The sequence below is a fragment of the Rhinopithecus roxellana genome, chromosome 1, assembly GCF_007565055.1.
Source record: "Rhinopithecus roxellana isolate Shanxi Qingling chromosome 1, ASM756505v1, whole genome shotgun sequence".
Lineage (NCBI taxonomy): Eukaryota > Metazoa > Chordata > Mammalia > Primates > Cercopithecidae > Rhinopithecus > Rhinopithecus roxellana.
In genome coordinates, this window is record NC_044549.1 from 203,327,804 (window position 1) to 203,616,161 (window position 288,358).

Here is a 288,358-nt window from a genome sequence, read left to right on the forward strand (position 1 = left end):
CCTGTTACCTAGAGTAGTGCTTGGTACCTGTGAAATGTGTCCGACATACTAGATCAATAATTAAAGAATGGTTCCATGTATGGCACAGACAACCTAGCATTTTTAAAAGATTATTTAAAAAAAGGTAAATTCTGAGCAAGGCTCACTCTAGATGTGGAGGTAATCACATTTAAATTATAAGAAAAAATTGCAGCCAGGCGTGGTGGCTCACACCTGTAATCCCAACATTCTGGGAGGCCGAGGCAGGTGGTTCACTTGTGGTCAGGAGTTCAAGACCAGCCTTACCCTCCTCTAATCCCAGCTACTCAGCAGGCTGAGGCAGGAGAATCGCTTGAACCCGGGAGGCGAGGATTTCAGTGGGCTGAGATCGCTCCACTGCACTCCAGCCTGGGCAACACAGCGAGATACTGTCTCAAGAAAACAAACAGATAAACAAAGGATAAGAAATAGAAAAAGAAAAAATTACTAATATCCAGTGCCAAGCCAGAGCTACCTTTTGATAAATTAAAAAACAAATACTGCCCTCTGATGGTAGTAGTTTTTTAATTTTTAGTTTTAGCAGCAATAAACATCCTCATTTCCTGAATACCAAACTATGGCTGCCCACAGTGGCAGAGCCATTGGGAGTGACGTGAAGATGCAGGATGTGCTTTGCCATCTGTATCCAGGATGATTCCCTCAGCTACCACCCACTACACACCCACACACCCGCACACACACCACACACACGCACACCCCACACCCCACACACCCCTGCACACCCGCACACCCATGCACCCCACACACGCACACCCCACACCCCTGCACACCCGCACACCCACACACCCCACACACCTGCACACCCCACACACTTGCACACCCTACACACCCACACACCTCCAACACCCGCACACCCCACACACATGCACACCCCACACACATGCACATCTGCACACCCCACACACCCGCACACCCACACACCCACACACCCCACACACACGCACACCTGCACACCCCACACACCTGCACACCCTATACACCCGCACACCTTCAACACCCACACACCCCTGCACACCCGCACACCCACACCCCCCACACGCACACCCACACACCCCTGCACACCCACACACCCTACACACCCACACCACACCTCCAACACCCACACACCCCTACACACCCACACACCCCACACACCCGCACACCCCTGCACACCTGCACACCCACACACCCTACACACCCACACCACATCTCCAACACCCACACACCCCACACACGCACACCCGCACACCCCTGCACACCTGGACACCCACACACCCTACACACCCACACCACACCTCCAACATCCACACACCCCTGCACACCCGCACACCCACACACCCCACACACCCGCACACCAACGCACCCCCACACACGCACAACTGCACAGCCGCACACCCCCCCACACGCACACCCACACATCACACACCCCTGCACATCCACACACCCACACACCACACACACCCACACACTACACACCCACACACCACACACACCCATACACCCACCTACTCCACACCTACACGCCCACACTACACAGCTACACACCACACAGCCACACACCCACACACACCCACACACACCCACACACCCCACACACCCCACACCCACGCAGCCACACACCCTACACACCCACACACCCCATACACACCCCACCCCCACACACCCACGCACACACACACATCCCACCCCCACACACCCATGCACCCACACACCCCACACCCACACACCCACATACCCACACACCCCATGCCCACACACCCACAACCCACACACCCTGCACCCACACACCCACCCCACACCCACAGCCCCCACATACCCACACACCCCACACCCACACACCCCACCTTCCAACTACATTGCAATTCTCTCAGCTACCACCCACACACCCACACACCCCACACCCACATACCCCACACACCCATGCACCCACACACCCCACACACCCCACACCCACACACCCCACACACCCACACACCCCACACCCACACACCCCACACCCACACCCACACACCCCACACCCCACACACACACCCCACACCTACACACCCCAACCTTCCAACTACATTGCAATTCTCTCAGCTACCACCCACACACCCACACACCCCATACCCACACACCCACGCACCCCACACCCCACACCCCCACACTCCACACCCACACACCCCACACCCACACACCCCACACGCCCACACACCCCACACCCACACCCCAACCTTCCAACTACATTGCAATTCTCTCAGCTACCACCCACACACCCACACACCCCATACCCACACACCCACGCACCCCATACCCCACACCCACACACCCCACACCCACACGCCCCACACACCCACACACCCACATACCCCACACACCCCACCCTTCCAACTACATTGCAATTCTCTCAGCTACCACCCACACACGCCAGCCTTTCCAACAACCTTGCAGTTCTCTCAGCTACCACTCACACACCCCACCCTTCCAACTACATTGCAGTTCTCTCAGCTACCACTCACACACCCCACCTTTTCCAACTCTGTTGCAGTTCTCTCAGCTACCACTCACACACCCCACCCTTCCAACTACATTGCAGTTCTCTCAGCTACCACTCACACACCCCACCCTTCCAAATACATTGCAGTTCTCTCAGCTACCACTCACACACCCCACCCTTCCAACTACATTGCAGTTCTCTCAGCTGTCACCCACACACCCCACCCTTCCAACTAGGTTGCAATTCTCTCAGCTACCACCCACACACCCCACCCTTCCAACTACGTTGCAATTCTCTCAGCTACCACCCACACACCCCACCCTTCCAACTACGTTGCAATTCTCTCAGCTACCACCCACACACCCCACCCTTCCAACTACATTGCAATTCTCTTAGCTACTACCCACGCACCCCAACCTTCCAACTAGTTGCTGCCCCTGGCCTCTTTTTTATTTTTTTTTTCTGTTTTTTTTTTTGAGACAGAGTTTCACTCTGTCACCCAGGTTGAAGTGCAGTGGCCCAATCTTGGCTCGCTGCAAACTCCGCCTCCCGAATTCAAGTGCTTCTCCTGCCTCAGCCTCCTGAGTAGCTGGGATTACAGGGGCGCACCACAATGCCCGGTTAATTTTGTATTTTTAGTAGAGATGGGGTTTCACCATGTTGGTCAGGCTGGTCTCGAACTCCTGACTTCAGATGATCCACTCACCTCAGCTTCCCAAAGTGCTGGGATTACAGGCGTGAGCCACCGCACCTGGCCCTAGCCTCTCTTATATAGGAAATCTAGAACCCCACTGATTAACTTGGCAGTGCTAGTGTAGGCCTGTCCAGACGCAGTGTCAGGAAGATAGTGACACAGCTTGCTTACTTGTGCGAGCTGGGATCCAGAGGCAGGTAACCCCTAACATGGCAATTGTTCTTTATTCTGTCTGACTTCTCAATTTGACCTCTTCTTTTTTTTTTTGCCTCCAATTTGCTGCTCTTTCCTGCTTCCATTCTACCTGTCAGCTCCTCTCATAGGTAGAAATGTGGAAAATGTAAAATATGTTAGTCTGTTGCATCAAAAGCATACCCCAAAAGGGGGGCTGGGTGTGGTATCTCATGCCTGTAATCTCAGCACTTTGGGAGACCAAAGCAGGCGGATTACCTGAGCTCAGGAGTTTGAGACCAGCCTGGCCAACATGGTGAAACTCCATTTCTACCAAAAATACAAAAATTAGCTGGGCGTGGTGGTGCGTGCCTGTAGTCCCAGCTATTTGGGAGGCTGAGGCAGGAGAATCACTTGAACCTGGGAGGTGGAAGTTGCAGTGAGCTGAGATTGTGCCACTGCACTCCAGCCTGGGTAACCGAGTGAGACTCTGCCTCAAAAAACAAAACAAAAAAAACGAAAGCATCCAAGCATGCCCCAAAAGGCTAAAATGTATTTTAAAATTTATTATTTATTTATTTTTGAGACAAGGTGTTGCTCTGTCACCCAGGCTGGAGTGCAATGACTCAATCTCAGTTCCCTGCAGCCTCCACTTCCCAGGCTCAAGCGATCCTCCCACCTCAGCCTCCCTAGTAGCTGAGCCCACAGGTGCACACCATCACATCCAGCTAATTTTTTTGTATTTTTGGCAGAGATGAGGTCTCACTTTTTGCCCAGGCTGGTCTTGAACTCCTGGACTCACTTGATCCTCCTGCCTCAACCTCCCAAAGTGTTGGGACTACAGGCGTTAGCCACTGCAGCTGGCCCTAAAAAGATACTCATCTCTTTATCATACAGGCTATCAGTGCCAAAGTATAATTTTCAAAATTCAAAAAAAAAAAAATAATTCTCATATAAATAGAAAATGAATCCATGTTTAAGACTTATTAACCCGGCCGGGCGCGGTGGCTCAAGCCTGTAATCCCAGCACTTTGGGAGGCCGAGACGGGCGGATCACGAGGTCAGGAGATCGAGACCATCCTGGCTAACACGGTGAAACCCTGTCTCTACTAAAAATACAAAAAACTAGCCGGGCGAGGTGGCGGCGCCTGTAGTCCCAGCTACTCGGGAGGCTGAGGCAGGAGAATGGCGTGAGCCCGGGAGGCGGAGCTTGCAGTGAGCTGAGATCTGGCCACTGCACTCCAGCCTGGGTGACAGAGCAAGACTCCGTCTCAAAAAAAAAAAAAAAAAAAAAAAAAAAAAAAGACTTATTAACCCATTGGTGAAGTAGACCAGTAAGATGTAAAGCTAGTTCAAAGAGTATTTACAGGCATTCACAAAGGGAAGTTAAAATAAGACTGTTAGTTCAGATATAAAAGTGGTTAATGGACTGGACACAGTGGCTCACGACTGTAATCTTTTGGGAGGCAGAGGCGGGTGGATCACTTCAGGTTAGGAGTTCGAGACCAGGCTGGCCAACATAGTGAAATCCTGTCTGTACTAAAAATACAAAAATTAGCGGTCGTGGTGGTGCACACTTGTAATCCCAGCTACTTGGGAGGCTGAGGTGGAAGGATCACTTGAGTCCAGGAGACAGAGGCTGCAGTGAGCTGGCATCCAGCCACTGCACTGTATTCTGGGCAACGGAGTGAGATGCTGTCTCAAGGGGGAAATGCCCTCTAGTGAAATGAACTATAACTTTCACAGTTATCTTTTTTACTGGGCAGAAATCTTCAAGTTAATATGTAGCTGCACCATGTCTAGGCTCTAATCAAACAGTCAACAGCAAAGTCAAACAGTTACATTGTTCTAGAAAATTAAATAACCCTTGTGCAAGCTTTTAAATAATGCCCCAGTATGACCTTGAAAAGACATGTGGCCCTGATTTTTGCCTGATTGTAAGTTTTGGATAGTTTGGGATAGTTAACACAAGTTTATGTATTCTTCAACCTCTTACCTTCTTCCATTAGTCTTTCCCTGTTTTGGAGTGTGTTAGTACTTCTCAAATTAAACAGTGGATATGCAAAACATAAAATGTAAATCTCTCGAAACTTCTTTTGTTACTAGTTGACAATTCTAATTTCAAGGTGGGGAGAAAAAAGGAAAAGTAAGGGAAGAGATTAAAAGTTTTGAGTTAGGCTGGGCGCGGTAGCTCATGCTGGTAATCCCAGCACTTTGGGAGGCCGAGGAGGGCAGATCACGCGGTCAAGATCTCAAGACCATCCTAACCAGCTAATTTTTTGTATTTTTGGTAGAGATGGGATTTCTCCATGGTGGTCAGGCTGGTCTCCAGCTCCTGACCTCAGGTGATCCCCTCGCCTCGGCCTCCCAAAGTGCTGGGATTACAGGCGTGAGCCACCGCGCCCGGCCTAACCTTCCTAATCTTTTATCACTTCTCTCCTCTGTACTTTTTCTTTCCTTTTTTCCTAAACATCTACTATAATTCCATCTTTTTATATTTTCTTCTTCAAATTGTTGGTGCAGTTGCCAAAACCATAGTAAGCATTTTGTACCCACCCAAGTGACATTAGGATCTGGCTGATTTTATTCTCCCTTTTGCCACTCATCAATGTTTCCAGGATCTTTCAACATTTGAGCTGTTGCTCCTTTAGACTCCTTGATTTCCTGTACTTCTGTCTCTATCTTGCTTGGTTTGGAACGTGCAGAGGCCGGATCTCATTAGCACCAGGGCTTCTAAACGTCCGAGATCTCTTAACTCAGCATTCCCCTTCTCTGACCCAATTGCCTTATCTGTTTTCTCCCAAGCAAACCTGACACAACTTGCTAAATCTGTCCTGGTGCAATGAGTCAGTCCCTATCATTTTACTCACTGCCTCCTGGCTCCACAGGACTCTATCCAGCTTTAGATTCCAAGGTCCACTGCTTTGCGCTGCCCTTGCCAGTTTCCTGGCCTTCCTCGATCCCTTATGCCTGCTCTTCTCTGTATCAATCTCTTCCCAGAGGTTTCCGGGCCTATTCTTGAGACACAGTTGGTCCATATTGTGTCCAGAGATGGAAGAGGCTAATGGAAAAGGCTTATTCTCTTGTTAACGGAATTTTTTGCTGCAAGAAATAGAAAAATACCAATTTGAATTGTTTTTTATTTAATTAAATTAATTAATTAATTTATTTATTTGGACGGAGTCTTGCTCTGTCTCCATGCTGGAGTGCAATGGTGCGATCTGGGCTCACTACGACCTCCGCCTCCCAGGTTCAAGCAATTCCCCTGCCTCAGCCTCCTGAGTAGGTGGGACTACAGGCATGCTCCAATATGCCCAGCCAATTTTTGTATTTTTAGTAGAGATGGGGTTTCACCATGTTGGCCAAGCTGGTCTTGAACTCCTGACCTAAGGTGATCCGCCTGCCTTGGCCTCCCAAAGTGCTGGGATTACAGGTGTGATCCACTGTGTCTGGCCTAAATTGGTTTTTAAAATGTGAAATTTGACTGGTTGCAGTGGCTCACGCCTGTAATCCCAGCACTTTGGGAGGCCGAGGTGGGCAGGTCACAAGGTCAGGAGTTCCAGACCAACCAGGCCAACATGGTGAAATCCCGTCCCTACTAAAAATACAAAAATTTCCGGGAGTGGCGGTGGGCGCCTATAATCCCAGCTACTCGGGAGGCTGAGGCAGGAGAATTGCTTGAACCTGGGAGGCGGAGGTTGCAGTGAGCTGAGATCGTACTACTGCACTCCAGCCTGGGCGACAGAGCAAGACTCCATCTCAGTCAATCAATCAATCAATCAATCAAATGGGAAATTTGTTATTTTATATTACAAGGTAGGGCAGCCTCCATGTGCAGTGTATCAGGGTTGTGTATCCTTCTTTCTGTGATTCTCTTTGTTCTGCCATCATTAATAATGACTGTCATCCTCAGCTGGCAACAAAATGACCACAGTATTTCCTGATACCACATTGAGACACAATCACGTCTAGAGAAGAAGAGGGGCCTTTTCTTTTCTCCCACAAATATAGAACACCTTTCTACCATTGATCTCAGCTAGAAGGCAGAGAAGAAATCTAGAACATCTTTCTCACAAGTCCTTGTAGACGCTTTCACATCTCATTGGTCAGAACCAGGTAATGGGCCCATCTCTGAACAAATCATAGACAATGGAATGGGATCACTGGTATTTCTTTATGATTCATTTTTAAATTTTATTCTTTATTTCTTTTTTTTTTGAGACAGAGTTTCACTCTTGTCACCCAGGCTGGAGTGCAATGGCACGATCTCGGCTCACTGCATCCTCAGTCTCCCGGGTTCAAGCGATTCTCCTGCCTCAGCCTCCTGAGTATCTGGGATTACAGGCACCCGCCACCACACCCGGCTAATTTTGTATTTTTAGTAGAAACGGGGTTTCTCCATGTTGGCCAGGCTGGTCTCGAACTCCCAACCTCAGGTGATCTGCCCACCTCAGCCTCCCAAAGTGCTGGGATTATAGGCGTGAGCCACCGCACCCGGCCTATTCTTTCTTTTAGAGACAGGGTCATTCTGTCATCCAGGCTGGAGTGTAGTGGCATCATCATAGCTCACTGCAGCCTTGAACTCCTGGCTCAAGCAATTCCTCCTTCCCCAGCCTCCCAAGTATTTGAAACTGCAGGTATGCACTACCATGCCTGGCTAATTTTTTAAAATTTCTGTAGAGATGGACGGGAACACCCTCACTATGTTGCCCAGGCTGGTCTTGAACTCCAGGCCTCAAGCAATCCTCTCACCTCGGTCAAAGTGCTGGGATTACAGGCATGAGCATACTATACTCAGAGATTTGTTTAGATCAGTTAGGATTTGCCTCTGGATCTGAGACTTGTGTGGGAGGCTTATACTTGAATAACAAAATTGGACTTCTGCAGGTAATAAAGAAGGAGATTAAGGATGCTGAGTAGGTAATCAGCAGTATCTGCTATAGTGTGAAATGGTGGACCATTGAGAGGAAGACTTTATAAACAGTTTTGAGCTTGAAGGTCGCTAATTTAACCATTAACGGTCTCTTGTAAATTTGACCATGGGAAGTTCTTTTGTTAGTTTGTCGGTTGTTTTTTCAGGGGAGATGGTGAGGATGGGGGAGATTCTTTTTAATTTGTACCTCCTGGCCAGGTGCGGTGGCTCACGCCTGGAATCCCAGCACTTTGGGAGGCCGAGGCGGGCGGATCACAAGGTCAGGAGTTTGAGATCAGCCTGACTAGCATGGTGAAACCACGTCTCTATTAAAAATACAAAATTAGCTGGGTGCAGTGGCTCATGCCTGGAATCCCAGCACTTTGGGAGGCCCAGGCAGGCAAATCACTTGAGGTTAGGAGTTCGATACCAGCCTGACCAACATGGTGAAACTACATCTCTACTAAAAATACAAAAATTAGCCAGGCATGGTGGCGGGTGCCTGTAATCGATCCCAGCTACTTGGGAGGCTGAGGCAGGAGAATCACTGAACCTGGGAGGTGGAGGTTGCAATGAGCCAAGATCTTACCACTGTACTCCAGCCTGGGCGACAAACTTAGATTCTATCTCAAAAAAAAAAAAAAAAAAAAGCCGGGCGCAGTGGCTCAAGCCTGTAATCCCAGCACTTTGGGAGGCCGAGACGGGCGGATCACGAGGTCAGGAGATCGAGACCATCCTGGCTAACATGATGAAACCCCATCTCTACTAAAAAATACAAAAAACTAGCCGGGCGAGGTGGCGGGCGCCTGTAGTCCCAGCTACTCGGGAGGCTGAGGCAGGAGAATGGCATAAACCCGGGAGGCAGAGCTTGCAGTGAGCTGAGATCCGGCCACTGCACTCCAGCCTGGGTGACAGAGCGAGACTCCGTCTCAAAAAAAAAAAAAATTGTAACTCCTGGATTATCCATTTTTGTTTTGACACCCCCAGAATATACTTTCTCCATCTATGTTGAACATATCCAACCTTAGCCTTCCATCTGAAAAAAGGTCCTCTGCTCACCTGCTCTTTTCACCCTAACTACTCCCTCTCTCCTATGCTTCTTCCCGTCTCGCTCTAATCCCATGACTCTGCTTGCACCATTTAGGGGAAAACAGAAATCGTTTAACCTCAGCCAGCTCTTCGCATCATAAACTGACCTGACCATAACTATGTAAGTCTTTTGTCTTGTTCTTCCTTCTTGAAAGCTGTTTCCAGACATCCTGGGGAGTTTCCACAGAGTAAATACTCAAAAGTGTTTACCGAATAAATGCATTTATTCTGTCCCTTCTCCAGCCTTTTTCGACCTCCACCTTTGTGTGGGCGCAAGGAATTTTTACATGTATCTTTGGTCCCCCTTGCTCAGTCTTAAAACAACGGTCTGCACACATTTGTTTCCTATTTTTTAACAGCTTTATCGAGACATAATTTATATAGCTCAATATATGCCATAACATTTACCTGTTTTTAAGTGCACAAATCAATTACAGTTAATTTATAGAATTGTGAAAACAAGAGACAATCCAGTTTTAAAGTGTTTGCATCAACTCCCAAAATATCATCTCCCATCCCCACCTGCAGTCAGTTCCCATCCTCAGCCCCAGGCAGCCATAATCAATTCCCATCCTCAGCCCCAGGCAGCCATAATCAATTCCCATCCTCAGCCGCAGGCAGCCATAATCAATTCCCATCCTCAGCCGCAGGCAGCCATAATCAATTCCCATCCTCAGCCCCAGGCAGCCATAATCAATTCCCATCCTCAGCCGCAGGCAGCCATAATCAATTCCCATCCTCAGCCGCAGGCAGCCATAATCAATTCCCATCCTCAGCCGCAGGCAGCCATAATCAATTCCCATCCTCAGCCCCAGGCAGCCATAATCAATTCCCATCCTCAGCCCCAGGCAGCCATAATCAATTCCCATCCTCAGCCGCAGGCAGCCATAATCAATTCCCATCCTCAGCCGCAGGCAGCCATAATCAATTCCCATCCTCAGCCGCAGGCAGCCATAATCAATTCCCATCCTCAGCCGCAGGCAGCCATAATCAATTCCCATCCTCAGCCGCAGGCAGCCATAATCAATTCCCATCCTCAGCCCCAGGCAGCCATAATCAATTCCCATCCTCAGCCGCAGGCAGCCATCATCTTCTGTCTCTATAGAGCTGCCTTAAAAAAAAATATTTCATGGCCAGGCGCGGTGGCTGAAGCCTGTAATCCCAGCACTTTGGGAGGCCGAGGTCGGCAGATCACGAGGTCAGCAGATCGAGACCATCCTGACTAACCAATGGTGAAACCCCGTCTCTACTAAAAATACAAAAACTAGCCGGGCGAGGTGGCGGGCGCCTGTGGTCCCAGCTACTCGGGAGGCTGAGGCAGGAGAACGGCGGGAACCCGGGAGGCGGAGCTTGCAGTGAGCTGAGATCCGGCCACTGCACTCCAGCCTGGGTGACAGAGCGAGACTCCGTCTCAAAAAAAAAAAAAATTGTAACTCCTGGATTATCCATTTTTGTTTTGACACCCCCAGAATATACTTTCTCCATCTATGTTGAACATATCCAACCTTAGCCTTCCATCTGAAAAAAGGTCCTCTGCTCACCTGCTCTTTTCACCCTAACTACTCCCTCTCTCCTATGCTTCTTCCCGTCTCGCTCTAATCCCATGACTCTGCTTGCACCATTTAGGGGAAAACAGAAATCGTTTAACCTCAGCCAGCTCTTCGCATCATAAACTGACCTGACCATAACTATGTAAGTCTTTTGTCTTGTTCTTCCTTCTTGAAAGCTGTTTCCAGACATCCTGGGGAGTTTCCACAGAGTAAATACTCAAAAGTGTTTACCGAATAAATGCATTTATTCTGTCCCTTCTCCAGCCTTTTTCGACCTCCACCTTTGTGTGGGCGCAAGGAATTTTTACATGTATCTTTGGTCCCCCTTGCTCAGTCTTAAAACAACGGTCTGCACACATTTGTTTCCTATTTTTTAACAGCTTTATCGAGACATAATTTATATAGCTCAATATATGCCATAACATTTACCTGTTTTTAAGTGCACAAATCAATTACAGTTAATTTATAGAATTGTGAAAACAAGAGACAATCCAGTTTTAAAGTGTTTGCATCAACTCCCAAAATATCATCTCCCATCCCCACCTGCAGTCAGTTCCCATCCTCAGCCCCAGGCAGCCATAATCAATTCCCATCCTCAGCCCCAGGCAGCCATAATCAATTCCCATCCTCAGCCGCAGGCAGCCATAATCAATTCCCATCCTCAGCCGCAGGCAGCCATAATCAATTCCCATCCTCAGCCCCAGGCAGCCATAATCAATTCCCATCCTCAGCCGCAGGCAGCCATAATCAATTCCCATCCTCAGCCGCAGGCAGCCATAATCAATTCCCATCCTCAGCCGCAGGCAGCCATAATCAATTCCCATCCTCAGCCCCAGGCAGCCATAATCAATTCCCATCCTCAGCCCCAGGCAGCCATAATCAATTCCCATCCTCAGCCGCAGGCAGCCATAATCAATTCCCATCCTCAGCCGCAGGCAGCCATAATCAATTCCCATCCTCAGCCGCAGGCAGCCATAATCAATTCCCATCCTCAGCCGCAGGCAGCCATAATCAATTCCCATCCTCAGCCGCAGGCAGCCATAATCAATTCCCATCCTCAGCCCCAGGCAGCCATAATCAATTCCCATCCTCAGCCGCAGGCAGCCATCATCTTCTGTCTCTATAGAGCTGCCTTAAAAAAAAATATTTCATGGCCAGGCGCGGTGGCTGAAGCCTGTAATCCCAGCACTTTGGGAGGCCGAGGTCGGCAGATCACGAGGTCAGCAGATCGAGACCATCCTGACTAACCAATGGTGAAACCCCGTCTCTACTAAAAATACAAAAACTAGCCGGGCGAGGTGGCGGGCGCCTGTGGTCCCAGCTACTCGGGAGGCTGAGGCAGGAGAACGGCGGGAACCCGGGAGGCGGAGCTTGCAGTGAGCCGAGATCGGCCACTCACTCCAGCCTGGGCGACAGAGCGAGACTCGTCTCAAAAAGAAAAACAAAACAAAACACGAATTGGGAAGTGTGCTGCAGATGATAATAACATCATTAAAAGGTAACTATTTGATACATATGGGAATTTAGTATATGAGAAAGATGACATTTCAAATCAATAATCTTGACAGGGCGAGGTGGCTGCCCTTTGGGAGGCCCAGGCCGAGGGGGGCGAATCACCTGAGGTCAGGAGTTTGAGACCAGCCTGGCCAACATGGCGAAACCTCGTCTCTACCAAAAATACAGACGTGGTGGCGGCGCCTGTAGTCCCAGCTACTGGAGAGGCTGAGGCAGGAGAATCGCTTGAACCTGGGAGTAGAGCTTGCAGTGAGCCAAGATCGTGTCACTACACTCCAGCCTGGGCAACAGAGTGAGATTCCAGCTCAAAAAAAAGAAAAAAGAAAAAAAAATCTTGTGGGGGAATGTTTTTCAACATATGACAAAAGGTACAGATGTGTAGAGAAAAATATTCATAAATTTTACATTAAAACATTCTACCTGGAAAAAATATCAAACTTTTTTTTTTTTTTTGAGACGGAGTCTCGCTCTGTCGCCCAGGCTGGAGTGCAGTGGCCGGATCTCAGCTCACTGCAAGATCCGCCTCCCGGGTTTACGCCATTCTCCTGCCTCAGCCTCCCGAGTAGCTGGGACTACAGGCGCCCGCCACCTCGTCCGGCTAGTTTTTTGTATTTTTAGTAGAGACGGGGTTTCACCGTGTTAGCCAGGATGGTCTCGATCTCCTGACCTCGTGATCCGCCCGTCTTGGCCTCCCAAAGTGCTGGGATTACAGGCTTGAGCCACCGCGCCCGGCCAATATCAAACTTTTTTAAATGACGAGGTAGAAATATTTGCAACTTATATCATAGACTAAGGACTAATTTCCTAAATAAACAACTTTAATAAACCTGTAAGGAAAAGACCAGCAACCCAACAAAAAAATGAACAAAGGACTTAAGTTATTTAATAAAAAATGGCTCTTGGCCGTGTGAGGTGGCTCACCCCTGTAATCCCAGCAATTTGGGAGTCCAAGGCGGGCAGATCACGAGGTCAAGAGATCCAGACCATCCTGGCCAACCAACATGGTGAAGCCCCGTCTCTACTAAAAATACAAAAATTAGCCTGGCATGGTGGTGTATGCCTGTAGTCCCAGCTACTCAGGCAGCTGAGGTGGGAGAATTGCTTGAATCCAGGGGGTGGAGGTTGCAGTGAGCTGAGATCATGCCACTGCACTCCAGCCTGGCGACAGAGACTCAGTCTTTAAATAAAAAAAAAGGCTCTTAAATGTATGATACTCAGACCCCCTCAAAATAAGAGAAATGCAAATCAAAACTATGAGATACCCTTTTATATTACAAAATTGACAAAACTCAAAAAGTTTGTAACATTCTCCATTGATGAGTATATGGGGGAAATGGGGGTACTCAAATGTATTGCTGATAGTTTAAGTTGGTACAACCTTCATGGTAAGTACTATGCATTGGTAAAACGCACTCCAACCTCATCTCCTACCATTTCTTCTCTTGCACAATTTGTATTAGCCACATTGGCCTCCTGCTCCTCCTCAAATATGCAAGGCACACTCCAGCCCCAGGGCTAGAGCACTTACCCTTCCCTGATAATCCTGAAATGCATACCAATTTTCCCCTACCTCCTTCAGGCCTTTGCTCATCACGTGATCTAGAACAGTGACTCCCATCCCCTCTATCATTCTCCTTTTCACCGTTTTCTTTTGAGCACTTATCATCTGACGACACTATTCTATGCATTATGTCTCTGCTCCCCAACTGTAAACCCAGGACTTTGTTGTATATACTGCTGTAACCCAAACTCCAGAACAGTACAGGTTTAGAATGTAGTAGGTGCTCATTATCTACAAATAATGAATGAATGAATGAACGTCTATTGAAGACAACTTAGTATCTATTAAAACTTAGAATGCACATACTTAGTGATTCCCCTTTAGGCATTTATCTAATAGATATCCTTGCATATGTGCAAAATAGAGAATGTACAAGGTTATTTCCTGTAGCACTGTTTGTAGTCATAAAAGGAGAAAACAACCAGAGGACAATTTTTTTGGGGGGGTGGGGGGAAGGGATTTCACTCCTGTTGCTCAGGATGGAGTGAAATGGTGTGATCTCGGCTCACTGCAACCTCCACCTCCCAGGTTCAAGTGATTCTCCTGCCTCAGCCTCTTGAGTAGCTGGGATTACAGGCATGCACCACCACACCGGCTAATTTTGTATTTTTAGTAGAGATGGGGTTTCTCCAAATTGGTCAGGCTGGTCTCAAACTCCTGACCTCAGGTGATCCGCCCGCCTCGGCCTCCCAAAGTCCTGGGATTACAGGTGTGAGCCACCGCGCCCAGCAACCCAAGGACAAATTTTAAAATAAGTTACCTATAGCCAGGCGCAGTGGCTCGTCTGTAATCCTAGCACTTTGGTAGGCTGAGGTGGATCACTTGAGCCCAGGAGCTCGAGACCAGCCTGGGCAACATGGTGAAACCTTGTCTCTACAAAAAATACAAAAATTAGCCAGGTGTGGTGACAGGCACCTGTACTCTCAGCTACTTGGGAGGCTGAGGGGGGAGACTCACTTGAGCCCAGGAGGTTGAAGCTGTGGTGAGCCGTGATCATGCCACTGCACTCCAGCCTGGGTGACAGAGTGAGACCCTGTCTCAAATAAAAAATAAACTACCTATATCTATACAATAGAATAAAGGAATACTATGTAGATATGGAAAAATCTCTAATTCAGAAAATTATTTGGCTTCCTTTGGCTACTGTATGTATGAGATCAGACTATTTCAAAACTCTGGTGATATCACAAGAATGAGCTCCCTTTTAATGAAGCGCTTAATGGTAAGGAGAGTAGAAGTGAACAGGTAGAAACCATGAGTAATTATTTTCAGTTTTATTTAATAAACATCAGTTTCCTTGTAGAAAACAGAATTTCTACCAATTCTACAATACTGTAATAAGGATAAACATATCAAATCACAGACGCTGTTGTTAAACGAAGATGCTTTCTTGCAGATCCAGTCATGAACAGACCTAAACTGGCCGTGCCTATTGTTCATTTATTATGGGTGGATTTCCCATTTTACAAACAAACCTATTATTTAAGGGAAGAGGTTCAGCGTTTCACAATGTCTTTAATATATAATTTCCTGATACCGGAGGGGCAGAATTCCCCTCTGTCCATCCAGTGACATCTGCTTGCAGCTGTAGGGAATTTTGCAGGGCATGCTTTTCCAGAGATAAATACATATAAAGATATAACACATATGAGGTAATGCCCTGGTAACCATATATGACCCCCAATCTTGTCAAACTATAATTTGCTTTATCATTCCTCAAAAAAAATTTTGTTTCTTGTCCTTTTACTACTTCCCATCTCCTTCTTTTCAGTCGCTCTTATTAGGAATCCACACAAGCATATACCTAAACACTACTATGTCAAGGGCCAGGCCAACTCCTATCTCTTTACCAAAGGACAAAGCCTTCCCTTACTGTTCTACTCTACAGTAATATATGCTCTGGCCTTCTTTAGCCTTTATCATGCATTTGGCTCTAATGTTTTTGTTGCTTAATACTGCTAATTAGTTTTTCACAGGTTTTGACATCTTCCAGTTAGATAGTAAGCTTTTTTTTTTTTTTGAGACGGAGTTTGCTTGTCGCCCAGGCTGGAGTGCAGTGGTGCGATCTCGGCTTACTGCAACCTCCGCCTCCCGGGTTCAAGCGATTCTCCTGCCTCAGCCTCCCGAGTAGCTGGGATTACAGGCACCCGCCACCACGCCCAGCTAATTTTTTTATTTTTAGTAGAGGCGAGGTTTCACCATGTCGGCCAGGCTGGTCTGGAACTCCTGACCTCAGGTGATCCACCCGCCTCGGCCTCCCAAAGTGCTGGGATTACAGGTGTGAGCCACTGCACCCGGCATGATTGTAAGCTCCTTAAAGGCAGATTCCTTTATTCTGTTTTTCACACATTCCTCCTGCACGTACCTAGTAGATGCTTTAAATGTCCTGGTTTTGAAAAGTAACATGGTCAATCCCCTATAACCCCACATATATATTTAGTATTCTTTAAAGCTTTTTCCAGAACCAGTCTGGTAATAAACACGGATGTTCTGTTGGCCCGATGCAGGTTTTGGGTGGTTGGTATCAGAACTCATCAGCTGACTCTGTGTCCCAGCCACAGGACTGCAGTTGATCGTCCTGTGGGAATTCAACCTCAATGTCATAAACAAAATTTGGATCATCCTTCTTCTTCTGATTTTTCTCAAAAAGTTCATCCATGATGCTCTTCCTTTTGGCAAGCTCCTTGTCATCTAGTTTGTTCAGGTCTTCCTCAGGATCAATGGTTGTTTCCCTTCGAATTTGTTCCATTGTTTCTGCCAAACTCTGCCCTGACAAGTAACCTCGTAAAAAACTGAATAGCTTCTCTAGCTGCCTCAGGGATACTTGTTCTAGGTAACTCTTGTGTCGTGGATTATTCTTTAATTGTTCAGCAGCTCTGGTGCAATCTGGGAGAGAGAAGAAAACTATATACCACATACATACCACATATATCATATACGCCACAAACTACTGCAACAGCCAAAATAGAACAAAAACTCTGAACCCTGAAAGCATTATCTCCATTATAGTCAAGTAGCTACATGGCTTGATTGAAATGAATTATTTTGTAGAACTATTCTTTTATATTGAGCTTTCAGTGTGGTGGGAGAAGGAGAGATATAGTTTTGACTTTTTTAACTTAAAAATCACTTTGTAGAGATATTAAACACTTTCAACTGGAGAATATGTCTGAGAAGAAAAGTGATATTATAGCTTTTAGATAGCAGTAGTGGTATTAATAAAATATTAAGGCTGGGCGCGGTGGCTCAAGCCTGTAATCCCAGCACTTTGGGAGGCCGAGTCGGGCAGATCACGAGGTCAGGAGATCGAGACCATCCTGGCTAACCCGGTGAAATCCCATCTCTACTAAAAAATACAAAGAACTAACCGGGCGTGGTAGCGGGCGCCTGTAGTTGCAGCTACTCAGGAGGCTCAGGCAGGAGAATGGTGTAAACCCGGGAGGCGGAGCTTGCAGTGAGCTGAGATCCGGCCACTGCACTCCAGCCTGGGCGACAGAGCGAGACTCCGTCTCAAAAAAATAATAATAATAAAATTTTAAAAATAAAATAAAATAAAATATTAAGACTACAAATAAAAAACATTTGGAAGGAGAGAAGGGAATTAATATTATTGCATAATGCTATATCATTTAACCTAGGCAGCAATCCCAAAAAGATTATTAATTATCAAACTGGAAAAAAAAAAAATTCCCTTTTATAGATTAGGAAACTGAAACTCATTGACAGTAAGTAATTCATCCAGTGTCACACATCCAGTCCCTGACAGAGTCATGATGTGAACCTGTATTTAGAGAATATTTAAGACAGGAGGCAAAATAAGACATAAGTTACCTGAAAACTTTGAAAAGTTTCGAACTGGCATAATGCGCTGGCGAATTTTCCCCTTGGTTTCACTCTCATAGATTAAGACAATAGCTGGAGGCTGAAACCGAATCCCACATTTCTTGGCAGTGCACATCATTCCCACGTACATGTCAGGGTAAATCAGAGGAAATCTGATGAAAATGTGTAAGTTGCATAATGACTTCCTGCTACAGGGAAAAACAACTAGGTGTTGGATAAATGTCATTCATTCCCCTCATCCCTTTGCCCCAGAAGATCTGGTTCTAGTCCAGCTCTGGCCACACATGCTCAGCCTGTGAAGCTCAATTTTTTTTTTTTTTTTTTTTTTTGAGACGGAGTCTCGCTCTGTCACCCGGGCTGGAGTGCAGTGACCAGATCTCAGCTCACTGCAAGCTCCGCCTCCCGGGTTCACGCCATTCTCCTGCCTCAGCCTCCCGAGTAGCTGGGACTACAGGCGCCCACCACCTTGCCCGGCTAGTTTTTTTTTTTCTTTTGTATTTTTTTAGTAGAGACGGGGTTTCACCATGTTAGCCAGGATGGTCTTGATCTCCTGACCTCGTGATCCGCCCGTCTCGGCCTCCCAAAGTGCTGGGATTACAGGCTTGAGCCACCGTGCCCGGCCAGCTCAATATTTTTTTAAAATTAAAATGTGGAATGCTTCATGAATTTGTGTGTCATCCTCGCGCAGGGGCCATGCTAATCCTCTCTGTAACATCCCAATTGTGGTGTATGTGTGCTGAAGTGATCACAAAGGTCAGTTATTTTGAGAGCTGCCCTGAAGGTTCAGTTTCGTCCTGGGTTAGTTTCAATCTGTTGGATCCCTAAGGCTCTCTGGTTTTCTCAAGGATATAGACTTGTTCCTCTGTGAATCTGGGGATGCAATCCAGTTTGAACCTCTTAGCGTACTGCACTCTTACTGAAGACTGACTATGAACCCCTAAGTCAGTCCAGTAGCTGGTCTTTACTATTTATCAATTTAAAAAGGGCATGTCAAGCATCCTCGGTATCAATGAGTTTTTTTAACCTTAATCATTTTGTCCTGAGAGGTTCACTAGTCCAGAGCTGTCTCCTTTGTACTTTCCCAATTATTTTACTAGAGTTTTTCATTATTATTTATTTAATCATCTATCTTCCCTTCTAGTCAATCTGGTATGTGAGGGTGGGGGGCATATTCATTTTTCACCACAATATCTCAGCATAATACCTGGAAAGTAGTAGGCGTTCCATACATTGTTTAATGCTATGAATTAAAATGATGGTACCTGTACATTTTCGTAAGCATTTACAGTCTAGAAGCCTGATCAAAAAGCAGACCTGATGCAGAATCAGCTTTCTTCATATACAAGTCAGTAACGTCTGCACGGCTTTTATTTTGGCCTGTGTGTCTCACTATATGATATTCTTCTAGCTATAAGAAGCACAGCTATTAGTAGATGAATACTTACTGCTCTCTCTTCCTTTCCCCACCCTCAATGCCCAAATAATATACTTAATCCTAAGCACTGCTTTAGATGTGACTATGACATTCTCAAAAAGATTTGTAAATGTTAAGAAACATTGAGGTAAAAAAAAAAACATTGAGGTAAAGTGGCATAGGGTGATGGTATCTTCGTGAACTCAGTTCTGCTGAATAATCACTATTAGGAACATACTTTTAATAAAATACTTAGCAGTGATTATACACCTTCATTGTAGAATACTGGGGGCAAAGGAGAGGGGAAACATATAGAAAATAATCACCCTTAATTGTGTCCAGTCTTTTTTCTAGGCATATAGTTTATAGTATGTTTCACACATACCATATCATACAAGCTATTTCCTGAAGTTCAAATTTAACAACATATGTTATTATTTTGTCATTAAATGTTTTACTACAATGTAACATTTTATACGACTGCTAAGTGTTGTATTTTACGGATGTACTATAATCATATTATTCACCACTTATTGTTGGACATAAGAATTTTTACTCTTAGAAAATTAATCACATATAAGCCCAGGAACAGTGGCTCACCCCAGTCAGCATTTTGGGAGGCTGAGGTGGGCAGATCACTTGAGGTCAGGAGTTCGAGACCAGCCTGGCCAACATGGTGAAACCACATCCCTACTGAAAATACAAAAATTAGCTGGGCATAGTGGCAGGTGCCTGTAATCCCAGCTACTCAAGAGGCCGAGGCAGGAGAATCGCTTGAACCTGGGAGGTGGAGGTCACAGTGAGCCGAGACGGTACCACTGCATTCCAGCCTGGGTGACAGAGCAAGATTCCATCTCAAAAAGATGGAGGCAGGCATGGTGGCTCAGGCCTGTAATTCCAACACTTTGGGAGGCCAAGGAGGGACGATCCCTTGAGGCCAGGAGTTTGAGACCAGCCTGGGCAACACAGCGAGACCATGACCATGTCTCTACAAAAAATTTAAAAATTGGCCAGTCATGGCAGCATGCACCTGTAGTCCCAGATACTCCAAAGGCCAAGGTGGGAGAATCGCTTGAACCCAGGAGTTTGAGGCTGCAGTGAGTTGAGATGGTGCCACTGCACAACAGCCTCTCCAAAGCGTCATACGCCTATTCTAAAAAAAAAAAAAAAACTTTAAAAAATTACTGTGCTCTACCTCTAATCTGATGCAATGATCCCACACCATTTTCTCCTTCTTTTCCTTCTCTTCCTTTTTTTTCCCAACGAATACTACTCCCAATTCACCTAACTAAAATTTGATGTTAGTAAACTAGAACCTACTGGGCACAATATAAACTACACACACTGAAGCAATGGCTGTACTCCTCAAAGATGTATGCAGTTGGTACTCAAATAATGTATTTTTTTTTTTTTTACCAGACTCTTCTTTTTAAAATTTAACTTCAATTTTTGCTAAAGTAATGTATTTGGAATATAAAATAATTCTATAAGGCTTATAACAACAAACTATAGTCCTTGGCCCTACTCCTCTTCATACGGAGCCAGATTGAATTTTTAAAAGCATGTCTTCCAAAATTTATCTCTCCATTTCTTAAGAAACATGCTTATACTACCATTTTCAGTTTTTATTTTTTTGAAACAGAGTCTCGCTCTGTCGCCCAGGTTGCAGTGCAGTGGCTTGATCTCGGCTCACTGCAACCTCCGCCTCCCGGGTTCAAGCGACTCTCATGCCTCAGCCTCCGGAGTAGCTGGAATTACAGGTGCCCACCACCACGCCCAGCTAAGTTTTGTATTTTCAGTAGCGACGGGGTTTCGCCATGTTGGCCAGGCTGGTCTCGAACTCCTGACCTCAGGTGATTCGCCCAAAGTGCTGGGACTATACGCGTGAGCCACCTTGCCCGGCTATTTTCAGTTTTGGATGGTATCTTTTGACATACATTCTGTTTCCTCTTTGAGACACCAGCTCTAGAGCCCTCTATTCCACTCCAAGAAGCCTGTGCTCCCTTGGCCTGCTTACAGATTCCACTCGGTTTAGGAAGAAGGATGCCACGTTTATACAATTATTCTTCCTGGACACGAATACTCTCCAGAGATCAGTAACTGCCCACCATCTTGTTAGGAAGCCCCACAGCACCTAAGGGTACGGATGTCCCCAAACGGTAGAGGGTTCTCTCCCTACTCACGTCTCCACTAGTGCAAGGCTGGCTTTCTTACCCTGAGAGAAATACAGAAATGACATCTTCTGCAGGCCAACGTCTAAACAACCAGGAGTGGGTTTTTCCACCCAACCGCAGTGCACGGAAAGCACCTAAGCCGACTTCGGGGCCGGGCGGAGCCTGGCGCTGCGGGAAGAGGCCACAGCCACAGCCCTACTGACGAGCCCGAGGGGTGAACTCCCCGGCTGGAGGCCCGAACCCTCACACACCGGGAAGCGGAGGTGCGGCCGGCCGGGTGCAGGGTCCACCGGCTCCCACCTAGGCGTGCAGGGATTCCGGGGTGCGCTGGCCGAGCCGTTTCCACAGCAACAGGCCGGGCGCGCATCCCCGCGCGTGCGCAGCTCCTCGCCCGCCCCCGGGTGGGCGGAGAGGGGAACGGCGGGGCGGGGACCTTTGGGGGCCGGGGCTACAGGCCGAGGGGAACTGCGGCCGCCAGGTGCGCGCCCAGTCCTCTGTCCCGGCCGGTAAATCTGGGGCAGCGCGCGGTAGGAGCTGCGGGCGGCCAGGCCCCTTCCTGCGTCCGCACCTGGCCCCGCGCGCCCCTCTCGGGCGTCCGGCCTCCGGCGTCCTGGCGGCTTGGGTGGCGGCGGTTCAGGCGCTCGCCTGGCTGCTCCTCGGGGAGGCGGCGGGACTCACGAGCGGGCCGGCCGAGGCCCTCAGCGCCGCGCGCTCTGACGAGGGTAAGGGGGCGGGGCTGCGGATGCGGGCGGGGTTTGGGGGCCAGAGCGTGGGGAGCGGTCCCAGCTCCCCGGCGTCTCCGCGGGTTGCGGGGAGGTGGGGACCCGGCGCGGGACTTAGATCAGCAGGGCGAGCCAGAGGAGGTCAAACGTTAGAGCCGCGTGCCCTCCTCCCGCCCCCGGCCCTGCCGTGCGCTTTGCTCTGCGGCGGATCCCGGGTCTCCGGAGAGTCGGGCTCGGGCCCTGCGGTTCCCAGGCTGGACTGGCCGCCATGTCACTAAGGTTCTGAGAAGGAAAGTCAGCCGTCAGGCGTCTTGGGATGCTCTTGGGTTGCACGAAGTTTCTGATCACCAAGGGGCCAGCAAGGCCTTAGCGCCCTGTGAGGCCTGAGAATGCCTAAACCGAATATAGGACTGCGTGGCAAACTCCTAGTTGTTCGTACAAGTAGTAGGCAGACTGCTTGTACTACTGAGGCAGGCGAGTGCGGGAATAATTACAATAAAGTGGTAAGGTTTGATGGGAGGAAAGCACCAACCCGGCAAGTTTCTCCATCTGTAAAATGAGGATGTTTCTGTCATCCTTGGTACCATTTAGATCCATTTAGTATCTGTCAATCAGTGCAGTTCTGTACTTGTGTGTTTACATACTGGGTTTTCAAGTTTATCTAAACAAAGGATTATGAGGCCAAGAATTTCTTTTTTTTTGAGATGGAGTCTCACTTGCCCAGGCTGAAGTGCAATGGCGCGATCTCGGCTCACTGCAACCTCCGCCTCTCCCAAGTTCAAGCAATTCTGCCTCAACCTCCCAAGTAGCTGGGATTATTACAGGCGCCCGCCACCATGCCCAGCTAATTTTTTGTATTTTTAGTAGAGACGGGGTTTTGCCATATTGGTCAGGCTGGTCTTGAATTCCTGACCTCAGGTGATCCACCCTCCTCAGCCTCCCAAAGTGCCGGGATTACAGGCGTGAACCACCATGCCCGGCCAGAAGAATTTTTAAACAGTTGGATTTGGTCATCTCTAGAGGCTTCCAGCATTGGCATTTTATAATTAAAAAGGGGTCAAAATTAGCCGGGCCTGATGGCATGCGCCTGTAGTCCCAGCTACTCGGGAGGCTGAGGCAGGAGAATCGCTTGAACTAGGGAGGCCAAGGTTGCAGTGAGCTGAGATCGCGCCATTGCACTCCAGTCTGGGTGACAGAGGGAGACTCTGTCTCAAAAAGAAAAAAAATAAAAAGGAGTCAATTTCCAGAGCCAGTTCACCACAACCAAAGTAATATTTAAGAGGAAAAATGTTGAAGATAAATTCACATCCAACAAATTCTTTTTAAAAATGGTACTTTTGCCTTTAAAATCATAACATTCTAGTACTTGCTATACTATTTATAAATCAGCCTTTCTCCGGTCCCGGTGATCAACTGCTGTCTGGTGTACATACCAATAGAATTTAAACCTGTTAATAATTTTTCTTCTAATTTGATTTATAGTTGGATAGTAGCCCTCACTTCCCACCCTACCCGCATTAAAATTAAACATGATGAAGAAAAATCTGGATTTGTGCTGGGTACAGTGACTCACACCTGAAATTCTAACACATTGGGAGGCTGAGGTGGGAGGATTGCTTGAGGCCAAGAGTTCAAGAGCAGCCTGGAAAACACAGCAAGACCCTGTCTCTACAAAAAAATGTAAAAGTAGCCAGGTGTGGTGGCGTGGGCCTGTAATCCTAGCTACTTGGGAGGCTGACACAGGAGGATTGCTTGAGCCCAGAGGTTCAAGGCTCCAGTAAGCTGTAATCATGACACTGCACTCCAGCTTGTGTGACAGAGTAAGGCCCTGTCTGTCTCTCTCTTTTTTTTTTTTTGAGACAGAGTCTCACTCTGTTGCCAGGCTGGAGTGCCGTGGCGTGATATCAGCTCATTACAACTTCCACCTCCCAGGTTCAAGCGATTCTCCTGCCTCAGCCTTCCAAGTAGCTGAGACTACAGGTGCACACTACCACACCTGGCTAATTTTTTGTATTTTGGTAAAGACGGGGTTTCACCATGTTGGCCAGCATGGTCTCAAACTCTTGACCTTGTGATCTGCCCGCCTCGCCCTCCCAGAGTGCTGGGACTGCAGGCATAAGTCACCATGCCTGGGCTCTTTGTTCTTTTTTTTAAGAGGCAGAGCCTTGGCTGGGTGCTGTGGCCCATGCCTGTAATCCCGGCATTTGGGAGGCCGAGGCGGGCAGATCACCAGGTCAAGAGATCGAGACCAGCCTGGTCAACGTGGTGAAACCCCATATCTACTAAAAATACAAGAATTAGCCGGGCATGATGGTGGGTACCTGTAGTCCTAGCTACTCCGGAGGCTGAGGCAGGAGAATCACTTGAACCTGGGAGGCGGAGGTTACAGTGAGCCGAGATCGTGCCACTGCACTGCAGCCTGGCAACAAAGTGAGACTCCGTCTCAAAAAAATAAATAATTAAATAAAAATAAAAAAAGAACAAATAAAAATCTGGATTAGTATAAGATACATATGGGATTTGGGGATTTGTTTATTTGGGAAAAGATCATATGCTTCTCCAAAGCAAATACAATTTCTTTTTTGAGGGTTGGAGGTTTTCCAGTGAAATGTAACTAGACAAATTCTAAAAGAGCTGTAACACTAAAATTTCTTTCAATTTTAGTGTTGAACGTGGAAGTATTTTAGGCTTTAAAAGTCAGGCATACCTTTCTTCTATTCGGTCACATAGTTAGTTGTATGACCCAGGGCCATTTACTAATGCTTTAGAAGTTCAAGTTTCCTTCTGCAAACAAATGTCAGTGATTTTGCTTATTTTGCTGTAGATTGTGAAAGTTAAAACACATACGAAAGCACCAAGTAGAGGATCTAGCACGTTAGATGTTATTTTTTTTTATTTTTTTTATTTTTTTTATTTTTTTTATTTTTTTTGAGACAGAGTCTGGCTCTGTCGCCCAGGCTGGAGTGCGGTGGCCGGATCTCAGCTCACTGCAAGCTCCGCCTTCCGGGTTTACGCCATTCTCCTGCCTCAGCCTCCCAAGTAGCTGGGACTACAGGTGCCTGCCTCGTCGCCCGGCTAGTTTTTTTTTTTTGTATTCTTTAGTAGAGACGGGGTTTCACCGTATTAGCCAGGGTGGTCTCGATCTCCTGACCTAGTGATCCGCCCGTCTCGGCCTCCCAAAGTGCTGGGATTACAGGCTTGAGCCACCGCGCCCGGCCAGATGTTATTTTTAAAATGTTATTTTTTTCCATTCTTTCCTCATTCCTTCAGATAGTTTCACCTTCACATCATTTTTCTTAATGTATCTTTTCAGAAATACATCGAATGGATTCAGCAATATGCAAGGATAATAACAAGATTATGCAAATAATATATAGTAATATATAGTTTTCTGTGTGTGTGTGTGTGTGTGTGTGTGTGTGTTTTGTTTTGTTTTGTTTTTTGTTTTGAGTCAAGGTCTGGCTTTGTCACCCAGGCTGGAGTGAACTGGTACAGTCTCTGCTCACTGCAGCCTCCCTCTGCCTCCTGGCCTTAAGCCATCCTCCCACCTAAGCCTCCTAAGTAGCTAATTTTTGTATTTTTCTTAATGGAGATGGAGTCTCGCTATGTTGTCCAGGCTCGTGTGTTTTTTAAATGTTCTTCCCACAGATTTACAGCTTTTAAAATGGGACAAAATTCCATAGCAAATGCCTGGCAGAGTTGCTGGTCAATAGTAACTGAATTTTGAGTTTTAAGATGCTTACATTGAGTAATAGTTTTCTTTTTTTGTGTTTAGAGACAAGGTCGCTCTCTGTCACCCAGGCTTGAGTGCAGTGGTGTAATCATAGCTCACTGCAGCCCCCATCCCGTGGGTTCAAGCAATCCTCCCACTTCAGGTGCAAGCTGGCACACCTGGCTCTGAGTAACAGCTTGAATGTCTGGAATCTGGATGAAGTCAGTATACTAAGATTTCTGGTTATTCTAAGTTTACAGTGGAACCCGTTGAAGCTTTAAGTGCCTCCAACTTTTTTTTTTTTTTTTTTTTTTTTTTTTTTTAAACCTTCCGGCCGGGCGCGGTGGCTCAAGCCTGTAATCCCAGCACTTTGGGAGGCCGAGACGGGCGGATCACGAGGTCAGGAGATCGAGACCATCCTGGCTAACATGGTGAAACCCCGTCTCTACTAAAAAATACAAAAAAAAAAAACTAGCCGGGCGAGGTGGCGGGCGCCTGTAGTCCCAGCTACTTGGGAGGCTGAGGCAGGAGAATGGCGTAACCCGGGAGGCGGAGCTTGCAGTGAGCTGAGATCCGGCCACTGCACTCCAGCCTGGGCGACAGAGCGAGACTCCGTCTCAAAAAAAAAAAAAAAAAAACCTTCCAGCATCTCCACAAGGCATAAATGTACCATTTTCCTGCTTTTGTAGGCATGGATGTTGGAATATAGAAGTTGCCAGTATGTATCTATCTGATACACAGTTTCAGTGAACTAGGGTTAAAATGGAGATTTCCTGGCTCTTTAGCTGTCCTGTTCCTTTCTGGCATCTTGGGATCACCTGAATAAAGTAGTATTAATAACAAACACTTATATAGAGCACTTAATATGTATTCTTACTACTGTTCTAAGTGCTTCTACATATGTATTAAATTCTTATGATAGCTAGTAGAGAGATAAACTATCTTGCCCAAAGTTGACACAGCTATTAAGTTGCAGACTGGGATTTGAAATCAGGCAATCTAACTTCCGAGTCATTGTTCTTAACCACAGTGCTATATTGCAAGTAGATTTCTCTCTCTCTCTCTCTCTCTCAAATTGCTTAAATTTTAGAAGTTTTTGTTTTTAGGTTGGTTAGATTTTCTAGGCAAGTAAAGCCTACTAAAATAACTCTTTTCTAATTATTTAAATATTGTTTTATTCAGTGCTTTTATTTTTTAAAAGTTATCTTTTGGTTCTTACAGGCACAAGGGCCACGTGTTCTGAAATTATTTTGAGGCAAGAAGTTTTGAAAGATGGTTTCCACAGGTAAGTTGCCCATTGATTTCTATTTCTATTAAAATAATGTCTCATATAATTGAGAGCAAAAAATTGATGGTTGAAATATGTATAAGTTGAAAAATCAGGCCGGATGTGGTGGCTCTCATCTGTAATCCCAACACTTTGGGAGGCCGAGGTGGGCGGATCACAAGGTCAGGAGTTCGAGACCAGCCTGCCCAACATAGTGAAACCCTGTCTCTACTAAAAATACAAAAATTAGTTGGGCATCGTGGTGCACACACCTGTAGTCCCAGCTACTCCAGAGGCTGAGGCAGGAGAATCACTTGAACCCAGGAGGTGGAGGTTGTGGTGAACTGAAATCATGCCACTGCACTCCAGCCTGGGCAACAGAGCGAGAGTCTGTCTCAAAAAGAAAAGAGAAAAATCACTTGCTTCCTCAGAGTTAACTCAGTGATGGCATATGTGGTTCACACTTTGAAATAATGATTAATTGAGTGGAGCAAAGAAGAAAACAAATATGTATTGTTTACCACGTACAATTGTCCCTTGGTATCTGAGGGGATTGGTTCCTCCTGGACCTCCCCTGAGGACACCAAAATCCTCAGATGCTCAAGTACCCTATATCAAATAGCATAGTATTTGTATAGAACCTACACACACCGTTTCGTATACAGTATATTTTTATATATGCAACCAGTGCCTATATATACAATATTCCATTTAATCTTTACAATGGCATGAGATAGATGATTTTTTCTTATTTTTCAGATGACGGAGGTAGAGCTCAAAGAATTTAAATAATTTGGTAGAAATTAGGGTGATAGAGCTGTGACTCAAATTTAGTACTAGTATACTTGAAAGCCATCTCAAGTACTATGATACACTACTCTAAATCACTATTTCTTACTACTGTTGATTCTAAATGACCAAGCTGTTTCCAAAAAAGAAACTGTCTTCAAAAGATGAATATTTGCCTGTATTGAAGATCTTTACAAGTCTGGCAAAAGGGTGTGGAAACTGTTCCTCAAGAAAACTTCCCCCAACTGAAGCTTCTCAAGGCGATTATTTTGAAATGATTCTCAGATACTTGATATATAAATTCTGATTCATTTATTTATTTTTTAAATTTTTTTATGCCGGGCACAGTGGCTCACACCTGTAATCCCAGCACTTTGGGAGGCCGAGGCTGGCAGATCACGAGATCGGGAGTTCAAGACCAACCTGGCCAACATGGTGAAACATGTACTAAAAATACAAAACATTAGCCGAGTGTGGTGGCAGGTGCCTGTGATCCCAGCTACTCAGGAGGCCGAGGCAGGAGAATCGCTTGAACCCGGGAGGCGGAGGTTGCAGTGAGCCGAGATTGTGCCACTGCACTCTGGCCTGGTGACAGAGTGAGACTCTGTCTCAAAAAAAAAAAAGGGGAAGGGTATAGTTATTTCACCATGAAGTATATTTGTGTTAGGTTTTTGTAGATAGCTTTTTATGAGTTGAGGACTTCCTCTTAAGTTTCTGGTTTCCTGAGAGTTTTTTTTTTTTTTTTTTCCATGATTGGGTGTTAAATTTTGTCAGATAGTTTTTCTTCCTCTGTTTTGAGAGGATCATACAATTCTTATATTTTATTCTGTTAATATGATGAAGTACATAGATGTTTCCAATAGTGAACCTACTCCTTGGTCATTCGATATTATCTTCTTGAAATAGATCTGGATTTGTTTTGCTAATAACTTGCTAGGTATTTTCACTTGTATGTTCATGAAGGCTATTGGCCCATGACTCTGTTGTGATGCCTTATTCTGGTTTTGGTGTCAGGGCATTGCTGGCCTTATTGATTGGGAAACATTTTCTTCTTCTCTAGTTTCTGCTTGTGTAGCGTTGGTATTATTTATTCCTTTAATGTTTAATAGAATTTGACAATGACTATTTGAAGCTCTGTTTTTGGGTGTGTATGCTACATTTAGGATTGTTCTTGATGCTCTTGATATGTTCTTGATGAACTGGATGAATTGACCCCTTTATCTTTGTGTAATGTCTTTCTTTATGACTGACAATATTCCTTGTCCTGGAGTCTCCTTATTCTACTATTAATATAGCCATCCCGGCCGGGCGCGGCGGCTCACGCCTGTAATCCCAGCACTTTGGGAGGCCGAGACGGGCGGATCACGAGGTCAGGAGATCGAGACCATCCTGGGTAATACGGTGAAACCCTGTCTCTACTTAAAAATACAAAAAACTAGCCGGGCGAGGTGGCGGGCGCCTGTAGTCCCAGCTACTCGGGAGGCTGAGGCAGGAGAATGGCGGGAACCCGGGAGGCGGAGCTTGCAGTGAGCTGAGATCCGGCCACTGCACTCCAGCCTGGGTCGCAGAGCAAGACTCCGTCTCGAAAAAAAAAAAAAAAAAATATATAGCCATCCCATATTTATTATTAATATTTGCATATCTTTTTTATTCTTTTACTTGTATCATCTTTATCTTCAGTGTGTTTTCTGTAGATAGCATATAGTTAAGGGTGGCCTTTTTTTTCTTTCCAAATCCCAAGAGCCTGTGAAAGGAGTTGCTGTTTTATCCATCTGTCAGTCTCTGCATTCTAATTGGAGTGATTAGACCATTTATTTTTAATGTAAATATTAATATGGTTGGTTTGGTTTAAATAAGTCTAGCTACTTTTTTTTCTATTTGTTTTTCTCTTTGTTGCATCTGGTCTTCTTTTTTTCTTGCCTTATTTTGGATACACTGAGTATTTATTAAGCATTCTGTTTTATCTCAAGTGTTGGCTGATTGGCTATCTGTCTCTGGTTTTAATTTGCTGCTTTAGGGTTTACACTGTGCAATCGTTACCTATCACAGTCTACCTTCAAATAATTTTATTCCATGTCACAGATACTGTTTTATCAGGACAGTTTCATCTCCTTCTCTTTTCTATGCTGTTGTTATCACATATTTTACATTATTTTTCACATGCGTTATGAGCCCCACAATATATTGTTATTGGTTTTTCTTTAAGCAGTCACTTTTTACATTATTTATTTTAATTGTGATAAAATACCCATAACATAAAATTGACAATTTTACCTTTTTTTTTTTTTTTTTTTTTTTTTTGAGATGGAGTCTTGCTCTGTTGCCCAGGCTGGAGTGCAGTGGCGCGATCTTGGCTCATTGCAACCTCTGACTCCCTGGTTCAAGTGATTCTCCTGCCTCAGCCTCCCGATTACAGGCACATACCAACACGCCCAGCTAATTTTTGTGGGAGACAGGGTTTCACCATGTTGGCCAGGATGGTCTCCATCTCCTGACCACATGATCCGCCTGCTTCAGCCTCCCAAAGTACTGGGATTACAGGCATGAGCCACCACGCCCAGCCTAATTTTAACTATTTTTAAGTGTACAATTCAGTGGCATCGAGTACATTCACATTATTGTGCTACCATCACCACCATTCATTTGCAGAACTCTTTATTTTGTACAACTGAAATTCTTTGCCTATTAAGCAATAACTACTCATTTCTCTTTCTCCCAGCTCCTGGCAACCAGCATTCTTGTCTCTGTGAATTTGACTCCTCTGGGTACCTCATATAAGTGGAATCATATAATATTTGTGACTAGCTTGTTTCACTGAGCATAATGTTCTCACCATTCCTTCGTGTTTTAGGGTATGTCAGAATTTCCCTTCTTTTTAAAGCTGAATAATATTCCATTGTATGTTTATACCACATTCTGCTTATCCGTTCATTGTTGATGGGCACTTTGGTGGCTCCTGCTTTTTGGCTGGTGCCTCTTAAATGCCTGCTTTCATGTACCCAGCAGTGGAATTGCTGGATCATATGATAATTCTGTGTTTTTGAAAAATTGTCATAGAGTTTTCCATAGTGGCCACATCATTTTACATTCCCACCAGCAACGCTCAAGGGCTCCAATTTGTCTAGCAATCATATTTGAAAGCAATTAAAACATGAGAAAAAAGTATTTTATATTCCCCACATAGTTACCATTTTAGTCTCTTCTTTCTTATAGATTTATGTTTCTATCTAGTATCATTTACTTGCTGTCATTTCTTGCAGTGACAAATTCTCTTAGTTTTGTTTGTCTGAATCTTTATTTTGCTTTCATTTATGGAAGATTTTCCTCCTGGATATAAAATTCTAGATTGACAGCCGCTTTTCTTTTACTACTTTAAATAAGTTGCTCCATTATCTTCTAGCTTATTCTTATCTTTGTTAATCTCTATATAATTATTGATAACTTTTAAGATTGTTTTCCATTGACTGGATAATAATATGCCTTGATGTGATTTTCTTTGTATTTATCCTGCTTGGAGTTGGTTGGGCTTCTTGGATTTGTAGACTTATAATTTTTATGAAATTCAGAAAGTGTTCAGCCATTATATCTTCATTTTTTTTTTTTCTGTTACAGTCTCTTCTCTATTTTAGGAACTCCAAATATATGTATACTAGACTACTTGATACTGTTTAAAGGCCGTGGAGGCTGTTCTTTTTTTCTCCCTGGTCTTTTTTCCTCTCTGTGCTTCAGCATGGATAGTTTTTGTTGCTCTGTCTCCAAGTCACTGGTCTTTTCTTCTTCAGCATCTAATGGCTTTTAATTACATCTGAGTAAGTTTTTATTTCAGAAATTATATTCTTCATCCCTTAAAGTTGCATTTAGCTTTTTAAAAAAATATATCTTCTCTCTCTGTCTCTCTTTTTTTTTTTTCTTGAGATGGGGTCTTGTCTCTGTCCCCCAAGCTGGAACATAGTGGTGCTATCAGAACTCACTGCAGCCTTGACCTCCTCGGCTCAAAAGATTCTCCTACCACACCCTCCCTTGTAGTTGGGACTATAGGCACACATCACCACGCCTGGCTAATTTAAAAATTTTTTTTAGTGACGGGTCTCTCTATATTGCTTAGGCTGGTCTCAAACTCCTGGCTTCAAACAATCCTCCTGCCTCAGCCTCCCAAAGCGCTGGGATTACAGGCATGAGCCACCGTCCTCGGCCTATTTTTTTCCTTTTTCTTTTTTTTAGATGGGGATTTGCTCTGTCCCCAGGCTGAAGTGCAGGGGCACGATCTCGGCTCACCGCACCCTCCACCTCCCAGGCTCAGGAGATTCTCCTGCCTCAGCCTCCTAAGTAGCTGGACCACAGGCATGCGCCACCATGCCCGGCTAATTTTTGTATTTTTGGTAGAGACTGGGTCTTGCCACGTTACCCAGGCTGGTCTCGAATTCCTGAGCTCAGGCAGTACACCTGCCTCAGCCTTCCAAAGTGCTAGGATTATAGGCATGAACCACCATGCCTGCCCTGTGGCCTTTTTTTTTCTATGTAAATATCCAGTTGTTTCAGTACCATTTGTTGAAAAGACTATCCTTTCCCCATTAAATCACGTTGGTACTTTTATTGAAAATTGTGTGTTACTGGATTCCATTCCTTTCCATTGATCTTTGTCTATTTTTACAATAATGCTATAGTGGCTTATGACATGAATTATGAAAGATCTAATGGATGATTCTGACATGTTATAAATATTTCATTTGACCTGATAATCTACTTTTGGAAAATGAATTTTGAAATATAGTGTTTTCACTAATAGGAATACCATGTTATGTTATCTCATTTAACAGTTGAATGAAGAGATTTACTTTAAATGTACTTGTCTTACAGAGACCTTTTAATCAAAGTGAAGTTTGGAGAAAGCATTGAGGACTTACAGACCTGCCGACTCTTAATTAAACAGGACATTCCTGCAGGACTTTTTGTGGATCCATATGAGTTGGCTTCATTACGAGAGAGAAACATAACAGAGGTACAGTTATTAGGGGATTTTTTGGGAGAGAAATTAATTTGGGGTGCTATAGTTTGGACTAAGGAAAAATAGCAGGTTTTCTTTTCATTTTGTTAAAGTGTATGAAGTGACATTTTTAGAGAGAGAATGGGCATAGTCTTTGTCAAGTGAGTGACTCTTGTCAGGGATAAGCCAACTAAGCTGAGCTAGTTAAATGCTTTTTAGCAAGGTAGTTCACAGCTCAGTGACTAAGAAAATTATCCTGTGTGTATGTGTATGTCTTGAGAAAATTAATGATTAATAAATAGTGCCTCCACAGTAACTTTGTTAATGAGAATGGCATATACCCCAACATCTGGGTAAGTGTCGCATCATTGCACTCCAGCCTGGGCATCAGAGTGAGATTTTGTCTCAAAAAAAAAAAAACAAAACTGAGGCACAAGGAGGCCAAATAACTTACTCAAAATCATATAGGTAAATGGAAGAGCCAATAAATGGATCCAGGATTGTCTGGTTGCAATATTGTTGCCCTTGCTGGGCCTAAATCTTACCCCTTAGTTAGAAGAGTTTCCCTGACTTTGATAAGAATTCCTTGGGGGCACGTTTGTACAGATTATTGCCTTCCTGGGAAATCCTGATTCATTAGGTCTAGATTGGACCCGAAAATCTGGTTTGAAGAACCCAGATGATTTCTTTTTTTTTTTTTTTTTCAATTATTGTGGGTATGTAGTAGGTATATATAACCTAGGTGATTTCTGTTAAGAAATTTTGGGAGACACTGTCTTAGCTGGTAAGATTATAATCTACTTATAATTTTTAAAACTGTAAAATAGATGCATCTATAGTTATTCATGATGGCAGTTTGTTTATTTCTAATCGTGGTTTAGGCCAGTTTCTTTACCCGTTTCTTGTATTTTAATTTTTTTTGAATAAGTAATTACATTCTCAAGGGTTCATTGAGTAGATATAAAAAGGTATGCCATGATAGCATTCTACCTATGTCAACCCCAATCACCAAGTGTGTTCTCAGTTTTTTGTGTATGTATCACAGTTCACATACACATACAATTACGGAAGGACCTCATTTTTTAAAATTTTATTAATTTTTTTGTTTTTTGAGACAGAGTCTCTGTTGCCTAGGCTGGCGTGTATTGGCCCAATCTCGGCTCACTGAAACCTCTGCCTCCCAGGTTCGAGTGCTCCTGCGGCAGCCTCCCAAGTAGCTAGGATTACAGGTGCATGCCACTATGCCCGGCTAATTTTTGTATTTTTAGTAGAGTGGGGGTTTCACCATGTTGGCCTGGCTGATCTCGATCTCCCGACCTCAGGTGATCCGCTCGCCTTGGCCTCCGAAAGTGCTGGGATTATAGGCATGAGCCACCGGCTAGAAGGCTCTCATTTATTTCTTTTCTTCAATGAATTATGAATTCTAAGTGAGGCTTTTCAAATTTAAAATAATGGATTTCAAATTTCAACACAGTGTTTGGCTTGTAAGGACATGGGTTGGAATCATATTTAAATTTACTTAATAAAATCACTTACCATGTTCTAAGAAAATGGAAGTTTTTTGGATGGGGATTACCCAAAAAGTCATACCTTTGGATTGGGATGAGATTTGGATGTTTGAAGATTGACTGTTACAAGGGTACAGGTAGAGAGTGCCGTTATAGATTGATTAACAAGTTTATCTTGATCTTGATTTTCTGCTTTCTAATCTTCTAATCCCTCATTATAAGCCTTGTAAGTGTAGTTACTTCTTTATTTTGGAAACTTCTAGAAAAATAGATGTTACATTTGTGACATCTAAATATATGGAATTTGATGCCTGACATATTAAATGCTGCTTGCTTCTGCCTAGTTGAGATTGTGGCCCAATTCCTTGTACAAAAAAACTTTGTTATGCTAAGTGTTATTATATAATAAGTATAACTGGGTAGAAGGAATTTTTATGTAGGGACTGATTGATGCTTATATACCTGGATTAATGTCTTGACTCTGCTCCAGGAAATAAAATTTTTGGCTGCAGCAAATGGAACTGTGGGCCCAAACTAAATGAGTGATGTGCCAGCAAAATGCTTTGTAAGGAGCTTGTGATGGTTTGTGAATAATTTGAAAATAAATGCAAGCCTTAAGTAGGTTCACCAAGGATAAGGCAGATCAAATAAACCTCATTTCACTTTTTTAGGTAGGGTTATTAAATGTATTTTTTCATCAAAATCTCTTAGATTCTTTGAAAGCAGTATAATATTAGATTGAAACACATAAAATTGCTGTTTTATAGGTCAAAATGGAAACACTTTCTGAAACCGTAAGTTTTACTCAAAAGTATGTAGTATTAAGGCTTATACTTAATAAGTGGACAAGTGGAGAACAGGTAACAGATTTAGTCTCTCACTTGAAACAAGCAAGAAATAAACAAAATATATGAAATAATGAGAAAAGTCATTGGATATCAGGCAATGAAGGGCAGAGATATCCAAGAGAAGGGAAATAAGTAAGGTGAGCCCTACTGTCATCCAGCTTATTTCCTTGAGAATGTTTTCAGGCTTAATGCAGGGAGGAGAAACTCAAGCAGAGCCTACTGGACTTTTTGAGTTGAGGAGATAAAGTTGAGATTCTAGGCAGACAGAGGTCACTAGAATTCACAAGACAGTGTACCAGAAAGGAGAGAACTTCATGGAGGCAGAACTCCAGAAATAACAGAAGGTTCCTTTCAAGTATGTAGCTGAGTATTTATCAGTGTGTATATGTTAGGAAACTACCTGATGCCAGGGAAAGAACCATCTAACAAAATGAGCGGTAACAGTGTCTCTCTGTTGAGTAACTGCACTCACACAGGGACAGGAGTAGTACCTCGTCCCAACAACCAAACTGAGAAAAGCCTTATAATTTCTTGAACAACGGATAAACAGAGAACTTTTACTCAGTAGCAGGGAATAGTTAGCCGCAAAGTGAACATTGCTTTAGTCCTGCATAACAAATCTTAAAAGCAAAACCTTAAAAAAAAAAAAAAAATCAAACTGTTTCTAAGTAAACTACCTGTATTGCAAACAAAGCTCAAGAATATGTATAGGAATACAGACATATCCAGCAAGATCAAATCAGCAATCTCTTAACTCTAATAAAAAATTAGCAGCTAAGCAAGGATGTGGGGGGAAGAAATGACCTATAATGAGGAGGTGAATCAATCAGTTAAAACCAATCCAGAATTGCCCCAAATGTTAGAATTAACAGGCCATAGACCGGGGTTGGTGGTTCACGCCTGTAATCCCAGCACTTTGGGAGGCTGAGGCAGGTGGATCACTTGAGGTCAGGAGTTCAAGACCAGCCTGGCCAACATGGTGAAACCCCGTCTCTACTAAAAATACAAAAAATTAGCCAGGCGTGGTGGTGGGCACCACCAGCTACTCGGCGGCTGAGGCAGGAGAATCACTTGCATCCCGGAGGCGGAGGTTGCAATGAGTTGAGATCGCGCCATTGCACTCCAGCCTGGGCAACAAGAGCGAAACTGCAACTCCGTCTAAAAAAAGAAAAAAGAATTAACAGACCATTAGAACAGTTACTGTAACTGCATCCCATGTGTTCAGAATATAACTGGAAACATGGAAGGTATTTTTAAAAGTCAGCATTGAACTTCTAAAGATTAAGACTGCAGTGTGTGAGATGAAAAATACACCGAATGAGTTAGTGGCAGATCAAATATTGCAGAAGAAATGATGAATGAACTTGAAGATACTGCAATAGAAACTACCAGAAATGTAAAACAGATAAGAAACAAATTTACAAGGTGAACAGAGCATTAACGAACTGTGTAACAACTAAATGGCTTGCCCTGCATGTAACTGGAGTCCCCAAAGGGTAAAGTGAGAGGCAGAGATGGAAAAAATATTTGAAGAAAAATTGACTGAAACTTTCCGAATGTAATGAAAACTATAAACTCAAATATGAAAGATGCTGAAGTACAAGAACATGAAGAAAACTATGTCAAGGTACATGATAATCAAATAGCTTAAAACAATGATCAAGAAAATCTTTAAAGTAGTAAGAGAAAAAAAGATATTACACCCAGAGGAGCAAAGATGATAAGAGGTGGTAACTATGGGGTAAATATGTAAGACTTCCTGTTTTGTTTTTTTTTGTTGTTTACTATTTCAATCTCTTTACAAGATAATTGACAAAAATAATAACAATGTAGCATAGCATTGATACCATATGTAAAAGTAAGATGTGTGACAAATATCCCAGATGGCTGGGCTCAGTGACTCATACCTGTAATCCAAGCACTTTAGGAGGCCAAGGTAGGAAGATTGCTTGAGGCCAAGGAGTTTGAACCAACCCAGGCAACGCAGTGAGACTCTCTACCAAAAAGTTTAAAAATTAGTTAACTGTCAGGCGTGGTGGCTCACGCCTGTAATCCCAACACTTTGGGAGGCCAAGGCAGGAGGATCATGAGGTCAGGAGTTCGAGACCAGCCTGGCCAACATGGTGAAACCTCATCTCTACTAAAAATACAAAAAATTAGCTGGGCGTGGTGGCGTGTGTCTATAGTCTCAGCTACTTGGGAGGCTGAGGTGTAAGGATTGCTTGAGCCTGGATGGTTGAGACTTCAGTGAGCCATGATCACGCCACTGCACTCCAGCCAGGGTGACAGAGTGAGACCTTGTCTTGAAAAAAGAAGAGGCTAGGTACGGTGGCTCATGTCTATTATCCCAGCTCTTTGGGAGGATAAGGCAGGAGAATCGCTTGAGCCCAGGAGATCAAGGCTGCAGTGCACCATGATTGTGCCACTGCACTCCAGCCTGGGTGACAGAGTGAGACTTCGTCTCAAAAAATAAGATAGTAGTGCATAGAAAGCATAGTGAGATAAGGCTGCCAAAAAGCTAATGCAAGTTTTGGCTAAAGAAGATAATATTGCTGGCCGGGCGCGGTGGCTCAAGCCTGTAATCCCAGCACTTTGGGAGGCCGAGACGGGCGGATCACGAGGTCAGGAGATCGAGACCATCCTGGCTAACATGGTGAAACCCCGTCTCTACTAAAAATAGAAAAAAACTAGCCGGGCGACGTGGCGCGCGCCTGTAGTCCCAGCTACTCCGGAGGCTGAGGCAGGAGAATGGTGTGAACCCGGGAGGCGGAGCTTGCAGTGAGCTGAGATCCGGCCACTGCACTCCAGCCTGGGCCGCAGACTCCGCCTCAAAAAAAAAAAAAAAAAAAAAAGAAGATAATATTGCTACTGTACTCTGAGTATTTCAAAGGCAGCTAATATGAGGAATGATTTGGAAACCATGTCATGAGAACCCAGGAGAACTGTGAACATTTCCCTTGTCAGGAGAAGACTTCGTGGCGGCAGCTATGGTTGCCTTCTGATGATTGAAGGATCCCTAGTGGAATAAGGAATGAATTTATTGCAGACATTGTAAGCAAGAACAACTGAAAAATGGGACAGGCTAGTACATAAAGTTTCTACTCATGAAAAAGAAATACCCTTATAACAGTAGATAGATTGAGATGACTCGTAATAATGAGCTTTCTTCCAGTCACTGGAAGTATTCACGCAGCGGCGGATACCTGAAAAATACCTTTGTTGGTACCGTGGTTTATTTTATTACTTCTAAGGTCCCTTATGACTCATGAGATAATACAATTCCTTGGCTTTTGCCAAGGAGTTCTGTTCCTGCTGTGATTCACTGAAAAGGAACAACATGAAAAGAAAACGTGGCACTTGGTGTCACTGTCAGAGGACAGTTCGGATGCTTGATGTGATGGGAAGGAGTTAATGCTGTTTGTTTCTCTGAGTTATACCCAGGTTTTGCAATGGACAATCTAAAGAGAAGTTGTGTGTGTGTGTACATCCATACATATACACATAGGTCATGTGTATAATGCCTGTGTGTGTATGTGGATATATGTGTGTGTGCACATAAATATGTATGTATATGTGGATATATATATGTGTAATAAATAAATATACATGTTACAACTCAAGCCTAATTTCTGCCATGTGTACATTTTCACTTTTGGTGAATACTATACTTTTCTATAAAATAGTTTTTACCATATTATTTTAAGAAATCATTTACTATTTTTTCCATTAACTTTTTATACCCTCTCTAGAGAGTGCTGGCCTTTGCTTTGACTTCCTGACCGCAGTGCTCATGTTCACTGCCCTCTCACTTGCTTCTCTGAAGAACAGGAAATTGTCAGAATGATACCAGTCATTTTAACTCAATACAGGTTTCACCCTTTGTCATCGTTTTGTGCTTATTGAATAATGCTATATTCACAGAATTTCTCAGTTCTTAGGTACCTGTTTTGTCACCTAAACACAGACTAATAAGAAAATATTACAGGAAGAATTTTTATTATGGGGAAATTTGGTACCCTAGAATATAATCCCCCCAGTTTATTTTTAGTAAGCAAACTTTTATCAACCATAAATTGTCTTCTGTTTCTCTCCTTAAAATTGAGGATGGAAGGGGAATGGAAATTGTTTATAAAGGGGGCAAATTTGACACTGCTATGTGTATCTGAATATAGTCTTCCGGTTTTAACTTTTAAACAATCTTCCTCATTCATTTCTTCTTGATTAATATTTATTTTCTTTTTGAACAGGCAGTGATGGTTTCAGAAAATTTTGATATAGAGGCCCCTAACTATTTGTCCAAGGAATCTGAAGTTCTCATTTATGCCAGACAAGATTCACAGTGCATTGACTGTTTTCAAGCCTTTTTGCCTGTGCACTACCGCTATCATCGGCCACACAGTCACGATGGAGAAACCTCGATTGTGGTCAATCACCCAGATTTGTTGATGTTTTGTGACCAAGGTGAGGGCTGCAGGTGTTTTCTACGGGTCAGAAAATAAGAATAAAGGTATAGTGGCAAGTTCTCCTTCTGCTAGGGTGGCTGGCAAAGTTCTATTTCTTTTTTTTTTTTTTTGAGACGGAGTCTCGCTCTGTTGCCCAGGCTGGAGTGCAGTGGCCGGATCTCAGCTCACTGCAAGCTCCGCCTCCCAGGTTCACGCCATTCTCCTGCTTCAGCCTCCCAAGTAGCTGGGACTACAGGCGCCCGCCACCTCGCCCGGCTAGTTTTTTGTATTTTTTAGTAGAGACGGGGTTTCACCGTGTTAGCCAGGATGGTCTCGATCTCCTGACCTGGTGATCCGCCCGTCTCAGCCTCCCAAAGTGCTGGGATTACAGGCTTGAGCCACCGCACCCGGCCAAAGTTCTATTTCTTGACCTAGGTGTTCATTAGAAGGGTATTTGCCTTATAATAATTCACTAAACTATGTATTTGAGTAGATTTTTATGTGTGTGCTTTATTTTACAATCAAAAAGTTAAAAAGAAACATGCATTTGCCATCCCTGTCCTTGACACCGCTGCCCCAACTGTCGTCTCCTTCCCTCTACGACTAACCCACCATCCTGACTTTCAAATACTTCCTTATGTTTCTTTATGTTTATCATCCAGATGGGCATTCCAAGATACTGTACCAAGACTAAGGTCTTGTCCATTTATAAAAATCTACTATTTCCATCAAGTCTCTTAATTTACAGGTTTCTCTCTATCCCTTTCCTTTCTTCCAAACTTAACTGTTGAAAGAACCTGGGCCATTTGACCTGCCGAGTTGGTCGTAGCTGGGGTTTTGCTCATTGTACTCATGTTCCTCCTACTTCTTTACTTACTGGAAATTGGCAGCTGGCTCCAGAGGAATGATCAGATTCAGGTTTGATTCCTTTGACAGAACTATAGGTAGTGCTGTGTTCTCTTCTCAGTAGCCATTTAATCTTAGTAGGCACGCACTGTGTGTTTATTTTTGCAGCCTTTGGTCCACATTGGCCCTCTGTTGCTTTTCATTTCTTCGTACCAGTGGTGCAGGGCTCTGGCTTTTGATGTTTTGTTTCCACTTGCGTGTATTTTGATGTTTGGGAAGATACTTTATCACCTAGTTTCGTTGTAAATTTTGTCTGTGAGGTTTTTATTTTGCTGCGTGATTGTTGTTTCTGTTTTTATGTGGGAATTTGGGCAAATTGAAAAATTAGCTGGGCGAGGTGGCTCACACCTGTAATCCCAGCACTTTGGGAGGCCGAGGCGGGTGGATCAGAGGTCAGGAGTTTGAGACCAGCCTGACCAACATGGTGAAACCCCATGTCTACTAATCTCTACTAAAAATATAAAAAATTAGTTGGGCATGGTGGCAGGGGCCTGTAATCCCAGCTACTTGGGAGGCTGAGGAAGGAAAATCACTTGAACCCAGGAGGTGGAGGTTGCAGTGAGCCAGGATTGCACCACTGCACTCTAGCCTTTGCAATCTTCTCAAGAACGTTTTCTTTCTTCCTTTTTTTTTCTTTTTTTTGAGGCAGAGTCTCGCTCTGTTTCCCAGGCTGAAGTGCAGTGGCGTGATCTCGGCTCACCACAATCTCCGCCTCTCCTGCCTCAGCCTCCTGAGTAGCTGGGACTACAGGTGTGTGCCACCATGCTCAGCTAATTTTTGTATTTTTGGTAGAGATGGAGTTTCACTATGTTGGCCAGGCTGGTCTCGAACTCCTGACCTTGTGATCCGCCCGTCTCGGCCTCCCAAAGTGCTGGGATTACAGGCTTGAGCCACCGCGCCCGGCCTATCTGAATGCTCTTTTATGGGTGTGTTTCAAATGGAAATTTACTGAGTTTTGCACTTACGATATGTTTACTTTTCTGAGTGATGCTTCAAAAAGAAGTTGACATTAAATTTTTAAGAGCAGCCCCAAATTTGAGTACAATGAGATTCATTAAGAAGTCATGTTCGGCCGGGCATGGTGGCTCACACTTGTAATTCCAGCACTTTGGGAGGCCGAGGCGAGTGGATCACGAGGTTAGGAGTTTAAGACCATCCTAGCCAAGATGGTGAAACCCCATGTCTACTAAAAATACAAAAATTAGCTGGGTGCAATGGCAGGTACCTGTAATCCCAGCTACTCTGGAGGCTGAGGCAGGAGAATCGCGAGGTGGAGGGTGCAGTGAGCAGAAATTGCACCACTGCACTCCAGCCTGGGTGATAGAGTGAGACTCTGTCTCAAAAAAAAGAAGAAAAAAAAAAAGAAGAAGTCACGTTCAACTTCAATACTTTTGTAATTTTCTAATTTCTTAGGCATTCACATAAAAAAGGATGCTAAAAGGCCAGGCGCAGTGGCTCACGCCTGTAATCCCAGCACTTTGGGAGGCCGAGGTGGGTGGATCACAAGGCCAGGAGATCGAGACCATCCTGGCTAACATGGTGAAACTCCGTTTCTACTAATAATACAAAAAAGATTAGTTGGGCGTGGTGGCGGGCACCTGCAGTCCCAGCTACTCGGGAGGCTGAGGCAGGAGAATGGCGTGAACCCAGGAGGCGGAACTTGCAGTGAGCTGAGATCGCGTCACTGCACTCCAGCCTGGGGAACAGAGCAAGATTCTGTCTCAAAAAAAAAAAAAAAAAAAAAGGATGCTAAAAATAACAGAATGTGATAGATGGGTCCAGATCATATACATAATGTATTAAAATGTTTGACTACTTCTATCTGTTGAGGTTTAATACAAGCCTAGCTTTGAGTCCAAATACAGGTTTTTCTGACATCATTTTATACCACTTTTCTCAGAGTTACCAATTTTGAAATGCTGGGCTCACTCAGAAGTGGCAGCTCCTTGTGCTTTGGAGAACGAGGATATCTGCCAGTGGAACAAGATGAAGTATAAATCAGTAAGCTAATATTTTATGTTGTTTTTTAGATCACGTGCCTCATTTAAAGCTCTTTCTGTAATGTTTCTGCCACATTTAAGAGATTAGCATTTTTTTTTTTTTGAGACAGAGTCTTAGACTCTGTTGCCCAGGCTGGAGTGCAGTGGCACAATCGCGGCTCACTGCAACCTCTACCTACCAGGTTCAAGTGATTCTCCTGCCTCAGCCTCCCAAGTAGTTGGGACTACAGGCATACACCACCACATCCGGCTAATTTTTGTATTTTTGGTAGAGACGGTGTTTCACCCTATTGGCCAGGTTGGTCTCAAACTCCTGACCTTAGGTGATCCGCCCACCTTGGTCTCCCAAAGTGCTGGGATTACAGGTGTGAGCCACCGTGCCCAGCTGAGATTAGCATTTTCTAATATAGGAAACTGTTTTCTCTGACAGCAAAGGGTTACTACAAAGCACTGCTGTTTTTTGTTGGGGAACTTTCATTGAACATACAGTTGGGAAGATGGATGACTCTGCAATCTTATGCAGTGTAGATTTGTTTTCGAGTAGATTACCATTGCCATATGGTACCTGGAAATTTTTCTCAAACTCTAAAATACATCTGGAGACCTGCATTTGATTGATTATGTCAATGAAGAGTATGCTTAGTGTTTATGATTTATTGATTTAGTGCATTGCTACAAGGTAAGTGGTGACCCTATTAAAACATTTTGAATTCAGTTGTCTTTATTTTTTTTTTTCGAGACGGAATCTTGCTCTGTCGCCCAGGCTGGAGTGCAGTGGCGCAATTTTGGCTCACCGCAACTTCTGCCTCCTGGGTTCAGGCAGTTCTCCTGTCTCAGCCTCCCAAGTAGCTGGGACTGCAGGTGCCTGCCACCATGCCCGGCTAATTTTTGTATTTTTAGTTGAGACTAAAAATACACCTTGTTGGTCAGGCTGGTCTCAAACTCCTGACCTCAGGTGATCCATCCCCCTCAGCTTCCCAAAGTGCTAGGATTTTTGGTGTAAGCCACCGCATCTGACCTCAGTTGTCTTTAAAATTCTGTAACTTGCCATAAGAGGTCATCATTTGGCCGGGTGCGGTGGCTTAAGCCTGTAATCCCAGCACTTTGGGAGGCCGAGGCGGGCGGATCACGAGGTCAGGAGATCGAGACCATCCTGGCTAACATGGTGAAACCCCGTCTCTACTAAAAAAATACAAAAAAAAAAAAAAACTAGCCGGGTGAGGTGGCGGGCGCCTGTAGTCCCAGCTACTCAGGAGGCTGAGGCAGGAGAATGGCGTAAACCCGGGAGGTGGAGCTTGCAGTGAGCTGAGATCCGGCCACTGCACTCCAGCCTGGGCGACAGAGCGAGACTCCGTCTCAAAAAAAAAAAAAAAAAAAAAGAGGTCATAATTTAACACTGTAAATATAGTTTTTAAATATATATATATATATATACTTTTTTTTTTCCCCAAGACGAAGTCTCCCTCTGTTGCCCAGGCTGGAGTGCAGTGGCGCAATCTCGGCTCACCACAACCTCCGCCTCCTGGGTTCAAGTGATTCTCCTGTCTCAACCTCCCTAATAGCTGGGACTATAGGCGCCCGCCACCACACCCGGCTAATTTTTGTATTTTTAGTAGAGATAGGGTTTCACTGTGTTGGCCAGGCTGGTCTCAAACTCCTGACCTCGTGATCTGCCCGCTTCCGCCTCCCAAAGTGCTGGGATTACGGGCGTGAGCCACCGCACCCGGCCAACTTTGTATATATTTCATCTTTAGATATACCAGAAAAAACAGGTGGCCATTACGAAGGTGGTATTCCATCCCAAGGTTTGTTGAAGATGTCATTTTTTGAATGATGGTTTTCAGATAGCACTTTGTTACGGATTGCGTTGGTTACTTGTATTTTTGGGGGTGTGCAATCATAATTCAGGTATTTACAAAAAGAAAACAAAAAGTATTCCCAAGTTACCTACATTTTAATGTTTTTTAAAACTTCTTTTTAAAGTATAAACTTTCCCAGTGTTTTTCACAGAACTCCTTTATCTTCAAAACCAAATAGAAAATAGAACCGAGTTGAATGTAGGAACTTTTGCGTTGCTGGTCACAGCAAAGATCACATTCAGTTGCACAATATGTGAATAACAAGGTTTTTTTTTTTTTTTTTTTTTTTTTTGAGACGGAGTCTCGCTCTGCTGCCCAGCCTGGAGTGCAATGGCCGGATCTCAGCTCACTGCAAGTCCCGCCTCCTGGGCTTACGCCATTCTCCTGCCTCAGTCTCCCAAGTAGCTGGGACTACAGGCGCCTGCCACGTCGCCTGGCTAGTTTTTTGTATTTTTTAGTAGAGACGGGGTTTCACCGTGTTAGCCAGGATGGTCTCGATCTCCTGACCTCGTGATCCGCCTGTCTCGGCCTCCCAAAGTGCTGGGATTACAGGCTTGAGCCACCGCGCCCGGCCGGAAGTAAATGTTTATATTGATTACAGAGGTGACGCTGGGATATAGCTTTTCTTAAAAGAATATGTAAAAAGCAGAAAAATCAGAACTAATGAGATTTAGCAACTTATTATGGGAACTGAGTCTGATTCTGTAACATTAAATGAAATGTTAGATTCAAAAGTCATTCAAACCAATAATATTACATGTAGTGTAGCACTGGCTGAAAGATATTTAAAACAAAAAGGAAAGAAAAAGATCCAATTAAAAATCAAAGAAATAGTGGTCTCACCTTATGACATGCATTTTGTTTTACTATTTTTATTTATTTAATTTGTTTGAGACGGAGTCTTCCTCTGTCGCCCAGGCTTTCGTACAGTGGCGCGATCTCAGCTCACTGCAAACCTCTGCCTCCCGGGTTCAAGTGGTTGTTCTGCCTCAGCCTCCCTAGTAGCTGGGACTACAGGCACCTGCCACCACACCTGAATAATTTTTGTATTATTAGTATTATTAGTAGAGACGGTTTAGTAGAGATGTTGGCCAGGCTGTGTTCGAACTCCTGACCTCAAGCGATCTGCCCGCCTTGGCTTCCCAAAGTGCTGGGATTACAGGCATGAGCCACCACACCGGGCCCATGACATGCATTTTAAATGTCTAACTTCTCTCTCTCCATAGGTATATAAGAATGTGACTCTACAGGTTCCAGTGGGACTGACTATACACACCTCTTTAGTATGTTCTGTGACTCTGCTCATTACAATCCTGTGCTCTACGTTGATCCTAGTAGCAATTTTCAAATATGGCCATTTTTCCCTATAAGTTTTATGTAGCTAAATGCTTCCTAGAAACCTAAATAAGATCTATTAATTTCTGACGAGAGGTGTTCTTCTAGAATTTAGTTAATTACTTTTATCTTGTGTCTTCATTTGTGGCCAAAATTATGTTTACTAGAGGAAATTTGGGATAATTCTCAACTAATTCCAAAATTTAGTGCTCTATTGCATAGATCCTTGGTAATCCTCAAGCATCAAAGGCCATAAGAGGAAACTTAATTCTGCTAAATTAATGTTTATTTTGTGAGAAGTGACTTTATCTTCATTTGGGGGAGAAAAATTATTTCTTTTTTTTTTTTTTTGAGATGGAGTCTCGGTCTGTCGCCCAGGCTGGAGTGCAGTGGCGCAATCTCGGCTTGCTGCAAGCTCTGCCTCTTGGGTTCACGCCATTCTCCTGCCTCAGCCTCCCGAGTAGCTGGGACTACAGGCACTGCCACCATGCCCGACTGATTTTTTTGTATTTTTAGTAGAGGCGGGGTTTCACCGTGTTAGCCAGGATGGTCTTGATCTCCTGACCTCGTGATCTGCCCGCCTCGGTCTCCCAAAGTGCTGGGATTACAGGTGTGAGCCACTGCGCCCGGCTGAAAAATTATTTCTTTATGTAGTAGGGACAAATTATTGTCATTTTGCGAATACTTTCAATTTAAGCTACAAATTGAGAAAACCATTATAAATAAGAATAAAATAGGCCAGGCGCAGTGGCTCACCCTGTAATCCCAGCACTTTGGGAGGCCAAGGTGGGCGGATCACCAGAGGTCAGGAGTTTGAGACCAGCTTGGTGAAACCCTGTCTCTACTAAAAATACAAAAATTAGCTAAGGGTGGTGGTGGGCGTCTGTAGTCCCACCTAATTGGGAGGGTGAGGCGGGAGGATCGCTTGAACCTGGGAGGCGGAGGTTCCAGAGAGCCAAGATGGCACCACTGCACTCCAGCCTGGGTGACAGAATGAGACCCTATCTCCAAAGGAAAAAAAAAAAGAAGAATAAAATAATTTGGATGAAAATCATGTTTATTTAAATATTAATGTTATGAGACTATTAAAGACATTTGCCAGAGTTTCAATGAAAATCATTAAAGTAGGACAGCTAAGAAATTAATGTTAATATCAAAATTATTGATAATCTTAAATTATTGATTATTCCTTAATGTACTCCATTCTCGTTTTACATTTTATAATGTTTCTTTTGAATATATGAATTGGAAAGGACTTGATGAAACTGAGTACTAAGATTTAGTACAGAGTATGTCAGGAAGACAACTCAGATTGCCATTTTAAATAAAGTTGTACATGAAAAATAATTGGAATCATCAGGTAATTTTTTTAAACAAAGTTTCTTCATTTACTGTTATGTTTGGAAAAATATTAGAAAATAAAGTAAGTGCCGTAGGCTAATTAAAAAATAAAACCTTAGGGCAAGTGTGTTCCAAAACAGAAGCCATCAAACCAGGGTGTGTTGGCATTGTTTGTTTTATATAGAGTATTGAGATGTGATAAACCTTTATATATGCCATCACTGCTCCATTTCCTAAAATATTTTGGTGTTTTCGTGGGACTACATCTTGTATAATTTGACATGTGTGACTTGACTAGTCATAACCGTTCTTTTTAAATGTGTATTTGAGACTTAAATATTGGAAAAGGCAACCCAGTGCCATAAAGCAGAAACGGTGACCTTTCAAATGACTAAAATTTCAACCCAGTTGAGTTTCAGACCGATTTTGTGCTTTCTCATAAGAAAGAATTTCATGATTTAGAAACATTTCTTTCACTATGGGATTAATAATGTGACACTGAAATAGAATTGTATGTCAGTTACAATTCAGTAACATTGACAGGCCATGTTTTGGAATATGGTTAGACAGGGAGGGAACATGGTACTGTTTCACATCTTGAGAGTGTGTGGGGTATGTGTATACAGAATGTTTTTGTTTTTGCTCATCACAACCAGGTTTCATCAGTATTTAAAATATTTAAGATTGTGGCTTGGAATGTGGTTCAGCCGTTTACTCACTTACGCAAATAATTCAGAAGTGTAATAAAAATGTGAATGAAGAAAACTTTGATATGACTTCTTGCCTGGATAAATGGTTGCAGATGACATCACTTTTAGTATAACAGAACATTTCTGGTTTTGTTTATATTATCTTGTAAACATGGCCAACATGGTGAAACCCCGTCTCTACTGAAAATACAAAAAATTAGCCGGGAGTGGTGGCGTGTGGCTGTAATCCCAGCTACTTGGGAGGCTGAGGCAGGAGAATCACTTGTACCCGAGAGGCAGAGGTTGCAGTGAGCTGAGATCGTGCCACTGCACTCCAGCCTGGGTGACCGAGTGAGACTCTGTCTCAAAAGAAAAAAAAGAAAAAGAAATATACCTTTAAAGGAGTTCCTTTAGTATGTCTCTGTTGGTAGCTTGTTTATGTTTGATGATATATTTATTTTACCCTCACTCATCTGATGGATAATTTAGGTAGTTGTACACTTCTTTTTTTGTTCTTTGAGACAGAGTCTCACTCTGTCATCCAGGCTGGAGTGCAGTGGCATGGTCCCTGCTCACTGCAACCTCCACTTCCTGGGTTCAAGTGATTCTCCTGCCTCAGCCTACTGAGTAGTTGGGACTACAGGTGCGCCCTACCACACCCTGCTATTTTTTGTATTTTTAGCAGAGACAGGGTTTTGCCATTGTTGGCCAGGCTGTTCTCAAACTCCTGATCTCAGGTGATCCGCCCACCTCAGCCTCTCAAAGTGCTAGGATTACAGGTGTGAGCCACTGTGCCCAGCTGGTAATTGTACACTTCTAAGCTTGGTTATTTTCTCTTGGTACTTTGAAAATATATCATTATTGACTGGAACCCATTTTGCTGTTGTGAAATCTGCTGTGAATGTAATAGCTGTTTGTGCAGAATGTCTTTTCTCTCTGGTTGCTTTATCTCTGGTATTCTGCAATTTCATTTTCATGTGTTTGAAATTTCTTTTACTTACCCTGCTTGGTATTCAGTTTGCTTCCTGAATCTGAAGATTCTTGTCTTTAATCAATTCCGGAAATTTTTCAGCCATTATCTCATTATTATCTGCCTCTTTTGGTTTTTCTCTTTTCTCTCCTGGAATTCTCATTAGGAGTATGGTAGACCTTAACAATCTATCCCCATGTCTCTTAAGCTTGCTTTCATTTTTCCTGTCTCTAGGCTGTTCTCAGTAATTTCTTTTGATCTGTCTTCCAGTTTACTAATTTTCTCTTCAATTGTGTGTAATCTGCTATTTAACCAAACATTGGCTTTGGTTTCAATTATTCTTTGTTTCTAGAACTTCTACTTAATTCTTTTGTTGTTGTTTTTGTTTTGAGACGGAGTTTTGCTCTTGTTGCCCAGGCTGGAGTGCAATGGCACAATCTTGGCCCACTGCAACCTCCACCTCCCAGGTTCAAGTGATTCTCCTGCCTCAGCCTCCTGAGTAGCTGGGACTACAGGTGCCCACCACCACAATTACACCCAGCTAATTTTTGCATTTTTAGTACAGACGGGGGTTTCACCAAGTTGGCCAGGCTGGTCTTGAACTACTGACCTCAGGTGATCCGCTCACCTCGGCTTCCGAAAGTGCTGGGATTACAGGTGTGAGCCACCATGCCTGGCCTACTTAATTCATTTTCAAAGCTGTTTGGTCATTAAAAAATAATAATAAAATAAATTTTAAAAAGCATCTTGTTTCTTGCTCGTGTTTTCTAGCTCCTGTCTTATTTTCTTTAATCATTTAAATAGGCATAGTTTATATTCTGTAGCCATTAATTCTAGCAGCTAAAGTCTGTATGGGTTTTCTTATATTCTTTGTAGTTTCTATTGACTCACTCATTGTTGCTTATTTCCTCAGGTGTATTGTATTTTGGGTGCTCATGTTTGGCTTTGGAAATCCTGTTTATCTGTGAAATCCTTTGAGACCCAGGTTGAGGGTACACCTGTGCAGTCAGGATTTGTATTTGTTTCTTCCCGGCCCCCCAGAACTCCAGCCTGGGACCACTTTCTTGATAAATTTGAACTTTAAAACCTTAGTGAGGGAAAATTCTAAAAGGTTATTAATTCTAAAGGAAACTTTTCTTTTTCCCTCCAAGCCCACTGCAGGCCAAAGTGAACAAATGTCCTGTATGTCTCCCTGGGCTAGTATAGGGTTTTTTTTCCCCCCAGTCAGTTCTTGAAGGGTGTAGCGCTTTGAATTTCCAGTCCTGTGCAGGATCACAGTCCTGATTTCTTGTATAGGCCCAAGTCCTTGTCTTTAGTTTCCTGTGCACCTGTTAAAACCCTAGAGATTTCTTAGATAAGTAGGTGCCCTCAACATAACCATGGCTTCACTGCCCTGCTTACCACTCTGGTTTCCTGCCCCTTCTTCAGGTTGAGTGTGAAGTTTGGAAGACTGTCAGAAGCATTCTGTTTTCATTCTTGCAAGCTGTGCCTTTGAAACAACGTCCTGTTTACCCAGTGTTTCTGTGTGTTTATTTATTTATTTTTTTGAGACGGATTCTCGCTCTGTTGCCCAGGCTGGAGTGCAGTGGCCGGATCTCAGCTCACTGCAAGCTCCGCCTCCCGGGTTTTACGCCATTCTCCTGCCTCAGCCTCCCGAGTAGCTGGGACTACAGGCGCCCGCCACCTCGCCCGGCTAGTTTTTTGTATTTTTTTTTTTTTTTTAGTAGAGACAGGGTTTCACCGCGTTAGCCAGGATGGTCTCGATCTCCTGACATCGTGATCCGCCCGTCTCGGCCTCCCAAAGTGCTGGGATTACAGGCTTGAGCCACCGCGCCCGGCCTTCTGTGTGTTTATTAAACACACCTAATCAGAGCATTTTTCAGGTTATCTCTTACTGTGCCATGTTGCTCCTTGGTTCCTTTCTCTCCTGTACCCTCTGCATCAATTGAGTTTTCTGCTCTACATTGACAGAGAAGCACAATCTCTCTTTCTTTCCACTGCCTTCCTACTTTATTTCCCTTCTGTTCTTGCATCTCTGTACTCCATTGTCCACACTGCAGTCTAGTGATCTTGAAGTGTAAGCCAGGTAACATCACTTGCCTGCTTAAAAGCCTTTTAAGAAAGCATAGGCTTTTTACCATGGCATTCAGGACCTTTCATGACCTGAATCTTGTCTGCTCTAGTGTTTTCTTAATAGTACTGCCTTCTTGTTCCAGACCCCAGCTACACAGGCCTTCTTACTGACCGTAGCAAGCCAGCCCTTTTCTTTCTTTTCCTGCCTGTATTGCTTTTCTTCTCTGGGTGCTGTCTCTTTCTGTTCTTGCCTTAAGTGTCACCTCCTTAATGAGGCCTTCTCCGACCACCCTATCCAAAGTAACCTCACCAAGTTTTTTCCTCATACCAGGTGTGACTACTTTAATTACTACGTCTTCATAGAAGCTCCACAAAGACTTGGTGAATCGTGTTCACCCTTGCATTTCTTTTGTGCTTTTTGTTTTGTTTTTGAGACGGAGTCTGGCTCTGTCACCCATGCTGGAGTGCAGTGGCCCGATCTTGGCTCACTGCAACCTCCTCCTTCCTGGGTTCGAGTGATTCTCCTGCCTCAGCCTCCCGAGTAGCTGGGACTACAGATGTGCGCCACCATGCCCAGCTAATTTTTGTATTTTTAGTAGAAACGGGGTTTCATTGTGTTGGCCAGGCTGGTCTCGAACTCCTGACCCCAGGTGATCCGCCCACCTCAGCTTCCCAAAGTGCTGGGATTACAGGCGTGAGCCACTGCACCTGGCCCACCCATGTATTTCTGATGCTTAACAGTGTCTAGTCCATATTAGACACTCAGATATTTGTAGAATAAGTGAAACATTGATGAACTCCTCCGTGGATAAAATAGGGAAGTCTTAATTTGCAAGAAGATGGGACTTAATTTAGCAGCAAAATTTAAGTTAAGAATTTGTAAGCAAAAACGTAAAATGGATAACGGATGAATTCCCAGAAACAAATGTCGCGGAGCAGATGTGTATAACAGCAATCGTCTGTCAGCGTCTTCCGTCGGCAGAAATCTGCTTGGAGACAGTGCTGAATTAAATGAGGGACTGGCTGCTCCTCTCAATACAAAGACTACCAAACGAAAAAAAGCAACGTCTGTCACCGAACTACCACTCCCAGCGGCCCCCGCGCGGGCCTGCCCATGGGAGGTGGCGCTCGTCTCCACCCCGGGGAGCTCCGGCTTCTGGGCGGGAGGGGTTCTGAGTTCTGGCCCCGCCCCGCCCCGCTCCCCGCCGTCGCCCTCCTCCAGGGTTGTGGCCACGCGCAGCGGTGGCGGTTGTTCCGCTTCCCCTCCGGCCCGGGCCGTCGCCATTGCCGAAGGCACCCTCCCCTCCCCTCCCTGGCGGCCGCAGGGCTCCGCCGCCGCTGGGCCTAGCGGTAGCAGCGGCTGCTCCAGCGCGGCGTCTCTTCCCGCCCCGCTTCCCCTTCCCTCCCCTCCCCTTCCCGCGCCGCGCGCTGGCCCGGGGCGGCTCCGCAGCCCGCCGGGAGCTCTGACCGAGGCGCCTCGCTGGGGCGGGGACCTTCCCTCGCCTGGGGTAAGTGCACCTAGGCCGGCCGGCGCGGAACGCGGGCCGGCTGTCTTCCTCCTCCGTCCTTCTCCGCGGCCTGGCGGGCGGGAGCGGCCCGGGACGGCCGACCTGCCCCGCGCGGGGCCGGGGAGCCGCCACCTGAGTGCCGGGAGCCGCGGCTCCTGGGGCGGTGGCTCATTGTCTACTCCCCAGGGCCGTTTTCTTCCCTGGCTTTAGCCCGAAATGGGAAGCTTGCTGGGCTGCCGAGGTCTGACTCTTCCTGGACCCAGCCCTGCCCTGAACCGCGCGGCGTCACGGGCTCTGCCGACTCTCGGTCTCCCCTTCCCTCCCGTTTCACCCTCTTCCTTTGCTCCGTTTTCTTAATGCTGGACCAGACTCTCCGGTTTTGTTCCTTGATGTTTCCTCTCTCACTGACTCTCAGCCCCTCCTTGCTCGCTCTCTGTTCACCCCGGTTTCACTGCTCAGGAATATTGTCGCCAGTAGCTTCGCTGTTTTCTCAGCTCCAGCCTGCATGCAGCCTCTTCCACATTCCACACTGGTGAAAACGTAGAGCGTCCCGGGCGCTGGAGGGCCCCGCTGACGGGCGGAACTCTCGGAGCTTCTCCTCGCTCCTGTTGGAGCTTCAGCCTAGGGGTGGAATTTGCTGCTTTAGATAACTTAGGTGAAGTTAAGATCGGTTTTTCACCATGTCTGGCTTTCTTGGAAACGCACGCACAAACACAAAACGTTGCCACAGATTTCTCTGTGGACTCAACCTTTTGACTGATTGTTTAAAGATAAGTCATCCAAGAACAGAAGCGTGTCATCGTCAGTGGGTGTGAGGTTGTACCCATCCTTGTATCTTAATTTTAATAGTACTATTCTCTGGGCAGTGTGAGCGTGATTTGTTTTCCCTCGATACATAAGGAACTCCCGTTGAAATCATCATCTCACTTCTGCGTTACAGGTGATGGGTCGTTTCTTTGTTTTCTTTTTTAACTTTTATAGAAAGACAAAATGGTTAGGCCTAAAATTAGACTACGAAGAGCTGTGTTTTGGATCAAGGTTGTGCACGTCACGTTTTTTTCCCCTGCTGCGTTCGACTCTTCCGCTCTTATAAGTAGGCAGGATATTGAAATGTACAAGAATTTGCTCTGGGGGTTTTGTTTTTGTAGGGTTGTCCAATAGAATAACACTCAATAAAGTTAGATTGGGATGAAGGCAGTGAACAGTAATTTTTAAAGCAGGTTAAAACTTGTCCACTTCGCCAGAAGGTCTTTGGCTTTTGTAAAACCCACTCATGCTCGTGTATATATGAAGGGCCTTTTTCATGTTCTGTTAGAAGTATGGATTTCAGGCAGCTTTTTCACTCTGTCATCCTCGGCTATTAAATCTTTTCGAGCTATTTATTAGCCAAGCACACTGATTGACCCTTATTACGGAAAGTGAACCTGTGATAGATGTAGATCTTAAACCAGCTTTCCAATTTGGTAACAGAGGTTGACCTAAATTCAGTGTATTTTGTGTTTTCACTAAATAGCCCATTGTTACCTTTCTCTCCAGCAAGGCTCTGAAAAAAATGGCTCCAATACTCAGCTTCAATACTGTCATCATTTCTTAAATAGTAGTATCAGTTGTCCTTAACTTAATGGGTGTTTTATTGGCCTGAGGGATTAAGATGTAGAAAGGTTGGAGTTTTGTTGGAGTTTGAAACTTGGTCTGTAGGTGTTGGCTTCTCTGCTGGTTTCTTCTAATCAGCAGATATTTTTATGAAGGAAGAGTTCCTGTGTATTTCACTTCCTTTAGGGCCTTGGTTTATGGTTTACTATCATTCAGAGAGATAACTGGACTCCGTGCTGTTTAATACTAACTTTGCAAACCCAAATTCAAAATTAAGTTTGTAGTTCGAGTATACAAGTGATAGGGTTCTCTGATCTTGATGTTAGACAGGTTCCGAAGTAGATGCGGTTAACAATATTTCTTTTTTTTTTTTTTTTTTTTTTTTTTTTTTTGAGACGGAGTTTCAGTTGCCCAGGCTGGAGTGCAATTGTGCGATTGCAACCTCCGCTTCCCGGGCTCAAGCTGTTCTTCTGCCTCAGCCTGCCGAGTAGCTGGGATTACAGGCACGAGCCACCACGCCTGGCTAATTTTGTATTTTTAGTAGAGATGGGGTTTCTCCATGTTAGTCAGGCTGGTCTCAAACTCCCGACCTCAGGTGGTCTGCCTGCCTCAGCCTCCCAAAATGCTGGGATTACAGGCGTGAGCCACTGCACCGCACCAACAGTTTCTATTTCTTTTCAATTATACTTTTTAAGAGAGACAACTTAGAACTTGTTCAGGTAGCTAAAGATAAACTTTCAATTATACTTTTCTAATATCTAAGAACTTTGTCAAGTAGCCAAGGATAAAATAAGTAGGTATTGTTAGATTCTTCCTATCTTTTATCTATCAAAATTGATTATTATAATAATACTTGAGATAGCATTTTGTTTGGCTTTCTGACTCTTCCACTTTTGATTAAAATTTGAAACTGGGTCATCTTCAAGACTTGAAGTCGTAAGGGTTTTGATCAGTTTGTTAGTTAAGTTTCCAGACTAATCAGAGGGAGGGTATTAATTGCAAATTGTGTGTCCGAGCTCTTTCTGGGATCCTTTTTGTGTCTTAACAGAACAGAATAGGAAAGGAAAAAAAAAAAAAAAACCCTCATGGCCCCCCAAAAATAAAATACTGGTTGTTTTCTTCTGTGATCAGAGTTGAGTTTCATTGCTTCTTCCCTTCTAGGGTCACCTGCCTGGTTAAGGGTAGTGAGTTTGAACATTGATTCAGGATTTCAGTGCTCCAGTCTCCTCTCCCTGAGTTACTTTAGAACTTATTCCATGTATCCCATGTGGTTAGGAGCTGGAGTCTTGCGTTTGAATTCTTGCTGTTCTGCTTTATCCTGGGCAAGATACACGTTCTTTTCAAGACTTTTCTCATCTGTAAGATGGGGATAATAAAAATAATAATACCAATTTCATAGGAACATTTAGATCAAATGAGGGAATGCAGGTATTCTGTAAGTATAGTTCTTAATAAACGTTAGTTAATAGCCTATTCTTATATGCTGTGGAGTTGATACTCCTAAATTTAGATTTAATACTGCCTTGTAGGCCGAGTGCGTTGGCTCACACCTGTAATCCCAACGCTTTGGGAGGCTGCAGTGGGCGGATCACTTGGAACTAGAAGTTCGAGACCAGCCTGGCCAACATGGTAAAACCTATATTCTCTACTAAAAATAAAAATACTAGCCGGACGTGATGGCAGGTGCCTATAATCCCAGCTACTCGGGAGGCTGAGGCAGGAGAATTGCTTGAACCCAGGAGGCAGAGGCTGCAGTGAGCTGAGATCGTGCCACTGCACTTCAGCCTGGGTGACATAGTGAGGGTCCGTCTCAAAAACAAAAATAAAACTGCCATCTAAAAGAACGAAGTTTCTGAGACCATAACTAAAAAATAAAAATTTTTTTGGTGAATAAAATACAATTTTTCAGAAGAAAAAGCATAAAATAGTTTCACCACTGAAATAAAACATAGGGTTTTCGAACACAGATTTCTCAGTTTTAAAAATATGCATATTTCCTGTAGAGAAGTTGGGAAGTGGGCAGTGGCTGGTGGTGCCTGTAGTCCCAGCTGCTCAGGAGGCTGAGGATCCTGTGAGTCCAGGAATTTGAGGTCAGCCTGGACAACATAGGGGGACCCCATCTCTTAAATGAGTCAAAAATAAAAGCAGAAAACAATATTAAATAAGAAATTTGGAAAGTAGTAAAAACTATTAAGACAAAAATCACCTTAGTCTCAGCTGGCAGAGAGAACCATTGTAACAAACTGGAACAGTGGTTTTGTTCCTTATTTTACATTTAAATTCTAAAAGCAGTCCATGTTTGTTATAAAAGTTCCAACAAGTCGATTAAATATTTAAAGAGTGAAAATGCCAGCACTTTGGGAGACTGAGGCAGAAGGATTGCCTGAGTCCAAGAGTTGGAGGTCCAGTGAGCTATGATTGTACCGTTGCATTCCAGCCTGAGTGACAGACACGACCTGTCTTATAAAATTCTTAAAAAGTGAAAATTGCTCTCGCTCCACTTTTCAGTCCCACTCCTTAGAAGTGCCTACCCACTGTTAATAGTTTTACTTATTAAGTTAGAAATAAGTACGTGTTGTGTGTCGGATACTTTTTATGTTGATTTTAAAATAAAAAATCTGATCCATAACCATATCATTACATATAGTGGCACCTCTACTTTTTAAGTCAAAAGATATTACACTATATGATAGTACCTTAATTATTTGTGGTCATTTATGTTATTTCTGACTTTGAGTTACTAAAACTAGAGCCTGAATGAACTTCTTTATAGGTATGTCTTTGTGCACATGCATATGTAAGTATTTCCATTAAAACGACTTGTAAGTGTGCATTTAAATTTCTTTTTTCTTTTTGAATTGCATTCCAAAAAGACGTTACCAATCTATATTTCCTTATTGAATTGTAGAAGCTCTTCACATGTCATAGATATTAATCTTTTGCCTTCTGTTTAAGATCTTCCTCATTCCGCCTTTACAAAAACATTCTTATGTGTTTTCTTCTGGTACTTTTAATAATTGTTGTGTTTCTTTTTTTTTTTTTTTTTTTTTGAGACAGAGTCTGGCTCTGTCCCCCAGGCTGGAGTGCAGTGGCCGGATCTCAGCTCACTGCAAGCTCCGCCTCCCGGGTTTACGCCATTCTCCTGCCTCAGCCTCCCGAGTAGCTGGGACTACAGGCGCCCGCCACCTCACCCGGCTAGTTTTTTGTATTTTTTTTTTTAGTAGAAACGGGGTTTCACCATGTTAGCCAGGATGGTCTCGATCTCCTGACCTCGTGATCCGCCCGCCTCGGCCTCCCAAAGTGCTGGGATTACAGGCTTGAGCCACCGCGCCCGGCCAATTGTTGTGTTTCTTTTCTTTTCTTTTTTTTTTTCTTTTTTAACACGGAGTCTCGCTCTGTCACCCAGGCTGGAGTGCAGTGTTGGATCTCAGCTCACTGCAACCTCTGCCTCCCAGGTTCAAGCGATTCCTCTGCCTCAGCCTCCCAAGTAGCTGGGATCACACCCGGCTGATTTTTTTTTTTTTTTTTTTTTTTTTTTTTTTTTTTAGCAGAGATAGGGTTTCGCTATGTTGGCCAGGCTGGTCTCAAACTCCTGTCCTCAGGTGATCTGCCCAACTTGGCTTCCCAAAATGTTGGGATTATAGGCGTGAGCCACCGTGCCCGGCCCATTGTGTTTCAGTCTTAATCTTTCTGGAATTTTTTCATGCCTGGTGGGGATAAAAGAGTTTAAAATAGTTTTGCTACAGAAATAAAATACAGGTATAAAGATATTTGGCCGGGTGCAGTGGCTCATGCCTGTAATCCCAGCAGTTTGGGAGGCCTAGGTGGGTAGATCACCTGATGTCAGGAGTTGGGGACAGCCTAACCAACATGGTGAAACCCTGTGTCTACTAAAACCACAAAAAATTGGCCGGGTGTGGTGATGCACACCTGTAGTCCCAGCTACTTGGGAAGCTGAGGCAGGAGAATCGTCTGAGCCCTGGAGGCGGAGGTTGCAGTGAGCCGAGATCCAGCCACTGCACTCCAGCCTGGGTGACAGAATGAGACTCCGTCTCCAAGTTTAAAAAAAAAAAAAAAAATAGAAGTAGTAACTAGATTGTTTCTGTTCATTAGTATTTTTATTATCTTACTGGACTTCAGTAAAAGTCTGTTTATTTTGTTTCCAGGTTCATTGTTTTATCTGAGAATAATAGTAACCTCAGCCACTTTTTTATGGTTACAATATTTAACCTTGTTTTTTGTTTGTTTGTTTGTTTCCTGTTTTTTAAAGATGGGGTTTCACCATGTTAGCCAGGATGGTCTTGGTCTCCTGACCTTGTGATCCGCCTGTCTCAGCCTCCCAAAGTGTTGGAATTAAAGGCGTGAGCCACTGTGCCCAGCCATTAACCCTGTTTTAGGTCTTTATTACATTGCCCTGAAATTCCAAGACTGGTTAAGTAAGAGAGGTGTCATTGTCTTGAAATGACTTTGGTATTAATATTTTTACAGTTAGGGATGATGGTCGCTGTTGGATTTAGAGAAAGATTATTATTTTATTCTGTTCTGCTTTACAAAAAATAGGAATGGCTTCTGAATTTTATCAGATGTTATTGGAACATTTAGGTGATGATACGGTTTTCTTCTTTGAACTATTGCTGAAGGTATGTAACAGTAAATTTGCTATTAATCAAAGGTATCATAAGGCATATATCATGAATAACCAAAATCCCACTCGCATTAGTCATGCATACAGAGTTTTTTGAAAAGTTAGAGGAGAATCTCAAAAATTTAGTTTGATAAGAATAGGCCAGGCATGGTGGCCCACGCCAGTAATCCCAGTACTTTGGGAGGCCAAGGTGGGCAGATCGCCTGAGGTTCGGAGTTGGAGACTAGCCTGACCAACATATGGAGAAACCCTGTGTCTACTAAAAATGCAAAATTAGCCGGGTGTGGTGGCTTGTGCCTGTAATCCCAGCTACTCAGGAGGCTGAGGCAGGAGAATCCCCTGAACCCAGGAGGCGGAGGTTGCAGTGAGCCAAGATCGTGCCATTGCACTCCAGCCTGGGCCACAAAAGTGAAAAAAACACCATCTCATAAGAAAAAAAAAATAGGTCTTTATTTAAACTTCTGTAGTTAACTTCTATAACCTATTCAGGAATCCTTATTCATGAGTCACTTTTGATAATTTTTATTTCCTAGATCGTTTCTTTTAGATTTTCAAATCTGTTACTGTATAGGTGTGTATAATCTTTTGTCATTAAGATCTGTGGTATTCCAGGAGGCGAAGCTTGCAGTGAGCTGAGATCTGGCCACTGCACCCCAGCCTGGGCGACAGAGCGAGACTCCGCCTCAAAAAAAAAAAAAAAAAAAAGATCTGTGGTATTCATTTCCATCTTTTGTTAGTGATTTCGTTATTTTTCTGAATTTGGCAAATGTTTGTGTATTTAGTGGGTTTTTTTTACTAACCAGCTTTGAGATTTATTTATTCTATTTTTGTTTGTTTTCTGAATCCCTGTTTCTACTTTTGTCTTTATTTTGCTCTCCTGCTTTTTTTGTTGTTGTTAATACTTTAAAATGAATTTTTAGTTCCTTTTAATGTGTTTTCAATTAGCAATAATCTCACCTCGAATAGCCCTCATTGACTACAATACTGCCACTGTGCAAAGCTAGTTCCTTTTAATGTCTCTTAGTAATAAAAACATTTAATGTTCTTAATTTGCTTTTGAACACAGCATTGGCTGCACATTCTAATTTACATGAATGATGTTCTTGTGCTCAGTATTTTCCAAATAGTTGGTGGTTCTGTTCACTCTTATATTTTCTTTCATTGTTGTCAGCTTCTATAATCTTTTTTTTTTTTTTTTTTTTTTTTTTTTTTGAGGCGGAGTCTCGCTCTGTCGCCCGGACTGGAGTGCAGTGGCCAGATCTCAGCTCACTGCAAGCTCCGCCTCCCGGGTTTCCGCCATTCTCCTGCCTCAGCCTCCCGAGTAGCTGGGACTACAGGCGCCCGCCACCTCGCCCGGCTAGTTTTTGTATTTTTAGTAGAGACGGGGTTTCACCGTGTTAGCCAGGATGGTCTCGATCTCCTGACCTCGTGATCCGCCCGTCTCGGCCTCCCAAAGTGCTGGGATTACAGGCTTGAGCCACCGCGCCCGGCCTAATCTTTTAAAATATCTTTTAAACTTATTGAGGGTTTCTTTGTGCCTTAAAACATAATCCATTTTAGAAAATGTTCTATGAAAACTTAAAAAGAACATTTTCTGTTGGTAATATACAGTTTTATACATACCTGTTGATTAATGACTAAGATTATATTGCCAATTTTTATAAATAGTTCATATTAAATATAGGACTTAGTCTTTGTTAGTCCTAGTAAGAGCTATAGTCATTATTAAATAATTTTTATTAATTTAAGAATCTTCCTAATCTGTCAAAGACAAAGAGGTAGCATTGTTTCTGAGAAGCTTGTTCTCACGTTGGGACCTTTGAATTTTTATTTCTTTTGCCTGAATGTCACTGAGGCCATATTTGAAAGAGATCTTTCATGATCGCCTCTGCCTGCCCCCACTCTGCGTCTAACTTCCTGCCCCTCTGTGTGTTTATTTTCCTTTATAGCACTTCCATCTGAAATTTCTTTTTCTTTTATTTGTTTTTTTAAAATATTCTATTTTACAGAGCTTTGAAAAAATAGGTATGAAATAAGTATGTGTTGGTTGAGTGTCACTCTCTTTGTTTCTAACGATTTTTAAAAATTTTTATTCGTTTTAATTAATAGACTTTGCAGCATTTTAGGTTCACAGCAAAACTGAGCCTAAAGTACAGCGTTCCCGTATACCCCATGCTCCTCACGCCCGTCTTCTCTAAGCCTCCCCATCGTCAGTATCCTGCGTCACCATGGTGTGTTTGGTAGAGTCAGTGAACCAGCGCTCACACATCATTACTGTCCAGAGCCCACAGTTACGTTAGGGTTTGCTCTTACGGTATTGTACATTCCGTGGGTTTTGACAGATGTGTAACAACACGTATCCACCAGTATCATACAGAACGATTCCCCTTAAAACTCTCTGCTCCACCTGCTCCTCCCCGCTTTACCGCAACCCCTGGCAACACTGATCCTTTTCCTGTCTCCATGGCGATGCCTTTCCCAGAATGTCGCACAGTTGGAGTTACACAGTGTGAGGCCTCTTCAGCTTGGCTCCTTTCACTTAGCTGTGTGCATCTGAGGTTCTTCCTTGTCTTTTCATGGCTTGATGGCTCATTTCATTTTAGTGCTGAATAATATTCCATTGTCTGGAGGTACATTCGCCTAGCAAAGGACCAGGTTTGGTGATTATGAATACAACTGCTGTAAGCATCGATGTGTGGAGTTTTTGATTGTGGTGTAAAATACATGTAACAGAATTTACCATCTTAACCATTTTGAAGTATACAGTTCAGTGGTACTAAATACATTTATGATGTGCAGTTATCACCACCATCAGTCTCTGAAACTCTCCATCCTGCAAAACTGAAATTCTATACCCCTTAAACCATCTCTCCTCATTCTCCTTTCTGTCTGCATGATTTTGACTACTCTTAAGTACCTTATGTAAGTGGAATAAAATTTTGTGTTTTTATGACTTATTTCACTAATTCTGAAGGTTCATCTGTGTTGTCGCATGTCAGAATTTCTTTTCTTTGGCCGGGCGCGGTGGCTCACGCCTGTCATCCCAGCACTTTGGGAGGCCGAGGTGGGTGGATCATGAGGTCAGGAGATCGAGACCATCCTGGCTAACACGATGAAACCCCGTCTCTACTAAAAATACAAAAAACTAGCCGGGCGAGGTGGCGGTGCCTGTAGTCCCAGCTACTCGGGAGGCTGAGGCAGGAGAATGGCGGGAACCCGGGAGGCGGAGCTTGCAGTGAGCTGAGATCCCGCCACTGCACTCCAGCCCGGGCGACAGAGCGAGACTCCGTCTCAAAAAAAAAAAAAAAGGATGCCTTTTTTTAGGGTGTAGAGTGTTCCCGTGTGTGTGTTTATCTGATTTTGCTTGTCCATCGATGCGCCAGTAGACACTTGGTTGCTTCCGTATTTTAGGTACTGAGGATACTGCTACTACGAACGTGGGTGTGCAGACACCTCTTTGAGACCTTGTTTTCAGTTCTTTTGGGGACATACCTAGCGTGGAGTTGCTGGGTCCTATGATAGCGCCGTGCTTCATTTTTTGAGGAACCACTGTATTGCTTTCCACAGTGCCTGTAGCACTTTACCTTTCCACCAGCAGTGCACAGCATTTCCAATCTCTCTACATTCTTTTTAACATAACTGTTGTTTTTAATAGTAGCCATCCTCATGGGTATAAGGTGGTATCACGTTAGTTTTGATTTGCATTTCCCCAGCAATTAGTGATGTTGAGCCTTTTTTCCTGCTGCACTTACTGACCATGTGTATATCTTTGAAAAAATGTGTGTTCAAGTGCTCATGTGTAGGTTTTTGGGTGGACATAAGTTTTCAGCTGATTTGGGTGAATAGGAAGGGGCGTGAGTGTTAGAGTGTATGGTAAGAATGTATTTCATTTTGTAAGAAACTATTCAGCTGTCTTCTAAAGTGGCTGTACCATTTTGCATTCCCGCCAGCAGTGGATGTGAGGGTTCCTGTTGCTTCATATCCTTTCCAGCGTGTAATGTTATCATTGTTTTGGATTTTACCCATTCCAATAGGTAGTAGTATCTCATTGTTTTCTGTTTGTTTTTTGAGATAGAGTCTTGCTCTGTTGCCCGGGCTGGAATGCAGTGGTGCGATCAGAACTCACTGCAGCCTCGAGCTTCTGGGCTCAAGCAATCCTCTCACCTCAGCCTCCAGAGTAGCCAGGACTACAGGTACGCTATCCTACCTGGCTTTTTTTTTTTTTTTTTTAATGGAGTTTTGCTCTTGACACCCAGGCTAGGGTGCAATGACGCGATCTCAGCTCACTGCAACCTCCGCTTCCTGGGTTCAAGTGATTCTCGTGCCTTAAACCTCCCAAGTAGCTGGGATTACAGGTGCCTGCCATCACGCCCAGCTAATTTTTTGTATTTTTTTTTTGTAGAGATGGGGTTTCACCATGTTGGCCAGGCTGGTCTCAAACTCCTGACCTCAGGTGATCCATCCACCTCAGCCTCCCAAAGTGCTGGGATTACAGGCGTGAGCCACTGCGCCTGGCCTATACCTGGCTAATTTTTAAAGTCCTTTTGCAGAGACAGTTCACTCTGTTGCCCAGGCTGGTAGATACTTCTTATGCAGATTTTTTTTTTCTAAGTCTGTGGCTTAAGTTCTCATTCTCCCAACTCTGATAATTTTTGTCATGTTTTGATTCAGTGTTATTTGGTACGTGTGTAAATTCTACACCTCTCAAGATCTTCTTTATGAGTTATACCTCATCCATTCAAACGATTGTCCTATTTAACATTTTTGCATCTTATATTTTGCTTGTCTTAAATTCCTGTGTGTACTTTCTTTTTTGTTCAATATATTCAACATTATCTTTCCTTACTGTTTTTTGTTGTGTCTTTAAAATTGCATGTAGTTTATTTTTGCTTTATTCCAAAATGAATGCTTAAAACATATTAATATTTTAAAACATGTTAATGCTTAAAGCATTAAAAATGAATGCTTAAAACCTAAAATAAAGTGTTTTTTTTTTTTTAATCCCGAAACATGTTTATTTTAATAAATGCTTTCTGGTAGGTTTCTGTTATTTTATTTAATGCTTTCTGTTTTTTAATGATTCATTGTTGCTTTTTTTTAATTGTTGTAAAATACATGTAACATAAAATTACCATCTTAAACATTCTTAAGTGTACAGTTCTTTGGCATTAAGCACTCACATTGTGGTACAACTTTCCCCACCATCTATCTTCAGAATTTTTTTCATCTTCCCCAACTGAAACTCGGTACTCATTAAACACTGAACTCCTCATTCCCTGCCTCCAACCCCTAGTAGCCTATCTCTAATCTATTTTCTGTCTCAATGAACTTGCCTCTTCTATTTATCCTCTATATTTCATATAACTGGAATCATGCAATGTTTGTCCTTTTGTGTCTCGCTCATTATTTCATGTGGCACAGTATTTTCAGGGTTCATCCATTTTGTAGCATATAGTATAGGTTCAGCATCCCTAATCTGAAAATCCAAAATCTGAAATGCTCCAAAATCCAACAGTTTCTGAGTGCTGCCATGACATCACAAATGGAAAATTCCATATATAAGTACTTAATGCAAACCGTGTTTCATGCACAAAATTATTTAAAATATTGGCCAAGTGCAGTGGCTAATTTCTGTAATCCTAGCACTTTGGAAGGGCAAGGTGGGTAGATTGCTTGAGGCCAGGAATTCAAGACCGGCTTGGCCAACATGGTAAAACCCCGTTTTCTACTAAAAATAGAAAAATGAGCAGGGTATGGTGGTATGCACCTGTAATCCCAGCTACTTGGGAGACTGAGGCATGAGAATCTCTTGAACCCAGAAAGTAGAGCTTGCAGTGAGCCCAGATCACGCCACTGCACTCCAGCCTGGCGACAGAGCAAGACTGTCCCCCCAAAACACAAAAATTTATATACATATACATAATTACTTTTAGGCTATATATATATAAGGCATTTATGAAACACAAATGAATTTCTTATTTTTTTAAAGACAATTTCGGTCTTATTGACGGAAACTGTCAACAAGACAGTTCGCTCTTGACCTCAAGTGATCTGCCTGCCTCGGCCTCCCAAAGTGCTGGGATTACAGGTGTGAGCCACCATACCCAGCCACAAATGAATTTCATATTTAGACTTAGGTCTCATCCCCAAGATATCTCATTATGTATATGCCAATATTCCAATATTAGAAATCTGAAACAGTTCTAGCCCCAAGCATTTTGCATTTTGGATAAGGGATACTCAACCTGTAGTACTTAATTCCTTTATAAGAGTGAATAATATTCCATTCTACATATTATACCACTTCCGTTTGTCTGTTCACTATCAATGTTTTCTTTTTTTGCTTTGTAAATTGTATTTGGTTTGCTTTTATCTCAGATATTTGGAATGTATACGTTCTGGTTTTTGGTTTTTGGTTTTTGGTTTTTGGTTTTTGTTTTGAGACAGAAGTCTTGCTCTGTTGCCCAGGCTGGAGTGCAGTGGTGCTATCTCAGCTCACTGCAAGCTCCGCCCCCCTGGTTCACACCATTCCACTGCCTCAGCCTCCCGAGTAGTTGGGACTACAGGCGCCCACCACTGCGCCTGGCTTAATTTTTTGTATTTTTAGTAGAGACGGAGTTTCACCGTGTTAACCAGCATGGTCTCGATCTCCTGACCTCGTGATCCGCCCGTCTCGGCCTCCCAAAGTGCTGGGATTACAGGCGTGAGCCATCGTGCCCACCCTACATTCTGTTTTTAAAGTATATTAGCTTAAGTGAATTCAAGTCTAAATCTAAATTGAAAAAAGAATTTCTGATCCGTAAGCCTGAAAAAGAAAATTGTTTTGACTCTTCCTGTATCTGAAGATTATAAGATTTTTTTCTATTAACCCTTTCTCACTTTATCCTCCTTTCACCTCCATGGTGAACTTGGGACACAGAATATTGTTCATGTGTTTTTTGTATATTTCATGTTTCTAATTCCATCTTCTTTTGGTAATTTTGTTTTATTTATTTGTTTGTTTGAGATAGAGTCTCACTATGTTGCCCAGGCTGGAGTGCGATCTCGGCTCACTGCAACCTCCTCTTCCCTGGTTTAAGCAATTTTCCTGACCTCAGCCTTTCGAATAGCTGGGATTACAGGCGTGGATCACCATGTTCGGCTAATTTTGGTATTTTTAGTAGAGACAGGGTTTTGTCATGTTGGTCTCAAACTCCTGGCCTCAAGTGATCCATCTGCCTTGGCCTCCCAAAGTGCTGATATTAAAAGCATGAGCCACCACGTCTGGCCTATTTATTTTTGAGACAAGGTCTCCATCTCGTCCCAAGCTCACCATGGAGGTGAAGAGGATAACGTGAGAATGAGTTAAGAGAAAAAAAAAAATTTTTTTTTTTTTTTGGAGACGGAGTCTCCCTATGTGGCCCAGGCAGCAGTGCAGTGGTGTGATCTCAGCTCACTGCCACTTCAGCCTCCCGAGTTCAAGCGATACTCCTGCCTCTGCCTCAGCCTCCTGAGTAGCTGGGATTACAGGCAGCCACCACCAGGCCTGGCTAATTTTTGTGTTTTTAGTAGAGACGAGGTTTCACCATGTGGCCCAGGATGGTCTTGATCTCCTGACCTCGTGATCCACCCGCCTTGGCCTCCCAAAGTGCTAGGAATGCAGGCATGAGCCACCATGCCCGGCCTGAGAAAAAAAATCTTATAATCTTCAGATATAGGAAGGTCGCCCAGTTTGAAGTGCAGTGGTGCAACCTAAGCTTGCTGCAGTCTTTCAGGCAGTCCTCCCATCTCAGCCTCCTGAGTAGCTGGGACTACAGGTGGATGCTACCACACCTGCCTAATTTTCTGGGCTCAAGTGATCCTATCCTCCTACCCCAGCCTCCCTATGTGCTGGGATTACAGGTAAGAGCCACCACACCTGGCCTAATTATTTCTTTTATCTCAGTAATTACATTTAGTATTAACACAAGTTATTTAAACCTTATTTATGTGAATTCATTGCTCATTGCCAGTTTTCTCAGTTTTGTATTTAAATTCATTAATGATGTATATCATCTAGTTTACGTTTTCAGCTAGTATTTTCACTAGGAGTACCTGGAAGCCACATTTAATTACTTAGATTGCTAACTTCCCTCAGAAATTCTGTTGATGTTGTTCTGCCGCCTTGCATTAATCATTTTGTTTTTTTCCTATGCCTGGATGGTGGTAGGAATTTTCCTTTTTCTTTTTTTTTTAAATATTTTGACAGATTCGGACTTGTACATGTTCACTAATGTTGCCTGAAGCATTAGTTCCTTATCTTTATACTTGGTGCTTTTTCAAAAATTTCCAGTGATACTTCTGGTGATTACTTTTGTTTCAATTGTTCTGTTTCCTTCCTTGAAAACACGTGTAATTATTAGGCTGGCTCACCATTTCTGTCCCCTACGTGAGCTGCTCAGATGTTTGCCTTTTTTATCACTCGTTTGATTTCTCTTTTTCACTTCCAATGTTGGCTTTATTTCTGCTATTGCAATCTTAATTTCTTTGTAGCCTTTTACAATCTATCTCACTTTTCTTTTCTTTTCTTTCTTTTCTTTTTTTTTTTTTTTTTTTTTGAGACGGAGTCTTGCTCTGCCGCCCAGGCTGGAGTGCAGTGGCCGGCTCTCAGCTCACTGCAAGCTCCGCCTCCCGGGTTCCCGCCATTCTCCTGTCTCAGCCTCCCGAGTAGCTGGGACTACAGGCGCCCGCCTCGTCGCCCGGCTAGTTTTTTGTATTTTTTAGTAGAGACGGGGTTTCACCGTATTAGCCAGGATGGTCTCGATCTCCTGACCTCATGATCCGCCTGTCTTGGCCTCCCAAAGTGCTGGGATTACAGGCTTGAGCCACCGCGCCCGGCCTCACTTTTCTTAAATGATCTTATCTCATCCTGGTCTCCTCTCTCCATTGGCGGCCTGTTTTGTGTGGTTTGCCAGATCGTGACGGGAAGTTCCTGAAGTAAGTTAGGTTCTGCTTTTGTGGGAAGGGTGATCTTCCTTGTGGTTTTCTCTTGTTAGGATCAGTGCGGGATTTCTTACTGCTTACTTACCATTGAACAGTAACTGTTACGTCCTATCTGATGTGCATTTGTCAGAAATGTGTGTGGGTTTTCCTTGCCTCTACAGGGGACTGGAGTTCTGACGAAACCATTTCAGATGTATTGCCGAGGGATAAATACACAGCTCCCAGCCTGATTTCCAGTGATTAATATCCTCTTCATATGGTATTCTGGGCTAAGGTAGTAGGATCTTACCCTACCCTGTTTCTGTCTGTGTGAGTCTGAGCTGATGTATGAGAGTGGCCCTGATTTCTAGCATTTGCTGCTGTTAGGGGTTTTCTGATTCTGATGTTACACCCACAACATAACACTCTCCCTGTTACTTCACTAAACCTCGGAAGCAGGGTGTCCTTCCGGTTTTCCTGCCCTTACACAGCCCCGCCCCGCTGGAACCTTACCTGCACGCTGGTGCAGACACACACTTCCTGGTTTGCTTTCTGGAATTTGCCCCGGTAGTATCCCTGAATGTATGTTGAGACATCAGAGAAGATAAGGAACTATGGCTGCCACAAAAACTGCGTCTGTTTAGCAAAGGAGTGGCTGACCAATTCTTAATTCCGCCTTGATTCTTCAAAATAGACTCTGGAGTCTCCAAATAAAGGGATGGCTAGTGGAGAGAGACAAGGTATCTTCATATGTTCTTTTAGGCAGATGGTTGAACTTTGTTTTATGAGGCAGAGCATGGCTGGGTCACGAGTCTTTTTTCAGTATGGTTGACCTTAAAGCTGGTTGAAATCCTTCAAAGATCTCATATAAATTGTATTGGTGGAGATTTGGGACAGACTACCTTGGTGATTTCTGATTTGATACCATTATTTACTAGAGTAAGCCTGTTTCAATTTTTTGAAACTTAGGTCATCACTTAAGTAGTAATATCAATCTTGATCTTCATCTTTCAATAAAAGATGTTACCTCAGATTGATAGATTTTCACTTTGGTAGTAGGAAAATGGTATCTTGTTCCATTTTGCATCTGTTTGATAAATCTAGTGAGGTTGAAAACTTTTCATGTCTATGGACTCTCCTTCCCCATTTTTCCATTTTGAATTGCTATTTGGGGTTCATGGCCAAAATTAGGGGAAACTAGACTTCAGAGTGTTTACACGTTTCTTCTTCTGACTTTTTTGTTTTTGTTTTTGTTTTTTTTGAGATGGAGTTTGGCTCTTCTTGCCCCAGCTGGAGTGCAATGGCGTAGTCTCGGCTCTCTGCAACCTGCACCTCCCAGGTTCAAGTGATTCTCCTGCCTCAGCCTCCTGAGTAGCTGGGATTATAGGCATGTGCCACCACGCCGGGCTAATTTTGTATTTTTAGTAGAGTTGGGGTTTCTCCATGTTGGTCAGGCTGGTCTCGAACTCCCGACCTCAGGTGGTCCTCCCACCTCGACCTCCCAAAGTGTTGGGATTATAGTTGTGAGCCACCGCGCCCAGACTTTTTTTTTCTTTTTTTTTTTTTTTTGAGACGGAGTCTCGCTTTGTTGCCAGCCTGGAATGCAGTGGCACAATCTCGGCTCACTGCAACCTCTGCCTCCTGGGTTCAAGCGATTCTCCTGCCTCAGCCTCCTTAGTAGCTGGAATTACAGGTGCGTGCCACCATGCCTGGCTAAATTTTGTATTTTCAGTAGAGACGGGGTTTCACTGTGTTGGTCTGACTGGTGTTGAACTCCTGAGCTGATGATCTGTCTGCCTCGACCTCCCAAAGTGCAGGGATTACAGGTGTGAGCCACTGCACCTGGCCCCTTCTTCCAGCTTTTTTAGTAATCTTTCTTTTTGCTGACCTGTTCTCTCCCTGTTCCCTACTGTCAGGCAGTTTTGAAGCATTTTCTGAGCCTCACCACGTGACTTCCTTCACACTTTGTCATTGTTTCACTTTTTTTTTTTTAAGAGACAGAGTCTCGCTTTGTCACCCAAACTGGAGTGCAGTGGCCGGATCTCGGCTCACTGCAAGCTCCGCCTTTCGGGTTTACGCCATTCTCCTGCCTCAGCCTCCCGAGTAGCTGGGACTACAGGCGCCCGCCACCTCGCCCAGCTAGTTTTTGTATTTTTTAGTAGAGATGGGGTTTCACCATGTTAGCCAGGATGGTCTCGATCTCCTGACCTTGTGATCCACCCGTCTCGGCCTCCCAAAGTGCTGGGATTACAGGCTTGAGCCACCGCGCCTGGCCTGTTTCACTTTTTTAATGTGAGTGAAAGCCAAGGGGAAGAAGAAAAAGAGAAAAAGGGTCACATTTGAATTACAAAATGCCTTTACACTCCCTATGGCCTCTGTATACAGATCCCTTCCTCTCTCTCTTTGCCTGACAAATTCCTTTTCATCTGTCAAAAGCCAATTCTGGGTTTTTTTGCTTAATTACTCTCATCTAAATAGGAACTCTGGGTCCCCCTTTCCAGTGCATTCCACTGGGCCCTGTCAGCTCCTTAACTCATTTCAGAGTAGTCATTGTTATTTGTGAGCTCCAAACTGAGACTCTTTTAGGCACTTAATAAATATTTGAATGAGTGAATAAACTAGGAGTATTAGAAACAAAATGCTTGGGCCGGGTGTGGTAGCTCACGCCTGTAATCTCAGCACTTTGGGAGGCCGAGGCGGGAGGACCATGAGGTCAGAAGTTCGAGACCAGCCTGCCCAATGTGGTGAAACCCTGTCTCTACTAAAAATACAAAAATTAGCTGGGTATGGTGACACGTGCCTGTAATCCCAGCTACTCAGGAGGCTGAGGCAGAAGAATCGCTTGAACTCAGGAGGTGGAAGTTGCAGTGAGCCGAAATTGTGCCACTGCACTCCGGCCTGGGCAACAGTAAGAGTCCATCTCAAAAAAAACAAACAACAACAAAAAAAACAAAACAAAAAAGAGAAAGAAAAATACTTGTTCCTTGGTGCGGCAAAGAGCACTCAAGCATAAATTTAATTTTTTCAGCAAGGCAATTTTACTTTTTGCAGAAAGGGTGCTCCTCACAGATGGAACAATGGTCAGAGCACACCTGAACAAGGGAGGGGAACGGGTTCGTATTCCTGACACAGGAATCCAGGAATCCCCTACTGCTGTGTCGTTCCCCTGTTGGCTAGGGTTGGACCACACAGTCTAAGCTAATTCCAATTGGCTGTTTTAAAGAGACCAGAGGTATGAGCCAGAGTGGCGGGGTGAGTAGTTTAGTGGGAAGGATGGTTAGGAACAGGTAACTAAACGTGACTTAGGTCAGAGCAGGTGACCAGGATGAGTCAGGACGGAGCAGGCGACCAGGGTAACAGATGTGAACTACTGATTAAAAGTGGTGGAAAAGGTTGTTTACTGAAACTATGCAGAAGTTAAACTTTAAAATGGAAGACAATACTGGTTCTTTGAAGAGAAATCTAGAACTCACTGTATCCAACAGGAGAGATTTACGAAGAGTTTCTGTTATTTTTTCCATCTATGTCATTTCCCTGCTTAGTAACTTCTAGTGTGAAAATATCAAAAACAGGTATCTCTGAGAAGTGGACTTAGGGTTATTCTTTTTTTATTTTAGACTTTATTCTGGTTTGAGGTTTTTGTGATGATCATGTACTACTTTTATTATATAAGGATAGAAAAAACTATTAACACCAAACCCTTCGAATTTCCAGGTGCTTCCTATTGCCCAGCACCTGCATCTTTCTGGCCCCACTCAGCCTAGTTTTTTTTTCCACTGCTTGCTACCTCTGGCCTCTGATCTCCTTGCTGTCTCATGAGCTACATCATACTTACTGTTCCTGTTGCCTGGAATCCCATCTTCTGGTTAGGAAGATGATCTGCTATAAATACTGAGAGTACTTGCATTAGAGACTGAATAGTGAGAGTTTAGACTAATGACCTGGGGTCTCATCTTGAACATACGGTGCTTAAGGGATGAGGTTTCTGGGTCAGTTTTGATGAACAAGATAAATGGAGCATTCATTCATCTTAGCTTTCTAGAATAGTGACCTTAAAAGAGATAGAATAGTGAATGTATCTTCAAACTTGCCTGTGTCTCCACTAGTCTAAAGAAGAAAAAACCCTTTAATTCTGATGCTGTCACAGATGAAATCCTTTCATTCACTGATGTATTCATTCAAGAAATAATGACTCATCACCTACTCTGGGCTAAGCACAGTGTCCAGTGTGATGGTGATGTAATGGTGAACAAGATAGATACTCACTGGGTCCGTGCTTGTGGAGTTTGTATGTAGTTAGAGAAGACAGACATTAAAAAAGCAAATCCAGCATGATGAATGTTGAGATAAAAGGAAATAAACCTACGCTTGTGGCAATGAAGAGGTGTCAGAGGTTTCCTGAGTGAATGACATTTAAGCTAGTACTTGAAGTAGGTGTTTGCCGGGTGGAGGTGGAGGACAGAAAGTAGAGTCATCAGTTCATTCTGGTGTGTCCATGGCTTTCCTGGTTTTAGCATTAAAAGTCCTGTGTCCAGGGAGGTCATGTGGGAAAGCTTCCGATGGCCATTAAAGAAACAGTTAAGAACGGAAAAAACTTAAAGCCCAAAGAGGGAAAGACTAAAATGAGACGAGTCTAGAAAGTTAGGAGCCTGATGATGATGCACTGTTGGGCTTTACCTTAAGAACCATGAGAAGGTTTTAAGTAGGAGAATGAAGTGATAGTATTTGTTTTGTTTTGTATTGTATTGTATTGTATTGTATTGTATTGTATTGTATTGTATTGTACTTTGTATTTTGAGACAGTGTCTTGCTCTATTGCCCAGGGTGGAGTGCGGTGGCACGATCTCAGCTCACGGCAGCCTCCACCTCCTGGGTTCAGGTGATTCTCATGCCTCGGCCTCCTGAGTAGCTGGAACAGCAGGCACTCGTGATCACGCCTGGCTAAATTTTATATTTTTTTCAGTAGAGACACAGTTTCACCATGTTGCCCAGACTGGTCTTGAACTCCTGACCTCAAGTGATCCGCCCGCCTCAGTGTCCCAGAGTGCTGGCATTACAGGCATGAGTCACCACACCCATCCAAGGATGTTAATTTATTAAAAATGGAAAAACTACACATTTTTATTCTCATATTTTTCTGTCACTGGATAGAAATGTTACTAGCAGAGTAAATAATCCAGATGCCTGTCATCAGCCTTTTTTTCAGGCATAAAGAGTAAGCATAAAAGGTAGAAGGCATGGCTGTGAGGTCATTCAAGTGATCTTTTCCTGAACACAGCAAATACTATAAATGGTTTTTGTCACTGTGGAAGTAGTCCCATTGTGAGACTGTCTGATTATTCCAATGATGCTTCCACTCTTCAGATTATTTCTAGAACTCTTCTTTTCGCATTGCCCTGGGAGCCTCTAGCATATTTTTTAGAGTATCTTCTTCACCAGAGGCAAACTCTTCATCCTTGCCTCTGCCTCTATTTCAGGTCGATTTCTCTTGCTCTCTGCATCCATGTTTGGCCCAACGTGGTTTCTTTCTTTTCCTTAAAAATTCCTTAAATTTTAAAAAAACATATTCATAGAGAGTAAAATTCACCCTTTAAGGTATACAGTTAAATGGGTTTTCTTTTTTTTTGAGATAGAGTCTTGCTCTGTTGCCCATTCTGGAGGCTGGAGTGCAGCGGCGCGATCTCGACTCACTGCAACCTCTGCCTCCCGGGTTCAAGCGATTCTTCTGCCTCGGCCTCCCAAGTAGCTGGGATTACAGAAGCGCAACACCATGCCCGGCTAATTTTTGTATTTTTAGTAGAGATGGGGTTTCACCATACTGGCCAGGCTGGTCTTAAACTCCTGACCTTATGATCTGCCTGTCTCAGCCTCCCAAAGTTCTGGGATTACAGGCATGAGCCACCGCGCCCAGCCAGTTAAGTGGGTTTTTAAAGTGTATTCACAAAGTTATACAGCCATCTCCACTATCTAATTACAGAATATTTACATTACTTCAGAGAGAAATACTGCACTGAATAGCAGTCACTCCTTATTTCATATCCCCCCACAAATAACCGCTAATCTATTTTTTGTCTTATGAATGGAATGATACAATATGTGGTGTTTTGTGACTGGTTTCTTTCATTTAACACCATGTTTTCAAGGTCCATCCATGTTGTGGCATCTATCAGTACTTCATTCCTTTTTACAGTCAAATGGTATTCCATTTTATGGATGAAAGAGACAGGGTCTTCTATATTGTCCAGGCTAGTCTTGAACTCCTGGGCTCAAGTGATCCTCCTGCCTCAGCCTCCCAAGTAGCTGGGATGGTGCACACCTGGGTTATTTTCAGTTTTTTTGTTTGTTTGTTTTGAGACAGCGTCTTGCTCTGTCGCCCAGGCTGGAGCGCACTGATGCGATCTCAGCTCACTGCAGCCTCCGCCTCCCGGATTTAAGCAATTCTCCTGCTTCAACCTCCTGAGTAGCAGGATTGCAGGTGCCCACCACCACACCCAGCTAATTTCTGTATTTTTAGTAGAGACAGGGTTTCTCCATGTTGGCCAGTCTAGTCTCGAACTCCTGACCCCAGGTGATCCGCCCACCTCAGCCTCCCAAAGTGCTGGGATTACAGGTATGAACCACTGCACCTGGACTCTGAGCATGATTTCTTACCTCATTGTTCAAATTTCTACAGTAATAAGTAGGCATCATTCATGTACAGCCACATTGTTCAAATTTCTACAGTAATAAGTAGGCATCATTCATGTACAGCCACATTATGGCCTGTAACCATGACCGGTCTGTGAGTTTGGGCAGTTTGAATACATAAGGATGCATTCTTATGTTATCCAAATTGTCTATGCTTTGCTGGTGAAGATTTTGAAACAAAATGTGTCATTAGAAAGTGTTTATTTTTTTTTTTGAGATGGAGTCTCGCTCTATCGCCCAAGCTAGAGTGCAGTGGCCGGATCTCAGCTCACTGCAAGCTCTGCCTCCCAGGTTTACGCCATTCTCCTGCCTCAGCCTCCTGAGTAGCTGGGACTACAGGCGCCCGCCACCTCACCCGGCTAGATTTTTGTATTTTTTTAGTAGAGACGGGGTTTCACCGTGTTAGCCAGGATGGTCTCGATCTCCTGACCTCGTGATCCGCCCGTCTCGGCCTCCCAAAGTGCTGGGATTACAGGCTTGAGCCACCGCGCCCAGCCCCTGTGTTTACTTGTTTATAAGGGCCTGAAACTACTGAAGGTGTATGGGATATTTATGAGTCTTGATTCAAAGTGTGAGTTTAAATGTTTGTTGGTGCCTCTGTGTTAAAAGCATTATGTTAAATAGTGTCAGATAGATACAGAGATGTATGGAAAGTGTTACCTGCCAGCCAGTTTAAGAAAAGTTAGGGCCGGGCACGGTGGCTCACGTCTGTAATCCCAGCACTTTGGGAGGCCAAGGCAGGTAGATCACCTGAGATCAGGAGTTCAAGACTAGCCTGACCAACATGGAGAAACCCCGTCTCTACTAAAAATACAAAATTAGCCAGGTGTGGTGGCACATGCCTGTAATCCCAGCTACTCGGTAAGGCTGAGGCAGGAGAATTGCTTGAACCCAGGAGGCGGAGGTTGCTGTGGTCCGAGATCGCGCCATTTCACTCCAACCTGGGCAACAAGAGTGAAAGTCCGTCTCAAAAAAAAAAAAAAGAAGAAGAGAAAAGTTAGAAGCCAGGTAACTGAATTTCAAGGAAGTGTGCAAGTACCATATGGTTGGTTGGGACTCTGTCATTCTGGGTCCAGTCAGGAGAGAGAAGCCATACAGTAATTTGAACATGAAAAAACGTAATTCACTATGACAGGGTAATTGAGTAATGAGGGATTAGCCAGTAAAAAAATAAATAGAGCTCTAAAGAATGTTGGAATAGCAAAAGTAAGAAGCAAGCTACTACCCCTAGGGTACCCCTCCCCCTGCCTGGGAAAGAGCTCTTCCTTTCCCCAGAGCGGAGGTCCAGACCTTACTGGAGAGAGCATGGTTGTAAATCACTGAATGGCAGAGAAGTTTCTGCCATTTAGTGGTTCTTTGTTGGAAAAGTTGCTGACATCTGCCCTTTAGGGTGCCAAGGAGAATCGTTACCTCTGATACAAAACTGCCCAAAAGGAGTGTGTGGGGTAGTAGACTCAGTGCTGCTGGCCACCTTCCCCTATTAGAGTCTGATGCTGGAGGAGCTGCCTGCCCATCAGGAGTCTTGTGACAGCTGGAACCAGGAAGCCAAACTTCTTTTCTTCTGTAATGTCTCTCCAGCGCCCTGTATTGACAAAGCTTAGCATCATGCCCTGGCAAAGGAAAAGTGCTTAAAGGCCCCAGATCCATTTTTAGAATGGACAGAAAGGATGAATTTGGAATGGAGAGGCACGAGATCAGTAACTGGCATGAGAATGATATTAACTGCTGTAGGAGTGCAGAGACAGAGGATAGGTCACATGGCAGTGAAAGTAGTATTTGAGAGAGAGCTTTTAAGATGAGTAGTTTGTTTGTTTGTTTATTTGACAGAATTTCACTCTGTCGCCCAGGCTGGGGTACAGTGGCGCGATCTGGGCTCACTGCAAGCTCCATCTCCCGGGTTCACGCCATTCTCCTGCCTCAGCCTCCCGAATAGCTGGGACTACAGGTGCCTGCCACCATGCCTGGCTAATTTTTTGTATTTTCAGTAGAGACGGGGTTTCACCGTGTTAACCAGGATGGTCTCGATCCCCTGACCTCGTGATCCACCCGCCTCGGCCTCCCGAAGTGCTGGGATTACAGGCGTGAGCCACCGCGCCTGGCCAAGATGAGTAGATTTTTTAAATTGAGGATCGCTTACTGTTTTCATTGCAAAACAGTATCCGTGCATTTTAGAAAAGAATAGAATACAGACAAGTGTTGTTGTCTATATTCTATATTCTAGAAAGAAAGGAAAGGCACTCACATCCAATGTCTACAAAGAGATCCAGTGTTAACTGCTTGATAAAAAATATTTTTTGAGATGGAGTCTCGCTCTGTTGCCCAGGCTGGAGTGCAGTGACGCGATCTTGGCTCACTGCAAGCTCCGCCTCGTGGGTTCACGCCATTCTCCTGCCTCAGCCTCCTGAGTAGCTGGGACTACAGGTGCCTGCCACCACGCCCGGCTAATTGTGTGTGTGTGTGTGTGTATATGTATACACACACACACACACACACACACACACACATATATATATATATATTTTTTTAAGTAGAAACCGTGTTTCACCATGTTAGCCAGGATGGTCTCTATCTGCTGACCTCGTGATCCGCCTGCCTTGACCTCCCAAAGTGCTGGGATTACAGGCGTGAGCCACGGTACCCAGCCTGCTGCTGCTTTTGTATCTTTGGTTTTAGGTGTAATAATACAACTTTATAAACAGACACTGGGAGGAAACTTTCTACTTTTGGTATTTCAACTGTATGAAGTTTATTTGCATAACTTCTTTATAAGTTTGTCAAATAAACGTTATTTTAGTGTTCTTCAAGTGACCTTTAGGAAGAGATTTTCTGATGGAATATCGTATCTTAGAAGTCCGTTTTTTCGTGCCAGGCGCAGTGGCTCACACCTGTAATCCCAGCACTTTGGGAGGCCGAGACGGGCAGATCACTTGAGGTCAGGAGTTTGAGACCAGCCTGGCCAACATGGTGAAGCCCCATCTCTACTAAAAATACAAAAAATTAGCCAGGCGTAGTGGCGGGCATCTGTAATCCCAGCTACTCAGGAGGCTGAGGCAGGGGAATCGCTTGAACCTGGGAGGCGGAGGTTGCAGTGAGCCGAGATTGTGCCACTGCACTCCAGCCTGGGTGACAGTACAAGACTCTGTCTCAAAAAATATATATATATACAGATAGAAGTCAACTTTACAAGCTAATACCCAATTTCTTTCTTTCTTTTTTTTTTTTTGAGAGGGAGTCTCGCTCTGTGGCCCAGGCTGGAATGCAGTGGCACGATCTCGGCTCACTGCAAGTTCCGCCTCCTGGGTTCACGCCATTCTCCTGCCTCAGCCTCCCGAGTAGCTGGGACTACAGGCGCCTGCCACCACGTCTGGCTAATTTTTTAGTCTTTTTTAGTAGAGACGGGATTTCACTGTGTTAGCCGGGATGGTCTTGATCTCCTGACCTCGTGATCCGCCCGCCTCGGCCTCCCAAAGTGCTGGGATTACAGGCGTGAGCCACTGCACCCGGCTGCTAATACCCAATTTCTAATTTAATTTAATTTAATTTAATTTTTAAAAATGGAGACAGCGTCTTGCCACGTTGCCCAGGCTGGTCTCTAACTAGTGGGCTCAGGCATTCCTCCCTCCTCGACCTCCCAAATGTTGGAATTACAGCTGTGAGTCACTGCACTGACCCCAAATTTTTCTTCTCTTCTCTTTTCTTTTTTCTTCTTTTTGCCTCAGCATACTGAGTAGGTAGGATTACAGGCGCACACCACCACGCTCATCTAATTTTTTTGCATTTTTAGTAGAGACGGAGTTTTGCCATGTTGGCCAGGCTGGGCTCGAACTCCTGGCCTCAAGCAATCCCCTGCCTCCGCCTCTGCCTCCTGAGTAACTGGGATTACAGGCGCGAGCCACCGCATCCAGCCTCCCAAATTTTCTTTTTTCTTTCTTTCTTTTTTTTTTTTTTTTTTTTGAGACAGAGTCTCGCTCTGTCGCCCAGGCTGGAGTGCAGTGGCCGGATCTCAGCTCACTGCAAGCTCCGCCTCCCGGGTTCACGCCATTCTCCTGCCTCAGCCTCCCAAGTAGCTGGGACTACAGGCGCCCGCCACCTCGCCCGGCTAGTTTTTTGTATTTTTTTAGTAGAGACGGGGTTTCACCGTGTTAGCCAGGATGGTCTCGATCTCCTGACCTCGTGATCCGCCCGTCTCGGCCTCCCAAAGTGCTGGGATTACAGGCTTGAGCCACCGCGCCCGGCCCCAAATTTTCTAAAGTAGTTTTGCCAATCTGTACTCCTGCCTGCCGTATGTAAGAGTTCTCTTTGTGCCGTGTTCCCGGGAATGCTTGGTTTCAATCAGCCTTCCTGTTTTTTGCCAGTGCAGAAGGTGTAAAATGGTATCTGCTTGAGGCCTTAATTTACATTTCATTAGTGTCTGAGGTTGGACATGTTCTCATGTATGTGTTCTTGTCATCTGTGAAATGCCATCTCCCATCCCTACCCACTGTGAGAATAGATAACACAGGTATGACTCCTTTATATTGGTAGTTAAATAAAGGGACTAAAAGGAAGAGTGATTTGGTGTTCAGTATGCAACTTGATAAGTGGCAGTAGTTTTTTGCCTAGACTGGCTAACATTGTTTATTTGAAAAACACATTTTGAGTTTTCTATGATGTATATAACATTTTGCTAGGTGCTCCTTGGGAATACAGAGAGCTATAAAATTAGTGTCTTCTTTTTTTTATTTTAGACAGAGTCTTGCTCTGTTGCCCAGCTTGGAGTGCAGTGACGTGATCTCGGCTCACTGCAACCTCCGCCTCCTGGAGTCAAGTGGTTCTACCTCAGCCTCCCGAGTAGCTGGGATTACAGGCGAGCGCCACCATGCCCGCCTAGTTTTTGTACTTTTAGTAGAGACGAGGTTTCGCCATGCTGGCCAGGCTGGTCTCGAACTCCTGATCTCGTGATCTACCCGCCTCAACCTCCCCAAGTGCTGGGATTACAGGCATGAGCCACCGCGCCTGGCCTCTTTTTTAAATTTTTATTTATTATTTTATTTTCTCATCCTCTCTCAAAAATTAGTGTCTTCTCACAAAGAGTAGAGTTCAGTAGAGGAAATATGATACATCATAGTAGCTAATAATAGAGGCATAACCTATAAAAGAGCTAATAACCAGGTCATAATCTGGTTAATGAGTGTTTGCTAACTGTGTAATACATATAATACAAAAAGTTACCATTATAGACATCATAATCTCTAAAGATGTAAGAACAGAACCACTGTCAATTTGCATTCAATTCTGTTCCGTAGTTTGGTCTTCATTTAATTGTAAATTTAAATAAGGTTCGTATGTCATCTACAAAGGAAAAAAGTACAAGGATTTTTTTAGTGATCTTACTATGAGCAGGTGTGGTTCATTCTTCATAAGCTGGTGATTTTATATAATTTACAGAGTTCCAAAAGCAAATATACAAAAAAAAGGTATATTCAGAGAAATCTAGGTTTTAACTTAGTCCCATCTCTCCCAAAGTAACTATTTTAAAAAATTATGGTTCCTCCGCCAGCCCCATCCCCGACCCAGGCAGGTAACTGTGGATGGTGATGGATGTCTTCATTTTGATTGTGATAATTATTGCACAGTATATACGTATATCAAATCATCATGTTGAATATATGCAATTTTTTTTTCGATTATATACCTCAGTGTGACTGGGAAAAAAAATTACGGTTCTTCTATTAAAAAAAACAGAAATAAGTACACCTACGTGTGTGTGTGTGGATGTGTGTGTGTGTGTGTGTGTGTGTGTATTGGTATACCTTCTTCCCCCCTCATCTCGCTTTGGTAAATGATAGCTTCCCATATATTTTTTTCCTTCCAACTGATTTTCACTGCATATATCCTGGAGATTACTCCATGGCAGTATATAGAGCGATTTTCTCATTTGTTTTTATAGCTTCAAAATACTTGAGTGTAGAATGTTCTGTAGTTAGTTGAGCCATTCCCCTATTTATGGCCGTTTGAGTTGCTTCCGGTCTTTTGCTGTTACTCATAATGCTACAATAACAGCCTAGTGCATGTGTCTTTTTGTATTTTTGCAAGTATATCCTTTGGATAGGTTTTTAGATACGGGATATGTGGGTCAAAAGGTATATATGTAGTCGGTACTGCTAAACACTGTGTTATACTGCTTTCCTATGACATGAAAATTGTGGATTATTAGACCTATCCTCACAGAGTTTTAGGAGGAAAAAATCAATATAATGCCCTGACTATAATAGAAAAAAAGAAATAAAAGGCAAACAATTTATAATGAAATACATGTTTTTATTTGTAAATACTTGATCACAACTATACTAAAAACCATTATGCAGTGAGAGACTTGTGTCTATACATAGGGGTGGCCACAGTACGGTCTCATCATGTGGACTCTGCCGTCGGTGACTCAACCAGCACGAGCGCAGTATGCCTAGTGACATGATTTCCGAAATTGTGAATAAACTTCTTAGTAAAGTCTGAGCAAAAGTACCAGCTCCTCTTGGTTTACATAGTGGTTGCATATCTGGAAAATTCAGTGTATGCTAAAACTGGAAAAATATTTTCATATGTGAAATAGAGTTGTGTCCTCAGTTCAGATCATTATAAGTTTTAAAATGATAAATCACGCCGGGCGCGGTGGCTCAAGCCTGCAATCCCAGCACTTTGGGAGGCCGAGACGGGCGGATCACGAGGTCAGGAGATTGAGACCATCCTGGCTAACACGGTGAAACCCCGTCTCTACTAAAAATACAAAAAAACTAGCCGGGCGAGGTGGCGGGCGCCTGTAGTCCCAGCTACTGGGGAGGCTGAGGCAGGAGAATGGCGTGAACCCAGGAGGCGGAGCTTGCAGTGAGCTGAGATCCGGCCACTGCACTCCAGCCCGGGGGACAGAGCCAGACTCCGTCTCAAAAAAAAAAAAAAAAAGAAAACAAAAAATGATAAATCAACACGTGGTGGGACATTGAGGAGCTGTGCGCACATTGCAGAACATTGGATACCTGTGACCTCTGCTCATTAAATGCCAGCAGAACTACTTTTCATTCCTAATCATGTTTATTTTTTACTCTCTTTGTTTTGATTCATTTTGCCAGAGATATGTTACTAGTTTTGCCCAAGACACTATTTTTAGCTTTATTGATATTTTTAGTTGTATATTAGTCTTATATTTAGTAATTTCTGCTTTTATCTTGATTATTTCCTTCCTACATTCTTTGGATTTATTTTACTGTTTTTTGGACTTCTTAGGTTGGATGTTTCACTTGTTAATTTTTAGTTCTCCTTTATTTATTTATTTATTTATTTATTTATTTATTATTTTGAAACAAGGTCTCACTCTGTTGCCAAGCCTGGAGTGCAGTGGCAACCGCAGCCTCCTAGGCTGAAGTGATCTCCTGCCTCAGCCTCCCGAGTAGTTGAGATTACAGGTGCAAGTCACCATGGCCAGCTCATTCTTTGTTTATATTTATTTATTTTTTTGAGACAGAGTCTTGCTCTGTGCCTCAGGCTGGAGTGCGGGGTGCGATCTCGGCTCACTGCAACCTCTTCATGGTTTCAAGCAATTCTCCTGCCTCAGCCTCCCGAGTAGCTGGGATTACAGGCGTGCGTCATCATGCCCAGCTGATTTTTGTATTTTTAGTAGAGACGGGGTTTTACCATGTCGCCCAGGATGGTCTTAAACTCCTGACCTCAAGTGATCAGCTGCCTCGGCCTCGCAAAGTGCTGGGATTACAGGCATGAGCCATCGCACCTGTTCTTTTTTTTTTTTTCTCTTTCCGGGTCTTGCTGTGTTATCCAGGCTGGAAGTTCTCCTTTTTTGATGTAAACGTTCAGAGCTAGCTGGGCACTGTAGTGCACCTGTAATCCCAGCAATTCAGAGGCCGAGGAGGATGGATCAGTGGAGCCCAGGAGTTCAAGACCAGCCTGGGCAACATAGGGGGAGACCCTTTCTCTACAGAAAATACAAAAATGAGCTGGGCATGGTGCCGCACGTCTGTGGTGCCAGCCACTCGGAGGCTGAGGTGGGAGGATCACCTGAGCCCAGGAGGTTGCTGCAGTGAGCCGTGATTGTGCCACTGCACTCCTGCTTGGGTGACAATGAGTCTCAAAAAATACATAAATAAAAAATAAAAATTCAGAGCTGTAAGGGCCTCATATCCTAGCATGGTTTTTTGTTGTGCTGGTGGTGAAATACGCGTAACATAAAATGTTTTATTTAACCATTTTTAGGTGTACGGTTTGGTGGCATTAAGTATATTCAGTGTTGTACAGCTGTCACCACTGTCCTTTTCCAGAACATTTTCATCATCCCCAGCAGAAATTCCGCATCCTGGCTGGGCGCGGTGGCTCATGCCTGTAATCCTAACACTTTAGGAGGCCGAGACGGGCGGATCACGAGGTCAGGAGATCGAGACCATCCTGGCTAACACGGTGAAACCCCGTCTCTGCTAAAAATACAAAAAAACTAGCCGGGCGTGGTGGCGGCACCTGTAGTCCCAGCTACTCAGGAGGCTGAGGCAGGAGAATCGCTTGAGCCCGGGAGGCAGAGCTTGCAGTGAGCCGAGATAGCGCCACTGCACTCCAGCCTGGGCGACAGAGTGAGACTCCATCTCAAAAAAAAAAAAAAGATGAAGAAGAAATTCCACATCCATGAAGCTGTAACTACACATGTTGCACTTTCCCCAGTCTCTAGTGACCTTTATTCTACTTTCTATGAATTTGACTACTGTAAGGTATCTCATTTGAGTGAAATTAATACAGTATTTGTTAGGCTGGACATGGCAGCTCACACCTGTCATCCCAGCACTTTGAGAGTCCACAGTGGGAGGATAGCTTGAGCTCAGGAGTTCAAGACCAGCCTGAGCAACATCATGAGAGCTTGTCTCTGCTAAAAAGTTTAAAAGTTAGCCGGGGATGGTGGTATGCACCTGTAGTTCCAGCTACTTAGGAGGCTAAGGTGGGAGGGTCACTGGAGCCCAGGAGGTTTAGACTGCAGTGAGCTGTTGTGATCATGCCGTTGTAATCCAGCCTGGGTGACAGTGAGACCCTATCTCAATTAAAAATATATATATATACAGTATGTGTCCTTTTGTGTTTGGCTTATTTTACTTAGCATATTATTTTCAGGGTTCACTCTTATAGTATATATCAGAATTTCATTCGTGAGCCAGGCGTGGTGGCATATACCTGTAGTCTCAGTACAGCTACTTGGGAGGACCAGGTGGGAGGATTGCTTGAGTTCAGGCGCTGAAGGGCTGCAGTGCTGTGCTCTGATCATGTCTGTGAGTAGCCACTGTGCCTCAGCCTGGGCAACACAGCAAGACCTCATCTCTTAAAGAAGTTTTTGTGTGTATATATGCCACATTTTGTGTATTCAATCCTGCAAGTTTTTTATATGTAGTATTTTGTTTTATTTTATTTATTTTAAAGACAGAGTCCTGGTCTGTCTCCTATACTGGAGTGCAGTGGCACCATCTCGGCTCACTGCAACCTCTGCCTCCCGGGTTCAGGCGATTCTCCTGCCTCGGCCTCCCAAGTAGCTGGGATTACAGGTGTGCGCCACCACGCCCGGCTAATTTTTGTAGTTTTAGTAGAATCGGGGCTTCACGGTGTTGACCAGGCTGGTCTCAAACTCCTGACCTCAGATGATCCGCCCACCTCAGCCTCCCAAAGTGCTGGGATTACAGGCGTGAGTTACCACGTCCGGTCTCCTCTTTCATATTTTCTGTCTCATTGTCTGCAATTAATTAGTTCATTGTTTTTTTTTTTTTTTTTTTTTTTTTTTTGAGACGGAGTCTTGCTCTGTCGCCCGAACTGGAGTGCAGTGGCCGGATCTCAGCTCACTGCAAGCTCCGCCTCCCGGGTTCACACCATTCTCCTGCCTCAGCCTCCTGAGTAGCTGGGACTACAGGCGCCCGCCACCTCGCCCGGCTAGTTTTTTGTATTTTTTTAGTAGAGACAGGGTTTCACCGTGTTAGCCAGGATGGTCTCGATCTCCTGACCTCGTGATCCGCCCATCTCGGCCTCCCAAAGTGCTGGGATTACAGGCTTGAGCCACCGCGCCCGGCCAGTTCATTGTTCATCAGTTCTCTCTAACACTATGCTTGTGCTGCTTTTTACTTCAAATGTTGAGTTTTAGCTTTCACTTATTTTTTCTTATTGGTGAGAAAGAACTTATCAGTAAGTTCACCATACAGACTTATTGAAAGTTCTGTATGGTGTCTTCATATTTGCTCTGTTCTGCTTTTATTTTCAAGCTGCTTCTATGTGTTCTGTGACACGTCATTCCGTATCTGTGTTTTTCAGAGATTTTTCCTCCTCTTGCCATCACCATTTTCAAAATGCTTAAAGTTTTCTTGTTCCTTTGTGTCCAGAGGGATTTATTCCTGCTTGGTCGTTTTGTGCATTATAGCCTTTTTCAGGCCTAGCCTTAGGTGGGAGGGGAGTCCTGTTAATTTTTCAACCTTAGGCAGTCTGGGTTTTACTACCTGTCCCCTGTGGCAGCCATCAAAGTGGAAGCATGAGGTCTCCGGGGTTTAGTAAAAATCCCTCGAGAATAACTAGATTAGTAAATTGCTTACTCTCTTTGAGTTCCTGGTTTCACTTTGGTTTGGAGCTCTGTGGAATCATCTCTCTTATTTTACTAGCCCATCCATGCATTTAAAAAGATTTGATATGTTATCCAGTCCTTTATTTTAGAGTTTGAAGCGACGTTTTATTTTCCTTCTTTTTTTTTTTACCAGCCCCAGCTTGTGTTTTCTACATCTCTTTTCTCCTTTTTCCTCTTTTCTTTCTGGCTTTGCTACTAGTGGGACTGATGTTATGGCCGTTGTCACCACATGAGAACACCCTTTTCCTTCTGAGTTGTGACCCTTCTATTTAGAGTGTGTGTGTCATCTGCAGGTGATTTAGAAATGTTCTCATTCACGCTTTTGCTCTCAGAGGCATTCGAGGCTCTTGTTGTTGTTTTGACTGGGGGAGGGAGGGGCCACTGGTGTTGGGGCTCTTGCAGCTTCTTGAGAGATTGTTGAATGTCTGGGTAATTAATTAGTGCTGCGTTACTGCATTCATAATGTACTGAAAAATTAAGACTCACTTGGTATTTATACGAAAAGTAAATAAAAATGTAAAGCGAAATTGTGCTTTTAAATCATTGTGTTTTTCAATAGTATATGGTTTACACTTGGAGTACTATAGTTGATCCCAGCAGATAATATTAAGTTTAGTAATTTCCACTCTGGGCTGACTGGTTCCAGATACCACTCCGCTGCTGGTTTCTGCTGTACGTTTAGCTACCCCTAGTCTCCTTCAGTAGACAATTGAGGAGTTGTTTGTGTTTGAGCCGTGTCACAGTTAAACAATGGGCCTCTCAGAAGAGTGCAGTGTGTTTGGGCACACTTTTTGTTTCGCCTACTTGTTTTTCACTGAAAAGTAGCAAAAAGTGAACAGATTTAGAGAGAAGCATTACTTACTGTTTGCTCTTTTTTTTTCTAAAACATTTTTGACTAATGGTTGAGCAAAACATAAGGTAAATCAGTATTTCACCATGAATTATTTTTATACCTAATGCTGTTTTTGGCTAACATATAAGATGAACATAAAGAACCTTACCACAGTCTCATTTGGTACTTTTCAGGCATTTGACACTCAGAAGCAGCAGTTCACACACGAAAAGTACTGTTTTATGGAAAAGAGAACTGAAGGTCATGAATCAGATGTGAGGGGAAAAGTATAAACCTTTCTAAATGTATTTTTGTTAATGTGGGGTAGTTTATGTTGTCTAGTGCTGTTTGACTAAGAAAACAAGTTCAGGCTGGGCACAGTGGCTCACGCCTGTAATCCCAACACTTTGGGAGGCCGAGGTGGGCGGATCACCTGAGGTCAGGAGTTTGAGACGAGCCTGACCAATATAGTGAAACCCCATCTCTACTCAAAAATAGAAAAATTAGCCAGATGTGGTGGTGTCTGCCTCCCAGCTACTTGGGAGGCTGAGACAGGAGAATTTCTTGAATCCAGGAGGCAGAGGTTGCAATGAGCCAAGATGACACCACTGCACTCCAGTCTGGGTGACATTCAGACTCCGTCTCAAAAAAAAAAAAAAGAAAAGAAAACAAATTCAGTTAGCTGGGTGTGGTAGTACACGCCTGTAATCCCAGGTACTTGGGAGGCTGAGGCAGGAGAATCTGGGAGGTGGAGGTTACAGTGAGCCGAGATCGCGCCACTGCACTCCAGCCTGGGGGACAGAGCGAAACTCCGTCTCAAAAAAAAAAAAAAAGCAAATTCAAGAGTAGTATTTCATCTGTGGATACAGTATGGTACCATAAATCAGCAAACATTGCCTGATACATGCACAGTACTTGCCTTTGAATTGCTTGAGGTCTTAGGTAGGAAAAGCAGATAAAATGACTAAGGGTTTATAGTTGTAATTGGTCGCCGAAGAATGGCCCAGTATATTAGCATATAGTAAGAAAAAAGAGCATGAGATTAAGAGTTGTTAGGAAACTGGAGTTCTAGTCTTAGTTCTGTTAGTCATTAGATTGATGTGCCTTTAGGCTAACCACTTACTTTTTGGAAAGTTGGGTTTTTTTCACATATAAAACAAGGCAAATAGACTAGATGACTTAATCCTTCACAATCTTAATGCTGTCTGAATTTGTTTTCCTGTGTAACTCGAGTTTAGAGGATGTGAAGGATCTTTTTGGGCAAGGAATGACCTTAGGAAGGAAATCATTTTCACTAAGCCTTGAAAGATTTGGTTGGGTAGATAAAAGGAAAAAGAAAAGCTAAGAATGCAGAAATTGATACATAAAAATTACTTAGGCCAGGAAAGTCTTTGGTGTATTTGAGGAATATGAGGCACAGGATTGACGTGCATTCCGTGAGATGAGATTGACTCAGCAGTTTGGAGTTAGTGGCCCTAGTGCCAGAGTTTAGTCCTCAGTCTGTAGGTTACAGGCAGCTAGTCAGGACGATGTATAGCCAGGGAGAGCCATAACCAATTCTGACTTCTTTCTCCCAACAAAAAACTGAAGACAGAGAAACCCTCTAGGGAGCTAGTTATTAGGTGGTACAAAAGTAATTGCGGTTTTTGTCGTTGCTTTCAATGGAAACTACTTACTTTTGCACCAACCTGATAGAATTTCTTCAACAACAGTAGAAACTGAGAGAAATCCAGAGATGAAGTGGTAAGTCCTCAGCTAAGCAGGTGGCAGAGGCATCAGTGTTGTATCGAAGGTTGTGCTTGTATTTACTAAGATCTAGTCACTCATGTGGTATATTAGAATTGTTGCGGCATATTCGTCATCTTGAATAATTTCATTAGGGACATCTCTGACTCAAGTTTACTGTTAAATCTGGGATTTGTTTAGGCAAGTATTGCTTAAAGGGTAAGTCATGTTAATTGCAATTTCCTTGAGACAGCTCATTCAACATGATAGTGTGTAGTCACTAAAAAGTTCTGAGAACGCAATGCTCTGGCTCCTCTTTTGCTCTACTAGACTGAATATGTGCAGAAAATTAAAAAGTTACTGCACAGTGTACTAACATTGAGCAGTAGGAAAAAATTTTTTTTGTTTGAGACGGAGTCTTGCTCTGTGGCCAAGGCTGGAGTGCAATGACGCAATCTCAGCTCACTGCATCTGCCTCCCGGGTTCAAGCAATTCTCCTCCCTCAGCCTCTCGAGTAGCTGGGACTACAGGCGCGCACCACCATGCCCAGCTAATTTTTGTGTTTTTAGTAGAGACGGGGTTTCACCGTGTTAGCCAGGATGGTCTCAATCTCTTGACCTTGTGATCTGCCCGCCTCAGCCTCCCAAAGTGCTGGGATTACAGACGTGAGCCACCAAAAGATAACCAAAGTTTAAGGAAAGGCTGTGTTCTGAAGGTTGCTGTGTAATGTCATTTGCTTAGAATTTAGCATTGCTTCTCATAAGAATGAAAGTGTCTCTCTGGCTAAGCCACGAAAGCCTACTGATCTTTCTGATACTGTAATGAAAAGCGATATAGTAAATACCATTGCACATATTTGGATTTTTCAACATGTTAAGGATCGAGGAGGTTTTTGTACCCTAGCTTGGAAATCTAGCTGTTGCTTATTCTGTTAAAATGTGTTCTATCGAGTATAAGATGAAATAAATATGAGTCTTCTGCCACCACCATAAAACATCAAAGCATTTGGGGTATGCAAGTGAAGTATAAAGATGGAGTACACTTTAAAGCAGCAGTTCTCAAAGTGTGGTCTGCAGTATCGTGGGGGAGTCTATGATGTCAAAACTTTTTTCAGAATGTTCTTAACACATTATTTGCTCTCACACTGTGTTGACAAATGGATTGATGGGGTAAAAGCAGAAGTGGGTCAAATTGCTCGTTACTTTAACCCATACCAAGGCCATGGCCACATGCTTGCAGTAAAGTGCCAGCTTCACGTAATAATATACTTAATGGAACAATAAAGTTATTGATGAAGTATTCTATATAGCAAAATGGGAAGTACTCATAAGGTATTTCTGCATACCAAAGCAGGAATCGTTGTCTTGGAGATAACCACTTTGGCGAGAGCTAAACTAGCCCTGTGTTTCATGGAACACCTTTTTTATTTGAAAGAACAACTGACCCACAAATTCTGGTGGTTCAGATTTAGGTATTTTGCAGACATTTCCTCAAAAATAGTGACAGAATGTGTTGCTTCTGATATAATTTAGGCTTTTAAGCAAAAATTAGAGTTTTAGAAAACTTGTATCCGCTATGTTGACTTTAGCAGTTTCCCAGCACTTAAAAGACTTTTCTGATGAGATGGGTGGTGATATTAATGAGTGTGATTTTATTTTTACTGCACAATGAAATGTGTCAACATTTGGAGTATCTTCAAAACCCAGGGAACAATATTTTTCAAAAATCAATGCATAACATCGTGAAACTTCTGCATAGGTAACAGATTCATTCAGCATTCAAGAGAATCAACTGGCTTCATGTAATAGAGTACAAAAAAAAATTCATCGCTGTGGTTTCAGATTCCACAGCTAACCTTTTAGGAAGGTCAGGTTTAGTGTCATACTGAAGAATAAAATCCACAATTATGTGAAAGCTGTTAAAATGCTCCTGCCTTTTCAAAAAGGTGGATATCTGTGTGAGACCAGATGTTTTTCATCAAGTTCAGCTAAAAAAACATAGCACAACAGATTGAATGCAGAAGCAGATCTGATCATCTGGCTGTCTTCTACCACACCAGGCATGAAAAAAGACTTGCCGAAATGTCAAAGAATATCAGTCTTCTCACTCAGCTTACTTTGTTTTGGGAAATAGTCATTTTTCATAAAAATGTATAACGTGTAATGGGTTTGTTGTTATTTTTAAATGAATTATTTAAACAACTTTTTTTGGTTTGTTTGTTTTGCTTTTTTTTTTTTTTTTTGAGATGGAGTCTCGCTCTGTCGCCCAGGCTGGAGTGCAGTGGCCGGATCTCAGCTCACTGCAAGCTCCGCCTCCCGGGTTTACGCCATTCTCCTGCCTCAGCCTCCGGAGTAGCTGGGACTACAGGCGCCCGCCACCTCGCCTGGCTAGTTTTTTGTATTTTTTAGTAGAGACGGGGTTTCACCGTGTTAGCCAGGATGGTCTCGATCTCCTGACCTCGTGATCCGCCCGTCTCGGCCTCCCAAAGTGCTGGGATTACAGGCTTGAGCCACCGCGCCCGGTCTGCTTTGTATTTTTGAGACAGATTCTCACTCTCTCACCCAGGCCGGAGTGCAGTGGCATGATCTCGACTTACTGCAACTTCTGGCTCCCAGGTTCAAGTGATTCTCCTGCCTCAGCTGCCCCAGTAGCTGGGATTACAGACATGCGCCACCGTGCCAAGCTAATTTTTGTATTTTTAGTAGAGACGGGGTTTCACTATGTTGGCCAGACTGGTCTCGAACTCCTGACCTCAAGTAATCCCTGACCTCAGCCTCCCAAAGTGTTGGGATTACAGCGCAAGCCAAGGTGCCCAGCCAATAACTTGTTTCAATGTCTCGTGCAGTAAATATAGATAGATATAACCCTCATCAACAAAAACTCTTTGGACTCTTCATTAATGTCTAAGAATGTAAAGGGTATTGTGGCCAAAATGTTTTGAGAACGGCTACTTTGAAGGAGCTGAGTAGCTTTGATAGGCCTGTGTTGAGAGCAGATACTGATAAGGGGAATGCCTGACCTAACTTAAAACAAGTATGTGTTGGTCTTTCTCCCTAGGTTATAAACTCTTAGAGAAGACACAGGTTGTCTTTCATTTTCTCTAATGTCTAGCATAGAGTCTTATAAGTAGTAATGATGATAACAATTGCAACGGCCTTTTATCTTTGTTAGTTCATTTAATGTTTATTCTGTGAGTAGATGTTAATTTGAGATATAATTTGCACAGCCTAAAATTTACCATCTTAAAGTGTACAATGGAGTGGTTTTAGTATATTCACAAGGCTGTGCGACCCTCTCCGCTGTCTGCATAGCAGAACCTTTGCATCCCCCAGAGAAGCTTCATATCCATTAGCAGCCGCATCTCATTTCCCTCACTCCATAGCAACCACTCGCTAATCAGCCGTGTTTATGAACTAAATTCCTTTCTGTCTCTGTGGATGCCCCTGTTCTGGACATTTCATGTGAAGTGGAATCACAATATGTGGCCTTTTATGGCTTTTTTCCACTTAGTGTTCAGGGGCCATCCATCTTGCAGCATGTATCAGTACTGCTTTTTGTGGCCAAACAATATTCCATCTTATGGACACACCACATTTTGTATATCCGTTCATCAGTTGATGGATATTTAGGTCTATCTTTTGGCTATTATGAATGCTTCTGTGAACTGTAATATAAAGTTTATGCGTGAACATGTTTTCAGTTCTCTTGGCTGTATACCTGGGAGTGGAATTGCTGGGTCACATGGTAGCTCTGTATTTAATTTTTGAGGAACTTACTAACTCCCTTTTTAATAGAATTTTTATTAGGGATAGTTTTAGATGTACAGACAGATTGCAAAGATAGTGGATTTCCTGTATACCTATCACCCAGCTTCCTCTAATGTTAACATCTTACATGACCGTGATACGCATGTCAAAACAAGCCAACATTGGTGCCTTACTGTTAACTAAATTCTAGGGTTTATTTGGATTCTACTAGTTGTTTCACCAGTGCCCCTTTTCTGTTCCAGGATCCAATCCAGGGTGTCATGTTGCATTTATGGTTCTGTCTCCTCTGATCTGTTACAGTTTCTCGGTGTTGTTTTTCATGTCCTTGACGGTTTGGAGGAATGTAGTGGTCAGGAGTTTTGTAGCATATCCCTCAATTGGGGTTTGTCTGGTGTTTTCCTCACAGTTAGACTGGGGCTGTGGGTTTGCGGGAAGAACATCACAGAGGCGAAGTGTGTGCCCCATCACATTAGATGAGGGGATAAGTAATAGGGTCATGACTTGTCGCTGGTGATGTTAGCTGTGGTTCTTGGTTAATAAGGCATGTTTGCCGGGTTTTTTCACTGCAAAGTTATTTTTCCCTTGCCACACACTGTTCTTTGGAAACGAGTCACTAAGTTTTGCCTTCACTCAAGAGGAAACATGGATTAAGCTGAAACTCCTAGAGGGAGATGTATTTACCTATTTTATTTGCAATTCTTCTGTAAGAAAGATTTGTTCCTTTTCTCACATTTATTTACTTACTCATTTATTTATGTCAGGATGGAATAACATATTTATTTGATACTCTGGGTCATAATCAAATAGTATACTAATTTGCTCAAATCATCCCAGCATTGGCCTATGGAAAATCTTTCTTGTGTCCCTTTGGCATTTCTTCATCCTTTTAAAGTGCTCCTTTGCCTTCTGACACTACCGCGTGCTCTGGGCTGGTCTTGCACTTTCCCTGTCCCATGCCTAGAGTCAGCCATTTCTTCAAGGAGTCATGAGACATGGAGAAGTGATTTGCCCAAGGTCACACACTAAGTCAGTGGTGGAAACAGGATTCCATCCAAAGCAGTCTGATTCTGGAACATATGCTGTTAACCACAGACCTGGATAACAATGCAGCTGATTTGTTGTTATTGTTATTATTATTGAAAGTGCATTGGCAGTTTCTACTCATGTTCCATCGATGTGGGAACCTTGAGGAGAGAATTCATAGTCACTTTATTGTGCCCTGTTTTTTGTTGTTGTTGTTTTTTGTTTTGTTTTGTTTTTGAGATGGTGGCTCACTCTGTTGCCCAGGCTGGAGTGCAGTGGCATGATCTCGGCTCTGCAACCTCTGCCTCCCGGGCTCAAGTGATTCCTCTGCCTCAGCCTCCCGAGTAGCCGGAACTACAGGCACGCGCCACCACACCTGACTAATTTTTGTGTTTTTCGTAGAGAAAGGGTTTCACCATGTTGCCCAAACTGGTCTCGAACTCCTGACCTCAAGAGATCTGCCCACCTTGGCCTCCCAAAGTGGGGCGTGAGCCACTGCCCAGCTCCAATGTTGTTACTAAGCTTTGTCTTTCTTCTGTCTGTAGCAAGATAAGTCCTCTCTTGTAATGCACACTGGTAGTCACCCATACTTAGGAATAACCGGTTACGTCCTGCTTGCATCCCACCCCAAAAACAAAACAAATCCCGCATCATGTCATGAGCTGGTTAGGAAGAATCATTTTAGGGCATGTCAGCACCGCCTTAGATCCTGCCTTAGACCAGTCTTTCACACACAGAAATAGAGATCGCTTCCACTCCGTTTTCCCAGACCTTCTCTAGCTAGTTACCCGCTCTGTTAGTCTGTTCTGTTTTCATGCTGCTGATAAAGACATACCTGAGACGGGGCAATTTACAAAAGAAACAGACTTAATTGGACTTACATTTCCACGTGGCTGGGGAAGCCGCACAATCATGACAGAAAGCAAGGAGGAGCAAGTCACATCTTATATGGATGGCAGCAGGCAAAGAGAGGGAGCTTGTGCAGGGAAATCTTTTTAAACCCCTCAGATCATGTGAGACTTACTATCAGGAGAACGGCACAGGAAAGACTTGCCCCCATAATTCATTGACCTCCCACCGGGTCCCTACCACAACACGTGGGAATTCAAGATGAGATTTGAGTGGGGACGCAGGCAAACCATGTCACTCCCAGAAATGTTTTTGCTCCTTTACCTTTTTTTATTCTTCCTCTTTCGTAGAATGAAAAAATAATCATGATTTTGAGAGAGAAAATACACCGTAGTGCTAGTGACACACTCCCATCAAGGAAAATAAAAGCTGTAAGATTTGGTATAATCTTCTCAAATTGTACCTACTTTTCTTCAGGTATAAGCATTCAAACTAAATAAAAAATGTATTTTTAAGTTCTGAACAGTTAGCATTCTTTTCATTGTATATATGCAAGGTTGTGTTTGCTTAAACGCATTACATAATCTTAGAATCAAATTAAGATCCAGTTACCAATCAAAACCATGTTTAGTGGGAAATATGTTTCCTAACATGACTTTTTTTTTTTTTTTTGTATCAGAACTCATATGTAAGTTAGGGATCATCTCCCTTTTCCTGCTGATTTCAAATTTGTGTAATCTACTTTTTTAAAGACATGCCTAGAAGTATGGGTAAGCAGGGTTGAGGTTTTCGCTGAATTAGCCATATAGGTAAGACAGATTATGCAACTGCCTGGACAGGGCATTTGCAGGTGTCACAGAACCTGCGGGATGTGGCCACAGTCAGCCTTTCAGCCATGCTCTGTATTTAATTTTGTCAGTATATCCAGATTGGCCAAGCTCCTTTGTGATTGTCTGCAAAACTCAAAAGACTAATTTGTGTAAATTAGGATGTCAGATTTTCAGAGACCAAATACTGCCTCAGCAGTGCATTGTTTTAAGAATCCTTGGCCAGGCTTGGGGGCTCACGCCTATAATCTCAGCAATTTGGGAGGATAAGGCGGGTGGATCACTTGAGGTCGGGAATTCGAGACCAGCCTGGGCAACATAGCAAAACCTCGTATCTGCTAAAGATACAAAGATTAGGCTGGATGCCATGGCTCACACCTGTAATCTCAGCACTTTCGGAGGCCAAGGTAGGCGGATCACCGGAGGTCAAGAGTTTGAAACCAGCCTGGCCAACATGGTGAGACCCCGTCTGTACTAAAAATACCAAAAATTAGCTGAGAGTGGTGGTGTGCTGCTGTAGTCCCACCTACTCAGGAGGCTGAGGCAGGAGAATCTCTTGAACCTGGCAGGTGGAAGTTGCAGTGAACTGAGATCACACCACTGCACAGCCTGGGTGACAGAGTGAGACTCCATCTCAAAAATAAATAAGAATTTTTTAGTCAAGTTATTGTGAAGGCTAAGTTGTAACTGCAAAGTTGGTGTGCATGAAGTCAGATTAGAGGGCTGCTGTTTGATAGGCTTAATAGCCAAGCATCTGTCTCTGCTCTAGAGGTGCACCTCACCAAGATATCCTGTAATTTAACATATTTTTCCTCTTTGGAATAAAAAAAAAAAGATTTCATGTTGTCTGTCTTTCCATTGAGAAGGTCTCTTAGAATCCATTGATTAGATCAGGAGCTTTTGGTAGTACCATCGCATTTCCATGTGACTTTTAAAACATTTTTCAGCTGACCGTTACCAACTTTGTTAGGGGAAATTACCTTTGTTACACCTCAAGAGAGTTACATCTTTTACACATTAATTTTTCCAGATTTTACAACTGTCACTCTAAATGGATAATATTTTCTAATTTGGAATTGTGGCAGGGGTAGTTATTACTGTTTTTTTGCTTGTTCGTGCTGTTTTTTACTTTGTTACTAATTGTATTTTTTCCAGGTTCAGGCCATTTCGTAATTCTGAACCATGTCTGATAACGGAGAACTGGAAGACAAGCCTCCAGCACCTCCTGTGCGAATGAGCAGCACCATCTTTAGCACTGGAGGCAAAGACCCGTTGTCAGCCAATCACAGTTTGAAACCTTTGCCCTCTGTTCCGGAGGAGAAGAAGCCCAGGCACAAGATCATCTCCATATTCTCAGGCACAGAGAAAGGTAAACAGCGCTTGTGGTTTTAAGAGTCTCAGTGTTGGTTTATTGTTGTATGTTACCCATGTTGATAACTTTTGTGGTGAGAACGTTAAAACAGATCATGAAAATAATCGGTGCTACTAGACAGGCACTATTTAAAAAGCTAGTGTATTTTAAATTGTGATTTTGAAAGAGAAAAAAATGTAAATTTGTTTCTCACCGTACTTGTTACGGCCAGTGAATGTCTATATTCATCTCCTTTGTTTTCTGAGACCTTGGCCATATTTTAATGAGATTTGTGACATTTGAGGAGACCTGCCTTTGTAAGAATGGTGATATAGGGCCCACAGTCCCCTGTCTGAAATCCCCAGGAGCCAACTGTGTTTTGGAATTAAGAGTTTTTGTGATTCTTGAGTAGTAAATACTGTCTTTTACCAGGTATTCTATAATGCCCTCAGAAGAGTCTGAGGCAGCCTCAGTACTCACAGACTGATGTCCTCAGCAAAATATATCTAGTTCAGGGTCTCTCAACCTCGATGCTGTTGACATCTTGGAGCCAAATAATTTGTTGTTTGCAGGGACCTATCTCCTGGGGCAAAATTCAATTAAGAATCACTGGGCCGGACACAGTGGCTCATGCCTGTAATCCCAGCACTTTGGGAGGCCAAGACAGGCAGATTGCTTGAGCTCAGGAGTTCAAGACCAGCCTGGCAACATGGCAAAACCCCATCTGTACAAAAATACAAAAATTAGCCGGGCATGGTGGCACATGCCTGTAATCCCAGCTACTCGGGAGGCTGAGGTGGGAGGATGGCTTGAGCCCTGGACGGGGAGGTTAGAGTAAGCCAGGGGCATACCACTCCATCCAGACTGTCTCAAAAACAAAAAGAACTACTGGTCTAGTCACACAAAGGTGTCGGATAAAGGCTACAAATAGTCTCAAATAAGTTGAAATCGCTAAATTAGTTTTGTTGTCAAATTTGAGCAAAAAACCTTCAGTTTTCAGGGCTTTTTGGATTTTAGAATTAAATAATGGATTACAGACACTAATGGATTTTAGAATAAGGATAAGGGGTTCATTTGTTTAGTCACCTTAAACATGGTGATACGGCTCTGATGGCTGGAAATATATATATGCGAAGATAAAGATGTACCTCTTAATATTCTACATGGAGAGGTAAACCCAAGTAGAAGATGAATGGTGCTTTGTATGTAATACTCCTTAATACACATTTAAGTGAGATAATCAGTGAGAATTTGAGTTAGTATTAATGAAGAATCGAGTCTTGGAGAATTTAGATTCATAGAGTGTAATCATGGAACAGTTGAAAACCTATTCATTTCATTGTATATCACCTCTTTCTAATTTTGTTTTATTAAGATTTCTTGTGAAGTTATAACTGAAAAGCCTTAATGGAAGTATGTTTTTAAAGTTTATTTAAAGGAAGCGATAAGGTGTGTGTTTGACACATTTGGGAATGAAAAATATACTTAGGCTGGATTAGGTAAAGGTTAAAGAGGGAGATGAAGCAATGAATCAAAAATTGTGCACGGGAAGAAGGCAATGAAGTGTGTATTGGAGTAGTAGGTCAATATATTTAAAGTGGGAAGACCTAAAAATGGCAATGTGAACATGCTCTTTAGAATTATGGAGGTCAGAAAAAAAAAAGATAAATGTTAACACCAGAAAAAATCGCTGAAAGAGTTGCTATTACTTCCCTATGGAGAGCTAGAATCAAGGGCAGAGTGGGGGAATTCTCAAGATAAAGTATTCTTGGGGACGGCATTGGAAAAGGGAAAAGATGGTAAAATGAAACAGAAAGTGTGGACAGTCTGGTGGTTGATTTTGGGTAATGGAAGGGTTTGTAAGCAAATTGAACTGAGTTTACATAAATGTGGAAGAGCGCCCCCATCTCTGGTCATTTTGAGAATCTTCCAGTTTTATCCTCCTTTACTCCTCCTTTCCATTTCTTTCTCCCCAAATTACTTATCTGCTGTAGAAAACTCAAGGTCCCCCTAAGAAAGGGGGAGTGAATGTACTGGTTTCCTAGCGGGGACTCTTAATTGCATTTAGGGTTATCAGTTCTTTATATGTGTAATGGATATTCGTTCAGTTTTTGTTGGTGATTTCTGAAGTCTTTGTTTTAATATGTTAACAGTCAACATCTAATAACTTTTGAGTACTGATCTCAAAACTTTGCAAGTTCTCTAAAAATGAACTTTGCCTTATCCATTTTTTTTCTCTTAAAAAAATTTCTGGTATTGAAAATGTTAAATATATTCAAAGTAGACAGAATAGTGTAATCAATGCTGTCACCTAATTTCAACATCCTGCCTCCACTTATTTTTTAGATAAAATTACAGTCATCAAAATAGGCCATAACCACTATCAAATTGAATTTGGCTTTAATTTTTTACTTTGTGTTGACATCATAGACACAATAGTATAATATCTATATAGTATATAGTCTATATATATGCATACTGTATACTGTATAGTATATTATATATAATATATGTATAGTATATATAGTGTATATGTAATATATATAGTATATATTTATATAGGCTGGGCACGGTGGCTCACACTTGTTAATCGTAGCACTTTGGGAGGCTGAGGCGGGCAGATCACTTGAGGTCAGGAGTTCAAAACCAGTCTGGCCAACATGGTGAAACTCCATCTCTACTGAAAGTACAAAAAAATTAGCCGGGAATGGTGGTGTGCCTTTAATCCCAGCTACTCAGGAGGCTGAGGCAGGAAAATCACTTGAACCTGGGAGGTGGAGGTTGCAGTGAGCCAAGATCTTGGCACTGCACTCCAGCCTGGGGGACAGAGTGAGACTCTGTCTCCAAAAAAAATGTGTATCTGTGTGTGTGTGTGTGTGTGTGTGTATATATAAAAAACATCCTTGTACCTACCACCCAGCCTAGAATTTTATCAGTACCTCTGAAGTCCCCATCTGCTGTGCCCCATCCTATCCTTCTCTTTGTCCCCAATATGCACCATTCTGAATTCTGCATTTTTATTGTAATTTTATTACGTATCTATTCACCCTCAAATATCTGTGGTTTAGGCATGCCTGTTTGGGAACTTTTTATGAATGGAATTATGCTGTCTGCATTTTTTCCACATACTTTTCACTCAGCTTTATGCTTTTGAGATTTGTTGATGTGTATGGTATAGTTTGTTCACTTTCACTGCTGTATATTGCTGCACTGTAAATATACTGCAGTTTATTTAGCCGGTCTCCTATCTGTAGACATTTGGGTTGTTTTCATGAGTAGTGCTGCTATGGATAATCTTGAACATACATCTTACTGTATGTGTTGAAGTATTTCTCTGGGGCAAAGCTTCTCAAGCTTCAGGTGATCTGTTAGTTTAGTTCTTGAATTGCTAATTAGAATCCCCTGGGAAGCTTAACAAATCTGTGCTCACACTCCGTCTCATTCCAGTTGAATCAGCAATCAGCATCGTTAGGGGCTTACCCTGGGCATCAGTTTTGGTTTTGTTTTTAATTTTTTTAATACCCTAGATGATTCTGATGTGCAGCTCATATTAAAAACCAGTGCATTGGTGGGTTTTGAAATCTGTGTAGTGGACAACACTAAATGAAATAGAATAATATAATCAGAGTATTGTGCACACAGTAAAAACGTTGTCTTATGAAAGAGTTTGTTTTAGTTATGTGTATACTGAGTCAGGATATAAAATGTGTTTCTTGGTGTGTGTCCTGGCTTAAAGATTTAAAGTTCTTTCAGAGGTATATATTTAGGATTAGAATTGCTGGGTTACAGGCTGTTCCCGTGTGTGACTTGACTAGGTTTGTCAGATTGTTTTCTAAAAGTTTTTAGTGTACATTCTCACCCGCAGGCGATGCGAGTTCCTGTTGCCGGACACCCTCGGCAGTTCTGGGAGGGGTGAACTAGTAGCTCGTTGTGGTTTAAATTTGCTTTTCCCTGATTACTCAAAAAACTGAGCATCTTTTCAGGTTAATTGACCATTCCTACGTGCTTTCTGTGAAATATCTGTTCAAGAGAGAAAAATATCTGTTCACTATGTATATTAGTCCTTTTTCACGCTGCTAATAAAGACATACCCGAGACTGAGTAATTTATACAAGAAAAAGGGTTTATTGGACTTACAGTTTCACATGGCTGGGAGGCCTCACAATCATGGCAGAAGGCAAGGAGGAGCAAGTCATGTCCTACAGGGATGACGGCAGGCAACGAGAGAGAGCTTGTGCAGGGAAACTCCCCCTTTTAAAACCAGGAGATCTTGTGGAGACCTGCCCATGATTCAGTTACCTCCTGCCGGCTCCCTCCCACAACACGTGAGAATTCAAGATGTGATTTGGGTGGGGATACAACCAAACCATATCAAGGTCTTTAATCCATTTTTCTACTGGGTTAACTTTTTCGTTTTCTATTAATAAACATTCCTTTTAGTCTATGTACTAATCTTTTGTCAGTCATATGATGTTAAAGATAGTCTTCCAGGATGTGATTTGCCTTTTTACCATTTTAGTAGTATATTTTAATGAATAGAAGTTATTAATTTTGATATAATGGAATAATTTACTGGAATTAATATAATGGAATTAATTTCTTTTTTTCTTTTGAGACAGAGTCTCATTCTGTCACCCAGACTGGAGTCCAGTGGCTCAATCTTGGCTCTCTGCAGACTCCGCCCCACCAGGTTCAATCGATTCTCCTACCTCAACCTCCCAAGTAGCTGGGATTACAGGCGCCTGCCACCGCGCCCAACTAATTTTTGTAATTTTAGTAGAGACAGTGTTTCATCATCTTGGCCAGGCTGGTCTTGAACTTCTGACCTCGTGATCCACCTGCCTCGGCCTCCCAAAGTGCTAGGATTACAGGCATGAGCCACCGTGCCTGGCCTCAATTTCTTTTTTTTATGGTTCGAGGTTTTTTTAAAGAAATTTTTGTCTAACTTGGGGTCATGAAGACTTTTTCCTATATTTTTTCTATAGCTTGCCTTTTACACTTTAAATCTTTGAGCTATCTGGATTCTATTTTTGTATATCTGTGAAAAGATTCACTTTCACTTTTTTCTTTAAACTTGAATAGTATCCCAGACCATTTATTGAGTCTTCTATTTCCCCACTGACCTATAACACCATTACTTATCAAGTTTCCATGTGAGAGTCTGTTCCTGTGTTCTCTGTTTTATTCCATTAGGTTGTCTGTACCTGAGCTAATAATGACACCCTGTCTTGATTACTATATAATTTTTTTTTTTTTTTTTGAGGCAGAGTCTCACTCTGTGACCCAGGCTGGAGTGAGTACAGTCATGTATGTGTCTTGGTTCGCTGCAACCTCCACCTCCCAGATTCAAGTGATTCTCTTGCCTCAGCCTTCCAAGTAGTTGGGACTACAGGTGCACGACGCCCAACTACTTTTTGTATTTTATATATATATAATATATAATACATATTTATATTATATATAATATATAATACATATTTATATTATATATAATATATAATACATATTTATATTATATATAATATATAATACATATTATATTATATATAATATATAATACATATTTATATAATATATAATACATATTTATATTATATAATATATAATACATATTTATGTTGATATAATATATATCATATTATGTTGTATATATATATCCATATTTATGTTGTATATAATATATATCCATATTTATGTTGTATATAAATATATCCATATTTATGTTGTATATAATATATATCCATATTTATGTTGTATAATAATATCCATATTTATGTTGTATATAATATTATCCATATTTATGTTGTATATAATATATATCCATATTTATGTTGTATATAATATATATCCATATTTATGTTGTATATAATATATAATACATATTTATATTGTATATGTACATAATATGCATAATACATACATATTATATATTATAGATGTTATATAATATATAGTATATAATATGTAAACATATATATAATATATATATATATAAACTAATTTTTGTATTTTTGTATGTTGCCGAGGCTGGTCTCAAACTCTGGGGCTCAAACTATCTGCCAGCTTGGCCTCCTAAAGTGCTGGGATTACAGGCGTGAGCCACCGCACTTGGCTGTTAAATAATTATTGTTAATGTCTGATAGAACAAATCTCTTAACCAGATTCTTCTTCAGCTTTTTCTATAAATTTTAGAATCTGTTTATCATGTACTTTAACAGCAACAAAGAAAAACCTGTGGCTACTTTGATTAGCATTGTATAGACTTTGGGGCGGGCGCGGTGGCTCATGCCTGTAATCCCAGCACTTTGGGAGACCAAGGCAGGCGGATCACGAGGTCAGGAGATCGAGACCATCCTGGCTAACAAGGTGAAACCCCCTCTCTACTAAAAATGCAAAAAATTAGCCGGGCGTGGTGGCGGGCGCCTGTAGTCCCAGCTACTCGGGAGGCTGAGGCAGGAGAATGGCATGAACCCGGGAGGCAGAGCTTGCAGTGAGCCAGAGATTGCACCACTGCACTCCAGCCTGGGCGACAGAGCGAGACTGTCTCAAAAAAAAAAAAAAGAATTGTATAGATTTTGTAGGGCAAATAGGGGAGAATTGCATCCATCTTGGTAACTGAGGGTGGATAATCTGCAGAGCCTCTGTGTAGCCTGTTTACAGGGAGGTTTAGTTGCACGTTGTCTTCAGTCTCAGAGAGACAAAGAGATGGTGTGGAATGTTTGGAGGGTAGGATGCTTCTTGATTCCTCCTGTTTCCTGGAGCTCTACCTCCTTTTCCTCTTACACCCACTGCTCCCACTTGGAAGCTGACACACAGCCCAGTCACTGGGCCCAGCTTTCGGCATTAGGAATGAGGGAGAACCTTGTGTGTGTTTGCACATCTATGCTTTTGTGAACATAGAAATAACCTGCTCTGCTGCTCTTACTGGATTATCCCGTTCATCACCCTAGTGGTTGCCTCTGGGTCCCCCCATTTCCACCCTCCTCACTTCTAGTTTCAGCCACCTGCGCAGTTTGCAGAAGCATTCTCCCACCGACATCCTAAGCGCTGCTTGTCTCCCTGGTCTTATCCTAATTGCTTTTCATTCTTGAGCATTCCTCATGGATTTTATTCTGTGAAACACTTGGATTTTGTGTAGAAGGGAGAGGACTACAGTATGTGCTCAGTACATCGTCTTGAAACAGAAGAGTCTAAAAGGCAAACAATTGTATTTCTATTTTTAAAAAATCGTAACAACCTTAAGACTTTTGCCATCTCCAATGTAAGGCCTGATCTAGAGATAATTCATTTTACTCCACTAAAAAATTTCCATCCCTTACTGTTTTCCTTACAAAAAAATAAAAAATAAAAAGCAGCTAATATTTTTATAAAAAGAAAAGAAAGACTCTAGGATGTTTTCAGTTATTCATTACTGGTTTTAATTGGCGTCACTGAAAAACTTGAGAAAATTAGAAATCCTTTCCAATCATGCCTTTTTAGGGCAACTTGATGGAACAAATCTTTTTTCCATGCTTGCTAATGTGTGTACTATGTGAATAATCAGAGATAAGTGACAGGCAAAGCAGATAGTGTCCCTGCTCCCGTGACAGCAATCGAAAACCATGGTATGGAATTACAAGCTATGGTACCGAGGTAGTGTGAGACATCTGTCTAATCTGGAATGTCTGGGAAGGCTTCCTTTTTTTTTTTTTTTTGACAGAGTCTCGCTCTGTTGCCCAGGCTGAAGTGTAGTGGTGCGATCTCAGCTCACTGCAAGCTCCGCCTCCCGGGTTTACGCCATTCTCCTGCCTCAACCTCCCGAGTAGCTGGGACTACAGGCGCCCGCCACCTCACCCGGCTAGTTTTTTGTATTTTTTAGTAGAGACGAGGTTTCACCGTGTTAGCCAGGATGGTCTCGATCTCCTGACCTCGTGATCCACCCGTCTCGGCCTCCCAAAGTGCTGGGATTACAGGCTTGAGCCACCGCGCCCAGCCTCTGGGAAGGCTTCCTAAGGAAATGATAATAGAGCTGACGACCGCAGGATGAGTAAGGGCAACAACAGCTACAAAGTGTGTTCCATGCCTGGGGAAGAGCTTGCTTCAGTAGCCCACCTGCAGGAGGGATCGTAGCACGTCCGTGGAGCTGAGGGCCATCCTGTGTTACTGGAAAGCAGAGAGGGAAGGAGAGAGAATTGCAGCAGGTGTCCATGCCTGGGGAAGAGCTTGCTTCAGTGGCCCACCTGCAGGAGGGATCGTAGCACGTCCGTGGAGCTGAGTGCCGTCCAGTGTTACTGGAAAGCAGAGAGGGAAGGAGAGACAATTGCAGCAGGGTGTGTTTGGGCACTACAGACAGCAGAAGAGGCTGAAGAGGTAGGTAGGCAGGGACAGGTCATAAAGGGCCTTGTATTCTATGCTACAGAGCTCAGATTTTATCCTGTTTCCTGGGGAACCATTACAGATTTTTAAACAGGGGAAAGACCTGGCCACCTCTCTGTTTTAGATAGGAGAGAATAGTAGGCGTATAGAAAATAGGTTTTGTTCGAAGTGTGAGAGTGAAGTTGGAAACTAGTTAGGAGGCTTTTGCAGTAGCCCAAGTGAGAAATGGCCTAACTAGTCTACTAGTTTTAATAATGAAAATGTCAATGAGTCATTTGACTTTTTAAAATAAGCTTTATTCATACAGCCAGAGTTGAATAATATTGTCTTTATTCACTAAAGCAATTTTCACATCTAGTTATTCAACCTATAAGCACCTTCACTTCTGGTTGGTTATGACTTCGATCTGTAAACAACCTTTCTGATTTAAAAAACTGAATTCTGGCCGGGCGCGGTGGCTCACGCCTGTAATCCTAGCACTTTGGGAGACTGAGGCGGGCAGATCATGAGGTCAGGAGATCGAGACCATCCTGGCTAATGGTGAAACCCCATCTCTACTAAAAATACAAAAAAATTATCCGGGCGAGGTGGCGAGCGCCTGTAGTCCCAGCTACTGGGGAGACTGAGGCAGGAAAATGGCGTGAACCTGGGAGGCGGAGCTTGCAGTGAGCTGAGATCGCACCACTGCACTCCAGCCTGGGCAACAGAGCGAGACTCCGTTTCAAAATAAATAAATAAATAAAATAAAAAACTGAATTCTGAGATTAATAATGGCCCATACTTCTCTGCCTATTTCCTAGAGGAGTGGGCCCCAACCTTTTTGGCACTGGGGGGATGGTTTCCTGGAAAACAATTTTTTTTTTTCCTATTTTTTGTTTCATCTTGCTGCCCAGGCTGGAATGCAATGGTGTGATCTCGGCTCACTGCAACCCCCACCTCCTGGGTACAGGTGATTCTCCTGCCTCAGCCTCCCGAGTAGCTGGGATTTCAGGCACCTGCCACCAGGCCTGGATACTTTTTTGGTATTTTTAGTAGAGATGGGGTTTCACCATGTTGGCCAGACTGGTCTTGAACTCCTGACCTCAGGTGATCTGCCCACCTTGGCCTCCCAAAGTGCTGGGACTACAGGTATGAGCCCCCGCGCCTGGCCGGAAAACAATTTTTCTATGGGGATGGCGGGGGGGTGGTTTCGGTATGAAACTCTTCCACCTCAGATCATCAGACGTTAGTTAGATGCTCAAAAGGAGTGTGCAACCTAGATCCCTCACGTGCAGTTCACAATAGGGTTCGTGCTCCTATAGGAATCTCATGCTGCCACTGATCTGACAGGAGGCGGAGCTAAGGTGGTGATGCTCACTCCCCACTGCTCACCTCCTGCTGTGCTGCCCAGTTCCTAACAGGCCATCGACCTGTACTGGTCCATGGCCCAGAGACTGGGGACCCCTTTCTCTGCTGTGTGGTGGAATTTGAAGCTATTGCATGTCAAAAGAACAAAGAAGGAATTGCTTATGGTTAGACTAGAAACAGAAGAGTCTTCCTTTTAAATAGATAAGGGGTTTCTTTTGTTTGTTTAGCCTTAGACTAGCTCCAAAGTAGTCTAAAAGGTAGTGGCCCTGGAGAACGTGACAGCAGCCTACTTAGGATTCTTGTCAGTGCCTTTTGTCAACATGTGACTCAGGGTCTCTGCCTTTTGGCTGAAGGTTGCTGCCTGCCTGCTGCTGTTTTGTTGTCTAATGAAGTTGGAAGATGATTCTAAGAATCTTTTTTTCCCCGGACACTAGTTAAATCGTTCATTTTATTAAAATAAGTTTTTCACCCTGGTCCATTACTTCCCATCAGGTGATCTGGTTGCCCGGTGAACCTCCTGTGGATGGTTGTGTTTGATAAACAGAAGCTGACCTACTTTTATTTTATGAAACATGAACAGATTTCAGATTTCTCCAAGGCTAAGGTGTCCACATGCGGGGGTCCATCCCACAGACCCTGACCCAATGACAGATTAATAACTTACACAGATGTTACGCTTGTCAGTCCAGCTGAGAGTCCGGGCCACTTACAGACTCCCAGGAGAGTACTGTAAAGAGTTGCAACCAGCCAGACGCAGTGGCTCACGCCTGTAATCCCAGTACTTTGGGAGGCTGAGGTGGGCGGATCACGAGGTCAGGAGATCGAGACCATCCTGGCTAACATGGTGAAACTCCATCTCTACTAAAAATGCAAAAAATTAGGCGGGTGTGGTGGTGAGCTCCTGTAGTCCCAGCTACTCGGGAGGCTGAGGCAGGAGAATGGTGTGAACCCAGGAGGTAGAGCTTGCAGTGAGCGGAGATCCCACCACTGTACTCCAGCCTGGGGGACATAGCAAGACTCCATCTCAAAAAAAAAAAAAAAAAAAGGTTGCAACCACCGGCCTCAACTAGAGGCCAAATATTGGATAGCTCAGTCAAACTGTTTGAAGCTATCCAAAACTCCCCGGCCTTCCAAGAAGGTTTGCTTTTTTCTATTTCTGTAATTTCTTCTGCCATCCTGACTGAACCCCCACATCTACATAAGTTTATTTTGATTGGCCCTCTATTTCTGGGCTTCTAGAGTTGTTATATATAACAGTATCAAAGACATTCTGTTTATATAGCAATATCCTTCCAGCACATTGTCCTTCCAGCACATTGGTCAATTCGAGATATGCTTTGCTATCTTTTTGTTTTAGACGCTGTTTCTAATATCCCTCCCTTTTCCCATTGATACTATTAAAATATACAGAGTACCTGTATGTGTGTTACGTAAAAACAAATGGAATTAAACAGATTTTTAGGATTTTATGTTTATTTTGAATGAATGAATGTGACTCTATCTCAAGTTCTGCTTAATCGTTTTTGTGTCTTTAACTTTTTACTCTATACTTCCATCATATATGAAACTTTAATATATTTCTCTAAACTCTTAACATTTCCAAGTTGAAGAATATTGACTAGGCCTTAGACACAGCAGGGACCAGGAGTTCTCTTGCTGGATATCTCTCACCCTTCTTTTTATATTTCTTTCTTATTTTATATTTCTTATTTCAGAATGTTTTTTCTCTATGTGTTAAGAAATATAATTCCTGGGCTCAGTTTCTTATAATTTCAGTCACTGGTGATAGACTGGTTCTGAGGGAGCTGAGTCTGGCTTAGCTGCTGAGGTAGCTGCCCTTGAACCAGTTGCCCAAGGGTGTGTGGGAAGCTGTGCTGACCTGGCTTGAATTAATTGTCCACCTTGGACCAGTCATCTGTGACCATAGTCATGTAAGAAAATGGCATCTTTCCCAACTATCTACATAGAAGAAGGGTGAGGGAAGTTTCCAGAAGTAGGATGCCAAGCAGATTTCTTTTTTTTAAAAAGAAAGAACACATATAATCATAGTACGTTAAATTGTAAACTACTAGTTTATCGTTAACTAACAAATATTTTCTCCTGTATGTAGGGTATTCCGTTAGAAGCCAAGGGACATAAAGAAATGTTGAGCGCACAACCTCAAATTACTCAAAGTCTAGTGAAAATTGAGAGAAAAGTAATTTGTGATAGATATATTAATAATTGCGTGTTTCAGTAAAGATAATCCAGGCTTAACAATTTCATTTCCCTCTGCTCCTTTCCATAACCAGTATTCCCTTCCCTGTCACTGTGACCAGATCTCTTCTAAGTTATGTGCCTAGAGAGGGGATGGACATTTGAGCATAAATCTGTCATTACTAGTTAAATAAGTATTAATTGTGTTTCCTACCAATACTAAATTAGTAGTACCATGGTAAACAAAGAGTAGCATATGGTAACATTTCCAGTTTTATATGTACAGACTTATCAAACAGCATAATTTTTAACTCTTTGATATTGGAAGAATCTTCAGGTTACACACAGCATGTTGACCACATACAGAGGCGTTCTGTTTACTCTCCCTCCCAAGATTCAACTAAAATGACAGAAGAAAAAAAAACACATCTATGCATATACACACACACACAAGGTCAAAGAGAAAAAGAGAGGAGATAGCAGTGTGAAGGAGGCCTCGGCACACATTTGGAAGGCGGAAGTGGCGGCAAATTGGCACCTGACTCGGCAGGGCAGAGAAACACGTAACCTAAGTGTTAGCAGAGGGGAATCTGTGAGAAGGGGACCAAGTTTCCCGTGTAAAAATTCCAGAAGCTCAAGATTTAGAGGCACACAATACTGTGTCAGAGTAGGGGTGGGATGTAATACACATGCTGAAAAGAAGGGGGATTAGTTGAAAATCAACATAGAAAGTGTCAGAGGCCCGCCAGGACTCCTCCTTTACACCCCACAATCCATGTAAATGTAACCCCCATTCTCTGGAAGGAAAAAAGAATAAACTGACATTTACATTTATTTCAAGGGAAATTAAACCAGAGAGGCCTCTGTTCTTATCAGGGGAGTCAGGAAAAGTGGAAGCTCCAGAGTGAAGAAGGTGACTTCCATGCAGGTCAGCATTTTCATCTCCTTTCCTCATCCTGCTTTCAGAATACTTGTAGCCTGACTCATAGCCCTCAGACAGCAGATTGGAGGATTTTTCTCTGGATAAACAATGGCCTGGAGAAAAAATACTTTAGGTACCTTGCATACTGTCCTTATCTTTAGTGTTAAGGTTATCTCCCAGTTAGCTTTTTAATACTTTTCTGTATGAGTAGGCAGTAAAGGATCAGCAGATATTTATGAAAAACCCTTTATAAATGAGAAGGAGAGTCCAAAACAATAGGGATAAAAACAGGAACTTAAATAGACAGTGTAAGGAGAAAACCCCCAAAACGCCAGCGTGTGCACACATACATACTGGGTAATCTTCAAAGAGAGGAGATAAAGGAATCCAGGAAACAAGAAAAGAGTTCGCAGAGGAAGAATGAACAGAGAACAATGGAAAACTAATTCTTGGAATATCAACATCTAAAATTACCAAAACAAACAAAAGATAGCAATAGAAAGAAGAGTGGGAGATAATCAAGAACATTCTCCCGGCTGGAGTGGTGGCTCAAGCCTGTAAGCCCAGCACTTTGGAAGGCCCAGGTGCGTGGATCACTTGAGGTCAGAAGTTCGAAACCAGCCTGGCTAACATGGTGAAATCTCGTCTCTACTAAAAATACAAAAAGTAGCTGGGCTTGGTGGCGTACACCTGTAATCCCAGCTACTTGGGAGGCTGAGGCAGGAGAATCACTTTCACCTGGGAGGCTGAGGTTGCAGCGAGCCGAGATTGCACCATTGCACTCCAGCCTGGGCGACAGGGCAAGACTCTGTCTCAAATAAAAAAAGAAAAGAAAATTATCCCAAAGAATTAAACAGAAATACAAAGATGGAACATATGAGAGAAAAGATAACAGTTAAAAGATCTAACTAATGACAAGGAAATAGCTGCCTCTAGCTCTTAAGTAGTGATATAGAAGCACACTGGCTTCACTCACTCTGCCGTTCCCTACCACAGAAAACCAAGAATGTACAGCACTAAGATGATCGCCAGCAATATCCAAGAACTCAAATATGAGAAAGAGACAGTTCCCAGGGGCACAGAGAAATGAAAGAACTCCAAGCATGCTGTAAGAATTGGACTTCTGTGTCTGCAGCACCCCTTCCCCCAGTCCGCCTGGCACCGAGTGGGAAAATCTCTCCCAAGTTACAGTTTCTGCATGGGAAAAAGTGAGATTGAAGAGGACAACCACCTTCCCCACCATCTTGAGTTCCCTGGCAGGAGGCATAGGGAGTACCCAAAGGGAGGACTACCCTGAGGACTGCCAGAGGCGCCCAGAGGAGGCGTAGGGAGTGCCCAAAGGGAGGACTACCCTGAGGACAGCCAGAGGCAAAGGAGGGAGGTGGGATTACGTTTCCCAGCCTTGGAAACCCTGCTGTGTAACTCAGCCAAAGGGGATGCCAAATAGAGCGGCTGTTCAGCACTACCGTGTTGTAGGAGGTTTATTCCACAGCACCCTGCCTGTGCTGCTGCCAGAATATCCCCTCTGGGGCTCCTCGCTCCCAGTTTAGGATGGGCTGCACTCTGCTAGAACCAAGGCAAACCTGGACTTAGAGTGCCATTTAGTGCTGGAAAGGAGGCAGCAACCTAGGCACAGGGGTGAGGAAAAGAAAGAAAATCAACAGGTAAATTACAGAGACTCTCTAAGCAAACATATCCAACAAAACCAACTTAAATATCCTCATACTTTTTTGAAAAATGGCTTAAAATTTTCCAAATTTAATGAAAACTGTAAACCCACAGATTCAAAAAATCTAACAAAATTTGAGCATAGGAAACATGAAAACTACACCAAGGCTTATAGTAATCAAATTGTTTAAAACCAGTGATAGGGCCGGGCGCAGTGGCTCAGGCCTTTAATCCTAGGATTTTGGGAGGCCAACGTGGGAAGATCACTTGAGCCCAAGAGTTCGAGACCAGCCTGGGCAACGTGGTGAAACCTCATCCCTACAAAAAAACAAAAGTAAGAAAAATGATCTGGGCAGGGTGGTGTGCACCTGTACTCCCAGGACTGGGGAGGCTGAGGCAGGAGGATTGCTTGAGCCCAGAGGTTGAGGCTCACTGAGCCGAGATCGCACTACTGCACTCCAGCCTGGGTGTCAGAGCGAGACCCTGTTTCAAACCAAAACAAACAAACAAACAAGAAAAACAGTGATAGAGAAAATTTTAAAAGCTACCAGAAAAAAAGACTCACTACATATAGAGGGCAAAGACATGAGAGATCACAGACTGTATCTAAGTAACAATGCAAGCCGGAAGACAAGGAACAACATCTTTCAAGTATTTAAAGAGAAAAAAATCTATCGGCCTGGAATTCTATACTCTTGAAAGTGTCTTTCCACAACAAAGAAGGAAACAGAATTTTAAATGCATAAAAGCAGAAAGAGTGTATTCTCAGCAGACATACTACAAAAAATGTTAAACTAAGCCCTTCAGGCAGAAGGAAGGTGATGTCAGATGGAAATGTAGACTTACAGGAAAGAATGAAAAGCACTGGAAGTGGTTCATCAGTGGTTCCCGACCTTTTTGGCACCAGGGATTGGTTTCATGGAAGACAGTTTTTCCACAGACCCAGCACCTGAGGTCATCAGCCATTAGATTCTCATAAGAAGCACACAACCATGGATCCCTCACATGCACAGTCCACAGTAGGGTTCACGCTATGAGAATCTAGCGCCACTGCTGATCTGACAGGAGGCGGAGCTCCGGCAGTGATGCCCACTCACCTGCCACTCACTTCCTGCTGTGCAGCCGGTTCCTAACAAGCCTCGGACTGGTACCAGTTCGTGGCCTGGGGGTTGGGGACCCCTGTGGGATGCGTTCTTTCTTATCTAAATTTCTTTGAAAGATAATCGTTTGAGTGTTTAAGAAACAAAGCACTGATACACCTCGTAACATGGATGAATCCCAAAAACATTAAGTGAAAAAAGTCGTTCGCAAAACACCTGCATATTGTGTGGTCCCATTTAGATTAATGAGCAGAACAGGCAAACTTACGGAGACAAAGTAGATTGGTGGTTGCCTGAGGTTTGGGATTGGGCAGCGGCTGAAATGGGGAGTCATTGCCGTTAGGTACAAGGTTTCTTTGGGGTATGATAAATGTTCTAAAGTTAGATTGTGATTATGATTGCACAACTCTAAATAAACTAAAACCCATTGAAGTGTACAATTTCAACAGGTGAACATGGTAGTATATGAAGAGTTCTAGCTTAAGAAACAACTGAGGAGATAAAAGGGAATCTCAAAATACTTAGTCCAGAAGAAGACAGAAAAGATTGATAAAAACAGACCTACCTACAAGAAATCTACTTTAAAACATAAAGCCACAAAATAGGTCAAAATAAAAGGATAGAAAAGGTGTGCTAACAATTAAAAGAAACCTGGACTGGCTGTATAAACAGCAGACAAACTAGATTTCAGAGCTGAAAAATACTATCAGTGATATTAAGGAAGGTTGTTATTTCGTGATAATAGGACCAGTTCGTTAAGCTGATATAAAAGAACTAAACATTTATATACCTAATAACAGCTTCAAAATTCACCAAGCAAAAACTGAGAGGATTTCAAGAAGAAACAGGAAAATTCAATTATAATTAGAGATTCCAAAACTTCTCTCGGTAATTGGTAGAAAAAATAGACATAAAATCGGTAACGATATAAAAAATTTGAACGTAACTATCAGCCAACTTGACCTAATAGACATTTATAGAACACTCCACACAGTAACAACAGAATATACATTCTCTTTAAAGATACATGAGGTCTACTTTTAAAAAGTCTCAAAAATGTTGGCTGGGCGCAGTGGCTCATACCTGTAATCCTCCAGCACTTGGGGAGGCTGAGGCGGGCAGATCACTTGAGGTCAGGAGTTCAAGACCAGCCTGGCCAACATGGTGAAACCCCGTCTTAACTAAAAGTATAAAAATTAGCCGGACGTGGTGGCAGGCACATGTAATCCCAGCCACTCGGGAGGCTGAGGTAGAATCGTTTGAACCTGGGAGGTGGAGGCTGCAGTGAGCTGAGATTGCATCATTGCACGCCAGCCTGGGTGACAGAGCGATACTCCCTCTCAAAATAAATAAATAGGCTGGGTGCGATGACTCACACCTGTAATCCCAGCACTTTGCGAGGCCGAGGCGGATGGATCACGATGTCAGGAGATCAAGACCAGCCTGGCCAACATGGTAAAACCCCGTCTCTACTAAAAGTACAAAAATAAGCCGGGCATGGTGGCAGGCGCCATAATCCCAGCTACTCGGGAGTCTGAGGCAGAGAATTGCTTGAACGCAGGAGGCGGAGGTTGCAGTGAGCGAAGATTATGCCACTTCACTCCAGCCTGGGCAACAAAGCTAGACTCTGTATCCAAAAATAAATAAATAAATAATTTAAATCATACAAAATGTGTTCTCATGACCATGATATAATTCAATTAAAAATCAGTCACAAGAAGGTCTCTGGAAATATTTGGAAAGTAGAGAAAGCACTTCACAAATAAAAAGATTTAGAAAATACATTAAGCTGAATGAAAATTCAAAACATCAATATTTGTAAGATACTGCTAAAGCAGTACTTAGTGGAGAACTTATGGTATTAAACACCATGTTAGAAGAAAAGAAAGATTTTAAATCAATGACTTTAACTAAGCCGTCTTAATAAACTAGAAGGGAAGAGTGGATGAAATCCAAAGAAAGTAGAAGAAATAATAAAAAGCAAAATGGGAATAAATGAAATAGGGGAAAAAAGCAGCAGAGAAAATCACTGCAACCAAAAGCAGATTCATTTTGAATATCAATAAAATGGATAAACCTGTAGCCAGACTGATGGGGAGGGGAGGTGGCTGTGGATGGGGAGGGGAGACAAATTACCGGTATTGAGAATGAGAGAGGTGATGGCACCATACAGATTTTAAAAAGATGGTATGAACAAATATGTACCAATCTTCTTTTTCTCTCTCTCTCTCCTCTTTTTTTCGGAGAAGGAGTCTTGCTTTGTTGCCTTGGCTGGAGTGCAGTGGCGCCATCTTGGCTCAGTGCAACTGCCACCTCCCGGGTTCATGCAATTCTCCTGCCTCAGCCTCCCAAGTAGGTGGGATTCTAGGCATGCACCACCACACCCAGCTAATTATTGTATTTTTAGTAGAGACCAGACTTCACCATGTTGGCCAGGCTGGCCTCGAACTTCTGAGCTCAAGTGATCCCTCTGCCTCAGCCTCCCAAACTGCTCGGATTACAGGCATGAGCCATTATGTGTGGCCAATGTTAAATTCTTAGCAAGATTTTAGCAATTGGAATCCAACAGTGTATGAAAAGGGTGATATGTCATGACTAAGTGGATTTCATTGGTTTAAGTTTGAAAATCGATTGATGTTATTTACTGTATTAACACAATGGAGGAGCCATGGGTTTGTCTCAATATGTATAGAAAAGGCATTTGAGGCTGGGCGCGGTGGCTCACGCCTGTAATCCCAGCATTTTGGGAGCCCAAGGCAGGCGGATCACGAGGTCAGGAGATCGAGACCACGGTGAAACCCCATCTCTACTAAAAAACACAAAAAATTAGCCGAGCGTGGTGGCGGCGCCTGTAGTCCCAGCTACTCGGGAGGCTGAGGCAGGAGAATGGCAGGAACCCGGGAGGCGGAGCTTGCAGTGAACCGAGATCGCCCCACTGCACTCCAGCCTGGGCGACAGAGCGAGACTCCGTCTCAAAACAAAAAAACAAAACAAAACAAAAAAAACAAGAAAAGGCATTTGACAGAACCCAATATCCAGTTCTGATAAGTGTTCAGCAAACTTGGAATAGAAGAGAATGCCCTTCAGCCTCATACAGGACATCTTTTACAAACCTACCACTGGCATTAAACTTAAAGGTAAAAAGAATGACACTTTTTCCTCTTAGATCAGGAAAAATAAAATTTCTCTTCATTCACTTTGATTCAGCAATATACTGAAGGGTCTAGCTAATTCTGTAAGGCAAAAAAAAAAAAAAAAAAAAGGTAGTTGTTGTTGTTTTTTTTTAAGAAAATGAATAAAAGGAGTCCAGATTGGAAACAAGTAAACTTGACTTTATTCACCAGCAACATGATTGAATTTTTATAGCAAAATTCTGTATTTACAAAAATACTAGTGGAAGTAAGCATAATAAGGTTTCAGGATATAAGATCAGTATTCAAGAAACAACTGTGTTTCTTTTTTTTTTTTTTTTTTTTTTTTTTGAGACAGAGTCTGGCTCGGTCGCCCAGGCTGGAGTGCCGTGGCCGGATCTCAGCTCACTGCAAGCTCCGCCTCCCGGGTTCACGCCATTCTCCTGCCTCAGCCTCCCAAGTAGCTGGGACTACAGGCGCCGCCACCTCGCCTGGCTAGTTTTTTGTATTTTTAGTAGAGACGGGGTTTCACCATGCTAGCCAGGATGGTCTCAATCTCCTGACCTCGTGATCCGCCTGTCTCGGCCTCCCAAAGTGCTGGGATTACAGGCTTGAGCCACCGCGCCCGGCCACAACTGTGTTTCTTTATGGCAGCAATGAATGATTAAAAAGGACACTTTAAAACTGCCATTTGCAATAGTATCAAAAATCAGGAAACACCAAGGCAGGCGCTGATGAGACAGTGTGCGCTCTGATTAGAAGTGGCCCCAGAGCTCACGTGTTAGAAACGGAAGCCCCGGTAAGACAGTGTTGAGAGATGGGACCTTCAGGAGACGACGCGAGTGCTCACGGATGGACTCAACGTCTTTATTGTGGGTGCGAGTTGGTTATAAAAGCCAGTTTGGCCCTGTCCTGCTCTTCCTTGCAATGTGATGCCTTCTGCTACGTTATGACACAACAAGAAGGGCCCTCACCAGATGTGGCTTCTTGATCCTTGATCTGGAGGACTTCCCAGCCTCCGGAAGAACTGTGAGCCAAACGAACTTTTTTTTTTTTGGGACAGAGTCTCATGCTGTGACCAAGGCTAGAGTGCAGTGACACAGTCTCGGCTCACTGCAGCCTCCACCTCCTGGGTTCAAGCAATTCTCGTGCCACCATACTCGGCTAAAGTTTGATTTTAGATACAGTGTTTTGCCATGTTGGCCAGATGGGTCTTGAACTCCTGGCCTCATGTGATCTGCCCACCTCAGTCTTCCAAAGTGCCGGGATTACAGGCATGAGCTACTGCTCCCAGCCAGCTTCTGATGTTTATATTAATATATTGCCGAGGCAGTGGTATTCTAATAAAGCATACCGAACAGACACAGACAACTGCAAACACTGCTGAGAGAAATTTATAAGGACCTAAATAAATGAAAAGATTTACTGTTTTTATGGATCAGAAAACTCGGTGTTGTTAAGAAATCAAGAAATAAATTCTCAGCCAGGCGCAGTGGCTCATGTCTGTAATCCAAGCACCGTGGCAGGCCAAAGCAGGTGGATCGCTTGAGGCCAGAAGTTTGAGACCAGCCTGGCCAACATGGTGAAACCCCATCTCTACCAGAAATTACAAAAATCAGCCTGGTGTGGTGGCGGGCGCCTGTCATCCCAGCTACTCAGGAGGTTGAGGTAGGAGAATCACTTGAACTCGGGAGGCAGAGGTTGCAGCGAGCCGAGATCATGCCACTGCACTCCAGCCTAGGTGACAGAACGAGACTCCCTCTAAAAGAAAGAAAGAAAGAAAGAAAGAAATTCTCCCTAAAATTCATCTGTACATTCATTCCGATTCTAGTCAGAATTCCAACAGGCTTTCTGTAGAAATTCATAAGCTCATTCTAAAACTCACATGGAAATGCAGAGGACCTGGATTACCCAAAAAGCTTTGACAAAAGAAAAAGAAGTTTCAATGCGTGTTACAAAATGGCAGTGAAATAATCAAGGCAGTCTGATAGTAAGGCAGCCTGATAGTAAGGCAGCCTGATAGTAAGGCAGCCTGATAGTAAGGCAGCCTGATAGTAAGGCCGTCTGATAGTAAGGCCGTCTGATAGTAAGGCAGCCTGATAGTAAGGCCGCCTGATAGTAAGGCCGCCTGATAGTAAGGCCGCCTGATAGTAAGGCCGCCTGATAGTAAGGCCGTCTGATAGTAAGGCCGTCTGATAGTAAGGCAGCCTGATAGTAAGGCCGTCTGATAGTAAGGCCGTCTGATAGTAAGGCCGTCTGATAGTAAGGCCGTCTGATAGTAAGGCAGCCTGATAGTAAGGCAGCCTGATAGTAAGGCCGTCTGATAGTAAGGCCGTCTGATAGTAAGGCCGTCTGATAGTAAGGCCGTCTGATAGTAAGGCCGTCTGATAGTAAGGCCGTCTGATAGTAAGGCCGTCTGATAGTAAGGCCGTCTGATAGTAAGGCCGTCTGATAGTAAGGCCGTCTGATAGTAAGGCCGTCTGATAGTAAGGCAGCCTGATAGTAAGGCAGCCTGATAGTAAGGCAGCCTGATAGTAAGGCAGCCTGATAGTAAGGCAGCCTGATAGTAAGGCCGTCTGATAGTAAGGCAGCCTGATAGTAAGGCCGTCTGATAGTAAGGCCGCCTGATAGTAAGGCCGCCTGATAGTAAGGCCGCCTGATAGTAAGGCCGCCTGATAGTAAGGCCGCCTGATAGTAAGGCCGCCTGATAGTAAGGCCGCCTGATAGTAAGGCCGCCTGATAGTAAGGCCGTCTGATAGTAAGGCAGCCTGATAGTAAGGCCGTCTGATAGTAAGGCCGTCTGATAGTAAGGCCGTCTGATAGTAAGGCCGTCTGATAGTAAGGCCGTCTGATAGTAAGGCAGCCTGATAGTAAGGCAGCCTGATAGTAAGGCCGCCTGATAGTAAGGCCGCCTGATAGTAAGGCCGCCTGATAGTAAGGCCGCCTGATAGTAAGGCCGCCTGATAGTAAGGCCGCCTGATAGTAAGGCAGCCTGATAGTAAGGCAGCCTGATAGTAAGGCCGTCTGATAGTAAGGCCGTCTGATAGTAAGGCCGTCTGATAGTGCTGTAAGGCAGACAAACGGATAATTGCAACAGGGCAGAGCCTCCAGGGACAGACTTACACATATACAGACAATTGACTTCCAGCAGTGGCTCCAAACGAGAACCCGAATGGCTCCGGCCTTCTCAATAGCAACACTGGAAATGCTGAGGGTAAAAAAACACATTTCCGGCCGGGCGCGGTGGCTCAAGCCTGTAATCCCAGCACTTTGGGAGGCCGAGACGGGCGGATCACGAGGTCAGGAGATCGAGACCATCCTGGCTAACACGGTGAAACCCCGTCTCTACTAAAAAATACAAAAAAAAAAAAAAAACTAGCCGGGCGAGGTGGCGGGCGCCTGTAGTCCCAGCTACTCCGGAGGCTGAGGCAGGAGAATGGCGTGAACCCGGGAGGCGGAGCTTGCAGTGAGCTGAGATCCGGCCACTGCACTCCAGCCTGGGCGACAGAGCGAGACTCCGTCTCAAAAAAAAAAAAAAAAAAAAAAACCCACATTTCCAACATATATATGCATATATATAATGAGTCAAGAACTATCAACTAAAGGGATAAATCTAGAGGAGGAAAACACAAGATCCAGAAAATAGATTCCAGCACAGGGCAGGAGTAAGGGGATGGCATGGACAGGAACTGTGCAGGAGGCCTAGGCATGAGTGACTGGATTACAGCAAGAGGAGCTGAGAGGGAGGGGTTGCAGGGAGGAACTGACGTGTTGGAGTTTACAGAGAATATTATTGATAGGTGTATGGCCGAAATGTTGCAGAAATAATTTTTTCTGCACTCGGATCATAGAAAAACTGTGTAGTTTTAAAATGTGGCAATTAGTAACTCCACTAAAAAGGAATGATTAGGCTTGCACAAAAAAGGAGAGGTGGCTTTGTCAACTACTTGTCCTGACAGTGTGTATTATCTGCGGAGTCACAGCAATGCAAATCTGACTTCCCAATGTATGTAGCTGAGCAGAAATGGGGTTTGCTGTGTTTGCTGTCCACATTGCTCAGAATCTGAGATGTAGCCCTTTGTGAGAGAGCTGGTGCCCTAAGGGGTGTCTCTTCTGCCTGTGCTCTGTTATTCAGGCTGCCGTTGCTCGCTCCATGTGCCTCCTCATCAGGACGGTATATGGTTGTGTCCAGCCGTGCTCTGTGGCAGGACAGTCTGCTTTACTCCGTTTACTAGTTTCCTATCAGCCAGTGTTTTTATGAGAAATATTTTCTAGAATAACTTTGATCCTAGTATGTTTTCTAGAATAACTTTGATCCTAATATGTTTTAGGAAAAATATAATACGCTGGGCAAGCAGTGGCTCACATCTGTAATCCCAGCACTTTGGGAGGCCGAGGCAGGTGGATCAGGAGTTTGAGACCAGCCTGACCAACATGGCGAAACCTTGTTTCTACTAAAAATATAAAAATTAGCCAGGAGGGGTGGTGCACACCTGTAATCCCAGCGACTCGGGAGGCTGAGGCAGGAGGATGGCTTGAACCCGGGAAGCAGAGGTTGCAATGAACCGAGATCGCACCAGTGCACTCCAGCCTGGGCAACAATAGCGAAACTCTGTGTAAAAAAACAAAAGACAAAAAAAAAAAACATTGTAAGTGCCTTCACTAGTCTTGTTTAAATAGGCTGATTCTTTTTCTTTTTTTCTGATGCCCTCTAGGAAGTAAAAAGAAAGAAAAGGAACGGCCAGAAATTTCTCCTCCATCTGATTTTGAACACACCATCCATGTTGGCTTTGATGCTGTTACTGGAGAATTCACTGTAAGTTTACCTAGTTCGGGCCCATTTATAACATGTAAAATAGCACTCAAACATTTTCCTTCATTATTAAATTTGAAATTAACACTTCAGGCCAGGCGCGGTGGCTCACGCCTGTAATCCCAGCACTTTGGGAGGCCAAGGATGGCAGATCATTTGAGGTCGGGAGTTTGAGACCAGCCTGGCCAACATGGTGATACCCCGTCTCTACTAAAAATACAAAAAAAATTAGCCGGGCGTGGTGGTGTACACCTGTAATTCCAGCTACTCAGGAGGCTGAGGCAGGGGAATCACTTGAACCTGGGAGTTGGAGGTTGCAGTGAGCTGAGACTGTGCCACTGCACTCCAGCCTGGGCAAGAAGAGCAAACGTCCATCTCAAAAAAAAGGAAATTAGCATTTCTATCCATATGGTAACTATGAATTCTTACTGCTTTCTGCTTTTTATAAAAGTGTTAATGGTTGGATATATTGTTTCCCTAGAGAGCAGAGCCTGTTAATTATAGTTATGCAAAGCAGACTTAGAAAAATAGACCCAGGCCAGGCGCAGTGGCTCACGCCTGTAATCCCAACGCTTTGGGAGCCTGGGGCGGGCGGATCACGAGGTCAGGAGATCGAGACCATCCTGGCTAACACAGTGAAACCCCGTCTCTACTAAAAATACGAAAAATTAGCCAGGCATGGTGGCGGGCGCCTGTAGTCCTAGCTACTCAGGAGGCTAAGGCAGGAGAATGGCGTGAACCCGGGAGGCAGAGCTTGCAGTGAGCCGAGATCGCGCCACTGCACTCCAGCCTGGGGGACAGAGCGAGACTCTGTCTCAGAAAAAGAAAAAATAGACCCTTAGAAAACGAGATCTTTTAGAATTTAGTCATACCTACACTTGAAAGATTGGTTTGTTCTGGCCGGGCGCGGTGGCTCAAGCCTGTAATCCCAGCACTTTGGGAGGCTGAGACAGGCGGATCACGCGGTCAGGAGATCGAGACCATCCTGGCTAACACGGTGAAACCCCGTCTCTACTAAAAAATACAAAAAACTAGCCAGGCGAGGTGGCGGCGCCTGTAGTCCCAGCTACTCGGGAGGCTGAGGCGGGAGAATGGCGTGAACCCAGGAGGCGGAGCTTGCAGTGAGCCGAGATCCGGCCACTGCACTCCAGCCTGGGCGACAGAGCGAGACTCCGTCTCAAAAAAAAAAAAAAAAGATTGGTTTGTTCTGTATATCTGTATATTTTGTCATTTATCTCTGGAAATTAATTTTATTGCATCAATTTAAACCATAACTAATTTCTGAATATCTTTTTGTTAGGGCATGCCAGAACAGTGGGCTCGATTACTACAGACCTCCAATATCACCAAACTAGAGCAAAAGAAGAATCCTCAGGCTGTGCTGGATGTCCTGAAGTTCTACGACTCCAACACAGTGAAGCAGAAATATCTGAGCTTTACTCCTCCTGGTAAGACAGTGGCGTAAGGCTGGATCAGATGGAGATTTGTGAAGCACTTCTAGATAAAAAGATTACTCCTGGAAAAATGAAAAGCTAAACTATGGTTCTTGTCGATAACGTTTTTTCCCTGGATAGATTCTACCTTTTGTAGACTGATCCAGAGCCGTTCTGAAGCGTAATTTGGATCTGTGAATTATAGTAATCTCATAGGGTTACCAGAAACGGGAGTTGATGGATATTTTGGCTTTTTGTTTATTTGGTTTTTTCTCTTCATTGCTGTGTTTTTGTTTTCATTTTTCACTTGTCACTGCTTTTAAATGACTTCCAGCAATCAAAGGAAAAGAAGCTGGTTGATAGACATGTTCATACTAGAAATACACTTATTGTTAGTGGGACAAGAGGAGGTTGTTTTGCACTGATTTGAACTAAAAAATGTTTAGGTCCGCTCAAAAAATTGAAACTCGTGTGTATGCAGATAATAGAAGATATATATTTTAATATATAAAATAGATAAATCGTATATGAAATAGACGTTAGAACTAGAAGGATTTATACCTCAGAATTGGAATATCTGGAATGTTATCTACGTAATCATAGTAATGTAAATTTTACTTTCTGGATGAGTATAGCTGGGTGGAAAATGGATTTGGTGTACTTTGTTTTCCAAGTTGCTCAGTATCGGAGATATACCGTTATCTATGAGAGAACCAGTGAATTGGTATATAGTGTAAGAATTGGTGTAGTAGATTTTTAAAAATAGTTTTTGTTCAAATAAAGATGAGAATAAAGTTCATACATTGCAGTTGGTTGATACTGAATCTCATTTGATCTTTAGGCTTCCCCTCCCACATACTGGTTCCTGCTGTCTTCTCTTGCCGTTTATTTATTAAAGAAACAAGACCATTTGTCCTGTTTCCCTCAGTTTAGATTTTGCTCACTACACCCTCAGGATGTCATTTTTCAATATGTTTGTCTGTTTCTCAAGTCATACACGTGGTTTTTAAAAACAGTATGAGCTAAAATCCTGCATGTGATTTTAATTGATTATACTTAATGTTTGCATCCTCACAGAAATAAAGGCCGTGCTCAGGGGAGACAGAGAAATCTTTTTGCAAGTGATCTTGACCTTTTTTGTTGAGTCTAGTACACCCTTAGGAAAAGGTCAGACTTGTTCCTAAAATTTTTGTATCAACCAGTAAGTCTGTGTGTAAATTAGTAATTTTTTTGAAAAATCAGTGACCACCAAATGGTAGCTTATTTGCATCTAGTACACATACATACATACATAAATGTGTGTGTGTGTGTTGTGTTGTTTTGTTTTTGAGCTGGAGTTCTGCTCTGTTGCCCAGGCTGGAGTGAAATGGCACAATCTTGGCTCACCACAGCCTCCACCTCCTGGGTTCAAGCAATTCTGCCTCAGCCTCCTCAGTAGCTGAGATGACAAGCATTTGCCACCACACCCGACTAATTTTGTATTTTTAGTAGAGATGGGGTTTTTCCATGTTGGTCAGGCTGGTCTTGAACTCCCGACCTCAGGTGATCTGCCTGTCTCTCAGCCTCCCAGAGTGCCGGGATTACAGGCATGAGCCACGGCACACGGCCTGTGTGTATGTTATATATGATATATATATGTATGTCTCTGGGCATTTTTAAAAGAAAAACAAAACAATGTCAGAATTTTACTTTGCCCAATTGGCATTCTCTTAATTGTTGCATTAAGTTCCTCAGTCAGCAGTTTACTGGAGAAAGTATCTTTATCAATAAATTTGTTTTGTTTTAATAAATACAGATGGATAGGTATACTTTCAAAATAAATTTTGATAGCTGTATTGAGGTATAATTTACATGCAGTACAATTCGCCCATTTTAAATATATAATTCACTGATTTTTTAGTAAATTTATAGTTTCATTTAGATTTCAGATGCCTTAGCTTGGTCTTATATAAATTCTTATTTGACTACTTGTGTTATCATTTTTCTCAAGAGTTAATTCAACTTGAGAGCAGTTTAAGAACATTTCGCTTTTTCGGCCGGGCGCGGTGGCTCAAGCCTGTAATCCCAGCACTTTGGGAGGCCGAGACGGGCGGATCACAAGGTCAGGAGATCGAGACCATCCTGGTGAACACAGTGAAACCCCGTCTCTACTAAAAATACAGAAAACTAGCCGGGCGAGGTGGCAGGCGCCTGTAGTCCCAGCTACTTGGGAGGCTGAGGCAGGAGAATGGCGGGAACCCAGGAGGCGGAGCTTGCAGTGAGCTGAGATCCGGCCACTGCACTCCAGCCTGGGTGACAGAGCAAGACTCCGCCTCAAAAAAAAAAAAAAAAAAAAAAATAAGAACATTTCGCTTTTTCTGCTTTTTTTTTTTTTCCTTTTATCATATAAAACTGCTATTTCTTGAATTGCTAACGTTATGTTTTGTTTCATATTCAGAGAAAGACGGCTTCCCTTCTGGAACACCAGCAGTAAGTTAATGATGTTATTTCTTGTATCTGTTGTTCTAATTTAGGTTACCCAAGACAAATCTCAGTTTTTATTTTGCTTTCTAAAATAAATTATAGCCATCAGAGGTAAATAACTACTCAATAGGTGTTTTTAGCTAGCCACCCAATTAGTTGAAGAAGCTGTATTAAATAGAAATTCCTTGATATGATACTTTTTTTTTTTTTGAGACAGAGTTTTGCTCTGTCACCCAGACTGTAGTGCAGTGGCACGATCTCGGCTCACTGCAAGCTCCGCCTCCCGGGTTCACGCCATTCTCCTGCTTCAGCCTCCCGAGTAGCTAGGACTACAGGTGCCCCGCCACCTCGCCCTGCTAATTTTTTATCTTTTTAGTAGTGACAGGGTTTCACCATATTAGCCAGGATGGTCTTGATCTCCTGACCTTGTGATCCGCCCGCCTTGGCCTCCCAAAGTGCTGGGATTACAGGCGTGAGCCACCATGCCAGGCTAATTTTTTTGTATTTTTAGTAGAGACGGGGTTTCGCCATGTTGGCCAGGCTGGTCTCGAACTCCTGACCTCAGGTGATCCATCCACCTTGGCCTTCCAAAGTGCTGGGATTACAGGCGTGAGCAACTGCACCTGGCCAAATCTGACTGTTTTAAATGTCACCAAATGTCTCTGACATACAAAGCTCAGAGGATCTTTGATTTTGGTCTTAACAAGTAACATTGTTTACTTTCAGGGCATGTATATGTATGCTTAGAGTAAATAGTACTTTATTAAAAAGATTTGGTACTCACCATATTTATTTCATAAACTTTTTCATAATTCATAGAATCGCCTTATTAGATTATAATTCTGTTGAGTTGTATAAGAGCTAATGAGATTTTAATAGTTTTGAAATGAGCTATCAAAGAAGCAAACTTTTTGAAGTCTGTTCATAAAGGGCGATAGTCACATTTAAGCCTATTTGACTTGTTTTCCTGACTTTGCTCATCATCAATGCAGCTGAACGCCAAGGGAACAGAAACACCGGCAGTAGTGACAGAGGAAGATGATGATGATGAAGAGACTGCTCCTCCTGTTATTGCCCCACGACCAGATCATACGAAATCAGTGCGTGTCGATTGGTGACCTAGGCTGTGTGTGTGTGTGTGTGCGTGTGTGTGTGTGTGTTTTAAAAAACAACGGTCTGTATTTGACTTTCAGTGATTGCTTTTAAAAAGCCCTCGAGTTTAAAACCATTTAGTGTGGGGAAGTTTAACCGAGCGATCTGTACCCAAAGACCACTCACCAAAAACTAGTTTTCTGAAGATTGAAATGTGATGTGTCTTTAAAAGTTAACGCACTCAAGGCCGGGCGCGGGGGCTCACGCCTGTAATCCCAACACTTTGGGAGGCCGAGGCGGGTAGATCATGAGGTCAGGAGATCAAGACCATCCTGGCTAACACGGTGAAACCCCGGCTCTACTAAAAGTGCAAAAAATTAGCTGGGCGTGGCGGCGGGCACCTGTAGTCCCAGCTACTCGGGAGGCTGAGGCAGGAGAATGACGTGAACCCAGGAGACGGAGCTTGCAGTGAGCCGAGATCATGCTACTGCACTCCAGCCTGGGCGACTGAGAGAGACACTGTCTCAAAAAAAAAAAAAAAAAAAAAAAGTTAACGCACTCCCCTCACTGGGCTTTTTTCTTTCTATAGTACCCTTTTCCAGAGGGTTCATATATTTCCCAAGCTTCTCCGTTTATCTCAACTTAGATGACTACTAAATCTAAAACTTAGAGCTTTCCTCTTACCCAGATTATGTGTTTTAATCTCCCATTTTACCCTCCTCTCAGTGCCTTGATGTCATTCAAAAGGCAGTTGAGAATGAAATTCCTAACCAGGTAAGGGAGACGTTTTTAAATGATGACCTTAAATGGAGCCAGGAAGAGAGGAATGACTGCAGTTATCATTCTTCTCCCTGCACTGATGCAAGTAGAGTGTGGGGAAGGTGCTGTGCCGTGGAATGGGCTGTGCTCATGGCACAGTGGGCAGGCAGAGCTCCCGGGATGGCCTCTGGATGCCGAGCTGACGACAGAGGACTCCGTTTTCTTGTGCCATGGAATGGCCTGTGCTCGTGGCACAGTGAGCAGGCGAGCTCCGAGGACGGCCTCTGGATGCCGAGCTGACGACAGAGGACTCTCTTTTCTTTAGCCTTTAAACCTGGCTGTTTGAAATGGGTGGTAGGCATTATAATTGTGTAAAAACTTTTGTGGGAATTAATCTTTCAACATCAAGGTTTCCATTCTTTTGCATTTTACTTACATCTATAGTAAAAACATGATTTTTAAACTGTGCTTTTTGATACATTGTTGTACCATTTTATACCTGGTCACACTTAAATTTCATTCACGGACCTGCTGTTTTACTAGACAGCTTTTCAGATATATGCATGCTATGCCAAAGAAAAATGTTTCACATTTTTTATTCTTAGTTACACATCTTTTATATCTGAAAATAGTGTTCTCATTATTTAGAACAATGGAAGAGATAACTTAGTTCAGGTTGAAAATCAAAGAACTGAATTAGTGTGCCAGCAAGAGTATCTGAAAACAGTGTTCCTCAAACCTTAGTAATGAACTGTGTCTCCACAGATTTACACACGGTCTGTAATTGACCCTGTTCCTGCACCAGTTGGTGATTCAAATGTTGATGGTGGTGCCAAGTCTTCAGACAAACAGAAAAAGAAGACTAAAATGACAGATGAAGAGATTATGGAGAAATTAAGTATGTTACCTACATTTTATATCATTGTTAAATTGTTAACAGCTCTTAAAACATTTGGCCCAGACGGATTTTAACTTACACCTTACATTATGACTTAAAGTATAAAGAATACATTGTTTTCTTATAGCAACGGTAGCTTCAGTTACAATCTAGAGATGTTGCAGGGTGTGGTGGTTCACCCCTAAATCCCAGCACTTATGGGAGGCTGAGGTGGGCAGATCACCAGAGGTCAGGAGTTCAAGACCAACCTGGCCAACATGGTGAAACCCCATCTCTACTAAAAATACAAAAATTAGCTGGATGTGCTGGCATGTGCCTGTAATCCCAGCTACTTGGAGGCTAAGACAGGAGAATCACTTGAACCCAGGAGGTGGAGGTTGCAGTGAGCGAAGATTGCGTCACTGGGCCAGGCGCAGTGGCTCAAGCCTGTAATCCCAGCACTTTGGGAGGCTGAGGCGGGCGAATCACAAGGTCAAGAGATCGAGACCATCCTGGCCAACATGGTGAAACCCTGTCTCTACTAAAAACACAAAAATCAGCTGGGTGTGGTGGCGCTTGCCTGTAGTACCAGCTGCTTGGGAGGCTGAGGCGAGAGAATCGCTTGAACCCGGGAGGCAGAGGTTGCAGTGAGCTGAAATCATGCCACTGCACTCCATCCTGGCAACAGAGTGAGCCTCCAGCTCAAAAAAAAAAAAAAAAAAAAAAACTAACTGACCATGCACTGTGGCTCACGCCTGTAATCCCAGCACTTTGGGAGACCACGGTGGGCAGATCACTTGAGGTAAGGAGCAAGACTAGCCTGGCCAACATGGCAAAACCCCGTCTCTACTAAAAACACAAAAATCAGCTGGGTGTTGTGGCAGGCGCCTGTAATTCCAGCTACTTGGGGAGCTAAGGCAGGAGAATCATTTGAACCCAGGAGGCAGAGATTGCAGTGAGCCGAGATTGTGCCACTGCACTCCAGCCTGGGCGAAAGAGAGAGACTCAGTCTCAAAAAAAAATAATAATAATAATAAATAATAATTGAAGAATGCTAATCTAGAGGGATCAAGGAAAAATACTTTATGGAAGGATTGTTTTAAACATTTAGGCTGAGCATAGTGGCTCAAACCTGTAATCTCAGTACGTCGTCTGGCCAAGATAGGAGAGCTCGAGTCCAGGAGTTCAAGGCCGAACTATACAACTTAGACCCCAACTCTACCCCAAAAAAAAAAAAAACAAAAAAAAACGCATGGTGGTGCGTGTCTATAGTCCCAGCTGACTGGGAGCCTGAGGCAGGAGGATTGCTTGAGCCACGAGTTCAAGGCTGCAGTGAGCTGTGATTGCGCCACTGCACTCCAGCCTGGGTGACAGAGTGAGACCCTGTCTCTAAAAAGCACACAAATGTTTATATGCCCCGTGTTTATTTGCTTTTGATTTCTCAGTGCTTTCAAGTGTAAACCTGGCTGTTACTCTGTTGTTGTTGTTGTTGTTGTTATTATTATTTTGAGACAGAGTCTGGCTCTGTCGCCCAGGCTGGAGGGCAGTGGCGCGATCTGGGCTCACTGCAATCTCTGCCTCTCCGGTTCAAGTGTTTCTTCCGCCTCAGCCTCCCGCGTAGCTGGGACTACAGGCATGCGCCACCACACCCTGCTAATTTTTGTATTTTTCGTAGAGATGGAGTTTCACCATGTTGGCCAAGCTGGTCTCAAACTCCTGACCTCAGGCATGAGCCACCACGCCCAGCCTACTCTGTTACTCTATGGGCATGTAAGAATTATTTTAGGAGAGCTACTACTTTAAAAAAAAAAAAAAAATTAACTCGAATCCTGATTGTCATCATTCAGTTGTGACCTTAGCTGTCACATCCCCAGTCTTTTTGGTATCTTTTTGCTCTTAGCCTCTTATTATTGCTCCTGTTCTTGCTTGTTGACTTGAGGTTGGGTACCTACATAAAATTATTTATGTGAGTTTCCTTGATATGGTCCTGTGTGAAAATGTAATGTGATTTTTCTTATATTTTGACTTACTAGTAATAAGAATATAAGTTCTGATTTTATGTCCAACTTCCTATTTTTTTTTTTAAGACGAGTCTCGCTGTCTCCCAGGCTGGAGTAGTGTTGCGATCTCGGCTCACTGCAAGCTCCGCCTCCCGGGTTCACGCTGTTCTCCTGCCTCAGCCTCCCAAATAGCTGGGACTGCAGGCGCCCACCACCATGCCTAGCTAACTTTTTGTATTTTTTTTCAGTAGAGATGGGGTTTCCCCGTGTTAGCTAGGACAGTCTTGATCTCCTGACCTCGTGATCTGCCCGCCTTGGCCTCCCAAAGTTCTGGGATTACAGGCGTGAGCCACCATGCCCAGCCCCAACTTCCTGATTTTAAAACCTGTTTCTTGCGACTTTGAACTTTCCTAAAACAAACATATGATTAGTTTATGTGAGAGCATAGTAATTGTTATGGTAACAGGTGGTTTTCTAAATATATTGAAAGGTAGATGATATGTGTACTGGAAGAGTCAGAAAGACCATCTAGGGTTTAGATAGCCTTTATTGTTTATAATACTAAGTAGTCTCAAACTTATCTATTAATAGATATATTCAAATATACCTATATCTATATTCAAAGATATCTATTTTATATTCAAATATATCTGTTTCCTTGAGATTACCTGATTCTAAAGCTGAACATCTGAGAACCTAATTAATCTCTGGCAAACTGATACAGTCTTTCCACAATGTGACCGTTACTGAGCGAATTATGAGTTAGGAGGTCTCACCTCATGGAAATAATGTGTCTTCTTGTTTCTGATACTTTAACTTTTAACGTGTCTTGTTTCTGATACTTTTAAGCTTTTATTATGTATTTAAGTTTCTTTAGTGTTTTGTGTTTGAAACCTGTTATTTTTGAAACTTAATGTTATGTTCAAAAATCACTTATAAAAGCAGTGGCATTTATTAAAAGGAATAATAATATCAAAATCAATTTACACTTAAAATGCTTGACTGAGCTTCCAGCTTTTTGTTTATTCTAGGAACTATTGTGAGCATAGGTGACCCTAAGAAAAAATATACAAGATATGAAAAAATTGGACAAGGGTAAGTATTTGTGACTGTATTATCATAATATTCAATATTCAGTATTTCCTGATTTTATAGCATGATATTTATTTTGCCTGCTGACATTGAGCACTTATGTAGTATTCTGTGAGTGGTACCCTTGGGGGATTTGTGTAAATAAATAATGCAGTTATTTGTAGATGCTGTTAAAAAACTGGACTAGTTGTTAGCAGCGATTGTGTATCATTTTTTCTAAAGTGTCATTTCCCATCCGTTATAAAGAATTAGAGGGGGCCGGGCGCGGTAGCTCAAGCCTGTAATCCCAGCACTTTGGGAGGCCGAGATGGGCGGATCACGAGGTCAGGAGATCGAGACCATCCTGGTGAACACAGTGAAACCCCGTCTCTACTGAAAATACAAAGAAAATTGGGCGTGGTGGCGGGCGCCTGTAGTCCCAGCTTCTAGGGAGGCTGAGGCGGGAGAATGGTGTTAACCCGGGAGGCGGCGGAGCTTGCAGTGAGCGGAGATTGTGCCACTGCATTCCAGCCTGGGCGACAGAGGGAGATTCCGTCTCAAAAAAAAAAAAAAAAAATTAGGCAAAGTATATTTTATAGGGATAAACATCTGTGTCCTTTGTAGTTAAAAGTATAGAGAAATGCATGAAAATGATGAACATCAAATACAGGATAAACACCGAATACAGATCACATTTGGGAGGAAGGAGACTGCTGTTGGAAAGGGCTCATGGGAATCTTCAAATTATTTATAATTCTTTGTAGCTTAATCAGGGAAGTGTATCCATAAGTATATGTTACATATATTTTTTTCTTGATGTTTTTTCCCTACATTTTTGTAGGTCTGAAATATTTCAAACATAAGTTTTGGCCATGAGGATTGTCTCTTTTTCTTCCCCCACCCCCTTTCCTTGTGTTTTTGCTTTTACTCCTTTTAAGCATGTTAGGTCATCACTGTTCTTTAATTCTTTTTCAGTTGCTTGAAGGTGTAAAGTCTTTGGATATTGTAAATGCTGGTGATTTGTCAACCTTAAATCTGGCTGTTTTCTCCCTCTAGGGCTTCTGGTACAGTTTTTACTGCTACTGACGTTGCATTGGGACAGGAGGTAGCTACTTTGTCATAATCCTGGATGTTACCATTATTTTGTCATATAGGTGGAAACTAGATAAAGCTGGGAAGAATCAGTAGGACTCTCTTTTAAGTTGAACATGTTGTAAGAATTGCTCTACGTGTTTTTATAGCACTTCTGTCATTAAGGGGAACAAAGAAGGAATTTTGAGTTTAATGTCATAAATAAGCAAATATTTAAAAATTGTTTTCTCAGCTCGAAGTGAAAAGAGGATTAATTCTTAATGTTGGACTGACTGTGGGTGTATTAACTTCAAGATAAATCTAAAACTGTTTAGGCTCTATACATTACAAAGCATTGTGCAGAGGCAATGTGCAAGTAAAAGTACCGCCTATGAGTAATAGCATTGTGTAATATAATATACATGCCGTAAAGTAAGTTATGAACTGCTTGGTGTTTGTAATTTTCTAAGAGAATTCATAAACCTGATTTTTTTCAATCCTGTTTTCATTATAGGTTGCTATCAAACAAATTAATTTACAGAAACAGCCAAAGAAGGAATTGATCATTAATGAGATTCTGGTGATGAAAGAATTAAAGAATCCCAACATAGTTAACTTCTTGGACAGGTAAATATGATTATTTCTTACACATTGGGATAAAAATGTAGAAATTTTAAGTCTCATGGTTTGGGGGGTGCAGCTAGCCACTTTAGAATAAACTGTCAATGCTGAGAAATAAGAGGAGAGGTAAAAATAGCACACTGCAGTTTCAGAAGGTCCTTCTCTACAAGGATATCACTTGGCAAGTGAGAGAAGGCAGTTAAACGAAGGCCATAGCTGGTGGTGTTTATATTCATTGCAAATGACCTGAAGTGAAAACATGAATGGTTGGCTGTGATTCATGTCTTGACTGACAGGGGACCGGTCACATGGTTTTTAAACTTGTAGATCAATTTTTATTTCAAATGCTATCCTTTATGGACAAATTGTATGTCTATCAAAACCTCATTTAGTTTAGGAACTAATGTTAAATAACAGACCAAAAAGCAGAATAGAAAATTATGTGTATTGGCCAGGTGCAGTGGCTCACACCTGTAATCCCAGCTACTCAGGAGGCTGAGGCAGGAGAATCGCTTGAACCAGGGAGGTGGAGGATGCAGTGAGCCGAGGTCGCACCACTGCACTCCAGCCTGGGCAACGCAATGAGACTCCATCTCAAAACAAAAAAAAAAAAAGAAAATGATGTATATTACTACAACTGCGCTTGAAAAAGCAGTCACATGTACGAATGAGAGAGGATTAGTTGAAAATGACAACAGTGGTTTTATTGAAGATAGAGGTGATTATAGGTGATTTTCTTTCATATTTAAATTTGTTTAGAATGAGAAAACAGTAATATATTTCGAGACTTTAGCCCTAGTTATCGAGAACATGTTCATAGAAATAAACTTTTCAGGCCGGGCACAGTGGCTCATGCCTGTAATCCTAGCACTTTGGGAGGCCAAGGCAGGTAGATCGTGAGGTCAGGAGATCGACACCATCCTGGCCAACATGGTGAAACCCCGTCTCTACCAAAAATACAAAAATTAGCCGGGCGTGGTGCCACACACCTGTAGTCCCAGCTACTCGGCAGGCTGAGGCAGGAGAATTGCTTGAATCCAAGAGGTGGAACTTGCAATGAGCCGAGATTGCGCCACTGCACTCCAGCCTGGCAACAGAGCAAGACTCCATCTCAAAAAAAAATTAAAAACAACTTTTCAGGTACTGTTCCCTGCTTTTTAAAATAACATTTCAAGTCAGCATAGTATGGTGGTTAAGATAAGCCATGGGCTTTGGAATCGTGGATACTTGGCTTCAGATTCTGGTTCCGTCACTTACTATTAATAGCTGTGTGACCTCGGATGAGTCACTAACCTTTCCAAGCCTTTGTCTCTTTATCTCTAAAACGGGACTAGTAATTTCTATATTGTAGGATTATTTTAATCAGAATGAATCTATGTGCATACTCAAACTACAATTGTGGGCAAACTGTAACTTAAAAATGATTCAGGATCATAACCTCAGTTATTTTTCTGTGCTGTTACATAGCAGCTTTCCAATTTTCTTCCTAACTCTCAAGCTACCAGCCCTCTAGTTTCATTGTTAGGGTGTTTAATATTTGAATTCTTCAACATAGAATACCATGTGTTTAGAAAAAATGTAAATGTGACTGTATTTGATATGTTGTATTTTTAGTTACCTTGTAGGAGATGAATTGTTTGTGGTCATGGAGTACCTTGCTGGTGGATCGCTCACTGATGTGGTAACGGAAACGTGCATGGATGAAGCACAGATTGCTGCTGTATGCAGAGAGGTAGGTGTGCCTCCTCCTTGATATGTTATGGTGATATGTGGTTAGCAAAAAGTGAACAAAAGGAACTTTTTCTGCACAGTTGTTACTGTGGGAAGTGCTTTCTCTGTACACATTCTCTACAAGTTACTCCATCCCCATACCATTTCATCCTACACAGGAGTTTCAGCCCTTTCCTTCAGGTATAAGATAATTTGGGAATGAATTGTGGGCCTTTGAAGATCCAGATTCACAAGGAAATTCCGGTAGAGCGATGACGATCATTTGCCATCCAAACAGGACACTTGTGAGAGTAAAAGGGTGTATACCATTAGAGGTACACCACTCAGCTGGAAGCGGCGGCTCATGCTGGTAATCCTAGCGCTTTGGGAGGCCGAGGCAGGCAGATTCTCTGAGGTCGGTAGTGTGAGACCAGCCTGGGAAACACGGTGAAACCCGTCTCTACCAAAAATGCAAAATTAGCTGGGCGTGATGGCGTGCGCCTGTAATTTCAGCTACTCAGGAGGCTGAGGCAGGAGAATCGCTTGAGCTGGGGAGGGAGACATTGCAGTGAGCTGAGATCGTGCCACTGCACTCCAGCCTGGCGACAGAGCAAGAGTCTGTCTCAAAAAAAAAAAAAGAGGCCAGGCGCGGTGGCTCATACCTGTAATCCCAGCACTTTGGAAGGCCGAGGTGGGCGGATCATGAGGTCAAGAGATAGAGGCCATCCTGGCCAACATGGTGAAACCCCATCCCTACTAAAAATACAAAAATTAGCTGGGTGTGGTGGTGCATGCCTGTAGTCCCAGCTACTCGGGAGGCTGAGGCAGGAGAATCGCTTAAACCCAAGAGGCGGAGGCTGCAGTAAGCCGAGATCGCGCAACTGCATTCCAGCCTGGCGACAGAGCAAGACTCTGTCTCAAAAAAAAAAAAAAGAAAGAAAGAAAGAAATACACCACTGAACAGTGGAAACTAGAACTATCTCAGGTGAAGCAGGACACTTACTCGCCTTAGGTATCAATAAGTCTGTGCCTAGCTTCATTGAGTTCACTAATGGTGAGAAACTGGTTATTTCTTTATATTCATTAATGAATTTCTAGACATACTATTAGCTTAAGCCAGTAGAATTCTGCCAAATTGCCAATTTAAGTCAAAAATAGGCCTTCTTTTTCCCCCTATATCTCAGCTTTTTCTACAGATACGTTTTGGGCTAATGGTTTGCTTATTGTCATTGAAATTTGTAATATCACAGGAATCACTGTCACAAAGGGCAGAATTTTAAGCTTATAGGACTATATTGTGTTTTCTATGATTTGGCTTTCAACAGTTCTTCAGTGACATGTGAATTACAAACTTTGTTCATGTAAGGATGATACATATATATTTCCCTTTTCCATCTGTCATCTTAAAGTGTTAAAAATATTCTTTGAAAACTTTAATTCTGAATTATGTTCTGCCTGAGGAATAGTACCTCTTTGGTTGAAGGGAGGAAATAAGAACTCTTGAATAGAATATTAATAGCATATGATATTCCTTAGCAATGGATGCTTGGTCACTGGAAAGCTGATAAAAACAATAATTTACCTATTTATACTTAATTTTGTTTTTTCTACAGATATCTTTGTAATTGATATAAAAATTAATTTTGAGATTTCCTCTAATTTGGGTTTTCTTTTATGTGCCAGAACTTTTTAATTGTGACAGTTTTCTTTCTATTTATTTGTACAAATATTTTCTGGAGCTTTGGATCTGATTATTTCCTGGTAAATATATTGTGGTGTAACACCCAATTTATCTGTTTTTCCTTGAATGAATAGTAGAAGATTTTGGATGAGATTTTTAGTTGTGCTGACTTTGTTCTCCTCTGATGGGAGTAAGAAATAAAAGCACAGCCAACTTACACCCGTAGTTTATATTCAAAAACACCAGAGTGGGCAGATGTTTTCTTTATTTATTTTTTTGAGACAGAGTCTCACTCTGTCGCCCAGGCTGGAGTGCAGTGGCCGGATCTCAGCTCACTGCAAGCTCTGCCTCCCGGGTTTACGCCATTCTCCTGCCTCAGCCTTCTGAGTAGCTGGGACTACAGGCGTCTGCCACCTCGCCCGGCTATTTTTTTTTTTTTTTTTTGTATTTTTTAGTAGAGACGGGGTTTCACCGTGTTAGCCAGGATGGTCTCGATCTCCTGACCTCGTGATCCGCCCGTCTCGGCCTCCCCAAGTGCTGGGATTACAGGCTTGAGCCACCGCGTCCGGCCTAGGGCAGATGTTTTAAACGTCATCTCGTTCTCGTTTGTAAGGAAGGGAAGAGTTTGCGCCTACTTTGTGACTCGGTGCTCTCTGGAATATGGTATAAGGGGAAAGCTGTTCTTTCGTCATTCATGTCCACATTGTAGATGCAGCTGAATTAAAATCCGTCACTGAAGAAGAACATCTTGTCCCTGATGAACAGCCAGATGGAAGCAGCCACCCAGAATCTTACCCGCTTCTCAGTGGCTCACATTGACTAGCCTTCTGCGTATCTCATATTCAGATGGGAATGATCAAGTTTTTTTCATTACTGTTGAAATGATTTCTGAAGAGCCTTGCGTGTTTACTAAGTCTTGTATACCTTTAGACATTTAAACCTGAAAGAGGCAATTTTTTGTTGTTGTTGTTTTGTTTTGAGACTGAGTCTCGCTGTCTCACCCAGGCTGGAGTGCAATGCCGCAATCTCAGCTTGCTGCAACCTCCGCCTCCTAGATTCAAGGGCTTCTCCTGCCCCAGCCACCTGAGTAGCTGGGATTACAGGCCTGAGGCACCACACCTGACTAATTTTTCTTTCTGTCTGTCTTTTTTTTTTTTGAGATGGAATCTTGCTGTGTCTCCCAGGCTGGAGTGCAGTGACACGATCTCGGCTCACTGCAACCTCTGCCTCCCAGGTTCAAGCGATTCTGCTACCTCAGCCTTCTGAGTAGCTGTGGTTACAGGTGTGTGCCACCACACCCAGCTATTTTCTTTGTATTTTTAGCAGACACAGGGTTTCATCATGTTGGCCCAGCTGGTCTGGAACTGCTGACCTCAGATGATCCACCTGCCTTGGTCTCCCAAAGTGCTGGGATTACAGGAGTGAGCCATCACACCTGGCTAATTTTTGTATTTTTTAGTAGAGATGGGGTTTTGCTATGTTGGCCAGGCTGGTCTTGAACTCCTGCCCTCAAGTGGTCTGCCTGCCTCACCCAGCCAAGAGGCAAGAAATTACACAGACCCCGCTAAACAGTGTCCCTGAGTCAGATCAGAGGATAGGAGGGCATCTACTGACTTTTCAAAAAATTTTATTTTCTTGGCCGGGCGCGGTGGCTCAAGCCTGTAATCCCAGCACTTTGGGAGGCCGAGACGGGCGGATCACAAGGTCAGGAGATCGAGACCACCCTGGCTAATACGGTGAAACCCCGTCTCTACTAAAGAATACAAAAAACTAGTCGGGCGACGAGGCGGGCGCCTGTAGTCCCAGCTACTTAGGAGGCTGAGGCAGGAGAATGGCGTAAACCCGGGAGGCGGAGCTTGCAGTGAGCTGAGATCCGGCCACCGCACTCCAGCCTGGGCGACAGACCCAGACTCTGTCTCAAAAAAAAAAAAAAAAAAATTATTTTCTTATATAAAACTTTAAGGAGGAGATATAATTACTTTTCATAACTTTGTATATAAGAGAGGGTTTTTTTCTTTATAACTAAAAGTATTGGTGGGTCTTCTGGGTACTAGAAGCAGTGCTCAGGCCATAACTACTGTATGTGAACCTCCCTGTGTCTTTTCAGGGACTATTTCATTAATAGGTGTTTTTCTTCTGTTCAGTGTTTACAGGCATTGGAGTTTTTACATGCTAATCAAGTGATCCACAGAGACATCAAAAGTGACAATGTACTTTTGGGAATGGAAGGATCGGTTAAGCTCAGTGAGTAACAAATGGAAAAATCACTATTATTTATTATAAGTTTCTGCCTTTTGTTTAATTAAAAACTTTTCTTGACCATTGCAAGGATTAATAATGATTTAATATAGGAAGTGGTAAGACCTTTGAAAACTGAGTGATACTCTGAGGGTTTTAACTAATCAGTGCCAGAGAAAGGACTAACTAGATAAGACATTACCTAATAATTACCACTAGATACGACGTTATTAGGTAATGTCTTTTCTTTTGAGACGGAGTTTTGCTCTTGTCACCCAGGCTGGAGTGCAACGGCGCGATCTCGGCTCACTGCAACCTCCACCTCCTGGGTTGAAGCAATTCTCCCGCCTCAGCCTTCTGATAGCTGAGATTACAGGCGCGCCCCACCATACCCAGCCGATTTTTGTATTTTTAGTAGAGATGGAGTTTCTCCACGTTGGTCAGGCTGGTCTCGAGCTCCTGAACTTGGGTGATCCGCCCGCCTCAGCCTCCCAAAGTGCTGGGATTACAGGCGTGAGCCACCGTGCCCGGCCATGATTGCTTATTTTTAGGTAATCTTAATGGGCAAACTCTCATTCATTTTTGGTGAATACACATGCAACTGAATTAAACTTTTGAATGACATTTTTTTTCTCTGGCTCTGCCATTTACTTGGTGAATAACCCTTGGATAAGTTGTTTTTGTGCCTCCGTTTTCCTATTTGTAAAATGGGAATAATTGTAATAATAAATGTACCTTTCTTGTAGGGTTACCATGAGGATTAAATATTTTATTTCTTATAAGGTACTTAAACAGTACCTTATAAGTTATAAGCTCATATATAAATATATATATATTTATAGCTATAAATGAGTACTCATTTTAGCTATAAATATTATTTGACCTAACCGTTACTCTTTTAGGATTCTCTCCTGTAGAATTTCTGAACTTACATACCACAGTTAAGTACAAGGATGTTCTCTGCAATATTGTAAAGAAAAACCAAAACTATCTTAAGTGTTGAGCAGTAAGGGAATAATTAAATAGATTATTATATTTTTATATTCTGTGTAGTTTTTTTTGTTTGTTTGTTTTGTTTTTTGAGACGGAGTCTCGCTCTGTCACCCGGGCTGGAGTACAGTGGTGCGATCTCCACTCACTGCAAACTCCGCCTCCCGGGTTCACGCCATTCTCCTGCCTCAGCCTCCGGAGTAGCTGGGACTACAGGCGCCCGCCACCTCGCCCAGCTAGTTTTTTATATTTTTAGTAGACACGGGGTTTCACCATGTCAGCCAGGATGGTCTCGATCTCCTGACCTCGTGATCCGCCCGTCTCGGCCTCCCAAAGTGCTGGGATTACAGGCTTGAGCCACCGCGCCCGGCCGCTTCTGTTTGTTTTATGCAAAAACAGTTTACAGCTGGGTGTGGTGGCTCCCACTTGTAATCTCAACACTTTGGGAGGCCAAGGTATGAAGATCCCTCCCTGTGTTGCCCAAAAGTTCAAAACCAGCCTAGGCAACATAGGGAGACTCCGTCTCTACAGAAGATTTTAAAAACTAAACAGAATTAAAAGACAAAGTGATTTCGTGGCCTGACCTTCGACCTTTGCCTGATCACTGCATTTAGTTTTGGCGTCTGCCTTTGCTTACTTGTTCATGGACCTCTTTCGGTTTTCTTAGATTTTTTAGGAGAGAATGAATTATTCAGAATAAAAGGCCTCCTGATAATTTGGACTCTGTGGCAAGTAAAAGTAAAATGTGAGAGTGTGTTACATCGTGAAGATATTTTTAAACTCATTCTGGTTTACTTTATTAATAAAATCTTTAAAAACAAGAGGCTGAAGAGTCGAAATGTAATTAACTACATCATCTGAAGTGAACTCCTTTGTTAAAACCATCCATGGAAACCATTAACTCTGTTCTGTTCTGTTCTGTTTTGTTTTGTTTTGTAGCTGACTTCGGTTTCTGTGCCCAGATCACCCCCGAGCAGAGCAAACGCAGTACCATGGTCGGAACCCCGTACTGGATGGCACCAGAGGTGGTTACACGGAAAGCTTATGGCCCTAAAGTCGACATATGGTCTCTGGGTATCATGGCTATTGAGATGGTAGAAGGAGAGCCTCCATACCTCAATGAAAATCCCTTGAGGGTAAGATCAATTAAACACTCGCCTTGTTAAATATTTTTCTTGAATTTAAAGTAGAAAGTTGATAAAACCTAGTCTCTGCCCTTAACTCTGCATCTAAAAATCATTTGCTCTCTGAGTTACAAATTAATGTGCTAGGTGAAGACTTCGTAGGTTTTTAGTAGTAAGCTGTATTATTTTGTATTTTACATAGGAAGTTTGGAGCACCTGCCTCTAAACCTTCTTTTGTGTTTTAAGATTTTTTGAGACAGGGTCCCACTCTGTTGCCCAGTCTAGAGTGCAGTGGTGCAATCTCAGCTCACTGCATCCTCCACCTCTCAGGTTCAAGTGATCCTCCTACCTCAGCCTCCCAAGTGTCTGGGACTGTGGGTGTGCGCCGCCACACCCAGCTGATTTTTGTATTTTTCATAGAGACAGGGTCTCTCCATGTTGGGTCAGGCTGGTCTCAAACTCTTGACCTCAGTTGATCCACCCACCTCGGCCTCCCAAAGTGCTGGCATTACAGGTGTGAGCCACTGTGCCTGGCCACTTCTTTTTCTTTTAAATTACCATATGTGGTTCGACATTATCAGTTATTAAGGAAATGTAAATCAGAACCTCAACAATCAGTGGCTGAGGCAAGAGAATTGCTTGAACCCAGGAGGTAGAGGTTGTGGTGAGCCAAGGTGGCACTACTGCACTCCAGCCTGGGTGACAGGGTGAGACTCTATCTCAGAAAACAACAACAGCAAGAAACCCACCCCAACAGGATAACACTTCCAACTACTAGAATTGCTATACTCAAAAAGACAATAATAAATGTTGGTGGCCAGGTGCGGTGGCTCACACCTGTAAACCCAGCACTTTGGGAGGCCGAGGTTGGGAGTTCAAGATCAGCCTGACCAACATGGAGAAACCCCATCTTTACTAAAAATACAGAATTAGCTGGGCGTGGTGGTGGGCACCTGTAATCCCAGCTAGTTGGGAGGCTGAGGCTGAGGCAAGAGAATCGCTTGAACCCGGGAGGCAGAGGTTGCAGTGAGCCAAGATCGCGCCACTGCACTTCATCCTGGGCAACAAAGCAAAACTCCGTGTCCATAAATAAATAAATGTTGGTGAGAAGATAAACTGGAACCCTCGTTCATTGCAAAATATAAAATGGTACATCTGCCTTAGAAAATAATTTGACAATTCTGTATGAAGTGAATACTGGATTACCAGATGACCTAACAGTTCCTCTGCCAGGTACAGATGGCAAAGCCATGAGAATTACAATCATACATCCGTAAAAAAGCCTGCATGCAACCTCAGTTATTTCCACTAAAAATGGAAATAATTCAAACCTGCTGAACAGTGGAATATTACTTGGTCATAGGAAGGAAGGAAGTGCCAATCCGTGTTGCAGCGTTGAACCTTCAAAGTATCGTGCTAAGTGAAAGAAACTGAGTAACAGATGGCAGGAGATTCTGGCCTTCTGTGTCCTGAATGCTTTTCGTCCAGTTGCCAAAGATTCCAGTTCATGTGGGCAGTTAAATACTTGGCAAGGTGATTGATTAGGGTACTTTTCAGAACAACGTTTAAAGTCCTCTAATTTCATTCATTCATTTAGCCAGTATTGATTTGAGTACCTGCTGTGTGCTAAGCACTATTCAAAATGCTGTCTAAAAGAACCCACACAAATTCCTGCTCTTATAGAACTTATATTCTAGTGGGAGAAGAGAGAAAAACAAAATAAACAGAATAATGTGTAATATATTGAATAAGGACTCTTGAGTGCTGAGACTGGCAGGAAGGAGGTTAGGGTGTTTACTTTCAAAAGGTGCTTGGAGAGCTGGGCACAGTGGCTCATGCCTGTCATCCCAGTATTTTGGGAGGCCAAGGTGGGAGGATTTCTTGAGCCTAGGAGTTCAAGGCCAGCCTAGGCAACATAGTGAGACCCCATCTCCACAAAAAAATTTAAAAATTAACCAAGCATGTTAGTGTGTGCCTGTAGTCACAACTAACTGGGACCATCCCGCCTCAGTGGGTGGGTCACTTGGGCCCAAGGAAGATGAGGCTGCCGTGAGCTGTTCTCACATCACTGCACTCCAGCTTGGGTGACAGCTAGGCCCTGTCTCCAAAAAAATACGATAAAAATAAATTTTAAAATTAAATCAAAAGCGTGCATAGGGAGGGCTTCACTGAGGTGAGGTGACATTTGGACACAAGAAGTGCGAGAGTGATACTTACCTAAGGGGAAAGCATTCTAAACAGAAGGCACAGCACGGGCAAAAGCCCTAAAGCAGGAGCGTGCCTGGTGTATCAAGAGGTGATGACGGACCTCAGCATAGCTGGCCTCCACTGAGCAGACAGCAAGAGGTGCGGTCAATCTGCGAAGAAACCAGGCCAGGCTGTAGTGCCTTATGAGACCTTTGGAAGGATTCTGGCTTTTACTGGAGGCTGGATGGGGAAACTGTTAGAGAGATTTGAGCAGAAGAGTAAGTTGGTGTCCTTAGGTTTTAATAGGATTGCCCTGGCTACTTTGTTGAGAGATGCTTGAGGAAGGCAAAGGCAGAGCAGAAGACCAATTAGGAGGCTGATGTAATAATTCAGGCAAGCAGTGATGATAGCCTCGACCAGGACGGTATCAGTGGAGGTGGTGAAAAGTGGTGTGATTCTGGATGTATTTTGAAAGAGGAGTCTACATGAGAGAGAGAGACCAACGGGATCTGTTCCCAAGTCACTTAACTGCTTTCCTGTACAAAGCTGAAGAATATTACAGGACTGTGCCAATAGCCAGGAGCGCACTCAGGCTTCAGAAGAGGCTCGCCTCCAGTGGCCTTCACTGTGACAAAAAGGTATACTTGAACCCCGGTGAGACTGGTGAAATCACCAGCACCAGCTCCTATCAGCAGATCCAGAAGCTTTCCAAAGATGGGCTGATCTTCTGCACGCCTGTGACTATCCATTCCCAGGCTGGATCCTGAAAAAAAAAAAAAAAAAAAAAAAAAAAAAAAAAAAACACCTTGGGTCGGGCATGGTGGCTCATGCCTGTAATCTCAGCACTTTGGGAGGCTGAGGTGGGCAGATCACTTGAGGTCAGGAGTTCATGACCAGCCTAACATGGTGAAACCTCATCTCTACTAAAAATTCAAAAATGAGCCAGGCGCGGTGGCAGGCACCTGTATTCCCAGCTACTCAGGAGGCTGAGGCGGGAGAATTGCTTGAAACTGGGTGAGAGAGAGATTCTGTCTCAAAAAAAAAAAAAAAAAAAAAAAAAAAAAAAACCACCTTGGTCCACAGGCATATGGGCATAACTGCTAATGCACAAATTACCAAAAAGGCAACATGGATGAGGAAGACGAGAATTCCATCCCAGCTGCTCAGAAGACACTGTGAATCCACGAAGATTGGCCTTCACGTGTACGTGAAGTGAAGGGGGACATGTTCAAAAACAAGCAGGTTCTTTGGGAACTCATTGCATGCTAAATATAGACAAGGCCTCAAGAAGCTTCTGGTTGACCAGGCCAGGGCACGTGGGGCTAAGACCAGGAAAGCACTGGTCCAAGAAGGAGAAAATCATTAAGACTGTCCCAGGAGGAAGAAACTAAGAATAAAGGTCTCCCTCTCTTGTCTATACATAGTGGATCTTGGTGATTACATAGATACAGTCATTCAAATAAAACAAGATTTTATCTGCCTAAAGGGGGAGAAAAAGCGTATTTGTAGGAATACAGAAATAGCCAGGACCCAGCAAGCACCCAGACATCCAGTCAAAGTTTACCAGATAGGCAAAGGAGCAGGCAAATGCAAACTATAATGAGAAAAACATCTAGTCAACTGAAACAGACACAGAACTGGCACAGATAAAAGAATTACCACACAAGCTCATTAAAACAATCTTACAACTGCATTTCAGTTGTAAGAACTTTAAATGCATATTGCTTAGTGAAAGAACCCAGTCTAAAAAGGCTACCTATTGTTTCAACTATAGAGAGTAAAAATGATCAGTGGTTATGGAGTTTGGCAGGGGCAGGAGGGTAGAGAGGATGAGTAGATGAAGCACAGGGAGTTTTTTGGGCACTGAAATTACTTTGTATGATACTATAATGGTGGACACTGGACAGTGTTCATTTTCAAAACCCATGGAACAGCTAGACATGGTGGTGCACACCCGTAGTCCCCGCTACTTGAAAGGCTGAAGCAGGAGCATCTCTTGAGCCCAGGAGTTCAAGGCCAGTCTGGGCAACATATCGAGACTGCATAAAAAAAACATAGGACTATATAATGTAATACAGAGTGAACTCTTATGTAAACTGAGGGCTTTAGTTTAATAGAAATGTATCAATATTGGTTCATTAGTAACAAGTGTCCCATAGTATAATAATGCAGATAATAATAACACTCCAATTAGGGAGGCTGCATGTGGGAACTCTGTACTCTCTGCTCAATTTTCTCTAAACCTAAAACTTCTAAAAAAAAAAATAGTCAATTAAAAATAATAATTCAGGACCAGGTGCAGTGGCTCACACCTGTAATCTCAGCACTTGGGAGGCCAAGGTGGGCAGATCCCTTGAGGTCAGGAGTTTGAGACCAGCCTGGCCAATGTGGTGAAACCCCATCTCTACTAAAAATACAAAAATTAGTCGGTCATAGTGGTGCCTGCCTGTACCTCCAGCTACTCAGGAGGCTGAGATGCGAGAATTGCTGGAACCCGGGAGGCAGAGGTTGCCGTGTGCTGAGATCATGCCACTGCACTCCAGCCTGGGCAACAGAGCGAGACTGTGTCTCAAAGGAAAAATAAATAGGCTGGATGCAGTGGCTCACACCTGTAATCCCAGCACTTTGCAAGGCCGAGGCAGGTGGATCACAAGGTCAGGAGTTTAAGACCAGCCTGGCCAACATAGTGAAACCCCGTCTCTACTGAAAATACAAAAAATTAACTACTCGGAAGACTGAGGCAGGAGAATCGCTTGAACTCAGGAGGTGAAGGTTGCATTGAGCTGAGATCGCACCATTGCATTCCAGTCTGGGCCACAGAGCCAGACTCTGTCTCAAAAATAAATAAATTAATTAAATTTATAGAACTGTAAAGGAAATAATTAGAACTACATAAGGATTTTCTAAAGGGAGTTGATTAAATTAGGAAATATTCATATAAGGCAGTGTTTACTTAAGCCATTACGGTAGTTTTATAGATCTAGGTAGTTATTAGTAATGATGACCTGGGATAATTTGTTTTTTGGTTTTTATTTTTGAGACAGAGTCTTACTCTGTTGCCCAGGCTGGAGTTCAGGGTGCAGTCTCCACTCACTGCAACCTCCACCCCCCACGTTCAAGCGTTCTTCTGCCTCAGCCTCCCAAGTAGCTGGAACTACAGGAGTGTGCCACCACACCCGGCTAATTTTTTTTTTTTTTTTTTGGATTTTTAGTAGTGATGGGGTTTTGCCATGTTGCCCAGCCTGGTCTCGAGCTCCTGAGCTCAGGCAATCCACTTGTCTCAGCAACTTAGAGTGCTAGGATTACATGCATGGGCCACCATGCCCAGCCTAATTTTTTTTTTTTTTTAAGTTTTCATAAATCTCATTTTTTTTAATGATATGTATGACTTGAAAAAAATTTGAAAAAACTAAGCAGGATGATCAATGGTGAGATTGTGGTTATTTTTAATTATTAACATTGTTTTATTTTTTAAAGCAATATGAACTGGGCACAGTGGCTCACGCCTGTAATCCTAACACTTTGGGAGGCCGAGGCAGATGGATCAGTTGAAGTCAAGAGCTCAAGACCAGCCTGACCAATATGGTGAAACCCCATCTCTACTAAAAATACGAAGATTAGCTGGTCATAGTGGCATCTGTAATCCCAGCTGCTCTGGAGGCTGAGGCAGGAGAATCACTTGAACCCGGGAGGCAGAGGTTGCAGTGAGCCAAGATTGCACCACTGCACTCCAGCCTTGATGACAGAGTGAGACTCCATCTCAACAAAAAAAACAAAACAAAACAAAACAAAAGCAATATGTATTGCATTTATAACTAAAGAAAAACCAAATGTGAATCTGATTTTGGAAAAATAACTTAGAGAAATGTAACATCTAAAAATAAGAGGAAAGTATCAAATTTAAATTTAAATGAGATAATGATAAGCCCAGTTTAGTATTTATGATGATTTTCTTTAAAGAAGAAAAGTTCATGGACTTTATTCACGGCTCTGTGACTGTGCTGAGCTATCCTTTTCTTTTTTTGAGACAGAGTCTCTCTCTGTTGCCCAGGCTGGAGTGCAGTGGCGCCATCTCGGCTCACTGCAACCTCTGCCTCCCGGGTTCACGCCATTCTCCTGCCTCAGCCTCCCGAGTAGCTGGGACTACAGGCGCCCGCATTTTTAGTAGAGACGGGGTTTCACCATATTAGCCAGGGTGGTCTCAATCTCCTGACTTCGTGATCCGCCCGCCTCAGCCTCCCAAAGTGCTGGGATTACAGGCGTGAGCCACCACGCCCGGCCGTGCTGGGCTATCTTAAGTGGATCAAAGATGTTCTTCTATTTTTAGGCCTTGTACCTAATAGCAACTAATGGAACCCCAGAACTTCAGAATCCAGAGAAACTTTCTCCAATATTTCGAGATTTCTTAAATCGATGTTTGGAAATGGATGTGGAAAAAAGGGGTTCAGCCAAAGAATTATTACAGGTAAATTTAAAAATGATTTCATTTGGGGGAATAGTTGACTCTTGTGGTAACCAACAGAAAATTTTCCTAGGGCTAATAATTAGATTTCACTATTCATTGATCACTAGCGGTATGGCAACTGCTGCAATTTAGGGTTTCATCCTATCTTTCTGAGCAAACTAACACAGGAACAGAAAACCAAACACCGCATGTTCTCGTAAGTGGGAGTTGAGCAATGAGATGGACACAGGGTGGGGAACATCACACATGGGGCCTGTCGTGGGGAGGGGAGAGAGGGGAGGGATAGCATTAGGAGAAATACCTAATGTAAAGGACGAGTTAATGGGTGCAGCACACCAACATGGCACATGTAGACATATGTAACAAACCTGCACGTTGTGCACATGTACCCTAGAACTTAAAGTATTAAAAAAAAAAAAGAAAGGGGGGTGTTTCATCTGCTGGGAATAAAATTCTGACAATACCACAGTGTGCAGTTTGTGCATAGTATCAATCCTCAGACCTGTTTACAGTCTGCGCATAGTAGTATCGGTCCTCTGACCTGTTTACAGTCTGTGCGTAGTATCGGTCCTCGGACCTGTTTACAGTCCTCAGACCTCTTTATTGCTGGCATGTGTATATTTGTGTGTATTTGTCAAACTGAAATGATTCTGCTTTCATTCAACTCTGAAATAATGCATTGATGATGTTAGTCTTATGAAGGTATTAATATGTGTTTAGTTTATTAAATAAATTATGATCGACAAGTAGTCTTTGGGGCTTAATTGAACAAACTTACTTTGTTTCTAATCTGATGAATAGCACTTATACATTTATTTTTCCCCTTCTTTCTGGCAGCATCCCTTCTTGAAACTGGCCAAACCATTATCTAGCTTGACACCACTGATCATGGCAGCTAAAGAAGCAATGAAGAGTAACCGTTAACATCACTGCTGTGGCCTCATGTTCTTTTTTTCATTTTCTACAAGAAGCCTTTTAGTAGATGAAAAGTTATTACTCTTTTTGGGGTTTAAAGAAATGATCTGCATAACCTGAATGAAAGAAGCAAGTGACTATTCTCTGAAGACAACCAAGAGAAAATTGCAAAAAGAAAAGTATGACTTTTATATGAACCCCTTCTTTAGGGTCCAAAAGGAATTGTGGACTGAATCACTAGCCTTAGGTCTTTCAGCAAACAGCCTATCAGGGCCATTTATCATGTGTGAGATTTGCATTTTACTTTGCTGACTTTGTTGTAATAGATCCCATTCATTGTCCCCTTTGGGGTATTTCCAATACTTGAATGGCAGATTGGAGTTTTTCAGAGTATTTGTTTATCTGCTAGTCTTTCTCTCCTTCATAGCTTTCTTTTCCCTGGACTTGCTCCTTTTGAGTTGCTTTTGAGTTTCTCATGCCTAGGCAAGTGTAATAGAAATTATGTAGCTCCTTATGTTGGCAAAGGAGCTCTATATAGTTTCACTTTGTATAAAAGTTAGGACCAGCTGTTATTACATGTAATATTTTAGTTCAGAACTTGACCTGAAGGAAGGGAAGAAGAGTATGTGATTTTTACCTTTTTTAACAAATGTGAAAAAGTCCGTTTTAGAAATTCCGTGGTAGTAAGTTTGGCATTTGTTACATGTATAGAGAGAAGACTAATAATCTCTATTTATAACTAAATCATTGAGATAGAAAAAGATTCCCATTGACTGTAGACTTCTTCCCACTTTGTCTTCCCTTCTGCTTGTTTCCCCTTCAGGTTTGGCTCCAGGAACCAAAGTGATTTGTTCTTGTTCCAACCTGGGCTTTATGACTTTGGTTAGTGCCACTACCTTCCTCTTCTCTCCTTTCCCCCCTCAATTTGGAAATAAATTTCTGTATATGTTGCAATTTTAGGTTTAGGTTTGTTCTTTTTGTTTTTCCTTAATCCTCTCTCACCTCACAGATACCCCCCTCCCATGGCAAATAACATAATAACCAGTGAATTTTTGGAACTTAAAATTAGCTTTTTTCCACTTAAAGGAGAAAAATATTTGGGACTAGCAGAGGCAGAGTGAGAGATGTGGACTTTGGTGAGCTCTGATGTAGTGAGAAGAGATTACACTCATGAAGGAGAATGTTAGTGTTACAGAGAAGCAGCTGATAGCAAATCGGCCGGGGGCGCGTTGCCCGGGGTCATCATCAGTGTGGCATTGTCTGTGAGAACTTGAGTGACAGAGTATTTCTTGGTGAATTTATAGATCATTTGAGATGTTGAGTTACTTTAGTTTTTTTTTTTTTCCAAATAAGTAGAGACTTATAAAAAATGAGAAAGGAAAATGAAATGTGCGTGTTGATAGCAATAATTTGCTTCTTTTAAAGATTCTGAAAGGTCTGAGACCTGTAGCATTAATTATTTGAGTGTCCTCCCTTCTCCCCTCCCCTTCTCCTCTCTTCTCTTTTTTCCTCTCCTCTCCTTCTCCTTTATTCGTAGTTTTGCTTTTGGAGTAGGTGTTGTTCAAGTATCTGTGGTTTGGTTCTGGCATTTTGTTCCCACCATCCCCCTTCCCCCATTAACTTCCCCCCGCTTACCATCCTGCAGTATAAATCATGAATAAAAAATCATTTTGCTGTTGTAGTATACATTGGGGAAACTAGAAGGGTTTTATTTCCATTATTTTATTCCCGCTATATCTATGTTAAGATACAATTATAAGGAGAGAAGTGACTTTTTTATTGATAAGGCAAGAAGGTTTTCAGAGAAATGAGTAAAATAATTAATGAAACATATTTAGAGCACTTAATGGTCTCTGTTTTCAATATAATTCTTGACTTCATTTTTCTCTGGAATATATTGGCCTTCTACAGCTATTACTGAATTACAGAAACTGGTTTACTTCTGGCAGAAAGCTGCAGTGCCACCTGAGTTCCGCATGTTAACATTCTTTGTAAACAGTTGGATGCATTGTGATAAAGAAGATGCTACCCATGAAATAGAAAACCGCCTAGATGAGAAGACTGTGATCCTCGTGCCCTCAGAGGCACTTCCCTCCTGAGTCAAAGCCCATCCTCACTGACTATGTGCCAATGCCTCGTTTCAGGCTTGTGACTCAACAAAGGGCTTTTCCATTGATAGAAGCAGTTTGGGATTTGTAGTTACAACTTCTTCGATAGTTACCTGCACATCCATTGCTGGCAACTGACTTCAGTCATTCAAACCTGGCTCTTTGGTTAAGGGAGCTACACTGTGGTTTATTCTTAAGTTACGTGGATAAACCTCTAACAGAAATATACTTTGGTTAATTTTGAAATGTGTCATTTTTAAACAAAATCTTAAAAGCAATACAGAATTGTGATTAATTTTAAATTAAAACATTCAGAACTTGTTGAAAAAAATTATATCTGAATCAAGATTCATGATTTTTATTTTTTATTTTTATTTTTTGATACAGTCTCACTCTGTCACCCAGGCTGGAGTGCAGTGGTGTGATCTCAGCTCGCTGCAACCTCAGCTTCCTGGGTTCAAGCAATTCTCGTGCCTCAGCCTCCTGAGTAGCAGAGACCACAGGTGCACGCCACCACACCACCACACCCAGCTAATTTTTTGTATTTTTGTTAGAGACAGAGTCTCACCATGTTGCCCAGGCTGATCTCCAACTCCTCAGCTCGAGCAATCTGCCCACCTTGACCTCCCAAAGTGCTGCAATTACAGGCGTGAGCCACTGCGCCTGGCCTCATGTTTTTTAAGTAATTGCCATTTATATCCCCCTTTTTGTCATCACTTTAGAATGAAAATTCCCATTTAAATCTAAAAGTTAACTTAATAGTCAGTCCTCTTGTGTTATTAGGACAGTATTACTATAGTACTTATTTATTTTATTTTAGACTTAAAGTTATCATCTCTTTTTCTTTTTTCTTCTGCTGCTTTTAGGGACAGTTAAAACTGGGAAACTATGAAACATGTAACATTTTATCCTACCTAGAATAGTAAACGAGCAGTTGTGCAGCCTAAGACACCAAGGCCAATACAACTCTGTCTTCATGTGTTGAGTGCCTGGCACACAGTATTAATTCTCTTCCCTTTAACATATAAGTGTTAAGCTGCTTACAGTCTAGTAACCACCAATTGTAAATGAGCCTGTGCCTTTAACAAGCAATTTTAAACTACCTATGAGTATTTCTTTATAGGGCTCACTTAAATACATGTTTGTATATACTGTATTCTGGCCAGAATAATTTTAGATCTGATCAGGTAATAGCTAAAATTAAAAAAAAAAAAAAAAAAAAAAGGTGCTTAAAGAATTTGCATCAATTTTTGAGTCTAAATCTTTTAAAATATGCTGAGATCCACATCTAGTAAAATGGCAGTGTCAAAATATTATAGATTTTAGTTAAAATCCAGATTAATACTCATTTGGGGTTTTTTATAGTAGAACTTCATTGTAATACAAAAAGCAGATTATCTTCCTGTCTCCGCTCCTCCCACAGTAGGTATTGAAACTGGTAAAATGAGCTTTTTGATAGTGTTGTGTATATAAGAAAAAATATATACACCCCTTCTTTTTTCTCCCTCAACACATTGATTGAACACTCTGGCAAAGATGCTGTGGTAGATGAGACTGGAGTTAGAAAGAAGCAAGCACTGGCCTCCTTTGAAGGAATGGAAGTCTTTCCCATTCACTCCTCTAGAATGCTGCTGAGAGAGGCAGAAAGAAATGGATAATTCTGTCAAGCACACTTTTATTCTTTAGTAAGAGAAACAGTTATGTTTGGAATTCAACGTTGGAACGCATTGGCTTTTTTTCCCTTGTTTTGATGGAAGTGGAATTAAGTAAAAGTAGTCTGTCTTTTCTGTTGTCTTCAAATTTTATAATGCCTTTTATTTTTAATTTAATCCCGTTCGATTATTTAATTGTTATACATTGACATTAACTGCTGTATTTTACGACTTTGTTCAATAATTTTGTTCTTTCAGGGCTAGAAATAAACTTTTTAAAAAAATTTGCATTTTTAACCTTTCCTAAACTTTTATTCTTTCTTTTGATCAGAACAGCATAAAAGAATATTTAAATGTCTTAATAGGTTTTCAGAGAACATTCTAGTATTTTTAGTGATAACTATTTTAAACCTTTTAATGGTGTTTTGCCATCATTTTGAATTTATTACAAAGCTCCAAAGTAGGAAGGTTTCTAGAAATGTGTGGGTGGGCAGTAAACATGAAGTTTTCCTTTTTTTTTTTTTTTTTTTTTTCTGAGACAAAGTCTCACTCTGTCTCCCAGGCTGGAGTGCACTGGCACGATCTCAGCTCACTGCAGCCTCTGACTCCCAGGTTCAAGTGATTCTCCTGCCTCAGCCTCCGGAGTAGTTGGGGAAGTTTTCCCTTTCTAAATCAAGTTCAGAATAATTTTCTTATCAATGTTTCTCTATCAGACCCAGGGAAACAGTTCTAATTTGAGCACAATAAAAACCTGATCAGAATTTCTGTGTTAAATGAACCAAGAAACCTTAAGAGTGCAATACAGGGTAAGGCATCACTTCATTATATGAATTAATTTGGAATATTAGATACCCTAACATAGGGAACAGCCACAATAATGGTTTGCTATCAAAAAGCATAAAATAAGGCCAGGTGCGGTGGCTCACACCTGTGATCCTGGCACTGGGAGGCTGAGACTGGCAGATTGCCTGAGCTCAGGAGTTGGAGACCAGCCTGGACAACATGATGAAACCCCGTCTCTACTAAAATGCAAAACATCAGCCAGTTATTGTGGCTCATGTCTATAGTCCCAGCTACTGAGGCTGAGGCACGAGAACTGTTTGAATCCGGGAGGTGAAGTTGCAGTGAGCCAGGATCACGCCATTGCACACTCCAGCCTAGGTGACAGAGCAAGACTCTTGTCTCAAAAAATATATATATACATATTTTTATCCTGGGTGAGAGGTGGAGGCAATGACTTTAAAATGTATTTGTTAACGCTGTGTGGCTGTTTTGTCTTGTTCTAACATATTTCTTTGAACTAATAGCAAATGCTCAAAGCATTGCCTAAGAAAACTTTGAAAAGCCTGTGGTTAATTTCAGAAGCTCTATTTCTAGGGCTTGATGGGAGGATGGCTTGAGCCTGGGAGGCAGAGGTTGCAGTGAGCCAAGATCATGCCACTGTACTCCAGCCTGGGCAACAGAGCAAGACCCCTGTCTCACAAAAAAAGAGTTGATAATTGCCTATATCTCTATAAAGATAATTTTATAGTCTCAGTAATCCTGATTGTAACTTTTACCCATACATCTTAGTTTGGGGTTAGGGAAAAAAACTAAAAATGCTGCATTTCTGGGAAACAATTTGTTCAGAAAATGACAGCATTTCTATAAACTTGTAAGTTACGTCAAGAGACTGATGATCTTGAAAGGAGTGACACTCGTGGATATATCATTTCTGTTATTTGTTAAAAGATGACCATTGCGTTACCTCCTTGCATCCGTCCCAGTTTGTGGTCTGTAGCAGATGAAAACGTCTCACCCTAGTAGTGCTGCCTTTTTTTTTCTTTTTAAACAATCCAGGTAGAGTGACAATGTCATCCATTTCTGTTTTTCTTTCTTAGACCTGTAGGTGTGTACAGCACAGCATCATCAGTGCGTTGCCAAAAAACTATTTTCCTCTATTTCTTAATAAACGACTTCACTTTGACTTATATATTTAAAATAGAAGTGTAGGGCCGGGCGCAGTGGCTCACGCCTGTAATCCCAGCACTTTGGGAGGCCGAGGTGGGTGGATCACCTTGAGGGCAGGAGTTTTAAGACCAGCCTGGCCAACGAAACCCCATCTCAACTAAAAATAGAAAATCAGCCAGGCGTGGTGGCACACACCTGTAATCCCAGCTACTCGGGAGACTGAGGTAGAAGAATCACTTGAACCCGGGAGGCAGAGGTTGCAGTGAGCTGAGATCATACCACTGCACTCCAGCCTGGGTAACAGAGCGAGACTCCGTCTCAAAAATAAAATAATAGAAGTGTACAATTTTCAAAACCTAATTGATCCAGGCCATAAAATTAAGGAATATCTAACAGTACAATCCAACTCTGATTGCTTTAATATATCGTCAGTAAAATCTTCAAGGAGTTTCAGGATTGAAACTAGAAGACATCGCCGGGCGCGGTGGCTCAAGCCTGTAATCCCAGCACTTTGGGAGGCCGAGACGGGCGGATCACGAGGTCAGGAGATCGAGACCATCCTGGCTAACACGGTGAAACCCCGTCTCTACTAAAAATACAAAAAACTAGCCGGGCGAGGTGGCGGGCGCCTGTAGTCCCAGCTACTCGGGAGGCTGAGGCAGGAGAATGGCGTGAACCCGGGAGGCGGAGCTTGCAGTGAGCTGAGATCTGGCCACTGCACTCCAGCCTGGGTGACAGAGCGAGACTCTGTCTCAAAAAAAAAAAAAAGAAACTAGAAGACATCTTAGTCACATCCAATATTCCTTACATTTTAGTACACGTGACGATCTGCTGCTAGTAACTGTGGAGCTGTTTTTCGGTAAACTAAAATTCTTAATCATTTGAGTTTTTACTAGAGACATTGTCACTGTTTTGTTCACGCTCTTGGTGCTACAGAAGTGTTTAAATGTTTGACCATCTCATTTGCTCATCTGTAGATCTGTTGGAGCGCGCCGTGAGACTGTGGTGTCATTGAAAATGACCTTAGGCCTTGGACTGTTGGATATGTGGATAAGCTACTTTCATGTAACCTGCATTGTCAGCAAATACTTTTCCACTTCCCTTCAGCCCTGCATGTTTTACTGTGGACAAACTGTTCCGTTATGCGCCTGCTCTCGTCCTGTTTCTGTGGTGTCTTTATTTTATGACAGAGCACAGCTGGCCAAGGTGTTATCATAGGTGTGAGTAAATGAGTGCTTCTTGCTGCACATTCCCCATCCAGTCACTAAGCACTGCAAGACACAGAACTGTATGAAAGCTTATTTTTACTTAGTTTCATCTTATAGTCGTGTTTGAACTTGTGAGTTTCTTTTACATGAAACTTGAATTTTGAGATTTGCTGCTAGAGGGAGGGCTGGTTAAGCTTTTGGAAGTTAGGAGCAGCACTGCTCTGGTAGGATGGGCACAGAAACGGTTACTGTGAATTGCTGGGCTTGTTTCTGTGTCTGTTTTGAGTGATAATACAAGGGCCACATCCTAGGGGGGTTTCAGGGTTAAATTCATTAATTCCAAATAAAATATTTAGAATGATGTCCAGCACGAAGTAAACATTTGATAAATGTAATCTCCTATCATTACTTTTTTTCCCCTCTATGGTATTACGGGAGCAGGTGCAGAAGTAACAGAATGCTGCACAGAGCTATTTGCACTTTTCTCCCACCTCTCGTATTTTTAAAATGTATGCATTATGGAAATTATTCTGCAAATATTACACAGCTTTTTTTTTTTTTTTTTTTTTCTAACACAAGATCTCCCTCTGTCATTCAGGCTGGAGTGCAGTGGCACAATCTCAATCTCGGCTCACTGCCATCTCCGCCTCCTGGATTCGAGCGATTATCCTGCCTCAGCCTCCAAGTGGTTGGGACTACAGGCAGGTGCCATTACAGCGCAGCTAATTTTCGTATTTTAAGTAGAGATGGGGTTTAACCATGTTGGCCAGGCTGGTCTTGAACTCCTGACCTCAAGTGATCCACCTGCGTCAGCCTCCCAAAGTACTGGGATTACAGGCGTGAGCCACCACGCCCAGCTGTTCCACAGCTTTACACAAAGAAGGCCCCCAGTACATCCGTATTTGGTCACACAGTGATAAATTGTATATTTTACAGTATTGCATAGCTGGCAATGTGACACTGTGCATTAACAGTTTGGATAATCACTTTCCTGAAGAGAGATTGCAAAGAAAAGAATTTAAATCGAGAATTGGTTTTTGAAGTTTTTGTTTGTTGTTGTTTTAAATAGAGACAAGGTCTCACTGTGTTGCCCGGGCTGTTCTCAAACTCCTGAACTCAAGTGATCCTCCCGCTTCAGCCTCCCAAAGTGCTAGGATTACAGGTGTGAACGACCATACCCAGCCAATAATTGTTTTGTGTATTTATTAGAAATAAGTTTGTAAACCACAGGTTCCAAAGTGTTAGTACCTTTAATTAATGTAACAAGAAGTTCAGTGTTTGTCAGTCTGGGGTTGTCCTAGGACAACCGGGGAGTCCAGCAGCCCCGCCAGCACTTGGACTCTCCACGTTTTCACTCTACCATTCTTAGCATGTAGGCCTGTATCCTTATGCCTGTTGCAACATAGATACTAGATGGCTGGTGCACCTCCAACCTCTTGTCCAGGTGTCAGGCAGGAAAAAGAGAGCTGGCAAAAGGCAACGTGGAGAGCAGAAAGGAGTAGTACATACAGCAAGAGAACCCAAGTTTTCCCAGAAACCCTCAACTTCTGTCCCATTGGCCGGAACTCGTTTGGCACCCCATAGCTGCAAGAGAGTCTAGGGAAGAGTGCTTCTCCAGATAAAATCAGACTTGTTGGTAAAGAAGGAGGGATGGAAATAGTATATAACTGACCACCATAGCTTCAGTGTGAAAATTGCTCTATTGGAATTTTTTGTAGCTCTTCCCCTACTATTTCTACAGGGCACTTCCCCATCTGTTGACTTTGATACTACATGATTGATGGGGGTGCCCACTTGTAGATATGAGAAAAAGGCCTAGAGCAATTGACTTTTCCAGTGTTATCCAGGTAGAATTTCAGCTCTTCTGGGTTAAGGAACTGGAAACTTTTCAACTCTCTAGGCCTCATCTCAGCTAGAGAGCTAGTTTTGAAGAAACGTAATTGCTTATAGGTCATAAATGCAATTTTAATGTAATTGGCAATGTGGCAAGTTTAGTGATCCATCGTTGGGAGGAGACCTCAAGTATCTGCTATAAATTCCTGATTAAGCAATTGATTGATTTAGTTTAGCAGGAGCCTAGGTGACCCTGAGCAAAATAGCCCTTCATGGGTGTTCCTGGCCCCTGAGTGTCCTCTAGGGGGTGCTGCTGCCACTGTCATTCTCAAAGATGGAGCCTGCCAGAGGTGAAAGCCCAGTTCTTGCCATTGCCCTGCTATCCTCGGGTTTATGTTGCTATTCTGGAAGAACTCAAATATAGCATTATTCGATGTAACAAGCAGTCTGACTGTTAAGAAACATGGAGATCTTTTGGTTCTCGAGTCAAACTTGGTATCAGCAAAGCTACATTCTCATAGGGAGAGAATGTACACTTGCTAGTGCTCCAGAGGGCCTGGCTCCCTATGATACTTCTTATTCTTTAAAAAAAAAACAACTACATAATAGAGAAATACATTCTCATTTCTAAAATTTCAGCCATTCAAACAAAAGAAAGGCCCTTCAATCCCAGTCCAAGTCCCCGTTCCAAAGGAAAGCTTACTAGTTTCCATCTTTTCAGACCTTTCTCTATACATTATATCTAGATATTGGTCGGTTTTGTAGACCAAGCAGTTCTTGAAGGTGCAATCACAGAAAATTGACTTTCGTTTCCCTCTGTTCTAACCCGTCTTAAGGCGTAGTTCTTCCGCATTCCCTAGATGAAATTTAGAGCACACACCCAGGCCGTTTTACCAGTGAGTTCTACGAATATTCAAAGAAAAAATTCCAATCCTGCACAAAGTATCCGAGGATATAGAAAACATTCCCCAAATTCTATTATGAGGATGGCATAGCCATGATACTAAAATAATTGAAGAAGAAAATTACAGGATAGGCCAGGCGTGGTGGCTCACACCTATAATCCCAGCACTTGGGGAGGCTGAGGCAGGTGGGTCACCTGAAGTCAGGAGTTTAAGGCCAGCCTGGCCAACATGGTGAAATGCCGTCTCTAGCTCGGCGTGGTGGTGGGTGCCTATAATCCCAGCTACTCAGGAGGCTGAGGCAGGAGAATCACTTTGACCCAGGAGGTGGAGGTTGCAGTGAGCCAAGATTGCGCCATTGCACTCCAGCCTGGGCAACAAGAGCAAAACTCTGTCTCAAAAAAAAAAAAAAAAAGTGTGTGTGTGTGTGTGTGTGTGTGTGTATATATATATATATATATATATATATATATATAATCTTATAAATACAAGTGTGCAATTATTAAATATATTACTATTTAATTTAATTTAAAAAAACCAAATCCAGCAATGTATAAAAGAGATAGTGCATCCTAATCAAGTAGGGTTATGCATGTAAAAATTAAGATAGTTTACAGTATTAGTAGATTATCTGGGCATTTCAACAGATATAAGAGAGTGGCTGGGCCCAGTGGTTCACACCTGTAATCCCAGCACTCTGAGAGGACAATGCATGAGAATCATTTGAGGCCAGGTTCAAGACCAACCTGGGCAACATGGTGAGACCCTGTCCTGTCTCTAAAAAACCTAATAAAGGCCGGGCGCGGTGGCTCAAGCCTGTAATCCCAGCACTTTGGGAGGCTGAGACGGGCGGATCACGAGGTCAGGAGATCGAGACCATCCTGGCTAACACTGTGAAACCCCGTCTCTACTAAAAGATACAAAAAACTAGCCGGGCGAGGTGGCAGGCGCCTGTAGTCCCAGCTACTCGGGAGGCTGAGGCAGGAGAATGGCGTAAACCCGGGAGGCGGAGCTTGCAGTGAGCTGAGATCCGGCCACTGCACTCCAGCCCGGGCGACAGAGCGAGACTCCGTCTCAGGAAAAAAAAAAAAAAAAAAAAAAAAAAAAAAAAAAAAAACCTAATAAAAAAAACATTAGTCAGGTATGGTATCACACCTAGAGTCCTGGCTACTCTGGAGGCTGAGCTAGGAGAATGGTGTGAGCCCAGGAGTCCAAGGTTGCAGTGACCTGTGATTGCACCACTGCACTCCAGCCTGCATGACACAGTGAGACCGTCTCTTTGAAAAATAATTAAAAAAAAAAGCATTGGCCTGGCTTGGTGGCTCATGCCTGTACTCCCAGCACTTTAGGAGGCCGAAGTGAGTGGATCACCTGAGGTAAGGCATTCGAGACCAGCCTGGCCAACATGGTGAAACCCTGTATCTACTAAACATACAAAAATCAGCTGGGCGTGGTGGCAGGTGCCTGTAATCCCAGCTACTCAGGAGGCCGAGGCAGGAGAATCGTTTGAACCTGGGAGGCGGAGGCTGCAGTGGCCTGAGACTTCTCCATTGCACTCCAGCCTGGGCAAAAAGAGCAAAACTCTATCTCAAAAAAAAAAAAAAAAGTTAGTAAAATTCAATATCAATTCATGATTTAAATATATATATATTTTAACAAATTAGGAGTGAACTTTTTTTTTTTTTTTCAGATGGAGCCCTGCTCTGTCGCCCAGGCTGGAGTGCAGTGGCGCGATCTTGGCTCACTGCAACCTCACAAACAATTCTCCTGCCTCAGCCTCCCGAGTAGCTGGGATTACAGGCATGCGCCACCACACCCAGCTAATTTTTGTATTTTTAGCAGAGACGGTGTTTCACCGTGTTGGCCAGGCTGGTCTTGAGCTCCTGACCTCAGGTGATCCACCCGCCTCGGCCTCCCAAAGTGCTGGAATTACAGTGAAGCCACTGTGCCAGCCAGGAGTGAACTGCTTTAACCCAATAAAGTGAACCTCCAAAATCCTGCAACAAGAAATCATGCTCAGAAGTGAAGCATTGAAACCATTTCTTTGAGTACCAGAAGAAGACCGGAATCATGCGGATTATCACGAATGTTTTTTTTTTTTTTTTGAGATGGAGTCTTACTCTTTGTCACCCAGGCTGTATGGCAGTGGCGCGATCTCGGCTCACTGCAACCTCCCCCTCCGGCCTCAGGATTACAGCACACGCCACCACGTCCTGGTGATTTTTTGGTTTGTTTTTTGAGATGGAGTCTTGCTCTGTCACCCACGCTGGAGGGCAGTGGCACAATCTTAGCTCACTGCAGCCTCCACCTCCTGGGATCAAGGGATTCTCCTGCCTCAGCCTCCCGAGTAGCTGGGCTTACAGGCAAGCACCCCCACGTTCAGCTAATTTTTGTATTTGTAGTAGAGACAGGTTTCACCATGTTGGCCAGGCTGGTCTTGAACTCCTGACCTCATGTGATCTGCCTGCTTCGGCCTCCCAAAGTGCTGGGATTACAGGCATGAGCCACAGTGCCCAGCCCATTATCACCACTTTAATTTAAATGTGAAACTGAAGATCCTAGTTTGTACAGTAAGTAAAAGAAAAGATATAAGAATTGGATGCCTGGGCGCGGGGGCTCACACCTGTAATCCCAGCACTCCGGGAGGCCGAGGTGAGTGGATCACCTGAGGATGGGAGTTCGAGATCAGCCTGACCAACATGGTAAAACCCCGTCTCTACTAAAAATACAAAATTAGCTGGGCGTGGTGGCACTCACCTGTAATCCCAGCTACTCGGGAGACTGAGGCAGGAGAATTGCTTGAACCCGGGAGGCTGAGGTTGTGAGCTGAGATGGCACCACTGCACTCCAGCCTGGGCAACAAGAGTGAAACTCCATCTCAAAAAAAAAAAAAAAATTTCAAAGCGATGACTGGGCACAGTGACTCATGGCTGTAATCCCAGCCCTTTTGGGAGGCCAAGGCAGGCAGATCACCTGAGGTCAGGAGTTTGAGATCAGCCTGGTCAACATAGTGAAACCCCGTCTCTACTAAAAATACAAAATTACCCGGGCATGGTGGTGGTTGCCTGTAATCCCAGCTACTCGGGAGACTGAGGAAGGAAAATCACTTGAACCTGGGAGGTGGAGGTTGCAGTGAGCTGAGATCGCACCACTGCACTCCAGCCTGGACAACAGAGTGAGACTCAGTCTCAGAAAAAAAAAATTGGAAAGCAATATAAAATCTCATTTTCAGATAAGGTTGATATGATAAAATTTAGCAAGTTTGCTGTATACAAAATCAGTGTGCAGGAGTCAATTATACTGTTAAGCACTGGCAACAAACAGAACATGTAGTCTTAAAAATCTACTATTTATAACAGATCAAAAATACAAAGTACCTAGAAATGGTCATGCCTGTAATCCCAGCTACTCGGGAGGCTGAGGCAGGAGAATTGTTTGAACTGGGGAGGCGGAGGTTGCAGTGAGCCAAGATCGCGCCACTGCACTCCAGCCCGATAGAGTGAGACTGTCTAAAAATATATATATAATATATAATATATAATATATATAATATATAATATATAATATATATAATATAATATATAATATATATAATATATATATGTAGGAGAAATCCAGGCACAGTGGCTCACGCCTGTAATCCTAGCACTTTGGGAGGCTGAGGCGGGTGGATCACCTAAGGTCAGGAGTTCAAGACCAGCCTAGCCAACATGGTGAAACCCTGTCTCTACTAAAAATACAAAATTAGCTGGGTGTGGTGGTGTGCACCTGTAATCCCAGCTACTCGGGAGGCTGAGGCAGGAGAATCGCTTGAACCCGGGAGGCGGAGGTTGCAGTGAGCCAAGATCGCACCATTGAACTCCTCCTGCCTGGGCCACAAAGCAAAACTCTGTCTCAAAAAAAAAAAAAAAAAAAAGAAAGAAAAGAAAGGAATAAAGCCTGGCTACTCCATAGGCAGCAGCAGCTTGGACTGCTTGACTGAATATACTTACAGTTCTTTCTTGACCATCTGCTAAACAAGGGGTGGATTGTTCATGAGTTTTCCAGGAAGGGGGTGAGCAATTCCCGGAACTGAGGATTCCTCCCCTTTTTAGACCATATAGTGTAATTTCCTGATATTGCCATGTCGTCTGTAAACTCATGGTGCTGGCGGGAGTGTCCTTTAGCAGCGAATGCATTGTAATTGGCGTATAATGGGCAGCGAGGACCACCAGAGGTCACCTCATTGCCATCTTGGTTTTGGTGGGTTTTCGCTGGCTTCCTAACGCATCCTGTTTTATCAGCAGGGTCTTTATGACCTGTATCTCGTGATGACCTCCAGGCAAAAGCCTTATTTACCCAGCCCTTATTCAAGATGGAGTCACTCTGGTTCAAACACCTCTGACAAAGGGATAAAGAAAAACATGGTTTGCAGATTGTTGCAAATGAACCTAAACAAGGTTTTGATCACCTCATTTTTGTTTGGTGGTTTTTTTGCTTTTTTTTTTTTTTTTTTTTTTGAGACAGGGTTTCACACTGTCGCTCAGGCTGGAGTGCAGCGGTACGATCTCAGCTCACTGCAGACTCCACCTCCCAGGCTCAAGTGATCCTACCACCTGAGCCTCTCAAGAAGGGACTCCCAGCCACCACAGTCGGCTAATCTGTGTGTTTTGTAGACGGGTTTCACCATGTGACCCAGGCTGGTCTTGAACTCCTGGCCTCAAGTGATCCACAGCCTCAGCCTTCTAAAGTGCTGGGATGACAGGTGTGAGCCACCTCACCCAGCCATGCTTACGTTCTTTCTGCAAAGTCAGCTACTTGTGCAGTTTGAGGTGTGAGGGTTAACTAACTTCTGACAACCCCACCGCCAGATCATAATGAAAGCAAGTCTCAGACCAAATCTTGCCACACACCTAAAAGCTAATTTAAGCAAACATTTATCTGCCAAAGTGTTTGTTCAGCCTGTGCTGTAGCTCACTATGATCCGTGCTGTCTGTCCCAAATGCTCTGTCCACCACCTTGCATGAAGAGTTCACTTGTCTACAACCTTGCGTGAAAAGTTCACTTGAGGCGGAGAGGGAAATATGCCAGGGGCCAGGATTCTGTTACCCTTCAAGATGGCATCATGTAACCAGACATCCTCTTAACTAGTGGCTGGTCACGGGATTATTTAAGGATGGAACCTTGAGGGCTATTCCTAAGGGGTCAAGTTGCTGGCCTCGCTAGATTCTTACACCTTGTTTATGCAAAGGCAGCAGGAGTCTCTCAAATAACTTTAGCCAATAGAAAGATCCTGAATACCTTTCATTTCACTGATGAGAGCCCATTTATGACCTCATTACTGATTAACAAGCAACTAAGTTCATAAAGAAACAACCATTTATTTTTTCATTCATTCATTCATTCATTTATTGAGACAGGGTCTAGCTCTGTTGCCCAGGCTGGAGGGCAGTGGTGTGATCATGGCTCACTATAGCTTTGACCTCCTGGGCTCAGTCAATCCTTCCAGTTCAGCTTCCTGAGTAACGGGGACCAGAGATGCTTGCCACTACAGCTGGCTAATTTTTTTTTATTGTTATTATTCATATGGATGGGGGTCTCACGATGTTGCCCAGGCTTGTAACTGCACAATGGGTTCACCTTGCCCGCTGCCTAGACAGAGACAATACATCACGACAGGGGAATTGTAGTAGAGAAAAAGGAATTCACGCAGAGCCGGCTGTGCAGGAGACTGGAGTTTATTATTCAAATCAGTCTCTCCAAGCATTCAGGGATCAGTGTTTTTAAGGATAATTTGGTGGGTGGGAGAAGGCCAGTGAGAGAGCGTTGATTGGTTGGGCCAGCGACGCAATCATGGGAAATTGGAGCTGTCCTCTTGCGCTGAGTCAGTTCCTGGGTCAGGGCCACAAGATCAGATGAGCCAGTTTATCCATCCGAGTGGTGCCAGCTGACCCATCAAGGACAGGGTCTGCAAAATATCTCAAGCACTGACCTTAGGAGCAGTTTAGGGAGGGTCAGAATCTTGTAGCCTCCAGCTGCATGACTGTAAATTATAGTTTATAATTTCCAATCTTGTGCCTAATTTGTTAGTCCTGCAAAAACAGTCTAATCCCCAGGCAAGAAGGAGGTTTGTTTTGGGAAAGGGCTGCCATCTTTGTTTTAAACTGTAAACTAAGTTCCTCCCAAAGTTAGTTCAGCCTGCACCCAGGAATGAACACCCAGGAATGAACACCCAGGAATGAACACCCAGGAATGAGCACCCAGGAATGAGCACCCAGGAATGAACACCCAGGAATGTGAACACCCAGGAATGAACACCCAGGAATGAACAAGGACAGTCTGAAGGTTAGAAGCAACATGGAGTGAGTTAGGTCAAATCTCTTTCACTGTCTCACTTACAATTTTGCAATAGTGGTTTCAGGCTGATCTCAAACTCCTAGGCTCAAGTGATCCTCCCGCCTCGGCCTCCCCAAGTGTTGGGATTACAGGTATGAACCCCCACACCCAGCCAGAACATCTATTTCTGATCATCACTCTGCTTGTTAACTGAGCCTCAGGTGTTGATTGAGATATAGATAATAGAAATGCTTGTAGTACTGCACTCCAGTCTGGAACAAGAGAGCAAGACCCTATCTCTTAAAAAAAAAAAAAAAGTACCAGTAGCTGCCTCTAGTGTGTAGTGTGTAACCCTTCTGACTAGACACTGACTACCCTAATGAGTGAATTTTCTTTCTTTCTTTTTTCTTTTTTTTTGAGACGGTGTTTTGCTCTTGTTGCCCAGGCTGGAGTGGAATGGTGCCATCTTGGCTCACCGCAACCTCTGCCTCCCAGGTTCAAGCAATTCTCCTGCCTCAGCCTCCTCAAGGATCACTTGAGCCCGAGTAGCTGGGATTACAGGCATGCGCCACCATGCCGGCTAATTTTGTATTTTTAGTAAGAGATGGGGTTTCTCCATGTTGGTCAGGCTGGTCTCAAACTTCTGACCTCAGATGATCCACCCACCTCAGCCTCCCAAAGTGCTGGAATTGCAGGTGTGAGTCACTGCGCCTGGCCTTCTTTTTTTTTTTTTTTTTAAGACAGAGTCTTGCTCTGTTGCCCAGGCTGTAATGCAGTGGCACAATCTCAGCTCACTGTAACCTCTGCCTCCTGGGTTCAAGCAATTTCCAGCTAATTTTTGTATTTTTGGTAGATACAGGGTTTCACTGTGTTGGCCAGGCTGGTCTCAAACTGCTGGCCTCAAGTGATAGACCCGCCTCAGCCTCCCAAAGTGCTAGGATTACAGATGTGAGCCACTACACTCGGCCTGGTTGTTCAAAAAAAAGGATGTTCAAGACAAGTCGGAAGGTTTAAGCATGTCTTAGATGGTCTGCAGAAGTCATGAAGGAATTCATAATTGTGGTAAAGATTTAGCCAAAGTTAACACTAAAGTTACCCTAGCTACCCAAATCCAATGCCACTTATCCTAAAAGGAATGTTACTTCTATTTTGTTATTTATTTTTATTTTTTGGCCAGGCACAGTGGCTCACGCCTGTAACTGCAGCACTTTGGGAGGCCAAGGTGGGCAGATCACTTGAGGTCAGGATTTTGAGACCAGCCTGGTCAGCATGGTGAAACCCCATCTGTACTAACAATACAAAAATTACTTGGGCATGATGGCACATGCCCATAATCCCAGCTACTTGGGAGGCTGAGGCAGGAGAATTGCTTGAACCTGGGAGGTGGAGGTTGCAATGAGCCGAGATCGCGCCACTGCACTCCAGCCTGGGTGACAAAGCAAGACTCCATCTCAAAAAAAAAAAAAAAAAAGGAAAAGGAATGTTACTTTTATATTAACGTTTCAGCAACATCTGGTGGAGGGAAACCAGTGTTAGAACCCATCAGAATAGCTGACAGCAGTCAAACTCCAAAGGCCACTACAGACAGAACAACCCATGGACACGCCTTTCTTCTGAGGATCCTTAGATCGGTCCCAGGAGCAGCCCTGGCTGCTGCTCCCCACACAATGCCCCTTTTCAGCAAGAAGTAGCCAGAGTCTTTATCCAACACCCCCTAACAACAGTTAGGGTTACCACTCCAGAGGCGGGAATGATACAGGAGTTAAGAAGAAATTACTTGGCTGGGCGCGGTGGCTCAAGCCTGTAATCCCAGCACTTTGGGAGGCCGAGACGGGCGGATCACGAGGTCAGGAGATCGAGACCATCCTGGCTAACACGGTGAAACCCCGTCTCTACTAAAAATACAAAAAAAAAAAACTAGCCGGGCGAGGTGGCGGCACCTGTAGTCCCAGCTACTCGGGAGGCTGAGGCAGGAGAATGGCGTGAACCCGGGAGGTGGAGCTTGCAGTGAGCTGAGATCCAGCCACTGCACTCCAGCCCGGGCGACAGAGCGAGACTCCGTCTCAAAAAAAAAAAAAGAAGAAATTACTTAGGCAGATAGTGAGGGTATGGAAGTCTTCGGTGAGATTCTCCTTTGGATGAAAAGCAGCCCCAAATTATTTTTCTTTCTGACACAGAGCTGCCTATAAAACCAAGCTGCAGACACAGATGCTGTCCGCTGTGCCAATCACATTCAAGATGGCGGCTCCCTCCTCCCTTCTCTGCCACCACGTGTACAGGAAGGAGCAGACAAGATAGCACCGGTCATGGGGAAAGTTCATTTGCATAATGAGATTAGGGTGGGGCAGCCAGCCTTCCCTGCACAGTATGTAAACATCACACCTGATGGAACCAGCCTGTGAGCCCTGTGTAAATCAGACACCACCTCCGCAAGCCAGACCATAAAATCCAGCATCTGCTGCTGGCCAGACTTTTCCTCTGGGAAGTCCCCTCGCTCACTAGAGAGAGAGCTGTTTTTTCTCTTTCTTTTGCCTGTTAAGCCTCCGTTCATTCACTTAAGGTGCTTAGCACAGTGTCTGTAAATAGAAATCCCTCACAACATATTATTATTTTAAACTTTATTTTTAAATAATTTTGTTTTTATTTATTTTTGTTTTTTTGAGTTTTGCTCTTGTTGCCTAGGCTGGAGTGCAGTGGTGTGATCTCGCCTCACTGCAACCTCCACCTCCCAGGTTCAAGCGATTCTCCTGCCTCAGCCTCCCGAGTAGCTGGGATTACAGGTGCCCGCCACCATGCTCGGCTAATTTTTGTATTTTTGGTAGAGACAGGGTTTCGCCATGTTGGCCAGGCTGGTCTCTAACTCCTAACCTCAGGTGATCTGCGCACCTCAGTTTCCTAAAGTGCTGGAATTACAGGCGTGAGCCACCTCACCTGGCTGTTAATATTTTAAGATAATTTTAGATTTACGGAAGTTACAAAGATAGCACAGGGTGACCTCACGTACCCTTCACATAGCTTCTCCTAATGTTAGCGTGTTACTATAACCATGGAACATTTGTCAAAACCAAAAAATTGGTACAATAATATTAACAAAACTATAGACTTTGTTCAAATTTCAGCAGTTTTTCCACTAATGTCGTTTTTCTGTTCAAGGATCCAATCCAGGATACTATATTGCATTTAGTATTACTAAGTTTTTCAGAAAGCGACTCTGATGTTCTCAGCTCATCCTGAATCCCAGGGGTTCGGTATAGTGACATCAGGCCTCGGGGAGGTGTTGAAGATGTTCACCTTAATTTTCTGGGACTTTCACATTAAGGTACCTCTCCCAGTGACACGGTCTGGATCAATCTGATGAGTTATTTTCATGCTTGAGGGCTTTGGGGAGATAGTCTCAGATGCTGAGAACTGAGGACTGGGCAGAAACTGAATTCCAGGAGCTAGGTGAGGAACTTGGGCAGTATTAATAGTTGTTTGCTCATGCGGTTGTGGTACCTGCAACCAAGGGGGCAGCATGGGAAGCAATGTCTCCAGGAAGTGCCATATTGGGGCTAAGTAGATAACGCAAGAGTGGGTTACCAACCCAAAGTGGATAAGGCAAAGAGGGGATGTTTGTGTATAAAGGAAGAAAAAAAAGTTTAACAAAAGTTGGTTGGCCGGGTGCGGTGGCTCACGCCTGTAATCCCAGCACTTTGGGAGACCGAGGCTGGCAGATCATGAGGTCAAGAGATCAAGCCCATCCTGGCCAACATGGTGAAACCCTGTCTCTACTAAAAATACAAAAATTAGCTGGGCGTGGTGGCGGGCGCCTATAGTCCCAGCTACTCAGGAGGCTGAGGCAGAAGGATCACTTGAACCCGGAATGTGGAGGTTGCAGTGAGCCGAGATCATGCCACTGCACTCCAGCCTGGCGACAGAGCGAGACTCCGTCTCAAACAAAAAAAGAAAGAAAAAAAATGTTAGTGGCTGGGCGCAGTGGCTCACGCCTATAATCTCAGCAATTTGGGAGGTTGAGGTGGGCAGATCACTTGAGGCCAGGAGTTTGAGACCAGCCTGGCCAACATGGGCAAAACCCGTTTCTACTAAAAATACAAATATCAGGTGGGCATGATGGTGAGGGTGCCTGTAATCCCAGCTACTTGGGAGGCTGAGGCAGAAGAATCACCTGAACCCAAGGCAGAGGTTGCAGTAAGCCAAGATGGCGTCACTGCACTTCCGCTTGGGCAACAGGGCAAGACTCCATCTTGAAAAAAAAAAAAAAAAGGTTCAGAGCCAGATGACTTGAGGGAAATGACAGGCGCAGGGCTGAGCACGATCCATGAGCCAGGCATTCGGCAACGGGAGCTTTTAATGTAATTCTGCAGCTATGGATATAAGATGAACTTGGGCAGGAACCAACAGAAGTGTATAACTAGATGAAGGACATTTTCTGGTCTTCATAGTTCTGGATATCTGTGAAGGAAGCATACCCTGCCATTCTTAGGAAAGAAGTGCACATTTTGTTAGAATTTTAGCTTCCTATGAGCAAACTTGTTTAACAGACATCAGGAGAAAAAATGGAAATAATCTTATTTCAGTGGCAAATGAAATCAGTGTGTGCTTATCTCAAGCTTAATGCAGGATTGGATCCAATATTTGTGCAGTAAAAGCAAAACGGGTTATGCATTAGTTAAATTGTATTTTTTTATTTTATTTTCAAAAATAAGAGTTTTATGAAAGATAGGCTTATACATGAGAGCAGGAAAAAAGCATGTATAATTGTGACATATAGGGCTACATTTGAGCTGGATCATGTCACTAAGAAAATAATTTTTCAGCCCGAGCGCGGTGGCTCATGCTGTAATCCCAGCACTTTGGGAGGCCAAGACGGGCAGATCACGAGGTCAGGAGTTAGAGACCAGCTTGACCAACATAGTGAAACCCCGTCTCTACTAAAAATACAAAAATTAGCCGGGCATGGTGGCAGGCACCTGTAATTTCAGTTACTTAGGGGGCTGAGACAGGAAAATCGCTTGAACCTGGGAGGCAGAGGTTGCAGTGAGCCGAGATCGCACCGCTGCATTCCAGCCTGGGTGACAGAGCAAGACTCCGTCTCAAAATAATAATAGTAATAATTTTTCAGGGTGTCGTACAAAATGGTCTTATGGCATATTTTGTTTTGTTTTATGGTCTCTCTTTTTTTTTTTTTTTTTTTTTCCCAAGATAAAGTATCTCTATGTAGCCCAGGCTGGCCTTGAATTTCTGGGCTTAAGGAATTCTCCTGCCTCAGCCTTGTGAGTAGCTGGGACTACAGGCGCACAGCACCATGCCCAGCTAATTTTTCTATTTGTGGTAGAGATGGGGTTTACCATGTTGGCCAGGCTGGTCTCGAACTCCTGACGTCAGGGGATCCTCCTGCCTCTGCCTCCCAAAGTGCAGGGTTTACAGGTGTGAGCTAACGCGCCTGGTCAAGAGAAGAGTTAACTCTTTAAAAGACTGTTACCATGTCAGATAAGAACTGCAACTTTGTGACTTTCTGAACCCTGTCAACTCTCCATGCAGAATACCACAGCCTTGGCAGATGAAGGAGAACAAAACAGTGGAGCAGCTAGAAACTTAAAGGATAAATTCTAGAACTGAGAAAGTCGCAGTTGGGTTGGATTCAAAACCTAAGTATAAAGTCTGCCTAAATTCCTGGCTGGCCATACTACAGACGTACACAGGAGTCCAGGGACCCCTATAAAACGGCAAGCAGGAACTGAGGGGGGCCGGGGCGGGGGCAGCAGGGATCCTACCTTGAAGACAGAAGTGATCCTGGTGAGATTTATGAGTTTTATATTGAGTCTGTTCCTCAACCCACACACAATTCAGGTGGCAAAAAGTGAAAGCATTATTGGTTTGAAGGGTCATGAGACAGAAGTTGGGCCTCATAAAACAACAGGAAATGTAAAGGGTGTGCCCCGTACACAGTCTATTACCCCTGGGCTCGAAATCTACTATTCTTTGCCCTGTAAGGCATAAGAAGGGGTAGGTTCACTTCCTGGTTCCTATGTACTTTCTTCCCCTGTGATATGACTCCCAGAAGCATGCAGGAGGTCCAACGGTGCTTATTCTCTCTCTCTTTTTTTCCTTTTTTTTTTTTTTTTTTTTGAGACGGAGTCTTGCTCTGTCGCCCGGGCTGGAGTGCAGTGGCCGGATCTCAGCTCACTGCAAGCTCCGCCTCCCGGGTTTATGCCATTCTCCTGCCTCAGCCTCCGGAGTAGCTGGGACTACAGGCGCCCGCCACCTCGCCCGGCTATTTTTTTGTATTTTTAGTAGAGACGGGGTTTCACCGTGTTAGCCAGGATGGTCTCGATCTCCTGACCTCGTGATCCGCCCGTCTCGGCCTCCCAAAGTGCTGGGATTACAGGCTTGAGCCACCGCGCCCGGCCTTTTTTTTTTTTTTTGAGATAGAGTCTCGCTCTGTTGCCCAGGCTGGAGTGCAATGGTGTGATCTCAGCTCACTGCAACCTCCACTACCCAGGTTCAAGCGATTCTCCTGCCTCAGCCTCCTGAGTAGCTGGGATTACAGGCACGTGCCACCACACCTGGCTAATTTTTTGTATTTTTAGTAGAAACAAGGTTTCATCATGTTAGCCAGGATGGTCTCAGACTCCTGACCTCGTGATCCATCTGCCTTGGTCTCCCAAAGTGCTGGGATTACAGGTGTGAGCTACGCACCCGGCCTTTTTTTTTTTTTTAAGGCAGTGTTTTGCTCTGTCGCCCAGGCTGGATTGCAGTGCTGCGATCTCGGCTCACTGCAGCCTCCGCCTCCCAGCTTCAGGCGATTCTCAGTCTCCCAAGTAGCTGAGATTACAGGCGCCCACCACCACACCCGGCTAATTTTGGTATTTTTAGTAGAGACGGGTTTTTGCCATGTTGGCCAGGCTGGTCTCTAACTCCTGACCTCAGGTGATCCACCCACCTCAGCCTCCCAAAGTGTTGGGATTACAGGCATGAGTCACCACACCCAGCCCTAGACAGGGTAATTATGTAAGAAAAAGAAATAAAAAGTATCCGTATTGAAGAGAAAGAAATAAAACTTTGTCAATTAACAGACAGCATGACCTTGTATGAAGAAAATCATGGCTGGGCACGATTTTGCCTTATGCTTTTTGTCTTTTTTCCTCATGCTTTTTGTCTTTTACAAGTGGCTCATGCTTGTAAATCCCAGCACTTTGGGAGGCTAAGGTGGGAGGATCATTTGAACCCAGGAGTTCAAGACCAGCCTGGGCAACATAGGGAGACCCATCTCTACTGAATGAATGAATGAATGAATGAATGAACAAGCCAGGTGTAATGGTGCATGTCTGTAGTCCCAGCTACTCTGAAAGCTTAGGTGGGAGGATCTCTTAAGACCGGGAAGTTGAGGCTGCAGTGAACCACAATCCATAGTCCCACACTGCACTCCAGCCTGGGTGACAGAGCAGGAGTCTACCTAAAAAAAAAAAAATTTAGTAAAGAATATCCTAAGGAATCCACACACATACAAAAATATTACAACTAATAAATGATTTCAGCAAGGTTTGAGGACACAAGATCAATAATCGAAAAGCTACAATAATCAAGAGTGTGGTACTAACATAAAAATAGACATATAGGCCACGTGCAGTGGCTCACGCCTGTAATCCCAGCACTTTGGGAGGCCGAGGTGGGCAGATCACCTAAGGTCAGGACTTTGAGACCAGCCTGGCCAACATGGTGAAACTCCATCTCTACTAAAAATACAAAAATTAGCCGGGAGTGGTGGCAGGTGCCTGTGATCCCAGCTACTTGGGAGGCTGAAGCAGGAGAATGGCATGAACCTGGGAGGCAGAGGTTGCAGTGAGTGAAGATCGCACCACTGCACTCCAGCCTGGGCGACAGAGCGAGACTCTGTCTCAAAAAAAAAAAGAAAAAAAAGAAAAGAAAAAGAAAGAAACAAAAGTGTTTTCAACAAATGGTGCTGGGACAACCGAATATTCATATGCAAAAGAATGAACTTGGACCCTTCCTTATACCATCCACAAACATTCCAAGTGCATCACAGATGTACTCGTAAGAGACAAAATTAGAAAACACTTAGAATAAATCACAGGAGTAAACCTTCGTGACCTCCAGTGAAGCAATCATTACTTAGACATGAGACCAAAAGCACAAGGGACAAAAGAAAACAATAGATAAATTGGATTGGTCAAAATCTAAAAGTCTTATGCTGCAGATGATATCATTAAGAAAGTGAGGTGCCGGGCATGGTGGCTCACGCCTATAATCCCAGCACTTCGGGAGGCTGAGGTGGGCGGATCACTTGAGGTAAGGAATTCGAGCCTGGCCAAGCATGGTGAAACACCATCTCTACTAAAATACAAAAATTAGCCAGGCATGGTGGTGCGCACCTATAATCCCAGCTACTTGGGAGGCTGAAGCACGAGAATTGCTTGAACCCGGGAGGTGGAGGTCGCAATGAGCCGAGATCGCGCTACTCACTCCAGCCTGGGTGGTAGAGTGAGACTCCATCTCAAAAAAAAAGCAAAAAACAAAAACAAAAACAGAACAGAAAGGGAAAAAATATTTGCAACTCATACATATGATAAAGTATTTGTGTCCAGAATATATGTCAATATAAGTTGATGTATCGATATATACCAATATTGACCAATATACATCTGGAATATACATCAGTTATTTTTTTAAAAGTTGGCTTCAGAATTGTTTATAACAATGTTGACTACAAAATGATTATGTTAATGCCTTTAAATTATTTAATAAAATGAAGTGTCACCCTAGAATTCTATACCCAGGAAAATCGTTGTTCAAATATAAAGGCAGGCAGGCCATCAACATTTTCCAAATATGTAAGAATTGAGAGAATGTTGTTCTCATGATACTTTCTCTAAAAGTTTTCAAAGGGTAGCATTTTCCAATAGAACTTTCTGCAATGATAGAAATATCTGTATCTTCACCCTCCATTATGGTAAAACCTTCAACCTCACGTAGTTAGTTATTAAGCATCTAAAATGTCACTAGTGCAACTGGAGAACTGAGTTTTATTAATTTTATCAACTTGTTAATTGATAAATTTTATTAAATATCTACATCTTCACCCTCCGTTATGGTAGCCTTCAACCCCAAGTAGTTAATTATTAAGCATCTAAAATGTCACTAGTGCAACTGGAGAACTGAGTTTTATTAATTTTATCAACTTGTTAATCAATTAATTAGTTAAATTAATTTTATTAAGTTTATTTTTATTTTACTTTATTTTATTTGAGACAGGGTCTCGCTCTGTCACCCACGCTGGAGTGCCATGGCCTCAACTTCCCAGGCTCAAGCAAGCCTTCCACTTCAGCCTCCCTAGTAGCTGGGACTTACAGGTGTGTGCCACCATGCCTGGCTAATTTTTGTATGTTTTGTAGAGACAAAGTTTCATCATGTTTGCCCACAGTGGTCTCGAACTCCTGGACTCAAACCATCCGCCCACCCCCACCTTCCAAAGTGCTGGGATTACAGGCGTGAGCCACCACCTTATTTTTAAGTTTAAATAGCTGCGCATGGGTATCTTTTTTATAGTGTAGAGTATTTCACACTGAAGAGAAGGCAAAATAGTTCCTTTCTTTCTTTCTTTCTTTTTTTAATTTGAGACAGGGTTTTGTTTTGTCACCCAGGCTGGAGTGTAGTGGCACAGTCCTAGCTCACTTTAGTCTCCAACTCCTTGTCGCAAGTGATTCTCCTGCATCAGCTTCCCAAATGGCTATGACTACAGGTACACCCCACCACACTCAGACGGAGTCTCGCTCTGTCACCCAGGCTAGAGTGTAATGGCGTGATCACGACTCACTGCAACCTCTTCCTCCCGGGTTCAAGCGATTCTCCTGCCTCAGCCTCCTGAGTAGCTGGGATTACAGGCGCCCGCCACTACGCCTAGCTTATTTTATTGTATTTTTAGTAGAGACTGGGTTTCACCATGTTGGCCAGGCTGGTCTCCAACTCCTGACCTCATGATTCACCCGCGTTAGCCTCCCAAAGTGCTGGGATTACAGGTGTGAGCCATCGCACCTGGCCTAATTTTAAAATATATTTTAGATTTGGGGGATTGGGAGGATCTCTCTGTGTTTCCTGGGCTGGTCTCCAACTCCTGGCCTCAAGCAATCCTCCTGCCTAGGCCTCATAAACTGCTGGGATTGCAGGCATGAGCCACTGTGCCCAGAGCCCAAAATAGCACTTTTTTTTTTTTTGAGACAGAGTCTTGCTCTGTCGCCCAGGTGGGAGTGCAGCGGTGCCATCTCGGCTCACTGTAACCTCTGCCTCGTGGGTTCAAGTGATTTTCCCACCTTAGTCTCCTGAGTAGCTGGGAAAACAGGTGCTCGCCACCACGCTCAGCTAATTTTTGTATTTTTGGTAGAGATGGGCTTTCAACTACGTTGGCCAGGTTGGTCTCGAACTCCTGACCTCAAGTGATCTTGCCACCTCGGCCTCCCAAAGTGCTAGGATTACAGGCATGAGCCACCACACTGGCTTGCCCAGCGTTCTCTACAGTCACACCCCCTATGGGGGAGAGGAAAGGGAAAAAAGACAAAAAAATATAGGAGGCCGGGTGCAGTGGCTCACACCTGTAATCCCAGCGCTTTGAGAGGCCGAGGCAGGTAGCAAACTGAATCCAGCAGCACATCAAAAAGTTGATTCATGAGGCCGAGGCGGGTGGATCACTTGAGGCCAGAAGTTCAAGACCACCCTTGCCAACACGGTGAAACCCATCTTTACTAAAAATACAAAAATTAGCTGGGTGTGTTGGCGTGTGCCTGTAATCCCAACTATTCGGGAGGCTGAGGCATGGGAATTGCTTGAATGTGGAAGGCAGAGGTTGCAGTGAGCTGAGATCATGCCATTGCACTCCAGGCTGGGTGACAGCGTGAGATTCTCTATCTCAAAAAACAAACAAACAAACAAACAAAAACAAACAAAAAAAAAACAGGTACAGTGGCTCACGCCTGTAGTCCCAGTACTTTGGGAGGCTGAGGTGGGCAGATCACCTGAGGTCATGAGTTTGAGACCAGCCTGGCCAATATAATGAAACCCCGTCTCTACTAAAAATACAGAAATTAGCCAGGTGTGGTGGCCCACACCTGTAGTCCCAGCTGCTCAGGAGGCTGAGGCAGGAGAATCACTTGAACCCAGGAGTTGGAGTTTGCAGTGAGCCAAGATCACACCACTGCACTTCAGCCTGGGTGACAGAGCAAGAGTCCGTGTCAAAAAAAAAAAAAAAAAGAGTTAATTCAATCAACTAGGCTTTATTCCTGGAATGGAAAGTTGGTTCAACATATGCGAATCAATAAATGTGATTCACCACATGATATGGTTTGGCTCTGTGTCTGCACCCAAATCTAGATGACATAAACAAATGGAAAAACATTCGATGCACATGTATTGGAAAAATCAATATCGGCCGGGCGCGGTGGCTCAAGCCTGTAATCCCAGCACTTTGGGAGGCCGAGACGGGCGGATCACAAGGTCAGGAGATCGAGACCATCCTGGCTAACACAGTGAAACCCCGTCTCTACTAAAAATACAAAAAACTAGCCGGGCGAGGTGGCGGGCGCCTGTAGTCCCAGCTACTCGGGAGGCTGAGGCAGGAGAATGGCGTGAACCTGGGAGGCGGAGCTTGCAGTGAGCTGAGATCTGGCCACTGCACTCCAGCCCGGGTGACAGAGCAAGACTCCGTCTCAAAAAAAAAAAAAAAAAAAAAAAAAAAAAAAAAAAAAAAAAAAAAAAAAAAAAATCAATATCATTAAAATGATATACTGCCAAAAGCAATCTACAGATTCAACATTATTCCTTTATTTCTTTATTTATTTATTGAAGACAGAGTCTCGCTCTGTCACCCAGGCTGGAGTGCAATGGTGCAATTTTGGCTCACTGCAACCTCCGCCTCTCAGGTTCAAGCCATTCTCCTGCCTCAGCCTCCTGAGTAGCTGGGATTACAGATGCGTGCCACTATGCCTGGTTAATTTTTGTGTTTTAGTAGAGACAGGGCTTTACCATTTTGCCCAGGCTGGTCTCAAACTCCTGAGCTCAGGTGATCCGCCCCCTTCAGCCTCCCAGAGTGCTAGTATTACAGGTGTGAGCCACCACACCTGGCCTAAACATTATTCCTATCAAGGTACTGTGTCCAGAGTTGGTTCCTTCTGGTGGGTTCATGGTCTTGCTGACTCTAAGGAAGTCGTGGACCTTCGCGGTGTTACAGCTCTTAAAGGTGGCGCGGACCAAAGAGTGAGCAGCAGCAAGATTTATTGTGAAGAGCGAAAGAACAAAGCTTCCACGTCGCGGCAGGGACCCGAGCAGGCCGCCGCTGGCCATGGGTGGCCACGTCGCGGCAGGGACCCGAGCAGGTTGCCGCCGCTGGCCATGGGTGGCCAGCTTTTATTCCCTTATCGGCCCTCCCATGTTCCATTTCCGTCCTATCAGAGTGCCTTTTTTTTTTTTTTTTTTTTTGAGACAGAGTCTCACTCAGTCCCCCAGGCTGGAGTGCAGTGGCCGGATCTCAGCTCACTGCAAGCTCCACCTCCCGCGTTTCACACCATTCTCCTGCCTCAGCCTCCAGTAGCTGGGACTGTAGGCGCCCACCACCACGACTGGCTAATTTTTTGTTTTAGTAGAGATGGGGTTTCACCATGTTAGCCAGGATGGTCTCGATCTCCTGACCCTTTGATCCACCCACCTCAGCCTCCCAAAGTGCTGGGATTATAGGGTGAGCCACCCCGCCCAGCCCAGAGTGCCCTTTTTTCAATCCTCCCTGTGATTGGCTATTTTTAGGATCCTGCTGATTGGTGCATTTTACAGAGTGCTGATTGGTGCGTTTTACAGAGTGCTGATTGGTGCATTTTACAATTCTCTTGAAAGACAGAAAAGTTCTTCAAGTCCCCACTCAACCCAGGAAGTCCAGCTGGCTTCACCTCTCACTTCCAAGGTCATTTTTCACAGAACTGGAAAAAATTATTCTAAAGTCTATATGGAATCAAAAAGACCCTGAATAGCCAAAGCAATCCCAAGTGAAAAGAATAAAGCCAGAGGCATCACATTACTGGACTTCAAGCTGTACTACAAGGCTACAGTAACCAAAACAGCATGGTATTGGTTAAAAAAACAACAACAACAACAACACCTATGGTCATATGATCTTTGGCAAGGTTGATAATAACAAGCAAAGGGGAAAGAATACTGTATTCAATAAATTGTGCTAAGACAGTTGGCTAGTTATATGCAAAAGAATAAAACTGGACCCCCACTTTTCACCGTATACTAAAATTAACTCAAAATGAATTAAGAATTTAAATGTAACACTTCAAGCTATAAGAATCCTGGAAGAAATCCTAGGAAACACCATTCTGGATATTGGCTTTGGGAAAGAATTACTAAATGCTCAAAAGCAATTGCAGCAAAACCAAAAATTGATAAATGGGACCTAATTAAAGCAAAGAACTTCTGCACAGCAAAAGAACCTATCAACAGAGTAAACAGACAACTTACAATGGGAGAAAATATTCATAATTTATGCATCCAACAAAGGTCCAATATCAGAATCTATAAGGAACTTAAACAATTGAACAAGCAAGAAACAAATATCCCCATTAAAAATGGGTAAACAGCTGGGTGAGGTGGCTCACACCTGTAATCCCAGCACTTTTGGAGCCCAAAGTGGGCAGATTATGAGGCCAGGAGTTCAAGACCAACCTGTCCAACATGGTGAAACCCCAACTCTACTAAAAATACAAAAATTAGCCAGGCATGGTGGTGTGTGCCTGTAATCCCAGCTACTTGGGAGGCTTAGGCAGGAGAATCGCTTGAACCCAGGAGACGGAGGATGCAGTGAGCCGAGATTGTGCCTGGGCAATCTCCAGCCTGGCAATAGAGCAAGACTCCATCTCAAAAAACAAATACATAAAAATAAAATGGGCAAAACACATAAATAGGAACTTCTGAAAAGAAAACATACAAGTGGCTCACAAACATATTTTAAAAATGCTCATCACTAATCATCAGAGAAAAGCAAATGAAAATCACAATGAGATACCATCTCACACCAGTCAGAATAGCTATTACTAAAAAGTAAAAAAATAACATGCTGGTGAGGCTGCAGAAAAACGGGAACACTTATACTCTGTTGGTGAACATGTAAATTAGTTCAGTTACTGTGGAAAGCAGTTGAAGAGTTTTTTTTTTTTTGAGACAGAGTCTTGCTCTGTCACCCATGCTGGAGTACAGTGACACGATCTCAGCTCACTGCAACTTCCGCCTCCCAGGTTCAGGCAATTCTTCTGCCTCAGCCTCCACAGTAGCTGGTATTACAGGCACCCACCACCACACCCAGCTAATTTTTGTGTTTTCAGTAGAGACAGGGTTTCACCATGTTGGCCAGGCTGGTCTCAAACTCCTTACCTAAGGTGATTTGCTCAACTTGGCCTCCCAAAGTGCTGGGATTACAGGCATGAGCCACTGTGCCCGGCCTGGAGATTTCTTAAATAACTTAAAACAGAACTACCATTTGACCCAGCAATCCCATTACTGGGTATACATCCAAAAGAAAATAAATTATCCTACCAAAAAAAACATGCATTTGTATGTTCATTGCAGCACTATTCACAATACCAATGACATAGAGTCAACCTAGGTGCCCATCAATAGTGGACTGGATAAAGAAAATGTACATACATGCTATGGAATACCACGCAGCCATAAAAAGTATGAAGTCATGTCTTTTGCTGCAATATGAATGTAGCTGGAAGCTGTTATCCTAAGTGAAATAACGCAGGAATGAAAATCCAGTGAGTTGCTCTCATTTATAAGTAATGCTCTCACTTATAAGTAGAAGCTAAGTAATGAGTATTCGTGAATATAAGGATGGCAACAATAGGCCAGGTGCAGTGGCTCATGCCTGTAATCCCAGCACTTTAGAAGGCCAAGGCAGGTGGATCACGAGATCAGGAGTTCAAGACCAGCCTGGTCAACATGGTGACACTCCGTCTCTTCTAAAAATACAAAAATTAGCTGGGTGTGGTGGCGGGCACCTGTAATTCTAGCTACTTGGGAGGCTGAGGGAGGAGAATTGCTTGAACCTGGGAGGCGGAGGTTGCAGTGAGCTAAGATCATGCCATTGCACTCCAGCTTGAGCAAAAAGAGTGAAACTGTGTCTCAATAAAAATAATAATCGGCCGGGTGCGGTGGCTCAAGCCTGTAATCCCAGCACTTTGGGAGGCCGAGACGGGCGGATCACGAGGTCAGGAGATCGAGACCATCCTGGCTAACACGGTGAAACCCCGTCTCTTCTAAAAAATACAAAAAAACTAGCCGAGCGTGGTGGCGGCGCCTGTAGTCCCAGCTATATGGGAGGCTGAGGCAGGAGAATGGCGTGAACCCGGGAGGCGGAGCTTGCAGTGAGCTGAGATCCGGCCACGCACTCCAGCCTGGGCGACAGAGCGAGACTCCGTCTCAAAAAAAAAAAAAAAAAAAAAAAAATAATAATAATCATCATCATCATCTTACATATGTAATTGGTGTCTCAGAGAACAGGCATAGAGAATGCAGCAAAAACCATATCTGAAGAGGTAATGATTGAGAATTCCCCAAAACGGATGAAAGACATCAACCCACAAATCAGAGAAACTCAATGATATCCAAGACAGATAAATACAAAGAAAACAAAGATAGGGCACAAAATAAATGACTAAAAATCACTGACAGGCCAGGTGCGGGAGCTCACGCCGGTATTCCCAACACTTTGGGAAGCCAAGGCGGTGGATCATGAGGTTAGGACATGGAGACCATCCTGGCTAACATGGTGAAACCCCGTCTCTACTAAAAAAAAAAACCCAAAAAAAGTTAGTCGGGCGAGGTGGTGGCGCCTGTAGTCCCAGCTGCTCGGGAGGCTGAGGCAGGAGAATGGCGTAAACCCGGGAGGCGGAGCTTGCAGTGAGCTGAGATCCGGCCACTGCCCTCCAGCCTGGGCGACAGAGCGAGATTCCGTCTCAAAAAAAAAAAAAAAGAGAAAGAAAGACCACTGACAAAGAGAAACTATTAACAAAAGAGAGGGCCTGGCGTGGTGGTTCATGCCTCTAATTCGAGCACTGTGGGAGGCCCAGGTGGGAGGATCACTTGAGCTCAGGGGTTGAAGACCAGCCTGGGCAACATAGGAAGAAGACATCGCTACAAAAATAATGATAGTAATAATAATAGTAATAAAAAAATTAGCCGGGAGTAGTGCAGGAGCCTGTGGGCCCAACTATTCTGGATCATGAAGTGGGAGGATCGCTTGAGGCCGGGGGGCAGAGGTTACAGCGAGCCCAGGTTGTGCCACTGCACTCCAGCTTGGGCGAGAGAGCAAGACCCTGTTTAAAAAAAAAAAAAGAAAAGAAAAGAAAAGAAAAATCAACAGTAAATTGCAGCCATTGTTCAGAAATAAGACTAAACAAAGCTTTCGTTTGGAGAGGAGTACTTTATCTGGAGAGGAGTACTTTATCTGGAGAGGAGTACTTTATCGTTAACATTGTTTAGAATTTTCTGACATGGTGATAATTAAAAGCAAACTATCCTGCAGTTGGCTTCGTTATTGTTTTTATCGTCTCCACCATCAATGCATATCCTTATGGTCTACACAGGCTCTCAGCAACACAGCCTTGGTATTCCATTGCAGTCACCTCCACTTTATTCTTCCAAATCGAGTATGTTCAAAACCGAACTCATCTTCCGCCATAAATCTGCTATCATTATGTTTTTACCGTCAGGACACTGGCTTGTAATTTTGGAAAGCATTCACAGTTGGGGCGGGTAGGACACAGATAAAGAGGCCAATCCCAACACCGGGGTAAGATCAATGGGAAAACCAGAGAGGGGACGCCTGGGCCAGGCCTCACGACGTCCAGAGCTGGGATGGGTCTTCTGCTTTCGGCGCAGGGGTGACGGGATCAGAGGAGGGTCGGGTGTACACTAGCTGCGGTCTGATTCAGCCCTTTTAGGTTAAAAGCTGGAGAATGGGCTGAAGTCTCAAACGCGCTTCGCAGCTCCTGAACGCAGCTCCCAACCCAGCGCGTTCTGAGGGAGGCTGGAGCTAAGGACGCGGTGACGGTCGAGGGCGGGGCGGCTCCGGGCCGGGAGGCGGGGCGGGAGCGCCGGAAGCGGAGCGGTGCCAGGCCCAGCCCCGCAGGCGGAAGGGCGCGGAGGAGGTGACGTGATAGGACGGCGCCGGCGTCGGCGTCGCGGCAGCCGCTTCAGAGGAAGCTCGGCGGCTGTGGCCGCGGCGAGCAGGCCGGACGCCTCTTCGCTGCCGGGGCTTCCCCTGGAGCTGACGAAGGCGGGACCCGCGGTCCAGGCTGCTGCCGCGTCGGGGCCGGTGGCGGGGCAGCTGCCAGGAACCAGGGTCGCAGGTAAGCTGGGACGTGGGCAGCCAAGTGACGGATTCAGCGGTCGCCTGGCGGGGCTGGCTGGGGCCATTCCCGCGCCGGTGCGCGCCAGCTCAGCGCCCGGTCCGGAGGCCTCGAGCCGCCCTCCCCCGCCCGAGCCGGAGGCCGCGGTCCGTCTCGGCCACAGCCTGCCGTTCCGGGGGAGGCGCGCGAGCTCGTTCCGTGGGGCCGCTGCCCTGCGCTCTCACTCCAGCGGGGCTGTGCGGCGCAGGCACCGGGAAGCTGGCGCCCCCCAGCTCCTCCCGAAGCCGGGAAAGCTCTGGGAGGAGGAGCGACTGTCACAGGCCTCCGGCTCCGGCCGCCTTGGAAGTCCGGGGTTCTTATTTGCTCAGACCACTCTGCCTCCTTCCGGCCTTGGTTCTTTCCCTCGCCCTCCCGGGACCCTTTTCCAGAGAGCCCGGTTGGGCATGAGCGCGGCGGGAGATGTCTTTTCCCTTCGGTCTGCGCTGAGTGTATCATCCCCCGCTCTACGCCCTGTGGCCACTCTGTCGCGGGAGGAGGGATGCGGAGAGGATGTGGGAGTTTTGGACTTAGAGCCAGAATAGCCGAGGTGAAATCCTACCGTGCTGTCTGGTAGTGTTTTTTCATCTCATGCTAGACATTTCGACCTTTTTCACCCCAGGTAAAGTGGGACTTTCTTCTACCAATATAAATTATAATGTTTGGAGAATTAAATGAAGAAAGCAGACTTTATGAAATGTTTTGAGAATCTGGTTAAATTTAAGAATATCCAGGACACTTCATGATAGGTTCCTAATTCTGTTGTTTTGCGTTTTGCCCGGAATAACTAAGCGGAGTGTGGAGAAGGGTGCCCGGAGATGCCAGGCGCTTGTGTGGTCAGAGCCTAACTGCAGTCTCTGTTTTGGGTGGGCAGCATGAGGAAGAAACCAGACTGTCTCCTAGCCAGCCACAAGTCTCACGCTTGTTGATAGCACATTATTGGTATAAGGGATGGCTTATATCAGTTTTGATCTTTACTCAAGGTAGCTTTTTCCCAGTGCATCTTTTCTAGGAGAAAAGCTTGGTTTGTAGGGGAGGGTGGTGGTGAGGGGGGCTTCATATACACCTTGGCTCACAATTTTTTTTTTGGCGGGGGACCGGGTCTCACTGTAACAGGCTGGAGTGCAATGGCGCGATCTTTTCGGCTCACTGCAACCTCCGCCTTCCGGGTTCAAGAGATTCTCGTGCCTCAACCTCCAGAGTAGCTGGGATTACAGGTTCCCGCCATCACGCCCGGCTAAGTTTTGTATTTTTAATAGACACGGGGTTTCACCATATTGGCCAGGCTGGTCTCGAACTCCTGAGCTCAAGTGATCTACCTGCCTCGGCCTCTCAAAAGTGCTGGGATCGGCCAGTCGCGGTGGCTGACGCCTGTAATACCAGCACTTTGGGAGGCCGAGACGAGCGGATCACCTGAGGTTGGGAGTTCGAGATCAGCCTGACCAATATGGTGAAACCCCGTGTCTATTAAAAATACAAAATTAGCCAGGCGTGGTGGCACATGCCTGCAATCCCAGCTACTCGGAAGGCTGAGGCAGGAGAATAGCTTGAACCCGGGAGGAGAGGTTGCGGTGAGCTGAGATCACAGCATTACACTCCAGCTTGGGCAACAAGAACAAAACTCCATCTCCAAAAAAAAAAAAAAAAAAAGGTGCTGGGGTTACAGGCATGAGTCACTGCGCCTGGCCTATATCACTTTGTAAATTAGCCTTTTTTTTGGGTAGGCTATTATGTGAATCCTTCAAAAATCATAGAAAAATTGAAATTTAACAGTATTTTGCTTTTATTCTAGCTTGTCATAAACCCAGTGCTCTATACACGGGCCTGCCTTTCTGCCTCCTCCATCCTGGCATGCATGGCCATTTACTTCGTGTTATTAACCAGCTTCCTATGGAGCTCAGTTTGGGAACAGGGGGTTCTGTGCTTCTCTAGTTGCCAAACATCTGATTGAAGTAGATCACCTTGGCATTTGCGATATTAAGCATGTCTTTGTGAGTTTTTAGTTCCTTTTTCTTTCTTTGGTTAGATTGTGCTCTGTCACTTATTTAAAGAATTTGGTAGACGCTTAGGTGGGGTCAACTAACTGATAAGGTGGTCACAGTGTTTCGCATGTATTTTTCTTATCCATTATAGTGACTTTTTGTTGGGTGTGGGTAGCATTTTCAAAATTAGGGTAAATAGGCCATCAGGCTGAGTTGCGCATTCTCTTTTAGGGAAATACATTCATTCTCAAAGTATTCTTTGGTAGCCTTCTCATTGCTTTAGCAATTCCTACTCTATTATTAGTAGAACCGAAAATGGTCCCTACATTACAGATTCTCCAAATATACTAAATTATGTTTTCTCTAAAATGGTCATGTTTATAGCATGTTGATTTTCTTTTTTCTTTTTTTTGAGACAGAGTTTCACTCTTGTTGTGCAGGCTGGAGGCAACGGCTCGATCTCAGCTCGCTGCAACTTCCGCCTCCTGGGTTCAAGTGATTCTCCTGTCTCAGCCTCCCAAGTAGCTGGGATTAGAGCACCCACCACCACGCCTAGCTAATTTCTGTATTTTTAGTGGAGACGGGGTTTTACCATGTTGGCCAGGCTGGTGTTGAACTCGTGACCTCAAGTGATCTACCTGTCTTGCCTCCCAAAGCACTGGGTTTACAGGTGTGAGCCACCGTACCCGGTCAGCAGCATGTTGATTTTCTACAACCAGATGACAAAGGACATCCTGAAGTCACTGATTTAAAAAGTCATGTTGGCCTGGCGCGGTGGCTCATGCCTGTAATCCCAGCACTTTGGGAGGCCAAGTTGGGTGGATCACGAGTCAGGAGTTTGAGAACAGCCTGGCCAAAACGGTGAAACCCCGTGTCTACTGAAAATACAAAAAAAAATTAGCTGGGCATGGTGGCGGGCACCTATAATCCCAGCTACTCAGGAGACTGAGGCAGGAGAATCGTTCAAACCCATGAGGCGGAGGTTGCAGTGAGCCGAGATTGCACCATTGCACTCCAGCCTGGGCAACAGGGTGAGACTCTTGTCTCAAAACAAAAACAAAAACAAGTCATGTTAACACATAGGTTGTCTAGTACATTCAGAGTCTAGAGAGACCTGGTATGTATCTGAGAAACCAAATAGCTGAATCTCTAAAATTTTATTTTTGTGTCTGAAATACCTTAATTCTGAAGTTTTAATTGATGTTGAATTTCAGATTCTGACAGGAGACAAATAGAGGTATATGTGAAGGGTTAGTATGAACCCAGGGTTACAGTTTCAATCTAAACTGATACTGCGGATTTAACATTGAAACCAAGCAGCTCTAGGGAGTTGTAACAACCTAGCAAAAAGTGAAGGTTAGAAGTCACTGACTGGCTCTTGAGGCAGTCTTCTGACTCTCAGACTACTTGAGTCTAAAATTTTCAAGAATTTTTTAACTTAATTTTTTTTTTTTTTTTTTTTTTGAGACGGAGTCTCGCTCTGTCACCCAGGCTGGAGTGCTGTGGCCGGATCTCAGCTCACTGCAAGCTCCGCCTCCCGGGTTCACGCCATTCTCCTGCCTCAGCCTCCCGGGTAGCTGGGACTACAGGCGCCGCCACCTCGCCCGGCTAGTTTTTTGTAGTTTTTAGTAGAGACGGGGGTTTCACCATGTTAGCCAGGATGGTCTCGATCTCCTGTCCTCGTGATCCGCCCGTCTCGGCCTCCCAAAGTGCTGGGATTACAGGCTTGAGCCACCGCGCCCGGCCAACTTAATTTTTTAAAGATATAATTTACGGCTTGGCGCAGTGGCTGTCACCTGTAATCCCAGCACTTAGGGAGGCCGAGGCCGATGGATCACATGAGGTCAGGAGTTTGAGACCAGCCTGGCCAACATAGTGAGACCCCCGTCTCTACTAAAAATACAAAAATTAGCTGGGTGTAGTGGCACACACTTGTACTCCCAGCTACTCAGGAGGCTGAGGCGGGAGAATCTCTTGAACCTGGGAGGTGGAGCTTGCAGTGAGCCGAGATCAGGTCACTGCACTTCAGCCTGGGCGACACAGTGAGACTCCGTCTCAAAAAAAAAAAAAAAGATACAGTGAAATACATAGACTTTAAGGGTTTTTGTTTTTTAAAGCATATGTACACAAAATGGAAGACAGAAAAACAGCAAAAACATTTTGGAAGTTGGAATGCAGATTGATTTAAGCAATCCGCCCGCCTTGGCCTCCCCAAGTGCTGGGATTACAGGCTTGAGCCACCACACTCGGCCGATATAACTTTTTCATAGTGAAGCTTCAGTTAACCTGTACAGTGGCTGCGCTGTGAACTTTCACCCAAATATTGGGCTCATTAAGGGGCTTAGTTTAGGCTTGGGGCTGTCCTAGGGTCAGTGAGTATCTATCTAACAAGAGTGTGAACCTCACTTCTGTTTCCCTTGTGTGTTGTGTTTTATCTTTGAAGGAATGTTGGTATTTGGTGAATATGAACATACAGCAGCATGGCTGGGAATACAGGGGCAGAAATGTAAAGGAAACCCATGTGAAGTTTGCTTTTAATTCCTGGGCCGTTTTATTTGAGAACCTTCAATGGCAGTGTCTTGTCTTTGCTCCAGGGTCAGATTCCCTAAAGAAGGGACCTCCTACTTGGGAGAATACAAATTGGGCTTCCAGCAGTCTGGTTGCTAAACCGAGGGAAAGGCTGAAGGTCTTAGCATTCATTTTATAAACACTCATTCATGTTCATTTAACTCAGCTATTTTCAGTAAGATGACCTCATTCTCAGCTGGACCAGTTGAAAAGTGTTCCAGTCCAGGAATTCTTTGTTTTTTCATAGGATTGTTTTAAGCTGCTACACGTGATTAGTGGCTACCATATTGGATAGCGGAGCTGCACTATCCAATATGGTAGCCACTAGCCACATGTAGCAGCCTAAATCTAAATAATTAAAATTAAAGGTTTAGTTCCTCACTTGCACTAGACAGATTCCAAGTGCTTAATGGCCACATTTGCCCAGAGGCTACCATACTGGGTAAGAGATTTTATTGGGCTGTGCTGTTGTAGTTTAGAGAAGAAGACTCCAGGTTTCTTCAAAGATGGGTAGGGGATAGTTGGCTGGTTTTGTGGCATGTCGGAGGATATTTAAATCATTTGACCAATCCTTTTATTTTTAGCATCATATTCACATTCACATCCCTCTGTAGAACAATTCCTGACCTGTTTTGAGGTACTGTTCTTTAGATTGCTTTCCTCCCTGCAAGGTTGAGATTTAACTTTTTTTTTTTTTTTTTTTGAGACAGAGTCTCGCTCTGCTGCCCAGGCTGGAGTGTAGTGGCATGAACTTGGCTCACTGCAACCTCCACCTCCCAGGTTCAAGCAGTTCTCCTGCCTCAGCCTCCCAAGTAGCTGAGATTACAGGCGCACACCACCATGCCCTGCTAATTTTTGTATTTTAGTAGAGATGGGGTTTGCCAAGTTGGCCAGGCTGGTCTCAAACATCTGACCTCAGGTGATCCGCCCGCCTCAGCCTCCCAAAGTGTTGGGATTACAGGCGTGAGCCACGGCATCCGACTGATATTTTTATTTATTTATTTATTTATTTATTTTTTCTTAAGACAGAGTTTCGCTCTTGTTGCCCAGGCTGAAGTGCAATGGTGTGATCTTGGCTCACCGCAACCTCCACCTTCTGGGTTCAAGCGATTCTCCTGCCTTAGCCTCCTGAGTAACTAGGATTAAAAGCATGCACCCATCATGCCCGGCTAATTTTTGTATTCTTAGTAGAGATGGGGTTTCTCCATGTTGTTCAGGCTGGTCTTGAACTCCCAAACTCAGGTGATCTGCGTGCCTCGGCCTCCCAAAGTGCTAGGATTACAGGCGTGAGCCACCGCGCCCAGCCCCAACCAAGATTTAACTTCTTTAGATCTTTAAGTCAATCCACATTCCAACTTTCAAAATGTTTTTGCTGTTGTTTGGTTTTCTATTTTGTGTATGTATGCTTTAAAAAACAAAAGCCCTTCAGTTTTCTATATTTCACTGCAAGTGAATTGTATCTTTAAAAAATTAAGTTAAAAAATTCTTAAGATGTTGATCAAAGGATGGAAAAGTCTCAGATTGGAGGAATAACTTTTAGTGATCTATCCCATTGCATGGGAACCACAGTTATTAAGAATGAAGGCCAGACACGGTGGCTTAACGCCTGTAATTGCAGCACTTTGGGAAGCTGAGGTGGGCAGATCACCTGAAGTCAGGGGTTCGAGACCAGCCTGACCAACATGGTGAAACCCCGTCTCTACTGAAAATACAAAATTAGCTGGGCGTGGTGGCGCATTCCTGTAATCACAGCTACTTGGGAGGCTGAGGCAGGAGAATCGCTTAAACCCTGGAGGTGGAGGTAGTAGTGAGCCGAGATCATCCATTGCATTCCAGCCTGGGCAACAAAAGCGAAAATCCGTCTCAAAAACAAAAAAAAAAGAAAAAAAGTGTATATTTCAAAATTGTTAAGAAAAACAGATTTTTAGTGTTCTCATGACAAAACATAAAGTTGGTGAGGTGATGAATATGTTAATTAGCTTTATTGAGTCTTTCTATAGTGTATACACAGCTCAAACCATGACATTGTATTCCATAAATATACACAATTATTTGTCAATTAAAAATACGTAAATTACAACCTGGCCAACATGGTGAAACCCCCTTTCTACTAAAAATACAAAAATTAGTCAGTCATGGTGGCACACGCCTGTAGTCCCAGCTACTTGGGGGTCTGAGGCCGGAGAATCCTTGAACCTGGGAGGCGGAGGTTGCAGTGAGCTGAGATATGCCACTGCACTCCAGCCTGGGTGACATAGTGAGACTCCGTCTCAAAAAAAAAATTAATTTTAATTAGTTATTTAGGGATGGGTCTTGCTATGTTGTCCAGGTTGGTCTCAAACTCTTGGCCTCAAAGGATCCTTCTGCCTCAGCCTCTTGAGTAGCTGGGATTACAGACATGTACCATGGTGCCTGGCTGGTTTTTTCTTTTAAAAAATTAATTTACTGGCTCACATCTGTAATCTTAGGTACTCAGAAGGCTAAGTCAGGAGGATCACTTGAGCCTGGGAGTTTGGGGCTGCAGTGGGCCATGGCTGACAGAATGAGACCTTCTTTTTAAAAAAAAGAAAAGAAAAAAGATTAAGGGAAATTTTTTTATTCTTAATGAAGTTTTAGGAGGGAATGATGGTAAAATGTGTCTGCTTAATCCGCAGTCTTTATCCACAAGTAAAGTACTTCATCAGAATTTAAACACGTATAAGAATCTCCATTAAAAAAATGTTTCAGCTTTACCCAGGCTTTTTGAGCAATTTTTATGTGTCGCCTTCTTTATTCTGCCTTGGTTTTTGTCCTTTCCCTTGTACTAAAATTTCTCCTGCAAATGTCAAGAGAATTCAGTGAACACTTTTAATCCTTATCTAGCTTGACTTCTTAACAACTTTTGACCATTTCCCTCTTATTAGAAACTTGTTCTAGCTTTGCTGATACCACCTTTACCTGATTTTCCACCTTATCTCCCTGGTCATTCCTTTTCACTTTCCTTTGCTTAGACTTCTTTCTTTATCTCCCTCTTAAATCCTGGAGTTCCACCGGGCACACTTGTATTCCCAGCACTTTGGGAGGCAGAGTTGGGCGGATCACCTGAGGTCGGCAGGTCGAGATCAGCCTTCGCAAAATGGAGAAACTCCGTCTCTACTAAAAATACAAAATTATCTGGGTAATCCCAGCTTCCTGGGAGGCTGAGGCAGGAGAATTGCTTGAACCCAGGAGGCGGAAGTTGCAGTGAGCAGAGATCATGCCATTGTGCTCCAGCCTGGGCAACAAGAGTGAAACTCCTTCTCAAAAAAAGAAAAAAAAAATCCTGGAGTTCCTTGGGATATTGCCCTAGGGTACATTCTCTTCTACCTTTTGCAAATTCTTTCTAAGTGATCTTATCATTTTCTATAGCTTTGGTTACTCTTAAGCTGAAAACTGGAATTCACATGATGTCCTCTTTTCAGAATTCTTGAACTGTGTATCCAACGGTATATATCCACTCGGATTTCTAATGGTCATCTCAAATTCAACATGTGAAAGACTAAAGGCATAGTATAACCTTCCCCTAATCTATCTCCATCTGTGTTTCATATCAGTGATACCATTATCTACCTAGTAACTGATACCGGAACTTTTACCCCTACAGATAGGCTTTTGACAAATGACAAGTCCTTTCTGTGTCCTGAAGATTGATTCACTTTGCTACATCCTCCCAGTTTTTCAGTCTAAGAAGCTGTCACACTGTATCTGCATTGATTTACCTGTAACAGACTCCTAATGGGTTTTTTCTGCTGTGACCTTCTCCTAGGCATTCTGCACATTGCAGGTAGAAAGATTTTTTTCGGCCGGGCGCGGTGGCTCACGCCTGTAATCCCAGCACTTTGGGAGGCCGAGACGGGCGGATCACGAGGTCAGGAGATCGAGACCATCCTGGCTAACACGGTGAAACCCCGTCTCTACTAAAAATACAAAAAACTAGCCGGGCGAGGTGGCGGGCGCCTGTAGTCCCAGCTACTCGGGAGGCTGAGGCCGGAGAATGGCGTAAACCCGGGAGGCGGAGCTTGCAGTGAGCTGAGATCCGGCCACTGCACTCCAGCCTGGGTGACAGAGCGAGACTCCGTCTCAAAAAAAAAAAAAAAAAGCAAAGAAAAAGATTTTTTTCAAGAATGTGAATCAGATCTTTGTCTTTCAGTGGCTTCATACCAACCTTATGTTAAGTATCATGCATTTAGCTCTTCTGTTCCTTACCTGCCCCTTTGGTGCCTCTAAGTGTTGCTGAAGTTATTTCCGTTCCTTGGAATACTGAATCCTCTCTCTTGCCTAGTAACTCTTGCTCGCTCATCATTTGTCTCAGCTGAAAAATAATTTCTTCAGAGAAAAAATAATTTCTTCAGAGAGGTGTTTCCTGACCCTTTTGCCAGATATTTCCATTGTACCCTGAATTTGACTTTTTTTTTTTTTTTTTTTTTTGAGACAGAGTCACCCAAGCTAGAGTGCAGTGGTGTGATCATAGCTCAGTGAAACTTTGACCTCCCATGCTCAAGCGATCCTTCCACCTCACCCTCCTGAGTAGATGGGAACACAGGCATGTACCACCACTTTTGACTAAGTTTTTTTTTTTGGAGACAGGATCTCCCTGTGTTGCCCAGGCAGGTGATCTTGAACTCCTGGACTCAAGCGATACTCCACCTCTGCCTCCCAGAGTGCTGGGATTACATGCCTGGCTGATATTGGCAGTATACCATAGTAAGGATTTATTTGAATTATGTTATTTCATATTAAGAAGTTTGTTTATATATAAGTGATTTTTTCCACTGACAAGGTAAAACACAGTACTCTAAGCTAGAGGTTCCTAAATTTTCTCTGTTTACACCCTCCTTAATATGTTTTTTACATGTCCCTAAGCTTAATAGTTTTTTTTTTTTTTTTTTTTTTTTTGAGACAGAGTCTTGCTCTGCCGCCCAGGCTGGAGTGCAGTGGCCGGCTCTCAGCTCACTGCAAGCTCCGCCTCCCGGGTTCACGCCATTCTCCTGTCTCAGCCTCCCGAGTAGCTGGGACTACAGGCGCCCGCCTCGTCGCCCGGCTAGTTTTTCGTATTTTTTAGTAGAGACGGGGTTTCACCGTATTAGCCAGGATGGTCTCGATCTCCTGACCTCGTGATCCGCCCGTCTCGGCCTCCCAAAGTGCTGGGATTACAGGCTTGAGCCACCGCGCCCGGCGCTTAATAGTTTTATTTATTAAGTAGTTAGGTTCAAACAGCTTAAGAAGTATTTATGGGCCGGGTGCGGTGGCTCACGCCTGTAATTCCAGCAGGCAGATCACGAGGTCAGGAGCTCGAGACCTTCCTGGCTAACACGGTAAAACACCGTTTCTACTAAAAATACAAAAAAAAATTAGCCGGACGTGGTGGCAGGTGCCTGTAGTCCAGCTACTCAGGAGGCTGAGGCAGGAGAATGGTGTGAACCCGGGAGGTGGCACTTGCAGTGAGCTGAGATCGTGCCACTGCACTCCAGCCTGGGCAACAGAGTGAGACTCTGTCTCGAAAAAAAAAAAAAAATGAAGGATTTATGTTCTTACAACCTAATCGACATCTAAGAAATCCACAAATTGAAAGACAAAATCAGATAGATGTGGTGGCTCATGTCTGTAATCTCAGCTGTTTTGGTGGGCGGATCACTTGAGTCCAGGAGCTTAAGACCAATCTGGGCAACACAGACCTTATTTCTACAAAAAACAAACAAACAAACACACAGACCTTATTTCTACAAACAAACGAACGAATGAATGAATGAATGAATGAATGAATTGCCAGGCCTGGTGGTGTGCGTCTGCTGTAGTCCCAGCTACTCGGGAGGCTGAGGGAGGATTGCTGGAGCCTGAAAGTTGAGGTGAGCTCTGGTTGCACCACTGCACTCCAGCCTGGGTGACAGAGTGAGACACTCAAAAAAAAATAAGGAAGAGAAAGATAAAATGACATTTTGATTTCATTCTTAAATAACTGCAGTTATTTACTGCATATACTTGTTGGGCACTACAAAACCCAAACCCTGGAATCGTACTGGACATGGCCACCTACATTACCTTTTACCTTTTTAATTACAAAAAAATTTTTTTTTTTTTTTTTTTGGCTGGGCATGGAGGCACATGCCTATAATCCCAGCACTTTGGGAGGTTGAGGTGGGAAGATCATTTGAGACCAGGAGTTCAAGAGCAGTCTGGGCAACATAACAAGAACCCATCTCGCTACCTTATTTTATGTTTTTAATTTTTAATTTTAAATATTTATTTAGAGACGGAGTCTCACTGTGTGACCCAGGCTGGAGTACAGTGGTATGATCTTGGCTCATTGCAACATCCACCTCCCTGGTTGAAACGATTCTCCTGCCTCAGGCTCCCGAGAAGCTGGCCATTATTGATGCCCATCACCACACCTGGCTAATTTTTGTATTTTTAGTAAGAGGGTTTCACCATGTTGACCAGGCTGGTCTCGAACTCCTGACCTCAGGTGATCTGCCCTGCTCGACTTTCAAAAGTGCTGTGCTTACAGGTGTGTGCCGCCATGCCCAGCCACCATCTCGCTATTTTAAAAAAATAAGTAACATTTGTTTACATCTTTGTTTTCCCCATTCATTTTTTGCTCTAAATTGGTATTTGCACAGTATTTTTTTAAAATCACAGCAACCAACAGATACTCAACTTTGCAAAGATTATGATATCATCAAAAGGAATATAGTGTGATCTATTTTGAAACTGAACTATCTTGAACTAGTAGTTTACAGGGTGTTTGACGAGTATAGAATATCACTTTTTCCCTGTAATTTAGAATTTCCTGTGGTGCTCGTGTGAGTTCTCTGCAGAATCTCAGGTTACCTTGGGCACAGTTTAGGAACTGTAATCCTAAACTGTTGATAGTTTGGTGTGTATGCTTTTAGACATTTTTCTTCAAAGATTCAAGCATATGCATATATTTTTCCTTTTAACAAAAATGGGCTGGTACATATTGGTCAGCAACTTGATTTTTTTCATTCAACAGTGTATCATGGTAAAGGTGGTGGGTTGAACATACACATTTAATTTTATGCCAGCCTGAAAATTTCATTAAAACAATAGAGGACTTAAAAACTCTCTAGATAACAAAGAACAGGAACAATAAGAAGGACAATATTGTGAAAGCTGGAAAGCAGACAAGACTAATGGCAACTAATTCGCCAGCTTGAGAAAGCTGTATCCCAAACCAACAGTGGAGAGAGCCTTCAAATAGTCATGTTATGTTACCAAACCCTTTAAAAGTCTCAAGATTAGCTGTGTCATGTACTGTGGAGGTGAAGGTGGGACAAAAAATATGAGGAGTTGTTTGAAAGTCTGTTTCTTTTTTTTTTTTTTTTTTTGAGACGGAGTCTCGCTCTGTCGCCCAGGCTGGAGTGCAGTGGCCGGATCTCAGCTCACTGCAAGCTCCGCCTCCCGGGTTCATGCCATTCTCCTGCCTCAGCCTCCCGAGTAGCTGGGACTACAGGCGCCCGCCACCTTGCCCGGCTAGTTTTTTGTATTTTTTAGTAGAGACGGGGTTTCACCGTGTTAGCCAGGATGGTCTCGATCTCCTGACCTCGTGATCCGCCCGTCTCGGCCTCCCAAAGTGCTGGGATTACAGGCTTGAGCCACCGCGCCCGGCCTGAAAGTCTGTTTCAGAAAAATATTTCCACACCTGACCTCCCTCTCTTCTCCGCATAGACATAAACAGGGTAACTAGAGACTATCTGGAGTAGAAAATGATTGTTATCTGGACTGAGGGATACCATGCATAGTTAAGGATAAGGTACTATGCCTTATAGTGGAAATCTGTATACTGAAGGCAGAAACCTTTAGCCTTTTTTCCTGACTTAGTTCTCAGAATCTTGCCCCTTTCTGCTGTTTCCCATTCACCAAAAGCAGCCTTTTTCAAGTCCTTGAGGTATTGCTTTGGTATAAACAACATGTCTTTAAATTACCTTTTACATTTTTTTAAATTTATTTTTGAGATGGAGTCTTCCTGTCACCCAGGCCAGAGTACAGTGGCATGATCTCCAGTCACTGCAACCTCCGTCTCCCAGGTTCAAGTGATTCTCCTGCCTCAGCCTCCCGAGTAGCTGAGATTACAGGCACCTGCCACCATGTCTGGCTAATTTTTGTATTTGTAGTAGAGACAAGGTTTCACCGTGTAGGCCAGGCTGGTCTCGAACTCCTGACCTCAAATAATCTGCCCACCTCAGCCTCCCAAAATGCTGGGAGTACAGGCATGAGCCACCGTGCCCGGCCTAAATTTTATAATGTAACTTTTGGTTACTTAGTTTATGCTTTATCTGTTGACTTGAAGATGAAGATTTTCTTTTTCACCTCTGTTCCCCACGTCTGTGTACCTGCATACTTCTTATCTTCCCTCCAAGATACCACTGTATCTTCCCACTGTAGGGATACCATAATTTTTTCTAGAACTAATTTTCTTGAATGGGGGCAGTGTTACCATTCCAGGTGAGATAATTCTTCATTGCTGTGTTTATTGCGTATATTTAGCGTCCTTGGACCCCAGCAGTAAATGTCAATACCAACCTGAATGTATTACAGCAACCAAGAATTTCCTACATGTTTTCAAATGTTGGGATGGAGTGGTATGGAGTATCTGGTTGAGAATCGTTGGGTTAGAGCTGTGTTTAGCTTGTTACTGTTATGTAAATGGTAGTCATAGTTAAACCGTGTAGTACACCAAGGTTTACAACCACTGTTTTCCCTTTCTTGTACATATTTCTGCTGTCCCTGAAGTTAATTGTCTTTATCTTTTGTTTAGTGTTCTCTGTACCTACTGCTAACTGCAGACTCTCTTCTGGTTGTCTATATCTCCTTTATTTGCACTCGTACATTTTAGAAATTCTATCGGTATCGCATTCTTGGAGCCTTTTGACTGACATTTGACCGCTCCCTTATGGATTGGTGGCCCTCCAGACTTGAGGCACATTGTCATTCTGCATCTATTTTTACTGTTATCTTTAGTATTCTCTTTGCCTGACCCTTGTTTTGGATCTCATTTCCTGCATCCTGTGTCTTGACTTACTCCCTTATTTGCCAGAGTACCTCCTCCTGTGACTCTCTAATAAGGGTGCATGGGAGGTAAATATTTTGATAACTGACATCTCTGTAAACCTTTTTTGTTAGTTGTTATGTTAGTTTCAGTCTGTCATTTCGTGGTACTTTCTGGGAGATTGCTCAAAATTTTAAATGTTTCAGTGTTTCACTTTTAACTTCGAAATCACTTCAAATTTACCAAAAAAATTGCAAAATATTACAGTTTTTCTATATGTTTCACCTAGCTTTGTTCCGATGTTTTGTTTCAGTTTTTTTTTTTTTTTTTTTTTTTTTGAGGTGGAGTCTCGCTCTGTCCCCCGGACTGGAGTACAGTGGCCAGATCTCAGCTCACTGCAAGCTCCGCCTCCCGGGTTCACGCCATTCTCCTGCCTCAGCCTCCCGAGTAGCTGGGACTACAGGCGCCTGCCACCTCGCCCGGCTAGTTTTTGTATTTTTAGTAGAGACGGGGTTTCACCGTGTTAGCCAGGATGGTCTCGATCTCCTGACCTCGTGATCTGCCCGTCTCGGCCTCCCAAAGTGCTGGGATTACAGGCTTGAGCCACCGCGCCCGGCCTTGTTTCAGTTTTTTGTTTGTTTGTTTGTTTGAAGATATGGCCTTGCTCTGTTGCCCAGGCTGGAGTGCAGTGGCGTGATCTCGGCTCACTGCAACTTTTGCCTCCTGGGTTCAAGTGATTCTCCTGCCTCAGCCTCCTGAGTAGCTGGGATTACAGGTTCATGTCACCATGCCCGGCTAATTTTTGTGTTTTTGGTAGAGATGGGGTTTCTCTATGTTGGCCAGGCTGGTCTCGAACTCCTGACCTTAGTTGATCCACCCACCCCTGCTTCCCAAAGTGCTGGGATCACAGGCATGAGCCACTGCGCCCGGCCTTGCTTCAGTTTTTAAGGAGACAGAGTCTTGCTATGTTGCCCAGGCTGATCTTGAACTCTTGGGTTCAAATAATCCTGCTGCCTCCATTTCCCAAGTAGGTGGGTCTATACGTGTTCACCACTGTACCTGGCCTCTCCAGTGTTACAGAACTACAGCACATTGTCAAGGCCAGGCAGTTAACATTGAGAGAATACTGCTAACTGATCTACACACCTGATTCCAATTTTGTCAATTGTCACATTCCTTTTTCTGAACTGAGACTCAAGCCAGGATTACACCTTTCTTAATTGTCTCCTTAATCTCAGTGTTTCGTTCTAGGACAGTTCAGTCTGTCCTTGTCTTTCAGGACTTTGATTGACGTGATTGAACAGTATTAGCCAGTTATTCTTTTTTTTTTTTTTGGAGGCGGAGTTTTGCTCTTGTCCCCCAGGCTGGAGTTCAATGGGGCGATCTCGGCTCACTGCAACCTCCGCCTCCCGGGTTCAAGCAATTCTTCTGCCTCAGCCTCCCAAGTAGCTGGATTACAGGCACGCGCCACCATGCCTGGCTAATTTTTGTATTTTTAGTAGAGACAGGGTTTCACCATGTTGGCCAGACTGGTCTCGAACTCCCAACCTCAAGTGATCTGCCCGCCTCGGCCTCCCAAAGTGTTGGGATTACAGTCATGAGCCACCGCACCTAGCCCTTTTCCCTTTTTTTTTGAGACAGGCCATCACTCTGTTGCCCAGGCTAGAGTGCTGTGGCACAATCTCAGCTCACTGCAACCACAAACTCCTGGGTTCAGGTGATCCTCCCACCTCAGCCTCCTGAATAGCTGGGACCACAAGCACATGCCACCACACCTGGCTAATTTTTATATTTTTTGTAGAGATGGGGTTTCATCATGTTGCCCAGAGTGGTCTCAAACTCCTGGGCTCAAGCAATCCACCCACCTCAGCCTCCCAAAGTGCAGGATTACAGGCTGAGCTACAGTTCCCTGCCAGTTGTTTTTAATATTTTTTCTATTATAAACAGTGTTGCAATGAATAGCCTTGTACATGTATATATTTGTATTATTGTAGGCATGTCTTCAGGGTAAATTCCTTAAAGTGGAGTTGCTGGATTAAAAGGTAAATGCTTTTGTAGTTATTAAATGTTACCAGGTTACCCTCCAGAAAGATTGGATCAATTTGTAGTCAACAAATTGTGGAAAGGCCCCTCTTCCCCACCAAGAGAATGTGTTGTAATTTTTGCCAATTGCCTTATAAATGAAGTTGGACATCTTTCTTAAGCTTAAGGAACATTTAAAAAGCTTTATTTGTAAATTGTCTGCCTTATGTATTTTTCCTATTTTCCATTAGGCTTTTTTTTCAGTTATCCCTTAATTTAAGAGTTCTGTCTATGTTAGGAATATTAGGCCTTTATGATACATGTTGCAAATATTTTTTTCTAGTTTACCGGTTGTCTTTTCATTTTGTTCATTTATTATTTTTTTTTAACTTCCAAGCTTTCTGTTGAGTTTTTAATTTCTGCTATTATTTTTAATTTTCAAGACCCCTTTCTTGTTTTTGGCCATTCCTTTTGAAAAAGAATAATACCCTGTTCTTTTTTTTTTCAATGGCTATAATGTTTGCTTTTGCTTCTTTGAAGATAGTATTCGGTGTGTTTTTTTTTGAGACAGAGTCTTGCTCTGTCACCCAGGCTGCAGGCTGGAGTACAGTGGCTCAATCTCAGTTCACTGCAGCCTTCACCTCCCAGGTTCAAGCAATTCTTGTGTCTCAGCCTCCCGAGTTGCTGGGATTACAAGCACGTGCCACCACACCTGGCTAATTTTTTTTGTAGGTTTAGTAGGGTCGGGGTTTCACCCTGTTGGCCAGGTTGGTCTTAAACTCCTGACCTCAAGCGATCCGCCTGTCTTGGCCTCCCAAAGTGCTGGGATTATAGGTGTGAGCCACCACACTCGGCCCCCCCTTTTTTTAGTTGTGGTAAAATATACGTAACATAAAATTTACTGTTTTAACCATTTTTAGGTGTACAGTTCATTGGCATTAAAGTACATTTGCATTGCTATGCAACCATCACCACCATCCATCTCCAGAACCTTTTTATCTTCCCAAACTGAGATTCTGTGCCCATTAAGCAATAGCTCCCTTTTCTCCCCTCCCTGTTAGTTTATAAAAGTTAACTAATCTATATATAGGTTTTACTTTTATCTGTTTGTTTTGGGCTGTTTTTATCCCTAGAAGTCTGGTGATTCTTGGTCATCCTTTATTTTGTTATTTTTTATTTTTTTGAGATGGAGTCTCGCTCTGTCGCTCAGGCTAGAGTGCAGTGGTACAATCTCAGCTCACCACAACCTCTGCCTCCCAGGTTCAAGCGATTCCTGTGCCTCAGCCTCCCAAGTAGCTGGGATTATAGGCATGTACCACCATGCCCAGCTAATTTTTGTATTTTTAATAGAGATGGGGTTTTGCCATGTTGGCCAGGCTGGTCTCGAACTCCTGACCTCAAGTAATCTGCCTACCTTGGCCTCCCAAAGTGTTGGGGTTACAGGCGGGAGCCACCTCGCCCAGCCCATCTAATTGTTTTTAAGAATGACCACTAAGAAACTGCTTGAGAACTCTTAACACATGGTGGGACATGTCAACTTTGGGGTACACTGTGGGCTATGCTGAGCCATTTTGTGGGGGTAATGTCTTTATCTTTATGGATTTGTGTGTGTGTTTGTGGACTAGTTACAGTCTCCAGCAAAGAATCTTCAGTCTGCTTGTATGGATAAGACAGACTGCTAGCTTTCTGGGAGATGAGTGGCAAAGTGTGTTTGGAGTCTCATATGCAGTATATAATTCCATCTTCAAACTATTCCTGGAGTCCCTCTGTCTGCAGACTTTCCATTTTACTCTTTCTTTCTTTTTTTTTTTTTTTTTTTTGAGACAGTCTTGCTCTGTTGCCCCGGCTGGAGTGCAGTGGTACAATCTCGGCTCACTGCAACCTCTGCCTCCTGGGTTCAGGCCATTCTCCTGCTTCAGCCTCCAGAGCAGCTTGGACTACGGGCACTCGCCACCACGCCCGGCTAATTTTTTTTTTTTTTTGTATTTTTAGTAGAGACGGAGTTTCACCGTGTTATGCAGGATGGTCTCGATCTCCTGACCTCATGATCCGCCCACCTCGGCCTCCCAAAGTGCTGGGATTACAGGCGTGAGCCACCGTGCCCGGCCTTCCATTTTACTCTTTCTAAAGGATAAACTTCTAGTCTTGGGTAGGGGAGGGTCACTTGACTGCCATGTGGAGTTAAGTAGGGATCTGAAGTCTAATTGCTTCTTAAACTTGAGGCCACCCTGTAGAGTAATTGTTCAGACTTGTTTTGTTGAGACAGCCCCAGATATCACCATCTGCAGGTTTTTTCTCCCTGAATGATCTGTTTTCCCCCAGGGACTGGTCGCCTTCTTGTGGGTATAGAGCTTCTTGCCAGTCTTATGGAAGCTGAGTAGGGAAGGGCCTGGAGGGGAATTCACGGTGTAAATTCATTTATCCTCCTGGCTCTGTGCTCAGCTGTACATGACATACCGGACTATCCTGGGTCATCCTCCACAAAAAGTGAAACTTTCATTGTCTGCCAGAGTATGAGATGGTATCTCGGAGTTTCACTGCTTCTCATTCAGACTTGGAGCCAGCCCTTTTCAGCACCACCCGTACTCCTGACTTCCATAGGTATATGTTGCCTCCGCTTCTGAGCCTTTCTGCTTTCTGAGGTCCTGTAGCTTCTTTTTTTTTTCAGACAGTTTCACTCTTGTCTCCCAGACTCGAGTGCAGTGGCGCAATCTTAGCTCACTGCAACCTCCACCTCCCAGGTTCAAGCAATTCTCCTACCTCAGCCTCCCAAGTAGCTGAGATTACAGGCCCCCATCATCATGCCTGGCTAATTATTTTTGTATTTTTAGTAGAGACAGGGTTTCACCATGTTGGCCAGGCTGGTCTCAAACTCCTGACCTCAGGTGATCCATCTGCCTCGGCCTCCCAAAGTGCTGGGATTACAGGCATGGGCCACCACGCCTGGCCCTGTGTTCTCATTTGTGAAATGAAGGACAGGGAAGGGAGAGGAGACCAAATGCCACTTAAGACTGATTCCATATTGACTTAATTATAATTTGCTCATAGCAGAATAATTTGTTTCGTACAGCAAATTTTTAAAAGAAAGAGCAGGTACTTTTGCTCTGTATAGTCATGTGCCAGTAGATATTTAGTAAATACATGTGATGTCAGCATCTCAAGAGGGAGGCCAAGCTCCTTTGTTACCAGTCAAAGACTCTCTGGGTAGCCATGCAAGGACAGGACTTTATCAAATGCTCTCACCCAGTGATGATTCTGGATCTCAAGTGAGTATAAGAAAAAAGAACCAACACAAGCATACACACATATACTGCAGAAACACACTAGAGACAGTAGATGGAAGTGAATGACAGTTAAAACCAAATGATAACTTCCCCTCAGGATTTAATAAGATCTAGTATTAGTGAAGGCTCTTTAGTCTAGAAAGAAAGGCACCAGCCACTGCAGGTAGAGTAGAAGAAACACTAGACTGAATCAGAAGCCAATATTCTAATTTCAACTTGCTAACAGTTTACTCAGAAGTGCTGTATTATCTTTCTGTGTATAAGTTTTCTCTGGGGAAAAAAAAATGGAGGACTGAACACATGTTTACCTCAGTTCCCTCTCCAAATCACACTGAGGTTACAGAAATCACATTTAAAAAAATTTTTTTTTGATACTGAGTTTCCCTCTTGTCGCCCAGGCTGGAGTGCAGTGGCACGATCTCAGCTCAGTGCAACCTCCGCCTCCCGGGTTCAAGCAGTTCTCCTGCCTCAGCCTACCCAGTAACTGGGATTATAGGAGTGAGGATTACAGGGCTCAAGCAATCCTCCCACCTCGGCTTCCCAGAGTGCTGGGATTGCAGGTGTGAACCACTGTGCCTGGTCTAAAATGATTCTTAAGTTTATTTTTCTTAGAGGCAGGTGTACAGCAAATGGCTTCTTGTTAAAGTACTCATGTCCTCCCTCCTCTCAGTTTTCATTGTGATGAAAACCTTGGTCAGGTAAGATTTCATTGTGTCTCATAGTCTAAATTGAAGTATATGTACTCTTTTTTTTTTTTTTTTCGATTTTCTACCTTAATTACTGTGAATATGTCTTCATGACCTTATGTTTAGATAGAAACATAACTTCCTTTTCTTCTTTACAGCTGCATCCAGATCTCATTATGCATCAGGAAAATGAAAAAACAGAGGAAAATTCTATGGAGGAAAGGAATCCACTTGGCCTTTTCTGAGAAGTGGAATACTGGGTTTGGAGGCTTTAAGAAGTTTTATTTTCACCAACACTTGTGCATTCTGAAAGCTAAGCTGGGAAGGCCAATTACTAGGAATAGACAGTTGAGGCATTTCCAGGGTGGAAAGAAAGCCCTTCAGATCCAGAAAACGTGGGACAAGGATGAACCCCCTTGTGCTAAGACCAAGTTCAGTGTGGCTGCTCCACATGCTAGCACTCTGTCCTCTCCAGTGAAAAGAAAGGACACTAAACACTTCATTTCCTCCTCAAGGACTCTCCTGAGACTCCAAGCAGAGAAGTTGTTGTCATCAGCAAAGAATTCTGACCATGAATACTGCAGAGAGAAAAATCTCTTGAAGACAGTTACTGACTTTCCATCCAATAGTGCTTTAGGTCAGGCCAATGGTCACAGACCTAGGACAGACCCACAGGCTTCTGACTTTCCCATGAAGTTCAATGGGGAGAGGCAAAGTCCAGGGGAGAGTGGCGCGATTGTGGTCACCTTGAGCAACCACAAGAGAAAGGGCTTTTGTTACCGCTGCTGCCAAGGGCCGGAGCACCACAGGAATGGGGGACCCTTGACTCCAAAGCAGTTCCAACTTAACCAACATAGAAGAATCAGATTATCTCCTCTTATGATGTATGAGAAATTATCCATGATTAGATTTCGGTACAGGATTCTCAGATCCCAGCACTTCAGAACCAAAAGCAAAGTTTGCAAGCTAAGAAAAGCCCAGCGAAGCTGGGTACAGAAGGTCACTGGGGACCATCAAGAGACCCTTAGGGAGAACGGTGAGGGTGGCAGTGGCAGCCTATTTCCTTCCCCAGAACCTAAAGACCCTTCTTGTCGGCATCAGCCGTACTTTCCAGATATGGACAGCAATGCTGTGGTGAAGGGGACGAACTCTCATGTGCCTGATGGCCACACTAAAGGAAGCCCTTTCTTGGGCAAAGAGCTTAGTTTAGACGAAGCATTCCCTGACCAACAGAATGGCAGTGCCACACACGCCTGGGACCAGTCATCCTGTGCTTCTCCTAAGTGGGAGTGTACAGAGCTGATTCATGACATCCCCTTACCAGAACATCATTCTAATACCATGTTCGTTTCAGAAACTGAAAAAGAAATTATGACTCTGGGTCAGGAAAATCGGACACGTTCTGTTAGTGATGATGGAGTAAAACTGTCAGTGTCTGGAGCAGAGACATCTGTGAGTAGTGTAGATGGGCCTGTGTCCCAAAAGGCTGTTCACAATGAGAACTCATACCAGATGGAGGAGGATGGATCTCCCAAGCAGAACATTCTTAGTTCTGAGTTGCTGGACCACCCTTACTGTAAAAGTCCTCTGGAGGCTCCCCTGGTGTGCAGTGGACTCAAACTAGAAAATCGAGTAGGAGGTGGAAAGGACAGTCAGAAAGCCTCTCCAGTGGATGACGAACAGCTGTCAGTCTGTCTATCTGGTATGCACTTTTCCTTGATTCGTCCCCAAACTCCAAGCTCACACTTGCTGTCCATTATCCTTGCTAATAAGAGTCCTACTTTTTTCTCCCACACATGGATTTTTCTTTAAACCAGTTAGTCTTCTTGAAGCCTTTTATATTGCTGCATTGTGTAGATGTTCCATAATTTAATCCTCATGGACACTTGCATTGATTCCATTTTTTTCATAATCTTATAGTGCGATGAAATTATTTCTTTACATTTATACATTTGTTTTTTTTTTTTTTTTTTTTGAGGCGGAGTCTCGCTCTGTCGCCCGGACTGGAGTGCAGTGGCCCGATCTCAGCTCACTGCAAGCTCCGCCTCCCGGGTTTGCGCCATTCTCCCGCCTCAGCCTCCCGAGTAGCTGGGACTACAGGCGCCCGCCACCTCGCCCGGCTAGTTTTTGTATTTTTAGTAGAGACGGGGTTTCACTGTGTTAGCCAGGATGGTCTCGATCTCCTGACCTCGTGATCCGCCCGTCTCGGCCTCCCAAAGTGCTGGGATTACAGGCTTGAGCCACCGCGCCCGGCCATTTGTTTCTGTAAGCTAAATTCTCGTTATTAGAATTGATGGTGAAGTAATATTCACACTTAAAATTTTAAGAGAAGGCCAGGCGCGGTGGCTCAAGCCTGTAATCCCAGCACTTTGGGAGGCCGAGACGGGCGGATCACGAGGTCAGGAGATCGAGACCATCCTGGCTAACACGGTGAAACCCCGTCTCTACTAAAAAATACAAAAAACTAGCCGGGCGAGGTGGCGGGCGCCTGTAGTCCCAGCTACTCGGGAGGCTGAGGCAGGAGAATGGCGTGAACCCGGGAGGCGGAGCTTGCAGTGAGCTGAGATCTGGCCACTGCACTCCAGCCTGGGCGACAGAGCAAGACTCCGTCTCAAAAAAAAAAAAATTTTAAGAGAATTGAGTTAACCTTCAAAAAGTTGAACCGGTTTACACTTGTTAAGCTTTGCCAGTCTTACAGATCACAGAGTTTTGTTTTGATTTGCATTTTTGAGTTTTAAGTTTGAACATCTTTTTCTGTGTTTATTGGCCACTTTTTTGTGTGTGCATGGTTTTCCTTTGCCTATTTTCCTTTTTTTGAGATGGAGTCTTACTCTGTCGCCCAGGCTGGAGTGCAGTGGTGCGATCTCGGCTCACCACAACCTCTGCCTCCCAGGTTCAAGTGATTCTCCTGTCTCAGCCCCCCGAGTAGCTGGGATTACAGGTGCCCACCACCATGCCTTGCTAATTTTTGTATTTTTAGTAGAGATGGGGTTTCACCATGTTGGCCAGGCTGGTCTCGAACTCCTGATCTCAGGTGATCCACCCACCCTGGCCTCCCAAAGTTCTGGGATTACAGGCGTGAGAAACTGTGCCCTGCCTCTTTGCCTATTTTTCAATTGGATTGTTTCTGTTTTGTTTTGTTTTTTTAGTATAGGAGACGCTCTGTGTACCAGGCACTGTGCTGGTTCCTAAGAATGCAGCAGTGAACAGAATATATGACCTTCAGGGACCTTGCTGTCATTCTAGTCATAAAAATGTTAAATTAATTGTTGATTATAAATGTCATAAGAATGGTTCCTCACGAAAGGTAAAAGCCTTCAGTACCCCAAAATTGTTTGATATTTTTGCTTAATAGAAGTTTTCAGTTCGTACATAGTAAAACTTATCTCTCTTTTTTTATATTTTATTTTTTGGAGATGGAGTCTTGCTCTATCACCCAGGCTGGAGTGCAGTGACGCGATCTCAGGCTCACTGCAACCTCTGCCTCCTGGTTCAAGCAATTCTCCTGCCTCAGCCTCCCAAGTAGCTGGGACTACAGGCACATGCTGCCATGCCGGGCTAATTTTTTGTATTTTAGTAGAGACAGAGTTTCACCATGTTGCCCAGGCTGGTCTCGAACTCCTGAGCTCAGGCAATCTGTCTGCCTCATCCAGTCTGCCCAAAGTGCTAGGATTACAGGCGTGAGCCACTGCGCCTGGTCTAAAACTTATCTGTTTTTGACTTTGAGCCTTCTAGTTTTTATGTCATGCTTTAAGAAGACTTCTCTTGTCAAAAATCTGTCCCATAAGGTAAATTGTTATAAACACTGTTTTGGAAGACAATATGATAGTATAAATTATGGCCTGTTCAGGCAATATTTTGCTATGCAGCTGTTTAAGAATATAGATCTATATTTTAATACTGAAAGATGTCTATATAAAGTGAAAACAGGCCAGGCGCAGTGGCTCATGCCTGTGATCCCAGCACTTTGGGAGGCTGAGGCGGGCGGATCACGAGGTCAGGAGATCGAGACCAGGCTGGTCAACATGGTGAAACCCTGTCTCTACTAAAAATGCAAAAATTTGCCAGGTATGGCGGTGCGTGTCTGTGATCCCAGCTACTTGGGAGGCTGAGGCAGGAGAACCGCTTGAACCCGGGAGGCAGAGCTTGCAGTGAGCTGAGAATACGCCACTGCGCTCCAGCCTGGGCGACAGAGCGAGACTCCGTCTCAAAAAAAAAAAAAAAGTGCAAACAGTAAGTTGCAAAATGGTATGAAACCATTTTGTTAAAAGATATATGTGACGGCCGGGCATGGTGGCTCAAGCCTGTAATCCCAGCACTTTGGGAGGCCGAGACGGGCGGATCACGAGGTCAGGAGATCGAGACCATCCTGGCTAACATGGTGAAACCCCGTCTCTACTAAAAAATACAAAAGAACTAGCCGGGCGAGGTGGCGGGTGCCTGTAGTCCCAGCTACTTGGGAGGCTGAGGAAGGAGAATGACATAAACCCGGGAGGCAGAGCTTGCGGTGAGCTGACATCCGGCCACTGCACTCCAGCCCGGGCGACAGAGCAAGACTCCATCTCAAAAAAAAAAAAAAAAAAAGTGACATGTAGGATGAGTATGTGTATGTATGTGTGCATATGCATTTGTATAGGACACCTGGACATTATTACAGTTGGCTTTGGGGAGCTAGTTAGGAGGTTTATTTCTTGGTGGTTTAAACAGTCCTGAGCACTTTCTCTTTCCAACCATTAAATATAGTAAATTCTTCCGGCTGGGCACGGTGGCTCACGCCTGTAATCCCGACACTTTGGGAGGACGAGGCAGGCGAATCACGAGGTCAGGAGATCAAGACCATCCTGGCTAACACGGTGAAACCCCGTCTCTACTAAAAATACAAAAAATTAGCTGGGGGTGGTGGCGGGCGCCTGTAGTCCCAGCTACTGGGGAGGCTGAGGCAGGAGAATGGCGTGAACCATTCTCAAGGCGGAGCTCACCTTGAGCCATGATTGTACCACTGCACTCCAGCCCCCCGAGTAGCTGGGATTCCACGCGCCCACCACCACACCAGGCTAATTTTGTATTTTTAATAGAGATGGGCAACAGAGCGAGACTCCGTCTCAAATAAATAAATAAATAAATACATAAATTCTTCCTCACAAAAAGACACAAAGTACAGAGTCCTAGCAAACTAAAAAACAAACAAACAAAACTCTTGTCTATACCGTCCTAGAATAAAGTCAGATTTCCCTACTGAGGTTAGCTGACCCATGATACGTAAACGTGAAAAAAATTAGCATTTACCCACAAATGCCAATTAACCTTTATAGATGTAACACTTTCAAATACAATTGATAAATTGAATATGCACATAGTAAAACCTGTAGCACGACCTGAGGAAGTAGGAATTCTTACAGAATTCACATTTAGTGACAATATAATTCGCTATTTTAATAGGCTAAAGGAAAAAAAAATGGTATCTCAGCAAGTGCTGAAAAGCCTGTTAGTAAAATGGTTTCCCTTTGTGTTTAATCTCTTAGAAAATTAGTAATAAAGGAAGCTTCCTTCAGTTACTAAAGAATATCAATCAGAAGCCAATAGCAGTTCCAGGTTTAAGAGAATCAAGTAAGCTCATGGAATCTCTTCTTCCTCCTACCAAATCCATAGAAAATATGAAAAATATATTAAAAACACATGTGTCTTCCTACTAACAAGGAGGAGAGAGTTCTGGTGGATCAGAAACTGAGAATCAGCTTCCACTGGGCAAATAGTAGAGGGAAGGTCCAGGTGGGCAGAAGGAAGATTAGTACAGGGAAGTGGTGTGATACTGAGTGCTCATATTTCTGGAGATGGTGGAAGTGGAGAGGAAGGGGGACACCCATGGTAAAGACTGAGTAGTTGGGGAATCTCTCCCTGCCTGTGCCATATATCAGCAAAGAATAAACCTGTTACCAAGCCAAAATTCTAAGAACAGGAGACTGGATACTCACCCACACATGTACACCTTGTAACACTTGGCAAGAGTGAGGAACATCCATTTTCAGAACAGCTGCTGGGGGTCTTAGTGTCCTTATTCCCACTGAAAATAGTTCAAGGCAGAGCAGCAGCTACTGCCCATGATAGCCCTTTGCCCTCAATACTCAGCAAGTTACCTAAGTAGAGATGAACTCACAGTCTATCACCATCATCTGAGAAAAGCCAACACAATGAAATAGACAAATTCAACAAATAACAGAACCAAACCTTAGTAGTGATTAATGGGGCAGTGATACTCCTTTAACTGACTTCTACAACATTAGCCACTATTGAGTTCTGTGGTGTGCTGAATACTGGCTTGTCTCTAATAGGACTGCACACTGTGCTCCTTTCAGTTGATCTACATGTTTAAGAGTCAATTATACTTCGGGGAAATTTACTTGTTGCAGTTTCATAATTTTATTCAGTGTTACATAAACTGATGAAATATGAGTGTAAGAAGAAAGCTCCTCCCTTGAAAACCAAGTTGAATGCTTTGTAATCACAGTAGCGGGTTGCTGCAAAAAAAATTAGTACTGAGTTATGCCTATGCAAGACAACTGTAAAAGATTTGAGGGAGTGTATGAAAGTCTAGAACTCTGTACTGAGATTACTTTGCAAGTTCTTTAAGTTCTTACTTCACTTTAAAGTTCTAACCTCTATGTCATGAGTATGCCAGAAGGTAATGGAAGGGAAACTGAAGAAATTAGGGATGTTTTCTAGAACTGAAAAGAAAGGTCTGAGTCTAGAAAGGCTTTCTAAGTGCCAATCAGGATTAAAACACAAATACATATACAAACTCACACTAAATTTTGTGTAGTAAAATTATAGCATATCCAAGAGAAATAACTTGGATGGTTACTTCTTTTGGAGGGAAAAGGGATAGATTTCTGTGCCACAAAACATTCCATATGGATGAAGAGTTTGGCTAATTAAAACCAAATACACAGAAATGTGTACACAAATACTTATAACAGCATTATTCATAATAGCCAAAAAGTGAAAACAACCTAAATGTTCAACAACTGACAAATGGATAAAATTTGGTGTATCTATACAATGGAATATTATTCTATAAAAGGAATAAGTACTGATATATCCTTAAATGTGGATGCACCTTGGAAACATGCTAAGTGAAAAGCCAGACACAAAAGGCCTTATAACATATGATTTCATTCATTTGAAATGTCCAGAATAGGCAAATACATAGAGATGTAAAGTAGATTAATGGTTGCCAGGAGCTGGGAAGAAGGGGAATGAGAGGTGACTGTTAATGGGTGTAGAGTTTCTTTGTGGGGTAATGGAGGTGTTCTGGAATTAGGTAGTAGTGATATACAATCTGAATATATTAAAAATGAATTGTGTTCCTTAATGGGGCAAATTTGTGGTATGTGAATCACATCTCAATAAAGCTGTTAAAAAGAAACAAATACAGGCTGGCCATGGTGACTCACATCTGTAATCCCACCACTTTGGGAGGCTGAGGCAGAAGGATCGCTTGAGGGCAGGAGTTTGAGACCAGCCTGGGCAACATAGCAATATAAATACATCGAGGGATATATATAGATTTAGTGAGACTCTATTGCTACAAAAAATAAAATTATCTGTGTGTGGTGGTACACATCTGTAGTCCCAGCTACTCAGAAGGATGAGGTGGGAGGACTGCTTGAAGCCAGGAGTTTGAGGTTGAAGTGAGCTGTGGTAGCTTGACTGCACTCCAGCCTGGAGTCTCGGAAAGACCTTGTCTCTTTTTTTTTTTGAGACGGAGTCTCCCTGTCTCTCCCAGGGTGGAGTGCAGTGGTGCGATCTTGGCTTACTGCAACCTCTGCCTCCTGGGTTCAAGTGATTCTCCTGCCTCAGCCTCCCGAGTAGCTGGGACTACGGGCATGTGCCACTACGCCTGGGTAATTTTTTGTATTTTTAGTAGAGATGGGGTTTGACTGTGTTAGCCAGGATGGTCTCGATCTCTTGACCTCGTGATCCACCTGCCTCAGCCTCCCAAAGTGCTGGGATTACAGGTGTGAGCCACTGCTCCCGGCAGACCTTGTCTCAAAAAAAGAAAGAAAAAAAAAATACAGGAAATCATTCTTTTTAAGTTTTTGGTTTCTTTGTTTGTGACAGAGTCTCACTCTGTCTCCCAGGCTAGAGTGCAGGGGTGTGATCTCAGCTCACTGCAAACTCCGCCTCCCAGGTTCAAGCAATTCTCATGCCTCAGCCTCCAGAGCAGCTGGGACCACAGAGGTGCGCCACCATGCCCAGCTAATTTTTTGTATTTTTAGTAGAGATGGGGGTTTCACCATATTGGCCAGGCTGGTCTTGAACTCCTGACCTCAAGGGATCCACCCGGCTTAGCCTCCAAAAGTGCTGGGATTACAGGCATGAGCCACTGTGCCTGACCTAAAGATTATTTTTAATTGACAAAATTATATCTATTTAAGGGGTACAATGTGATGTTTTGATATATGTTTACTTTGTGAAATAAATCAAGATAATCAACATATCACTCACACACTTTGTTGTGAGAACATTTAAAATCTCATCTATTTTTAAGACACAGTACATTATTATTAACTACAGTCACCAGACTGTACAATAGATCTCTAGGAGTGCTTCCTCTTGTCTCACTGAAGCTTTATAACCCTTGACCAACATCTTCCAATTCTTGCCCCATGCCCAGCCCCTGGTAACCACTGTTTATTCTCTACGTCTATGAGTTTGACTTTAGGTTCCACATATAAGTGAGATCACGCAGTATATTTGTGTCTGGCATATTTCACATATTGTGCTCCAGATTCATCCATGTTGCAAATGACAGGATTTTTTAAGGCTGAATTGTATTCCATTGTGTATATATACTACATTTTCTTTCTCCATTCATCCACTTATGGGCATTGAGGTTGATGCCATGTCTTGGCTATTGTGGGTAGTGCAGAAGTGAGTATGGGGTGCAAGTACCTCTTCAACACACTGATTTCATTATCTTTGAAATATACTCGGAAGTGGAATTGCTGGATCATATGGTAGTTCTATTTTTAATTTTTTGAGGAACCTGTATACTGTTTTCCTTCATGGCTGTGCTAATTCACATTCCCACCAATAGTGTACAGGCTTCCCTTTTCTCCACATTCAAGTCCTTTACCTGCTTTTTAAATTGGGTTATGTTCTTGCTATTCAGTTGTTTGAGCAGGAGACCATTTTTATAATCTTATATTGATAAGACATTTTTTGCCCATGATAGGAAGCTCAGAAGCAATGAAAATATACCAAATTGACTGTACAAACATTTAAATCTTGTGTGCGTGTATGTGTCTATAGCAAAAGTCAGATGACAGTTTAAAAATTTAGATATGCACATGCCCTTTTATCCAGAAATTTGACTTGTAGCAGGTGTGTCCAAGCGAAGCAGTAGAACTAGGATAGATCAAGAGTTTTAATTGTTACATTATTTAGAGGTAAAAATAAATGGCCATCAGTAGGGAATTGGTTAAAATACAGTGTGCACTTTTTCAGGGAAAAGAGAACTGTCCATGATATAGTGGATGGAAAAAAGCAGCTTCCAGAAGAGTAAGTTTAGGCTGGGCGTGGTGGCTCATGCCTGTAATCCCAGCACTTTAGGAGGCTGAGGCACGTGGATCACCTGAGGTTAGGAGTTTGAGACTAGTCTGACCAGTATGGTGAAACCCCATCTCTACTAAAAATACAAAAATTAGTCAGGTGTGGTGGCATGCGCCTGTAGTCCCAGCTACTCGGGAGGCTGAGACAGGAGAAATGCTTGTTCTTGTGAGGTGGAGGTTGAGGTGAGTTGAGATCGCACCACTGCACTCCAGCCTGCGTGACAGAGCTCCGTCTCTAAAAAAAAAAATGTTTAGTGTGTTTAAGAAATACATGTTCAAAGGCTTGAAAGTCCAAAAGCAATTATGGGCTCACTGCCATTCATTTAAAAATAATTGTGGTCGTGTATTAGAAAAAAACAACTACTTAAAAGCTTGTTTCCACATATAAAGTAAATGTTTATAAAAATGTCCAGCTCTTTTTTTCTAGACTATTAATGTGGTTTTTTTTTTTTTTTTTTGGAGACGGGGTTTTGATCCTGTTGCCCAGGCTGGAGTGCAGTGATGTGATCTCGGCTCACTGCAACCTCCGCCTCCTGGGTTCACGTGATTCTCCTGCCTCAGCCTCCCGAGTAGCTGGGATTATAGCACCTGTCACCATGCCCGGCTAATTTTGTATTTTTAGTAGAGACAGGGTTTCTCCGTGTTGGTCAGGCTTGTCTCAAACTCCCGAACTCAGGTGATCTGCCTGCCTTAGCCTCCCAAAGTGCTGGGATTACAAATGTGAGCCACTGTGCCCGGCCTAATATGTTATTTTTAATTTAGTGCTTTGGAAAAAAGTTAAGGTAGATCTTTACCTCATTCTTTACACCAAAATGAATTCCAACTGATTTTTTTTTTTTTTTTTTGAGACGGAGTCTCGCTCTGTCGCCCAGGCTGGAGCGCAGTGGCCGGATCTCAGCTCACTGCAAGCTCTGCCTCCCGGGTTTATGCCATTCTCCTGCCTCAGCCTCCCAAGTAGCTGGGACTACAGGCGCCCGCCACCTCGCCCTGCTAGTTTTTTGTATTTTTTTAGTAGAGATGGGGTTTCACCGTATTAGCCAGGATGGTCTCGATCTCCTGACCTCATGATCCGCCCACCTCGGCCTCCCAAAATGCTGGGATTACAGGCTTGAGACACCGCGCCCGGCCTCCAACTGTTAATAAAATATTTAGTTGCCAGTTCTTCTTTTTTTTTTTTTTAATTTATTTCCATGGGTCTGGGAACCAATGAAATTAGTTGGTAGTTCTAATACTGTTTATTGAGTAATTTGTTCTTTTCCCTGTGGTTCAGAAATGCAGCCTACCATTGGGTCTCTTTGGATTTGATCTCTGTTCCATGCTGGCTCTATTTGCCTTAATTAGCGTAGTTAGTTTTATCATTTGACAGGAGCTGGCGCTCCTTATTCACCTCTCTCCTTTAATTCTTTTCAAAAATTTCTAAGAATTTCTCACATTTTTGTCCCAAGGTAAATTTTGGATTTGTTTTCTAATCTTTTTAAAAAGTATGGTTTTTACTTAATGTTGCATTGTATGTATAGATTAATTTAGGGAAAATCGCTTTCATTGCAAAAGATTTCCTGTCCCTTAGTAGTATTTTGCAGCTGTTCACTTAAGTTTTGCACATTCCGTATGTTTGTTCTCAGATGCTTGATACCTTCCTTATTGTTGATGGGCCCTTTCTGAGGTATGTATTGTATTTTGTTGGAGAACCATGTCGTTGCATTTCTTACGTGCACAATACAGTGAACCTCATTCCACATTCAGGGTGGAATGTGACCCAGGTCAGTTGTATCAAAGGAAAACTGTCCAGTGCCATTAGTTTAACATGATGGGTACTTTTAACTTCTTTTTTTTTTGAGACGGAGTCTTACTCTGTCACCCAGGCTGGAGTGCAGTGGCGCAATCTTGGCTCACTGCAAGCTCCGCCTCTTGGATTCACGCCATTCTCCTGCCTCCTAAGTAGCTAGGACTACAGGCGCCTGCCACCACGCCTGGCTAATTTTTTGTAGTTTTTAGTAGAGACGGGGTTCCACCATGTTAGCCAGGATGGTCTCATCTCCTGACCTTGTGATCCACCTGCTTTGGCCTCCTAAAGTGCTGGGATTACAGGTGTGAGCCACTACGCCTGGCCTTACTTAACTTTTTTTTTGTTTTGTTTTAAAGAAAGTTCTTTCTTTTTTATTTTTATTAATTAATTAATTATTTTTGAGACAGGATCTGGCTCTGTTGCCCAAGCTGGCATGCCATGGTGGGATCTTGGCTTACTGCAGTCTTTGCCTCCCAGGCTCAACCCATCCTCCCACCTCACCCTCCCAAGTAGCTGGGACTACAGCCATGTGCCAACATGCTTGGCCAATTTTTGTATTTTTTGTAGAGAAGTGGTCTCACTTTGTTGCCCAGACTGGTCTTGAACTCCTGGGCTCAAGCAATCCTTCTGCCTCAGCCTCCCAAAGTGCTGGGATTACAGGTGTGAGCCACCGTGCCTGGCCGGGTACTTTAGATTCTAAAATAACACCTCCGGTTTTGTTTTTTATATTACTACCTTTTGTACTTGCAGAGTGCGCTATAATTTGAACTCCAGTTTTTGTTTGTTGTTTTTTCCTAACGTTTTATCCTTTGTTTCTTGGGTCACTTTGAAATTTTAGTACTTTGGGAGTAAAATACATTATGTATACCAAGCGCATTTTTCCTTTTTTAGTTGGTTAGTTTAGTGAAAGCAAGTGGGTAAAGAATGGTTGATTTAACTGTCATTTTATAAAATCTGTTTCTGGATTGAGACCATCCTGGCTAACACGGTGAAACCCCGTCTCTACTAAAAATACAAAAAACTAGCTGGGCGAGGTGGCGGGCGCCTGTAGTCCCAGCTACTCGGGAGGCTGAGGCAGGAGAATGGCATAAATCCGGGAGGCAGAGCTTGCAGTGAGCTGAGATCTGGCCACTGCACTCCAGTCTGGGCGACAGAGTGAGACTCTGTCTCAAAAAAAAAAAAAAAAAAAAAAAATCTGTTTCTGGGAAGTTCTTGGCCCCAGATATTAAAAAGGAAAGGTGAAGAACCAAGTTGTTTTTGTAGAGAAAAGATAACAGATATTTCTTGCTTTGCAAGTGGCATAGCGTTAACAGTCCAGTTTCTGTAGTCACGGGACCTACAATCAGGATCTTAGTTCTACCAGATGCTAGTTAAGTGCCCTTGGGGAGGTAACTTAACCTCTTAAAGCTTCTGATGTCTCCATTTGATTGACTGGTTGGTTGATTGATTGACTGATTGATTGATTGAGACAAAGTCTCACTCTGTTGTCCAGACTGGAGTGCAGTGGCATAATCTCAGCGCACTGCAGCCTCTGCCTCCCAGGTTCAAGCAATTTTCCTGCCTCAGTCTCCCAAGTAGCTGGGATTACAGGCATGCTACCATGCCTGGCTAATTTTTGTATTTTTAGCATACACAGGGTTTCACCATGTTGGCCAGGCTGGTCTTGAATTCTTGACCTCAGGTGATCCACCCACCTCCCAAAGTTCTGGGATTATAGGCGTGAGCCCCTGGCCCAGTTTCTCTGTTTGTAAAGTAGAGATACTATCTTAATACACAGGGGGGCTATAAGGACTAAATGAGATATGCTAGTGCTTTTCTTATGATAAGTATTTTTTTTGTTTGTTTTTGAGACAGAGTCTCGCTCTGTCGCCCAGACTGGAGTGCAGTGGCCGGATCTCAGCTCACTGCAAGCTCCGCCTCCTGGGTTCACGCCATTCTCCTGCCTCAGCCTCCCGAGTAGCTGGGACTACAGGTGCCCGCCACCTCGCCCGGCTAGTTTTTTTTGGTATTTTTTAGTAAAGACGGGGTTTCACCATGTTAGCCAGGATGGTCTCGATCTCCTGACCTTGTGATCCACCTGTCTCGGCCTCCCAAAGTGCTGGGATTACAGGCTTGAGCCACTGCGCCCGGCCATGATAAGTATTTTTTAACAGCTGTTTTACTTCTGGTCCCAGTGAGATAATGGTGTGTATAAGTGTGACACTGTCATCTAGGGTTCTCCTTGAAGATTGTACCTTGAAGGGCATTTCTACTGAATAAGAAATCCATGTTTATCATCTGAAAATGAAAATAAAGATACAGATAACAGGAAAATGTGTAACAATTTAGAATCTCCATCATACTACCACCAGAAATAACATTGTTAGCAAGAGCACCATGATACTAGTTTGAAATTTAGGTCCATATCCCATTGTGGGGGACACTGCCTTCTTATTTGAGGAGCCTCAATCAAGGTTGTGGGGCCTAAAGTTTAATTTTTATTGTTGTTGTTAGGGGTATTGTTTTTCTACAAAAAATAATTCTCAATACAGTTTCTCAAATGGTGGGATTCCTTATCTTCCATTGGGCCCGTTCCCCCATGTAGACACAAGGTTATGATTAGGTAACTGTAAGATGTGAAATAGTAAACACTAGAGGCAAGTATATGGTCTGTTCCTAGTTTAGAAACCCCAAATCTTTATCCCCCACTCTGATGAAGTTGGAGCATGGGACTGTCTTCCTGTCTACTGTATTTGCCCAAAGCCTAGAGCAGAATGGACAGGAGAAAGGACCTCTTTTCTGTTTACTGTACCCTGACCTTTGCTCCTGTGTTAAGACTTTAAAATTGAGAGGTACTCTGGTGGGAGATTAACAGGAGGAAAAATAAATTTTTCACTTCTCTGCCTGTCTGTCCCCTCATAAAAGATGAAACACTTTATTCCCAAGACACTCTTATGATCTTTTCTATCCTGTTCATATCAGTGCATGGCCGAGGCCATTCTTGGAGTTACAAAGGGAGCTGGTTAAGATATGTGGCTAACAGTCCTCGTTTTTCCTGTCTTGACTCAGTAGACTTAACTGTCAGACTGGCGGTTAGCTGGGTGTTGCTCTGCCCGTTCCGCATTGGTGAACAGCCTAGGTCGTGTCTGTACTTTTGTGAGCATCTAAGCCTTGCCTCAGCCTTTTTGTATTTACTTAGAAATAATGTCCTGGGTGGCCAGGCACAGTGGCTCACGCCTGTAATCCCAGCACTTGGGGAGGCCAAGGCAGGTGGATCACCTGAGGTCAGGAGTTCGAGACCAGCCTGGCCAACATGGTGAAACTCTGTCTCTACTAAAAAGAATACAAAAATCAGCTGGGTGTAGTGGCGGGTGCCTGTAATCCCAGCTACTTGGGAGGCTAAGGTAGGAGAATCACTTGAATCCAGGAGGGGAGGTTGCAGTGAGCCAAAATCGCACCATTGCACTCCAGCCTGGGTGAAAAGAGCAAGACTTTGTCTTTAAAAAAAAAAAAAAAAAAAAGAATGTCCTGGGTTTGTTTCCTGGGGCTTTTGTAGGTTCAGTGGATCATTCAGTGATATATATAAGCACATATACATGTTACTTACGTTTACCTGAAGACTGTCCTATGGTGTGGCCAAAAGCCACCTTTAAATTTTATTTCTCATCTTGGGAGGCTGTAGCGAGAGGATCACTTGAGGCCAAAAGTTCAAGACTAGCCTGAGCAACACAGCAAGACCCCATCTAAAAAAAAGAAAAAAAAAACAAAACTTAAAAAATTAGCTGGATGTGGTTTCATGTGCCTATAGTCCCAGCTAACTATCCAAGCAGGAGGATGGCTTGAGCTCGGGAATTTGAGGCTGTGTAGTGAGCTATTATTGTGTTACTATGCCCCAGCCTGGATGATAGAAAGAGACCCCATCTCCAAAAAATTCTATTTGCTGTCTTAAAATGTGCCTCACTAACCGGGTGTGGTGGTTCACGACTGTAATCCCAACACTTTGGGAGGCTGAGGCGGGCGGATCACAAGGTCAGGAGAGCGAGACCACCCTGGCTAACGGTGAAACCCTGTCTCAACTAAAAATACAAAAAACTAGCTGGGTGAGGTGGCGGGCACCTGTAGCCTCAGCATTTTGGGAGGCCGAGGTGGGCGGATCACGAGGTCAGGAGATCAAGACCATCCTGGCTAACACGGTGAAACCCCGTCTCTACTAAAAATACAAAAACTAGCCGGGCGTGGTGCAGGGCACCTGTAGTCCCAACTATTCGGGAGGCTGAGGCAGGAGAATGGCGGGAACCTAGGAGGCGGAGCTTGCAGTGAGCTGAGATCACACCACTACACTCCAGCCTGGGCAACGGAGCGAGACTCCGTCTCAAAAAAAAAAAAAAAAAAAAAGTGCCTCACTAGCTGTTATCCAGTTAAATTCACCCCACAGGGTTATTTGGTGTAATGAGTATGATAATTTATCAAGTTGTATGATATTGTCCCTTGCTGATACTAAAGTACACACCTTTACCAAATTATAATAGAGTCACAATGATCTCATTAGTTAATTCTAACTGTGATTCTAAAACAGTAATTCTTTCAGTTACCAAAAGGATACGCACATTTGACTATGTGATTAAGCCCTTTAGATATCATGCTTTAAGAGAAGGCTAAGCTATGGGAAGCTGTTAATACTTCCTTCTAGCTATCCATTTCTTCTCTAACAATGCATCAGTAACTTAAAAATCTAATGTGAAATGATGCCTCACAGTATGTCTCTCGGTTGCATTGGTTAGAACCTAATATATTTTATTTTTTACAAAAGATATAACCTTAAAAATATGTCTTTATAGTATCAATATTATATAGTAATATAGGTTAACCACTCTATGTGTTAAGTGCTGTATATAGGTTAAGTGTTTGGAGAATGACTCTCCTGAAAATGGCTTGTTTTTCCATTTTAACTTTTCTTTCTTCCTTTATTTAAGGATTCCTAGATGAGGTTATGAAGAAGTATGGCAGTTTGGTTCCACTCAGTGAAAAAGAAGTCCTTGGAAGATTAAAAGATGTGTTTAATGAAGACTTTTCTAATAGGTATATAAACGATGCTAAAGTTAAGCCCTTGAAAATAAAATTGTTGGCATATATGACTTTTCTCTTGATTTACAGGAAAAAAAGATGCTTAGCAGTAAATTGAGAAATTCTCATTTTTTTAATGTTTTCTTTCAAAATCTTTCTCTTTCAGAAAACCATTTATCAATAGAGAAATAACAAACTATCGGGCCAGACATCAAAAATGTAACTTCCGTATCTTCTATAATAAACACATGCTGGATATGGACGACCTGGCGACTCTGGATGGTCAGAACTGGCTGAATGACCAGGTCAGTATATTGTAGTTTGTCAATGTGGAGACGTTGCAGAGGATGTTAGTCAATAAAATATAATCTCTGGTTTGGCTTCTCAGTTGTCTTTTGGAATCAAGGATTCTTTATTCTTTACTGGTTATTTGCCTCAGGATCCAAACGGTTTGATTACTGCTGTCAGTAATAATATATTCTTCATTCTGATTGAGATGTTCTGAATTGTATAGGGTTGGTAACCTGGTTTTATTTATTTATTTTGTTTTTCTTTCTCCAACTTATTGGCAGAGATAGTAAGCTGGTTTTATGTTGACTTTTTGTAGGTCATTAATATGTACGGTGAGCTGATAATGGATGCGGTCCCAGACAAAGTAAGTGAAAACTTCCTCTTCTGCAGGAGAGAGTGTCTTTGTGTATTAAAAGGAGTAGTTTTTTTTGTGTGTGTGTTTAAATTATCTGACATTCCTTAAATTTTTAAAAAGGAGAGTTCAATTTTGTCTTGATCATGCACTGGGCTTGACTGTAGTAAGTTCCATGAAATCACTTCTTTTGTTTTTCTTTTTGAGATGGAGTTTCGCTCTTATTGCCCAGGCTGGAGTGCAGTGGCGTGATCTCGGCTCACTGCAACCTCCACCTCGTGGGTTCAAGCAGTTCTCCTGCCTCAGCCTCCCGAGTAGCTGGGATTACAGGTGTGTGCCACCACGCCTGGCTAATTTTTGTATTTTTAGGAGAGATGGGGTTTTACCATTTTGGCCAGGCTGGTCTCGAACTCCTGACCTCTGGTGATCCGTCCCCCTCCCAAAGTGCTGGGATTAAAGATGTGAGCCACCATGCCCAGCCAGCTTTTTACATTTAACTTAAAATCTTGCTCTCTTTAAAAATTTAAAAAAAAATTCATGTTTCACTTTTTCTTGGATAAATCTTTGATACTCAGTTCAAATACAGATTGAACCCTCATAAACTCTAAATTCTCGTTAAGAGTTTTGTTACATATCAAAACTATTTTTTTACTTAATGTATTTTTCTGAGTACACAGATACCTGATGGGTGCAAAAATTTCCAAGTACTTTATAAAACTTATCAATCTAATAAAGTAATAGATAAATACTAAAAAGTCAGATTCTGATACCGTTTATGAATATAGAAAATGTTTTATGACTTTCCACTGAAATTATTAATCTGTTATACATTTATAAATTGGAATCATGAGGCTAATCTGCTAGATTCTCTATTGTCAAATTCTCTTAATCATCAGAAAGTTTAAACACATACAGATTATCTTTAACATAAAAGTATTAATTTCAAGGGTTTCATTTACCACCAGTATACATTTAATTCTAAACATTCATGGAGTCAAAAGGACACTTAACTAAGGCAGCGGTTCTCAAAGCATGGTCCCCATACTAGCAGCATCAGTATCCCCTGAGAACTTAACTAGAAATGCACATTCTCAGACTCCAACCCAAATCTACTGAATCGGAAACTAGAGGTGGGGACCACCAATCTGTGTTTTGACAAGCTCTCCAGATGATTCTGATGGACACCAAGTTTAAGAATCACTGCTTTAGAGACTACTATAAGCTCTTTTTTATTTATTTATTTTTATTAAAATTATAAAAAATACCCTTTTTTTAAGAGACACTAAAAAGACACTCCAGGCTGGAGTGCAGTGGCCCAATCATAGCTCACTATAGCCTTGAACTCCTGGGCTCAAGCAGTCACCTCGCCTCAGCCTCCCAAGTAGCTGGGACTAGAGAGGCACGTGCCGCTATACCCAGCTAGTTTATTTTTATTTTTAGTAGGGCCGGGAGTCTTGCTGTGTTGCCCAGGCTAGCTTGAACTCTGGGCTTAGCAGAAGTAATCCTCTCACCTCTGACTCTCAAAAGGACTGGGATTAGAGGTGTGAGCACCTCTAATGTCTGGCAGCTCTTTTAATCTGTATGTTAAGCTGCATGGTTATCAAAAGAATGTGCATCAGAACCATCTGAAAGGCTTATAAAACCAGATTACTGGGCCCTACCTTCGGAGTTTCTTCTTTAATAGGTCTGGGATGAGGCCTGATAATTTGGATTTCTAACAAGTTCCTAGATGATGCTGACACTACTGGTCTGGTGACTACACTTGGAGAACCACAGTGCTAAGGGAACAGTTTTATCACCTCATGTTACTGTGTGAGCACTTTAAGGCCACAATGTGTTTCCCATCTCAGATGAGCTGATGTACCACTTACTTCCAAGTCAGAAATTCAAAGCCAAGGATGCAGGACCTGATACTCTACACGGCCAGGGTCATTCTGGGGTACTAGAAATAATCATACGAAGGCCTTTTTAAAGTTACTGTAACAACAGGAGTCTTTAAATCCACATCCTTCACATGGAGTTAGTTATGTAATGTCTCCCTTGAGTTCAAGGTAATTGTTACCTCATTTTTTCATAGCCTCTTTCAACTTTTTCACCTGATTTGGAGAGATTTGTCAGGTTGCTTCTCTGCTTGATCGGATTCAGGTAATCTATTTACTGCTGCATTCCAAATCTGACTAGAGACCACAGCTGTAAGGTCATTCCAGTAAAAATTTGGAACAGCATTGTCTGTAAACCATGTAATGTATTTTCTATATTTTGATCATTATTATTATTATTTTTTTGAGATGGAGTTTTGCTCTAGTGCCAAGGCTGGAGTGCAGTGATGTGATCTCAGCTCACTGCAACCTCTGCCTCCCACGTTCAAGAGATTCTCCTACTTCAGCCTTCTGAGTAGCTGGGATTACAGATGCCCGCCACCATGCCCGGCTAGTCTTTGTATTTTTAGTAGAGACGGTGTCTCTCTGTGTTGGCCAGGCTGGTCTCAAACTCCTGACTTCAGATGATCCACTTGCCTCCTCAATCATTGTTTTTAAGAATAAATTTTTCCTTTCTTTTTGTCTGCTTTATATTCAAACATTTTAAAATTTCCTCTTTCTTTTGAAGTTAAATCTGGGCAAAGCCTAATATAATCTGGTTGCTTGTATTTGTTCTGTTCTAGGTTCACTTCTTCAACAGCTTTTTTCATAGACAGCTGGTAACCAAAGGATATAATGGAGTAAAAAGATGGACTAAAAAGGTATCCTCTTTGTTTCTTTTTTATTCCACATTTGAAAGGAGATGATAAGCCACTTTGTGTGGAAGGATAAGAACTTTAATGCCAATTTGATATTAAGTAGAAACAGACTTTTTAATGTGACAAATTTTAAAGCTGTTTCTTTTAAATCGTATTGTTTGAAATACCTTAATTGCCTCCTGGTCCCAATTATAGTGGTAGAACAGTGCGATGATAAAGAAAGAGCTGCCATCATTTGGTATTATCTGGTAGTCTTGTCAGCAGACAGCAGAAGCTTTCAACAATGTTTTGCCAGTGCTGGGCATGGTGCCTCGCGCCTGTAGTCCCAGCTACTTGGGATGCTGAGACCAGAGGATCACTTGAGCCCAAGCATTTGAGGCCAGCTTGGGCAACATAGCCAGATCCTGTCTCTTAAAATGTTAACTGATCCATCAGGAGAAATATCTTTTGTATCACAATCTATTCATAAAATCATGTACGTACATTTAATTGAAATAATTTCTAAAAACCATGTACCTAATTTACTATGTATGATGTACTCTAATCAGAGGTGATAAGTGCTATTTGCTATGAAAACATCGGAGCACAGTATGAGAACACAAGCTAACTGGGATAGGGTCACAGGAGGGAGGGGGAGATGGGCTGGTTCTTTTAGACAGGCTCATCAGCAAAGGCCTCTGAAGAGATCACATTTCACTGAAAACTGTGAAGATCAGAGGAGCATTCGCAGTGGATGGAAGAGTGAATATTAAAGGCCCTGAAGCAGAAGTGAGTTTGATATGTTGGAGTATCACACACACGAGATCAGACAAGGAGTCAGGGATCAAGTCATGCGGGGCCATATAGGCTCTAGTAAAGAGTTTGGATCATGAGGGCAATTTGAAGACATTAGAGAGTTTAGGCTGGGCATGGTAGCTCACGCCTGTAATCCCAGCCCTTTGGGAGGCCGAGGTGGGCGGATCACCGGAGGTCAGGAGTTCGAGACCAGTCTGGCCAATGTGGCAAAACCCTGTCTTTACTGAAAATACAAAAGTTATCCGGGTTGTGGTGATGGGCGTCCTGTAACCCTAGCTAGCTACTTGGGAGGCTGAGGTGGGAGAATCGCTTGAACATGGGAGGTGGAAGTTGCAGTGAGCCGAGATTGCACTATTGCACTCTAGCCTGTGTGACAGAGCGAGACTGCATGTCAAAAGAAAACTAAATAAAAAATAAAAACGAAGACATTAGAGTTTAAGCAGCAGGTGGGGGTGTGTATGAGTGTGTGTGTGTGAACGATAGATAGGATTGTCCTTAGCAGCATTCATTCATTCCACATTTATTTATATTTATTTATTTATTTATTTTTTGAGATGGAATCTTGCTCTGTTGCCCAGGCTGGAGTGCAATGGCACTATCTCCACTCACTGCAACCTCTGCCTCCCAGGTTCAAGCGATCCTCCTGCTTCAGCCTCCTGTGTAGCTGGGATTACAGTCCCCTGCCACTACACCTGGCTAATTCTTGTATTTTTAATAGAGACGGGGTTTCACTATGTTGGCCAGGCTGGTCTCGAACTCCTGTTCAGATCACCTCAGGTGATCTGCCCGCCTCAGCCTCCCAAAGTGTTGGGATTACAGGTGTGAGCCCCCATGCCCGGCATTAAACAGTTATTTATTGAGTACCTGTTATGTGCCTATGTGGAAAACCTGTTTTTTCCTCTGCTGTCACACCACAGCAGTAGTCAGCACAGAAGACTTCTGTGACCAAAGCAAGCAGCAAACACTGGCTGGATGCCTCTAATTCAGTCCCAACCCTATCTACCTGGTGACAGTGCCACATCCCACAGGCTGAGGGCTCATGCCTCACGAGTGCCCCCCACCCACTTCAGACACCAGTTGCAAGTCCAGGCTTCTGAAACTTCTGACCGACAGACTTCAGTGAGGGTTCCCATGCTGCCCACCTTGAGTTTGATTAATTTGCTGGAACAGTTCACAGAATTCCCGGAAGTTCTTACCTACATTTAGCAGTTTATTATAAAGGATATTACAAAGGATTCGGCTGAAGAGGTACGTGGGAAGAGATGTAGGGGAGTGGGCACAGGGATTCTCTAGGACCTCCACAGGCACACCACCCTCTAGGAACTTCCACATATTTAGTATCCAGAAGCTCTCCCAGTACAGTCCTTTTCAGTTTTTATGGAGGCTTCATTGCTTAGGTAAATGCCTAAACCAGTGGCCATTGGTTAACCTTTAGCTCCTCTTCTCTCCCTGGTGGTTGGGGGATTGGGTGGGACTGAAAGTCACAATCCTCTAATTCTGCCTTGCTCTTATCCTAAAGCTACCTAGTAGCTGCCAGCCATCAGTCAATCATTAACATACAAAAAGACATCACTTTGGGCCTGAACTGACGTCCCTTTAATCCCAGCACTTTGGAAGGCTGAGGCAGGCAGATCATTTGAGGTCAGGAGTTCAAGACCAGCCTGGCCAACATGGTGGAACCCTGTCTCTACTGAAAATACAAAAATTAGCTGGATATGGTGGCACGTGCCTATAATCCCAGCTACTTGGGAGGCTGAGACAGGAGAATCACTTCAACCCAGGAGGCGGGGGTTGCCGTGAGCTGAGATTGTGCCACAGCACTCCAGCCTGGGTGACAGAGCAAGACTTTTAAAAAAAAATTCCAAGGACTTTAGGAGTTGTATGCCAGGAAATGAGGTCAAAGACCAAATTTATTATTTTACAGTATCATAGTGCCAGACATTATAGTAAATCGAGAAAGTGGTAAGTAAAACATAATTAGAGACAGTTTTTGCTTTCATGAAGTCTGCAGTCTAGTGGTGGAGACAGCACCTATCACAGTTTGTATTTATATTTTTGGTGGTGTAATTATTTGTTTAGTGGGTACAAAAGAAAAGTACTGGATACTACGGGAGTGTATTGGAATGGGGATTTGGTTAACCTAGCCTGAGGGTAAGGGAATGTTTTTCATAGGAAGTAATATTTAAGCAGAAATATCAAAGATGAATACAAGTTAACTAGGTAAATGGAGAATAAGGGTATGTGAAACATAGACAGAAGGAGTAAGTATCTGGTCGAGGAATGGGAAAAGACTAGTGTAACCGAAATGCAGAGAGTAAAGAAGAGAGTGGCATGAAGTGCACCTGAGCCGCAGGTCAGGGCCTTGAGGTTTGTGTTTTGGGTTGTATCCTGAATGTAATAGGAAACCATTGAAGGGTTTTAGGTGACATTATCCACTTTGTAGTCTTTGTTCTAACAGTACTGAAGAAGACTGATGGGTGTGGGAGCAAAGTTGATGTGGGTAGAACAGGGACCATTTCAGATTCATGGTACTTTGAACTAGAATAATAGCAGGAGAGATGGAAGATGAGTGTGATGTAGGAAGTAAAATTAACAGGACTTGGTGATAAGTTGGTTATGGAGATGAAGGACAAGAAGTGTGAAAGATGACTTCCAAGTATGTGACTTGTATGACTGGATGGCCTGTGGTTGTATTTACATTAGATAATGTAGGACAACTAGTAGAGAATTGTTCAAATTAAAAATGTACAGCCATAATATTGGATGCTACTTAAGCAGGAAAAGCTATGTAGATAATGAACGATGGGCTGGGCGCAGTGGCTCACGCCTATAATCCCAGCACTTTGGGAGGCAAAGGCAGGCGGATCACGAAGTCAGGAGATCGAGACCATCCTGGCTCACACGGTGAAACCCCGTCTCTACTAAAAATACAAAAAAAAAAAACTAGCTGGTCGTGGTGGCAGGTGCCTGTAGTCCCAGCTACTCGGGAGGCTGAACCCAGGAGGCGGAGCTTGCAGTGAGCCAAGATCGTGCCACTGCACTCCAGCCTGGGCGACAGAGCGAGACTCCGTCTCAAGGAAAGGAAAAAAAAAAAGAAAAGAAGAAAAGATAATGAACGATGCTTATATTCCATTTGGAGTGGGGGAAAATTACAAGCAGTGTGGGCAAAAAGTATACATTCATGGAAAAGTATCTGAATGATAAACGTGAGAGTGAAAGAATAAAGTCAAATATGTGAGTTATTTCGTTAAATAATAAACTAAATTATTCCTTCCTCTAGGTCAGGGGTGTCCAATCTTTTGGCTTCCCTGAGCCTCACTGGAAGAAGAGTTGTCTTGGGGCACACATAAAATACATGGATGCTAACAATAGCTGATAAGGTTTAAAAAAAATTGCAAAAAAGATCTCATAATATTTTAAGAAAGTCTACGAATTTGTGTTCGGCTGCATTCAAAGCCGTCCTGGGCTGCCTGTGGGCTGTGGATTGGACAGGCTTGCTCTAGATCCTCTCAGATTGGGTTAAGTAAAAAAACCCCAGCCATATGCTGAATATAAGAAATAAACATAAAATAATATGAAAAAGAAAAGTTGAAAATGAAGTGACATTTAATGAGACTGGGTGCTGTGTCTTACATCTGCAATCCCAACACTTTGGGAGACCTAAAATTATTGTAGATGGGAGGATTGCTTGAGCCCAAGAGTTTGAAACCAGCCTAGGCAACCAAACGAGACCCCATTTCTATAAAAAATTTTAAAAACTTAGCTGGCCATGGTGGCAGACTGTGGTCCCAGTTATCCAGGTGACTGAGGTGGGAAGATCGCTTGAGCCTGGGAGGTCGAGGCTGCAGTGAGCTCTGATCACACCACTGCACTCCTGCCTGGGTGACAGAGCAAGACTTTTAAAAAAAAATTCCAAGGACTTCAGGAGTTGTATGCCAGGAAATGAGGTCAAAGACCAAATTTATTATTTTACAGTATCATAGTGCCAGACATTATAGTAAATCAAGAAAGTGGTAAGTAAAACATAATTTAAAAAAACAAAAAAGGACAACTACATGAAAATTAACCTGTTCCTGAATAACTCCTGGGTAAATAAAGAAATTAAGGCAGAAATCAAGAAATTCTTTGAAATCAATGAGAAGAGAGAGACAATGTACCAGAATCTCTGGGACACAGCTAAAGCAGTGTTAAGAGGGAAGTTTATAGCACTTAAATGCCCATATCAAAAAGCTGGAAAGATCTCAGATCAACATCCTAAAATCACAATTAAAAGAACTAGAGAAGCAGCTGGGAGTGGTGGCTCATGCCTGTAATCCCAGCACTTTGGGAGGCCGAGGCGGGCAGATCACCTGAGGTCGGGAGTTTGAGATGAGCCTGACCAACATGGAGAAACCCCATCTCTACTAAAAATACAAAATTAGCTGGGTGTGGTGGCGCAAGCCTGTAATCCCAGCTACTTGGGCTGAGGCAGGAGAATCACTTGAACCTGGGAGGTGGAGGTTGCAGTGAGCTGAGATCGCGCCATTGCACTCCAGCCTAGGCAACAAGAGTGAAACTCCGTCTCAAAACAAACAAACAAAAACAGTAACAACAGCAGCAAGGAAATAGAGAAACAAGAGCAAACAAATCCAAAAGCTAGCAGAAGACAAGAAATAACTAAGATCAGAGCAGAACTGGAGATAGAAACACAGAAAAAAACCCTTCAAAAAATCAATGAATCCAGGAGCTGGAGTTTTTGAAAAAATTAACAAAATAGACCTCTAGCTAAACTAAAGAAAAGAGAGAAGAATCAAATAGACACAATAAAAAATGATAAAGGGGATATCACCACTGACACCACCGAAATATACAAACTACCATCAGAGAATACTATAAACACCTCTACGCAAATAAAGTAGAAAAGCTAGAAGAAATGGATAAATTCCTGGACACAGACACCCTCCCAAGACTAAACCAGGAAGAAGTCGAGTGTCTGAATAGACCAATAACAATTTCTGAATTTGAGGCAGTAATTAATAGCCTACCAACCAACCACAAACAGTCCTGGACCAGACAGATTCATAGCCAAATTCTGACCGAGGTACAAAGAGGAGCTGATGCCATTCCTTCTGAAACTATTCCAAACAATTGAAAAGGAGGAACTCCCTCCTAACTCATTTTATGAGGCCAGCATCATCCTGATACCAAAACCTGGCAGAGACACAACAAAAAAAGAAAACTTCAGGCCGATGTCCCTGATGAACATTGGTGCGAAAATTCTCAATAAAATACTGGCAAACCAAATCCAGCAGCACATCAAAAAGCTTATCAACCGTGATCAGGTCGGCTTCGTCCCTAGGATGCCGGGCTGATTCAACATACGCAAATCAGTTAACATAATCCATCGTATAAACAACCAATGATAAAAACCACATGATTATCTCAATAGATGCAGAAAAGGCCTTCGGTAAAATTCAGCATTGGTTCATTTAAAAACTCTCAATAAACTAGTTATTGATTGAACATATATCAAAATAATAAGAGCTATTTATGACAAACCCGTAGCCAATATCAATGGGCGAAAGCTGGAAACATTCCCTTTGAAAACTGGCACAAGACAAGGATGCCCTCTCGCACCACTTCTATTCAACATAGTGTTGGAAGTTCTGGCCAGGGCAATCAGGCAAGAGAAACAAATAAAGGGTATTCAGATAGAAAGAGAGGAAGTCAAATTGTCTCTCTTGCACATGGCATGATTCTATATTTAGAAAATCCCATCATCTGAACCCCAAAACCCCTTAAGTTGATAAGAAACTTGAGCAGAGTCTCAGGATACAAAGTCAGTGTGCAAATATCACAAGCATTCCTGTACACCAACAATGGACAAGTAGAGAGCCAAATCATGAATGAACCCCTATTCACAATTGCTACAAAGATAATAAAATACCTAGGAATACAGTTTACAAGGGATGTGAAGGACCTCTTCAAGGAGAACCACAAACCACTGCTCAAGGAAATAAGAGAGGACACAAACAAATGGAAAAATATTCCATCCTTGTGGATTGGAAGAATCAGTATCCTGAAAATGCCCATACTGCCCAAAGTAATCTTTTTTTTTTTTTTTTTTTTTTTTTTGAGATGGAGCCTCACTCTGTTGCCCAGGCTGGAGTGCAGTGATGTGATCACGGCTCACTGCAACCTCCACCTCCCGGGTTCAAGCTATTCTCCTGCCTCAGCCTCCCAAGTAGCTGGGACTACTACAGGTGTGTGCCACCATGCCCAGCTAATTTTCTGTATTTTTAGTAGACTCGGTTTCACCATGCTAGCCAGGATGGTCTCGATCTCCTGACCTCGTGATCCGCCTGCGTCCGCCTACCAAAGTGCTGGGATTATAGGTATGAGCCACCACACCCGGCTGCCCAAAGTAATTTATAGATTCAATGCTATTCCCATCAAACTACTTTCATTGGCATTCTTCACAGAATTAGAAAAAACTAAAATTCATATGGAACCAAAAAAGAGCCTGTATAGCCAAGACAATCCTAAGCAAAAAGAACAAAGCTGGAGGCATCACACTACCTAACTTCAAACTATACTTCAAGGCTACAGTGGCCAAAACAATATGGTATTGGTGCCAAAACAGACATACAGACCAATGGAACAGAACAGAGACCTCAGAAATAACACCGCACATACACAACCATCTGATCTTTGACAAACCTGACAAAAACAAGCAATGGGGAAAGGATTCCGTATTTCATAAATGGTGCTGGGAAAACTGGCTAGCCATGTGCAGAAAACTGAAACTGGACCTCTTCCTTACACCTTTTTTTTTTTTTTTTTTTGAGACGGAGTCTGGCTCTGTCGCCCAGGCTGGAATGCAGTGGCCAGATCTCAGCTCACTGCAAGCTTTGCCTCCTGGGTTTATGCCATTCTCCTGCCTCAGCCTCCTGAGTAGCTGAGACTACAGGCGCCTGCCACCTCGCCCAGCTAGTTTTTTTTTTTGTATTTTTTAGTAGAGACGGGGTTTCACAGTGTTAGCCAGGATGGTCTCCATCTCCTGACCTAGTGATCCGCCCGTCTCGGCCTCCCAAAGTGCTGGGATTACAGGCTTGAGTCACCACGCCCGGCCCCTTACACCTTATACAGAAATTAACTCAAGATGAATTAAAGACTTAACTGTAAAACACAAAATCATAAAAACCCTAGAAGAAAACCTAAGCAGTTCAATTCAGAACATAGGCATGGGCAAAGACTTCATGACAAAAACATCAAAAGCAATTGCAACAAAAGCCAAAATTGACAAATGGGGTGTTTTTTTTTTTTTTTTTTTTTTGAGACGGAGTTTCGCTCTCGTTGCCTAGGCTGGAGTACAATGACGCAATCTCGGCTCACCGCAACCTCCGCCTCCCAGGTTCAAGCAATTCTTCTGCCTCAGCCTCCCGAGTAGCTGGGATTACAGGCATGCACCACTAAGCCTGGCTAATTTTGTATTTTTAGTAGAGACGGGGTTTCTCCATGTTGAAGCTGGTCTTGAACTTCTGACCTCAGGTGATCCGCCCGCCTTGGCCTCCCAAAGTGCTGGGATTACAGGCGTGAGCCACCACGCCCGGCAACAAATGGGTTCTAATTAAACTAAAGAGCTTCTGCTCAGCCAAAGAAACTGTCATCAGAGTGAACAGGCAACCTGTAGAATGGGAGAAAATTTTTTGCAATATGCCCACCTGACAAAGATCTAGTATCCAGAATCTACAAGGAACTTAAACAGATTTACAAGAAAAAAAAAAAAAATCATCCAAAAGTGGGCAAAGCATATGAACAGACACTTCTCAAAAGAAGACATTTATGCTGAGTCTCAGCTACTTGAGAGGCTAAGACAGGAGAATCGCATGACCTGGGAGGCAGAAGTTGCAGTGAGCCAAGATCACGCCACTGCACTCCAGCCTGGGAGACAGAGTGAGACTTTGTCTCAAAAAGAAGAAGAAGAAAAAAAAAAGGACATTTATGTGGCCAAAAAACATATGAACAAAGTTCATCAGCCAGGCACGGTGGCTCATGCCTGTAATCCCGGCACTTTGAGAGGCTGAGGCGGATGTGGTGGGGGGGGCCTGTAATCCCAGCTACTCTGGAGGCTGAGGCAGGAGAATTGCTTGAACCTGAGAGGCAGAGGTTGCAATGAGCTGAGATTGTGCCATTGCACTCTAGCCTCAGCAACAAGAGCAAGTCTCTGTCTCAAAAAAAAAAAAAAAAAAAACACACACACACACACACAAAACAGCTAATCACTGATCATTAGAGAAATGCAAATCAAAACCACAGTGAGATACCATTTCACACCAGTCAGAAATGACATTTTTTTTTTTTTTTTTTTTTTGAGTCGGAGTCTCCCTCTGTCGCCCGGGCTGGAGTGCAGTGGCTGGATCTCACCTCACTGCAAGCTCCGCCTCCCGGGTTTACGCCATTCTCCTGCCTCAGCCTCCCGAGTAGCTGGGACTACAGGCGCCCGCCACCTCGCCCGCCTAGTTTTCTGTATTTTTTAGTAGAGACAGGGTTTCACCATGTTAGCCAGGATGGTCTCGATCTCCTGACTTCATGATCCGCCCATCTCGGCCTCCCAAAGTGCTGGGATTACAGGCTTGAGCCACCGCGCCTGGCCAGAAATGACAATTATTAAAAAGTCAAGAAACAATAGAAGCTGGCAAGGCTGTGGAGAAATAGGAATGCTTTTACATTGTTGGTGGGAATGTAAGTTAGTTCAACCACTGTGGAAGACAGAGTGGCAATTCCTCAAGGATCTAGATCCAGAAATATCATTTGATCCAACAATCCTGTTACTGGGTATATACCCAAAGGAATATAAATCATTCTCTATAGAGACACATGCATGTGTATATTTATTGCAGCACTCACAGCAAAGACATGGAACCAACCCAAATGCCCATCAGTGATAGACGACATAAAGAGAATGTGGTATATATACACCATGGAATACTATGCAGCCATTAAAAGAATGAGATGTCCTTTGCAGGGACATGGATGGAGCTAGAAGCTATCATCCTGAACAAACTAACACAGGAACAGAAACCCAAACACTGCGTGTTCTCACTCATAAGTGGGAGCTGTACAATAAGAACACATGGACACAGGGAGGGGAACAGCATACACCAAGGCCTGTCGGGGGTTGGGGACAAAGAGAGGGAGAGCATTAGGACAAATACCTAATGCATGCAGGGCTTAAAACCTAGATGACAGCCGGGTGCAGTGGTTCATGCCTGTAATCCAGCCTGGGTGACAGCAAGACCCCGTCTCAATTAAAAAAAACAAAACAAAAGTAGATGACGGATTGATAGATGCAGCAAACCACCACGGCACGTGTATACCTATGTAACAAACCTGCCTGTTCTGCACATGTATCCCAGAACTTAAAGTAAAATTAAAAAAAATTCAAGTTTTCATTACAAGAAAAAAAAATGAGAAGGTGCTAGGCAGCTGGGCATGGTGGTGTGTGCCTGTAGTCTCTGCTACTCAGTAGGCTGAGGTGGGAGGATTTCTTGAGCCCAGGAGTTTGAGACTGTGGTGAGCAGTGGTCATACCGCTATACCTCAGCCTGGGTGACAGACCTTGCCTCTAAAAATAATAATTTGTTTAAAAATTATAGAAATTAAAAGGTACTAGACAAAAACAAAAAGAACAGAAAGAAGGAATATTAATAATACTAATAGCAGTTGAAGTAGAATTTAAGGTGAGAAGCAAATTGTATAATTATCAAATTTCAATATAAAGGAGATATAATGACCAATCTTTATATACCAAAGCACACAGTTGCTAAATATGTGAAATACAATTATAACAGAAACAAGAAGGCCTTGGTAAAATATAGTGATAGTGGCAGACTGTTCTCATAAGTGGGTAAATCTAGTAGATAATAAAGTTATACACAAAAATGAAATAAAGTCAATGTAATTGATTTAATAGATGTTTATACTCCTTAAAAAGAATATACATTTATTGCTATGGTTCAGGAATATTTGTAAAAATTGAACATGTATGTAGCCACAAAGAAAATTATTGTTTTTATTAGCCAGGCAAGGTGGCATTTGGGAGCCTGAGGCAGATGAATCACGAGGTCAGGAGTTCAAGACCAGCCAGGCCAAGATAGTGAAACCTCTTCTCTACTAAAAATTCAAAAAGCTTAGCTGGATGTGGTGGTGCGCACCTGTAATCCCAGCTATTTGGGAGCCTGAGGCAGAGAATTTCTTAAACCCAGGAGGCAGAGGTTGCAGTGAGCTGAGATCATGCCACTGCACTTCAGCCTGGGAGACAGAGTGAGACTCCGTCTCAAAAAATAATAGTAGTAATAATAAGACCCTGAACCCAGTAGAAGACTCAGTGATGAAAAGGTTTATAAGAAAGGCTTTTGTTGTTGTTGTTGTTTAGATGGAGTCTCACTTTTTTGCCCAGGCTGGAGTGCAGTGGCACGATCTTGGCTCACTGCAACCTCTGCCTCCTGGGTTCGAACGATTCTCCTGCCTTAGCCTCCCAAGTAACTTGGATTACAGGTGCACACCACCACCATGCCTGGCTAATTTTTGTATTTTTAGTAGAGACAGGGTTTTGCCATGTTGGCCAGACTGGTCTTGAACTCCTGACCTCAAGTGATCTGCCTTGCCTCAGCCTCCCAAAGTGCTGGGATTACAGGCATGAGCCACTGTGCCTGGCCAAGAAAGGCTCTTAAACATATAAAAAGTTGCTTACCTTCCCAGTAAAAGAAAAGCAAATGAAAACCACACTGAATGACAGATAAATGCAATGAGTTAATCTTGATTGGATCCTGGATTGGAAGAGATGCAATATTTTGGGGACATTAGGGGAGATTTTAATATAGACTATAATATATTCAGGGGTCAGCAATCTTTTTCTGAAATAGCCAGATAGTAAATACTTCAGGTTTTGCAGACCTTGTGGTCTCTGATTTATCTACTCGCCTGTTACAGCACAGAAGCAGATGTAGATAATGCCCAAATAATGAGTGTGGCTGTGTTTCAGTTAAACTTAATAAAAACTGGCAGTGGGCCATATTTGGCCATTCGTGCATTAGATGATATTAGTAAACTGGTGTTAAATATCTTGTTTGTTCAGAGATAGTGAGATTGTGGTTATATAGGAGAAAACATCTGAAGCAGTTAGGGGTAAAATGTTGTAATTGATGTCTCCCTCCAAACAAAGTGTACAAGGATATGCAAAAAAATAAAAAGCCAGGCAAAACGGTAGGTACTTATAGTTCCAGCTACTCAGGAGGCTGAGGCAGGAGCATTGCCTGAGCCCAGGGGTTTGTTTTTAAAAAAAAAAAAAAATATATATATATATATATATATATATATATCTACACACACATACGTGTGTGTGGGGAGGGGTTTTATAAGAATTGGTTAAGCTGAGAGGAGGAGGAGCAAGATGGCAGAATAGTACCGTTCAACCATCGTCCTCCTGCGGAACACCAAATTGAACAACTATCCATGCAACAAAGCACCTTCATAAGAACCAGAAATCAGGTGAGTGATCCTAGTACCTGGTTTTAACATCATCTCAAGGAAAGAGGCACTGAAGAGGGTAGGAAAGACACTCTTGCATTGCCTACACCACCCCTTCCCTATCCCCTGGCAATGGGTGGAGATAGAATCTGTGTGCCTGGAGGAGGAAAGAGCAAAATGATTATGGGACTTTGCATTGAAACTCCAGTGCTGTCCTATCACAATGGAATACAACACAGGGCAGAATTCTGCCAGCACCCATGGAGGGAGCATTCAGACTAACCCCAGCCAGAGGAGCATCTTCTGCCCCAGCGGTAGGAACCTGAGTTGCAGCTCGTTCCACCACCAGTTGAGTAAAGTAGACTTGGGTCCTGAATAAATATGAAAGGCAGTCAGACCACAGGACTGCATTCCTTTGGCAAGTTCTGGCACTGCGCTGGGCTCAGAGCCTGTGGATTTGGGGTACACGCAACTCAGACACCAGCTCTGGTGGTGAAGGGATTGCCACCCCCCCATCTTGAAGCAGTGGAGTTTGGGGAGACACTCTTTCCACTTGGGGAAAGGAGAGGAAAGAGTACAGAATATTGTGTCTTGCAATTGGAACACTAGCTGAGCCACAGTAAAATAAAGCATCAATCATTCCTGAAGCCTCCAATTCTAGGCCCTAGCTCCTGGATGGTATTTCTAGCCCCGCTCTGAGCCAGAAGGGAATCTACTGACCCTGAAGGGAAGGGCCCAGTCTTGGAAGAATTTACCACCTACTGAGTAGAGAGCCCTTGGACCTTGAATCAATATCAGCGGTCACCAGGCAGGAGTTGCCACATGTGTTCCGTTGTGACCCAGTCCAGTGCCAGCTGTGGTAGCCATGGGAGTGCTTGCACCACCCCTCCCTCAACTCCACGCAGCCCAGCATGGAGAGAGAGACTATTGTTTGGGGTAACGTGAAGGAAGAGAATGAGAGATTGCCTAATAATCTAGGAAATTCTACTCCATCTTACACAAGCACACCAAGGTGAGACCTCTAGGAGCCTGCAAGAGTCACATTCTTACGGGGCTTGGGGCTCCCCGTAGTGTAGATATGTATGGCTGCAGTGACCAGAGACTTATATTACAACACTTAATTTCCTTTGAATACCTGGAAAGCCTTCTCAAGAAGGACAGATAAAAACAAGTCCAAACTGTGAAGATTAGAATAAATACCTAACTCTTGAATGCCCAGACGTCGATGAAGACCTGCAGGCATCAAGAACATCCAGGAAGGCTGGGCATGGTGGGTCACGCCTGTAATCCCAGCACTTTGGGATGCTGAGGCGGGTGGATCACCTGAGGTCAGGAGTTTGAGACCAGCCTGGCCAACATGGTAAAACCCCATCTCTACTAAAAATACCAAAAAAATAGCTGGGCGTGGTGGCAGGCACCTGTAATCCCAGCTACTCAGGAGGCTAAGGCAGGAGAATCACTTAAAGTTGAGAGGTAGGGGTTGCAGTGAGCCGAGATCACGCCATTGCACTCGAGCCTGGGCGCCAAGAGTGAAACTTTGTCTCAAAAAAAAAAAAAAAAAGAACATCCAGGAAAACATAGCCTCACCAAACAAACTAAAGGCACCAATGACCAGTCTCAGAGTGACAGAGATATGTGACCTCTCAGACAACTGAAAATAGCTATTTTGAGGAAGCCCAGAGAATTTCAAAGTAACACAGAGAAGGAATTAGAATCCTGTGAGAGAATTTTAACAGAGATTGACTTTTTTTTTTTTTTTTTTTTTTTTTTGAGACAGAGTTTCCCTCTTGTTGCCCAGGCTGGAATGCAGTGGTGCAATCTTGACTCACTGCAACCTCTGTCTCCCAGGTTCAAGCAATTCTTCTGCCTTAGCCTCCTGAGTAACTGGGATTAGAGGCATGTGCTGGTATGCCCAGCTAATTTTGTATTTTTAGTAGAGATGGGGTTTCACCATGATGGTTGGGCTAGTCTCAAACTCCTGACCTTGTGATCTGCCCACCTCAGCCTCCCAAAGTTCCAGGGTTACAGGTGTGAGCGACCGCACCCGACTGAGATTAAAAAAGCAGAGGCTGGGCACAGTGGCTCACACCTATAATCCCAGCATTTTGGGAGGCCAAGGTGGATGGATCACTTGAGGCAGGAGTTTGAGACAAACCTTGCCAACATGGCAAGACTCCGTCTCTACTAAAAATACAAAAATTAGCCGGGCGTGGTGACACAGGCCTGTAATCCCAGCTATTCCGGAGGCTGAAGCACGAGAATCGCTTGAACCTGGGAGACAGAAATTGCAGTGAGCCAATATCATGCCATTGCACTCCAGCCTGGGCAACAGAGTGAATTCTGTCTCAGAACAAACAAAAACACCCCAACAAAACACAAAAAAACAAATTCTGGAGCTGAAAAATTCAGTTGACAAACTAAAAAATACTTCAGAATCTCTCAACAGCAGAATTGATCAAGTAGAAGAAAGAATTAGTAAACTTATGGACAGACTATATGAAAATACACAGAGGAGACAAAAGAATGAAGCAAACCTACAAGATCTAGAAATCACAGGGCAGATCTGAGAGTTACTGGTCTCAAAGAGGAGGTAGAGAGAGAGAGAGAGAGGGTAGAAACTTCACTCAAATAGTAACAGAGCTTTCCAAAGCCAGAGAAAGTTATCAATATTCAGGTACAAGAAGGTCCTCGAACACCCAGAAGATTTAACACAAATAAGATTACCTTAAGGCATTTAATAATCAAACTCCCAAAGGTTGAGGATAAAGAAAAAATCCTAAAAGCAGCGAGAGAAAAGAACAAATAACATATAAGGGAGCTCCAATAATCTGGCAGCAGACTTTTCAGTGGAAACCTTACAGGCCAGGAGAGAGTGGCATGTCAAGTGCTGAAGGAAAAAAACGTTTATCCTAGAATATCATACTCAGCAAAAATATACTTCAGACATGAAGGAGAAATACTTTCCCGGACAAACAAAAGCTCTGAGGGATTTTGTCAATATCAGACCTGACCTGTAAGAGATGGTAAGGGGAGTTCTTTAATCTGAAAGGAAAGGACATTAATGAGCAATAAGAAATCATCCAGAGGTACAAAACTCACTGGTATCAGTAAGGGCACAAGAACAGAATGGCTTGACACATTAATTGCCATATGTAAGCCGTATTTTGAGTAGGAAGACTACAAAGCCTATCAAAATTATAACTACAATTTGTTAAGAGATAGTATAAAAAGATAAATAGAAACAGTGGCCAGGCACGGTGGCTGATACCTGTAATCCCAGCACTTTGGGAGGGTGAGGCAGGTGGATCATGAGGTCAAGAGATCAAGACCATCCTGGTTAACACGGCGAAACCCCATCTCTACTAAAAATACAAAAAATTAGCCAGGCGTGGTGGCGGGCATCTGTTGTCCCAGCTACTTGGGAGGCTGAGGCAGGAGCATGGCGTGAACCTGGGAGGCAGAGCTTGCAGTGAGCTGAGATCACTCCACTGCACTCCAGCCTGGGCGACAGAGCGAGACTCCATCTCAAAAAAAGAAAGATAAATCAAAACAACAAAAAATCAAAGAGGGAGATGGAGTTAAAGTGTAGAGTTCTGTTTTAGTTTTCTCTTGGCTTTTTGTTGTTGTTATTGTTACTGGAGTTATCAGTTTAAAATAGTTGGATAGTTGGTTATAAGGTGATGTTTGCAAGCCTCATGAGGCTTTTATTTTGAGGTAACCATGTAACATCAAAACAAAAAATCTACAACAGGTATACAAAAAATAAAAAGCAAGAAATAAAAATACACTACCAGAGAAAATCATTTCAACACGAAGAAGGGGAGGAAGGGAAGAATATAAAACAAGTAGAAAGCAGATAACAAAATGACATAGGAAGTCCTTACGTATCAATAATAACATTGAATGTAAACGGACTAAAGTCTCTAATCAAAAGACATAGATTAGCTGAATGGAAAGAAAAACAAGACCCAACTATATGCTGCCTACAAGAAACTCACTTCACCTATAAAGATACACAGACTGAAAGGGCTGGAAAAACCAGACCTCCTCTTTTTCCATACAAATAGAAGTCAAAAAAAGAGAGCAGTGTAGCTATACTTAATGTCAGGTAAAATAGGTATTAAGATAAAAATTATTAAAAAGAGATAAGGTCATTATACAATGATAAAAAGGTCAGTAAGACAATATAAAAATTGTGTATGTGTATCTCCACACATACCTAACACTGGGGCACCCAGATATATAAAGCAAATATTATCCAAGCTAAAGAGAGATACCATCACAAAGAAGGCAAGAAAACAAACAAACCAACAACAACAAAGAAAAAAAAAAAAAAAGAAAAGAGGCAAAGAGAGACAGACTCCAATGCAATAAGAGCTAGAGACCTCAATACCCCACTTTCAACATTGGACTCAAAATCAACAAAGGACCAGGTGCAGTGGCTTATGACTGTAATCCTATCAGTTTGGGAGACTGAGGTGGGTGGATTACTTGAGGTCAGGAGTTCAAGACTGGCCTGGCCAACTTGGTGAAGTGCTGTCTCCACTAAAAATACAAAAATTAGCCAGGTGTGGTGGCAGGCACCTGTAGTCCTAGCTATTTGGGAGGCTGAGGTAGAAGAATCGCTTAACCCTAGCAGCGGAGGTTTCGGTGAGCCAAGATTGCGCCACTGCACTCCAGCCTGGGCAACAGAGTGAGACTCCATCTCAAAACAAAAAAAAATCAACAAAGAAACACTGGACTAGCCAGGGGCGGTGGCTCACGCCTGTAATCCCAGCACTTTGGGAGACCAAGGCGCGCAGATCACCTGAGGGCAGGAGTTCGAGACCCAGCCTGGCCAACATGGTGAAACCCCATCTCTAGTAAAAATAAAAAATTGGCCAGGCATGGTGGCACATGCCTGTAATCCCAGCTACTTGGGAGGCTGAGGCAGGAGAATTGCTTGAACCTGGGAGGCAGAGGTTGCAGGGAGCCAAGATCGCCATTGCACTCCAGCCTGGGCAACCAAAGGAAACTCCTTCTCAAAAAAAGAAAATTGAAAACTTTATTCAAACAAATGAAAATGGAGATACAACATGTGAAAGCCTATGGGATACAGCAAAAGCAGTACTAAGAGAAAAGTTTGTAGCAGTAAGTGCCTACATTCAGAAAAGTAGAAAAACTTCAATAAACAGCCTAATGATGCATCTTAACTAGAAAAGCAAGAGCAAACCAAACCCAAAATTAGAAGAAAAGGAATAATAAAGATAGGCCTAGAAATAATTGAAATTAAAATAAACCAATACAAAAGATAAATTAAACAACAGTTGCTTTTTTGAAATGATAAAATTGACAAACCTTTAGCCAGACTAAGAAAAAAAGAGAGACCGAAATAAAATCAGAGAGAAAAAGGAGATATTGCAACTGATGTCACAGAAATTCAAAGCACCATTAGTGACTACTATAAACAATGATATACCAATGTATTGGAAAACCTACAAGAAAAGAAATGGATACATTCGTTAGACACATACAACTTACCAAGATTGAATCATGAAGAAATCCAAATCCTGAATAGACCAATACAAAGTTACAAGATGAAAGCCGTAATCAAAAGTTTCCCTTCAAAGCAAGCCCAGGACCCAGTAGCTTTACTTCTGAATTCTTCCAAACATTGAAGGAACTCATAGTCTTTGCATCGTGGCTCACACCTTTAATCCCAGCACTTTGGGAGGCCAAGGTGAGAAGATAGTTTGAGAACAGCCTGGGCAAGATAGTGAGACCCTGTCTGTAACTCTCTAAATAATAATAATATTTTTAAAGTTAAAAAAGAACTTACACCAATCCTGCTCAAACTATTCCAGAAAATCAGGGACGAGGGAATACATTCAGACTCATTCTGTGAGACCAGTATTACCCTGATACCAAAACCAGACAAATACACATTGAAAAAGGAAAACTACAGGCCAGTATCTTTGATGAACACAGATGTAAACATTCTCAACCAAATACCGGCAAATCAAATTCAACAACATATTAAAAAGATCATCATGATTAAGTGGGATCCATTCCAGAGATGCAGGGATGGTTCAACATACATAAATCAGTGTGATGCTCATATTAGCAGAATGAAGGACAAAATCATATGATCATTTCCACTGATGCTGAAAAAACATTCACAATTTAACACAAGATAAAAACCTCAACAACAAAACAACTGTATAGAAGGAGCATATTTCAACACAATAAAAGCATGTATGACAAACCTACAGGTGATATACATAGTGAATGGGGAAAACCTGATAGCCTTACCTCAAACATCTGGAACAAGACAAGGATGCCCACTTTCACCACTGTTATTCAATACTGGAAGTCCTAGCTAGGGCAATTAGACAAGAGAAAGAAAGGGCATCTAAACTGGAATGGAAAAACTCAAATTATCCTTGTTTGCGGACCTTATAGTCTTACACTTAGAAAAACCTAGACGCAAAGCCCTTGGATTAGTTTATACCCATAATTATAACTCAGGCCCATAATCCTAGTGATTTGGGAAGCCAAGGCAGGAGGATTGTTTGAGGCCAGCCTGAGCAGCATAGTGAGACCCTTTCTGTACACACACAAAAAATGAAAAAATTAGCTGAACATGGTACCATGTGCCTGTAGTGCCAACCACCAAGAGACTGAGGCAGGAGGTTCACTTGTGAGGTTGAGGATGCAGTGAGCTGTGATTGCACCATTCCACTCCAAATTGACTGACAGAATGAGACCTTGTTTCTAAAAAAAAAAGAGATACCAGGCGTGGTGGCTTACTCTTGTAATCCCAGCACTTTGGGAGGCCGAGGTGGGCGGATTGCAAGGTCAGGAGATCGAGACTATCCTGGCCAACATGGGGAAACCCCATCTCTACTAAAAATACAAAAATTAGCTGGGCGTGGTGGCGCGCGCCGGTAGTCCCAGCTACTTGCAGGGCTGAGGCAGGAGAATCGCTTGAACCTGGGAGGCGGAGGTTGCAGTGAGCTGAGATCTCGCCACTGCAGTCCACCCTGGTGACAGAGCGAGACTCCGTCTCAAAAGAAAAAGAAGAAAATAACCTAAACTCTATTGGAAAACTATTAAAACTGGCTGGGTGCGATGGCTGACGCCTGCAATCCCAGCATTCTGGGAGGCCAAAGCAAGCAGATCATGGTCAAGAGATTGAGAGCATCCTGGCCGACGTGGTGAAACCCCATTTCTACTAAAAATACAAAAATTAGCTGGGTGTGGTGGCATGTGCCTGTTATCCCAGCTACTCTGGAGGCTGAGACTGGAGAATCTCTTGAACCCAGGAGACAGAGGTTGCAGTGAGCCAAGATCGCGCCATTGCACTCCAGCCTGGATGACAGAGCGAGATTTCGTTTTTTTTAAAAAAAAAAAAAAAAAAAAAAAAAGCTTTTATCAGAAGACAGGCAATAAACAAATGCTGGTGAGGATGTAGAGAAAAGGGAGCCCTTGTACCCTGTTGGTGGGAATGTAAACTAGTACAGCCACTATGGAGAACAGTACAGAGGTTCCACAAAAAACTAAAAATAGAGCTACTGCCATATGATCTAGCAATCCCACTGCTAGGTATAGATCCAAAAGAAAGGAAGTCAGTATATCGAAGAGATACCTGCACTCCCGTGTTTATTGTAGCACTATTCACAATAGCCAGTATTCACAATAGCCAAGATTCTATATCAACCTGTCCATGAACAGATCAATGGATGAAGAGAATGTGGGCCATATATGTAATAGAATATTACTCAGCCATTAAAAAAGAATGAAATTCTGTCATTTACTGCAGCATAGATGGAACTGGAAGAGATTATGTTAAGTGAAATAAGTCAGGCACAGAAAGATGTCACATGTTCTCATTCATGTGGGAGCTAACGAAACAATTGAAGTCATGGAGATAGTAGAATGATGGTTAGCAGAGTCTGGGAAGGGTAATGGGGAGCGGGGGAAAATTTGGGGATGGTTAGTGGGTACAAAAATATAGTCAGAATGAATAAGATCTAGTGTTTGATAGCACATACGATGACTATAATCAACAATAATTTATTGTGTATTTAAAAATAAAAGAGTGGAATTGGAATGTTTCCAGTACAAATCAGTGATAAATACTTGAGGTGATAGAGACCCCGGGGCCTCTGATTATTACACATTGTATGCCTGTGTCAAATCATCACACGTACCTGTAAATAAAACACCTGTCAGTACCCATAAAAATATAAAAAAGGAATTGATTAATCCAAGTACATGATAGATGGGTATTAATGACACTGTCAAGTATTTTTTAAAGGTTTAAGTTTTTTCATAATGAAAAAGAAGAAATTCTACCAGCATTTTAAACTTCTACCCAATGATACCATTAATTTTGTTATGGATAGTTTTAGACATAATAATAATTAGAATAGCATCATGAATCCCCATGAATCTGTCATCCAACCTCAAGAATTAACATTTTGCCATTCTAGTTTTATGTTTATCTCTACCCACTCCCATCTCCACTCTGTGATTATTTTTGGTGAACTTTTTTGAGGTATAATGTATGTGCAATAAACTGCATCCATTCAAAGTATAAGTTGATGAGTTTTAACAATTGCACACGCTTGTGAAACTGTCACCACAATCAAGATACAGGACAATTTCATCATCTCCTAAAGAATTCTTATAATCCTTTGTACAGCCTTTCTTTGCCCAACCCCCAACCCAGCAACCACTAATCTGCTTTTTGTCACTCTAGACAACTTTGCATTTTCTAGAAGTGTATATGTAGAATCATGCCCCATACAATTTTGTTTGGTTTCTTTTATTCAGCATAAAGGTTTTGAGATTCATCCATGTGACTGCGTGTGTCAATAGTGTATTTCTTTTAGTTGCTGAGTAGTAGTCTATTGTATAGATAGATCACATTTGTCATCCAACCGCTGGCTGATGGATATTTGCATTGTGTCCCATTTTTCGCTCTTACAAATAAAACTGCTATATAACATTTGTGTATAAGTCTGTGCGTAGATACACCTCAATTTCCTGGTTAAATACTTAGAAGTGGAATTGCTAGATCATATGGTGAGTGCACATTTAACTTTTCAAGAAACTTAAACCATTTTCCACAGTGATAATCTGTTTTACAATCCATACAGCATTTTACTTATGAGAGTTCCTTTGTTCTATATCCTCAGATTTGGTATTGTCATTCTTGTTATTTATTTATTTATTTATTTTTGAGACAGAGTCTCGCTCTGTTGCCCAGGCGGGAGTGCAGTGGCGCGATATCTGCTCACTGCAACCTCTGCTGCCTCTGGGGTTCACGCCATTCTCCTGCCTCAGCCTCCCTAGAAGCTGGGACTACAGGCGCCCGCCATCACACCCGGCTACTTTTTTTTGTATTTTTAGTAGAGACGGGGTTTCACTGTGTTAGCCAGGATGGTCTCGATCTCCTGACCTTGTGATCCGTCTGCCTCTGCCTCCCAAAGTGCTGGGATTACAGGCGTGAGCCACTGCGCCCGGCCCTGTTATTTTTTAATAGAGTCAGAGTCTTGCTTTGTTGACTAGGCTGGTCTCAAACTCTTGGCCTCAACGAGACCTCACAAAAGATGATATATGGCCGGGTGCGGTGGCTCAAGCCTGTAATCCCAGCACTTTGGGAGGCCGAGACGGGCGGATCACGAGGTCAAGAGATCGAGACCATCCTGGCTAACACGGTGAAACCCCGTCTCTACTAAAAAATACAAAAAACTAGCCGGGCGAGGTGGCGGCGCCTGTAGTCCCAGCTACTCGGGAGGCTGAGGCAGGAGAATAGCGTGAACCTGGGAGGCAGAGCTTGCAGTGAGCCGAGATCCGGCCACTGCACTCCAGCCTGGGCGACAGAGCGAGACTCCGTCTCAAAAAAAAAAAAAAAAAGATGATATATAACTTTCAGTTTGTCTGTGTTCTTATGCTAACACTGTATCCTCCCACCTCAGCCTCTCGAAGTGTTGGGATTGCAGATGTGAGCTACCATGGCTAGCCTCTTCTTAATTTTACCATTTTAATGGGTATATATAATATTGTCTCATTATGGTTTTAATTTTTATTTCCTTGGTGACTAATGACATTGAGCACCTTTTCATGTGCTGTTTATATATTTGGCCTTTTTGTATATTTTTAAAAATTATATTGTTACGTATATTATTGTAAGTGCTTCCTACAAAAGACTGTACTGAGTACTTTTTTTTTTTTTTTTTTTTTTTTTTTTTTTTGAGACGGAGTCTCTGTCGCTTAGGCTAGCATGCACTGGTGCAATGTTGGCTCACTGCAGCCTCCGCCTCCCGGGTTCAAGCGATTCTCCTGCCTTAGCATCCTGAGTAGCTGGGACTACAGGTGCCCGCCACCATGCCTGGCTCATTTTTGTATTTTTAGTAGAGACGAGGTTTCACCATGTTGTCCAGGCTGGTCTCAAACTCCTGACCTCAAGTGATCCATCCACCTTGGCCTCCTGAAGTGCTAGGATTACAGGCATGAGCCACTGCACCCAGCTGAGTACTTTTTAAATTATATAAAATACACAGAAAATTTACTATCTTACTCATTTTTAAGTGTACAGTTCAGTAGTATTAAGTATATTTACAATATTAGGCAACCAGTCTGCAAAACTTTTTCATCTTGCAAAACTGAAACTTGTATATCATATTTTGTGAAGTCTCTGTTAATACTGTTTGCCCTTTATTGGATTATCTTTTTATGATTGAGTTGTAGGAGATGTTTTTATGTTCTGAATAGAAGTTATTTGTCAGGTCTATGCTTTGTTATTGTTTTCTCTCCTTCTGCAGCTTCTCTATTTGTTTTCTTAACTGTCTTTTGATGAAATCTAATTTACTATACTTTTCTATTATAGTTGCTGCTTTCTATGTCCAGTCTAAAATATATTTGCCTCCTGTGTTTTCTTACAATAGCGTTGTAGTTTCCAGTTTTACATTTACATCTCCGATGCATCTCAATGAATTTTGTATGTGAGAAGTGAGGTAGGTCGGGCACGGTGGTTCACACCTGTAATCCCAGCACTTTGGGAGGCCAAGGCAGGCAGATCACCTGAGGTCGGGAGTTCGAGACCAACTTGACCAACATGGAGAAACCCTGTGTCTACTAAAAATATAAAATTAGGTGTGTGGAGCATGCCTGTAATACCAGCTACTTGGGAGGCTGAGGCAGGAGAATCACTTGAACCCAGGAGACGGAGGTTGCAGTGAGCCAAGACAGTGCCATTCCACTCCAGCCTGGGCAACAAGAGCAAAACTTTGTCTCAAAAAAAAAAAAAATGAGGTAGGGAGGATCAAGATTTTTTTTTTTTTTCCTTAGTGTACTTTTCTTTTCCAATTTAATTGCTTTGGCACCATTACAGAAAGTCAACTGATCATATATGTGTAGGTCTACTTCTGGATTTTCTGTTCTCTTACACTGATGCCCATTTTTTATGTTAACACTACACGATATTACTGTATCTTCATAGTGTGTCTGAAAATCTCTGTGAGTCTGCCAGCTTTATGCTTTTTCCAGATTGTTTTGGCAATTCTGAGTCCTTTGCATTTTCATATAAACTTTAAAATTAGTTTATCAAACTCTGTTTAGTAAGCATGCTGGAGTGATTGAGATAGTGTTTATACATTAGTTTGGGGAGAATGGACATCTAATAATATTAAGCCTTTCAGTCTATGAACATGGTATATCTTTGCATTTATTTAGGTCTTTAATTTTTCTCAGCATTTTTTGTAATTTTTAGTGTATACATCTTATATATACATTCTTGTTAAATGTATCTTTAAGTATTCATGTTTCTGAAATGGCTATGAACAGAATTTTAAAAATATTATCTTCTAGTTGTTTGTATATAAAAATACAATTGATTTCTGTATTTTGACTTTGTAACTTCTGACCTTACCAAAGTCATTTACTGCTTCTAGGAGCTTTTTTGTATATTCTGTGAAATTTTCATAGACACTTAACATCTGTAAGTAGTGACAGTTTTATTTCATTCTTTGCAATCTGTATGCCATTTTTTTCCTTGCCTTACTGTACTGGCTAAGACTTGGTACAATGTTGAATAGAAGTAATGAGATAGACGTCTTTCCCTAGTTTTCAATCTTGGAAAATGTTCAGGTTTTCACTATTGTATATGATGTCAGCTGTAGGCTTTCGTATTATTCCTATTTTCCTGAGAGTTTTTAATTATAAGTAAATACTGAATTTCATCAAATGCTTTTCCTGCATCTAAGCAGATGAACCTTTGGTTTTTCTTCTTTATTCTGCGAATGGAACCCAAACTGAAGGAGCAACACCTTTCTTGAGACATGGCAGGCTTACATAGTAGCTCTTAAAGTTTCAATTTGATCATGACATAACTTCACTTCTGGTTATTACATCCTTTTGATTAAAGCAAATCACATGACAGGACTACACTTCTCTCTTTGGGAGGGCAGAGAAGTCACATGGCATGGGCAGGCCTGTATAATCTTTTTACAGGGAGGGCAACAAATAATTGGGGTCAATGACACAATCTGTCATGCACATTGTTCTTAATTATGTGTACAGGTTATATCCCTTATCCAAAATGCTTGGGACTAGAAGTGTTTTGGATTTTGGACTCTTTCAGATTTTGTAATATTTGTATATATATAATGAGGTATTTTGGGGGTAGAACCAAAGTCTAAACACAAAATTCACTTATGTTTCATATACACCTTAGATGCATGGCCCAAAGGTAATTTACAATATTCTTAGTAATTTTGTATATGCAACAGTTTATGTACATTGACCCATTAGAAAGCAAACGTGTCACTATCTCAACCACCCCTGTGGGCAATCTGTGGCATCATGTCAGCTCTCAGAAAGTTCCAGATTTTGGAGGATTTCAGGTTTTCGGGTTAGGGATACTCAGCCTGTATAAAGCTCTATGTATGTCTCTGTTAATGTGTTAGAAGAAGAAAATGATTTGGAAAGATAGGTGAAGTGTATCTTTTTCTGTATTTTGTAATTTTTATACAAAAATCTATTTTACAATGTAGGAAACATTACTTTTTGAGAAGAATATAAATCTGGTTTTATTTACTGCTGTATTCTAAATGATTCCTTGTTTCAGATACTTGGAATTAAAAAAAAATACTCCGAATTTATAATCTGGAAAGGACCATTGTTTATTATTTTCACTCGTTCCTTCTGCCCACCTCACTCCCCCAGGTTGATGCAGAAACCGAAAAGCTAAAGTGATTTTTCTCCAGGGTCATGAAGACTTACAGAAGATTCATTTAGAGCAGGACACTATTTGAATATCAGAAAGCGAGAAGGAAATCTTGGGAAATTAGTTTTAGAGAATTTGAGGTAGTTTAAAATGTTTTTTTTGTTTGTTTGTTTGTTTTTTTGTTTTTTGAGACGGAGTCTCGCTCTGGCGCCCAGGCTGGAGTGCAGTGGACGGATCTCAGCTCACTGCAAGCTCCGCCTCCCGGGTTCACGCCTATTCTCCTGCCTCAGCCTCCGGAGTAGCTGGGACTACAGGCGCCCACCACCTCGCCCGGCTAGTTTTTTTTTTGTATTTTTTAGTAGAGACGGGGTTTCACCGTGTTAGCCAGGATGGTCTCGATCTCCTGACCTCGTGATCCGCCCGTCTCGGCCTCCCAAAGTGCTGGGATTACAGGCTTGAGCCACCGCGCCCGGCCCAGTTTAAAATGTTTTAACCCAAGTAATCACCAAATTACTCTTTAAAAAAATACCTGAGAAGGCAAATTGATTCACCCTTTTACAAATGTGTGTGGAGCACCTACTACTTTATCACCCACTCTACACTGGAATTTCGAGTGGAATAGCAAGCCAAGCATTTCTAGACTGTAAAGGGATATCTATTATGATATAAAGGTGTGTTAGGATTGTAAAGGATGCATAAAGTATTATCAAGGATGTTTTTCTCAATTTTGAGGTTTGAGAGACCCAAGCAAGTAATCATCATAACTAAGATATTAGGTTACTTATAATGGGCTAAACAGAGTTTTATGCATCTTACACATATTTTATTACTTTTAAAAACTTCATAAGGTAGGTACTATTTTCTATGCATTTTATTAGTTGAGGAAATTAAGGTGCAAAGAAGCTAAGGAAATTGCCAAAGTCATCTGACCAATAAGTGGAAGAGCTACAGTTTGAACTTGAGCAGACTTGCTTCAGAGCCCATGATCTTTTTTTTTTCTTTTTTTTTTTTTTTTGAGACGGAGCCTTGCTCTGTCGCCCAGGCTGGAGTGCAGTGGCCGGATCTCAGCTCACTGCAAGCTCCGCCTCCCGGGTTTACGCCATTCTCCTGCCTCAGCCTCCCGAGTAGCTGGGACTACAGGCGCCCGCCACCTCGCCCGGCTAGTTTTTTTTATTTTTTTAGTAGAGACGGGGTTTCACCGTATTAGCCAGGATGGTCTCGATCTCCTGACCTCGTGATCCGCCTGTCTTGGCCTCCCAAAGTGCTGGGATTACAGGCTTGAGCCACTGCGCCCGGCCAGAGAGCCCATGATCTTAATTGCTGCTTACACCACGTCTGTAGAAAGAGTCTGTAGATGCAGTTTCAGGGTGTCACTGTGTAGCCCAGGCTGGAATGCAGAGGTGTGATCATGGCTCACTACAGCCTCCACCTCCTGGGCTCAAGTGATCCTGCTGCTTCAGCCTCCCAAGTAGCTGGGACTGCAGGCACGCACCACCACACCTGGCTGATTTTTTATTTTTATTTATTCATTTTTCTTGAGACAAGGTCTGGCTGTCACCCAGGCTGGAGTGCAGTGGCGCAATCTCTGCTCAATGCAACCTCCACCTCCCAGGCTCAAGCCATCCTTTCAACCCCAGCCTACCAAGTAGCTGTGACTGCCGGTGCACACCACCACACCCAGCTAGATTTTGTATTTTTGACAGGGTTTCACCGTGTCACCCAGGCTGGTCTCAAACTCTTGAGCTCAAACGATCTGCCCGCGTTGGCCTCTCAAAGTGCTGGGCGTACAGGCGTGAGCCACTGAGCCCGGCCTGATTGTTTATTTTTTGTAGAGACAGTCTCGTTATGTTGCCCAGGCTGGTCTGAAACTCCTGGGCTCAAGCAGTCCTTCGCCTCAGCCTCCCAATGTACTGGGATTACAGGTGTGAGCCACCGTGCCTGGCCCCTTATACCGTTTTCTAATACTATGATTCCTTTTTAAACAAGAGTTGAATCCAGGTTAAATGTGTACATGAGAAAATGAGGTAAGCATAAAAACAAGGAGCCAAGTCATATCAGGCAGTTGACACACAGGTTTAGTAGATGAACTGGAAAACTGTACTTCGTATAGCTTTATTTTTGCATTATTGTTGTGTATTATAGCTTAATAGTTATAAGCATGGGTTTAGAGTAAGACCGGGGTTCAAATTCTGGTTCATTGCTTACTACTTTTTTGCCCTTGTGTAGGTCATGGGTCAGCAAATGGAAGCTGCTGTTTTTTGGTGGTTTGGATAGCCTGTGGTGATGGCTGCATTTCTTTCTCTTTTCTTGATCAGGTGGATTTGTTTAAAAAGAGCCTTCTGTTGATTCCTATTCACCTGGAAGTCCACTGGTCTCTCATTACTGTGACACTCTCTAATCGAATTATTTCATTTTATGATTCCCAAGGCATTCATTTTAAGTTTTGTGTAGAGGTAAGTTAATATACTGCCTATTTTCTCATTTATTTTGTAATTGGCCAAATAGCATCTTAGCCCTAGATAGAACAGCAGCAGTCAAAACCATACAGGAACAGTTTATGTCATGAAAATCCTCTAAAATGTTAGCTGAGAAAAGGACTAGAAGAGGAATCTCTGGCTGAGGAGAGGATCTGTCTAGGATCCAGATCCCCCTCTGAGGTACTCCACTTGGATTTTCTCTGTTTTTCCCTTAAAACTACATCTTGAATGTGGTTAGAAATTGTTTTTCTTTGATCATCGTAAAGCTAAAATTGGCTTGTATCTGCAAAATAACTCCTGTAGAATAAACTATAACCCAATGGAATCAATTAACAAAGTATTAGTGTTCAGCTAATAAACAGTTCAACAAGATGGTGGGATACAAAATCAAGAAAAATGAGTAGGTTTCCGGATTTTCCTGCACCATCAAGAACCAGTAAGAAAATGTAACTGGGAATAAGATTTCATTTATAAAAGAAACAAAACATAAATAATCCAGGAATATGCCCTAGGAAGAAATGTGGAAATTCTTTATGATGAAAACTCCTAAAGCTTTAGGTACTTAAAAGAAATCTGTACAAAACTGTAAAAGTATTTGAATGAAATATGGAGAATATTATGTTCACAGAGTGGGGAAGGACTTCTTACATGGGACCAAAGAAAAGACATAAGGAACAATTGGATAAATTTACCTCCTAATTTAAAACTTCTGTGTATCATAAAGTTAAAAGACAAGCAACAGACTTGGAGATAATATGTATGATGTAAATAACAGAAAATAATTATCCAGAATACATGGGAAACTCCTACAAATGAATAAGGGGAGGATAAAAGGTCCTAATAGAAATGGATAAAGGCTAATTTAGTAAATTTTAGGAAAAATGCAAATAACTATTTAAAAACACATGGAGAGGTGTTCAGCCTTACCAGAAATAAAGGAAATGCAAATGAAAACTACACCAGTTAGATTTTTTACCCATAGTGTTAGAAAAAGTGATGCTGGCCGGGCGCGGTGGCTCAAGCCTGTAATCCCAGCACTTTGGGAGGCCGAGACGGGCGGATCACGAGGTCAGGAGATCGAGACCATCCTGGCTAACACAGTGAAACCCCGTCTCTACTAAAAATACAAAAACTAGCTGGGCGAGGTGGCGGGCGCCTGTAGTCCCAGCTACTCGGGAGGCTGAGGCTGGAGAATGGCGTAAACCTGGGAGGCGGAGCTTGCAGTGAGCTGAGATCTGGCCACTGCACTCCAGTCCGGGCGACAGAGCGAGACTCCGCCTCAAAAAAAAAAAAAAAAAAAAAAAAAAAAGTGATGCTGTTCAAGTGTCTATGTAAGGAAATAGGCATTCGCATATTTTCTGGTGGAGTGTGTAAATTGATACAGCCGCTTGGGGACAGCTGCAGTTCTCATCAGTTCCAAGTGCCTTGTAATTAAGAAGATGCACATTCTGTGGCATATCAGTTCCATTTCTTGGTATCTACTCCGTAAAAATGCTTGTATCTGCAGACAAGGATGGGGCATGTGCTAGGATGTTCATGGCAGCATTGTTTATAATAGTGCTAAATAAAACAACCCAAATTTAGCTCTAGCAAGAGAATATAGCTAAATACACTATGGTACAGTATACCCATACTATTAAACTGACCATAGCAGTTAAATAGAATATACTAGACCTTCAAGTCCTCAAATGGAAAGATGTCCAAGGCATAGAGCTTTAAAAAGCCAATTGTGGAATGATACGGTATAGTACATTTATAGAAAAAAATACATGTATATGTGTATATATACAAACACATGCAGGTGTATGTGTAGGCACATACATACATATATATTTGTAAGTAAAAAGATAGGATCTTACCATTTTTGATATCAATGATTATTACCTTTGGGTAAGTGTAGAAAAGCAAGACTAATAGTTAAAGGTGATTTGGCCTTTTTTAGGATATTTTTAATTATAAGGAGAATATTTTGGCCTTATTTTGGGAATTTTTTTTTACAAGGAGAATATTTTCTTGTATTATTTGTTTAATTAACATTTAATTTTAAAATTAAGTTTAATGCAAACTATGAGGAAAATCAAGTTTTCAAAATTCACATTTTCATTTCCAAGAAATCCAGGAAAAAAATACCCCAAAAGGGAGAAGCCTCCTGGGCCCAGAGTTCTCACAATACCAGGTGTGAGCATCTTTTCCAGTTACCTTCCCCTAATTCCTTGCCTTTCTCTCAGCCAACATATTCCTGTACCGGCCAGGGCCTGTCTATATTGTCTCTTTCCTAGACAGACCTGCAAAGATGTAACCAAAAGTGCAGCCATATCAGTGCCTTTAAGAATCAGATTCTGGCCGGGCGCGGTGGCTCAAGCCTGTAATCCCAGCACTTTGGGAGGCCGAGACGGGCGGATCACGAGGTCAGGAGATCGAGACCATCCTGGCTAACACGGTGAAACCCCGTCTCTACTAAAAAATACAAAAAACTAGCCGGGCGAGGTGGCGGCGCCTGTAGTCCCAGCTACTCGGGAGGCTGAGGCGGGAGAATGGCGTGAACCCGGGAGGCGGAGCTTGCAGTGAGCTGAGATCCGGCCACTGCACTCCCGCCCCGGCGACAGAGCGAGACTCCGCCTCAAAAAAAAAAAAAAAGAATCAGATTCTGACAGGCAGAGGAGAGCAGAGGTGTTGGGAAAATTGTTTCCTGTAGGAACTATTTACTGTGCCTCTTGCTTTGTGCCAGGTACTGATGCTAGGAGTCAGGTAGGGCCAGACGTTCGCCTTCATGGAGTGAATGATGGTTAAACAGGATTTTGTTTGTAAAACACGCAGTTGGGTTCAACTCGATTCTGAATCATTAGGGCCTGGTTCTGCACAGTAATAAAAATTCATCTTCTGAATTTGTGCCCAAGCCCTCCTGCAGAGTTCCTACCTTTTCAGCAAAATTACAATTGGCCTAATAATTTTGCATATTTGCAAAAAGACGCTAAGAACAGACTCCTTTTAGGTGATAACTAGAAGTAATTTGGAGCCAAGTCATCTGGGCAGGTGGGGTCAAGCTGTTTTTTGTTTTAAGAGGATGTAGGGGTTGTAGAAGTGGTGCTTAACTCAGTTAGGGGCCGATATTTCCAAAGAACTGACGAAAAGTGTTTGAAACAGTCACTACATAAATGTGTAGATTCCATGGCAGCAGCGACTACAAGAGCTTTATTCACTAGTGTCCCCGGCACTTGAACCATTATAGATGCTCAGTACATTTTGAGTGTAGGTGACCATTTTTAAGGACAAATCTTTTTTGCCTGTATTTTACTTAAGAATTTACATATACTGGCCGGGCAGGGTGGCTCACGCCTGTAATCCCAGCATTTTGGGAGGCCAAGGCGGGCAGATCACAAGATCAAGAGATAGAGACCATCCTGGCTAACATAGGTGAAACCCCGTCTCTATTAAAAACACAAAAATGAGCCGGGCGTGGTGGCATGCGCCTGTAGTCCCAGCTACTCGGGAGGCTGAGGCAGGAGAATCGCTTGAACCTGGGAGATGGAGGTTGCAGGGAGCTGAGATCGCACCACTGCACTCTAGCCTGGGGGACACAGCAAGACTTCGTCTCAAAAAAAAAAAAAAAAAGAAAAAAAAAAAGAGAGAATTTACATGTACTGCTTATTCTGAGAACCTGAAGTTACTTGTTTAGAGGGAGAAGAGCAACGTGCGGTCAGACTTGGTTAAATATTAAGTATTTGCTTTTATCCTGTGTTTTCTTTTGAAGAGGTGGCTTCCAGTCCACCTTTTGTTTTTTTTTTTTTTTTTTTGAGTCAGAGTCTCACTCTGTCCCCCCGGCTGGAGTGCAGTGGCCCAGTCTTGGCTCATGGCAACCTCTGCCTCCTGGGTTCAAGCGATTCTTGTGTTGCAGCCTCCGGAGTAGCTGGGATTACAGGTGTGCACCACCATGCCTGGCTACTTTTTGTATTTTTAGTAGAAACGGAGTTTCGCCTTGTTGGCCAGGCTGGTCTTGAACTCCTGACCTCACGTCATGTGATCCACCCGCCTCAGCCTCCCAAAGTGCTGGGATTATAGATGTGAGCCGGCGTGTCTGGCCACGGTCCACTTTTGTTAGGGGATGGGTGGGGGTCGTTATTCACATAACCTCTGACTTCACTCTTGATGTGGAGAGAGACGCACAGAGGTTGAGAGCACTGGGGACATTTTGAAACTCCAGCAAGCTTCATCTTGGTAGATATTTCAACAGTGGACTTGACCATATTCAATATTCAGAATGAATTTTAGTATAACTTTCCAGAAACTGAATGTTAACCTTTTCTGCAGCCCTCAAAAATAAGGAGTGTATCAGAATATCTAAGGCTGGAATGTTTCTCATTTAGTTTTAGTTGTTAATGATGTCTGCCATGGGTTCCTTTCCTCTGTGGAGCACTGGCAATGATAAAGACTTTCTTTTTGACTTGCCAGTATGTAAGTTTCAAATGCAGCAAGCTGACTTACTGTTGGGAAGGGCTGGCTATAACCATCCCATAAAATGTTTTGATTAGACAAAGCCAGCATCCACAGTCCGGGTGCAAACTTGAATACAGGAGGTCTGACTCCCCTTTAACAATATGAAATGAAGAGTCTGAAATAAAGTTCCAGCTTTAGCCAGGAGCAGTGGTGTACACCTGTAGTCCCAGCTACTTGGAAGGCTGAGGTAGGAGGATCTCTGGAGCCTAGGAAGGAGTTCAAGTCTGCAGTGAGCTCTGATCATGCCGTTGCACTCCAGCCTGGGTGACGGAGCAAGATCCTCTCTCTTAAAAAAAAAAAAAATTTGTTCCAGCTTCTTAATGCATACTCTGCCCAGTTATGGGGCCACAGCCTCCTCCTTTCCTTCTGTCTGCTATGGGCATGTTCCATTTTTCACCAACTGATGGAACACAGCATCTGTGTTGTGGTTTCTTTTTAACCAGAATATAAGAAAGTATTTGCTGACTGAAGCCAGAGAAAAAAATAGACCTGAATTTCTTCAGGGTTGGCAGACTGCTGTTACGAAGGTAAGTATGGGATAACAGTGAAACCCAGGCATGTCCAGGGGATGGAATTATGTAAGGGTGGGTGCCTTTAAGAGTATTTGAAGACTGGTGACAGAGATACCAAGGAGAGCCTGGAGGCTCCAGGGAGGCAGCGGAGAACAAACTTCAGTTTAGTATTCATCTTCGCTGCTCAGTTGCCCAGTGCTTCCGGGAGCAAATCACTTCAGTCACTTCCTCCCTGAGGCAGTTGCTAATGATGTGTTTGCTCTTCCGGGGGAAAAAAAAAACTTTTTTGTGTGGCACTTGCCTCTTGCATCATGGCTCTTATTTCCAGATGACCCATGTAGACCCAGAAGAATGCTGAAATGACTATTTGGATCCACTGAGGGGGAGAAGGTGCACTGGGCAACTTGCCAGGCATGTGGGGAAGATAGCCCAGGCACTTCAGTCCCACCACCGACTGGATGCAGCACCATGTTTGGCCCATGACATTCCAACTGTGAGGCAGAGTGCCCAGGCACAGCCGCTCTTTCCTGTCGTAAATACCGGTGTCTTCCACTGATGGCGGGCTGTATTGTTTCCAGTGTTTTTGTGTATTAGATCTCATTTGATCCTTATAACCTGTGCGGTAGGCAGGACATCTAGGGATAAGCATCATCTTTATTTTGTAAATGAGAAAACTGAAGCCCAGGTGTGATTTTCCCCAAAGGACATCAAAACTATTGATACAGAGTCAGGTCCTTGAATGCAGGTCTGTCTGGATCATTGACACAATGTTATAGGCAGGATCTTGAAACAAACCTTTAACCCAAACCCAGAGACAAGATTTATTAGTTCATCCTTGAACCGAACCAAATGCTAAATTTTAAAATTAAGCTTAAGTTTTGTATTTTGAATAACCTAGTATACCAGTTCAAACCAGAACTAGTAAATTTACTGAAATTACCCAACTAAAAAATCTAGGTATTCTAAATTTAGTTAGGATCTTGTGTATCCCTGCTTTGGGCAGAATACAGTAACCAGTTCTTTTAAAAACATACTGTTGGCCTGGCACAGTGGCTCATGTCTGTGTTCCCAGCACTTTTGGGAGGCAAAGGTGGGCGGATTGCTTAAGTCTAGGAGTTCAAGACCAGCCTGGGCAACATGGTGAGACCTCATCTCTACAAATAATAAAATTAACCAGGCGTAGTCCCAGCTACTTGGGAAGCTGAGGTGGGGGGATTGCTTGAACTCAAGAGACTGAGACTGTGCCACTGCACTCCAGCCTGGGCAACAGAGTGAGACCCTGTCTCAAAAACCCATCACAAAAACCGTACTGTTTACCTTCACAATTTCTTTCAAAGAATAGGACAGGGCCGTGTGATGTGAGATCGAAAGCGAAGACTGCTCAGTGGCGTTCTCACCATGCTGGCGTCCAGGGGCCGGGCCTGTGTTCCCAGCCACAATTCCATTTTGACTCCATTGTCAGTGAATTGGTAGCAGAACCCAGTATCCAAATGCATGTTTTTAAAATAGGTTTTTACATTTGATTTCCCATTTCTCATATTTAGGTAAAACATTGTTCTGTAAGTTGTGGTTGTCACCTGATAGCTCTTTTTATGTGGCCAGGTGCCTCCATAAAATTAGATGCTTGAGATATCAGAGGATATACCAGCTGTCCTGGAGAGAGAAAAGTTTCCTATCCTTTGCACATTTTTCCATAAAGGAGTTTTTCTTATCTAAAGAGGAGTAATTGATCTTCTTTTAATGACTGTCTTGTTTTTCCCCTCAGTGTATTCCACAACAGAAAAATGACAGTGACTGTGGAGTCTTTGTGCTCCAGGTAAAGAAAGACTGCTCTTCAGAGTTTACACTGTGTGAATTGAGTTTGTGGGGTTGCGAGGGGAGAGAGGGCCGTTCCTGTGTGTGTATATGCTAGGTACAAGCCACAGAGTACTTCCCTCCCCTTTGTTGCTGAGGAGCAGTAGTTTCTGCATTCTCAGATGTTATCATTAGGAAGAACCACCTTCCAGGGATCAAGAGTGAACTGTGGGTATCATCTATGTCTCACTGGAGGTTATTAGTAAGCCACATTGGAGATTGACTTGAATTTGTCCATATCATAACCTTTGACATTTGCAGAATTTAAAAAAAAACCATTGGCAAGCAATCTGCAGGTCTGACACAGAGTGATTAGATTTTAAATAAGGGCCACACTGAAAAACTGCCGTCATCTCCTAAGAGGTCAAAAAGCGCTATGGAAAAAATTCAGTTATACATTATATTTGTGAAGGAAATTACAGAATATGTGCATGAATTTAGAGATTTGCAAAGATCTTGGAAAACAGGTTCATTTGTGTACCTCATGCATGTTTGGGGTTTTGTAAACAAATTCTAGTTCCCACTTAAGGGCCACAATAGGTCTAGCTGCACTCACAGCAGGTTGGACTTTGGGAGGAATTTAGGCCTTTTCATCAGTTGCTGCTTTTCACAATACTGGGTCAGGAGGGAGAGGAGATCCCAAGCCATACAGTAGCTTGGTCGGTTGACTATAATTTGGGTAAATGCGTAAAACAGTGTGTTTTTACAACAGTTTAAACAGACATGAAAATGCTGCCTTAGATCGGGGTCCCCAACCCCTGGGCCACGGGCAGATACCGTCCACATTAGGTTCTCATAGGAGCGTGAACCATTGTGAACTGCAGACGTGAGGGATCTAGGTTGTTCGCCCCTTATGAGAATCTAACTAATGCCTGATAATTCATCCTGAAACCAACCCCTTCTCCCCCAAGTCTGGAAAAATTGCCTTACACGAAACCAGTCCCTGGTGCCAAAAAGGTTGGGGACTTCTGCCTTAGACACTATTAGGTCTGCATTTAGTAAAATAGAACGGGCTGGTACACAACTCCAAGTGCCACTGAAGTGTTTCTGGACCTTTGCAGTACTGCAAGTGCCTCGCCTTAGAGCAGCCTTTCCAGTTCTCACAAGAAGACATGCCCCGAGTGCGGAAGAGGATTTACAAGGAGCTGTGTGAGTGCCGGCTCATGGACTGAAACTCCGCAGGGACCCTGGGAAGTCTGACCAAGTTGGAGCAGGTGGTTTGTTACTTGAATCTCCAAACACTTAGTTGAATTTTTACAGATATTTCAGATCAGTGGTGTTGGGCCACTATTGTTACCTCAAATTTATTTTTTGCCCTTATTCATTTCTCCAGCTACCATGTACTATTGTTTAATGTTCAGTTTGGTTTCATTTTTAATTTTATGGTTCTGTGCGTCCCCCATATTTAATATTTATTATTCAAACGCATGCATATAGACAGAGCATGCAGTGAAGAGTATTAAAAAAAAAGCTTAGTAGATTTGGTGCAGCTTTTGAAACTTAGTTAGACGTGAACTGAATACAGGTTTCAGATTTACTCCCAGAACCTAAAAATGCAAGATGTTTTTGATACAGCATACGCTGAGAATAGTAAGTGTTCCCTGGGGCATTAAGGGTAGCTGGGGGTGGTTTTGACAAATCCAGTCCTGTTTTACTTTACCAGCGGCATCTTTCACCAACTTCCCTCTCCAAGTGAGTCTTAGAGAGTGCGGTCCATTCCTTTAGAAGGGTGAGATGAAAGTGGTTTTAAACTGACTGGTGTCTTCTGGTTCTGGAGGCACACTTGTAAGCACAGTGGCTGCTTTGGGAAGAGTAAGGTGTGAGAAAAAGACAGCAACCTTGGAGGCCAGTAACAGTGACAGATTTCACTCGTGGTTTCAAGAATTATAATACATGGCATACATCTCATAAAGGCTTTTGCTGGGATATTGAATTCCCTGAATTTTTCTGCTTTCGACCTGTTAAAAAAATCTTAACATCCATCAGAGTAGTGGTCAGACAAATGAGAATGCAGCTGTTCTCACAGTAATTTTTAAGTTGTCATTTCCCTGTGTTGCCTCCCAGTTGGAAGAAGTTAAGGCTTACCAAATGCATTTCTGTTTCAAGGGTATCTGAAATTTAAACATTCAAAACTGAAGGCCGACTGACTTAGATGTTTTGCAGGTGACTGGAGAGAAGAGGGAGGGTAATGGAGACAACTTAGCCCCGTGGGAGCACAGCAACCGCGTCAGGTTCTTTCTCCGGTCCCTTTAGTGACCTCAGTAGCATGCAGGGCACATGAGGCTTCTGCGTGGCCAGTGTTGATGACACTAGCACGGTTGTTTTTCTCCTTCCATTGAACCTCATCTTCTGAAGAAAGGCCCAAGAGGCTCTTGTCCCTACACTTAGCTGCGTTAGGATTAATGTCACGCATCTTACATCTTTAATCCAGCCTTTCATGACATTGGAAAGATGTATGTTAAACCTACCCAATGATCCTTTCAGAATCGGGAGGAATAACAACCAGTGTTGTTTTTTCAAACTCAGAAGTTTGAATAGAAAAACACCAAATAAATGGCAGAAGATTCTCGAATGTATGCCTGTGTAGGTTTGGAGTGTTGAAAAAGCTAAAATTGTTGAGTTTCACTTGGCCCTAAGGTATGGCGGAGAGAAGGCTGACTGCCAGCAGGTGAGGACTGAGTCCGGCCATGTTTACATGCAGGGCTCCCAGACACCAGTGGCGTCACTGGGAAGCAGCCCCAGCACTTTCCTCTCCTGAGTCCTCCAGACTCAAAATCCTTAATGTCAAACCAGGTCAGTGTTTCTTACTGTGTTTCAAGTCGTTAAAAAGACTGAGTAGAGGCACTTTATGCTGCTATAGGTGTGGTTCTGTCAGCGTTAGGAAAAATGACAGTTTAGGGTAAGGAAGAGCTCTTCATGGGTTTTTCAAACATAATTATGCAAACATGAGATTTTTCAAAACATATACCAGACATTTGCCTCTAATTTTTTTTTTTTTTTTGGTGGGGGTGCAGTATACCAAAGTAGCCAGCCAGCCAGTCACTGGGCTGTCAATTCAAAATGTCTCGTACTTCAGAGTGAGGAAGTATTTTAGTTCCTCATTGATAGAACCTGGCATGCAGAAGAGAGAGAATTGTTCCTGTGAGAAAATCAGTGCCCAGAGTGTGAGCTGCCCAAGCCCAGTGACTCCTTCACTTCCAGTCTGATGCTTCATAGGGCACCTTGCGGCGTGCTGCCCGGCGTGGCTTAGACTAAACGTTGTTTGTGTTTTTTTTGAGTCAGGGTCTCACTGTCCCTCAGGCTGGAGTGCAATGGCACGATCTCGGCTCACTGCAACCTCCACCTCCCAGGTTCAAGCGATTCTCCTGCCTCAGCCTCCCAAGTAGCTGGGATTACAGGCGCGTGCCACCACACCCTACCAATTTTTATATTTTTAGTAGAGACAGGGTTTCGCCATGTTGGTCAGGCTGGTCTTGAATTCCTGACCTCAAGTGATCTACCCACCTGGGCCTCCCAAAGTGCTGGGATTACAGGCATGAGCCACCGTGCCTGGCCAATGTTGAGTATTTTAAAAGTCATTTAAAAACATTTGTCATCGATGAAACTTGGTTTCAGCACACATAATTGCTTTCCCTCTTTTCCTGTAATTAGGTGTAAACCTCTATAACTCAAGTCCTAGATTAGAAAGAATGTCCTTTGTCCTGATGTTTGCAGTAATTGCTTCCTTGGTTAATAAAGACATTTTTGAAATATACTCTGGACTGTTGGTGAAAAGAGGCAGGTGTGGCTTTAGTGGTACTAGTTTAGCACTGAACTGTTTGGGTGCCCATGAGGTAGGCAGACCTTATGCTTTTTTTTAATTTTTGAGATGGAGTCGTGCTCTGTTGCCCAGGCTGGAGTGCAGTGACGCAATCTCGGCTCACTGCAACCTCTGCCTCTGAGGCTCAAGCGATTCTCCGATAGCTGGGACTACAGGTGTGTCCTGTAATTTCTATAGTTTTATTAGAGACCCGGCTAATTTTTGTATTTTTAGCAGAGATGGAGTTTCGCCATGTTGGTCAGGCTGGTCTCGAACTCCTGACCTCAGGTGATCCACCAGCCTCTGCCTCACAAAGTGCTGGGATTACAGGCATAAGCCACCATGCCCGGCCTAGACCTTATGCTTTTGAGGTTGAGTGCAGGCCTTGTGCTAAGTCAAGTGCTACTTTTGATGAGCCTTCAACAAGCGGCCCAGTCCTCTCCTCAGCAAACTTATCAGGTTGTAGTTGCTTCTTTACAGTGGTCTTTCCTTTTATTGAATCTATAGCAATGAATATAGATTTGATTCAACTTTTGGTTATGTTCTCTCAATCCTAATCTACTTTCAGGTAGCCTCTTAAGAAAGGGAAAAGAAGGTGCTGCCAATCATCCCCAAATTGTTTTTGGCTTTGCATTCTATTTTCTACATAGCACTGGATCTGAGTAACACAGTCATTCTGGATTTATAGTTGGAACAGAACAGTAACACACCTAACCGGGACTCAGCACTAGCCTCATCTTAGCTGCCCCTTTTCTCTGCATTGCAGTTTACTGCTTCCCTGGGCTAGATGTAACTGGGGGTTTTGGGCAGGTCAGACTCTTCAGGCAAGACAGTGTATTAGTAGTGTGAATTTGATATACTGATTACCTGCTCTGCCTAGTTAAGAAACTGAATTAATCAGCAGTTATAAAGCATATACTTTGTTATGTGCTAGGCCTGGCCTATAGATAATTAAGACGGCCCGGGGAATACCATCAGAGAAGTGCTCATTGTATTTGGGTGTTACAAAAGCAGACCTAGACAAGCTGTTCACTTAACTGGTACCTGTTGGGTCAGAAAAAGAATTTATTTAGAGATTATGATCATGTAAAATTACAGTACTCAACCCTTCTAGCAAAGTATTTTTTTGAAAAATAAACTAAATGCCTTTATAAACTTGTGTTCTCTTGTGTTGAGTAACATGTACTGTTTGGTGAGAAGTATTTTTTTCTTGTGACATTCCAGTCATGACAGAGGTCATCTAAGAACAGTGAGCAGTGCAGGCCCTAACCAGCTTACCTTCCGAGCAGCAGCACCATCACCCGAAGTTTCTACAATGGAGATGTTCTGTATTTGCATCTTAGCTTGAATGAGAAATTGCATGTTTAATTCTCATACTTCACTCCCATGTATTAACAGTGATTCATCTGAGTGTGCGATTGAATTTTCACTTTCTCTGGTGAAGGTGAGAAACAAGTCAGATATTCTCCATGAGAAACAGGAAAGAATGCAGTAGAGAGACTCACATTTAGTGTTCTCAAGCCCAAGAAACACAAGATCCTCTTAATTCACCCCCACTTTCCCTTCCCCTGCAATCATCCAGAGCATGTTTTCTGGAAAACTAACCTATTTTTCCATCACCAGAGGTTGCTTGGTGCCTATTTTATCACTTTCACAAGAACATCTGTGTTCTCTTCACATGCAGCTATAGTTATTTCCAGCTGTCAATCAAAATGGACATGCAGATTTTCCACATTATTCCTAGAATCCCCCTAGAACTCATTCATGTGTATCCAGAGTACAGGAGTTCCAAAACACAGCCCTCTTTATAGGGCAGGAAACAGGCAGCAACAGCAATACGTTCATCCAGCTTTATTGAAACCTATTACAGAAGACACTCCAAATAAAACCACTGTCTCCTATAGAAATCTGAGTTATGTTTTACTACAAAAGAATATCAAATACATTAAATTACAGTGTGAAGGAATTTTAAAAATGAAGAGTGTATCATTAAATGTTTGCAAAATTTCTTCCTAAGCACTTACAACTAGTTATATAGCTCTTTTAAAAATTCAGATTTCTACACTTAGTTTAACATGAAAGACATTCACACTAAGGTACTTCAGCCCCAACTTTCAAGGACTGTTGGAAGTTAGAAGGTACTTTGTTGCTAAGTGAAAAAAATTCATTTTTCCTATCAGGGAAAATTATACTAGACTTAACAGTTTTAAATGAGCAATAACTCACTCACCTCTATTAGAGAGAAATCACCCCTTGCCTTACAAATACCAAAGAAATTCCCTAGACTCCCCTTCTCTGTAGAACCATGAGCTCACTGTGAAGGCTTAAGCCTCAGTAAGTACAATTTGAGGAAAAAAATGAGAAACGGCTAAAACAGGAATCTCCTGCAGGAACCTTCTGTGACTGTTAAACATTCCATCTTCAAGCTCCCCTTTTTAAACCCAGTCCGTTCCCAACATCACTGAAAATGAAAAGAACAAACTCGGTGATCCTCATGTCAAGGCAGGTTTTTCACTGTCTCTTGATATTTTATCCCATTTCTTACTGGCAACATCTCCCCTACCCCTGAAATTATTTACATGTTCCCTCTATGACAAACTCTTGCCCTTTTTTTAGCTTTAGGTATAACACATCTTTTGGAAAACGTGTTAGTAAATACTCAAGCTTGGGCCTCATTTCCTGATGTGTAAAGCATGGAGGCAGTGCTGTCCTGTGGAGACTGCTTTTGCACCAACTATATAGGAAGGTCCTTGGCCTCTAAGCTTGCCTTTAGAGGTTGGAATTCATGGAAAACAAATTCAGCTGTCAAACACCTGTTCCTAATTTTGTGCAAAGCAATACAACATAGCACAACTCCATTTGTTATTTTTCGTTTTGCTTTGTAGAGAAGGGTCTTGCTATGTTGCCCAGTCTAGTCTCAAACTCCTGGCTTCAAGCTGTCCTTCCTCCTCAGCCTCCCAAAGTGTTGGGATTACAGGTGTGAGCCACCATGCCTGGCCCCACCTCCATTTATTAGGCTATCTCATGTAAACTTAAAAAAAAAAATCCCAAGCCCCAATGTAGATCATGAACCTACCTTAAGACTCAATATGGTAAAAACAAATTTTTAAATGTTTCTGTCTTTCTAAAAGTGTAGTGGTTTGGGCTAAAGACTAACCAACATTATAGATCCAATCTGTTGTCAAAGAACACAATTTCTGGCCGGGCGCGGTGGCTCACGCCTGTAATGCCAGCACTTTGGGAGGCCGAGGCGGGCGGATCACAAGGTCAGGAGATGGAGACCACGGTGAAACCCCGTCTCTACTAAAAATACAAAAGATTAGCCGGGCGCGGTGGCGGGCGCCTGTAGTCCCAGCTACCCGGGAGGCTGAGACAGGAGAATGGCTTGAACCCAGGAGGCGGAGCTTGCAGTGAGCCAAGATCGCGCCACTGCACTCCAGCCTGGTGGACAGAGCGAGACTCCGTCTCAAAAAAAAAGAACACAATTTCTGACCGGGTAACAAAATAAATCTGATCATCTGACACATGGCCAAGATTCTCAGAAAATAAAGGCATTCTTTTGGATTCTGTCCTTTAATAACTTTCAGAGGCTTCTAGTTCAGTAAAGACACTGATCAAAGCTTGGTAAAAATGGACTCGTTTGCAGACTTTCGGTGATGTTCTTCAATCAATTCAACAAGCCAAATAAATGAGTGCTGGTCACTGACAGCTCTCATCACTCACTGGTTCTGGGCCAGTTTTCCATAGCCGCCTCTTCCAGCGTCATAGTCCTGCCGATACTCATCCCGAACCTTTAATGGAAAGAATCCAGAGTTACAGTATGGAAAAGAATGGTGTAACAAATATGCCTCCTACAAATACGTTAGACAAACAGTGAAACCTGTTCAGATGCCATAATGTGAACATTTCAAGCAGGACATATGCACTTCAACTCATTTCAGTGCATTCTGCTTTCATTCTAGATGTTCCTACAGGTGGAATCTAGCCCCTAGCAGAAGTTCAAGAATGGTTGCTTATTAGAAACGTACAGGACATACTATTTCAGGGTTTCAAAAATGCACCCAAACAGTTGGGTGGTTTTCAGATCCACTTCAAGCCAAGGTTATAGACACAAAGTTATTTACAAAACAGTAAATACAAATTGCCAAAACACCTGTCATTGTGACTGGAATCCCAGGCGATGGGCTGAGCCCAGAGACCCTTCTCACATACCTGGCCCCCAGATCGCCCACGGCCGTACTGCCTGCCCTCCTTAAAGCCTGCGTCCCAGTCTGTGCGAATGATCCGGTCATCCAGACGTGTTCCATTTATGTACCGCATGGCATTTTCAGCATCTGCGCGTGAGTAATACCTTAAGTATTAAGGAACACTAGCATTTTTCCAAACATTTCTAGAAATAGGGGAATGAATGACATGTAAATGAAGCTGAGTTGTTAAAAAGTACAAGAGCTAATCTAATCAGATGCAGTTCAGAGACAGCAGTTCAGCTTGCACAGGCCTGTTTGCCATGGTTTGGAAGCACAGAGAGTCAAACATGACACGTCTCCATGGCTGCACTCATCATATTTGTTGGACATTCCTGTTGATAATTTTTGGTTCCATCATCTCCATATTTTGATTTGCAAAATATAAAATAATTCAGTGCAGGTTTGGACCATTGTACACTTCTTATCCAAGAAACAAGTGCTATATATTCAAGTTAGGTGCCATATATTCCAGGGCACCTTAATAAAGAGAAGGTCACAGTGCATGTGGAATTGCACTGCGTTTCACTAAAGGAAAGACTCAAGGTTATCACCAAGGTAGCAGTTCCCAAACCTGCTTAATCAGAGAGAGCTCCCTTTAATTAAAGGGGAAGACATTTAATCCCAGACAAATAAAAATAAGGTAATAGTGTTCTGAATAAACCATCTGGAGGAACTAGTGTCTTTGATGTTAGCAGGCCAAAATAAAATCTCTTTTCATTCTAGCATTTGGGAAACCCATGTATCCCCAAGGCAAGCCAGCAATCTGGGAGAGATGCCCTGCCTGGGTCCAGTGAGTCAGCATTCTTTTCCTTAATTATGAGCAGAAATCCAGGGATCACCAGACACTTAAGGAAAAATTTCATCTGAAACAAATGTAATTCAGGGCACAGTTTTAAAAACCTCAAAAGATACATTAGATTGGGTCTGCAAAATTTCTCAGAATACTAAGTTCAATGACCAAAACATAACAGTAAAAATAACATAGGATAAATCCAGGAGGTAAAATGCTTAGAAGAGTCTAAGAAAATGATCACAAGTAAATACAGTTTTGGTTTGTACCTATATAATCAGCTTATATACATCTATGTAATGAAATACGATATAGCTATTAAAACATTTTCTTCTTTAAAGATGGGGTCTTGCCCCATCACCCCAGCAGGAGCACAGTCACAACTCAGTGTAGCCTTGGACCACTGGGCTCAACTGATCCGGCCTCAGCCTCCTGAGTAGCTGGCACTACAAATACGAGCCACCATGCCCGGCTATACGGCTATTTTAAAAACAGACCGTGTGCTGAAATGGAACAATAAATAAATAAATAAATGACTTTAAAAACAGCACATGCAGTACACTACTGCACGCCCGCAGGTGACTTCCTGAAAGATGCCCAAGAAACTGGTAACTGACAGCCTCTGGCAAAGGGAGTTAGGGGTTTAGAACAGTACAAGGTTTTTATATTTTCACTATGCTCTTTGGAATTTTTTTTTTTTTTTTTTTTACATGAAGGGCAAACATTCTTGAAAAACTTTTTCTTAAAGAACCATAAAGCGGCCAGGCGCGGTGGCTCACGCCTGTAATCCCAGCACTTTGGGAGGCCGAGACGGGCGGATCACGAGGTCAGGAGATCGAGACCATCCTGGCTAACACGGTGAAACCCCGTCTCTACTAAAAATACAAAAAAACTAGCCGGACGTGGTGGCGGGCGCCTGTAGTCCCAGTTACTGGGAGGCTGAGGCAGGAGAATGGAGTGAACCCAGGAGGTGGAACTTGCAGTGAGCTGAGATCCGGCCACTGCACTCCAGCCCAGGCGACAGAGCGAGACTCCGTCTCAAAAAAAAAAAAAAAAAAAAAGAAAAGAAAAGAAAAAGAAAAAAAAAAGAACCATAAAGCATGGATTTCAGGAGAGAATGTAAATGGTGTCAGCTTTACAGTATAAAAGCAGTGACACTGGAGATGAAGGAAAACGCAGGGGCAAGTGCAGGGAGGCTTATGAGCTACTACTCAGCTCTACTCCAGTTCAGCAGCCACATTCCTGCCACAGGAAGGATACTCCACAAAACAGAATCCACACGCTGTTTTCTTCATTTTATCCAGACCCATGATGACTTTCTTTATGTCACCACTTTTGCTGAAGAGTTCGTAGATTTGTTCTTCGGTTGTGTAAAAAGAAAGATTTCCAACATATAACGTACAGCTTTTCTTCAGTAATTTTTCTTGTTCTTCATTGTCACCCTAGAATTTCAAATACAGACAAAAGTTAAGCAACTTCAGAGCCCTGCTTAAATAGTATTTCTAAGTATGGTAGAAACATTCATTAATTCTGATTTGGAAATCAAATTCTCTCATCCCAGCCTACCACAAATCCCTTGCTCAAAAAAAGGGAGATGTTCACATTCTGTGAAGCACTTATGCAAAGTCCAGACTCTTAGTAGAGACAAGGCTCAAAAGTTATACCGCATACAGCAAAGTCACCTCTACGCCAGACTGCCACACAAGCGGCTTGCCTTTTCCCTGCACATGCCATATTCTCAGCAGTGCATCCTTTAAACCAAGGTTAAACTCTGGACCTTGACCAGATGTATGACAAAGGGCCCTTTTATCCTCCGTAGTGAGAAATAAGTGGATTTTCAGAGAGAGAGTCCCCTTTTAATAACCCCATGGAGATTGTTCAAAGCAACAACTCTGATGCTTTACATGCTCATATATTTTTTCTGAATTTAGGAAAAAAATGTAGTGATCACTAAAAACAAAACAGAGCTCACTTTCCTAATGGGCTTCCAAACTGGGATGACAGGATGAAGCCAGAGATAAGAATATAACTGGGCTTCATCCAACACACCTGACAAATCCCTGGATCCAAAATGGCTCATCAGGGTCGCGCACAGCGGCTCATGTCTGTAATCCCAGCACTTTGGGAGGCCGAGGCGAGCGGATCACGAGGTCAGGAGATCGAGACCATCCTGGCCAACACGGTGAAACCCCGTCTCTACTAAAAAAAAAAATACAAAAAAATTAGCCGGGCGAGGTGATGGGCGCCTGTAGCCCCAGCTCGCCAGGAGAATGGCGTGAACCCGAGAGGCAGAGCTTGCAGTGAGCCGAGATCGTGTTACTGCCTGGGTGACAGAGCCAGACTCCGTCTCAAAAAAAGTGCAAATCATGCCTGGCACTTAAGCATCTAAAAACTTGACTGGCCGGGGTCAGTGGTTCACGTCTGTAATCCCAGCACTTTGGGAAGCCCGGGCTGGTGGATCGCTTGAGTCTCAGAGTTCGAGACCGGCCTGAGCAACACAGGGAGACCCTGTTTCTACAAAAAATTAGCCGGAAGTGGTGCGCGAGCCTGTGGTCCCAGCTTCTCAGGAGGCTGAGGTGGGGAGGTTCACTTGGGCTCAGAGGTTGAGGCTGCATGAGCCGTGATCGCGCCACTGCACTTCAGCCTAGGCAACAGAGCGAGATTCTGTCTCAAAAAGTAAAATAAATTGACCGAATAATTTTTTTTTTTTAAGTAGGAATCTCGCTCTGTTGCCCAGGCTGGAGTGCGGTGGCGCTATTTCGGCTCACTGCAACCTCCACCTGTCAAGCGAGTCTCCTGCCTCAGCCTTCCGAGTAGCTGGGACTACAGGCGCCGCCACCACGCCCGGCTAATTTTTGTATTTTTAGTAGAGATGGAGTTTCACCATCTTGGCAAGGCTGATCTCGAACTCCTAACCTCGTGATCCACCCGCCTCAGCCTCCCAAAGTCCTGGGATTACAGGCATGAGCCACTGTGCCCGGCCTTGACTGAATAAATTTAAGAGCTTCCCTAATTTGGCGTCAAAATTTCCTTTTCCCTACTCTAGTAACACATTTCACACGTTCTCCACACTGACCCTCTGCTATATGCGCTCCTTCATTTCCCAGTCACAAGGGGATTTTCCCCCCTTTTTCTGAATTCTCACAGCCTCTCTTTTAACTCACTTCTATCTTAGATTCTTTGATAATCCACACTACAGGGGATTACGAGGTCGCAGAGCGCAGAAACTGTCTTCCCTCTCCCCCTAGGGTTTAGCACAAGGCTTTGGCGACAGCACTCAATAAATGTTTACTAAATAACTGGGTTAATGAGTCCCGCCCCGCCACCCCCCAACCGTATTCCACCCCACCTTTGCTGATACTGAAAAGCCTATTTTGTATATCTGCGGCCTCCCCCTTTTCCACAAAATATACTGTGATATAGTCCGGACTAAAAATTTCTCTCTTCTGAAATCCAGCAATTCTCCGATCTTTACATCCAAACACCCTCAAAGCGCCTAGCTTGGCGGGTCCACCTCCCCACTCCGAGGCTTCCCCGAGGGCGGAGTGAGGACTTCACTTGTCTCCCCCACGCACCGCGCGTACAGCTTCCGTAAGACCATCCTCCCAGAGAAGGGGCCCGAATCGCGAAGGGCACTGCTTCGCCGATTTAAAAAACAAAGTAAAAAGCCCCGTATCTGCATCAAGAAGGCGCCTCTACATACTCTGGAAGACAGAAGGGCACCCCGCCCCTTGTTACGCAGCCATCTGCGAGGTACAACCTGGAAACCGGAGCCACCACTACCATCAGCGCTCAAGCCTCTCGGCACCGGCTCGGGTACAGGGAGCGGCTGCGAGGGAACAGGAAAGCGAACCTCAAATGCCCTGTCTTCCAGAGAAAGTGGCTTCAGTGATGTCCAAGCGCCCTCCCAGCACCCGTTCCCTGCCTCCCCAGCAGGCACCGGGGCCCCACTTGGCGTTCGGGGATTGCAGCAGAACGGGAGGCGACACAATGAGACAAGAGCAAACCGTTTCTCAGCGTTCGGGCCCAGGGCCTTCCCCTCTCGCGGCCCGGCCTCCCTCACCCGGAAGTGCTGGTCCCGGTACTGGCTCAGCTCCACGTAGGAGTCGCTGCGCAGCGCCTTCAGGAGGCCACCCGACATGGCGCAGAGAAGCGGACGAGGATGCTGCGACTCCCGGCACGAGGTGGCGTCTGCGGTGGCGGAAGCGGAAACGCGCGGAAGCGCGCATCTCATTGGACCCAATCCGAGGGCGGCAGTGCCGTCATCAAGCTGCGCGGGCGCAGATGACGTCCCGGTCGGGCGCCGCGGGGCGGAAGACTAGGGCAGCGAGGTCGGATTCCCGGGCGCTTGGAAAAGATGGTTCTGCGGCGGCTGCTGGCCGCCCTGCTGCACAGCCCGCAGCTGGTGGAACGTCTGTCCGAGTCGCGGCCTATCCGACGTGCGGCGCAGCTCACGGCCTTCGCTCTGCTGCAGGCCCAGCTGCGGGGCCAGGACGCGGCCCGCCGCCTGCAGGACCTCGCGGCTGGCCCCGCAGGCTCCCTGTGCCGCCGCGCTGGGCGATTCAGAGACGCCTTCACCCAGGAGCTACGCCGCGGCCTCCGTGGCCGTTCGGGGCCACCACCGGGTAGCCAGAGGGGCCCTGGCGCAAACATTTAAGCCTGGGCTGTGCGGGGCCGAGGCCGTTTACTTTTCCTTCCGGGCTCTACACTGGCCTCGACGTGGAGGGGTCGTTCCGGGCACTGCGCGCGGCTTCGAATCCCGACTCGGATTGTTGGCCTGCAGACATCCCACGCAGAAGAGCCTAGGCCAGACCGCAGGCTCCGTCGAAGTCTTGTGATTGGACAAGGCCCAGTGGAGCAAGACCCCGAAGCCTAACAGAGATGAAGATAGGCTGGGTCCAGACACCGCACCCGCGGAGAGCCACGGACCGAAGCCAGGGAGCCTTTCGTCTGCACATGGAACTGAAACTCTTGGCAGGTGCTGCTGAATCTGCACTGGTATAGCAGGGCACTTAATTCCAGGGACGATATGGATGAAAAGACAACCCTACAGCTGCCAAATTCCTTTGATTAAAACATGTATGAGCTGGTTAATAGGCATGAGTGTGGTACTTCTCAGGCAAGATATATTAAGAATACCGGGGACTGTAGGCCTATGGCAATAATAAACACGTATTTTATGAAATGAGTATTCTGTGCTGGGACTTGCTCATTGCACTCTGCATGTTATCTCACTCACTCCTTACAACCACATCCGCATGAGGAAGCAGATTACTTTTTGGATTTTTTTGTAGAGATGGGGTGGTCTCGAACTCTTGGGTCCGAGTGATTGTCCTGCCTCAGCCTCCCAAAATGCTGGGATTATAGGCAAGAGCCGCTCCGATGGAAACAGGCTGCTGCTTCAGTTGCCCGAAGTCTTGCAGCGTGGGATGTGAGCAGAGGCATTTGATTCCAGGGCCTAAGTCCTTAACGCAGCTCTGCAACATTTACCCTGATACTCCCCTTCCTTCCCCAGCCCCCCATCATCAGGCATTAAGACTACTGCCCAGGAGCAGGCGCGGTGACAGTTGTGTCTAATCCCAGCCACTGCAGAGGAAGGAGGATCGCATGAGCCTGAGATGAGACCAGCCTGGGCAGCATAGCGAGAACCTGTCTCAAAAAAAAAAAGAGACTGCTGCCTGCCATGGAACGAGCTACCTGGACTCATCCCTCATTTTAGAGGGTCAGGCATAAGAAACTAAGACTATGGTCCAGCTAGTTAGTGGACCCATGATTAAGAAATCCATTGTATATAGAAATGTCCTGTCATTTGAAGCTCCTTGCTAAATTTCTTATTTATTTATTTATTTATTTATTTATTTATTTATTTCGAGACAGGGCCTCACTCTTGCCCAGGCTGGAGTGCAGTGGCATGATACTAGCTGTCACTGCAACCTCGACCTATTGGGCCAAGTGATAGAGCTTCCTCCCTGGGTTTCCCAAGTACCTGGGATTACAGGCCCATGACACTATGCAGCAGCTAATTAAAAACAGGTTTTTTTATTTTTATTTTTGAGACGGAGTCTTACTCTGTCACCAGGCTGGAGTGCAGTGGCGTGATCTCGGCTCACTGCAACCTCCACCTCCCGGGGTTCAAGTGATTCCCCTGCCTCATCTTCCCGAGCAGCTGGGACTACAGATGTGTGCCACCATGCCTGGCTAGTTTTTTGTATTTTAGTAGAAATGGAGTTTCACCATGTTGTTCAGGATGGTCTTGATCTCCTGACCTTGTGATCTGCCTGCCTCGGCCTCCCAAAGTGCTGGGATTACAGGTGTGAGCCACCGCGTCCAGCCACAATTTTGTTTTGTTTTGTTTTGTGTTTTTTGGTTGAAATGGCATTGCACTTTGTTGCCCAGGCTGGTCCTGAACTCCTGGTCTCAAGCAGTTCTCCTGCTTCTGCCTCCCAAAGTACTGGGATTACTGGTGTGAGCCACCACACCCGGATCTGATCATTTCTAATTAGGCAACACAGATAATCATGCAATCTAGAAGCTTGAAGCCATCGGAAAAATTGAGGCTGGTAACCAGACACTAGCTGAGCATGGTGTGTTCCCTGCTCTCTGGGGCAGGATGGGAGGGCTTGAGACCCACAGTTCTTCTAAGGAGGGAGAACATCTGGCTCCCTAATCTGGGAGAATGACTTTTTTTCTTTTTTTTTTTCCCCCAAGACCGTCTTGCTGTGTCTCCCAGGCAGGAGTGCAGTGGCGCGATCTCGGCTCACTGCAACCTCCGCCTCCTGGGTTCAAGCAATTCTCCTGCCTCAGCCTCCTGAGTAGCTGGGATTACAGGCGCCCGCCACCTCACCCAGCTAATTTTTGTATTTTTAGTAGAGACGGGGTTTCACCTTGTTGGCCAGGCTGGTCTCAACTCCTGACCTCGAGATCTGCCCGCCTCGGCCTCTCAAAGTGCTGGGATTACAGGTGTGAGCCCCCGCCCGGTCAGGAGAAGGACTTAAGGACAAGGTGCGGAAATGGCTGGAGAGTTTCCCACCACCTCTCAGGAACAGGAGTAGAAGAAAGCAGGGAGAAAATCTCCAGGTGCTATTATATATTTCAAACATGACTTGTCTGCACAATAACCAAGCACTGAGACAGCAGGCATCAGAGTGCCGTGAAGTACAACACAACTCCCACTTCCATGCTTACAGAGCTTTGTGAGAGCTGTGCCTGTCGAGGCAGGGGACGTATACTGTGGAGTCCAGGAATGACACGATGTTAGCTGGCAGACATCCTCTGATCCCAACAGACTGGGAAGTGGGGTGGGTGAGTGGAAGGGGCTTTCTCAAGATCACACAGCGAGGGGGTGACAGACCAAGGGGCTAGAAGTTGGGTCCCCTGGATCTGGGCCACCTGTTCTCTATACTTCATCACACTGACTTCCACATTATTTGGATAGGCAGATCGGTCTCAGGAAGCCAGAGGTTGTCGTGACAGCAAGGGCAAGGCATCATGGGAAGTTTGGGAGAGGTCACTGGGGAATGTCACTAGCAGTTCATTCTTTTTTCCCAACCAGGTACTATTATATATTTCAAACATCACAGTGGCTGGAAGCAGTAGGGCAGGAACTGACAGGTGTCATCACTTACACCTGGTTCTTTGGGGACCTTGACATCAAGACTGACAGGTCAGATCTTTGGTCTCAGGGAGAGGAGTGCCAGCTCACCCAGAAGGCAGAACAGCTAACAGCCGTGCCCAGGAGAGGCAGCAGTGGGAGTCGTGAAGGAGAACCTGGGTCCTGTCCCGGCGTCCCAGCCCAGCTACCCAAGTAGAAGGTGGGGCAGCAACTTCTATGGCTGAATCGTGGGCAGTGGGTGCTCTGTCATATTGTCAGGTTTCTTCCCCCAACTCCACGATGTGAAGACTGAGGTGGTCCCTCCAAGCCCCACTCAGCAAGGAGGACAGGGCTGGTGGGTCCTCCAGGGTTAGATGGGGAAAAACACGTGTTTCATTCTTGAAGGGGAAGCCGCACTTCTCCACCGCAGGCCTGGTGGTGCCAGGGGTCACCACAAAGAGGCGGCAGAGCCGTGGCCCACCAGCCACTTGGCAGGCTGGTTGTCTGGTAAAGCTTTTCAGGGCTTGGCACAGGACCCAGTCCTCAGTCCCACCCATGTCCACCACCTCCACTGGTGCCCCCAGGCCTGGGAGGTGGAGGAGGTGCCGGGGGGGCATGTAGGTGTGAGTGAAGAGGAGTGTGTAGTGGGTGGGTGCAGTTGGGAGCACAGGGGCATGGACCACCTGCTCCAGGTACTCCAGGCCAGGCACCAGGCCCCCCTGATGCAGGCAGCCAAAGAAGAAGGCACCGAGGGCATTGGAGAGCACCACGGTGCCCTTCCAAGGCACAGGTTGGGTCTGTGGACTACAAAGCAGGACTAGGGGGACCAGGAGGGGAATCAGGAACCGAGCCTCCTGGTGGCTAAAGGCAGACAGCAGGGCCAGGGGCATGAAGTAGAGGAGAAGGAGATAGGACCTGGGGCTGGACAGCAGGCTCCGGGCACCCAGTGCTCTCAGGAGGCCCATTTGTAAAGAGGCCTGGAGGCCAGCTTGCAGCTGTTGCCATGCGGCCTGCAGGGCCTGGGCATGCAGCACCCCAAAGAGCAGGAAGCCGTTGACTGCTAGGTGAGTGAGCCGCACATGCGTGCCATGCCTCGCCAGGTTTTGGGGATTCAGGTTGTAGTGCAAGAAGTTGACAGGTGTAAGGACAAGGGTCCTGGATGTAGCATGGCTGGAGAAATACCAGCTGTCCATGGCCACAAACACCCCTGCTGTGAGGGCCGCCCCAGGGAGCAGCACCAGGGCCTCCAGGGTCAGGGACTTCAAGCCAGGGTTTGTGGCTCCACGAGTGCCCCAGAGGTAGAGAGGGACCACAGCAAAGGCCAGAAAGGTGGGCCGGTTGAAGAAGCCAGCAGTCACAATGCCTCCAAGAAGCCAGCTGTGCCACCATGGACCTGGCACAGGCTCCTTGCGTGTAGGGCCCCACATTACATGGGGGGATACCAGCACCAGCAGCCACGCGAAGAGGAGTCCCTCAATGGTGTTGGAGAAGGTCCTTGTGTAGAAGACCAGGGTGACATAGGAACCAGAGAGCAGGGCCAGGGCATTCCAGCGATCCGCCCCCAACAGTGGGGCCAGGTGGTACACCACCCCGTCCAGAGCGAAGGAAAGGGCAGCAAGGAGGAGCCGCGGCCCCACCAGCAGTGCATAGCTACTCACCAGGCCAGGCCACGGCCCCAGCTCTCCCCAGAGCCTGAGCAGCCAGAAGGTAGAGCCGGACGTCAGCAGGGGGAAGACCACTGTGCGGCAGGGGCTGCTGGGGTAAAACTCCCAGGGCCGGGTGGCCTGCACGCCCAGGATGTCCTCTGCAGAGAAGGAGAGGCAGAGCTGAGCCAGGACCAAGCTCAGGGATGTAGTGGACAAAATTCTAGGATGGCACCCACATTTCCACCCCTTGGTGTGTGTGTGCATAATCCCTGGGACTATGCCCAGGACGGATTTTTCCCTCCCTCCCTGCCTGCCTTCCCTCTCTCCCTCCTTCCTTCCCTTCCCTTTCTTTCCTTCCCTTCCCTTCTTTCCCTTCCCATTCCTTCCTTTCCTGTCCTTCCCTTCCTTCCCTTCCTCCCTTCCTCCCTTCCTCCCCTTCCCGTTCCTTCCTTTCCCTTCCTCCCTTCCTCCCTTCCTCCCTTCCTCCTTCCTCCCCTTCCCGTTCCTTCCTTTCCCTTCCTCCCTTCCTCCCTTCCTCCCTTCCTCCCTTCCTCCCTTCCTCCCTTCCTCCCCTTCCTCCCCTTCCCGTTCCTTCCTTTCCCTTCCTTCCCTTCCTCCCTTGCTCCCTTCCTCCCTTCCTCCCTTCCTTGCTGGGTCTCTGTCACCCAGGCTGGAGTGCAGTGGCGAGATCATTGCTCTTGCTATGTTACTGAGGCTGATCTCAGACTCCTGACTTCAAGCCATTCTTCCACCTCAGCCTCTTAACGTGCTGGGATTACAGGTTTGAGCCACTGCACCTGACCCCCAGGATGGAATGTACTCCTGTGATTAGGTTACGTCATACAGGAGCACTGACTGTAAAATAGGGAGACTATGCGGTGGGCCGGACCTAATCACGACAATCTTTTAATAACAGAGTTTTCACCAGCTGGATGCAGAGGGAGCAGTCAGATTCAAAGCATGAGAAGGATTTGACATGCCACTGCTGGCTTAAAGATGGAAGAGGCCATTGGCTAGGAACGTGGGTAGCCTCTGAAAGCTAAGAGCAAGGAAACCGCACCATAGGTTCCACAGCGGAAATGAACTAGATTCTGCTAGAATTAGAGAGCTTCCAGACAGGAACTCAGCCCAATCCACACGCTGATGTCCACCTTGTGAGCAGAGAGCCCAGGCCGCACTTCTGATCGTGAACTCACGAATGGGTGCAGTTTTAAGCTGCTGGGATTTTGATGATTTGTCACGCAGCAGCAGAAACAAGTGCAGGGGAGCTCAGAGGGCAGAGGGCAGGAGGTACCTCCCTGGGAGATGAGGTGGCTGTGTGTCCTGGGAAGAGTGTGTGGGAGGCGGGCAGGTGGGGGGAGGCCTAACCTCTACTCAGGGTTCCAAGATCTCAAAAATCAGAGTCAGAGCCTCATCTCTGATGATTGTTATCAGGAGATGGGGGGAGACAAGCGGGGGAGGGGGTGAGCCATTGGGGTTATGTCAGAGGTGATTTATGTTTAGTTTTATGATACTTAATTTTTTTTTTTAGAGTCTCAGTCGCCCAGGCTGGAGTGCAGTGGCGCTATCTCGGCTCACTGCAACCTCCACCTCTTGGGTTTAAGTGATTCTCTTTCCTCAGCCTCCTGAGTAGCTGGAATTACAGGCGCCTGCCACTGCACCCGGATGATTTTTGTATTTTCATTAGAGATGGGGTTTTACCATGTTGGCCAGGCTGGTCTCGAACCCCTGACCTCAAATGGTCCACCCGCCTCAGCCTCCTAAAGTGCTGGGATTACAGGCCTGAGCCACTGTGCCCTGCCTATGATACTTAAATTTTTTATAAGAAGAATATATCCAAGTAGTACTTACATAATTTAAGAAATACTTGCTGCCTGGTCTGTAACCTGTGGCCCACCGTCCCAGAGCTCTGAGGGGTGGCGGTGAGGGAGCAGCTCCAGACCAGAGTTCTGAGGGGTGGGGGTGAGGGAGCAGCTCCAGACCAGAGTTCTGAGAGGTGGGGGTGAGGGAACAGCTCCACTCCAAGCCTCATTGTTCACAGCGTCTCCTGCTTGATCACCTGCTGGCTGTTTCGAGCTGATTATACAGCCTGGGGATCATTCGGGCTCTTTGGTTCTGCTACTTATTTCTCCAGCCTTTCAGCTGTTTTATCTGTCTATGTTAGATGGTGAAAGGGAAGCAAAATCCAGGATCAAATCTATCTGGGTGTTTTTCTGGTTAAAAAAAAAAAACATGTGAGGGAATGAAGATAAGCCTTTTAACTAAAAAACAAATTCACTTGTTGAGCCCTGTGGCAAAGAAAGCTGGTGCCTCCAAAATATCTATTCCCTTCTCCTTCCTTAGACTCTTTTTTTTTTTTTTTTTTGAGACAGAGTCTCACTCTGTCACCCAGGCTGGAGTGCAGTGGTACAATCTCAGCTCACTGCAAGCTCCGCCTGCTGAGTTCAAGCGATTCTCCTGCCTCAGCCTCCCAAGTAGCTGGGATTACAGGCACCTGCCACCATGCCCAGCTAATTTTTTGTATTTTTAATAGAGATGGGGTTTTATCATGTTGGCCAGACTGGTCTCAAACTCCTGACCTCAGGTGATTCCCCTGCCTCGGCCTCCCACAGTGCTGGGATTACCGGCGAGAGCCTCTAAATCTGAACCCTTTGGCTCTTTAGCTGGGCACTTGGTCAGATAGAAAGACTATAAATTTTAGCTTCCTTAGCAGCTACGTGTGGTCTCATGATACATTCTGCCCAGTGTGATAGAAATGGGTAAACAGCATGCGACCTTCAAAATATGACCTTAAAGAAAGAAGTAATGCCTTCTCCTTTGTTGGCTGGAAAGACTGCGTGTGGACTTGATGGCTGGAGCTCAAGCAGCTGTCTTGAACCATGAGGATGAAGCCACATGCCCATCACATCTGAAAAGCCTCAAGGCCTTTGGGTGAGATGGCACGGGCAAGGCAACTATCCTCAACTATACCACCTAACAGGCAACTGAGGGTCCCAGGTCTGGGTTCTCTCACCTCTCACTTGAATCTACAGAAGTTTCATCATCTCAGATCACAGCCCTATTGAAGCTCTTGCCAAACACAGGGGAAGCCCAGCTGTCAAAGTGTTCCGCTGGGAAGCCCAACACAGCTCTCATTCCCACCAACGACACAGCTCTCATTCTCACCAACACAGCTCTCATTCCCACCAACGACACAGCTCTCATTCCCACCAACACAGCTCTCATTCTCACCAACACAGCTCTCATTCCCACCAACACAGCTCTCATTCCCACCAACACAGCTCTCATTCTCACCAACAACACAGCTCTCATTCTCACCAACAACACAGCTCTCATTCCCACCAACACAGCTCTCATTCCCACCAACAACACAGCTCTCATTCCCACCAACACAGCTCTCATTCCCACCAACAACACAGCTCTCATTCCCACCAACACAGCTCTCATTCCCACCAACAACACAGCTCTCATTCCCACCAACACAGCTCTCATTCCCACCAACAACACAGCTCTCATTCCCACCAACACAGCTCTCATTCTCACCAACACAGCTCTCATTCCCACCAACACAGCTCATTCCACCAACACAGCTCTCATTCCACCAACAACACAGCTCTCATTCTCACCAACAACACAGCTCTCATTCCCACCAACACAGCTCTCATTCCCACCACAACACAGCTCTCATTCCCACCAACACAGCTCTCATTCCCACCAACACACAGCTCTCATTCCCACCAACACAGCTCTCATTCCCACCAACACAGCTCTCATTCTCACCAACAACACAGCTCTCATTCTCACCAACAACACAGCTCTCATTCCCACCAACACAGCTCTCATTCCCACCAACACAGCTCTCATTCTCACCAACAACACAGCTCTCATTCTCACCAACAACACAGCTCTCATTCCCACCAACACAGCTCTCATTCTCACCAACGACACAGCTCTCATTCTCACCAACACAGCTCTCATTCCCACCAACACAGCTCTCATTCCCACCAACACAGCTCTCATTCTCAACAACACAGCTCTCATTCTCACCAACACAGCTCTCATTCCCACCAACACAGCTCTCATTCCCACCAACACAGCTCTCATTCCCACCAACACAGCTCTCATTCCCACCAACACAGCTCTCATTCCCACCAACAACACACCTCTCATTCCCACCAACACAGCTCTCATTCTCACCAACACAGCTCTCATTCCCACCAACACAGCTCTCATTCCCACCAACAACACAGCTCTCATTCCCACCAACACAGCTCTCATTCTCACCAACAACACAGCTCTCATTCTCACCAACAACACAGCTCTCATTCCCACCAACACAGCTCTCATTCCCACCAACACAGCTCTCATTCTCACCAACAACACAGCTCTCATTCTCACCAACAACACAGCTCTCATTCCCACCAACACAGCTCTCATTCTCACCAACGACACAGCTCTCATTCTCACCAACACAGCTCTCATTCCCACCAACACAGCTCTCATTCCCACCAACACAGCTCTCATTCTCACCAACACAGCTCTCATTCCCACCAACAACACAGCTCTCATTCCCACCAACACAGCTCTCATTCTCACCAACACAGCTCTCATTCCCACCAACACAGCTCTCATTCCCACCAACAACACAGCTCTCATTCCCACCAACAACACTCTCATTCCCACCAACACAGCTCTCATTCTCACCAACACAGCTCTCATTCTCACCAACACAGCTCTCATTCCCACCAACACAGCTCTCATTCTCACCAACACAGCTCTCATTCCCACCAACAACACAGCTCTCATTCCCACCAACACAGCTCTCATTCTCACCAACACAGCTCTCATTCTCACCAACACAGCTCTCATTCCCACCAACACAGCTCTCATTCCCACCAACACAGCTCTCATTCTCACCAACACAGCTCTCATTCTCACCAACACAGCTCTCATTCCCACCAACACAGCTCTCATTCCCACCAACACAGCTCTCATTCCCACCAACACAGCTCTCATTCCCACCAACAACACAGCTCTCATTCCCACCAACAACACAGCTCTCATTCCCACCAACACAGCTCTCATTCCCACCAACAACACAGCTCTCATTCCCACCAACACAGCTCTCATTCCCACCAACACAGCTCTCATTCCCACCAACACAGCTCTCATTCCCACCAACAACACAGCTCTCATTCCCACCAACAACACAGCTCTCATTCCCACCAACACAGCTCTCATTCCCACCAACAACACAGCTCTCATTCCCACCAACACAGCTCTCATTCCCACCAATAACACAGCTCTCATTCCACCAACACAGCTCTCATTCCCACCAACAACACAGCTCTCATTCCCACCAACACAGCTCTCATTCTCACCAACAACACAGCTCTCATTCCCACCAACACAGCTCTCATTCCCACCAACGACACAGCTCTCATTCTCACCAACACAGCTCTCATTCTCACCAACAACACAGCTCTCATTCCCACCAACACAGCTCTCATTCCCACCAACACAGCTCTCATTCCCACCAACACAGCTCTCATTCTCACCAACGACACAGCTCTCATTCTCACCAACACAGCTCTCATTCCCACCAACACAGCTCTCATTCCCACGAACACAGCTCTCATTCTCAACAACACAGCTCTCATTCTCACCAACACAGCTCTCATTCCCACCAACAACACAGCTCTCATTCCCACCAACAACACAGCTCTCATTCTCACCAACACAGCTCTCATTCTCACCAACGACACAGCTCTCATTCTCACCAACGACACAGCTCTCATTCTCACCAACACAGCTCTCATTCCCACCAACGACACAGCTCTCATTCTCACCAACACAGCTCTCATTCTCACCAACACAGCTCTCAATCCCACCAACGACACAGCTCTCATTCCCACCAACGACACAGCTCTCATTCTCACCAACACAGCTCTCATTCTCACCAACACAGCTCTCAATCCCACCAACGACACAGCTCTCATTCCCACCAACGACACAGCTCTCATTCTTACCAACACAGCTCTCATTCTCACCAACGACACAGCTCTCATTCCCACCAACACAGCTCTCATTCTCACCAACACAGCTCTCATTCTCACCAACACAGCTCTCATTCCCACCAACGACACAGCTCTCATTCCCACCAACACAGCTCTCATTCCCACCAACACAGCTCTCATTCCCACCAACGACACAGCTGTCATTGTCACCAACACAGCTCTCATTCTCACCAACGACACAGCTCTCATTCTCACCGACACAGCTCTCATTCTCACCAATGACACAGCTCTCATTCTCACCAATGACACAGCTCTCATTCTCACCAATGACACAGCTCTCATTCTCACCGACACAGCTCTCATTCTCACCAACAACACAGCTCTCATTCTCACCAACAACACACCTCTCATTCCCACCAACACAGCTCTCATTCTCACCAACACAGCTCTCATTCCCACCAACACAGCTCTCATTCCCACCAACAACACAGCTCTCATTCCCACCAACACAGCTCTCATTCTCACCAACAACACAGCTCTCATTCTCACCAACAACACAGCTCTCATTCCCACCAACACAGCTCTCATTCCCACCAACACAGCTCTCATTCTCACCAACAACACAGCTCTCATTCTCACCAACAACACAGCTCTCATTCCCACCAACACAGCTCTCATTCTCACCAACGACACAGCTCTCATTCTCACCAACACAGCTCTCATTCCCACCAACACAGCTCTCATTCCCACCAACACAGCTCTCATTCTCACCAACACAGCTCTCATTCCCACCAACAACACAGCTCTCATTCCCACCAACACAGCTCTCATTCTCACCAACACAGCTCTCATTCCCACCAACACAGCTCTCATTCCCACCAACAACACAGCTCTCATTCCCACCAACAACACAGCTCTCATTCCCACCAACACAGCTCTCATTCTCACCAACACAGCTCTCATTCTCACCAACACAGCTCTCATTCCCACCAACACAGCTCTCATTCTCACCAACACAGCTCTCATTCCCACCAACAACACAGCTCTCATTCCCACCAACACAGCTCTCATTCTCACCAACACAGCTCTCATTCTCACCAACACAGCTCTCATTCCCACCAACACAGCTCTCATTCTCACCAACACAGCTCTCATTCTCACCAACACAGCTCTCATTCCCACCAACACAGCTCTCATTCCCACCAACACAGCTCTCATTCCCACCAACACAGCTCTCATTCCCACCAACAACACAGCTCTCATTCCCACCAACAACACAGCTCTCATTCCCACCAACACAGCTCTCATTCCCACCAACAACACAGCTCTCATTCCCACCAACACAGCTCTCATTCCCACCAACACAGCTCTCATTCCCACCAACACAGCTCTCATTCCCACCAACAACACAGCTCTCATTCCCACCAACAACACAGCTCTCATTCCCACCAACAACACAGCTCTCATTCCCACCAACACAGCTCTCATTCCCACCAACAACACAGCTCTCATTCCCACCAACACAGCTCTCATTCCCACCAATAACACAGCTCTCATTCCACCAACACAGCTCTCATTCCCACCAACAACACAGCTCTCATTCCCACCAACACAGCTCTCATTCTCACCAACAACACAGCTCTCATTCCCACCAACACAGCTCTCATTCCCACCAACGACACAGCTCTCATTCTCACCAACACAGCTCTCATTCTCACCAACAACACAGCTCTCATTCCCACCAACACAGCTCTCATTCCCACCAACACAGCTCTCATTCCCACCAACACAGCTCTCATTCTCACCAACGACACAGCTCTCATTCTCACCAACACAGCTCTCATTCCCACCAACACAGCTCTCATTCCCACGAACACAGCTCTCATTCTCAACAACACAGCTCTCATTCTCACCAACACAGCTCTCATTCCCACCAACAACACAGCTCTCATTCCCACCAACAACACAGCTCTCATTCTCACCAACACAGCTCTCATTCTCACCAACGACACAGCTCTCATTCTCACCAACGACACAGCTCTCATTCTCACCAACACAGCTCTCATTCCCACCAACGACACAGCTCTCATTCTCACCAACACAGCTCTCATTCTCACCAACACAGCTCTCAATCCCACCAACGACACAGCTCTCATTCCCACCAACGACACAGCTCTCATTCTCACCAACACAGCTCTCATTCTCACCAACACAGCTCTCAATCCCACCAACGACACAGCTCTCATTCCCACCAACGACACAGCTCTCATTCTCACCAACACAGCTCTCATTCTCACCAACGACACAGCTCTCATTCCCACCAACACAGCTCTCATTCTCACCAACACAGCTCTCATTCTCACCAACACAGCTCTCATTCCCACCAACGACACAGCTCTCATTCCCACCAACACAGCTCTCATTCCCACCAACACAGCTCTCATTCCCACCAACGACACAGCTGTCATTGTCACCAACACAGCTCTCATTCTCACCAACGACACAGCTCTCATTCTCACCGACACAGCTCTCATTCTCACCAATGACACAGCTCTCATTCTCACCAATGACACAGCTCTCATTCTCACCAATGACACAGCTCTCATTCTCACCGACACAGCTCTCATTCTCACCAACAACACAGCTCTCATTCTCACCAACAACACAGCTCTCATTCTCACCAACAACACAGCTCTCATTCTCACCAACACAGCTCTCATTCTCACCGACGACACAGCTCTCATTCTCACCGACGACACAGCTCTCATTCTCACCGACGACACAGCTCTCATTCCCACCGACACAGCTCTCATTCTCACCGACACAGCTCTCGTTCTCACCGACGACACAGCTCTCGTTCTCACCGACGACACAGCTCTCGTTCCCACCGACACAGCTCTCATTCTCAACAACGACACAGCTCTCGTTCTCAACAACGACACAGCTCTCGTTCTCAACAACGACACAGCTCTCGTTCTCACCAACACAGCTCTCATTCCCACCAACGACACAGCTCTCATTCCCACCGACGACACAGCTCTCATTCCCACCGACGACACAGCTCTCATTCCCACCGACGACACAGCTCTCATTCCCACCGATGACACAGCTCTCATTCCCACCAACACAGCTCTGATTCTCACCAACGACACAGCTCTGATTCTCACCGACGACACAGCTCTCATTCTCACCGACGACACAGCTCTCATTCCCACCGACACAGCTCTCATTCTCACCGACACAGCTCTCGTTCTCACCGACGACACAGCTCTCGTTCTCACCGACGACACAGCTCTCGTTCCCACCGACACAGCTCTCGTTCTCACCGACACAGCTCTCGTTCTCAACAACGACACAGCTCTCGTTCTCAACAACGACACAGCTCTCGTTCCCACCGACACAGCTCTCGTTCCCACCGACGACACAGCTCTCATTCCCACCGACGACACAGCTCTCATTCCCACCGACGACACAGCTCTCATTCCCACCGACGACACAGCTCTCATTCCCACCGACGACACAGCTCTCATTCCCACCGACGACACAGCTCTCATTCCCACCGACGACACAGCTCTCATTCCCACCGACGACACAGCTCTCATTCCCACCGACGACACAGCTCTCATTCCCACCGACGACACAGCTCTCATTCCCACCGACGACACAGCTCTCATTCCCACCGACGACACAGCTCTCATTCCCACCGACGACACAGCTCTCATTCCCACCGACGACACAGCTCTCATTCCCACCGACGACACAGCTCTCATTCCCACCGATGACACAGCTCTCATTCCCACCAACACAGCTCTGATTCTCACCAACGACACAGCTCTGATTCCCACCAACGACACAGCTCTCATTCCCACCGACGACACAGCTCTCATTCCCACCGATGACACAGCTCTCATTCCCACCGGCACAGCTCTCATTCCCACCGACGACACAGCTCTCATTCTCACCGACGACACAGCTCTCATTCCCACCGACGACACAGCTCTCATTCCCACCGACGACACAGCTCTCATTCCCACCGACGACACAGCTCTCATTCCCACCGACGACACAGCTCTCATTCCCACCGACGACACAGCTCTCATTCCCACCGACGACACAGCTCTCATTCCCACCGATGACACAGCTCTCATTCCCACCAACACAGCTCTGATTCCCACCAACGACACAGCTCTGATTCCCACCAACGACACAGCTCTCATTCTCACCGACGACACAGCTCTCATTCCCACCGACGACACAGCTCTCATTCCCACCGATGACACAGCTCTCATTCCCACCAACACAGCTCTCATTCCCACCAACGACACAGCTCTCATTCCCACCGACGACACAGCTCTCATTCCCACCGACGACACAGCTCTCATTCCCACCGACGACACAGCTCTCATTCCCACCGACGACACAGCTCTCATTCCCACCGGCACAGCTCTCATTCCCACCGACGACACAGCTCTCATTCTCACCGACGACACAGCTCTCATTCCCACCGACGACACAGCTCTCATTCCCACCGACGACACAGCTCTCATTCCCACCGACGACACAGCTCTCATTCCCACCGACGACACAGCTCTCATTCCCACCGACGACACAGCTCTCATTCCCACCGACGACACAGCTCTCATTCCCACCGACGACACAGCTCTCATTCCCACCGACGACACAGCTCTCATTCCACCGACGACACAGCTCTCTCCGAATCTCATTCTCACCGACGACACAGCTCTCATTCCCACCGACGACACAGCTCTGATTCTCACCGACGACACAGCTCTCATTCTCACCGACGACACAGCTCTCATTCCCACCGATGACACAGCTCTCATTCCCACCAACAAAGCTCTCATTCTCACCAACGACACAGCTCTCATTCTCACCGGCACAGCTCTCATTCCCACCGACAACACAGCTCTCATTCCCACCGACAACACAGCTCTCATTCCCACCGACGACACAGCTCTCATTCTCACCGACACAGCTCTCATTCTCACCGACACAGCTCTCATTCTCAACAACGACACAGCTCTCATTCTCACCAACACAGCTCTCATTCTCACCAACGACACAGCTCTCATTCTCACCAACGACACAGCTCTCATTCTCACCAACACAGCTCTCATTCTCACCGACAACACAGATCTCATTCTCACCGACAACACAGCTCTCATTCTCACCGACGACACAGCTCTCATTCCCACCGACGACACAGCTCTCATTCCCACCGACGACACAGCTCTCATTCCCACCGACGACACAGCTCTCATTCCCACCGATGACACAGCTCTCATTCCCACCAACACAGCTCTCATTCTCACCAACGACACAGCTCTCATTCCCACCAACGACACAGCTCTCATTCTCTCATTCTCACCGACGACACAGATCTCATTCTCACCAACAACACAGCTCTCATTCCCACCAATGACACAGCTCTCATTCCCACCAACACAGCTCTCATTCTCACCAACACAGCTCTCATTCTCACCAACGACACAGCTCTCATTCTCACCGGCACAGCTCTCATTCCCACCGACAACACAGCTCTCATTCCCACCGACGACACAGCTCTCATTCTCACCAACACAGCTCTCATTCTCACCAACACAGCTCTCATTCTCACCGACACAGCTCTCATTCTCACCAACACAGCTCTCATTCTCACCGATGACACAGCTCTCATTCCCACCAACAATACAGCTCTCATTCCCACCAACACAGCTCTCATTCTCACCGACGACACAGCTGTCATTCCCAGCGACGACACAGCTCTCATTCCCACCGACGACACAGCTCTCATTCTCACCAACGACACAGCTCTCATTCTCTCTCATTCTCGGTAACCTGTATGGTTTGTCCAAGCAGGCGTACGTTAAAGAGACTGGTGGTTTCTTAGCATCACCCAGATGGTCAGTGTCACCACTTGGGAAGGAGATATGAAGTCCCCACGTCCAAGTTCTTACCCTAGAGAGACAGGCTGCTGCTCTGCTTGTGGATTTACTACTCATCTGCACAGACATGCTACTCTCTCCCCACAAAGTCTCCCGTCAGCTTCTCAACCAGACTCTGCTGCAACTTGTCTCAGCCACACATGTGGAGTTTTACCTGCCATCACCTCAGGTGACTGGAAGAACTCATCTGGGTGCACATAGCCCGTCTGCGGAAGGAGACACCACAGCACTCGAAGCAGGCCGAGGCCACCCCAAAGCACCCTGACTGCCATCTTCAGATCCAGTTGTTGCCAACACACCGGGCCCAAAACCTGGAATGATGTCCCAGCTGCTACAGATGCCACGCTGGATCCACAGATCTGCATCTGTTGAGGAAAGCACTTGTTGGTTATCACGATGCAAATTATAATATATCCAACTGTCTGAACAAACTCAAAATGGATCTGTCATTTAATAAAAATGACAATAATAATAATAGCTACTTTATATTAAATGCCCACTGACTGCCAGGCACTTGACATGCATATTTCATTGAATCCTTTCCACAGCCTGGGGCAGCAGGTCTTGGTATCCCTGTTTTACAGATGGGAACGGAGGCCTCTGGTGAGTAACTCGGTTACTTGCTGACCATATTTGCTAAGGAGTCTGATGGTTAATTTTATGTGTCCACTTGACAGGGCTAAGAGATACCCAGATAGCCGCTAGAACATTATTTCTAGCAGTGTCTAGAAGGGTATTTCAGGAAGAGATTAGCCTTTGTTTGTTTTTTTGGTTTGTTTGTTTGTTTTGAGATGAAGTCTTGCTCTGTCACCCAGGCTGGAGTGCAGTGGCTCACTGCAACCTCCACCTCCTGGGTTCAAGTGATTCTCTGCCTCAGCCTCCTGAGGACCTGGGATTATAGGCACGCGCCACCACGCCCAGCTAATTTTTGTATTTTTAGTAGAGATGGGGTTTCACCATGTTGGTCAGGCTGATCTCGAACTCCTGACTTCATGAACCACCCACTTTGGCCTCCCAAAGTCCTGGGATTACAGGCGTGAGCCACCGCGCCCGGCTGAGATTAACCTTTGAATTGACAGACTAAGTGAAGATCAGCTGCACCAGCGTGGGTGGGCATGATCCAACCCATTGAGGGTCTGAATAAAACAAAAACATGGAGGAAGGGTGAATGTGCACTCTCTTCAGCTGGGAGCCTGGCAGTCTTCTCCTGCCCTCAGACAGCAGTGAGGAAGGGTGAATGTGCACTCTCTTCGGCTGGGAGCCTGGCAGTCTTCTCCTGCCCTCAGACAGCAGTGAGGAAGGGCGAATGTGCACTCTCTTCAGCTGGGAGCCTGGCAGTCTTCTCCTGCCCTCAGACAGCAGTGAGGAAGGGCGAATGTGCACTCTCTTCGGCTGGGAGCCTGGCAGTCTTCTCCTGCCCTCAGACAGCAGTGAGGAAGGGCGAATGTGCACTCTCTTCGGCTGGGAGCCTGGCAGTCTTCTCCTGCCCTCAGACAGCAGTGAGGAAGGGCGAATGTGCACTCTCTTCGGCTGGGAGCCTGGCAGTCTTCTCCTGCCCTCAGACAGCAGTGCTCCTGGTTCTTGGGCCTTCAGACCCTATGTCTCACACCAGTGCCCCACAACCCACCTCCCCGAATCAGGTTCTCAGGCAGTCAGACTAGGACTGGGAGTTACACTGCAGGCTCCTCTGTTTCTAAGGCTCCCGACCCAGACTGAATTAAATCACCAGCTTTCCTGGTTCTCCAGCTTGCAGGTGTCAGATTGTGGGACTTCACTAGCCCCCATAATTGCATGACCCAATTTTCATAGTAAATGATACAGCCAATTCCCTATTATTTCTGTTTCTCTGGAGAACCCTGACTTATACAGGGTCTAATTATGACATTTGCTCAATGTGACATTTGCAAGAAGGATTAGGGTACCCAACAAATCTGGGTCTTGCTGTCCCATCCTGATCACCAGCTCCTATCCACTTTCCTGACAGGGGACAGAAGTAGTAGCTCTGTTGGTCAGTTTTGCAGTGTTGTAGGAGTCATTCCTGGGGATTCAGCCTACAGCTTGATCACTCAGCACTTCCAAAGGTTTTGTAAGCAGCTAATTCCCTATATTAACTCCTTTTTGCATACAACATTTAGTTGTTTGCAAACAACAGCAACACAAACAATGCAAGCTGGCTTCAACAATTCATCATGTTGCCAGGCGTGGTGGTGCACCCCTGTAGTCCCGGCTGCTTGGGAGGCAGAGGCAGGAGGATTGCTTGACCCCAGGAGTTGAAGGTCAGCCTGGCAACACAGTGAGACCCCCAGCTCTTAAAAGAAAAAGCAGGAAACAATTCATCATGTCACATAAAAAAACAGCCAGGCTTGGTACTGCCAGGGTCCCTTGCGGCTTCTCAGGTCAGCCTTGATGCTGCCTTTCTCTTCGTGTGGACATAATCCTCAGTTCCAGCCATCCCATCCAGACATGCCAACACTGAGAAGTGTCTGTATTTTTGAGGCTGTCTCTTTTTAAAACAGGTTTATTGAAATATAATTAATATACCACACAACTCATTTAAAGTGTACAATTCAGTGGTTTTTGGTATATTCGTAGGCAGGTGCAACCATCACCACAGTCAATTTTAGAAATTTTCATCACTCAAGAAAAACCCCATATCCTTTAATTCTGTCAATTTTAGTTCATTTGTGAAGCTATATTATTATATTTGTAGAAGTTTATAATTGTTATGCCTTATTGGAAAATTGAATATCTTATCATTATATAGTTATCTTTTAATCTCTAGTTCTGTTTTGTCTTAAAATGTATTTTGCCTGATATTAATTTGTTATACACACTTTTTGGAAATTTAGTATTTACCTGGTACATAATTTTCCACCCTTTTCGTTTCTTTCTATTATTATTTTTTTTTCCAGATAGTCTTGCTCTGTTGCCCAGGCTGGAGTGCAGTGGTGTGATCTTGGCTCACTGCAACCTCTGCCTCCCAGGTTCAAGCAATTCTGCTTCAGCCTCCCAAGTAGCTGGGACTACAGGCACCTGCCACCATGGCTGCCTAATTTTTGTATTTTTAGGAGAGACAGGGTTTTGCCATGTTGGCCGTGCTGGTCTCGAACTCCTGACCTCAGATGATCTGCCCACCTCGGCCTCCCAAAATGCTAGAATTGCAGATGTGAACCACTGCACCTGGCCAATTTAGTGTTATTATTGATACATTTATTTCTACCATCTTATTTTGTGTTTACTTTTCTTGTTTTTTTAATGGTTTTTTTTGGTCCTTTCTTGCCTTCTTTTGGAATAATTTTTCTTCTCTTTTCCCTCTAACAGTTTGGAAGTTACATATACTCAGTTTCCAATATGCTATAAAATGCCATATATTATTTAATATTTTAGTAGTTAGCATACTATGTTATGTGTCTTCACTATGATGATTCTGGGTGCACATTTCTTTTTATGTATTATAGTCGAAAATTTTTTGGCTTCTCAAACCTGTGGATTAGGACCCTTTGTCATTTATAGAAAGTAGTCCATTAGACTGTATGCTGCTGATAAAGACATACCCGAAACTGGGCAATTTATAAAGAAAAAGAGGTTTAATGGACTCACAGTTCCACGTGGCTGGGGAGGCCTCACAATCATGGTGGAAGGCAAAGGCACATCTTACATGGCAGCAGGCAAAAAGCAAATGAGAAGCAAACGAATGAGAAGCAAGCAAAGGGGGTTTCTCCTTATAAAACCATCAGATCTTGTGAGACGTATTCACTATCATGAGAACAGTAGGAGGGAAACCACCACCATAATTCAGTCAACCTCCACCAGGTCCCTCCCACAACACATGGGAATTATGGGAGCTGTAATTCAAGATGAGATTTGAGTGAAGACACAGCCAAACCATATCATAGACCTTCTCAGTCTATCTTCCATGTCTCTTTAAGTTCTATTTCATATTTTCCATATCTTTAGCTCTCTTGGCTATATGTCGGGTAAGTTCTGTTCTATCTTCCATGTCTCTAATCATTTCAGCTGTATCTAGATATTAAACCTGTCTCTTGAGTTTTAAATTTCAGTTGTTATATTTTTCATTTCTACAAGTTGTTTGTTTTTTTCCACATCTGCTTGCTCTTTTGTGATATTTTCAAGACTCTTTTATTTATTAAATGATATCAAACATACTTGTTGGATATACTAGGTTTGATAACTCCAGCATCTAAAGTCTGGGTCTGAATCTGCTGTCTTGTTTCTGCTGGATCTCACTCATAGTGCCCTGTTTATTTGTATATTTAGTGAATTATTTTATTTAGGGGCTGCTCATTTTCTTTGGAATATTACTATGAGAATTCTTTGAGGTCAGGGATGAAGGCAAATTTCTGAGTTCCCCTTGAAAGGATTTACACTTGCTTCTCTCAGGTAACTGTGGGCATTACAAGCCTAGGACCATTTCTAATCAAATTTTTGGCTCCAGGTTTGTGTGTGTGTGTGTGTGTGTGTGTGTGTGTGTGTGTGTGTGTGTGTGTGTTTGCTTATCTTTTAGGAAGGGGGATAGTGCCTGGTCATGTAAATTCATGAGGGCAGGCTCACGATTACAAATTCTGAAAGGAGATACCCCACCCCCAGCTCAATTTGATTAGCATCAGGATCCAACAAGGGCAGTTTTCCTTTCAGTCCCGTAGGGATAGAATAATTTTTTTCTTTCATTTTTTTTTTTTTCCAAGACAGAGTCTTGCTCTGTCACCCAGGCTAGAGTGCAGTGGCATGATCTTGGCTCACTGCAACCTCTGCCTCCCGGGTTCAAGCAATTCTCCTGCCTCAGCCTCCCGAGTAGCTGGGATTACAGGCGCCCACCACCATGCCCGGCTAATTTTGTGTTTTTAGTAGAGACAGGGTTTCACCATGTTGGCCAGGCTGGTCTCGAACTCCTGAGCCACCTCGAACTCCTGAGGCATGAGCCACTGTGCCTGGCCAAATTTATTTCTTAGGCCACCCTTATGTTGGAACATGGCCCTCTAGAGTCACAGTTTGAGGGGAGTCTCCTGTTAGGCTTCCCTCTTGGTGGGCAGTAGGCTTTATCTTCCGTCCTGCTAGTCCCGAGAAGCAGGACCAAGTTCTGAAAACCTAATTTGCATAACACAACTTTGAGGGTATCTACCAAAATAGTTTTTTGTTTCCCAGCCTTTACAGTACAGTAAAACACCCTA

The 288,358-nt window shown here is 43.9% G+C and overlaps 7 protein-coding genes, 1 non-coding gene and 1 pseudogene across 20 annotated transcripts in view; 4 read left to right on the forward strand and 5 right to left on the reverse strand.

The window, feature by feature from the left end:
* Positions 1 to 15,241: 15,241 nt before the first annotated feature.
* CEP19 (centrosomal protein 19) lies at positions 15,242 to 21,928 on the reverse strand. Of its 2 annotated transcripts, none has more exons than XM_030936823.1 (3): positions 21,669 to 21,928; positions 17,818 to 18,017; positions 15,242 to 16,872 (listed from the first exon to the last, which is right to left on the reverse strand). In XM_030936823.1, exons 1-3 carry the CDS (start codon positions 21,782 to 21,784, stop codon positions 16,511 to 16,513), a joined length of 678 nt encoding a protein of 225 aa, XP_030792683.1. In that variant the 5' UTR covers positions 21,785 to 21,928; the 3' UTR covers positions 15,242 to 16,510. The 2 variants fall into 2 exon arrangements, with proteins under 2 accessions (XP_030792683.1, XP_010379487.1); XM_010381185.2 differs by having other exon boundaries at positions 21,458 to 21,810.
* Positions 18,473 to 18,578, reverse strand: LOC115900853. Its single transcript, XR_004060505.1, has one exon. It is a non-coding gene; the product is annotated as a U6 spliceosomal RNA (small nuclear RNA).
* On the forward strand, positions 21,830 to 46,234 carry PIGX (phosphatidylinositol glycan anchor biosynthesis class X; the record flags this gene model as incomplete). The annotated part of the gene is made up of 6 exons (XM_030938127.1): positions 21,830 to 22,139; positions 27,073 to 27,136; positions 32,765 to 32,906; positions 39,495 to 39,708; positions 42,496 to 42,596; positions 45,681 to 46,234. Coding segments are annotated over 6 exons (975 nt in total), but the record flags the coding sequence as incomplete, so codon positions are not given.
* On the reverse strand, positions 24,748 to 24,784 carry LOC115892157 (annotated as a pseudogene).
* PAK2 (p21 (RAC1) activated kinase 2) lies at positions 32,779 to 149,500 on the forward strand. Of its 4 annotated transcripts, XR_004058946.1 has the most exons (16): positions 52,239 to 52,370; positions 95,032 to 95,245; positions 118,662 to 118,762; positions 120,060 to 120,207; positions 122,630 to 122,661; positions 123,648 to 123,755; positions 125,272 to 125,404; positions 128,415 to 128,478; positions 129,511 to 129,559; positions 130,040 to 130,152; positions 131,761 to 131,878; positions 135,682 to 135,781; positions 137,705 to 137,901; positions 144,404 to 144,541; positions 145,379 to 145,635; positions 147,368 to 149,500. XR_004058946.1 is itself a non-coding variant. In XM_010381184.2 (15 exons), exons 2-15 carry the CDS (start codon positions 95,059 to 95,061, stop codon positions 145,463 to 145,465), a joined length of 1,575 nt encoding a protein of 524 aa, XP_010379486.1. In that variant the 5' UTR covers positions 32,779 to 32,906; positions 95,032 to 95,058; the 3' UTR covers positions 145,466 to 149,500. The 4 variants fall into 4 exon arrangements, 3 of the variants coding, with proteins under 3 accessions (XP_010379486.1, XP_030792673.1, XP_010379484.1); XM_010381184.2 differs by lacking the exon at positions 52,239 to 52,370 and adding an exon at positions 32,779 to 32,906 and having other exon boundaries at positions 145,379 to 149,500; XM_030936813.1 differs by lacking the exon at positions 52,239 to 52,370 and adding an exon at positions 42,509 to 42,596 and having other exon boundaries at positions 145,379 to 149,500.
* A 29,111-nt stretch (positions 149,501 to 178,611) lies between these two features.
* On the forward strand, positions 178,612 to 258,067 carry SENP5 (SUMO specific peptidase 5). Of its 2 annotated transcripts, XM_010381179.2 has the most exons (10): positions 178,648 to 178,835; positions 198,597 to 200,140; positions 214,788 to 214,893; positions 215,045 to 215,183; positions 215,486 to 215,533; positions 218,184 to 218,261; positions 246,092 to 246,229; positions 251,191 to 251,274; positions 253,025 to 253,075; positions 254,175 to 258,067. In XM_010381179.2, the coding sequence occupies exons 2-10, from the start codon at positions 198,628 to 198,630 to the stop codon at positions 254,283 to 254,285; spliced, it is 2,268 nt and encodes a 755-aa protein (XP_010379481.1). In that variant the 5' UTR covers positions 178,648 to 178,835; positions 198,597 to 198,627; the 3' UTR covers positions 254,286 to 258,067. The 2 variants fall into 2 exon arrangements, with proteins under 2 accessions (XP_030792692.1, XP_010379481.1); XM_030936832.1 differs by lacking the exon at positions 251,191 to 251,274 and having other exon boundaries at positions 178,612 to 178,835.
* A 680-nt stretch (positions 258,068 to 258,747) lies between these two features.
* NCBP2 (nuclear cap binding protein subunit 2) lies at positions 258,748 to 266,181 on the reverse strand. Of its 8 annotated transcripts, none has more exons than XM_010381175.2 (5): positions 265,957 to 266,181; positions 263,210 to 263,391; positions 261,125 to 261,263; positions 260,636 to 260,703; positions 258,748 to 259,373 (listed from the first exon to the last, which is right to left on the reverse strand). In XM_010381175.2, the coding sequence occupies exons 2-5, from the start codon at positions 263,257 to 263,259 to the stop codon at positions 259,334 to 259,336; spliced, it is 297 nt and encodes a 98-aa protein (XP_010379477.1). In that variant the 5' UTR covers positions 263,260 to 263,391; positions 265,957 to 266,181; the 3' UTR covers positions 258,748 to 259,333. The 8 variants fall into 8 exon arrangements, with proteins under 8 accessions (XP_010379477.1, XP_010379472.1, XP_010379474.1 ...); XM_010381170.2 differs by having other exon boundaries at positions 266,013 to 266,178; XM_010381172.2 differs by having other exon boundaries at positions 261,125 to 261,246; positions 263,352 to 263,391; positions 266,013 to 266,150.
* A 34-nt stretch (positions 266,182 to 266,215) lies between these two features.
* Positions 266,216 to 267,137, forward strand: NCBP2AS2 (NCBP2 antisense 2 (head to head)). The gene has a single exon (XM_010381169.2). The coding sequence runs from the start codon at positions 266,307 to 266,309 to the stop codon at positions 266,604 to 266,606; it is 300 nt and encodes a 99-aa protein (XP_010379471.1). The 5' UTR covers positions 266,216 to 266,306; the 3' UTR covers positions 266,607 to 267,137.
* A 1,872-nt stretch (positions 267,138 to 269,009) lies between these two features.
* PIGZ (phosphatidylinositol glycan anchor biosynthesis class Z) overlaps positions 269,010 to 288,358 on the reverse strand; it is a 27,990-nt gene continuing 8,641 nt past the window's right edge. The window contains exons 2-3 of the mRNA XM_010381167.2: positions 283,324 to 283,534; positions 269,010 to 271,344 (exon numbers count right to left, since the gene is read on the reverse strand). Of these exons, the coding sequence (XP_010379469.1) occupies positions 269,816 to 271,344; positions 283,324 to 283,534 (1,740 nt within the window). The 3' untranslated portion in view covers positions 269,010 to 269,815. The remainder of the gene's footprint in view (positions 271,345 to 283,323; positions 283,535 to 288,358) is intronic.

Bases quoted from the DNA above. Each gene is read 5' to 3' on its own strand.
- PAK2 (XM_010381184.2), top strand. From the start codon at position 95,059: ATGTCTGATAACGGAGAACTGGAAGACAAGCCTCCAGCACCTCCTGTG. The intron at 122,662-123,647 runs GTAAGTTAATGA...TCATCAATGCAG, and splicing joins TCCCTTCTGGAACACCAGCA to CTGAACGCCAAGGGAACAGA. The intron at 137,902-144,403 runs GTAAGATCAATT...TTCTATTTTTAG, and splicing joins TCAATGAAAATCCCTTGAGG to GCCTTGTACCTAATAGCAAC.
- CEP19 (XM_030936823.1), bottom strand. From the start codon at position 21,784: ATGCGCGCCCGGCCTGTTGCTGTGGAAACGGCTCGGCCAGCGCACCCC. The intron at 18,018-21,668 runs GTGTGTGAGGGT...TTTTCCCTGTAG, and splicing joins GGCCGCACCTCCGCTTCCCG to CAGGAAGTCATTATGCAACT. The intron at 16,873-17,817 runs GTAACTTATGTC...TCTCTCTCCCAG, and splicing joins AAACTTTTCAAAGTTTTCAG to ATTGCACCAGAGCTGCTGAA.
- NCBP2AS2 (XM_010381169.2), top strand. From the start codon at position 266,307: ATGGTTCTGCGGCGGCTGCTGGCCGCCCTGCTGCACAGCCCGCAGCTG.
- NCBP2 (XM_010381170.2), bottom strand. From the start codon at position 266,090: ATGTCGGGTGGCCTCCTGAAGGCGCTGCGCAGCGACTCCTACGTGGAG. The intron at 260,704-261,124 runs GTATGTGAGAAG...TTTCCATTAAAG, and splicing joins GTGGGCGATCTGGGGGCCAG to GTTCGGGATGAGTATCGGCA. The intron at 259,374-260,635 runs GTGAGTGATGAG...TTTCATTTTCAG, and splicing joins GGAAAACTGGCCCAGAACCA to TGATGTTGGGAACGGACTGG.
- SENP5 (XM_010381179.2), top strand. From the start codon at position 198,628: ATGAAAAAACAGAGGAAAATTCTATGGAGGAAAGGAATCCACTTGGCC. The intron at 214,894-215,044 runs GTATATAAACGA...TTTCTCTTTCAG, and splicing joins AATGAAGACTTTTCTAATAG to AAAACCATTTATCAATAGAG. The intron at 246,230-251,190 runs GTAAGTTAATAT...CTTTTTAACCAG, and splicing joins ATTTTAAGTTTTGTGTAGAG to AATATAAGAAAGTATTTGCT.